At 39.2% G+C, this 286,790-nt stretch overlaps 16 protein-coding genes across 25 annotated transcripts in view; 9 read left to right on the plus strand and 7 right to left on the minus strand.

The window, feature by feature from the left end:
* The window catches only part of erc2 (ELKS/RAB6-interacting/CAST family member 2), a 34,457-nt gene extending 24,962 nt beyond the window's left edge, over window positions 1-9,495 (minus strand). Inside the window, 1 exon segment of the mRNA XM_022746785.1 lies at window positions 8,824-9,495. Coding sequence (XP_022602506.1) covers window positions 8,824-9,495 — 672 coding nt within the window.
* A 16,455-nt stretch (window positions 9,496-25,950) lies between these two features.
* LOC111222921 (protein bassoon-like) lies at window positions 25,951-87,302 on the minus strand. The gene is made up of 14 exons (XM_022746831.1): window positions 87,124-87,302; window positions 78,140-78,530; window positions 63,680-64,510; window positions 42,657-43,469; window positions 37,857-41,246; window positions 34,856-37,825; window positions 30,773-32,867; window positions 29,504-30,390; window positions 29,121-29,235; window positions 28,875-29,021; window positions 28,620-28,675; window positions 28,258-28,376; window positions 27,565-27,758; window positions 25,951-26,553 (listed from the first exon to the last, which is right to left on the minus strand). Exons 1-11 carry the CDS (start codon window positions 87,300-87,302, stop codon window positions 28,635-28,637), a joined length of 11,859 nt encoding a protein of 3,952 aa, XP_022602552.1. The 3' UTR covers window positions 25,951-26,553; window positions 27,565-27,758; window positions 28,258-28,376; window positions 28,620-28,634.
* Window positions 87,303-88,935: 1,633 nt separating this feature from the next.
* bap1 (BRCA1 associated protein 1) lies at window positions 88,936-96,328 on the minus strand. 2 transcript variants are annotated; one of them, XM_022746897.1, is made up of 17 exons: window positions 96,154-96,328; window positions 95,821-95,850; window positions 95,644-95,698; window positions 95,336-95,468; window positions 94,796-94,915; window positions 94,302-94,363; window positions 94,003-94,145; window positions 93,730-93,808; window positions 93,510-93,633; window positions 92,787-92,928; window positions 92,486-92,670; window positions 91,722-91,858; window positions 91,048-91,511; window positions 90,566-90,804; window positions 90,262-90,354; window positions 90,095-90,167; window positions 88,936-89,905 (listed from the first exon to the last, which is right to left on the minus strand). In XM_022746897.1, exons 1-17 carry the CDS (start codon window positions 96,188-96,190, stop codon window positions 89,772-89,774), a joined length of 2,250 nt encoding a protein of 749 aa, XP_022602618.1. In that variant the 5' UTR covers window positions 96,191-96,328; the 3' UTR covers window positions 88,936-89,771. The 2 variants fall into 2 exon arrangements, with proteins under 2 accessions (XP_022602618.1, XP_022602617.1); XM_022746896.1 differs by having other exon boundaries at window positions 90,566-90,807.
* A 1,186-nt stretch (window positions 96,329-97,514) lies between these two features.
* On the plus strand, window positions 97,515-110,147 carry LOC111222837 (helicase ARIP4-like). The gene is made up of 22 exons (XM_022746693.1): window positions 97,515-97,670; window positions 99,289-99,487; window positions 99,739-100,048; window positions 100,162-100,298; window positions 100,420-100,560; window positions 100,674-100,906; window positions 101,017-101,199; window positions 101,306-101,439; window positions 101,535-101,731; window positions 101,910-102,252; window positions 102,340-102,517; window positions 102,701-102,928; window positions 103,390-103,508; window positions 103,894-104,012; window positions 104,480-104,579; window positions 104,675-104,880; window positions 105,169-105,344; window positions 105,980-106,176; window positions 106,548-106,732; window positions 106,897-106,986; window positions 107,072-107,164; window positions 107,328-110,147. Exons 2-22 carry the CDS (start codon window positions 99,340-99,342, stop codon window positions 108,344-108,346), a joined length of 4,536 nt encoding a protein of 1,511 aa, XP_022602414.1. The 5' UTR covers window positions 97,515-97,670; window positions 99,289-99,339; the 3' UTR covers window positions 108,347-110,147.
* A 1,160-nt stretch (window positions 110,148-111,307) lies between these two features.
* LOC111222839 (cytochrome b561 domain-containing protein 2) lies at window positions 111,308-113,698 on the minus strand. Its single transcript, XM_022746696.1, has 3 exons — window positions 113,295-113,698; window positions 113,171-113,208; window positions 111,308-112,588 (listed from the first exon to the last, which is right to left on the minus strand). Exons 1-3 carry the CDS (start codon window positions 113,425-113,427, stop codon window positions 112,085-112,087), a joined length of 675 nt encoding a protein of 224 aa, XP_022602417.1. The 5' UTR covers window positions 113,428-113,698; the 3' UTR covers window positions 111,308-112,084.
* Window positions 113,699-115,661: 1,963 nt separating this feature from the next.
* LOC111222838 (ras association domain-containing protein 1-like) lies at window positions 115,662-122,403 on the plus strand. 2 transcript variants are annotated; one of them, XM_022746694.1, is made up of 8 exons: window positions 115,662-115,754; window positions 117,471-117,546; window positions 117,646-118,011; window positions 119,411-119,535; window positions 120,972-121,076; window positions 121,221-121,509; window positions 121,600-121,715; window positions 121,833-122,403. In XM_022746694.1, the coding sequence occupies exons 3-8, from the start codon at window positions 117,720-117,722 to the stop codon at window positions 121,980-121,982; spliced, it is 1,077 nt and encodes a 358-aa protein (XP_022602415.1). In that variant the 5' UTR covers window positions 115,662-115,754; window positions 117,471-117,546; window positions 117,646-117,719; the 3' UTR covers window positions 121,983-122,403. The 2 variants fall into 2 exon arrangements, with proteins under 2 accessions (XP_022602415.1, XP_022602416.1); XM_022746695.1 differs by having other exon boundaries at window positions 117,471-118,011; window positions 120,972-121,073.
* Window positions 122,404-123,209: 806 nt separating this feature from the next.
* Window positions 123,210-128,044, plus strand: LOC111222879 (tumor suppressor candidate 2-like). 2 transcript variants are annotated; one of them, XM_022746773.1, is made up of 4 exons: window positions 123,210-123,348; window positions 124,201-124,446; window positions 125,554-125,674; window positions 125,775-128,044. In XM_022746773.1, the coding sequence occupies exons 2-4, from the start codon at window positions 124,298-124,300 to the stop codon at window positions 125,838-125,840; spliced, it is 336 nt and encodes a 111-aa protein (XP_022602494.1). In that variant the 5' UTR covers window positions 123,210-123,348; window positions 124,201-124,297; the 3' UTR covers window positions 125,841-128,044. The 2 variants fall into 2 exon arrangements, with proteins under 2 accessions (XP_022602494.1, XP_022602495.1); XM_022746774.1 differs by having other exon boundaries at window positions 123,210-123,344.
* Window positions 128,045-130,047: 2,003 nt separating this feature from the next.
* On the plus strand, window positions 130,048-135,915 carry LOC111222919 (hyaluronidase-2-like). The gene is made up of 4 exons (XM_022746828.1): window positions 130,048-130,220; window positions 130,837-131,816; window positions 132,148-132,237; window positions 132,328-135,915. Exons 2-4 carry the CDS (start codon window positions 130,866-130,868, stop codon window positions 132,715-132,717), a joined length of 1,431 nt encoding a protein of 476 aa, XP_022602549.1. The 5' UTR covers window positions 130,048-130,220; window positions 130,837-130,865; the 3' UTR covers window positions 132,718-135,915.
* A 779-nt stretch (window positions 135,916-136,694) lies between these two features.
* Window positions 136,695-141,169, plus strand: abhd14a (abhydrolase domain containing 14A). 2 transcript variants are annotated; one of them, XM_022746814.1, is made up of 5 exons: window positions 136,695-137,039; window positions 137,874-138,154; window positions 138,391-138,506; window positions 138,981-139,216; window positions 140,205-141,169. In XM_022746814.1, exons 2-5 carry the CDS (start codon window positions 137,892-137,894, stop codon window positions 140,385-140,387), a joined length of 798 nt encoding a protein of 265 aa, XP_022602535.1. In that variant the 5' UTR covers window positions 136,695-137,039; window positions 137,874-137,891; the 3' UTR covers window positions 140,388-141,169. The 2 variants fall into 2 exon arrangements, with proteins under 2 accessions (XP_022602535.1, XP_022602536.1); XM_022746815.1 differs by having other exon boundaries at window positions 136,695-136,832.
* A 788-nt stretch (window positions 141,170-141,957) lies between these two features.
* acy1 (aminoacylase 1) lies at window positions 141,958-149,533 on the plus strand. Of its 5 annotated transcripts, none has more exons than XM_022746870.1 (15): window positions 141,958-142,024; window positions 142,415-142,561; window positions 143,384-143,448; window positions 143,557-143,661; window positions 143,755-143,849; window positions 144,037-144,113; window positions 145,337-145,426; window positions 145,994-146,050; window positions 146,173-146,246; window positions 146,360-146,409; window positions 147,249-147,393; window positions 147,549-147,617; window positions 147,709-147,788; window positions 148,465-148,525; window positions 148,670-149,533. In XM_022746870.1, the coding sequence occupies exons 2-15, from the start codon at window positions 142,435-142,437 to the stop codon at window positions 148,832-148,834; spliced, it is 1,260 nt and encodes a 419-aa protein (XP_022602591.1). In that variant the 5' UTR covers window positions 141,958-142,024; window positions 142,415-142,434; the 3' UTR covers window positions 148,835-149,533. The 5 variants fall into 5 exon arrangements, with proteins under 5 accessions (XP_022602591.1, XP_022602589.1, XP_022602590.1 ...); XM_022746868.1 differs by lacking the exon at window positions 141,958-142,024 and adding an exon at window positions 142,107-142,337; XM_022746869.1 differs by lacking the exon at window positions 141,958-142,024 and adding an exon at window positions 142,107-142,317.
* Window positions 149,534-156,922: 7,389 nt separating this feature from the next.
* On the plus strand, window positions 156,923-190,085 carry LOC111222860 (voltage-dependent calcium channel subunit alpha-2/delta-2-like). The gene is made up of 38 exons (XM_022746744.1): window positions 156,923-157,226; window positions 166,480-166,561; window positions 171,399-171,515; window positions 172,329-172,388; window positions 175,449-175,493; window positions 175,693-175,828; window positions 175,960-176,091; window positions 176,193-176,250; window positions 176,351-176,401; window positions 178,198-178,297; window positions 178,438-178,599; window positions 178,690-178,800; window positions 178,911-178,989; window positions 181,333-181,382; window positions 181,572-181,661; window positions 181,766-181,831; window positions 182,279-182,353; window positions 182,472-182,546; window positions 182,751-182,822; window positions 183,016-183,087; window positions 183,947-184,008; window positions 184,162-184,238; window positions 184,344-184,404; window positions 184,502-184,599; window positions 184,694-184,784; window positions 184,916-184,978; window positions 185,073-185,176; window positions 185,311-185,409; window positions 185,585-185,676; window positions 185,783-185,830; window positions 186,604-186,675; window positions 186,950-187,102; window positions 187,183-187,235; window positions 187,486-187,541; window positions 187,935-188,058; window positions 188,163-188,272; window positions 188,398-188,480; window positions 189,542-190,085. Exons 1-38 carry the CDS (start codon window positions 157,111-157,113, stop codon window positions 189,635-189,637), a joined length of 3,291 nt encoding a protein of 1,096 aa, XP_022602465.1. The 5' UTR covers window positions 156,923-157,110; the 3' UTR covers window positions 189,638-190,085.
* Window positions 190,086-216,168: 26,083 nt separating this feature from the next.
* On the minus strand, window positions 216,169-228,019 carry LOC111222957 (myosin heavy chain, fast skeletal muscle-like). Its single transcript, XM_022746895.1, has 39 exons — window positions 227,819-228,019; window positions 227,270-227,413; window positions 227,021-227,177; window positions 226,715-226,742; window positions 226,426-226,537; window positions 226,245-226,337; window positions 226,096-226,159; window positions 225,899-225,997; window positions 225,706-225,809; window positions 225,165-225,303; window positions 224,914-225,032; window positions 224,567-224,716; window positions 224,242-224,412; window positions 223,851-224,157; window positions 223,678-223,748; window positions 223,499-223,586; window positions 222,667-222,784; window positions 222,457-222,580; window positions 222,210-222,346; window positions 221,860-222,115; window positions 221,520-221,762; window positions 221,253-221,429; window positions 221,021-221,166; window positions 220,829-220,919; window positions 220,354-220,743; window positions 220,146-220,272; window positions 219,655-219,773; window positions 219,363-219,559; window positions 219,092-219,275; window positions 218,845-219,010; window positions 218,616-218,740; window positions 217,926-218,234; window positions 217,631-217,834; window positions 217,416-217,541; window positions 217,162-217,332; window positions 216,963-217,067; window positions 216,774-216,869; window positions 216,451-216,582; window positions 216,169-216,189 (listed from the first exon to the last, which is right to left on the minus strand). The coding sequence occupies exons 1-39, from the start codon at window positions 228,017-228,019 to the stop codon at window positions 216,169-216,171; spliced, it is 5,811 nt and encodes a 1,936-aa protein (XP_022602616.1).
* Window positions 228,020-234,595: 6,576 nt separating this feature from the next.
* Window positions 234,596-249,322, minus strand: LOC111222956 (myosin heavy chain, fast skeletal muscle-like). The gene is made up of 40 exons (XM_022746894.1): window positions 249,292-249,322; window positions 248,893-249,103; window positions 248,653-248,796; window positions 248,392-248,548; window positions 248,162-248,189; window positions 247,925-248,039; window positions 247,744-247,836; window positions 247,595-247,658; window positions 247,398-247,496; window positions 247,201-247,304; window positions 246,826-246,964; window positions 246,094-246,212; window positions 245,841-245,990; window positions 245,584-245,754; window positions 245,183-245,489; window positions 244,648-244,721; window positions 243,990-244,077; window positions 243,668-243,785; window positions 243,461-243,584; window positions 243,232-243,368; window positions 241,724-241,979; window positions 241,386-241,628; window positions 241,116-241,292; window positions 240,804-240,949; window positions 240,630-240,720; window positions 239,740-240,129; window positions 239,450-239,576; window positions 239,210-239,328; window positions 238,903-239,099; window positions 238,632-238,815; window positions 238,383-238,548; window positions 237,948-238,072; window positions 237,505-237,813; window positions 237,203-237,406; window positions 236,994-237,119; window positions 236,283-236,453; window positions 235,904-236,008; window positions 235,144-235,239; window positions 234,821-234,952; window positions 234,596-234,682 (listed from the first exon to the last, which is right to left on the minus strand). Exons 2-40 carry the CDS (start codon window positions 249,094-249,096, stop codon window positions 234,662-234,664), a joined length of 5,820 nt encoding a protein of 1,939 aa, XP_022602615.1. The 5' UTR covers window positions 249,097-249,103; window positions 249,292-249,322; the 3' UTR covers window positions 234,596-234,661.
* Window positions 249,323-259,442: 10,120 nt separating this feature from the next.
* Window positions 259,443-270,976, plus strand: LOC111222928 (myosin heavy chain, fast skeletal muscle-like). The gene is made up of 39 exons (XM_022746847.1): window positions 259,443-259,643; window positions 259,936-260,079; window positions 261,008-261,164; window positions 261,266-261,293; window positions 261,432-261,543; window positions 261,632-261,724; window positions 261,834-261,897; window positions 262,011-262,109; window positions 262,200-262,303; window positions 262,813-262,951; window positions 263,084-263,202; window positions 263,400-263,549; window positions 263,704-263,874; window positions 263,959-264,265; window positions 264,427-264,497; window positions 264,653-264,740; window positions 264,831-264,948; window positions 265,026-265,149; window positions 265,256-265,392; window positions 265,565-265,820; window positions 265,916-266,158; window positions 266,250-266,426; window positions 266,504-266,649; window positions 266,855-266,945; window positions 267,049-267,438; window positions 267,571-267,697; window positions 267,784-267,902; window positions 268,042-268,238; window positions 268,326-268,509; window positions 268,592-268,757; window positions 268,946-269,070; window positions 269,153-269,461; window positions 269,546-269,749; window positions 269,824-269,949; window positions 270,044-270,214; window positions 270,307-270,411; window positions 270,535-270,630; window positions 270,719-270,850; window positions 270,956-270,976. The coding sequence occupies exons 1-39, from the start codon at window positions 259,443-259,445 to the stop codon at window positions 270,974-270,976; spliced, it is 5,811 nt and encodes a 1,936-aa protein (XP_022602568.1).
* Window positions 270,977-273,195: 2,219 nt separating this feature from the next.
* LOC111222931 (transmembrane prolyl 4-hydroxylase-like) lies at window positions 273,196-279,146 on the plus strand. 2 transcript variants are annotated; one of them, XM_022746850.1, is made up of 10 exons: window positions 273,196-273,866; window positions 273,959-274,091; window positions 274,189-274,270; window positions 275,096-275,286; window positions 275,398-275,494; window positions 276,198-276,360; window positions 276,575-276,760; window positions 277,028-277,118; window positions 277,287-277,410; window positions 278,331-279,146. In XM_022746850.1, exons 1-10 carry the CDS (start codon window positions 273,784-273,786, stop codon window positions 278,546-278,548), a joined length of 1,368 nt encoding a protein of 455 aa, XP_022602571.1. In that variant the 5' UTR covers window positions 273,196-273,783; the 3' UTR covers window positions 278,549-279,146. The 2 variants fall into 2 exon arrangements, with proteins under 2 accessions (XP_022602571.1, XP_022602570.1); XM_022746849.1 differs by having other exon boundaries at window positions 273,196-274,091.
* A 92-nt stretch (window positions 279,147-279,238) lies between these two features.
* On the minus strand, window positions 279,239-285,581 carry LOC111222930 (solute carrier family 26 member 6-like). The gene is made up of 19 exons (XM_022746848.1): window positions 285,419-285,581; window positions 285,105-285,244; window positions 284,795-284,905; window positions 284,544-284,716; window positions 284,288-284,452; window positions 283,815-283,967; window positions 283,402-283,484; window positions 283,159-283,306; window positions 282,925-283,038; window positions 282,402-282,479; window positions 282,164-282,259; window positions 281,875-281,981; window positions 281,656-281,725; window positions 281,484-281,576; window positions 280,956-281,066; window positions 280,289-280,711; window positions 279,854-279,908; window positions 279,612-279,757; window positions 279,239-279,371 (listed from the first exon to the last, which is right to left on the minus strand). Exons 1-19 carry the CDS (start codon window positions 285,556-285,558, stop codon window positions 279,345-279,347), a joined length of 2,433 nt encoding a protein of 810 aa, XP_022602569.1. The 5' UTR covers window positions 285,559-285,581; the 3' UTR covers window positions 279,239-279,344.
* Window positions 285,582-286,790: the final 1,209 nt, after the last annotated feature.

Below are 286,790 nucleotides of genomic sequence, written 5' to 3' on the forward strand. Positions count from 1 at the left end.
AATATATATAATTGGACCTTCAGCTTTCACACACTGTAGAGAGGAAACGACCATATGCTGAGTAAAGCTGTGCAGGTCTGGGAATTTGTGTGTGTCCAGAATAAAATAAAATAAAACACACACTATTATGCATTATTTATCTTTTTTGTGTGCAGGGCTGTTGGATCTGGGTTTAGGGGAATAAAGTTTAGGGCCAAAGGTCCAAAGGGACAATTTCTTTCAAAGACTGATTCAGGCTCAGTTTGCCTGTTGAAACTTTCTTCCAGCAGATATCTCCAGAGAAAAACAGATCAATCCAAGAAAATGGCCCAGCCTGGATATAAAGGAGTGGAAACAGTTTCTTACACTGAAGTCAACTTTACAGGCAGTCTGGGGTTATATGGTTTGTGGTACTACAGGGAGATGGAACACCAGACACATTTGGAGTGACATAAATTAAACAAGTTAATCCCCTTCTATAGCTTTACAGTGTTAATGGGGAAACATATGAGGGTTCACGGGACAAGGAGGTAGACTGAACTGCTGCAAATATTTCACTTCTTTTTGGAGGTTACGGGATTCATAGGAGAGGAGGTTGTATGGTGCAAAGGGATTGCCAGGTGTCTGAAAATACACGCCACACTGAAGGTGACTCTATGTTGTGCACACAAAAATGTGGTGCAAACATAGGGACAAACCTTGGTTCTCCTGGCATCCAGCAGCTGCAGAGCATGGGCAGAATGAACAGAAAAAACAAATGTATGGTAAAAAACAGAGCGTCAGAGCATGATGCAACAGAGACGGATGATCAACACAAACCAGCCAGGGTTTCAAATGAGAGCCACTCATCAGTGTCTGTCCAGCTGCATGTTTATCAATCCTCAGCCCTCAGTCAGTACATCCCATTCACAATAGACCTTTTTCACAGCAGACACTCTGGCTTTTCATAGCAGGAAAAGCAAAAGGGATCAATCATTTTAATAATGATCGCTTTCCATTCAGGTGAGCTTGTTGCAGGGTCTTGGTGTTTTTGCATGCTGGCTCACTGGCATGCCTTACTTAGACACTTGATGGAACTGAGCCATTATTAACGACTTTTGTTTCACCGGTGCTTTTCCTCTATGACAAGTCAAAATGTCCGCTGGGAAAAAAGTCGATATAGCTACAGACAAAATATGACTTTATCAAGATGACCTTTCTGGAGAGAGATGAGGAAAAGGTTTGACATGGCTGTAAAATTGCTCCAATCGATCACCATGGTTTTGTAATAACTAACCTTGTATAAGCATTACAATTTAAAATAAAATTAGTAGTGTAATGCTGATCAGATAATGATGAGATTAGGTATTAGTTGTTGTTGTAGTGTTGCAAAATTAATTTATTGTTGAGCTGAAAAGATTAGTCGATGAACTGATTACTAGTTCACCAGAAAATTAAACGACAACTATAACTGAATACTTATTTAAGTAATTTTTCAAGCAGGAATGTCAATATTATCTAGTTCCAGCTTCTCAAATGTGATTATTAGTTGCTTTCCTTTGTCTTATGTGATAGTAAACTGAATATCTTTTGGTTTTGGACTGTTGGTCTGATGTGTGGCTTTGGAAAATTGTGATGGCCTTTTTTCACTATTTTCTGACATTTACAGACCGAACAGTTAATCAATAAAATAACTGGCAGCACAATGTAAATAGTCATCAGTTGCAGCTCTGATCTATTGACGCTATTAACACACCGAGATAAAAAAAAAAAAAAGCAGTGTATTAATCCTGAAAAATAATTAAAGGAAAAGTAAAAAAAAAAGCAAAAAGCAAAATCTGTTTTTCATCCCTCTAACACTCCGCGCCTCACTTCCACAGTGCACAAGCTGTGATACTGTCATGTGAAGCATGTGCTCTTCCAACCAAGAGAGGGCAGTGTTTGTGTTAGCAGAAGGACCTGATGAATTTTCAGCTGACTGCAGGACCGCTGCCATCTTCAACAGTTTTTGTCACACTCCCTTATGTGAGTCAGTGGCATTTGGTCCATCAACAGAAACCACTTAGTACATCTCAAATTCATACTGTATGAGTGTAATTTGCATTCATTAGCATGCACATGCTATCACTTACTCGCATTTCTATAAATACAGACAGACAGGATCTGTACACTGTCCAAACCTTAAAACTAGAATATTTTATTGACATCACAAGGGTTTTCCTCATATGTGTGGAATAATCCTTTCATAAATAATCATTTATAAGCTCCTATGTATATAAAATACTTTAAAATATGTCTTCTCAACCATTATTTAACACATGCGATATTGCTGTGGTCAGTTTAACCAATCAAAATGAGAAATGGCTGGTTTCCTTCATGAGTTATGAGCATGTCGAGAGTAACTCCCTGAAAATATCAGTGCTGCTCCCCTGCTTGTTCCTGACACTGCTCCCTCTCTCTTTCTCATCAGTGCTCTGTCTCTTTGCCCTGATCAATAACCTGCTGTCTTGGAACTAAACTGCAGGAGGCACTCCAGTGATTCCATTTGCATAATTGCACTGTGGGTTAAAGTGTCTATATGGCCAGTCTTCCTGTATCTCCCCCGTCATCCACAGCAAAATTGTACCAGTTCCTGTGAGTCAGTCATGACTCAGCAGATACTGGAGCTGTGGTCACCAAACCTCACAGGAAGGCTTCTCTTCCGCTGCATATCCTGAAAATGAGCTTCCAGGGGTTTCACGAGTCAAGCAGAGACGTTGAGCTACAGTGCTTCCCCCTCTTACTGACACCTGGGGCAGCCAGGAGTAACTGGCTGTCAAAAATCCTTTTGTGCAGAAACACAAAATCCTTCTGAGAGCTACAATAGACAAGGAGCTGGATTCTGCCATCCTCCTCATCTCCTCAAAACCTCACAATGCCAAAAGCTCAGTCTACTTACATGCAAGTTAATTACAAATCCAGCAGCACGCTGCAGGTTTGATTTTTCACAAGATTAAGAGTCTGCAGGCATGGTAGCAGCTGTGTGAGGCTTTACTTTATGTTACGAAGTCGTACTATTATGTTCACCCTCTTAGTTTAGAGTGTTGACATGTTGACATTTGCTCATTAGCAGTAAACACATAGTACAGCTGATACTGATGGGAATTAGTTTTGCAGGTATTTGGTCATAAACCAAAACTGAAATTAAACTTTTGACCTAAAGGTGGCACTAGAGGAAAATTAAAGAATGATCAAAGTTATAACAATTCATCCTGACAGGGACATGAATGCACCAAATTTAAAAAAAAAAGTCAGGGGACCACTTAAGTAATTAAGATTCATCACCTTGGGACCATGAATGCCTGTAAAAATGTTGTGGCCATCCATCAAGTAGATATGGGAATGATGTACTGTGTTTCACTGGTAAATAAAAACTTTGACCCTGTACTGGTGGTAGAGGAAAAGCCAATATGATTCATCCGCTGGTGACCATGAATGTCCCAGAGGATGACAACCATGGCAACCATCCAATATCCAAATAAGATACTTGACTAAAAATCAAAAATGTCCACCTCATTGTGGCGGGAGAGTCAGGAGATTGACTTTTCCCCTGAAGGGACGGTGAATGAATGTCTAAATTTCATAGCAATTCATCCAATAGCTGTTAAGATATTTCAGTCTGGACCAATGTGCTGGAAAAGCCAACTGACCGACATACCTACTGCCACTCCACTAGCACTGCTAAAAATGCGCTTTGCAATGAAACATGAAAACTGTTGAAGCTGCTCTGCCCACAGATTGATACTGAAAGCTGGTGACATTCAGTTCTTTTATCAGGTGGCACAGGCACAAGCAGCTACATGTGTGGTATATTGTATATGTGTATGTGTGTTAGAAAGAGTGGGTGTTTGTATCTGACAGATGGACAGCTCCAAAGCACTGAGTCAGAGAGGCCTATTGCTCACTATATTCTTAATCTCTGTGTTGTATGTCGTGATGGCAGACAATATACAATTACACCCACAGCCATGCCAGCAAACGTGGCATTTATCCATCTCCACTAAGATAAAAGAGAAAGGTGGAAAGTGATGTGAATGCAGAAAACTGAGAGTCAGGACAGCAAGCAGGGAAAAAGTAAGTAATATTATACTGAATACTGAATTATATTTTCCTTACAGTACTTTTCACCATTCACCAAGTGTGTAGTAGGTCATTGCTAATATCTTTTATTTATTTTTCTGTTTATTATCTGAAAACTTGGGCAGATATTAAGAGCTAGGCTCCCTTTCATTTGCTCAGTGTCAAAGTGAATTGTGATATTACACACACACACACACACACACACACAAACTTTTCATTTCAGCATTTATAGCACTAAGTCTCAAAAAGATGGCATTCTCTGAGCATCAGCCTCCTAACATGTTCACAAAAATGACTGTATATAAAGATGTATATCTTTATACACCATCTATGATTCAGTGACAAAGCTAACACGATGATGGTATGTTTACCATGTTGACCATCTTAGTTTAGTGAGTAAAATACTCAGCGATCCACAGCCAGTGTGTAATGATGAGGTGAAGCTGTTTCATTTCACAGTTATTTTGCACAAAACCAAACAGTCTATCTACCAGTTCCAATCAATAACCCATTCAAATAAATTGAAAACGCAAAACCATTGCCATGCAGGTGTTGATTCAAGACAGTGTTCGGGGTAAACACCCCTTGATCCAAGTAATATTTGATCCTATCTGAGTATGTGTCAGCATGTCGCTGCTTCCTACAGCTGAGACAGTGGAGAGTCACTCAGCGCTCCATACCAAGAGGAGAAGAGGAACAACATGGACAATGATCCTTAACAAGCTGTTACATAAACTGCTGTATTTTTGTGGAGTTCAATACAAAACATGACACATAGCTCAAATAAGTTTGCAGTAATAAACCCACTCTTCTTCTCAGAGCGCTTTTCCTTTTTCTTTCACTCTATGTATGACTCCCTCATCCCTGCATATTATCCTAATCCTAATATGCAGTGAAAGAAAATCTCACTCTTACACCTTAAAATATCATGATTTTAGATTAGACTATGTCAAATGAAGTAATCTCTATTTTTATGTCATGTTTCAGTGTATTGTGTTTACATATGTTTCCAGACAGTTCCTAAAGTAAAAGCAGTGGAAATGACAGGAATTCACCTTCTTGTCCAACGATGAAGAATACATCTTCACCGTTGGATTCTTACTTTACTTGTTAAGATGGACATGTCTGCTCTGTTGGCACTGCTCTGATCTAATCTAAAACTATGCAGCTCTGGAGGAAAAAGACACCAGTGGACTGTAACATGTCTTATCCCTTTTGCTTTGTTCTTCCACCCTCCACTCCCACCTTAATCTTACCAGCCTTGCTCTTTGTAAATCTCTCCCTGCTTCTCTGCATTTCATCTCGTTTTGCTGAGATGAGATGAGGACAGAGGGACTCCTCATTTCATCACCTTCCTGTCTTCTGGATGGAGCAGCAGCCATCTTACGTGCTCAGATAAGGTGGGCGGTTGCCACGGAAAGGATCCATGTGCTCTTTGACTAGCTCACATGATACTTCCTGTGTCCACATGAGCTCACCGTGTCATCATGACATCGCTCTAAACATCAATACCTTTTCTCATCTTGTTTGCCTCTGACTGAACACAGCAAAACGCCTGTATATGAAGCACACGTGCAAACAAATGATTGTGACAATACCTCTCCAACAGACAATACAGCCAGGTGGTGATGACTAAACCTCTATACACACATTAGCAGCTGGCATAACTACTACTACTACTGAGGGGGAGAAACCTCTAATCCAAAATGCAAACATGTCCATCCACACACAGTACACACCACAGACTGTACGGTACACTAGTGCTCACAGGCACGCATGCTTATTCACATGGGTGATCCAAATACTGTATGCCCAACCCCCCTGCGCTTTGGTGAGACACAACAGTCCCACCATGTTCACATGTTCACACTTTGACTGCGCAGTGACATGTAACAATCAGCAGCTTACAGTAAATGAAAAAAAAACATGTCATGTCTGAGGCACAGACAAGGCAGTGTGAGATCAGAAGCTCAGCCTCCATTTTGGGGATTGCGTTGATGAAGGCTGACTGGGTGGCTGAACAGCAGTGGTCATGACTCAGTCAGATATGGTACGCTCTAGCTCACACACTTGCCTCCAGCAGCTCATGTCCAGCTTCAGCACGACAAAAAATTCTGCTGAATTCAAGTCAAACGGTTCTGCTTTAAAACAGCCTGAGCCAGTTGCAGAGTACATTAAAAATGCACCACACAAAACAGTCCTGGGCTAATCATTACCTTTAGTCATGACCATCGACTATCTTGATTGAAGCTCTGCAGGCAATGGTTGGTATTTCACTCACAGTGGAGTGTGTGCTTTACAAAACAGACTCTAATGCCTGAATCGCTTTATTATTTTCCTAAGATGTGGTCAAAATATATATATACATATATTCCCGGATTTTATTTTTCACTAGATAAATAATGCATGGCATTTGCTCAAGCTAATAGAGGCCTGAGGTACCTGATGCAATTGTAAAGGGTGCTACAAGACAGAGTTAATGACTGGCCTGAAATTACTCCATTATTAATGAGGCAATTTGCTCCTCAGTCAGCCCGATGGGTGTGACCAAACCATCCCACCGTAAGTGTACACTTACGTAAGAACGCCTCACAGCCCCAGAAATCAAGACAGAAAAGACCAATTATAGTAACAAGGCACATCTGCCTTTTATTAGCTGACATACTTCATTAATGAACCCTACCAAGAGGGATATAAATATCATTCAGTGCAGAGTCAGAGCGAACACTGATGGACAAGGCTGAGGATAAAAAAAAAAAAGAGTCTTTTCTTTGTATCGAGCACAAAGGCATAAAAGCCCACAGCTTTCATATTCTGCCGGACACATTCAGCTCCTACAGTGTATGAAGCCAAGCTAAAAATATATTGTACAAGAGGATTCATGCTGAGTATTTAATCGCACTGAACATAAGAAATAAGTGAAATGATGAATGGCTTGGGTTCTGTCAGTGGCAGTGCTGGTTTAGCTTGAACAGGCACATTCTTTTCCACAACATTGTCCTTGCACATTTTCATGAATCATAAAGATATAAAGGAATCAAAGTACCTCTGGCTCCCCTCTAGGGATCGCCAGCAGGTAAAACCATCCGATTGTGAGGCAGAGAGCTCGACATCCTTCCCGGCGTGGCACTGCTTCAGGGACGAGCTGGAAAACTGCAGCCTCTTTGAGCTCAAGTGAAAACCTATTCGTTTTGGAAGGGAATGTCCACATCCAAGCAGACGCGCACAGACAGACCGGTCTCATTTAAGGGTCACACTAATGGTGTCCTGCTATGACCTTGAAGAGGTGGAGTTAACAGCGTGCGCCGCTTTGAGTAATGAGTGGCCTACTGGCTACTCCGCGTCTGACAGCATCACTCACTTCCTCAGACAGAAACGTAGACAGACTGGCGCAAAAGACCACAACCAGCTGGTAAAATTCAGCCTTTACGTTGCTTGAGGCGTTGTGTAATTTGCTGCATCATGCCACAGCCTGTCTCAAAAAGAAAAAAAAAAAAAAAAACACTGTATAGCTTCATCTATCCAGTTAAGCAATACGTTGACCTATTCCACGATCTATCTCAGTGTGTCGTGCACTTTTGCTTGCAGTGGAAATGTCAAACTAAAGGAAGGGTTTAATATGCAAACGTTTTGTCTGCACTATGAGTCAGCTAACTATTTGCTGTTATATATTGGATATCCCAAAGAAGATGAAATTTGTTTCTCAATTTGAAGAGGAAAATGTAATCCAGCAACTGAGGTTAAACATGAATATCATCAAAATTAGGCGAACACGGACAGCATCGTTCCATGTTGAACCCAAGTGCAATGAGTGATGTTTGTGTTTTTACGTCTACATTATTGCAATTAATGGTATCACATTTTTAGCTTACTGTTAGAAGAATACGTGTGGGGCATATAGTATATAGTGGGGAGTATATCTGCAAATTGTGTTTTTTTCTGCGTTCTGTCAGGACAAACAAAACAAAAAAGAAGCACTGAACTGTATTTGAAAATAGTGAAGGCCAGATGAACAGAGGTGGACAGATAGAAATGGTCAAAGTCCGACTAAGTAAAGGAGAGACTGTGGAAAGGGAGAGAGACAGAGAGAGAGAGTAAGACAAACATTAAGTGTTTAAGTGTCCTTGACATTTGTCTCTGGGCCTTGTGCCTACTGTTGTCAGTTACTGATTTAACTGGGCCATGACTACACCCCCATAATGAGGCAAGCAATCTCACTCTCTGTGGACAATCTGATAACGACAATCTGATAAAATAAACTAAAATAAAGTGTCACTGTGGCAAAACTCTACACAGAAGCTACAATTCACCTGTTGGCAGTGTCATCATCAAGAGTAGACAATGTCTTCACACAGGGCTCAAGGCTCTGTATATTAGCACAGATTTCAAAAACTAGATTATAGAAAACAAGATTAAAGGGTTTTGTATTTCCTGTGGCTCAAGTGGTCTCTCTGACATTGATTCTGTACTGGAGTACTAGGCGAGGAGAGTGTGTGTTAAATATTTATGTACACAAAGAACTCTTTCCAGAAAGGTTTCCACAAGTACTGAAAAACATGACTGACTGCAGTAATTCTCTGATTTCTTGGACTGGGGGTGACATTGGTCTATTGCAGAGAAAAGAATGGTGAAAGCAGAGGCACAGATCAAAAGAGACAGTACTTGAAAAAATAGAGAGACAACATACTAGCAGCAACTGATATTTACTGCAGTATTGAGTGAATTACCTCAAAGTGCTGGTCTCACCTGGTTCTCCTCATGAGTGACTCTCATTTGCTCTTTAAGGATTGATGTGCGTGCAGCCTCCTCTTTCCTCATTATTCTCTCCTTCTTCAGCTCAGGACTCCAGAAGCTCTTGATGCTGTTGGTGGAAGAGCCCAACTTACTGTCCTTCAGGTCAAGCTCCCTGCGCAGCATCTCATTCTCCCTCTGCATCTCCCTGAGCTGGGCCTGCATCTCCAGCAGCTCCCCCCCACTGCCCCGCACCGCCTGCCTCAGCAGGGCAGAGGGCACCCCCTGGTGGTGGTGGGGGTGCAGCATGGAGAGGGAGCCCAGGTCACTGTAAGACAGAAGGTCAGCATGGGGCAGCCCCACTGAAGCAATGTTGGGGCTGCTGCCCATGGCTGTGACGCGGCCCCCGTACATGGCCCGGCTGGTGGCGCGACCCAGAGTCATAGTACCTTTGGGGTAGGTGGCAGTGGAGCCCACGCCCTCGTGGTCACTCAGGTACATGGGCCCTGAAGTAGCATAGGCAGCGTTGAGGGACTGGATGTTCTCCATGGAGAGCGTCTTGCCCCCCGCACCACCCCCGCCCCCGCTGTTGGCCCTCCGATGGCCCAGTCTGGGGGACCTTGGCAGGCGCGGGGACCGTGCGGGGCTGCTCTCTATATGGCCTACAGCTCTGGCACTGCCGTACATGTCCTGTGAATCGGCGGTGTAGCCACCAGAGGGTCCTTAACAGGGGCACGCTGAAATGAGACTGCTCTGACTCTCTGAACCACACATGGGTGACTTATTTCATGCCTTAGTAGGTGCAGCACATCAAAGTCCGATCTGAGGAAACAGGAGAAGAGCACCTGTTAGGTGAATAACAACCTTTTGTATGTATCAGATGAAAGGCTCAGTAAAAAAATGTACAAAACTTTTTTGAAAAGTACATTCCCCTCAGAAACTGAACTTGGGAAAACAAATAGATTTGGACTGTAAGATGCTCGACAGTAGATGAAAAATAAACAGTTCTGTTAGCTTTAAGACTGTATTAGTCAACATCAGCAGTAAACTGCCACATTTTATGTGGCTATACTATTTCAAATGGCCTACAGGAATTTCCCATCATCCTGGATTTCCCACTGGCCAACATTTATCTAAATCCCATTACTTCTGCTGATACAGTCAGGAGAGACAGAGCAGCGCTACATCCACACGGTATATCAGCTAAATAACAGACTAATTAAAACACAGGATACAGTGCAGAGTATGTCTTATGACACATTTGTCTGTTCTGAACAGTGATGGCCAACTGCCTCATATAAGAGTGAATAGCAAAATCCACGGTCTACTGACAAAACATATTAGATGTTAAATAAATTGTTATTTTTCTAATTAATTATCTGCAAAAACATACAGGCTATGATTTAATCATTCAAATGCCAATGCCATTTTTTTTAAAACAAGCAAAGATTCTGTGCATCAAGTAATGATGTATAGACCCATTTAGCAGTTTATGTGCGTGTGGTATTAACTCTTGGTTGCCTAGTTGATCGGCTCTTCTTATATTTCCTGTGGAGAGAACTTTGGAAAGTGGGTTTGTTAAATAGTTAGCTCATCGCATATCCCATATGTACAGAAGGCCAACAGTGTATGCTGTTACGGTATAAAAGCAGCAGAGTACATCAACAAAGGGCACTATGTTGAACCAAGCAATACAATCAACACAATAACTGTAACTCAAAGCAATAAAAATCAGCTATGACAGACAGCTAACATTATCAGGCCCATGGCATTTGACATAAAGTCATCCTCTGTAGCATTGTATTGTCTCATAAACATATACAACTTACAAATTAAAATAGACAAGAGACTTGCAGTGATTTAATAACCACTGATGTTTTTCAATTCACAGTATGACTGTGCAGAGAATTGGGTTGAGCACCTTTTTGCTGGTCTGATAGTACTAATGTTATTGTTGGGACACATGGGGGAAAATACCTTACAAATTATATTTTGCACAGTTCTAAAAAAGGCAATTAGCTAAATAAGATAATTATAACAAGCATACCAGACTGTGAGACTAAAACCTAATCAGCCTTTCTGGCCACAATTTTAATTAAAATTGTAAAAAAAAAAATGGTAAAATAGTGCAGATCCTTCTGGCTAACAAGGAGAAAATGATATTGGAGGCTTAATTTTTAATAGTGTAATAATGGGTCTGCCATTTCATGCCATCTCTGGCCTCAATATATCTCAAGATACATCACAGGCTATGATTTATTAAAGCTTAAGATGGCAGGTAATGACAGTGCCATTATTACACTATGGAAGATATTTTTATGTAAAACAGAGAAAGCTGAGAACAGCAACACACGTTGAAGACAAAGACAGTGACTCAGGCTGTTTAAGTCACAGGCTGCATGGAGATGAATAATATTGGAGAAAAAAAAAACTCTTCAATCAAAGTGAACTATGGTACTTTCTCTCCTCTGGTGACTCTTGCTCAGACCCAGTTGCCATGGTGACTATGCCTGGACTAACACTGATAAAGCACCTCAGTCGTCTGACATAACAGTAGCAGAAGTTTCCAAAAGGTGTGGAAAAAAACTGACCAAAATGTAGGTGGGCTGTGTTGCAGGAGAGCCAAGGAGACATGTCGGTCTGTAGGATGCATGGGTGCTTTCTTTCTTACAATCCCACGTTTTTAACTTCATGTAAATTATTTTATTTTAATTTGAGTGACAGATGAAATGCTCATTCATGGCATAGAGAACCATGTGTCTCCTCAGTAAAATTTTGGGCTACAGGGTCCCTCAGCTGCGCTCACCGAGGCATCATCTCTAAGGGAAACTCAAATCACTGCAGGAGATCTCACACTGTCATATCTGCTATATTAAGTAACAGGTGCCTAGAAATGGTATGGGACTGTACAGATATAAAATGGCAGAACAAATCAAACAGAATCTGTTTAAAGACTTGCACAGAGCATGTCTTAAGATTTTGAATTCATATTGTAACCTATAAACAGTGTAAAACCTTTTTTTAGTTCCTCTGAGAGACACAACCAAATTAAATTCAAATTTTAAATATGCAGACATATGCAACACCAAATACTGCTGCGCTTATCTTCAGCGGTCAGCTTGCTACAGCAGGTCTGTGAAGTCTGGCTGCTAAATGGTTTAGGAGTAGAAAACAGTAATAGCAGTGCAGTGGAAACAGGACAAACAAAGCAACTGTTAGCGCTGTTGATTCAACTCAGTGGTCATTTTTGAGTCCGTACTGCAAAAGCAAAGTGTCCTCTGAAGCTTCTTTCAGTCAGTGTTTGTTAAGATCTACTTGTAATGACTTTTTTTCTTTCATTATGTTTGTCTGTTTGGCATATGTTGTCCTCATTTTTTAGACTTTGTCCATGTCACCACTGATTCACCAGTGATCCAGGCAGTGACTCTCTGGCTCCTTTGTACATCTTCCTCGCGTTATCTTTTGCTGTCCAGCCCCCTATTGAAGCTGACACATTCTATCAAGTGGTATTCAACTATGATTCACTTATGTAGCTGCCTTTGTTATTGTAAACTACAAAAAAAAAAAAAAAACAATGTAATGTGACGTGGGGGACAGTTTCAAAAATGATGCCAACTGTGCCATGCTAGTGAACCAGTGATCTGGGATGTGTGCCATGTGACCACAACATCCCAGCTGGGGATGTTTGTTGCATGTCGTCCCCCTCACTGCCCATGTTTCCTGCCAGTCTTCACTGTCAGTTAGTGTATCTAACAAAGGCACATATGCCAGGAATATAATAGACTACGACATTAATATAAAATAAAAAACCTGCAGCTCTGTCAACCTCAACAAAAATCAAATGTCTTTACTTAACTGCTACATGCTGCAGGGCATTTGTATTGTATGATGCTTCTGTTTTTCTGTCCATCCAGTGGCTACACTCTCTAATCAGATGGGTCTGATCAGATTTTACAGATTGATTGCCTGGTGTCTTGGAGCACTGGGATGGAAATACTGAATCCATGTGGTTTGATCAAATAACTTAAAGAGCTCATTATCTATATGTATTTTTTATGAATAATCTATTAAGCCTTTAGTCCATGAACATGCCAGAAAATGTGATGTTCAGTTTTCAATGATATAAAACAGAAAAAAGCAGCACATTCCCAAATGTTTGGTGTTTCTGTTTCTAAAATTGTTGTCAATTAATTTTCTGTAAGTAAATCAATTATTTGACTAATCATTTCAGCACTAGCACAGTCGACATCTAAGTCAAATATCAATTAAGTTGTCTACAAACCCCTGATAGAGACAATGATGTTCTACCTCAATGTTCTACGCCTATTTAATAACATTACTCTAATCATTTTATTCTTCTTCTAACCCTGTTCTAAAGTAAAATTTCATATCTGCACTGGAGGATTTCACCACTGCATCAACCAGATCCACACAGTGCCAAGGCACATTGCTGAGGATGCCAGACGGAGGGAAGTGACCAAAGTGCAATAAGACAGTAGACTAGTCATATTATTATAGGGACAGTGATAATATTGGAGTACCACAAGGGAGGCCAGCTGACAAGGCCAGTTGTAACCGTTCATTCCACTCTACAGTTAACTTTACAAAGGATACTAAAAGTAAAATCTGAGAGAAGGTGCATAAAATGTTACTATTGCAGCTGTAGGCTGTTATGTGTAATTTTACAGATATAGTTTTTTTTTCATGCAGCTTCTCGTGAATACTGCCCATGCTGTTGCTGTCACTCATTTCTGACCTGTCAGTTGCGTAGGTACTAGTAAGTAATTACAGTTACCAGCACCCAAAAACCTGTCAGCAAATGCCCATAGAGACCACTGAAGAAATTATCACTGGCAATTCAGAGAGCAGTGACGCGGAAACAGCAGAGAGGATACAGATGTTCTGAAAAAAAAGACTTCACCACAGGCCATGCTGAGTTTATCAGAGGGGTCAGTGATACTGATTTCTACAAGGCAATCATGACATTTTGAAAGCCAGCATGCAGGCATTTTGTTTTCACTCTGATAAAACTGCACTGGATGTGGATACTAGTTTAAAGCAGGGATCTTTGGTTGTGAGGGTGCGCTTTTGAGGTCAGAGCGCATGTCTGGAGCGGACAAAGAAGGACATTCTTCTATAAATAGCCTTTACAATAGGTTGATAATAGAGAAATTTCATGTGAGAAGAAGCACCAACCGGTTCAGTGCGGTGCAGTGCCACTTTGGCAAGTGCATGCAACACATGCAGCCTCCTCATCACGTATTCTACTACAGAGCCACAACGCCCCCGTGCCTCACATTGACTTCACTGGTTGGTTGATTGGATGAGAAAATGTAAATGTGCTACTCTAAATGGCCCGGTTAACCCGACCAGCACATCCCAATGTTGAACGAAAACTGCTCGTTAGCAATGGCTTCTAATAGACTCGCTAAACACGTGAAACGTCCTCGACAGATGTTTATCCTAATTACACGTAGGCATCTGTTTTCAATTACATTTTTTTTCTTAAGGTCTTCTAACTGAGGTGCAGGCAGAATTACATTTGATGCAGCACAGGAAGGCACGACCGAGCAATTGACAGCTCATTGGGCCTACATTTCCGATGGCTCCAGCGTGGCGTGCGTCGAGCACCTGAACACACCAATGAAATATTAGTGTAACCCGCCGTGCTGAAACCTTTATTTTGAAATACGCCGCTGCTCTATCGTCTCAACACGGCTTTAAAATGCAAATTGTCTGCTATCAAGTGATCACTGACTGGCTGTGTCTATGCAATCAACAGAAGGGTTTTTTTAAACGCACATAGCCTGTGCTTTTTCGGGCAAGTCGCTCACAAAACGAGAGGACACTTCACGGATTTTAAGTGTCATTATCTCTATAATGAAAAGCGGATGGACTGGGTGCAAAATAAAAGAGACAAATATACCTTTATCGATGTTAATTCCTCTCCTTCGCCGCTCTAGACGGCATCTTGTCGCCTCCATTCACCCTAGCAGCCTCTCTCAGCATCCTGCGCTGTCATTGGGCAGCGGACACGCTCTCTCTCCTCCTCTACACACCAGGGAGCAGCATCACCACTACTGCAAGTGGCAGCTGGCAGGAGGGGATGGGCGGATGAGATGCAGTGAGCGGCCTGCACTGAATTTCACATCATCTTGGTGCCGAATGGGAATCATTGACCCTGTCCACTCACATTAACTGGTTATGTTTGGATTTTTTTTTTTTTTTTTACATATATATATGTAGGCTTTCGCTTATTGGCACTAAATGTCCCTGATCACTTATTCACCGGTGTTTACATGTTACTGTGATGTAGATACAGTGGCCTATATGTCAGGATGGGTGGGTCTAATTTAAAATTATATGGGTGAGTCTGATTAGTAGCCAAACTTGTACGGGTAGAGCTAGCAATAGTGTCTAAATTTCTGGATTGAGGTAACATATGCCCTAAAATTAGACTCGCAGGCAGCACTTCCTCCCACACTATGCATCACTCACAGCAGGCTATGCCTATGTAATGCTGTAGGTTAGAGACGTAGGTGGAAGAAGTGCTCATATCTTACTTGGTATTGCTGCTTTTACTGAGTAAAACAAACAAAAAAAGTAAAAGTCATGCATTCAAAATTGTATATATATATAAAAGTACAAAAGTATTAGCATCAAATTACACTTAAAATACCAATAGTAAGTACTCATGCAAAATGGACTTCTTCAGAATAAAGTATTCCAGCGACTGGAGGGTGGTCGCTGTAAGACCAATAAGACAGCAGACTATCGTATTATTAAAGAAAATGATAATGTTGGAGTACCAAAGGGGATGCCAGCTGACAAGGCCAGGTGTAAGCCTTCATTCCACTCTGCAGGTAACTATTGCCAGCGACAACCTGCTGACTGCTCCTGACGCCAAACTGCTGCTGCCCATCACTGCCACTACTGCTAATGCACCGGCACCACCGGCTTCTACACCCATCCTACTGCACCCCACTGCTGCACCCAGAACGCCAGCCAAGCTGCCCAAGTATAATGGGATGACAGAGGTAGAGCTCTTTAACAAGTCCAGCTAGTAGCATGGCTCAGCAGCTGGAGCGACAAAGAAGCTGCCACCCACCTGGCCCTGGCGTTGGAGAGAAAAGAATTGCAGGTGCTCCTTGACCTAGCCCCAACAACGCAGCAGGAGCTCCACGCCCTGACCATGGCGCTGCAGAGGCAATGAATGCTAACTGTGTTATTGGCGACTTAGTACCTCGTATCCAGGAGCCTGTTGCCGTCATGTAGCCAGTGTAGGTGGGCGTGCATAGTGTCCTCGGTTCTCAGGTCAGCTCCACCCCTCACTCTTCCTCAGCTCCACCCTCTCAAGCAAATATGGCTTCTTCTGGTTTCAAAAAACCAAGATGGCGATGGCCAAAATGCAGACTCCTGGATTCAAAATGCTTGTTTACAAACCAATGGGTGACGTCACGGTGGGTTACCACTTGGGGGCCATACACAAGTGGCCAACCCACTCCACGGCTGACTGACAGAGGTTGACCATTCAACTGGAATGATGCCTGGGCTGTAGCCTTCACTCTTGGCCTACCACGATGCCCGCCAATCCCTCTGCCGCACCCTGAGTCAGGCGGAAAGGAACTACTAGACGCGAGCCACTGGCAGGGACCAGGCGAGGTTGTGAACTGGGTGTCTGGGGTGATGTTCTGGGTGCAACCTGTGGTGGTGCTGCACCAAAACAGACTCTCACCCTACAGATGGCTAATGTTAGGGGTTCACCAAGAGATGGAGCTGTGCTAATAATAGCAAAGGAGGGGGATTTGCACGCCTGACAGGCGCTACTCTGGGTTACAATACCTTTTTGTCCTTATCTGCCTCTTTTCTTTTTTTTTTTTCTTGCTCCATCACTACTCTTGCACAGCTGATCCAGTTGATTCTTATTGGCTAAGGAAAGGAAGCAAAATTACCCCAACACTGTTTGCATGAAAGAGGATGAAGTGTGCAGGAGTAGATGAAATAAAAGCTTGTAGCACATGGAGCTCTCAGTCAGGAAACACTTTTGACTTGCATGTCATACAGTAGAAAGTTGTCTGTCATGCTAATATTATATTTTAGGTTCAGATGAGATTTGGATTATTAGAAAAAGCAAAATCAAAAATTCAAATTGAAGACATTTTGGTAAAAGCACATTTTCTCTTTCTTGCCAAGTGTTACATGATCAATACCACTCTCCTGCCTGAGTGGTAAACATGAGGCTACAGTCAACAGTCTTAGCACAAAGACAGACAACACACAGCCTCACTCTTTCCCAAGTTAATAAAATCTACCCATCCGCACCTCCAAACCTGACTAATTAACATATTAGACTGTATCTCCTCTATTTAATCTGTACAAAAAACAAAGTATAAAAACCACACATTGTGCTTTTTGATGGGATTTTGTGCTGGATTATTTCTTGGCTGGAGTTTCCGCTGGTTGCTTGGTAACCTCATAGTGACGACAAGACTCAAGGCAGTAGCTTCATATTTACCATACAGGCTTGACAGTGGTATTAATCTTCTCATTTAAGTCAGCAACAAAGCGTACAAATGTATTTCCCAAAATGTCGAATGTAGTCCCTCATGTTTGAAGTTGAAAGAATTCAGAAGAGCACAGATAGTCTCTTGTTTTAAACCAAACAGCTGAACAGCATTACAAATATGATTTGCCTGAAGGTAACCACATATACAGTGAGCAGGTCTGACAGAGGAACTTCTGTTGCAGCATGAATCAAACTATACTGACGACAACACACACTGTGACTTCACCACGAGGTGAGTACATCCTTCATAAGTGTTCAAACAGACAGCCCTGCAGACTTTTCCAAAACATAACAATGTCCCCCTGGCTCCTGTCTTCCTGCTGTCCTCACCTGCCTTCAGGCCTCCTGGAATTTACAGGGACTTTCTCCCATTTTGCATTGTAAACACTGACGCTAAGTGTGGTTGACAGGGCCCAAAGGAGAGGAATCAGCATTTCTATGTCCTGAACACAAACACAGAGACACAGACACACACATAGACTCTCTCTGTCTCCCTCTCTCTTTCTGTCTCATGCATACATACAAGGTTATATGAACAGGAAGTGGGGATTGGGTACAGTTAGAGGCTCTTTGAGCTCCATTTGATTGAATACCTTTTTCCTCTATATTTCCATTATGAGATCCCACCAACAGGCAGCATGTGAGTGGTGGCTGGTTACTGTAGATGTGCTTGTCTCTTTCAGGGCATTAGAGCCAGTGCAGAGGCTTCTTTTTTTTTCCTTCTCACAATTTGACTTGCAATATGCTCCTGTGTGCCCAAGCGTTCATTTTGTCAATGTGTGAAATGCTACCAGAAATTTCCATTTTCTTCAGATTTGTCAGTATCAATGTCTGAATGAATACAAATTATACTTCTGTGGAGTAAGAAAGAATTAATTGTCCATTAATCAATTAGACAGAGAATCAGACCCTTGCCTTCTCACAAGATATCAGAGATGTAAAAGTCTCAGTGTCAATATTAGACACATTTCTGAGAGGTGCTCTTTTGCATGCAAACGTACACACACACACACACACACACACACACACACACATACACATCCACAAGTATATTTTCATGTCCTGCACAACATGACATCCAGCCTGCACTGGCTTACAGGGCATGAGACAACAACAGTCAATATAAATTTTGATGTACAGCCACAAATGAAAGGAACATCTGGAAGATAAAACTTTTACATAATAGATATGTTCTATTGTGCAGGATACAAGATACTCTTGTCATATTAGTTATGCTTTTTATGGTTTTATGGTTTTATGGATCCTCAGTGTTCGTTTTTGAATAGAAGAATAAGTAATTTTGACAAAAATAACTTTATGATTGTGACATATATAAATTAACCATTTGAGAAATTATTAAAACTCAACTTATTGCTATGAAATGTATTTCATGATCATCATTTATATCAATGGAGTTGATGTTTTATTTCAAAATACCCTTTTTCAAAAGTCTGTTTTTTCATTGTGGCATTTTTTTTCCCAGTGACATTTTTTTTTCATGTCTCATTTTATTTCATGATGTCACTTTTCATGAGAGTGGGTTTGTCACCACCTTGTTGCCTTTCAGCCAATCATGTACTCCCTGCCTCTCTTACACAGCAGGCTCAACAACTGCTGTCAGATTTAACCGGTTAGCTCCTGTTAGCTAGAACAACAATAGTGCCTAAGTCATTCTGAACCAGCCAACTAGAGGCTGCTGGGGTAAATAAACACAGTCACTCACTTTTTTTATTTGGCTATTAAAACACTAGTTCTGCTGAAGCACTTTCACAAATTCAGCAATTGTTTAGATGCTATTAAGATCTGCTAGTTAGTTTAGAAGTTGATGAGTTGAGTGATGAGTGATGAGTTCTCTCTCCCTGTCTCTCTCTTACTGGATGTGTCTTGGATCAACAAATGGACTTGTTCATCAGAGTGTGGTGTGGCCTTCAGTGCAGGCTATTACTCATGATGTAACCAATCAGATGGTGCTGTGGGCAGGACACTGCTCCAGACCACAGAGTGGTAACTATAGACACAGAGAGGCAGTTGCACCAGAGCCAAAGTAGCACATTTCTAAATTAATTTATTAATTGGTTATGGCATGCTGACCAGCTAGTTTCTGCCTGCTCCCCAAGTAGATATGAGGGCTTATTCTAAGCTAACAAAACATGAGTCTTAGATACAGGTGATTATACACGAATGAAAATATAGTTATAAATATTATATTCCATTTCTGCCAATAGACCCCCCCTAAATCCTACACACTGGTCCTTTAATGTGAAAGGCCCTTCAAATATATTATCTGTAGGTTTAACACTATGAACACCCATTTTAACATACACACGGCTGATCTGCTATTAAAAAGATGTTTATTGTAGCCATTTTAAATTCCAATAGAATATAAAAAATTTATATGCATTCATATATTTATTTGCTTTAATAACTGTATTGCTCCTCCGAACTCCTGTACATGTATTTTCACTGTTATCTGATTGTAACTGTTGTGCAATATGGTGGATCCTGCTGCAGCAAGCTAGTTTAGCTTGCCACAGCAGAGTTTTGATTATGAAGATTCCTTCAATAAAGACTCTGTGGTAGCTCCAGCAAAGAGGAGCTAAGTAACACTGCAAAAACTGGCTACCGAGCAATAATCCAAGCTTTCTACCCAGCCTATAGCTAGTTAGTTATTTTCAGTTTTCTCCATAGTATCTGCTTACAACCAACCAGTTCTTAATTGAACACAAAAGGATGATGATAAGTAATAATTTAAGTTAAAAACCCTTTTCCCAGTGAATCAAAATAGCACAAATTATTAAAGGGTTGTGCATTGATTATGCAGTCTCTGGGACTTGCAAGCAAGCAGATTAAGACTATGAGTGACAGGAGAGGGAGGAAAACCTGAGCAGCCAGTTCTCCCTCAGCCCCATTCATTTGTCATTTTGCTCAACAGCCTGATGGGTCTGGACATATTTAGGGCTGATAGGGTTGTGGGTCTGCTCTCTGCTGGCCTCTCGTGGTGTGGTTAAACACATCAAAGACTTGTTAAGAGACTCTTTAATCACCTTTTGCTTGTAGGCTACTTTTCTACATCAGAAAGGTTTCTCATTTGTTAAGAGAGGTAAGTGTCTCTTTGAAATGTCGAAGTTGGTTCAAGAAAAAAATTAACCACATCATCTGCTTGTAGTACAGTGAGTCAGCTCAATTCTGGTCATGCGTGAGTGCACTCTGGCTGTAACAATGACACATTATTAATTTGTGGGATGAGTGGTCATTGCTTCTGGTCACTCCCTGCCTTCTCGCTTCTTCTACTTCTATATGTCACACTTCCCATCACTTGAGGATGACTCACAAAGCGCTTTTTCTGCGGTCATTGCTGGGGAAAATAATCCTCGCTCAGAGGCTAAGGCTCCCGTGATGGCTTTCAGGAAATGGATGAAAGCAAGAATCCCAATTATACCATAATGACTTACCTTTATCTCCTTAAGAGGACATCTATGTCAAGTGACTAATAACTGAGGACAATAATAACAATTAATCAACCTGCTGTATACAAGCATTCACCTGCTCTGCAGTGGGAGACGGGAAGAGAAGCCTCTAAGACCAACAATATCTGTAAAGTACTATAGAGTAACTGACCTCCAACAAATTATGAGAGAAGTGGGGGTTGGGGGGGGGTCAGAAGTTTTATATGTATTATTATGATGTTAAATATGATTCATTAGATGGACCTGGAGGAAAAAAGGTTGGACCCCCTTTGCTGTAGATTTGGCTGCTGGGCCCAGCAATAAATCTGTGTTAGCGTATAGATGGAGCACTTAAGACTTTACAACACTGCCAATGATGGGTCATGATGGTCTAGTTAATAGAGAAATTTTAGTGGTGTTTTAACCTTTGAGAAGCTATGTCTCAATCATCTTTAAAAATAATAAATATACATATCATGTATGAACATCTTGCCATATATATTGCTCCTTTTGAAATAGTTTGTTGAAGTCTTGCTGGTTATGATACGGTACAGCAGGATCAATTGTTCTCTAAAAATGAACTATTTTGTTTCTCACAGTTCAACCTCACATTTAAAAAAACAGAAGATTCTAGACCTGTAAGTCCCAGGGAAAACTTCCTCCTCATTAGGTTTTTTTGCTCATATCTAGTTTGGTTTGCTGTTCAGTGCAAAGTACAGAGACTGACATCATTAAAGAAACCAGTGACCTTCTTTTAGCAGTAGAGTTGGGTAAAAGTTCAATTTAATCCTTTCACATCCTAGTGTTGTCTTTGACTGTGTAGTCCATGCAATTATAATTGAACACTTTATATTCTGGATTAGCATCAAGGACATAGCACTTAAGTTCAGTTTAAGGCCTCGTCCTGTTTTGCATTTACAGGATCCCAGCTGGTTGTATTATAAAGAGCTATTTTCTTTCTTTACCATCACCCCCTACTCAACACTTTCAATTGTTCCATATTGAATTTGACTGTCCATCAGCCAACATGACTCCGGCTTTCAAAGATTTAGTTCAGATTTTTAATTTAGTATTTACTTTTAATTAACAGGAAGGGGGAGGCCTCCCAACCATTTTGTTCATTTAACAATGACACACACACACACACACACACACACACACACACACACACACACACACACACACACACACACACACACACACACACACTTATAGCTCCTTATTCCTTTGACTAATGAAACTTTGACAGCAATAGTGTTATATGTGGCAGATCATATTCAATAGACAATTAGGTAAATTTAAAACTTAGTTACTTGGTCTACTGTGCTTTTAATTATGTACCTAACCTGATGAGGGCAGCCAAGAGCTGCAGATGTGATTATTGATGCCCTACTATGTGGGAAAGGGGAGCTGGAGAATGGGTTTGTGATTTTATAGTAACCTAATGGCCCATTCAACTTTCTTACGCTGGAGTAGTCCTCCACTGTGCTGTGGTGCCACACATACAAGCACAATAAAGAAACATGGCATCCTGTGTGCTCAGGCTGCTGGTAAATTAATACCAGAGCTGCACTGCAGTGCCAGCATGAATATACTGCAAGATCTCCTCATAAACGAGTGGTAAGTCAGTGGGTTCTGGAGATATTTGCCATAAGCGAAGAAACATAATATATGCACCACACTGACATGAAGAATACCAAGATCTGGCAAGCACTTCATCTGTAGCATACTGAGTGCTTTAAAACCTCTGTGGACCATTGACATCTGGGCCTCCCCACCAGTCAAAGCCTCTTGGATAAACATCTTGAGGATTTACCAGCACGTCCAGATGCTATCGATTCACCACTTCATAATATCTTAAAGAATCACTTGAATGACTAAAAACTTTTATGACAGCACTCTTCAGCAATTCCAGTTGCAGCTGTATTTGTAACAGTGTGGCAGCAGATAAATACTAAATGGCATATTTACACCTTGACACATCAGGTTAAGAATTTTCAATTCATTTTTTTGGAGAATAGAGGACAAAGTGAGGATGACTAGAAACTACAGTATTTTATTTTTTTTATTTTTATTTAATATTCTCTCTTTCCCTGACACAAACACATGCAGGCTGACATACCACACATCCTCACAGTCATACTTCCATCTCTCCCCATGCATTGGCAATCACTGCTCCTGCCTCCCTACCTCCCACACTGGGATAAGTCATCACTGCTTCAGCACGTAAAGCCTGGTCTTATCTGAACAGTCTTCGTTGCCTTCGAGGTTTTATTCTTGAGCTCCCCTCTGTCTGCAGCAAAGCTACTACACAACTTCTACCAAGTGTCTCTATCTGTACTGCAAGGAAATCGGTGACACACACACAGACTTAAGACAATAACCACAATATATTCCTTTTCTTTTTATTCTTTTCTCTGTTTGGAAATTGCAGGGTCAATATTTTCATTAATCACATTACTTGACATGATGCACCAAAATTTACTCTATCTGTTTACAGGAATACACTGAATAGAACACAAGGTTTCACAATGGATACACGACTGACGTTTTGCCCATTGCACTTACAACAGTGAATGACATTTTCCAGATTTTTTGTTTCATTTTTTTTCAGCTTCTTCCCATAACCTTCATCACTTTGCAGATCGTATCCATCAAATCAAGACCTCCTGACAGTCTGACAAAGGCATTCTACTCTGCAATTGCCGTGGAGGTTTTTCACTCTTGTTTTACAATACACAATATGTATAGAAACTCTACACAGACCAGATATGTTTCTGAATATGAGTTTTGTTCCACTGTTGTAAACAGTCAATACGAGTCAGCCACATACACTATGCTTATGCAATAATAATAATAATAATCATCATCATTAATTTCATCATTATCCTCATTATTGTGGTAATAAATATTCTTTTTATACACAAAAGTTGGCAGCAAATACGGCATGGGGATGCACATGACAGCCGTACTCAAAACTCAAGAGCTGTACAGAAGAATTAATTTGTATTTACAGTAAGAATGTGTGTCTGTCTGCCTCTCTGTAAATCCGTACGTTTGCACTGAAGGCTGTTTTGTCTCATGCACCTCATATCGACCAGATAGCATCTCCACCTCTTGTTTTGATACAGATCTCACACTATTTAGTTGGAGGCACCGTTACGCAACCCCCATATTTCTGTGTTTCATCGAGAAGCAAGTGCTACCAGTCAGGCTTGTGCTTTCAAAATGACATGCCCTGATTTGTGAATGACTGGCTGAACATTTTACTCATCAATATTTTCTACGTTGGCCTGTGAAAGTCAAGGTTTGAAACCTTAGTGAAATCATGCCTTTCCTTTTTTTTATTTTTTATTTTTAATTCAGGTACAACTTCCAAGAATATAAGATCTAATCATGCACCTTTCCAATGGCTTGGCTGCTGAGTGGTTTAGTCAACAATGAAATATCTGATAGAAGCATTCCATTCACCCCACAGGTTATACTGACACTCAATATGTACACTGACACGTATTAATGAGAAGTGCTGACCATCTGTATCACAGGTTTATAGCCGCACGGACAGTCACTGCAAGCCAAACACTGAGGTGCCCAGGTCAGCCAAAACGCACAAAAACTGAATGAGGGCTTACAAACAGCCAGACAAAGCCAAGCAAACCCATGCTTCGAAGCGACATGATGGTGGACATTCAGAACCGACAGTCTACACAGTTTACCCTTTGGCAACAAGTCCCCCGTGTGGGGTGTGAGGGGTGAAAACATGCCACGAAAATAAAAACAATTCTAGTTCAATATTCAATATTCAAATTCATACAGACAAGTTGCTAAGTAAAAACATTTTCATGACTTTTTTTTTTTTTTTTTTTTTTTTTTTTTTTTTTTTACTATTTTAGTTCATAATTTTGTTGTTTTTCTTGTGAATACAGTCATGATAATAAACTGTTTTAGGCTGAATCACTTCCAGGTTCAAAATGAGTCATTGCATAGAACATTAAAATTGATAATTGCTTTCATCCTCTCCTATATCTGTATGCACAGGTGTGTGTGTGTGTATGTGTGTGTGTTTGTGTATGATCGTGTACACTTGTGTGTTTGTATGTGTGTGTGTCTTTGTCACAAATAGAGGCAGTGGGCCCAGCTTGTTAGTGAGATTATCTTGTTGGTGAATAAGTAACCACATTAATCAGCAGGAGGTTAATGGGTCTGTTCAGTGGAGAACTAAATTAACCTTGGCTCTGAATGTAACTTGGACGCAAAATGTGTAACGTGTACAGTGTGTGTGTATATGTGTTTGCAGAAGACAGAGAGAGAGAGTGTCTGTGTGAGTGTGTTCGTACCTGTCTACATGCTCGTATGCATCTGCACATAACATGCACGTCTGGACACGGTACTGTGTTTGTAAACCCTCTGACAAATTGTATTACGGCTATTTATCGACAGATGTGTTTGATATTTCCCATCACTAATTTAAACAATATTTATACCATTGTGCTATATACCATTTTCTGCATGCTATTGCTTTTAAAAATCAACAAGCAAATTATTTGATGCAAGAAAACAGATTCAAACAAATCAAAAGTGAAAAATATAAAGTTTTACCAAAGAAAAACACAGAACAACAAAAAAAAAGAAAGAAAAGAAAGTCACCAGAAAGTGATTCCATAAATACACAAAAGACAAATTTACATCATTATATCTCTGATTTGGATTTGTTTTATGTACATACAATAGTATACAGTTGTGTAAAAAGAAATGCATGATGATATGGACGATTTAAAACATATGAGGTATACAAGTAAAAACATGTACTGAATAAGGCTCTTCCATTCAGTGAATATCAGGCAAAAATGAAAAGAAACTAGAAGATGAGACAAATCAATAAAAAGGACAAAGTCCCAGAAGGCTCTGGGACTGACTATAACGATGGCTTTGCGATGGCTAATAAAGAGCCGTGGCCACTCTTTCATTTGGTCCTCTCATCTGTGTGATTCTCACACTTGTGGGCACACTGGTAGTAATTCCCTTCCCTAAACACCTACAGCTAATGACTGGTGGCATCTCATAGGTGGTGAAAAATGGGCTTCTTTTTTTTTTTTTTTTTTTCAGTTTTTCAAATATTTGTGCGTGCATTCTCATGTCCACATTTACACAATGCATTCTGTAGACATCAAAAGAAAAAGAGGAGAAATAAAAACACATTCAACGAAAGGGTCAAATTCCCTATACTGGAATGTACTGTAGAGACCAGAGAAACCAAGCATTCAAGGATTGTAGTGGAATCATCAGGTTGGTTGTCATTGCCGTGATACACCTCGTCTTCTATGTGGCATCGTTGTGGGCTAAGATTGGTATCTTTGGTACGAGGAAAACCTATGAAAATCTATCTTCTTTATTTTTTCACTGTGTTTTGGCTCTGGGCTCTGAGGACATCAATACAGAATCAAAAATCCTTGCCAGAAATGCACTCTTGAGACATGAGTTGTGTTCCTTCAAAATCCCTGTAGAGGGCGCTGTGAGGCTTCCTTTATTGAGATGTTTGAAACCATGGACATGCACGGCCAAACACGCTGAAATTCTCCCATGATATCCAGGTGCCTCAGTTAGCAGGCCTTTCACTGTCACACAGGTCCCAGGAGACTTTCTCTAAAAGAGGAGTGGAAGCAGGATTCCAGTCCCCCTTCCCCCACTCTCCTCCGCCTCACTGCATCCACATTATTGACGGTTGTTGTCCTCCTGTAATAAAGACAGTGAAGATGTGAATGCTGGCAGAAACAAATTAATTGTTAATGCACAACATCAAATCTACCAGACCTGATGCCAACACAAAATATAATGCTGCAACATACAGTATACCAATATGGAAAAGTGAAAAACTAAATTTGTATTTTAAATTAATATCAGCCTCTAAAAAATCTGTGTTCTGCAATGGCCATTACACAGCTCACTGACACAGGCTGAAACCTTCTGCTATGTTTATGTTACAGCTCTGCCAGCCTACTCCCCCTTACTTCCTATGATACTCCAACCAATCACAGCCCTGCTGGTATCGGCAGTAATCCACTGGGCTGAGCAGGCTGGCCTGCTGCTCCAAGAAGCACTGAGTCGGGTTTATCTCCACATTCCCCCTCTGAGTACTCAGACAGGCCAGAGACACGGAGAAGACTGACACGGCCACTGATATTAATGCAAGTGTCAACATAGACAACACAACAGCTGAATGAGAGAACTTCATTCAAATGAGGCACAACTTCATCCTGTGCAAGTCACAGTATGTGTTTTGACAGAAGCTAAATAAAGTGCATTGAAATCTGCTTTATTTGCGCCTCTGTAGTTCCACACCATTGAGCGGGATTAGTTCATTTGTTCATTCTTCCATGTAATGAGTGATGCTTTCCATGAGTCATGATTCTGTGCGCCTGCATGTGCTCTTGTCCCTGTGTGTCTTTGCGTGTGTGACATTAAAGCCAAGCCACAGTTAGCCTTCTCAGGCTAATTATAGCCCAGTGTGCTTGGCCCAGATTATTGCAAGTGTGTGGAGTCAGAAGGTAAAGCGTACTAGTGCTGACCTCCCTTGTTCTTGGCTTTGGCCTCTCACCTCTCCAGCACAAAGTTCAGGCAAACTGTGACTTTAATTACCTGACCTGACACAGCAGTGAACCATTGAAATAAAATGCTGATGCAAGCAAAAACACAACCAACAAATAACCAACAACAAAACAAAAGTTATGCATTTTAGTTACTTACCAGTGAGTCGTCAGATGTCTCCACTATCATCATTCTGGGACTGTAGTTTTGTCAAGGCACCCACTTACTTTCAGGCCTCTGCTCATGTCTTGTAACACCATGCTGACGAAGCGATCACCCTTATTTAATTCACTTCAATCGTGTGCCCGCGTCTGGGGAATACAGTGCTGACAAGGCATCCTTTGATTCCAGCTCTGTTCAGTAATTTGGGGTAAGGGGAAGGTACAGCAGATCAGTCCGAATTTACAATCACAGCATTTAATGAGTCATCACTTCACTTGAGTCTTCTCATTATGCAGACATGGACTATGCTAATCTATGTAAATATCCATCTGATAAAACACGTAATCCATTAATCAAAGTGTGACAGCATTCTATGTTTTCACAGCTTGGAGTCTTGGAGTGCGTTAAATAAAACTACGATTCACCAGGTAAAATGGAAAGTATCACCCAGCCATCAACAGTTTAACAAGTTACTGCATCTATTTTATAGGATGCAAATGTCACAAAAGTGAAGAAACGCATTATACATTTTTTAAATAGTTTCCTACGATGACATGGTTTTTACTTGCTTAGTGGAGCAGGTGACACAATATTTATTATAAAGACGTAGCCCACCCCAAAATAATTTAAACATGTCCAAAAAAAGTAACAATTTCTCAAGGGATAAGGAAGAGTTAATGAGATACTCACTGATGCACCCAAGATCTCTCTTCCTCTATTTCCTCTGTAATGTGAAATGTATTTAATGCAGTTTCATAGGTTTTTCAAGTACAAAGCTACCAATCCATCTCATTTCAACTCTGGATACCCTGAAAAAAAAAGCACAATTGATTCAAAGTAAGATTAAAGTGAAGCAATAAACACATAAACACTATCATTTCCCATATATCCATGGTTTAATTCACAATTTAATTCCTCATTTCTGTTGATAAGCAGACCGCTATCTGTTGCTTCCCATCCGAAAATCAATCCATCCTTCTAAATTAGAAGTTTGAAAAACGAAAACAGTTTGAGTTCCCTGTAACTTTCACTGAAAACTTGAGTTCACCTACCCTCCTCTGATTAGTTCACCAAAATGAAGTGAACTTCTTCCCGAGGCCAGACAAAGCTGTGAGTGACAAAGAGAAGGAGGTAAATATAGAAATGAGAAAACAACCTACCCCAAACAGTGAAATGCCCAATCAAGGAATTCCACTGTCTTCATTTTTACTTTGTTACTACTACTACTACTTTTAAAATAAAAGGTAAAGATTTAACAAAGATAAGCAGTAATACAATTTTAAACATTTATTTATTCATGACTGTACCATCTCCCAGTTTTCCCGCCTGCTCTGCTGCCCCTCCTTGCAGAATTTTGGTGAGTACATTTTCCCCCTCAGCAGGTGCAGGTCCTGCTGCAGCGCCGCCTATACCTCCGGGTTTGCTACCAATCCCAACAGGGGCGGCCTTGGAGCCTGCAAACAACAAACAACATAACCATCACACATCCCCACATGTCATCATTAGCTTGTGGTCATTGTGTGGTTTATGGTAGCGGTGGAACTGAGACTTACCGATGCCTGTTAGAGGAGGTGTAGCTATTTTGGTAGGCTGAGGTGCGGTTGGGACTGCTGCTGTAGGTTTCATTCCCACAGCTGCTGCTGCTGCAGGCGTAGCGTCCATTTTTGCCTGCAGAAGATTTAGTAGAGACAAGGATGAAGTTAAGTTTTATTTGCTACTATATATATTATTCTAGACTTGACATCATATTCTATGATTTGAAGTGTAACTCTTGATTTCCCTTCTCCAGTTTTCTATATAATGCCAACCAACCTTTTTTAAGATAGTCAGATTGTTGTAGAAAATACCACACTCCACAGGATTGTATCACATCCTTAAAAACATAATGTTATATACTCTGTATAGGTAAAATCAAACCATGCTTAGGTCTACTAACCGCTGTAGTAGCCGGCTGCCCAGCTGCAGACCCTACTCCTGGCTGGCGTCCCTGTGGTGGGGTTTGGCCGGTTTTGGGCTGCTGTTGTGCTGGTCCTGCTCCTGCAGTGGTTGTTGTGGGCTGGCTGCTCTGAGAGGTCTGGCTGTGTTGCAGTGGTTGTTGCTGCTGCTGTTGTTGTTGTTGTGCACTCGGCTGCTGGGCCTGCTGGGTGATATCAAGTGGTTCAGAGCCTGGATGTCTCCCAGACTGACCCTGACCACCTGACCGTTGCTGCCCAGCATGGCCCTGAGGGGGCTGCTGCTGCTGCTGCTGCTGCTGCTGCTGCTGCTGCTGCTGCTGCTGCTGCTGCTGCTGTTGCGTTGGTTTAGGCCCTGCTGCAGAGGGATCCTGCCTCCTGGAGCTTACGCGATCTCCTTGGGGTCTCTGGCTCCTTCCCCCAGTGCCATGGTGATGACCAGAGGCGGTGTCACGAGAGAAGTCTCCTGAGTTCCGGGGGCTTCCCTGGGCAGAACGGGAGTCTGGACCACTCCTTCTTTGTGTAGATGAAGCATTTCTGCCATCAGAGCGACCAGATGGGTCTTTGGGGTGTGTCCTGGAAGATCGCGAGGACCTGGGATCCTCTGAGGAGTGGCGAGAAGAGCTGTGTCTGCCTGTGCTGCCGCTGTGGTGACGGTGGTCCCGTGACGGTGTGGAGGACGAGTGGCGTTGTTGGTTGTATTCATCCTGGGGACCATAATCCTCTGGAGGTTCATCATAATCATGGTAGGTGTGTTTACTACGCCTACCTGTTGATGAGTGACCTCCACTTCCATGATGTCTTGAGCGATCAGAACGGGCCTCTCGTGGCTTCTCAAACCAGTCAGTTTCCTCTTGGCCCAGGTGATAGGCTTTTCAAAACCAAAACAAACATTATCAGTCAACTGTTTTACATGTCGAGAGGAGCAGCATGCAGATCGAAGTCATGCAAAATAACAGGGAAAACATGCTCCAAATCCCAGAGCCATGCACATTTTTGGAGGAATCCAACAACAACAAAAAAAGCTTAAAAAAACAGAAGACATCACCTCACACTGAAAAATTATGTATCCAAAACATAAATATAAAATAGGCATATTTGGCTTCATTTTCGACAGGAACCAGTCCATAAAAAAAAAGACAAGACAAACAAAGTAATGCGCTCTTCTCACTTGGCATGCAGTTTCTTTCCAGCACACTTTAAAGATGGGAGGAACGAATTTCATGCAGTACAAATGATTCAGCACCAGTTACCTTCACTGTCAGAAACAGCACAGTGCATGTCATCTACAAGGTAAGGGTCATCTGGTTTATAAACATGACTCCTGGGCAGGTCCTTCTTGTGGTGGTCCTGCACATCTGGCAATGAATGGCTGGAGCCATACTGATTTCTCACATCATGGGCTTCTGATATGCCAGATGTTCTTCCTATGCCTACAGGCTTCCCAACAGGACTGAGTGGGCTCTCCTCTTCTGAATTCTGGCTGCGCATGGGAGGCCTTCCACTGCGGCCGCTTCTCTGAGACCGCTCCATTGCATCTCTTTCATAGGATTTACTCCTGTGGCCTGTGGCATCTCTGGAGGAAATCTTGTCCATACCATATCCAGTAGACCTGGACCTTCCAGAGCTATACATGCGGTCCTCCTCCTCAAGACCCTCACGACTGGTGCCGTAATATTTCTGCTGGTCGTATGCGCTCTTCTTCATCCCATAGGTGACATCATCTTGAAGCTTCTTGGATCTGGACACGACTGTACAGCTGCCTCCTGTTGATGTTGTCATCGTGTAAGAGGCAAGGTCAGACTCCACATCCCGTGCTTCCTCAATAGGGGAGAATTTAGAAATCTTCTGCTCCATTCCCTGCTTCCTGTGCTTACTGCGTTTAGAGGAGACTACTGCAGGGGCGAGGTTCTTGGGTGTGAGTTTGTGGCTACTGGAGCTGCTCCGTGATGAGTGTTTATAATCATCATAGTAATAGGAAGAGCCTCCACTCACTGTGGTGCTGGTGCGACTGTCTACTGTTCCTTGGTAACCTGTTGAGCTTGTAGGTCTACCATAAGCATCCACAGGCTCATCCTCAGGCCTACCATAGGCAGTCCCACGGGCAGGGCCGTTCTCAGTGCGATAACGCCCTCCCACAGGATGACCTAAAGCATCGGTGGGTTGGCTAGTGTTGTCTTTTGTCAACTCACTGATGTCATCAATCATGACGTAGTTCCTAGGAATATTCTGCTCCAGGTTAGCGGTGTAGAGACCATCTGAAGCATAAGCAGAGGTGGGGCTGTCCACAGAATGAGTCAGACCAGGCTCAGGGGGGCGGTATTGTCCATATGCATTGCTGTAGACTGAGCCAAAGTTGGTATCTGGAGCTGATGTTGCCACCGACACTGCTGGGTTGCTGATGACCTCATAGTTGGTGGGGAGTTTTTGCTCAAGGTCAGCCAAAGACGTTTGCCTTGGTCTCTGATGGACTGTAAGGATTTCTGCCTGGGGTTGGTAGGTGAGGCCAGGTTGGTAAGAGCTGTGGCTGGGGTAGGGGAGGCTCTGACCTGGCATGGGCTGACCAGGCTGATGGAAGCCCTGGTGACCATGCTGCTGCATGCCAAGGTCTGGCTGATAGGAGGACTGGGCATACATGCGGGAGGAATAGGTTCCCTGGTTCTGGTAGCCAGGGCCTGGTGGGGGATGGGGTTGGAAAGTTCCTGGCTGGGGTGCAGAGGATGAAGGGTACTGAGGAGGTTGGAAGCCTATCTGTTGGTAAGCAGAGCCTGGCTGCTGTGTTGATGGTTGACTTTGAGGGTATGAATAAGACATATAAGATGAGGTTGAGGGATACTGAGAAGCTGCATTGAGGTCATTGGTAAACTGACTCAGTGGTGCAGTGCTGGGCCTTGTCAGCAGACCATTAGCATCAAAGGTTCCTGTTGCAGCTGCTATCCTGAGGTTATTGAGCTCACTGTCTGACATGTAGTCACGAGCGTCACCCATACATCTCAGGTAAGCCAGCTCTCTCCTCTCCCTCTCCTTCACCATGGTCTCCTTACGTTGGGTGATGCCTAGCTCCAAGTAACGAAGCTTGGCATCAATCTCTTTTTCTTCTTCCTCCAGTTCGGCTTGCTGTTTACGGAGCTTTGACGACTCTTGTTCAACGGCTTTCAGTTCACTAAGCAGGCCGGCCTTGGTGACTCCCTGGGTGGGTCTGGGTAGGACCCTCTGGGGCATGCCAGGAGAGCTGTACATTTGTGCTGGAGTAACAATGGGGAGCGGAGTTTCCTCTGGAGGGGGGCTGGGGAGAGTCCTCTTTACTTTCCTCATCAGAGAGTTCTGCTGCTGCTGCAGGGAGGCCATCTGCTAGGAGAGGCAGAGACACATCAGCAAACACTGAGCTATAAACAGAATGTGTTTATGTAAATTAGACTCATTACTGTACACTGGGTACTCACAGAGGGTCTGCAAATTTCCTCATCCCCAGACCTAAGTGAAGGGCTATGCAGCCTGATATGTTGTCCACTTGATGTTAATTGACCTATGTGCATTAGCTCCATCCGCAGTTCAATTAACATAGTTTAATTTCATTACATTGATTAAAATGTTGTTTCACTGAAGCCAAAGATGCTAAGTGTCGATTTTCATTTTATGCCTGATTAACAATGTTAAGTAAAATGTTTAGAAGTGGCAGTCAGTGAAGTCAACTCAAAGCACCTCTATTATATAATAATACTCCTACTTGTACACATAAGTGGAACCACCTTAGGGACAATTTAGCCATATTACTTGTTATCCTAAACAAGTAACATTCATAACATTGTGACTGCAATGAGTTAAATATTAGTCAAATATGTCTTTACCAGTGTCAATAAGTATGTTTGCATTTAGCAAATGCAGGATCCATAATGTCATAACAATTTTTTAATTAAAATAAAATGCTAAACAAAGACGTGTGCTTTTTTAGCACCTTAGTAAATGTAAACATGCATAAGCATGAAATAGTAAAACTTTTTTTTTTTTCAAATTGCCAGGAGATATCAAAGTACAATGAAACAGTTGTGCTGTGAGTCTTTTGGTTTCATTCAAATATATTTTCCATTAACTCCTCTGATCAAACACCACAGTATCTGTCTTCTTTTCTCATTGCTCAAAATATTCATGTACAGCATGCAGATAAGAATAGTCAACATTACAATTAAAAACACTACTTAAAAAGACATCTATGCTAGTCTACTACTTACAAAATAGTTGTGTTGGGTAGATCCATGGTGATTTTGTTAAGTATCCAAAGGAGAACCAGGTATGAAACACTAACACTAGAGATTAGAGGTACAAATGTGTAAAATGCCTGACATCTGATTTCTACCTTTGCTTCTCAGACTAATTTTGGTCTAAGCGCAGAACAATATTAATTTACTTTGACCAGCTGCTAACAATCAGGAAGACAGCAAAGCACCACCAGGATTGCTCCACATTGTGTGTCCCCCTGGCAACTCTTAAAGGTTTGCCAGATATAGAAGACATGACAGAAAGCGAGAGATAGAGAGAGAGAGAGAGAGAGAGAGAGAGAGAGAGAGAGAGAGAGAGAGAGAGAGAGGGACGAAAACAGACTAAAATAATAGAAAGGGGAAAGATAAGGGAGGAGATACAGCAGAAAAGGATGATGGGAAAATCTTTTCTGGCATGACCAGCTGCTCTCATGAGAACATTCTGTCACTTTGTCGATGCCAGATCCTGTGTGATCCTCTATGTCCACACAAATATCCTGCATATACATATATTTATTTTTGTTTTATAATTTTCATTTCCAGACATTAAACTATAGTTTAAGTCTATAGTTTAGAAAAGCAATTATTATATATGTGTATATATATATATATATATATATATATATATAACTATTATAAGCATTATTTTGAGCAAAATAAATATTCATGATAAAGGCCTTTAGTTTGAGTCCAAAAAAATGGACAAAAAAAGACACATTTTATGACATCATATATAATGTAATGTAAACTTGACATAAGTACATATTGTATATCAACAGCAAAAACATCTATGTTGCATCAGTTACTATGTTGTATCAAAAGACTCAGATCTCCATGGGGGGCCAAAGGCATTATCCCTAATTTGAGGATTTTTATAGTATCTTATTTAAGCTTTTATTTATGCACTGTGTATTGTAGCTTTATTTGAAGAAACTGTAGATGTTGTGGGGGTTGTGTATTTCTAAAAACAGATATTTCTTCTGAGTACATTCCCCTAAAATATACATTTTTATTTTTAGATTCTATTCACTATAATTTCGGTGGTAAATTCTGCTTCATGAAAAGGTGATGGTTTCGTACCTGACTGTTGGACACAGCTTGCTGATGATATGGGGAGAACCTGTTCTTGGCCGGGTCCTCTGACGTGGGGCTGAGAGGCTTGGGATCTGACATGGAGCGCTGCACACTTTTTATGGGTCTTGGTAGGGTCTGGTGGCGTTGGGGTGATTCAGCGGTGAAGGCCTTCTGCTGGGGTGTAACATGGGCCTTGTTGAGTTTCTCCTGGGAGGCAAATGTGGTCTCCAGCATACGATGAGGAGACAATGGAGATACAGGGGAGTATAGCACCTGGGGAGATTTGGGGGGTTGGCGAGATGGAGATTCATTTTGTTGCTGCTGATAGCCAATTTCCAGGGGGTCTGGTTTCCGCCTCTCAAACTTAGCAACTCCTTGGAGTCTAGGAGAGGTTGGATCCGATGTGTTGGCACCTACTATATGCAGACTTGTGGAGTACGGACTGATAGTTGTAGGGACACTAAGTTGAGGGGCGACCACACCCTGAGAATGAGACTCTGGTTCTGTCTGGCAGGCCAGACTCTCTCCTTTGTGGGTCCTTTCAGGGGCAGCTATATAATGTAATAGGTCAACCTTGGAGGTCTCTGCCATGGTAATGTGGATTGCAGGTGAAACCCTGCCTAGCTGGTCGGGCTCCGTCTGGCATGACGAATCATTTGTGGTCTGAATAGCTATACTTGCAGAAGCCACTTTAGATGACCCATCTGATTTAGTCTCACCACTGGATTCAGAGTGCTTGGATACACGTGATCGCCTGCGCCTTACTGGCTGCTGGTCCCATTCTCCCTGGTCCTCCTCATCAGTCTGCACACTACAGTCTGCGATACGCCTTGTTCTCCTACGCCTGTTCATGAATCTGTCCTCTCCATCTTCATCGTCTGTTTGCACACAGCTGTCTGTAATCCTCTTCACAGAGTCGTCCTCTGAGCCATCCCTCAGCCGAGGCATGGAATTCTGCTTTTTCATGGTCTTGGAATCAGCCTGTTTGTCACTGCTCCTCAAAGACATTTCAGAGGCAGAACTATGAATAGGTCGAGCCGCCACCATGGCTTGGACCACTTGTCCATCCTGCCAAAATTGAACACTCTGTCCATCTTGTTGAATAACTCTACCACTCTGGTCACAGATAATGAATCCTTGAGGGGCCCCTCCTCCAACAACTACCCCTTGTATAGCACCCTGGGCAGATGTTGCTGCTGCCGCTGCTGCTGCGGATGCAGCGGCTGCCTCCGCTGCTGCAGCAGCAGCTGCTGCCTCCACTGCTGCTGTTTTTTGCCTTTTCTGCTCCTCCAGCTGCTGCTGAAGCTGCTGCTGCAGAGACTGAATTTGTTCAAGCTGCATTCTCTGCTGGGCCAGTTGTTCTCTTTGCATGATGAGCTGAGTCTCCCGCTCAGCTTGCTGCTGCTGTAGGACTTGCTGTTTGATTGTCTGTAGTTCTTGAATCTCACGCTGAACAAGCAATTGTTCTTTTTCTCGGTGTCGCTGGAGCTCCATACGATCTCTTTCAAGCTCCTCGTGTAGGCGCATCTGCCGTAATTTCTCCAGTTCAACCCTCTCTCGCTCTAACTGCAGCATATGTTCTTGTTGCTGACTCAGTCTCTCATCTTCCTTTCCTTTCTGTGCATCCATGGGAGGAGAAAGTTTGGAACTCTGTGCTAGGGCAGTACCATGGGGAGTCGCTTGTGGCTGGCCCTGTGGCAGAACTAATGGTTGAAGTTGACTGATGGGCTGAACTTGAGGTTGGGTTTGAGTCAAAGATAAAGGTTCAGTTTGAGCAGGTACCTGTTGTGGCTGCATTTGAGCCTGGACTGGCTGGGCAGTTGGATTTTGCCCTTGAGCTTGAGAAAGGGATGTAACACTCTGTGAGGTAAATTGAGTGCGGTCTGTCTGCTGATCTTCTGTGGTTTGCATACCAGGTGCTGGTACATTTTGTGCTCCTAAGTGTGCTGTAGGTGGGGTTGGTGGAATGGTTGCAGCTGTTTGCGGAGCAACTGTTGTTAAAGGCTTTCCAAGGTACACTGGAATTTCTTGGTGTGAGCTGCTTGCAGCAGGCACACTTCCTGATGGTGTAGCTGATGTAGGATACTGATTTGGAGGAGGGTAAGCGTATGGTCCCTGTGTGGACAGAGGCATTCTAGGAGTCACTTGAGGCAACCTGGTAAGACTAGCCAGTGGTACAGCTGTTACACCTGTAGGGTATGGTCTGTAAATTCCCCTGGGCATGGGACGGAGGACAGAGGCAGGCTGGGTGGTAATTGGCAAGGTAGAGGCTATGGGAGTATTTATTGTGGAATATATCATGCCATCACCTCCTCTCATAGCAGCAGGGTACAAGGCGCGTATACTTGCTTGTCTGGCATTTATTAGGTTTGTTAGGGTTTGGCCATTTGCCGTTGGTCTTCCATCTGGGCCATACAATAGGTTTGCTCTTATTGATGCTAAGCTTTGCTGGAGATTAAGCCTACCTAGGGATCCACCCCTTCCAGCCCCATATGGGACCAGTTCAGGGTTGTTTCCATACCGACTCCCAAACTGGTCCACCGTGTTCAAAGCTGCACACATGCGACTGATCTCCCTGGCAGTGGTTGCACTGTACTGAGCCAGATTGGAGTCCTGTGATCCTGTTAGGTCACGTGAACCGTATGCATAGTCGGAATTGATATTTGACATGGAGCCATATCGGCGAAGGGGTAATGAAGGGCCTGCAAAATCTCCTTGGTGACGCAAGTCCGTGTAAGATCCATACTGTGCTCCCATGCCAAGATATCCACCATCATAAGCCTGATTCATGCTGCTGAGATCTACTGCCAGACCCCCCTGGACATTGCTTGGATAGTGACCAGCATCAGTCATTGAAGGCAGATTAGTATCAGACATTGAGGGCTGTATTCTTCCTGAGGGGACTATGGGTGGTTGATATGGTTTATGTTCCTCTGTCACTCCTTGTGTAGCTTGAGGCTGTTGTTGTTGTTGTTGTTTGTTGTTGTTGTTGTTGTTGTTGTTGTTGGCTGACATTGTAGTGTGGTGGATGGGGAGGGTGGGCTGCTTGAGAGGTTTCAGAGGTGGGAGTTTTATCTGAGGATACTGTTGTAGGCTTCTGAGTGAATGACCCTGAACAGGAACCAGCAAAGGGCAATTTGTAAACAACATCACAACAAGCCACCTGGTTTTCTGACTTGATCTGTCCCGTGAGATCCAAGACCTGAGGAGGGGGAGGAGGTTCCTCTCGCTTTACCAGTTGAGTCACTGTTCCCACCTGTGATGTGTTACTCTCATCAAGTTGCACCATCATAACATGAGGTTTACCTGTGGACAAGTTCATTACTGTCGGCTTGTTTTTTAGCTCTAAGGCAACTCCACCATAGATTTCATGGGGAACGTTAGAAGCAGGAGCCCCAGACACCGATGGTGGAGCCAGAGGGGATACTCTAGGTATGGCACTAGCAGTAACTACAGGCTGGGCACTGCTTGTCTGGCTCACTACAAGGTCTTTTTTCGTCAGCAGTGGCTGGACCTGATTAGCTAAATTGTATCGAGCATAAGATGATTGCTGTTGGTGCTGCTGGAGCTGCTGCTCAAGAAGTTGTTGCTGCTGCAGGAGCTTCTGCTGCTGTAACTGCAATTGTTGCTGTTGTATACCCAGGTTCTCCAGGCAGGCATCAATTTTGGGAATAGACGGGTCACTAATCGGTGGCTTACTCTGGGTTAAACATACAGCTGATCCAACCCCTTGCCCCAAATCCACACGGTTTTGCAAAGGATCTCCATACACCACTGGCTGCTTGGGTTGGGACATGAATGTTGAACCTACAACCGTGACACTAACTGTGGTCGGTGTAGACACAGATATATGTGGTTGCTCTTGTGCGTTCAGGTTCATAATAAGGGGTTGCACTGCCGTGTGTCGACCAGATGGCTGCTCTGATCCTACAGAGTATCTTCTCGTGTCAGAGGCAAGGGATGTTAGGTCCATCCCCTGGTCTGTCATTATAATTGGGGCAGGCCTCATTGGGGCTCTCAGATCTACCACATTAGTGCTTGGATGTGTTTGGCCCTGACCCACAACCATTGAAGTCCCTGGAATATTTGAGATTTTACAAAGAGATATATTTTCCATAGATCCACGACCATGGGCAGTTGTGTTGACTGTGCTAATACCAACATTTACTTTTTCAACATTTTGAACCATCTGCGAAGAATGCTTAGGAGACTGTTGCAATGGATGCATTTGTGGTGATGTTGGGGAACTTGTAGACGGGGGCTGGGAGCTATACAATGTTTTACAACTGACCTGTGTTGGAGATGACAGAGGGGAAGTTGAAGAATTTACAGTCAGTGGCTTAGCAGGACTAGTTGCTTCAGAGGCTATTGTTATCACCATCACTGGTGAATCTTGAGAGGACTGCTGTCGTGCAAGACGTGGTGAAATTGCCCTTTGAGGTGCCTGAGCTCCATGGGGGGCTGTAGCTGATGTAGGACCACCAGGCAAGGATGGCAGCTGCCTGCCACTACCACCAGTGGGTCGAACAGATGGCATATGTGTTGGACTTTGTGCTGGGGAAGCACTGGGGGACCCTGGGGGGCTTGGACCTTTGAAAAGGGAAAAGACTTTGGAGGATAGGGAGGATGCTCCAGAGTCAGGTGGTGCCTGCGTTGGCCTCTGAGAGCCTGGTTTGCTGCCGGCAGGCACTGTGCTGCCTGCCTGTCGAGTTGTGGCGGTCTGACTGACTTGGGGTTTGGTTGTGGCAACTCCAACAACACCTTCAATTTTGGCACTCTGTGTCATCATCCTATTTTGTGTTTCTTTTGATAGATGCTGTGCTGCATGAATTCCTGGGATTCTTGGATCACTCCCTGTTGTGGAGAAGGACATAGGAGCGGAAACCTGTGTTGGGCTTGAGCCAGGGGTTAAGACAGTTCCTGCTTCAAGGTTATGTTTACCGTCAGGCTGAGAGGCAACTTTCTGCTGATTAACTGTTTGTCCTTGCCTCTGCATGAGCTGTGCTTTCTTCATCATCTCCTCATAAACCTCCTCTGCACTTTTTAGTGTCTTATCAGATGGTGACACTGCTGATGTCTTTTCTGTAGGGGAGTAGAGTGATGTGAAAGTTGGAAGGTTATATTCATTTCCTGATTTGTAAAGCTTTCCACCAATCATTTCAAACCCCTCTGCCTCCGAGTCCATAGAAGGTGAGTATTCAGAACATGATGATCTGTGAAGCTCCTCCATCTCTGCAGCCTGTCTCAGTTCCTCTGTTGGCGATGCATCCTCAATAGGAGAGAGATTACTCGGGGGAGTCTTGGATCTTTCCCTGCGTCTCTGTGCCCGTAGCTCCTCTTTATCCCTTTTTGTTTTCCGAGCAGTACTTCGGATCCTCTGTTGTTCTAGATCTCTCATCTGCTCCTGTTCTCTAAGTAGTTCTTCCTCCTCTCTGAGCTCATCCTCCTCAGATGAGTCCTCTATAGTGGGCAGTAGTGGCCCATGGGAACGATGTCGAGCCTTTCTCTGCTGCTTTGCCTCTTCCAATCTTGCCCTACGACTAGGGCTGCTGTCACTGTCATCCTCCATAGACGATACAGATGTGGGGGATGTTCCAGAGGTGTAGCTGGGAGTGGTGGCAGGCAGAGTGGATGAATATTCCCCCTTGGACCGCTCTTCTGGAGAACCAGTCAGACTCTCCATCTCTAGCTCTGGCTCTCGTAGATCATGCTCAGTACTGAGCTCCATGTCTCGGTTATAGCTATTGGTGTTATTAAGCTCAATAGTCTTAAAGCGTCGAAGGCCTCCGGCCATTACAACATCTTCCTCTTCATTTTCTTTATATGCACCCTCCGTTACTTTGGTGTCTTCCTCAAAACTATTAGAATGGTGAGAGAGTCGTCGTCTCTCTTTGCTCACATCCCCACTGGTTTTATGCCCTCTTTTAGTCTTCTGGTTTCCAAATTCCTCTGCCTCTTCTTCATCAGCACTCATCTCCATAATTTGCCTCCTCATGAACTCCTCGTCTGTTAAATCTTTATGTGACTTCTTCTGCCTTACTGGCAATGGTGAGAGACCACTTTCACTGCTGTCCTCCACATAATCATGGCGAAGCTTACAACTGAGGTCATCCTCTGATTCATCCCTTGCTGCATCGTCATCAGGACTGTAGTCCCGGTCCTGTCCAACTGACAGTGAACGTGGCCTATGCTTCTGGTCTGAGACGGTGTTTGACTCTAGCAGAGGCTTCATCGAGCTCTCTAGCTTGGTGATTTCTGAGGGGATGGAAGCACCTCTTTCGCTGAGCTTGATTCCTTCCTCTCGGATCTGGCCTGTAATTTCCCCTTGAGAGCTCGAGATCCCATCTGAAGAGTATCCGGTGTCACTTAAACTGTGGGTACTTGATTTGTTGTAATCCTGCAGAAAGAGAGAAAGAGGAAAAAAAGAGGTCAGAAGCGAAAAAAGGCATAATTTTTTCCTAAATTAACTCATGGCAAGGTCTATTACAAGCCTCAGTGCACACCTTGTATCCCACTATTTCATCAAACTCATCAGCAGTGACATTTTTATGAGCATTTTGAGATAATAGGGAACAGTATTAATGTACTAGGCCTAATACAGATGAAATAGTCATGAACACTAAAATATTAGAGAATAATTACATAGTAAAGAACAAACGCTTCATCCAAAAATTGGATAGAGTAATACTTCAGGCTAAAATCAACCCAAATATTTACATTGAATTGCTTTTTGGTTTCAGAAATCAGGTGAATTTTAGCAACATGTATGCACTTGTTATTCCGAAAAAAAAACTTTATCTCAACATTTTCTATTCTTTAAATATATAATATTCACAACAGGATAATTAGTCAGTAAGTTAGTTAATGAATTTTATTTTAACCTGTTTGTGAATGCAATCTTATTTTGTAGTTTATTCAAGCTTTTTTCTATTGATTTGGGTTGAGTTTGCCTTGAAATGTTATGTACACACAGATGGATAAATACACTGACACACAGAGTGACTATAACAGACAGCTGAAGATACAAACAACTACAGACAAATGTCATTTGGTTACATGCTTGATTGCCATCTTTGACGCATTCTCCATTGCATTCTTCGAACCGTTGAAGAATAACGAACATGCTTAGAATGCTTAAAATATCATCACAAAGTGTCACATTAAACAAAAGCTTGCATTTGATACAAACAAAATAAAAGTGTACAGAACAAGGTGGAGAAATGGGGGAACGAGCGGAGACAATGATGATGATGGTGGTTATGATGATGATGATGATGATGATGATGATGATGATGATGATGATGATGACAAGGATATTATGATGAGATATGAGATGGAAAATTACACTGATAGGGAATAATTTTAATAAAGGAATGATTATGTTATAACTATTATTACATTAGTGATAACAGCACAAGCTGGTGAGAACTAGTACTAACTAACTTTGGATGCTGGTGCTGAGGATGAACAATAGATAGTAAGATAAATATGACGATGATCGAATGAGGGACCTGATGTTCATGAAAAAGACGGAGAAGAAAAAGAACAAGATCATTAATGAAAAATAAAACAAACATGTTAATTACAAAAATTATAATCACAACAAGAACAAAAAACCAAGAAAGATATGATTGCATAATATGATTAAAATAATTATGATTTTATGATGATGATGACATTGATGGCGAAGATGTTGTCAATGGCGATGACGATGAGAAATGGTTACAATTATTCAAATGGGCAAAAAAAAATTTAAAAGGTGAATCAAGAGTAACAGGTGAAGGCGAGGAAGTTGCAGGTAGCTCACTTCATGGTGTCTTGACTTCTGTACATCTTCAGCTATCTTCATGTCTTTTGGTGAAGTGACAGTCTCTGACAATGCCTTCTTCGGTGAGGCCTTGACATCTTCTTTTAGAGATTTAGATGCGACTTTAGTCTTCTCCTGGCTCTGCGGCTGTTTGCGGGCCTGGTTGTTACCTGTGGGTTTAGACTGTGTAGGTGCTGTTTTTGAAGGGGTGGGAGAGGTCTTGGCATGGGTGGGTGTTGCTTTACCAGGGGTGGATGAAGCCTTGGCACCAGAGGGATGAGAAGTGCCCTTAGCCTGAGCAGAGGTCTGAGCAGAACCCTTTGTCTGCGTCGGCCCTTTGGCCTGGCTCGGGCCTTTTACTTGGTTAGCAGACTGAATAGGGCCCTTACTTTGAGCATGTGATTGATTAGGACCTTTCATTTGTGGACCCTTACTCTGAGCTGTGGGTTGTGTTGGGCCCTTGGTTTGGGAAGGAGGCTGAGTTGAACCTTTGGGTTGAGGAACAGGTTGGGCAGAACCCTTGGTTTGAGGGGACGCTTGGCTAAGCCCCTTGGTTTGAGGGGCAGGCCCTGCCTGTTTCACAGGAGAGACGGGGCCACTTACTTGGGGACCCGATGGTTTCTGCTGTTGTTGAGGACCTGCGGGCCTAGGCCCTGAAAGTTGATTGGGCCCTTTCTGCTGAGGCGGTTGTTGATTGGCTGTTGCAGGTGGCCGGGGGGATCCCACAGGCTGTGCAACAGGAGCAGGAATATCTCCCAAGCTTCCTGACAGAGCCCTCTGCGTCTGACAGTTCAAGCATAGCCATTCTTTCTTCTGAAAAACAAGCACAAAGAAAACAACAATTAACAATGCTGAAAGGAAATAATCAGACAGAAGCACATGGTTTCTCCTAACACACTCTTATACATGTCTGCAAAATTAAATACTAAAGCTCAGAGGTTTCTTTTTCCACCTGGTGCCAACAATAAGCAAACAAAAAGAGAAACTGTGTTAATGGACAGTAATCTGATTAAGTATGCTCAACATTGGTATTTACTTTGATATTGACACTGTCTCAACACATTATTTGATTATTATTCATGATGATTGATGGGTACAGAAATATAAATCTGTCTCAAAGTTAAATAAATTAAATCAGAAAGTTGTTGCTCTATAAACATTCATGGAGTACCAAGGACTCAGTATAACGAGTCTGAACAACTGAATATTTGAAAGCCTGTCCAAGCAAGGCCTTTCATCTCTTCCAGAAGACTTAATCATTTGACAACATTAAGCACTCTCAAACAGGGTACACAGAGGAAGAGTGCTGTGTGAATACAAATTAACACGTCTGTTCTGAGATTGGAGGGGTGCAACTGTCATTAGACCTCTGATGGAGCCCACAGCAAACCTTCTATCTGCAAAAGCAGGATTCGTCCTTCACAATCATCCTCACTGAGCCGTATGTTTGGAGGTAGTTATAGATTCTGACACGGCCAAGAATCTAAAACAAAACCCATCAAAGACAGGACATTAACATAAGCAGATTCAATTTCAGGTCAATGCAGCAGATTGATGAAGCTGCTCGATGAAAAGAAATGGTTATATTGCAGGTCAAGGAAGCTGAAAAGAGAGGTGGCGGCACCATGTTTGTAACATAACCCTCCATTTCTATGATAATCATCGGTGCTTCGGGCCTGAAGAGCGATCGTTCTTGTGTCACAGATTTGTACAACAAAACAAATAACCTCATAAATGCCTCTACTGCTGATTACCATCTGTCTAATAAATCATTTCTCTTATTGGTTTCACACTTCAAAGGTATAAATACAGAAGATGGAATTCAACATCATGCCCAGGAATGGCTAAGAAATAAAAACAATGCAGATGCTCAATGACTGTATCAGAGGGCATCTCTACTGCACTCCCAACAGTCAAGATGCCAGAGAAGGTTGCAAGTACATTATTAATTTCTTCAAAAGCCCTTACATTTTCCTCATGTTGCAACTGTCAAATACAATCAGCACTTAGTGAAGTTATTGGGGTTCTGTCGCTTCTGTCACATTTCCTAAAAGAAGAGTTATCTGCCTGGATGATATAAATAATTGAGAAAAGACAACAGTGCAAGTAAGACAAAGAGAGATAGACAGAGGGTGACAATCATTTAGTTGGCAAAGGAACACCCTAACAGCATGATAGGGATCTTAATCTAGACCTCAGAGACCAGCGATTGACAGATAAGTCTCCAGATAAGGTCTGAGAGTAGAGGGCACAGTCTGTCTTCTTTTTCACTTCATGCTAACCCTGTTTAGAGAAATTGATCAGGCCCCATGTGAGTCAGACATTGATTATTTGCTCTCCTCAGGACTCCTTGTGTGTCCTCTGGATTCTTGTAGAAAATACTGTGTGGCTCACTGACCACGGCGGTGAAGGGTGGATACAGAGCAACACAGGACATGTCTAGTACTTGTCCAGTAAAGCTGACAAATAATGATTAGTCACACGCTGACGTGGGTGGTGGGAGACAAACGTATGGCTAAAATTTACCAGCTAATGGATGAGGCAGAGGATGGGCAAGGAAGAAGCAGGGGGTGGTGAAGATGATGGCCACAAAATACATCATATTTACTGTATGTGATCCTATTACTGTGTATTGATTAAATAAATGAACTCCTGTTTCTGCCTAAACCTCAAACATTTAAGTCACATATTTACTGGACTTTTACAGTGGTTTGGTCATCGCCATTTGGATGTTTTGCTTGTGAGATGTTTGAGTTACCAAAAACAGCTGCCTACTGCTGATTGAAATAATGTTGATGAAAGTGGTGAGACTCAAGTTTTGTGGATATGTTACTATAGAGCGACTGTTATTTGTTCATGGGTATATTGTCAGTAAAAGCTGCAATTAATACAGGCTTGCCAAAATAAAAGTTCACCTCATGGAGCTTGTGATCAATAGAATATCATACAACACAAAGCAGTGCCACTTATGGCTGGAACATGACTTACATGGAACCTCATAATAACTCAATTAGAGCCATTACGCAACATGAGTGATAAATTATGCAACTCCCTCCTTTAGAAGTGATGCCATCTGAATGATGAATACTGTGAAAATATGCAGTTCACCGTGTATAATGCTGCAGCAACCTTAGAAAGAGTGTGGGCAGCTACAACATTTTTCAGCATAAAAGGAGATAAAATAAGAGCCTGGCAAACACTTTGTCCATTTAAAAACCTTTCAAGGACGGTAAAACCCACAGTGGCTCCGAGAACTCTGCTTTAACTTTACCCACTTAGTTTGACAAAGTGACATTTCTAAATACAATAAGCCAAAAGCAAATATAATATAACACAGTAAAGACAGATTCGTTAGCTTCATTTGAAATGTATGTGTAAAATGTTATTTTTACTGACGCTGTTTTTCTATTTGAGATAAAACCTTTCTTGACATGCCCAAATCCTGCAGGAATCTGTTGTCTCAACTGAGACCACAATGCGTGGATGGAGCCATTGGCATGCCAAACAGACAGACTTGCTTTGTTTTCATCTCTCTCATCTGCTCTACTGAGAAGCTATATATAAACAGGTGCAGTACTCTCAGAACTAGCCATCTGTGTCGGTTCTTTCACATATTAAAAAAAAAGAAAAAAAAGTTGTGTTGAAATGTCAGAGACTAGCGTCTGTGTGTTTGTGGACAGCTAGAGCACAATGGAAGGGACAGAAACATACTGATGTTATGCAACAATATAGACAGTGAAGACATGCTACGTGTGTGTACTGTGTGAAAACATACGTGAACATGATCTTCCAAGCTAAAAAAAAACTCAGCATCTGATGTCTAAACTCACTTCCACCCTCCTCAAAGCCACTTGCAATCTGCTTTTACTATTCTCCAGTACAGTATAATCTAATTAAATATCTAAATGAAATACTTTTGAACATTTTTCTTCCATGAAGCAGCTTTCTTCCTGCCATGTTGACACTGCCATACTCTCCTCTTTGCCCCTGAATCAGCATAACATCACTGCGTGGGTGAAAGGGAGAGAGGAGCAAGGCCAAACCGGAGCTGGGAGTAGCAAATTATTCATGTAGAGTGCTTTAGCGTGTACAGCAGTGAGCAATGTGGGCTGCGCTTCCCACCTCTACCCACACTGTGTGGAGAAAATCAAGTCTGTGTAAAGGACCGAGCCTCTGCGCTTCTGAGACAGGCCTTTAATGCACTCTGAAAACAGAGCAACCAATTCACAGTGGCAGTCTCTCTCTACTTTTTTAACTGCCTCCATAGACCAACACTCCAACAGCTCAACACACAGAAATTAAACTGCAGCTAAAACCACAAAAGAGACAAGAAACAGACCTGGACCTCTCACTTTTCATGTTTTGGGGGATTCAGTGTGTGTGTGGTTCAACTGTACGTGTGTGTGTGTGTGTGTGTGTGTGTGTGTGTGTGTGTGTGTGGCAACAGCTCATATGCCAGCAGCACGCTCAGTTTGTTAGTGAGATCATGTTGTTAGTGAATAGGTAACCTCATTAAATGGCAGGAGGTTAACTTGTCTATTCGGTGGAGAATGTACTTAACCTTGGCTCTGAACTGTAACTCAGCTGCAGCTGACGGGACTACACACTGACTGTAATCCATCAATTACATTTGAAGCATTTAGTGTCTGCTCTTATTCACTGCAACATGTAATGAGTCAGACCAAATGGTTGTCAGCATATTGCTTGACAGACATTTTGACAGAACTCTGGCATTGAACCTGCATCCTTCTAACAATCTTTTCCTGTCGCCAGTGCAGCTATAGCATCAATGGCTTTACAGCATCTCTAATCAAAATCTCAATATGATGAATTTAACATTTCACATTTTACTTGAACCATTTGGGACCTGGTATAAGAGACCCAGAGAGAGAACTTAGTGGTATTAACACAAGCTAAAGTCTACTGAATTCCCCAACATCGACAACAAACTGTTTTTGTCCTTATTTCAACCATCTATCTATTCTCTGCGTGAGAAAATTCGGAATTCTATGGTGGCCTTCAGAGCTCAATGCACTGCAACTTAACAAACAAGAATAAATACAACACAAGAAAATGAAGAAAACGTATTATACACACTGTATGTATTTTCATTAGTGAAGATGTTTACCAGGGGGTAAATAACTGTACATAAATCTGTAAATGTGTACTCAGATTTGTAAATACAATTCAACAACTCTTCACACATATTTGCAAATAAAACCCTGTAGATGTTTTCTTGGATTGTGCTTTCTTCAGCAGCAGAATACAAAGCTCTCAGGGCAACCATATAACTCCATAGACATAAATTTGAAATCTAGAAATATACTATATTTTAAGCTTATGACGTGGTGCATTGTGGAGCTCCTCCAACTGAAAGCTATTTTTTCACAGTTGTAGTGTAGTGTAGCGTAAAGTAGTGCAGCTGAAGCAAAAAGTGTTTGGTGTGTTTGGTGCAATAGCAAATGTGACTTCTGTTTGGTGGATTTTTGCAGTTCAGTTGACACAGTAAAAAGAGTGAAGCTGAGGGAGCAGTTAGTGAGTAAGCCCGACTCTGCCATGAGAGACAAAAGTGGATACTGTGAACACCAGCAGTGTAGTGATGCTCTATCCCGTCAGCTCACAGCCGGAAAAGCTGCCCTTTCACTGTCAAAATAATGAGAGATTGAACACTGCAGTTTACCACAAGGAAAAGGTCAGACAGATTGATCCCATTCTTATAGATTGATCCCACTTTCAGAGGAGCTTGCTGAGACATTACAGCACTGATCACTCACACAAAGTGGGTGTGGGCACACACTGTATGTGTGTGTGTGCAAATATGTGCATGAGAGTCTGTCCAAAGTCTATGCAGGTGTGGTCGGGTATAAATTCACCAAATTATGTAATGAAGGAAACTAGCAGAGTCAGGAAGGAAATCACATGTATATCAATTACCCAGACTGCAAAAAGCTAATGACAACCTAAATGCAGGTATGTGAACGACAAATTAAAAGTGAACAGATGGGGCTTCAAAGTGGCTCATTTGATTAAGAAATGTACCACCATGAATTAAAATCCCACCATGTTTACTGAATCTCTCAATTTGGAATGATCCACAGTAAAGGCTAAAAAAAAAAAAAAAAAAGCTCAAATGTAATGAAGCGAGAAGACCAAGTACTCAAAAGCAGCAGATGAACTCCAGGCTATAAAAGGTGTTGTAGAAGTTGTAAAAAAAAAACACGACAAGTATGAAGTACAAAAAGTAGCTGACTTACTTTAGGCAAACTTTCACAGAAAAATAAAAAATAAATTGCAAACCCCTGCAGAATGTCTTTCAGAGTGTGTCTCAAAGGAGGATTTCAAACTGCCTTGATTTATTTTCTGTAGTTTGCATACTAATCAACCATTTACACACTTCCACAAGTACAAGACTCCAAAAAAGATATCACATTTATAAAAACATTTCGACTGCAACTAACTATTATTTTCATTATTGGTTAATGTGGTAATTATCAAATATCAAACAGCGAAGAATGCCCGTCTGAGTCTCCTGCAACATCTGATTTTTGGCCACTTGGAGGCAGCAAAAATAAGCTCTAAACACAACATTGTCATGTTACTACCATTTATGTTTAAATGGAAAACCAATTGTATTACTGGCCGTGTTAATTATTCACTCTCTTCTTAGTGCTGGTTTGCTGTCCACCAACTCCTGAGAAAAATATCTGGCTATTTAGCTGCTAAATGCTCCACCACCTAGTTGCTAACTTTCTCTGTGTGCCGTCTGCATTGGGCAGGTAGCATACAGTTTGTTTGTTTTTTTTTGTTGTTGCAGAAAACAGCCTTAAAATGATGCTGAATCAAAACCCAAACAATGAGCTGAAAGAAGCTATGAAGTTGAAGTGAACTGCAGAACTGGGTGATAATTGTCTGTGGGATTTGTCACTACAAGCAACACATTTCACATACGAAGTGGTCATGGGAACTGTTGTTTATATCAAAATGCTGATTGTAGCTGCTTTAAAGATTGTTTCTCTATGCAGCAGTTTACCTGTACACATCCAATGCCTTTCCTCAGAGTGACGTCACTCATACTGTAGGGTACCGCCACTTGTTCCAACATGTTGGAAGTGCCTCTTGGTACATTCAATGTGAAAAACAATAACAGGGACATTTGAGGCAGTACATTGTACATGTATTGTTAAATGTTTGTTCTTTGTACATGTAGGTTATTTGTCTTCGTTTCTTTCTTCTGAATAATAGTGAAGCAGTGATTGATTTATTTTTGCATACATTTTAAACTCTTGGTGTGCCGGTGACTCCACCTTCTTAACCACTTTGATAGTGGAAGTTTATCTATCTGAGAAGAGGGCGCTGTTGGAAAACGTTATCTTCAGGGAGAGATCCCTACTAAGAATGGACTCTGTGATTTGTCTGATACTGTACTGCATGTCACACCTTTTTTTTCTCCCCTTGACTGGTCACTTTGTTCAACAGCTCAACTCAAACAGTCCTGATCATAAATCTCACGGTTTCTCTTTTTTTTTTAGTTGCGATCATGAAATAACAAAAATGTACTGAAGTGCTACAGAGCCAAACTGCTGGTGAGGGAAGAGGTCTGTGGAAAGCTTGAACACTTCCTACCCATGGAGGGAGCCAGAGAGCGCGGCATTTTAGAGAGAGATATGGAGTCCTGTGGGAACATACACACCCACACAACAACATGAACGCGCACAACAGAAAAACAAACAGTGCACTCACGAAGTCGGATTCAAGCATCCTGCTAAAAATTGCACTTGGTGTAGGCTGCATATTTAACACCAACCTTTTAAATGCCATCTTAGCACTTATTCCCTGTTCAATTGGTGGTGGCAGTCACACCCCTCTGTCCTACTTCTGACACACACACACACCATATATATTTTTGATATGCTGATCAGCAAGGTGTAGCAACACATGTGCAAGCAGACTTACTGTGTGTAACCATACACAACCTCAGTATTCCCCTCTCACTGTCAGTCATCTCACAGCGAGAGTCTGTCCCCCGCATGGTTTCTCTGCCAGGAACCAGACCACAAGCTGTGAGTAAGAAATGTCAGCTGTCATTAAGCGCAGTCACATACCTCACTGAGATATAATATTTTAGGTGCTCATTAACAGGAAAGACAGGAAGATAATTTCCCACATGTGAGGTGTAGTCTTTCAAAAAGCACAAGTTCAAGATTGTAATGGTAGGGGGGCTTATAGCATGCTGTTGCTGAAGTTATCAGTGGAGGATAAAGCATGACATGATGTGACACTTGTAGTTTTCATGTCACAGTGGAAATCATGAATATAAAAGAAAATTGAGGCTCTGTTAGAAAAAGGTGGATACAAACTTTCTGCTGGGAAAGAGAACCGCCAGAAACATGAAAGAAATGCACGGCAATATTAAATATTAGCAGCAACACAATCACCCATCATGTGTAATCCTCTATCCTCAAAGTTTTACTTCTAAATGTCATACTTTGTCTGTTCCCCCTCTTACATTCGTTATCCCAAAATAATTCAATAAGATCTTTATCTTTCCCATCAAACCAGCCTCGGTCATTACCTGAATATTAATTATTTTTTGACAATGCACGACAAAAGTGACAGGCCACGTCTAGCTTCAAAGTAGCAACAAAGGACTGAAATAAAGAGGATAACTATGAAACAACAAAGGCAGAAATCACCATAATAATCCTTCAAGTTCTGCGTCTTACAGAGATTAATGAGGCATACAACAGAGGTGGTCATAATTAATTTGTAACAAGTGAAGGTCAGGGGAGCAGAGGGTCAGTGTAAATTATTAACTACCACGTGCACAGGGGCGCGCTGCCAAGCAGGTGTGAATAGGGTGAGCTTAAGGTGACTGGGGAAATATGTCACGCACAGTTTGGTGCCCAGACACGTAGTCACGCGCACACACACACACACACACACACAAACACACACAAACACACACAAACACAGACACACATACACTTTCAATGTCAGAAAAGGTGCACAGGAACATCTAAACACACTGCATGTTAGGTATGCGCATAAAGAAATGTAAACAAAAAAACGCAACAGCAGCAGTCATGGTTTAAATTCACCTAAGATAAAATCGACTACAAATAACCATACTCACTGTATTCAATCCGGATTTCAGTGCAGCAAAATGCAGAATAAGAATCAAAAAGCAGCAGGGCAGATTACTCTATAAAAGGCCTATTAGGGCCCTTTAAACCACAGTGTCCATTTCCATTGTGCACAATCTGAATGAACAGTGGTTTAAGGCTACCAAGTGCGCAGTGCGAAGCGTGAGCGAGCACATGTCACAGCAGTGTGTCAGGCTGTGCCACGCCATGCCACGGCTGTGACAGGTCAGTAAGAGTCAGCAGGTATATAGGTCAATCCCCTGGGACTCCTTCAATGGGGACACGTGGTCAGGCCTGTGGATTAGACAGGAAATGAAGGATCATCCACTGAGCAAGCAGGCCTCAACTACAGTCACAGTCTCTCACATACAGTCGAACACAGGGCACTGAAGATTAATATACAAAGTATAGTTAGGTGATCTTTAGAGGGAGTATTGCCGATATCTCCAGGTGTTGCAGGTATTGACAGTATATCAACACTACGTAGCTCTGAATGAATACTTCTCCCTCCTCTACTTCAGAGTCACTGGTTTTCAAGAACAGTCGCATGGACATTAGGCCAATTTCCTAAGTAGACACTGAGATTATTTTTATAAGAACAACATCAAATCAGTCTGAACAAGGTCATATTCAAAGAATCGTGTCCCGGTGAATAGCTTTTCAGATTGGAAAATAATACAAATCTATTAATTTCCAATTCTAGTCTCAAGTGCAAAACACGGCAGATAACAAGCACCTCACCAAGGTGTTTACTGTAGAAGCATGTTATGAAACAGTAGCAGACTACATGTGAAATAACTTTTTTTTGTGGGAAGGACTCACAATCTCTCCAGCAGAATGTGTTGCTGCAGGACAACAGTGAGTCATTTGCCATTAAGTGTGTGTGTGTCTGATGTCTCTCCAGGGACAGAGTAGCACAGGGTCAGGTCATGTTTTCTGCTCTTTATTTACTTATTCTGTCTGTTTCTATTTGATTCAACAGGGGGCAACAGGTGCTCTCTTTTTGCCCAGCACACACAGGGGCCAACCTGACTGGTGAGACTGTCCCGCCTCAGCAGGGGGCTCATGATGCATAAACATGACGGTGTATGAAGCACCAACACGTCCAAGTGACACCAACACGTCCAAGTGACCCTGGATCTTTTCTGAGAGCATGTTTCTAAATTTAGTCCTTCTTATAGTGAGTCAGACACAGATATAGGCTGGTGAATGATATTTTTTACCATTTCTACATCTGGGCAGGTTTACATTTGGGGGAAGACATAGTATGCCTTTAAAGCACAAAGGCCTATTACTGTCCAACAGTTTTCAATCTATAAACGTATCAGGAGCCATCTACATATGAAAAAATCTGCAAAAATCAAGCATAATATGTGGTATGATGTGAAATTGTTTTTATTTAACCTTTATTTAACCAGGACAGCCTCATTGATATTCCAGAGTATCATGGCCAAGGTACTAAACTACTAAACAAAGCATGTAATAATTCTAATCCATCGCCTCCGCCACAGCTAAATATAACTGGAACTTTCAGAGAGAATCAGTGGAGCCACCTCCTCCATCCTTCAAAGAAGTGAAATCTTTCCTAGAGGACAAGAACAATCCAATATCCCACTTCACACACTTCAGGACTTGTAAGACAGCATTCAAAGAAGGACTGAAGCTGTTCTGAAGGCAAAGGGTGGTATTTGACTGTTTCCGTATTTTTTTTAAAATGCCTTTTAGACCAGCTCTGCTAATTTGCCCTAAGAAAATTCAAGATGAATTGCAGTGTTTATCCCTCTGCAATCTCGCTTAAAAAGCACCCAGAGCAGCAGCACACAGGTCCACTTAGTTTAGTGAATGCACTTTTCTCTGTGGTCAAACTCTTTAACGCAGTCAGTATAATCAGAGGTCTTTGATGTGCATTATTTTCACCTTCCTACCTCATATCTACCTACTTCCTTGATTATACAGTCACATTTCCTGACGCATTTACCATTCTCCATCTTTGCGGACTTTAATCAGCATACAGGCTGAATGTCACCAAGATAATAAAACACCAGTGTGACTGAGTGAGAATAAGTCAGATGTATGCATTAGTCAATAAGAGTATAGTCTGTCTGCAGCACTGTACAGAGAACGGGTGATGCCATGGGTAACTCGCTCACTCCCATGGACACACAGGAGGATTAAACAGTCGAATGTGCATTTTGAAAACTCCTCCAAAGCACAAACAGAATAAAGGCAGTGGCAAAAACAAAAGTCAGGCCTCTAAACATGCATCTGTTTTCCAAAATGTTAATCAAGCTGCAGCCAAACAAGCCTATTTTACACTGCGGTTGGCAGCCGAGCCCAAACAAGTCATGTGTCTCGTCACATATGTCTGTCCCCAGGACAAGTTAATCAGGCTGTCTCCTCAGCTCTGCTTTATTTTAGATGAGTTTCTAATACTCCTCCCGGCCAAATCCACAGCTAGCAGCCAAGAAAATACAGTTCATGTATCACACATTAGTCTTTCAGACAAGTTACTCGAGCTGTAACCTATCATCCAGCGAGATGACAACTTTACAGGAGCAAGCCCAGCAAAAATATATGTCTACTTGGTCATTGCAGACGTATGTACATTTTTTAAGTAGATTAGCAGCTCTGTATGTCAGTATGAGTATCAACATCCTCTGAGTGAGTGTAGGCCTTGTACATATGGGGGGAAGTAGTGACTTCCTAAAATGGAGTGACATAACCCACTATTCAATTGTCAATTACAGCAGCAGTCACAGGACGGTCACAAAGAAAAGTTATTAAAAAACCCCTTTAAAAGCAACACATCAATCTATCTGATATACTTTGTCAAAACTGAGAAATGTGTAATTTACATTTAAAGAAATTGACTTAAATAGTAATTAGATATTACATATTAATCACTAAATGCACAGCAATCAAAGCCAAACGTCTTTAAATGTTATCTAAGAGTTTAATTTGCTTCTTCGCGACTGTGTCAGTGTGGTTTGATCAGATTTGATTGACAGTGACCTGACAACTGAAGCAAAACAACTGCACAACTGTCATCACATTTGATTCAGATGTTGCTAAATCCTCATTGGTGGACAGAAATGTGTGACATTACCGGTCCCAAACCGGTGAGAAGAACAAAGACAGAAACACAAAAACAGGAAACTCTCACGTCAAATAACCAAATGATTGTAATTTTGATCATGTAGGATCTCATTGCTCGCATTAAGACCCTGAGAAAATAGATTAGCAGGGCCTTTAAAGAACAGACACAGTAAAAGCTTTACACACGTGACAACAATCATTTAATGATATCTGGCTGCCACTTTGAACTTGTCTCATGTCGGAAAATCACTTGTTGATGTCTCAACTTTGGCAAAAAAAAAGGCTTTTAACTGATCATAGGAGAAAACATTAACTCCTGTGGGGGCTATCTAAGCCATTTAAGAGGCTGACATGTCCATATGAAATATATTTCACTTTGTACTGTGGCCATTTTACCCATTACAGCTGTTAGTGGAAGGATGAAAAGGGTGGCATGCCATGCAGTGGGTTGTGAGTGGTTTTCAGGAGATGTAGAGGAAGTTAAAATTGCAGGTAGTAGATTGATCAGACATCTCTGCTGCCTCTTGCACAGCACACTAAGCCAGCACTCTGGAAAAAAAAAAAAAAAATCAACCAAACGTATGTTGGAGACAAAGAAGCTGTATGTGTTCAGGTGGGAGGTGAAATGTTTAAAAGAATGCAGATAAACAACAGCGACCAAGTGAACCCATTAGGAACTATCACCTTTCCTATAACTGTTGTCTCACGCCCCCAGCAGCAAACTGCACTGGCAGTGGAGTCCCGGTGTCTTCACGGATGGAGGCAGTGGGCGGACCATCTCTCTGACTGAGTGTCATGGTCTTCATGCTGCTTTTCTAGTTGTTGTTATTGTTGTGAGGCGTCTGCTCAGAGCAGCATCCCAGACCCTCACTAACTGATCTGGTCATCTCCACTACACTGCTGCCTGACAGCTGCAGCACTGAGAAGATTAGCAAGGGGTTAAATGTAATATCTGAGTGATCAGTGAGCTTTATCTCTTTCATTTTGTCTCTCAATCTCCTGCTCCCTTTCATTATAGCTGTCTGGCTGTGTTTTTTTGTTCCCCTGACATACAACCACACGTCTCTGTTCTATAATCTCACGTTTGTGTCGCTGGCCTTTTAGTATTTGCAGCCTCTGAGCATAGCGCACACTTAACTAACCCCCTCCTTCTTTTTCTAATGCCAGCATTAGGGAGTAGTCGCATGCCTGAGGTGCTGCGGGGAAGAGAGAGCGGCAGAAACGATGAGGTGGGTGAAGTGATATGTTGAGACAGGAGGGTTGGAGGACTGCTCTGGCCCACCTCTGTTGCTCTGACAGCGTGGATAGACACGGCGCTGCCAGGGGCCCCTGGAGCATCGCTAAAGCTTGTTAGCATAGCCACCAGGCCTTGAAGATGATGAGTTCTGAAGAGGTGATTAAGCCAATGCTGAGGTCCCTTGTAGGCCTCATAGCACATTCGCTCACAAGGTAGGAGAGGAAGGGCATTTGAAGATAGAACCGCAGAAAAGGACTGGATGGGTAATTCAAGTTCAATACGGTCACTGTGCTCCTCAGATAGTCATTCATCAAAAGGGCTGATATTACTGCTGGTGCAGGAATGGCTTGGAACAGGTCGAGGTTGACCTCAAAGACATCTCATGAAAAATGAACTCTTGGCTTAGCAGAATAAGGCACATACAATGCAATCGCTGTGTCAAAAGGTGCTAGTCACTGTAGATCTTCCTCTCACCCTCTTCTATTTCCTCTCTCCCAGGCAAATCAGGCAAAACAGTGCCGGTGAAAAAATGTCAGAAATCTTAAAAGGCACAAAAAAATAGGACTGGAGTGAAAACGCAGTTCTGGGAGCATCGCCTCTGGTACTCTCAGAAGATCTGTTATAAACAGGAGTTTAGACAAAGTGTATGCAACTCCAGCTCAGTCTGAGTCCAGAGCCTGCTGCCAAACACAAAGGTCCCAGAGATGAGAGTGAGTGGCATTTAAGCCTCCAAACCAGCGAGCCATCTGTGCTGGGTGCCACATAATCTCAACAGGAAGCAGTCATTGCTGTACATCACATCATCTTCCTGTCATGAAGCAGCACAGTCACACACTGAATTATATCAGTGAGTCAACTGTGGAGCAAGGATTTGGGGTAAACATGCCTCATGTAATTTAAACTCAACATGCGCTGCTTCATTGGAAATACCGAATTTAGGTGGAAAACCTTTGTTTCCCCAATACAGTCTAATATCAGACAAAGTCAAAATGGCATTGTCTCAGTTTAATCATCCAACAAGGCTTACTATCCTCAGATGGCACTTATTTGTGTGGGTGGATCTTTACAATGGTGTGTTGGGGTTAAGCACCATACTCAAGGGGATCACTACACTCCCTCAACAAGGATTAGAAACACTCTCAACTATTAGCTCCTTCCACAAGACTCCCCCCACCATGGAGAACACACACACACACACACACACTCACACACACACACACACACACACACACACACACACACACACACACACACACACACAAAGAAACATAGCCCCCTCTCTGTCTCTTTTTCTTTGTTTGTGTCTGTATCACCTCTTATAAATGTATAAATTCTCTGTCTTATTATGGGCAGGGGGTTTTAAAATGCTCGCCCTGATGTTGCTGCTAAATCAACAGATCGCAGACTAAATCAAGAGGGCTGAGTACCCGTGTTGCAATGTCAACCGTGAGTGATTCAACCAGAAGTAATTGCCAATTCAATCAATGTGTCAAAAGCAAGCAGTCTCCAACTAAAGCATGCAGACAGGAAGAAGAGGAATGTAAACGGAGTGAGAAGAGCAGTGAAACGTGCAAAGAGGAGGAGGAGGGTGCATGCGTAGATCCATCCTAAGCACAACTGAAAAAAGAGAGACGAAAGGACAAAACAACCACAGTGTCACATTAAAGAATGACAAGTCAAAGGGAACACTTCATGCATCTGGCATGGAGAACTAAAAACATTTGGGGGAAAAAAAGGGCAGAAATAAACTAAGGTACAAGCCAACAATGAAATATTTAGAAGAAGAATCTATCCCTGCTTTTGGTAAAATGTCGGTTTTACAGTGAGGCAAGTCAGGATCACACAGTTCACCCATTTAATACATTTGAAATAAGAGAATACTGTACAGTAAGTACAATACTATGAGTGGGCGTCTGTGGTGTATGTGAGTGTGTATGTGGGTGTTTGCAGCGCTGGAAAATTTCTTACTTCTTGCTAGTCAGATCAGCTACCATTTTAAAATTGTAGTCAGTAGCACGATCCAATGCATCAACTGCAAAAATAACTAAAATCATAAGAAGTAACAGGTAGTAAAATCATCTGTCATCTACTCTATTAATATAATGGCGTTATTATTGATAGTCTTTGTTAACTACAAATAAAACAATTTCTGCCCGAATTCACAAAAGAACCAAATACAATCATTTTAATAGTGAACTTACAAAGACTGTATACTTTGTTATAATATTATTCAAGTCCCAGTGAATGTTAGTCTGCAGCACTGTGTTTCCGTGGGTGTGAATAAATGCATGCTGACGTGTACAGCATGTGTAAGATGCATGTGGGCGTGTGACTCTGGATTCTTGTGCCTCAGACCAGTACTGTATGTGCGCTGACATGGATGAGCACACGCAGTGCACAGGGACATGGAGGTATTAAAAGGCGGAAAGCAGCTGATTGAGGCTGGGTGGTTCTTTGAGTCTGTGATGGCGTAGCATCATCAGTTTGGGAGCAGCCAGGCTGAGCACGGCAGGCTTGGATGCATGATGCCGGCAGCCATCTGGCTTTGGATGGGACTCCTGAGGGAGACGCAGGCTGGTGCCAACCTTCAGAAAACACTTCCAGCATGTTTGAGAATGAGAATGACATGTTCATCTATACAGTGGCTCTGTGTGAGAGCGGAAACCTGTGTTCCTGCAGAGTTGTGACACATTCACAAATAGTACATGTTCTACATATGTTCCCTGTATGCCGGGTGTGTTCAAGATCGCTCCAGCAATTTGGAGTGCTAAATGGAAAATAGACATTAATACAATTTCCGTCAAGAATTTCTATAATTCAAGAGATGGATTTAGTCTGTGCATAGCTTTCAGTAGCTGCTGGTTATAAGCGATTCTTTTAGTGAGTCAACATCATGGCCCATTTGCACGAAGAAATGTTTTAAAATTAAACATCATTTGTAAAGGTTACCACTTGTGCTACAAATTGCCTTATCTGCAATTTCTCATTATCAAAATTTCATCATGTGCTAACCGCATCATTTATTGCATCATGTGTTCCAGGCACATAAAACTGAGCCAATATACAGTTCCTGCTGACTGTGATACAGACTGTTAAAACATCTCTCTTTGCACAGTCTCTGACTGCAATTGCCCTGCCACAGCTGAGATTATTACAGAATGAGATCATGAGAGTGCTCTTTTGTATGAGTGTATATAATGTATGTGTGTCCTGTGGGCATGTATGGCTTTATTGTACACAGTACAATGACTGCATACCGGTAAAGGTGACGTAATCAGTAGATAAGCAGCAGACAGAATGTAAAATAATGACTCATTTGTAGGTAAATATGTCAATGTCAAAAAGTTATTTAAACACTGGCCTTACTGCAGCTCTGTATTGTTTCTGGCAGAACAAACCTTTGTGACCAGGGACCAGAGCCAAGGTAGACCACAGCTGAACTTTACTTTGCTGACACATCACCGGGATAATGCTAATATTAAACTGAAGTTTGTCTGATCCAGCTTAATATTCTGGGAGATGAGACAGAGTCTCATTGAGCAGCAGCATGTTTAGGCTGAACAGACACCTGTAAATGAGGGAATCAATCTGGTATGAGCTCCCAGAGGAGTTCAAGTTTGCATTAAGGCAGTCATAAGAAAATGTCTAATATGAAAGACCAAATGTTGGTGGGTCTCTGTAAATAATTTTATAAATAGAAGGTATAGACCTGCTCTATGTGGAAAGTGCCTTGAGATAACTTATGCTGTGAATTGGCGCTATACACATAAAAATTGACTTGACTTGACTTGACTTGACATATATTTCCTGAAAGAGTAACTACAGGTTTTGCAAGTTGAAGTCCAGTGTTTAAATCATATGTGACTGTAACATGTCAAATAAAGCCTGCTCCCAATACTCAACCTAACAGCCTCATACAAACGGACACTTGCAATAAAACTAACGTTTTTTCTCCTGTCACACACATGCAACACACGGGCATCAACACACACTGACCTTATGTGACATGAGGAATCAAACACAGCTCTCTCACTGCTCCACACTGCATGAACTATTCATAATGTTCTCCCTCACTGAATTATTAATGAGCTATGTTTTCTGTTTCTCCACACTTTTTCTACACTTCTGTGAGAAATTCAGTCGTTTTACTAATGATCCACTCAGGACCTCCGTCTGGTTATGAACAGTGGGCACACTTCTATATCACAATAATAGACACACAGAGTCAGATCAGAGCACCTGCCCAACCACAGGAACAAAACGTACGGCATATGGGAAAACTGGAAAAATAATGTTGTAGCCTTTGAAACTGCTGGAGACTGAAACGTAATGCATTTTGTCAAACACCTCTACCTTTATTTAGAGTCAAGAAAGAGCTAAGGCATGGCTGCATCTGCTTCGGTAGGCTGGAGTAGCCTGTGCTAGTGGACGCAAAGACAGAGCGATTTAGGAATGAGGATCAACATGCGGTGTACTGTAAGTCAGATTGAGCAGCAGACACTTCAGTGAAATCATTTTATGTTCTATTTACAGCCAAACTCTTGGGAGTCGACGATGACACAAGGTTGGTTTTAATCTCCTTGAGCAGCACAATGTGGGAGGAAACAGTCCCAAAACAAGGACATCTTATTTACTCAGAGCCACACATGACTTTCAGCACTAATTGATGTGAAATATTTTGCAACGTAACAAACAGTTGGCTTCCTCTCACTCATTATCTCTGATTCTCACTCTCTTCCTCCTCCTCCTTCTCAATCTATCACCTCTTCCCTTTCTCTCCTCCCCCGTTCTTCCACTCGTTTTTCGCACAGACGCTGGCGCTCATCGTCTCATCACAGATTAAAAAGGGGATGACTTTTTTTTTTATATGATACAGCTTTGCCTAATTGGCTCTGAATGAATTATGCATTGTGTCACTCATAGGGTGACAGAAAATGTATTTTCATGAATATTTCCAACATTTTTCTGATTATCACAAGCTATAGATCATCTTTAAAAGTCATCGCTACTGTTGCAGAAAATTCCATTACAAGATTTCTATTACAAGCGATGCTTACATGTGGCATGGTAAACATTAGTGATTAATTTTGTTTTCATTTTGAGAGAGTGAACCATTTTCATCTGTTGGTCAGTAACCTAATTACATTCATTTTCATTTAATGTAGTAAATAAACAGAACCCCAAAAAGTCCAAGGTTGGCCACATACTTTTTATAGAGACTGCAATTTAACCATTTATTGTTTTTTTTTAATTGACTCAATTACTTTGGCACATAATCAGCAGCTCATTTGTGTTTTCTCCACAGTTGCATCATCACTTTCTATTAGTGGAATTTCCGGAGCTGTGAGTATCGCAGGAGGACTTTGTTTACTGAAAACTGTTTTCTTCTTGCAGATGAAAAAACAGCAGCATTTGGATGTGAGGTGACACATGATCCAAGTAAAAGGAGTTTAAACTTCTTTGCTCGTTTTAAAAAGAACAGGTATTGTCTGTGTAGCCAAAGCCTGGCATAGCTTATTCCTCTGTGGCACAGACCTTCATTGTTGTCCAGAAGCTATTAAAAACACATAAATAAGCCACACCATTGAACTGGGTGACATCTTTTTTCATTACGCTGAGCATGGGCTCAGTAGTTTATTAGTTGAGCCCATATACACTGTTCTGCTGCTGTATTCACTGGAGCGCCAGGTCTGCAAGTGAAACTGGCCACAACAAATACAATTCCATCTGCTTAAAAACTACAGGGCTACTACAGGGTTTTAGGAAATAGTTTAACCTCTAAATGAATGTATATATTCTTGAACACTTTTTTCAATTTACATCTTCAGTAAGAACCAATGGGCTGACAACCACAGATAGGATAGTAGATTCAGAAAGTACTGTGATACAGATTAATTGTTATAATTATTGTTATTGTTGTCCTTTCAATACCTTTCATTTGATAAACAGTTTCTTCAGTTCAGTCTCAACCCAGTTGCTCAGCCTGTGAGTGCAGATTAAACTCAAAGGGCTTTCCAGTCTTGCATCCAAATCAAGATGCTCTATAAAACACATGGAGAGACCAGCGGCACACACAAAGAAGTGTGGCACCTACAGTCTCTGCCACCACGCCCTCGTGAATAGGGACAGATGATCATAATTCTGCCTGCAACAGGCAGGAAAAGACAAAGAAAAAGCAGACGCAGAGAAACAGAAAAGTTTGGGGAGATTAGGAGAGGATGAGGAGGATGAATGTGCCAAACAGGCTGTGGGAATCAAACTGAGAAACCTAGATTCAAAGTACAAAGCCTCACACCATGTCCAAATGGTTCTCACCCAATCTGAAGCAACCCACCTGCCAGCTCACATGGAATGACAACAAAAACTGTTCACGGGTTTGGAAAGAATGCACCTTATGCTGGATTGGGTTGCAGATGGGGCCAGCAGAGCAGAAACACAACGCACCTAATAACGGAGTCTCTCATGAAAACAGAGCAACGGCAGTCTCAAAGTTTTTGTAGATTCTCAGCATCTCATCAGCCAAGCATGAAAGGGACGCCTGACAAACAAATTATCTCTCTGTTTCCATAGCAATCTATGAATGGCCTGTGCTAGTGCCTGTGACAAGCAGATGCCTGGGAAGACAACGCTCGCCCATAAAAAGCCAGCGCTCTGCAGAAAGCCTGTTATTACTGCTATCATTCAATTGGACTTGATTTGCATAATTAAACTCTGTTATTGCCTGGCTCTGGAAGCCACTGCAAGTCCCCGTTCTTACCAACTGGATTCCCACCATGACAGAGGACAAGGGAGCACTTAAGGGAGGAATACACTCTCAGCTGACCCCTGGATGTGACTAATCAATACTAAAATTATCCATTAAATTGAACTTGATCAGGCTCCATTTCCTGTAGATTGGTCATATATTTCAGTGCAGCTTCAGGGTAGAGCGCGCACTGATGAGGTGAGTCAGAGCCCGGACTTCACTCTGCTAACTACATGAAAGGCCCTGACAGAGCAGAACAGAGCAGGTCCTGACTGAGAAACACAGAGAAGGAAAGAGAGGAAATAGAAGAAGCTCACAGGCTTACATAAAGCTGTGTGTGTACAAGCTGCATACAGAAACCTGCTGCCAAAAAAATTCAAATATCAACCTGTTCTTTTCAACGGTTCTTCACATTACATATTTTGATAGAAATGTGTTCATCCCTCTGTGTTAAAGAAAAACACTAGGAAACTATATAACCAACACAGACATACAATAAGAGGATCATGAAGAACCTCAGAGACAGAAAGAGCAGAGGCAATTGTTGACAGCACCTAAAGCCAAGTACTTGATTGATGCACACAGGACTTCTCTGTAAAATGCACCTATTCACTCCAAGAGCAGACAGCCACAAATGGATAATAACAAAACCAACTGAACTGCACGGTGACACAGCATTTTTCACAAAAACACATCAATAAATCATTTCATTTAGCAAATCCATGGTCGGCAAGCTGTTAGAGACCAAATGACACTTTGTTACACACAAGTGAAAGCCAGACAGATCAAATCAAAGTCTTACCTCAACTAGATGTGGAGTGGGATTGAATCCACACATGTTGCACACTTGGGAGTGGCACTGTGTGCAGGTGTTGTAGTTGGGTTGTTCTTCTGTGTTGCCTACGTTGAGATTTGTCTTACAGAGAGGGCAACAAGCTTTGGGCTTAGAGGAGTCTGGGGGAGCGTGCTGTTGCTGCTGTTGCTGCTGCTGCTGCTGCTGTTGCTGCTGCTGCTGCTGCTGCTGCACAGGGGCCCGAGGCCCTTGTTGTGTAGGCTGAGGTCCTGAGGGTTTACCTGCCCCAGGTCCAGGACCAGGAGGTCCTCCTGGTTTGGGGGTTGGTTTTGGGGGCTGTTGTTGGGGTTGAGTAGTCTCAGATATGAGAGTGCTGGCTTGGTTAAGGAGAGAAGCACCAAAGCCAAACAACTTCCCAAACGTCTGCTCTGGAGGTGGGGGCTGTCGCGAAGGGGAGCTCCCCGCACTGCGAGTCTGATCCTGACGGGGGTGCTGGGGTTGGTGGGCGGGAGAGCTGCGAGATAGATCAGGCTGGGATGGGGCCTTGGCTATGCCGGGGAGAGGGACTGCGCCTGGAGGGAGCTTAGCTTGTGGCTGACCTGGGCCAACTGGACCAGTCTGTTTGGGAGGGCCAGGCGCTGGATGAGCTTGTGCTGGCGGCTGCGTCTGAGGAGGGGTCTGTGTCTGGGGTGCAGGCTGACTCGAAGCATCAGGTGTGAGTTCTGGTTTGGCTGTGTTAGAAGGAGAGTGTATCTGTTGCTGACTCTTGGAGCGTGGTGTGGTCATGTCCATCCCCAATGCCCTCTGCATCTGACAGTTCAGACATAGCCACTCCTGCACCTGTGAAGAAAAAGAAAAATAAACGAAACAATGACCATATGCTACAGTATCTAATCTTCACCATTCAATCTATAAAAGAGAATTAAAGAACGGGATTTAAACGAATAATTCAACATACTGGGAGATAAGCTTATTTGCTTTGCTTTCATGCTAAGGTTTGGGGAGCTTTGTTACCTTTGGACAGAATCAGGCAAGCTGTTTCCTCCTGTTTTTTAGTCTATATGCTTTTAAGCTAAGCTAACCGGCTGTTGATGGTAGCTTCATATTCACTGTACAGACACCAGAGTGGTATCGGTCTTCTTATATAACTCAGCAACAAAGCAAAAAAATGTAACTATTCCTTCAACAAAAATGCTTAACTGAAGAACTGCTTAACTTGAAAAAAACTCAAATAATCAAACAAAGATAAAGTACATCACAGATTTTTCCCTTCATCCACCTGGTTTTCTACTGGCTGCTCCACTTTCTTTCCACTGTCCAAAGAGATCCAAATAAGATAAAAAACTAAAACTCTATAATGTTGAATGTTAATGTGAAATTAAATGTGTTGGTCCGTTTGTGTGACAGCCTGGCTGTCTTCCCTTCCCCTCATCCAATGCATGCTGGGATAGCCTCCAGCCAGATTTGAATAGGAAAAATTGGGTTTGGAAAATGATTGAATGAAAGAATAATTGTGAATGATGTAAAATATCTCATTCAGGAAGGATTTAAGCGTCCCCGTGCCTCTGCATGGGCTTTTATTGGTAAACATCATTTACCCAGAAACAAATGTGTGGGAAATAAATGTGACAGATGGGGTGAACTCTGGACTCCTTCAATAAATCATGGCTGCCCATGGTTTTGTAATCTTCCCTCACGTCTTCTGTGTGTATCTTCCCTCTTTGCTTTCTCTTGCTTTCCCTCTCATTACACATGTTCCCTTCCTCATTAAAATCCTCCCACCATTCTCCTCTTGTTTCTCCCGTTTTTTTTCTTTTCCTTTATGTCTTGGCTTCTCCTATCTTCTTTCTTGTTCATTTTCTGAGCCATATAGGCACATAAGAAGTGAAAGGCAGAAAGAGGCCCTAGTGATGGCACATGGCCATATGTGGTAATTGGCATCCTGGTGCTCTGACAGCTGCCGCTCTATTGTAGCTGTCTTGGACTCGTGGTCATTACATAATGCCTTAATGCATTATAAATACCAGCAGAAAAAGGTTGTGTGAGGGTTGTGGCTGGGTTGGAGGTCTGGGGCACAAAGAGCGAGGTGGGAAGCCTGGCCACCAGCCTTTTCCTTTATGCCTTTGGGTCAAAATCCCCTTTCATCCTGTAAAGATGGATTCATAAAGATTTCAATCAGCTGAGAGTGTTTAGCAAAGGAAATTGTTTCACTTCCGCACTGGAATCAGGAAATCAGGAAATCAGGAGGGCCTGTGGCCATGGGAGAGTGATTCACACACAAGTTCACAAACACACAAACAAGACACACACTCATAAACACACATGGTGGTAGTCTCTATATAAGCCCTATATTTTGACATTTATTAGAATTGCTTAAACCATTGACTATGAAGTACAATTCAATACAATATTACTGTTTTAAAATCAGGCAACACACTTTTACTATACACATATAATCAAAACTTTACAATGGCTGTTTACTACTGTGTCATATAGTATTGATGATGAATTTTACATGGGCAGTAATGCTAAATATGATTGGCTGTAAATGTGACGCTAATTGTATGCTGAACTGTGCACATGTTATAACCTGCACTGCTTTATTCGATTTTAATTGCATAATGTTATTGACTGCCTCGAGCATTGTTCCATATGTTATCTGTTAAATACATTTCAGACAAGGTAGCGGGCAGCCTGTCCCTTCACAGTTTAGCTACAGTCTTATGAGTCACTGAACCTAAAGTGTAGTATGTGGCAAAGCACTGACTCACTACTGTGCTGTGACTTTTAGTTAAACAAGAAACCCTTGCTGTTAACATCTAATTTCGCTGTCGCTTGATAATAAGACTGTATAGTCATTTCGTTGCACTTCATTATTCATGAATAATTATTCGCTATTTGAACTGCTCAGGAAAATTAAGATATGGGCAATGATTCAGAGGTCTGGCACCAGGCTAATTTTGCTGGCCTCCGGTGGTAAAGGTCTTTGATGAAGTGATGTAGAAATGTACTTGGTGTGTTCAGTATGCCTTGATAGCATCGGTGTGTTGTGGCCACAGGTGCAACAGAGCACATATCAGGCCCCTCTGATGTAGTGAGAAGTACAGGAACCTGGTTCCAGACCTCAGAATCACTGCCTACAGCGTCGATCTGTTCAGTATTTCCTTTAGATCTGGTGTCGCGCTAACTCACGACTGCTTCCTCTGGTCAACCAATCAGGAAGATCATGCACATTAGCTTACTTCCTGTGTTGTGTTGCTGGATGGCAAGTCGTTAAAGAGTAACTTAATACTCTCTGAAAATCTAATTCTGCTTACAGGCGTGACAGACCACACCCAGCACCACTGACAGGTGGTCAGAGGTGTGAAGGTTGAAATTCTAAACAGCAGGACAGTGAAACACTGTTTTTCAGCCTGGTGTTAAGTTACTCTTTAATGCCATCATAATACAATGTGATAAAGATACAACTGCGATAAATACATGATTTCCTTTTAAACACATTTTTGCACTGACAATGATCTCGTGTGTATGTATACTAATGTTTTCATTCAAAGTTGCACTGCTCACTGCTTTAAAATGTTTAGTAACAACTCCGTGTACTTTACAGTGTATCTCAGTGTGTCTCTAAGTCAGTCATTCAGTAAGTCATTGTAAACAGTGTAAGTCACAGGCTCAGCAGCATCTTAGCCCAGTGCCTGGTCCCCTGCCAATCCTCAGTAGGAGGAGTGATGAGTTCATGGTTTTCACTGTCAATCAGGGGAAACTGAGAAGCCGGGAGTAGAGGTGAACCATGGGGACAGTCCGAGTTACGAGGACAGTGAAATAAGCCAACGCTGACGCAACACAACACCATCCTGCATGGGACTCTTCATCCAATCAGAGATTCATAAGTGGGAACTCCTCTTTCTGTCATTGGTATTGTCCTTGATTTTTTTTTTCTTTCCAAATTACAGTTAGGATAATCATATTAAGCTCTTTGTGGGAAAAAAACTAACCGGAAAAACAAAGAAAGCAGCTACAGGGAGGGCAAGCAACTATTTATCAATTTCATTGTGTCTCTGCCTGCCTCCGCCTCATCTCTCCATCTCATTCCTCCCTGCACCCCCCCCCCCCCCCCCCTTGTTATGAGGCAATCATGTGGATCTTTATGAAATCTGATCTGTATCAGCAAAAAACAAAAGTACTGCACACTCGCTGTCTCATGCTCTCCTTCTCTATCAGTTCTCTGTTGCAACCCTCCATCTTGTTCTCCTTCACTCGTCTTTATTTCTCCTTCTTATCTGCATCTCTCACATCCCATCACTCCCGCTAACTCTGCTCCTCCATCTGTATCTCTATCTCATCTATACATTTTTGATGGCTCTCATCCAGCCTTACCTTCATACATGGATCTAATTACTGCTTTAGCTTGCTAGATATGTGCATGTGTGTGTGTGTGTGTGTGTGTGTGTGTGTGTGTGTGTGTACAATGGTATGACGCACATCAAAGGTCATGAGCTGGGAGTTGATCCCACAGTTCCACGAGAACTCAGCGTTTGCCAGCAGGATGTTCGAGTGTTGTGGATTCATGAAGAACGACTTGGTGCCAGAAATAGAACCTTTTAGAAGCAAAGACCCACAGAGACTTGGATATGGATCAAATAATGAGAGCAAAGCATCTTCTGTAACACTCACACACATATTTACATTTTGAATTTATGCAGATTTGGATCAGAACTAGATCGGATTATTTCTTGTCCACGTTGACTTGAAAGCTAAAGCTAAAGGGGTGAGAAAAAAAAGAAACCTGAAAGTCTACAACTGCATGACCACTGAGCAAATTCCATCTGCTAGTGAAGATCATGCTGTATGATTGAAAGATTTGGAACAGCTATTAAATGGACCTTGTGGTTAGACTGTTTTCTCAGCTGCTGAATTAAGTTAATTAAATCTGATGCCTTGCTAGACTCTGTACAACTGAAATGTATAGAGCTGCTAAAACATTAAAATGCATATAGACCTTTTTTTTAAGACATTCTGATATATTTGAGTGTGTAAATAATCAAATTAATGATGGCTGAACTTCACTTAGGATGGCATGGTGGTGCAGTGGTGCTGAGGTTTTTCCTCGTGGAGTTTGCATGTTCTCTGGCTTCCTCCCACAGTCCAAAAATATACAGGTTATGTAAATTGGCAGCTGTAAAATTGCCTGAAGGTGTGAATGTGAGCATGAATGGTTCTTTGTCTCTATATGTCAGTCCTGTGATAGACTGGCAACCTGTGGTACTCTGCCCTTGCCCAGTGTCAGCTGGGATTGGCCTCCAGCCCGCCCCGACCCTGAAAGGATATGCGGTATCGCAAATGAATGAATGAAATTCATTTAACTGCTTTAAGTTTCAGGCTCCTGGTATTGTGCTGGCTCACTGTCACACTGGCTTACTGGTACTGGAATAGTGCCAGTAAGACAGTTTTTTTTTTTTTTACTGTGAGATTGCTAATTTTACAAGCTCAATCTGTAATTTTTTTAACTTTTTAACTGACCATAACTGAAAATATCAGTTCATTCACTGCTGTGCTTACAAACATAATTCAATTAACAGCATCAGAAAACAATAATAACTCAGATGAAGCTGTTACCACGAGGCATTCAATGTATTAGCCTACAATAAAACACCCAATGACTGGAGAAGTGCTCAGATCTTAAGTAAAAGTAGCAGTACCACAGTGTATAAATACTGATCTACAAGTAAAAGTCCTGCATTCAAAATTTTACTGACATAAAAGTACACATTAGCATCACAATATACTAGTAAAAGTGCTCATTATGCAGCATGTGCCATTTGAGAATCATATGTATTAAAGTACTGGATTTTAACTATAGATGCATTACTGTCTAAGTATTACTTTAATGTAGGGGTTAATTGTTACCACTATATGTACGGTCCAAGTTATCAGTTGATTATATTCTATATTGATCATTTGAATCTGCAAAGTAACTAGTCACTAAAATTGTAAAAAAAAAATAGAATAGAAAGTAAAATATTTCCCTCCAGAATGTAGTGGAGTAGAAGTATGAAGTACAGATACCTCAAAAAGTACAGTACTTGAGTAAATGTACTTAAATAAATAAAATGATTGCAGATTACAATCTTGTGCTTTTATTTTTGATAGTGGGGCAAAAACTGTTTACATTTGATGACAAATTATGTCTTTAAGTGAAGTAATGTTGCAGCACTGCCCTGACCAACATCCCTGTGACCACAGAATGATCCTGTAAATTACAAATTTAACGAGTAAAGGAAAATGATAGCTAAGGAGGGAGGTAGAAACACACATACACACACACACACACACACACACACACACACACACACACACACACACACTCGCACATGTTAGATGATGTAACACTGCATACATCACACAGGTGCGCAGTGTCCCACTTTTTCTTCTCCAGTTTGCCTTTGTTGACGGGTGCGAGACATCATGCTGTCCATCTTTCCCCAGGAAAGCTGGGTAAGGAACACGCTCAGAGACCGAATCAAACTTCAGCTGAACAAGAATGCAGACAAAGAAAGAAGCTCTGCCTCAGAGATCACAATGCGGTATCACCATGCAGTACGTACAGCAGCTGAGCACTGCAGTTTGGGGATCAGGATGTTTAGAATGCAACGGTTTATCAATTCCTTGCAAACTGGGCCAAAAAACACCAAAATTCCTTTCAATGCCTCTCCCTCTCCCTGTCAACTACTCTCTCTCTCTCTCTCTCTCTCTGCCTCTGTTCAACTCAAACTCAGCTTTACAAACAACTACACAAGTACAATCTCCATATATAACACATCTGTTTTACTCCTAAATGTTGCCAAGCATTTGTCAAGGGAATGAGGTTCATCAAAACAAAGAAGACTAGTAGAAATTATTTGGGGAAAATCACTTTTAAATTTTTGAGTGTCTGTCACCAGGTGTGCTGGTGCAGTGTCAGACACAGCAGGGAGCCATGGTGTTACTAAGGATGCTGGAAAGTAGTACAGAGTTGTAGTGCATTCAATTAAATGTTGATATACAGTACAGGAGATTAGGACGTAATATAACGTAATATAATGAGCACCAGAAGAGTGTAATGTGCTGTAATCCCTTAAGAGAGGGAAAGATGTGAAGCTTTTGATATTCATTTTTGTTGAGACTGAGCTCCAGAGATGTTGACTCTATTCAGCTGTAATGTCTGAGACTGCATTTTGTGCTGTTGTCGTACTAGAGTGTATTACTGTAAAGGTAGCTATTATTGGATAATAGACAACAGCATAATAATAATAATATACACCACCACAAATTGCAAACATTACCATAAACATGTACATATATATATATATATATATATATATATAACTGTTTTTGATTAAATTAGATTGTGCAGCTGTTTCTATCCACCCATTTTAGTCAGTACCAGAATATCTGCTGCAAAGGAAAAGTGCTTGTGGACTGATCAGCCATATGGAAAATATACAATGACTTGACAAAAAAGTCTCAAACTAAAGAAAACTGTGGAAAAATACAGTCCTAATTGTTGGTAGATAATAAAAAAAAGCACAAAGCCTAAAAAGGGAGTGTGAAGAAATAAGCATAATGTATCTTAAAAGTATAAAGAATGCTATAGACTTTGAAATTTGCAATAGATCATTCTCGACATGAAGCACTGACATAAAAATGACAAACAAATCATTTCAGTATGTCACAGGGATCTAGAGTGTAATAGTGATGCTACTGCGCTGACACACAGATACAGTTTGGTTAATAATTAAAGTGATTAAAGTTTGCATATAAAACAAATGTCAAATTTTTTCAAAGTGTGAGCTTTTAATGTGTCTGTTCTGTCTTACTGTATTACAGGAGCTGGGTTAGAGAAATGGACTAAAGACGCTCATGTGGGCCCGCATTTTGACACAGACTGACAAAATGTGATGAGTCCTAGTATTCCGTGTTGGAGATCCAATACAAAATGACTATAGTGAGCTGGGACTTTAAATGCAATGAGTTATGGAGTAATAATTAAACCGGTGTCCCAGATTTAGTTGCTGGCAGTTCTCATTGCAAAATATTTTGGTATATGCAAAATTCAGCTTGTAGTGTCTCAGCTGGATTCCTGACCCAGTTCATATCGTTTGTCCACTTTAAGTTTGTGAATACAGCCTCATGCACTGTGATCCAATCGCTGGCACATTTCATAGAGATTCAGAAATATTTCATTTCCAAATCATTTGGTGTCACCTGAGAAGTCAGACTGTTCAGGCATTGATAATGGTGTATGTGCATGCTTTCTAAGTTTAGATGATCAAGACTTTTTAATCTAAACTCTTATATATATATATATCTATATATATATAGATATATATAGATGTTATATGTTATAACTACAGTATATCATAATGATATAATAATTATTTGAACATATACAGTACATACTGTATCATATGTGCCATGGGGCTTTCATTTTTTTCTGAAATGGTACAGCCTCAGTCGCTAACTCACCAAATGTTGCTGTTGATGGGAAGCCAAGAGTGAAACTATGGTTCATTTTGTCCTTACAAATAATTAAACAGCTAATTTCTCTCTGCAAAACCTTTGATGACTAGCAGTTCAGTCTCATAAACAAAATGAGTACATTTCTGTGCAGGATGTATCTTTTAATTCATTAATTTGCTTAATCAACTACTAGCACACACTGGACAGACCTGACAGACCTGACAGACAGACAGACGGACGGACAGACGGACGGACGGACACATTCAGCCTCAGAAAGATAGCCTATCCATTTCAGGGCAACAAAAGTTTAAAAACAAAAATGCAAAAGAAAAGAAAGCATGACAGATGAACAGACCTTGAGGGCCTGAACTAGAATGGTATCTCCAAATATGAAACATTAAAACTCTTTGTGTGTGAGAAATCACATCTGATTCTCTACTTTAAGTCTTACACAGATCACCCATGTTGGATGGTCATCTGTGCCATCTTTTGCAACTTCAACACATATGAATATCATTAAGTCAGTATTAGTGACAGATCTATAAAATAACCTCATTGTCTTCCAGATCTGAATGCCATTGAATCTCTTGTGCCACATAATGCAAAGTTAGAGGGGGATTAGAGATGTCTGATGCTAAATATTTGAATTAATTTGAGAGGATTAGGGAGTAGGCTCTGGCTCCCTTGAGGTATAATGGACTTATCCTTCACTAATATGACCGCATCGTTTTAGTTTAAGTTTTATTCATTTTTCACCAAGCTATTATTTGTCCTTCAGACAAAAAAAATCACACCATGGATAATTTTGGAACCTAACTGTGGTCAGGAGCTCTCAGTTTGAGGCAAGCAGTAAAGTTTTGAAGAGTTCAGATGTGATCACAAGTTGAAGTTCAAACTAAGATCAATACTCTGTACCTGAGACACTCACAACCTACAAAGCTGCCTTCAAGTGCACTTTGAAAAAGTAACAGAATGTTTACTTATGACACTATGGAAAGCTATTTCTGCCAGATTGTGTTATTGTAGCAGCTTGAGAAAATCAATTTTGAGCCTTGGGATTACAACTTGGTCAACCCCCCCCACAACTCTACCTGAGAAACCTGGAGGTATCTTACTATAACTCTGTATAGTAACACAGCTGTACATGTGCAGGAGGGAGCTGAAACATTATTCGACTGACTGGCCACCGGTGTGACTCATACCAGCTACTAGTCACAGCTAAAAACCCTTTTATACAAAAAAAATAAATAAAAACGGTTGGTGGGAAACTATTTCTGGACTACACTCAAGGTTCTAAATTTACCCACAAAGGACGACCCGAAAGCTACAATAACTGATTTTTTTTTAACACTTGGGGGCAGTGGAACATGCTGCAAACACAACATTAACATATTATCACCTTATAAAGTTGTTTGTGGTGAATGTGTTAGCAAATTGTTGCCTATTAGCAAATCCAGCCAATGTAGAGCAACATAAATATTAATTTAGAGTTGTGTACCTGACAAATGTGAGTCCAGTATTCATTCTCCTTGTAGCTCTGCTTTGGTTCTCCAACTCTCTCTCTCTTTAATTACTAAATGCTCCACCATGTTCATCAGCTAGTTGCTAACTTTGTCTGTCTGCTGTTTGGGGCTGGGTAGATATTGTTACTATGTGTTAGCTTTTTGCTGAAAACAGCTGTCTGCTGCTTCTGGAAACAAGGTTTGAAAAAGGGAGGACAACCAAAACATTAAAGTTGCAAGCAATAAAACCAAAACAATTACATGAAAGATGCTCAAATTATCTGTAAAGATGAGAGGAACTTCAGAGACGAGTGATAATTTCTGTGGGAGTGGCTACTTTCACTTTACATGTAGTCATGTGATCCATTTCTAATATAAAACTATTGATTGGTGCAGCTTTAAATGACAAAACGTTATTGTTTTTAGATAAAAGTATCCATATTAATGAAATACTAATTTGTCTAATCTTTGTTGGAAAGGTAAAGGTAAAATATTGTTGGCAAAACAGATATCACAGTTTTTAGTTTGGTTGCTAAATCTGTCTAGTGCAACTGTCAACTGTTGCCACCTACTAGATATATTTTGGACGGGGAGGAGGAGATATATAGAGTGCTTCTTCAGAGTCTTTTGTGTGGGAGCTTTCGCTAAAACTGTTCCTCAGCATGTGGGATTGTTGGTTAAAAGGAAAAAGAAGCGACTCCAAGGAACTCTTCTTCCAAAAGCATTAAAAAGTTATCTCATCATCATTTCATGAATACCTCAAAGAATGAGTGTTTTGGCAACGTTGATGCCTTCATCATGGAGAAGCACACCACACTGCATAAAGAAAACATTTTGTTTTTAAAAGTGCATCAAAATTATTTTTTGATTTGTTTCTATATTGTCTATTTTTGTACTGCGGTGCAGAATCAGTGCAATTTTGCATAGTGTTAGTATGAACACTGACTATTATGGTTAATTTATGATGATGCTTTTCTCTCCCGTCCTGTCTCCCCCTCCCACCACACAGCTCTCTCTCTCACACTGCTCTCTCTCCCTCTTTCTCTCAGCTGTGGCTTCTCAGGACCAGGCCATCACTGCAGACAGAAGGAGGGTAGGATCTATAAATAGAAAATGAACCAATTATAAAGCAGATGTTCCCCTGTCTGATGGTGGGAGAACACTGTCACGGGGGGGGAGGGAGGTGGGGGGGGGGGGGGGGGGGGGGGGGGTGTCTGTGGTATTTTCACTATCTCTCTGAGCTCTTGTTCTTTGTTGTTTTATTCTCCGTCTCCGAATCGGTCTTTGACTGTCTCATTTCTGACTCTGTCTGGCTTTCTCCTCCCCTCTTTGATCACAATGTTCTTAATCGAACACCTCCTTCATTATTTTTTCAGCCTACATCATAACATGACCATATGCGCAAACCCAGGTATATGATTGCTTGCACATCTCAATTCTCATCTTACATCTTTAAATAAATCTTGTGTTCTCAGCCTGACTGACAGCTCTGTAACAGAGTGTGGCGTATAACACCCATTTGTTGCTCGCTGTTTACATCTCTCAAAATTGCACTCCCGTCACCAGGTTGTTTAACACAGTTCTGGCTTGTATTATTATATAATACAATAATATGAATTATCATCATCCCTCAAACAATGCTACATGAACAGGGATTATCATTATCAGAAATTACGACTGACAAGAGTAAGTTTCTTGTTAAATGTTAAGAGGGAAAAGAAAGATCTAATTTATACTTTTAATTCAAGGCTGGAGATACCATTTGGGACTTTGTGGTGAATAAGCATAATCTAAAATATCCAGATATGGAATCGCCCCCGGTCATCAACACTTTAATCAGCACTGCCATCTTTCTGTAATTTGAGGGGAAATCCTCTTCAATAACAGATTTTCCTCATATTATCCCTGTAATCTGGGACAGATCAATCAGTGTCTGTGAACTATTGTAAACAGAGACACATCTCTCACAAAGCAGGACATGAACCCGGCTTGTGTTGTCATCAAGAGACTAATCCCGGAGCTGCAATAAATGAGAAACTGTTTTTATGAGAAAATGCCACAGGTGATTTTTCTGTCAAAACACCAGATGTACAAATGAAAACAACTTTTATAATCCTACAAAATCCATGAAGTCTGTCTCCGCTTTATTATAAAAGGTCAAAATATCTCTAGGATTTATGTCTCCATGAAATACCAGATCTTATTTTTAACTTACATGGCTGTTTATCTATAAACATAACAATGTCTCTTCCTGCTTGGGAGGAACTTTTCGCTTCCTTTCCATGGCTATCTGTTTCACCTGCTCTGTCCTTGCCTTCACTGTAATCGTAATTCCGGTCATCATCCATTGTAATTCCTGTTGTCTTCAGCATTATCATTACCTTGATCGGCAACAACGTGGCCATCATCAATTTCGGTGATGAGTGATAAGGCTGAGTTAGATATGCTGCAGTGAGGCAGAGGCCCAATCCATGCTAAGTAGGTTAGGGGGGTAAATCTTCAGGTCTCCAGAGGCTGAGCGTTTTCCCTCCATGTCTCTCTCCCTGTCAGCATCTGACAAGCTCACCAAGGCTGAGCTGAAAAATACCCATAGCATCCACCTCCGCTGTTCTCTTTACTGCCATGCTCTCCGTCACTCCCTGCCATGATCTATTCTTTACTGTCTGTCTCCACTTTGGTCCACGCATTTCTTTCTAGTCCTTCCATCTCCCACAGCTTCCTCTTTCCAACAGAGTTTCCTGTCTTGTACACACAAATATGCACTCATGCATGCATGCACTCAAGCTTACACACACCCATTGTTCCATACATTTGTATTCACGCTTCAATAGTTCAAAAACTAAACATCCTCGTATTTATTAAGCCTGCAGTTACTTGGATAGCCTGTAGGCCAGCTTAACTGACATTGCATCTTGGCTGCAATTTGCAACATGACTCACTAGAGTTGATGTGAAACTTTGTGACAGATGACACAGCCACACTTGACTCACAGTAACAGTGAAGCGTAGCTTAATTCAAATTAGGCAAGTCATTTATTTTAGGAAGAAGGCAATAGGCTTTCTCAGCTACCTGTTAACAGTGATGAGTGTTTAGATGCATATGAATAATTGTGAATGAAGGGGAAATGTGTTGTACCGCATTCAGTGGTGTTATAAAAAGCTTTGTTTGGGAGAGGCTCTGGGCATGATTTGGAGCCTCCTCACTAGTTTCTGTCAGAAAGGATGGATATAGCTTTGTCCAATTGCTATGTACATTTACTGTGTAACATCAGCTGTAAAAGAACGTAGCACTTGCTCAAGATAAGAGCCTATGATTCATTACAGCTAATAGGAAGTGACCAATATATTAGCGGGCACTTCGGCAAAGGACTAAGTGATAACCAGGTCTCTGTGGATGAAAGATCATGAGTCCACCAGATCATTAAACACTTCATCAATCAAGGTGAACAATGGCTAGAACTATAAGTTCACAGCTCTCAACAAGCATGCAACTAATTCACATCCTGACTCCCATTCAGTTGGTGCAGTTCAGCCCATGAGCCAGTCTCATTCAACTTGAAAACAATAGTCATCACCAACATTACTCACAAAACGTCAATGAGAAATAATTACCACTGGACAAATTAAAGCATAATGTAACACCTGAACCACCCACTTTCATCCAAATTTAAACATGCACACTCTGTATTGCTGTCAATATACTTTATAAAGACACTGCAGATGAAAGGTATGTACTGACGTCAGTTTTTCACAATGCCACCTCTGTCACCAACACCTGCTATGGATGCTATGAATAGGTTGAGCTGTCATACAGCTGGGAGGAAAGAAAATGGATGTCTTGAAAATTGAAAGACTGTCAATCTGTATGATGTACCAGCCATTCGATATACATGCATGACTCATATGTTTATGTATATAGCTCCACACAGGGGAAATAAGGTTACGCTAAACAAAGCCTGACAGTATAAAGATCCATGGTCCTATTTTAAAGCACCGTTTGTCAGCCTGATCAAAATCATGAGAACTCTGAAGGATATCCTGGTTCTCTGCAGACAGGTCTGTAAATTATTCATATTTTATATTACACGTTTCATTCAGAAAGTCATGTGCCTGATCATAGCCACCCCATTGCTTCTTTCCCTTTCGCCTTTGGGCAGTATGTAAAAACGTATGCCTGAATTCATTCAGAATCTGTTTGTGGTGCAGTCGATTGCACAGAAGCTTTTTTTTTTTTTAGCAGTGTTTTAGATGTTTTTGTTTTTCACGTGAATGCGTCCTTGGCAGATGCTGACTGTGTTTGTAACAGTGCTGACTTCAGATGCATGACAATATTTACTGGGTTTATGTAGCAGGTTGGTTGTTGAGTAAACTTTTATAGAACTAGAGGAGTGGGGAAAAAAAATCAGATAATGAAAAATGTACAACACTGGTTTCATCCTGGTGAATCTCAGTCGAGTGGCACTGCCTACCTCTGTGAGGTGAGGGTTGGGGTTGAAGCCACACTGGTTGCACACCATGGAGCGGCACTGTGTGCAGGTGTTGAAGTTCGGCTTGTCATCCCCAGTGCCCATCAGATCGGTGGTTTTGCAGACGGGGCACAGTTTGCTGCTGGGCATGGGTGCAATCTGAGGCACAGAGTAAGGGGAGGTGGGGACGCTGCCTCGGTCCGGGGACACAGAAGGGGACCTCCCAGTCCTGCTGCTACCCACATCCACCTGCAGACTCTTCCTGGCCACATGACCCTGGCCCTGCTCTCCTTGAGGTGTGGCATGCTGAGGGGTATCATGGGAGGCTAATCTGTCCCCTGTCCCATGACCACTCTGGACTCCAGCTTTAGGTCCTGGGTCTGACGGCGGTGGTCTAACACAGATGATAAAGAGAACACAGGAAAAAGTGGAAGTTAGACCTGGATCCTGAGTTAGACATTTAGGTTTAATAGATTTTTAAGAAATACCACCTAACACAGTTAATTCAACTATGATATACTGTACGTTGAAAAAGTTATATAAAAATAGTTTGCCAAAGTAATCTCATCTCAAGGTCCACTTTTTAACCACATCTCATTGTCTTTGTTCAGCGGAATTTGTTTTGACAATTTGTTTGTCAAGCAAATGGATTTTGAAATGGATCATCAATTAAGATTATTTTATCAAAATACTATTTCCAAGTTCAATATTGAATTTTCATGCTCAGTACAAAAATGATGAAAAAAAACTAGCAACCATCTTGTGATGGGATCACACCAGCCGCAACAACCATTAATATATTGACATTACCTTCCATGAGTATTCATTAATCATTACTGCATTATTACTACATTATTACATAGTAGCACTCAGCACTCATGGGTCAAACGGTTGTGACACTAACATGCTGACAAAGTCGGTCCACAGACAGACACACACAAAACACCTGCCAAAGTACTCAAAACCACCTCCTGCTACAGAGGGTGTCTCCAGGTGTCTCCTTGCCATGATGCCACACACACACACACATACATACACACACACACACGCACACACTCACACATGCACGCACGCACACACATGCACACACGCATGCACACACACACCACACACACACACACACACACACGCACACACACACACACACACACACACACACACACAAGGTGAAAACAATACCAGACGCTGTCACAGCTAGTAAATGTTAAAAGTAGAATCTCCTGAAGCAGCTGCAGTTGCATATTTTAAAATACAAAATATGTTGAATTTGGAAATTGTATGTAGGTTATATTTATTGTATAGTTCGGCTACAATTGTGCCATGTGTACATCTCAAGGTTTTACATATATTTATAATTTCTTACCTTTATCTCTATTATTTTTTTTTCTACTTCTTATTTTCCACAGTAGTCTTTTAGCACAATATGCCTCACAGCATTTCACTGCACATTTTGCTTGTGTACGTGACAAAGAAAACCCTTGAATCCTTGAACTATATTCTCTCTTTCTTATTCTTATGCAAGCACAAATTTACAAACACAAAATCTGGAAAAATCTTCTGCCCACAGGAGTCCCTTAATCACAGACACACATTTCATTCATCACATCCTTTGGACATTGCTGCAATCCCATCTATAAGTGACACGGAAATAACATATTTCATTTATGAATACTACTGAAAATTGTTAGCTTTGATGTCCACATTTACACAATATTTTCAAGGGTTAGTTTTTCTTTTGCTAACCTGCATTTACATCAGCAGTGACACTGCAAGCAAAATGTAATCACAGCAACCTTTTGGGGCGATTGAGGGAAACACTGAGGGGGCTGATGAGAGAAGAATGGCAAGTAAGTGAGTAACAATGAGTAAGGGAAAGATGGATTCAGTGATTGAGTGAAATGATGAATATGGCACAGGTACATTGGTGAATTTAGGGGCTTTGCTTGTTGTTAAAGCAACCTAGTTTGTAGACCTCGTAACATTTAAGCACTGCACAGGAAATATAAAATGTAGCTTATACCTTTTGAAGTACAGCCTATATTTTTAATGAGCTGCATTTCATGTTTTCTTAAATAGCTTTTTATCCCAGCAACTTAATTTCAACAGCACTACTTCTTCTTGAGTGGTATATTTGGAGCCCTTCAGCTCTGAGATGCTCTAGGTCCAAATTCCATTAAAAGATTTTATTGTTGTTCATGATGCGATATCAGACTACTCAAAACACTGGCAAACAGAGAGGCAGATGCTGAATATTTTATATTGCCTCTATCACTTTCTGTGAAGTGCTCTTTGTGGCTTGTTTTCACTCTTTGAAGCTGTTCTGTTCAGGCCTCAGTTATGTGTTTAGAGGGGACCAAAGGTAGTGTATCAAACAACAGAATTGTAAACTTTTGGTTCTAGCTCATTCTGACCCTCAGGCATAAGTGCCAATAGTTAAATGGGAATGGAGGATTTCCACTGTCATAACAACTTAGACCTTGTATTGTCATGCCCGTCATCTTCAAAGACAGGCTCAGCAGCAGCTCCGTGTCCACAGTGAGAGAAGGGTGGAAATAAAGGTTGGAATAAAGGAGTTAAAACAGAGCATGTTAGCAATTGTGAGTCACTGCCGATGACTTGAGCTGCTGCACAACTCTAACCTTGTTCCACTTTCCACAGTCCTGTGTTCACCGCACCCATCAGGAAAATCTAGCACTTTTCAAACCATCACTGGAACATTATATTTGAAATTCAACACAGTCCTGACAGTATGTTGGCAACCGCTCCCACTCTGTCTGAGGCTAAACTGGACTTTTGAGGATAACGCTAAAGACAACTAAAGTCTAAATCTACCCAGTGTCTTCACAAGATAGAAGGTAGTTTCACATAATAATTATCACTTTAAAAGCAAAGGCACCAAGTGGAGTCTCATGTGATTTATGCAGTGCCTCAGGCATGGCATAATGAGACTCTGAAGAAGACTTTAAACAGGAAGACACCTTTTCAAAAGATTTCTTTAGATATTCTCGTCCATCAGCAAACGGGAGTCCACTGAGAACAACTTGTGGTCTTGTGTCTTTTAAGCACTACAAGTTGCTTGCTTTATCACAAAGTGGACATTGAAGGGTCTGTAAGCTGCCAATCTCATGTAATTGGAGCTTCATGTGAAACTTCCTGTCGTAAGGAAACAGAAAGAAAGTCAAATTCTCAACGCAGCCTCAAAAATACAAGTGATAGTATCTCAGTGTTACTGTTGAAAACGTCAACACGTAGAACAAACTGATTAATGCAGCAACTGCATTACACCAATCTTAAAGGAATAGTTCAACATTTTGGGAAATGTGCCAATTTATTGTCTTGCTGAGCGTTCAATAAGAAGATTGATAACAACCTTGTACCTATTTAGTAAAAATACAGCTAAAGGCAGCAGCTGGTTAGCTTAGCTTAGCACAAAGAATAGAAACAGCTAGTCTGGCTCTGTACAAAGGTAACAAAATCTACCTACCAACACATCATAACCTTAGTTACTGCTCCCAGGCCACAAAACTGCCAGCACAAAAAGCTGCAATGTATTGTTTTTACCCTTCAGTTGTTGATTGGTGATCTTAAAAGGTGCTGGTAGGCAGATTTTGTGACCTTTGGACATAGCCAGGCTAGTTGTTTCCCCCTGTTTCCAATGTTTATGTTAATCTAAGCTGCTAGCTGTAGCTTCATATTTAGACAGACATGAGAGTGGTATTAATCTTTTCATCTGACTCTCAGATAGAAAGCAAATAAGTGTATGTCCTTTAACATGTAGTGTAGGCCTATATACATAATGTTTTGAACAGACTTTGTCGGCACTGTCAGCCAGGACAAGTGGGACCTGACAAGACAATCAACATTTCTCAGTGGCAGAGTATAGAAGGTGTATCCAAACAATTGAACGTGCTGGCTTGTGTGTTTTGATATAGTAAAACATTACTACTACTAAAACATATAGTAAAACTTAATATTCGATCAATTAACAGCCAAAACAAATTCTTTCCCCCTTTGCAAAATATCCAGTATTATAAAGGCCACTGACGTGTGCAAGGCTCAGCACTTTTTGATCAAAATCTAATGTTCAAATGCATTTTCATTTTTAACACAGAGAGCATTCTTTCAAAATCAAATCAAAGCTAAGCTCAGTAAAATATCAGCAGTCAAGTGTGCCAATTTTTCTAGTATCCTTCAGCAGTACTGCACCCAGACAACGCTTCAACTGACAATACCAACTCTGAGAGGATTAATCAAAGGACTTGCTGGTACAAAGTACCAACCCATTACTTTTAAAGGGTTCACTGAACAATAAAGAGCATTGCAAGTAAATAATTAACAAACAGTTAACAGTCACATTACAAATAAAATGTGTACATTATATGATTAGAGAAATAAAAAAATAATTAATAAAACATGGCTTTGCACTGAAATCTGACTAGTTAAATATGTCTCTTGGTATAGGGGGAATTATCTGAAGGAGCCGGATACGGTATATCTGTATCAGTTTCCCTACACTTGAAATGGTATATGTTTCTCATTGATTTATACCTCTGTCCACTGGAAATGAAACTGGGTAACTGAGGCTACTGAGTGAAATCTATCTGGTGCCATCCATTTAGTTAAATTTATAGGTCAAAGCACAAAGGTACCAGAGGCCTCAGATTTGGGGTTAGATTTGCTGGACACCTTGGTTGTTTGTGCTTTTTGTAAGTTCTCATTACCATGGTTAAAGTGGAACAAAGGGGATTTGACACACGTTCAAGTAATGTCTGTCAAAAATGATGACAAATGCATCTTTGCTAGCTTTTAGGCAGCAAAGAGCAAATAGCTGCTCTGTGCTGCATTCACACAAAATAAAAAGGAATCATAGACAAAATAAAAGTATTTAATTTTTCAATTAGCCAGGCGTGTGACAGAGGCTCTGACAAACTCCCATATCAAGACTATTATAAAATGCATAAAAACGAATTATTCCAGTGTCTCTGACAGAGGTGGGTGGCACTGTTATAGGCCACAGCACTTCTTGTTCCATCATTTAGCATTGGACAGGCTTGGCAAATCCTCAAAAAATAACTGATGAGCAGCCGAGACATGGTTAAGAGAGCGCTTACTGTAGAGACAATATTTTCCCCATCATGCTGGTCAAATGAAAATGCAGGAGCTTCTGAAACTTTAAATCTCCCACTTGCAGTGCATCACATAAGAACAGGCTCGTCACATGAAATCATCTACATAAAAGTCACAGCTGGCCCTTAAACGATGATCCCACTGACAGCACACAAACTGTGTGTTACAGTTTTATTTTATGGTCATTCAAATGAGTGGCAGGGGGCACCAAAAGTTTATATTTATATATTATCAATACATTAAAGTCACAGAGCTACAGATATTTGGTTTTCATAAAAATATATACCCGAAGATCTTTGAAAAACCCAGAAGGTTATTTAACAGCTCTTGATCTGAATCCTCATAGACTCTTCAAAGCATCTGAATGAAAAAGTATTCCATCAAGATTTTTTAACCTGTTTCCCAAGTTACAACTCTTTTTCCAAATCAAAATAAAGATGATAGCTGGAAATGACATGCCTTTGCTCAATTTGTACATCATCAATCAAAATTCAAAATGTTGTGATCAGTTATATTGGTACATACTGATGTTTCTTCCCAATAGGCTGTATTTTCATACAAAAGAACATGTTGATATTTTGTTTGTGTTTTGCAGAGAGAGCAAGGACACAGGATTAATAAACAGAGTCACAACCTGAGAAACAGGTTATAAATCTTTTTAAGATGACAGACTATTTTTTTTCATCCAGATGGTTAAAACAGTATTTGAAGATTCGGCAAAAACCTTCAGAGCAGCAGGAAGTGTTGTTACATGACCTTTGGGGGTTTTCAAAGATTTGCCAGGTATATATTTCTTGGAAAATCAGAAGCTTAGCTGTGGCTCGAATGCAATGATAATACATGAGAGGCACAAACAGTGTCCGCTTCCAGCTAAACCTACCACTGTGTCTGTTCTGCCAGAATACACAGAGTAGAACAGGGAAACTGGGCAGCGTTCAGCTTGGTCACAGCTTCGTCCCAGTCTATTTGAGATGGACTGTCTACGGTCTGAAAGTGTGAAAGGTACTAAGGAAGTATGTTGCACTCTTTTAGTGAGCTTCACATACAGGGCCCAAACATTCAACACAAGCATTTCTTGCATGATTTAGAGCGTTTCAAGTCAGTGTAACCCAAAGTTCCAGCCGTTTGCCACTGACATATGTTACAAGCTTAGAACAAAAGTGCTCTAAATACACTCTCACAAGCTTTGGTACCTGATGTCTTTTTAATTGAAGTGTCTATGTTTGGACAGCAATGCTACACTGCCAATGTCTCAAAAAACGACATTAATTCTCTGAGTCCTACAGATGTCATAGTGTCATAAATAATGAGAGCAGCTTTTGCATTATTTGTTTGAGTTGTGATGACCGTTTGTTATGTGTAGCCTAGTGTTCAGTGCTTTCATTGCTCAAGTTAAATTAATTATGAAGAAATATAGTTTGTACACTGTGTCTAAAAACATGACTGCATCGATTATTTTCATGGGTTTTAATGGACTGTAATTTTATTTGGGTTTGTATTGGAATTAAGATCCATATTGATTTACATTACTTCATGATTAACATTATTTGAAAAAAAAAAGTGAATATCAGTGCTATATGTTGGACGGACTGAATAAAGTAGTTCTCTCATAGCGTTCGGTAACATATGTTATTACATGATGGAGCAAGTCCAGGTCATCACAAACTCATTTGCCGAAGAGAAAACAATAAGACAATATGGCAGCAGCACACTGAGCACATTGTTGTTAACATGGGAAATATCTGGAGACGGTCTTTAACACAAGGTAGTATTTCTTACAATTCTGAATGCTTGTCAGTTATGGTCATCAGGTCAAGATGACTGTGCACTTAGTCAAAGCTGTTATGATTAGAGAAGAAAACAACTATTGTGTTGCTTTGTGAAGCAGGAGGGAAGGACGACACCCTTAGCTTCATGGACTCCTATATGGATTTAGCTCTTTGAATGTAATGAATAAAACATAATATGGTCCAAAATAGAGCAAAAAATGCCTATATGGAATTCACTTGTGAATAAGGTTATATATAGCATATTATGCCCCCATTCATATTAATAGGCCAACTCATAAAATGCTGCAGCTCATTTTAATTAAGATTAAAGTCTCCTATCTACAGTCTCAAACCAGCCACCATTTCATTGTTTCTCACACTCTCATGAGTTCTTTGTGGGAGAGTTTTTTAAGGAAATGTCCAGACTGAATGTATCATGATCTTAAGAAAAAACATTTTACTCAGCCATATGATATACTCTCTCACTCTCTGCCCAGCTCTTACCATCTCTCTCTGTGTCTCTTAGCACACTCAGCCTCTCAGCTCTCACCATCACTTTATGAGACACCTTGGGGTGGATACCAGAGAGAAATCGAGATATAAAAGAATCACGAGCTTACATGGGAGCTATGAGCCTTTAAACCTGCCCCACAGTGAAAATACAAGATGAACAGTGAGTGCTTCTCCAAACATTAACGGTATATATGGCAGACTATTTGCAGAACAGCTCAACATTATACCTTTCAATCACTTTGTCTAATAAAACAAATCAAGCAATATGTCTGTGATGAAAGACTGATTATCCAAAGATGCAACACTTCTTGAATTTAGCTCTGAAAAGAATCTATATCTTTATATATCTATAGAAACTGTAAGCAGGTGTGGCAAATCCAAGATGCAGCTGTGCCTCTGCATGTGCTTATTCAGGTCTACAACTGTTGAACTGTGTAATTAAGGCAATATCAGATCTTGTTGGGAGGGTAATCCCTTCCACACACCCACACAGAAAATACAGACCCACAGGCTACAACATGTGATTACACACCAATGATATGGGCTAGTTTTTGGAATAGGCAAATATTTTATCAGCATACATTGCCTTATAGTACAAGCCATCAACGGGGTTTTCATAAATAGCCTAATGGAAATGTTCCATTTCAGAAGTCTTCTATAACATTGTTAACGTGTCTGGGCTCAGTCTGGATGGATTTCTTATGGAGAGATGCAACGCTACTCTTCCAGAAGAAATGACCCTATTCTGTGCAGTTGACGGTGGTGAAAAACAATTTCCACTGGCTCCATATAGATATGAATTGAGATCAGATAAGTGAGACAGCTGTGGCATATGCGTTACGGTCCTGTGCTCACAATGACGCCGGTGATATCTGATGGTAGCATTGTCATCCTACACAAGGCTGTCATCAGGATACAGACGTCTCCGCATCAGGAGGAAGGTGATTTCTCAGAATGAGTCGGTATTTACTGATATTCACGTCAAGGCATGTTCAGGAAATCAACCTGTAATGGAACCGACTCGGCTCTTCAACGTGAGACCCTGTACACTTTGCATCGTTTACATTTCTAATTTATTTATCACCTGAAGCTATGGGGACATTAATATTTCTGAGATCTATTCCTAAGTCTTCATATTCACTTGGCACTGCCTCACTACGAGGGAAAAAATGTCGCTCTTTCATTCATGATACTTAGCTACTGATGCCTCAGGACAGACACCGTGAAAACGGGCGTAGAAATTTCTATTGAACCGTCTGAAAGCTATATTTACGTATTATTGATTTTACATCGAAAGCGTTGCATATTAAATTTGACTTCGACCCAAACTCACGTTGACTAATAGGGTGGTGCTGCCAAAAAGCAAAAAATGGGTCTCAAAAAGGGGTGGTGAATTGTGTTGACAAGGATATTGAAATAAATAATTAAGCACCCATTCAAGTCTATCTTCACGCAGTCGGTTGATCCTATATCTACGCTCCACATCGTACAGATGTACGGTACACGCCACGCTGCCGTGTAGCCTCCCTGATTTCTCTCCACAGTTTGGCGGAGAAGCGTCCTAGCTATCGCGGCTACCTGTTAATCCCCGGCCCGGGTCCAGCCCCACTTCCTCCGGCTGGCGCTCCATTGCTGGGCTTGATGAGCTGTCCAGAGTCCGGTGGTGCTGAAATGGAAGCCGGAGCCCCTGCTGCAGGGACAGCGGGGCCGGGCTGTCCCGGCTGTCCCTCCCCTTCCATACTAGCCTCGTTCCCCATCGCCTCGGGATAGGTGTCGACGGAGAGAAACGATGTTGTAGGTGGTTCTACAGCTGTGGTAAAAACTCAGATGAAACTCAGCGCTGCTCCCCTTCCGCCATCATCACCTACAATTCAGCATCCCGCACGGAGCACGCGCGCTGACGGAGAGGGTGAGGGAGCGCGCTGACGTAATGGGTGGGAACTTGAGTGGCTCGTACGTGCGCGTTCACGGTGCTCGGTTATCTCAAGTCACCATGCAGATACCTCTGGGTCATCAATGGCAATGACTGGGGACCACTGGGGCCTCCCCGATTGAACTCAAGTCTTTCCTCTTTGCAGACCATTGGTTTTATAAGATGAATGATGGGTCCGTGCCAGAGACACCAAACATTGTGGGCTACATGTTTGAAAATGGTACCATAATCAGTTAGTTGATCTACAGAAAAATTTTCTGCACAGGCCTATTTTGATAATCAATTAATCGATTCAGTCATTTTTCATGAAAGAAATTGTGAAAAAGGCAAGGCAAATTTTTTTGTTTGATATTTCATAGAATAAATGATTAATTGAAAAATAATTAATTGAAAATAATATATCATATTTGACTATATTGTATTTTCATTCTTATGAGCCCACTGTCAGTCTTAGAGGAAAAATAAACTAAAATTCAAACTCATCCAAATAGAATCCCCGATATTCTCTACATCCGCTATATATGAAACATTTCAAACAAGCAACATGTCAACATTGGAAAATGAACAATGCAATGTCTGTGAGATATTTTACAAATATGCTGCTGGGCTATATGATGCCAGCCAACCAAATTACAGGCAAACAGTGGTGACATAACAGTACAGCATGGATTTATTTAACTCAAACATCTGCTCCACCGAAGATGTGTGGCTGAGGGGTATTTTTTTAGCTCCCACTCCCACATAGGCCACTGTGTGTACTTTGCAGCTCTGCCAGAGAGAAAGTGTCATTTTTATAAGATCATCATACCAGTACTCAAACATATCCTTAGGTAAAGACAAATAGTGTCTGGTTAAACATAAAATAAAACACATACTGCAAGTCATGTTAAGACCTATCATAAGATCAGCGTATCTAGTGGTAAATTATGTTACATTTTTTACTTTTACTAATTTGGGATTATGTAAATATAATTTTCAAATCAATGTGGATTATTTTATTCAGCAAAATAACAAACTGCAGCAGTGCAGTTTTTGTTTTGCTACAAATGGAACTGTCAGGGATGAAAGCTGAGATTCTTCTGGCAAATCCAGGTTACCAGTACAAAAACACCGAGAATACTATATATTCATCTGAATAGAAATGAGCACCAAAGCCATGCTGCCGCAACACAATCATACTGTAGTAAACCCCAAGTTCATTTTATTGTGAATGGCATCTACTTATGGCATAGCGTTGAGAAAAATCTGAGATGGTCCCACTCCTCTCTGAATCACTGCTCTCCCTAGTGTACAATAACTGTCACTACAATAAAACGCTTAGTTCTATCTAATGAATCTATACAGAAAGCTAATCTAATACGTGTGTAATCTCAGATCTATCACTGTAGTCAGGTCACTTGAAAAACCCCAAAATACATATTTTCACTGACTTTATTTTAGTATGAATTGGCAAGCAAAAAAAAAAACAACTGAACAAGAACAAAAAAAAAAACTGAACTCAATGTACAGGTGAGTCAATTAACAGATACATATGTACAAAACACACAACTGCACACATTCCAATTTAATATTCACTCACGCTGAGATCCAATTTCAGGTACAAAAATAACACAAGAGCTTGTTTTTCATTTGCAGGACCTCAAGAAAAATACATACACAGCTAGAGACTCTCCACTGAAAACACATTCCAATGAAAAGAAAAAACCCTGATGCATCATGACTTCTTCTTGAGATTAAAATTGTCCTTGAAGAATGTGATTAAAAGGTGCTTTTTATATTATACAGTGAAATACCTACACTGAATATACTGAAGCTGAAATGCTGTGGATGAATAAAACATGGCCTTTTTTGTCAAAACATTCAATACTTCACTGGCACCTTGAAAACATGAAAGAGGGACACAGCTGAAGAAATTCTGACTTAAAGCGAAGTGTATATTTAGTGACATACTGAGGCATTTTAGAGAAATTCAACAAATTACTCAAACTGTACTGACCACAAGACCGTAGAGAAGATCTTTCAATAAAAAGCATTCAGGTGCATCATTGGGGACATATTTCATATTTACAAATTGTAGACAGCATTGGCACAAGAAGAAAATTTACATTGAGACTAAAATGGAGGTACATATGTATATACATTAGGGATAAAAGGACTGACCTAAATACATGTTGATTTCATGGAGAAGAGGAGGCTCTGACTAAAATACAACACTAAACTGTCTTTATGAGAGAGCTTCAGGAGTGCAGCAACTTATCTTTCTGTTACTTACAGAAGTTATGATTGTTTGTAATTACTGGCGTTTGGCTTTATAAGGTCGGGAGCGTTTCCTGCGATCGGGCTTCCTCTGTTTGTGCAAGCGGCCAATACTTACTCCCTGCCGACGACGCACCGAGATGTTTTGCTCCACAAGGCTAGCCAGCATTCCTGCAGAGGATACCGCGTCAGAAATGAAGGTGAGAGGAAATTATGAAAATACGAACAAAATAATAGATTTTTGGCATGTCAGTAAGATTTTGTTTAACATCTTTTCTCCCTTCTTCTCTTTTTCAATTATGTACTTTTTGTGGCAAGACAAATTAAGAAGGAAAGTAGCAAAGTGGTGATCAGATTTACCTTCTTGGGCAAGCATTGATATAAAGGTGCAGATGAACTCGTCATAATTATGGGTCCTCCTCTGATCATCAATCTGAAAAAATGAAAACACAAGATTCTGATTAAAAGCAAATAAAATCACCATCACACCAAGGGTATTGTATTGGTTACAGGTAAACACCACCTACTTTGTATTTCTTTCTCTTTTCCACTTCTTCCTTCAGATACACCTCATAACTGGCAATATCAGCCTCTACACATTTAAGCAGCGCAAGCAGTTCCTGCAAGAGACGGAATAAGATGAACCGCTCTGTGTGGTTCTTCATTTATTTTAATATTTTCAGCATACAGCCTGAGAAACTGCTCCCTAATTGGCAGTACAAGCAAAAAAGATGAAGGTACAGTGATACAAAAAGAAATCGCAGCAGGCTTATGGCCATACCAAGGTTCATATTACAGTACATTATAACACAGAGGATTTTCTAGACTTACTTTCGGTGAGTACTTATCCCCAGGAGGCTTGCTGTCTGCAGCAGTTTCCGTAGCATTCAGCTTTTCCTTGCTGGGTTTCACCTCTGCTCCATCTTTGCTCTCTTCTTCTTTCACCTCCACAGATGGTCCCTCGTCTCCCTCGTTCCCTCCTTCCTTCTCTCCTGCTACGAGTCCTGCTTGCTCTTTCTCTTTTGTCTTCTCAGGAGTACAAGGCCGCTTTGTGCCATCAGCAGCCAAATCTACTGTACAGGCAATAATCAAAGTAACAATCAATCAAAACTAGCTAGACACAGACAATCTATTATTAAAAGAAGTCTATGTTATACACATTACATTACTCAAACTGTTTACTTCTACTGTCTAAAATATTAATATGCTCTGACTCTAATATCAAGCGATAGGCTCAAAAGCTTACATCAGCAGAGGCCTTTAAACCACCTTTGTAAATAACATGGACGACAGTCATGATCATGTGTACTCACTAGAAGAGGGGAGAGCATAGATCACCCCATCCTCCTGCAGGTGTAACAAGGCTACGCTGACAGAGGGACCCAGTTCTCTTACAGCACGATTATGTCTGGAGTCTAGCCTCAGCATCTCATCCTCTCCAAACAGCACACGAGACAGATGGGATGCAACTGGACTGGACGGGCGCGTGGCGGCCTGGGAGCGAGCAGGTGAGCGCAGCGGGGAGTTGAAGGCGCTGCCAATCTCAGACGCTGTGTCGGTGCTTTCGTTGCTGGGTGTGGGGGAGGGCTGTGAAGCAGATGTGATACAAATGCCCCCGGTGCGGCCTTCTGTGCGTACGGAGAGAGGCGTATTTAGTGCATCTTTCCTCTGGACTTCTTTCTTCAGTTTCTCAGCCAAGACACTCAGGGCAATCTGGCTTTCCATTCCAGTCCCAACCCGCCCTGGTCTCGAACGCAGACTTGATTTCCGCCTAAACCTGACAAAAGCAAATATAAAACAAATATTAAAAAACTGAACTAAATTTATACTAGAATTACCATCTTATGTGTTTTTGCAGAACATTATGTCTTTATGTCAACATTATGATGTCTATTAGACATTTGTGTTAAATTGGGTGATGATTAGCGTATAAATTCTTGAGTAATGGCCAAGGGCTGGTATTTATACCTATACACACATCACTAACCTGTTTGAAGTGCCTGCAGATCCAGTTACTTCCTCCTCATCATCCTCATAGTCATCTTCATCATCAGAGTATGGTGGTTGGGGAGGAGGGACTGGCACACGAGAGCGACCAACTCCAGCAGCAAGATCCTCCTCCTCCTGTCAATTAAAGAATCTTCAATAAGACTCTACAAAATGATTTTATGGGTCACCAAAAACCCCCAAAAAACTCAGGCTGTCTAAAGTACGGGAACTGAAAAAAAAAAAAATTTAAATTAAATTTAAAATCCCTGTTGAATCAGTCTTACAGTAGAGAGGTTTTAATTTTCTCAATAGTAACACTCTGCTAAAGAGGCATTCTGCATCTTTCTGCCTGAGAGTGATCGATTCAAGAAGAATAAAACAAGAGAGAGAAAGAAAGTTTTTCAATGAGAAATCAGAGAGGAAGAGAGAGAGAGAGAACAAAGTGTCTTAAAACTCATATCTGAGACAGCCGGAGAGCAACGTGTTATCTGTGTTTGTTGCTATAGATTACTTAGTAATATTTCTATCTCACTGCCAGTCTCACCGATCAAATATATTTCCATGGAAACAAAGTGAAGGTCATCTAAAATTTGGCATATATACTGTAGATGACATTGTCAAATAAATATTTCTAAACCCTACTGTAAGTCTTGAACACACGTCAAGCAGAAACAATTTGTCAATTAGCTGATCAACAGAAAACTAGTCGTAAACATTTTTGATAATTGATTAAACTAATCATGTTTAAGCAAAATCGCTCACCTGCATCGGAGACTTAGCGTAGTTGTGGTTGTCCAGGAAGGCAGGCAGGCGTTGAACGATGGGGTTGGGACTGGTGACTTGCTGGGGACCTCCTCCAGTGGGGACTGGCGGTTTGCCCATGACCTTAGCATTTCCTGAAGGGCTAGGAGCATCCTTGGATCGACCTCCTGACTCATCCACTGAATCTAAAAGAATAGTCAGTGTATTTATATTCATCAGTTTAATGTTTGTGATAAGCCCCTAGACAATTTACAGGATACAATTCAAAGAAAGACAGTGGGAATAAATCCAACCACAGTACCTGAAGAAGCCTGATCAGCCCCCTGGGCTGTAACTGGCTCCACATCTGTCTCTTTCTTGATCGCCGTGGCGCTATCATCAGGAGAGGAGGAGTCCTGCTGCTTCTTGTCATGGACAAGCTCTGGCTGGGTGAGCCGGATCATCTGAAGTCATGACAGAATATCTTAATTGTCCCCTCAAAAAAACAAAAAATATTCCACACTATATTCACCTATATCAGTAGACAGCAGGAGATCCTGCTTGGCCAAGGTTTGGTCCTTTCTATTTTCCCTTACAAATTTCCACTTGGACACACATAAAAGTTTAGTTTAATAGTTTAATAGTTTATTAGGAGACATCACATCAAATATCAGCTATAACATGCAGCAAAAGCAAGTTTTTCATTTAAAATTAATAAGATGCTACATTGTGCTGCCATTTTATAACCTCCTTTGTGCAATAACATGTTATGTAAAGGAGATGATAGCTGTGAGGCTTGCACAATATGTCACCATTATTAGTAGGTGTGTATGTGTAAATGTGCAAAGCAAACTGTATGACATGATATTTGTCATTTTATCTTCTGTGGAACTGCAGGACAGGGTCCAGAACAAATTTCCCTATGGGGACATTAAAGTATATCTTATCTCACATAATTTTACTGTCTAATCACACTATGTATGTGTGCCACCAAGAACTGCAGTGTTTTGATTTGCCTGTAATGAAACTTCTGGCAGTTCCTGACCTTCTGTAGACCCTCCAGAACAGTCTGTCGATTCCTCTTTAGAATTTCCAGTTTGGACTCGTACTTCATTCTGCGATCAGGCACCACCGCCATCAGGTTGAAGCGGATGTCATGGTATGGCTCACTGTAAAAGAGCAGAGCAGCAGCATGAGAATGAAGCCTTGAGGGTGTGTGTAGAAGGTAAACCACCACTAGCTGAGCTAAATGGTTCAGGACTCACCCAGCAGTGGCCAATCCAATCCTCTCCATGATAACTCGCCGAGCTTTATCAGTCCATTCCTCCTCCTCTCCCCAAGGCCCTAAAAGAGTATTATACTTAAAGTAGCAGTTTTGTACATTACAAAACAACACTTAATACATTCATAGAACTCACAGCGAAGAAATGTCATACAAGGCTTTATTGTAAATAAAGTCTTCAGAATAACGATTATAAAAACTTTATATTAATACCTTAAAAATACTTCAAAAATACTTCTGTCAGTATGAGTCTCACCATGGTCAATGGGGTAAGCTTTGAGTCCATCGAGCTCAAAGAGGCGGTCTTTGATGGGCACATAGCTAACGAAGTGGAAAGCTTCCATAGTCCGCACTGCACTGATCCCATTCTGTTTCTCCGGCAGGTGCCTTGGCTCCGGTCTCCATAGAAACACGGAAAGAGAGCTTGAGAAACTGATGAATGCACAAAGCCTGCCATCTCCCACAGTATGGCAGATCAATCCCAGAAGATTTTTTTTTTCTTTTTCACAGAATTAGCCTGAACATTTTAAAAACGAACCAGTGACTGTAACCTACCTGGCATGGCTGTTATGTGCTCTGGCAAGCTCTGGGGCATTTCCTATTGCGTAACCTTTACTCTGAAAAATGTTAAATTAAACATGAGAGTGAGAGAGGATGAAGAAAGTTAGAGAGTAAGACAGAGAAAACCTTTCAAGTTAGCAACTGAGACCAATAGGGTGACTGTTGATACTACTGGAGAAATATCCTGATTTTAAATTATGTTTGAGCTCCTATAAGTACTTGAATAAGCTTGGCAAACTCTGGGAAATATTTTTTATAGTTTACAATTATCAGTTATCTATTTAATATGTTTGAAAAAATCGGATTTCATTACATATTTCCACCTTGTCTTAAAGTGCCGGTATTCATTTTTCTCAACTTACTATGATTTCTCTTTATGTTATCATCAAAGAAAAAAACTAATCTCAGAGCTGATTCATAAATGAAAGCTGTGAATAAGAAGCACACAATTAAATGACACTGAAAATAACAGACATTTGTGAACTTACCTCCGGACTAAAGCCTTTTGTGAAAGCCTTCATGCGACTAAGAGTGGTGCCGAGCTCAACGCCACTGCAGTTCAGAAGCACACTCAACAAGGCGTGGGTGGCACATGAATTTGGTATCAGCTAGATAGAAAATGACAGGACAAATACCAAACAAGTCCCTGTTAGAGTTAGAATTTTATTTATTATGTTTCCTTTTGCATTATTGAAAGATAGGAACACATAAGTAAGGACTTTGAAGGGCTGAAAGCAGCACAATTTCTTATCACCTCTATGATATGACTTGGAAATTAAAACAATCATCTAATGTGCTGTTTAATGGTTATCTAATTCATAGTTGTAGTTTTTTATATGAATGAAACTGAGCATCAAACTTCCATTATATAGGTCACTAAAATGTATCTTATGACAGCTCATAAAAAATCTGCTATACGTTTTATGACTCCAAAAATGGATCAGTTCTTAAATCACGACCTGTAAAGAAAAAATATCACAGCAGTAACCACAGTGATTGCCAACATCTATCATCACACTGACACCTACCTGATGAGCAAAGAACATATCATTTACAATTTCCTCATCAATGACAGAGGTCTCATCCACCAACGTGTTAACTTTCCTCCTGGATCGACGTTCCTCGATCCACTTGAACAGGAAGATGAAGCCATAGACAGGACTGAAAAATAAAATGATACCAAACATTTTTTACATGTTGTTGCTATAAGTCCAACAAACTGCAAGAAATAGAAAGTTGTTTATAAACAGAGATGAGCTTGAACGTTAAGTGGCATTCCTGATTTAGCCTACATGTTATTATTATTCAACAAAAAGATTGGCTTCAGTTTACATACCTTTGACACTTGCTTTGAAGATCATAGATTTCCTCGACCTGGACCCCTTTGACACCTGCAGAAATTACACGCAAAGAAACATTTTAATTTAAACTTTATTCGCCCCAAGACTCCAAATTGGTGTGTTGGTTATTGCAGCACTAGGAGAGGTTTAGCGACTGTATATGAGCTACTCACCAAAATCTTCCACCAGTAGAGTGAACAGTCCTGAAATGATCAAGGATTGTATTAAGAATCTAACAATTCAAAGCACCAGAAAAGAAATGAAAGAGCAGTGTGTTATTTTTGCAGCTGACGTTACTCCTCGTATTTTGCCCTTTGGTTACTTGTTCCATTAACTTGCAAAACATAATACACATTAACATTCTGTTAAATATGTTTTAATCCTGCACTGTACTAAATTTGCTTTCTGGGTTTAATAAGTCGAGCTGCTTATGGAACTAAACTGTTCCTCTGGCTTTATGTGGATGCTAACATTAGTTAGCTGTGTTGTCTGTCGACATTTCTCACCCGGATCACTCTCGAGCTCCAGCCAGCCTTTGTTCATTTTTGCATGTGTGCACAGCTGACTAATACTTAAGATGTTTTCCAGTCCATGTCGTAAAGAGAGGTAAGAAACTTTGACGGTAACGTTGCGTCCATTCACGAGACAACTGTAGAGAGCTCAACGTAAACACAATAGACAGAGCTGGTCGCTTACAAACTGCGTCATCAGGAAACGACGTCTGTTCTACCTACAACTTCCTGTAGCCAAAACAGCAAAACATGAATGAATGAATCAACCAATTAATCAATACACATTTTTGTTTATTAGGTGTAACAGCATCTATATAAAACAATAGACGGCAATTTCTAAATAATAGGACATAAGATATAACCAAGGTGAAAATGTTAATATAATACTTTTCGTATTTGTGGCCATAAAATTTCCACTTTTCTACAAAATAAGCTCCATGCTTTTTTCTGTTCTGCAAACTGCGACATTTGTGCATATTTAATGCCAGCCAAACAAACATTTCAAACTACAATATTAGTTTTTTAAACTGTACAAGACGTGCAACCTGAAGTTTATTAATCACTCCTGTTTTTGTAGGAATGTACAGGACTAAAGGGAATCCTGTTTTGGGAAACAGCAAATGGTGGCCTATTCCTGTCTATTCTTTGGATATAGCTTGCTTACTAAAACAAGGTTTGGTTTTATTATGCTTCTAACACACATATCCAAATATTCAAAAAAAAAAAAGAGAAAAGAGAGAGAAGAAAGGCATGATTTCAATAAAACATGAAACATTAGAAGTACAATAGAGACAATACAAAACAAACTACACGAAGCATACAAAGCAAACAGAGTGATACGCATAAAATTAAAGACTGACACAGGATAAATACAGTTCAAATAATTTATTTCCATACTCTGATAACAACAAAGACTACTGTGCTTCAGCTACACGACTGCCCAATAGGTAACATTCAGATAAACTTGTTCATAGTTTTCATCGCATAACATAGCTATGGGTCTCTCTTAAGTCTATAATCTTTTTTAATTAGCAATATTTATATCTGTTTTAAATTTTTATACTTTATTCAGTCTATTTATTTATTCTATATAAGTTTTTATTTTTTTTTATTTAATTGAATCTATGTATGTATGTATGTATGTATGTATGTATGTATGTATGTATGTATGTATGTATCTATCTATCTATCTATCTATCTATCTATCTATCTATCTATCTATCTATCTATCTATCTATCTATCTATCTATCTATCAAACTGAGAGCATTAAGAGTTATCTCATTTTTTGCTTTCTTGAAGTTTTCTTGGTTGACGGGCTTTTTCACTCCCGGAACCCTAGTTGGAGTAACCTCTCCGGGGAAGACATTTATGGTCACGCTGGAAAAAAATTATTGGAAATTAGCAACGTTTATCAGTTGATTTACATGAACTTACTGTAGATATTAATTGACTGACCGTTATACGCACTAACAGCCAGGTTAATTGAAGAGTACAGCACACATCATACAAGGTGAGCTCCAACTACAGACCAGTGTTAAACTGACGCGTCTTAGCTAGCCGTAATTCAGGCTAGCATTAGCAATGTGAACGTTACACCTCCACAGTATTAGATTGTATCTCGCAACGACAACCGACAAAACGGTCGCTTCATCAGGGGAAGCTTCTTTTTCTTCCAGCTTCAGTTACAGCCAGCCACCCTGTTTTGCTGCCACAGATGGACAGAGGAGGTTACGTGGTTTCGGCGTTTGAAATTGCGTTTATTGTGTAAGTAGCTAGCATATTGATGTGCTGACTCAGCCTGAGAAACAATAGTATTCATATGCATTCAGTTAGGAAGCCCAATAAGTCAATAACTAACGACGGTTGTTTGTTGTTCATGTTCACTAACAATAACAACAACATAACCTATTTGCTGCAGAGGTAGCTTTGTGCTACTTGCTAGCTGCCTCCATCCTCGGCCATTGGAGGGAATCCCTCTCATGGGTCAGGACATGTGCAACGTAAAGTCGCAATTTTTAAACATTAGATTCAGTACTGAGCAATGTTTACATCCTTTATCAATGGGCCCAGACGTCTGGCATTCAATGTGTGATACATACTGATGCAAACGTATTATATGAGTCTAATAATAATAGCTTAATTTGGATAGGCTACAAAGGATCTAATGAACAAAAGGGACATAAACATATGTCACTAAGATAAAGTGCAGTATGTATGTACTCCAAATATTTTTCTTTGTGCTTCGTTATCAGGTCAACCTCATCTTATTGTTTAAATGTCTGGTGTAATTTTCTGTCCATATATAATATATTTTTTATAGTATTCTCAATCAGCTATCTATCAGTGCTTCCCAGTCTGTATAATCTGGAATCAGACTCCCATACCACCACTGAAAAAGTAAAAAAAAAAAAAACACACAAATTATTATTAATGCTGACCTTAATTTGTGTTCACACTTAAACAGCATTACTAGGGTAGCCTTGTATAATATCAGAAATACTTCTAAGTCTCTGTCGGGTTCTGACATACTTGTCCACACCTAGATACCAGTTCTTGTTTCTCCATGAATAGTGTTTCTGTTTCCGCTGTTCTTCCTGCTTGGTGTTGGGGCTTAATTTAGTAAAGTTAATAAAGTTAAATTTTACTTAACCATTGCAAAGATGATGAGTTGGGGTTAGGAACACAGTTCTGAACACAGAACTGAACACACAGGCCTTCCTTACGCTTTTAGCTCATTTTATCAAGCGTCATAAACATGACAAAACTGACTTTAATGATTTTGCTCCCTGTCTACAAAGTGCTTAATGGTGTTGCCCCATGCTTCAAGTGTAACGGTCCAAGGGTTTTTTTCTTTTCTTTTCTTTTATCACTTTGTAAAGCAATTTGCGCTGCTGCTGTGTGACACTACTCTCTGAATAAACTGAACTTGAACTAAGTCTAAAACGGTAGACGAGTCTGTTCGATTAGTCTGTTAATCAGTTTATAGATGGACAGTTTTTATAATCAATTAATAGTGCAGCTATTTTATCCAGGAAAAATACCAAATGTTTGTTGGTTTTAAATTCTCATTTTCAGATAACGAGGTGTACCATTGTAAATTACAGGTGTGATGTGTTTTATCATTTTAGGGCTCCTGATGAAGGTGTGTAGGTAATCCTTTGAGAGCCCTGTAAGACGCCATGTCTGAAGAGGCAATTTCAGAAAGTGACCTGGAGCCCAGCCTTAACAGTGAAGAGGAGTATTTGGACAATGAGGAAGAGGAAGACATCGAGGACATGGAGGAAGATGAGGATGAAAATGATGGAGATGATGAAGATGACAGTGTTGGTGAGTGATAAATTAAATTCTTTTGAGTGTCCCTTATTAATTCAGTGCCCTCACAAACATGGGTAAACTTGGTGAGAACAGCTGGAAACAGTCAATTATCTGTAGTTGAGAATAAATATTTGTACCAGTGTTTAATTTTGATTTCATAATGACTAGGAAATGAAACATGTATTAGTACATATATCAGAAATTCGTGCTTGTTAAGTAATCTTTGCAGACGTGAACTGAAATGCTGTTTTATCTCTCTAAAGATCGGCCTGCCAGTGCCCAGAGCAGGACCGAGACGGCTCAAGATGGCAGGGACTCCACCTCAGCTACCTCCGGAGAGCCTTCCTCTGAGCCTCCATCTCGGCCTGCATCCCACCCGTCCTCTGGTGCTCCCTCCAGACCTGCCTCTCGCTCTGAGCCTCCAAACAGCCCGGAGAACTCAAGCCAGAGCAAGCCACCTTCCTGCAAGACCAAGAAACAAAAAGCCTCCAAATTAGCCAAATCATCCAAGTCTTCAAAAGGCTCCAAACCTTCCAAGCCATCTAAGCCTGCACACATGAGGAAAAATATCAGGTACATCCGTTTTCTGTTTGATATTTTTCATCAGCTAAATTAAATAATATACTTATATGTATATCAAATAATGTACTATACTGTAGCCTGACCTTTTTCTCATATGCTTACAGAAAATTGCTGAAGGAGGATCAGCTGGAGGCTGGAACCAAGGCTGCTCAACAGGAAGAGATGGAGAGGCGGAAACGTCTTGAGCAGCAGAGGAAAGACTTTCCTACACCAGCCCCAGCTGTCCCAGACTCTCAACTAGGTGACCGTCACTCGATCAGTGAACTTACACCTTTGAATGTTTCTGCATCCAGTCGCATTTCTGTTTGACATCTTTTGTAATACTTTGCCTTCTATCCCTTTCCCCAACATCTTTCCAACAGTTGACACGGCTTCAATCTTAGGAGAAGTATCTCACTTGGTCCCCGCTCTCCTGAGCAAACAGGATGTGATCTGTCTGGACAGCAGTGGGGATGAAGACGAAAAAGTGGAGCCCAAGTTGCCTGCACTTGCCATTAGAGATGGTAAGATAGATGAGAGTTCTCTGCAACTATAATACTATAATTTCCAAGTGATTCAACAATATGAGAATCAAGCAAGCTCTCACACAGTGTCTACTTCACCACTGATGACCCAGATATCATTGAGCTCAGTTCTGGGGATGAGGACGCCCTGCAGATAAGCAGCGAATCGGCCGATGAGGATGCTGATGGCACCACCGGCTCAGAGGAGAGCAGCGGGGCACACATCAACGATGCTCTGAATCTGCCTGACGCCCAGGGTCAAGTGCTGGTTAATATCAATCACCCTGCAGAGGAAAAAGACATTTATCTTGCTCCACAACTGGCCCGGGCTGTCAAACCTCACCAGGTATGCCCACCATCTCATTCTCTCTTGAACTCTCAAAACATAAACACACAGTAACAGACACCCACAGTCCAGCTTGTTTTCTCACAAATGTTGTTCCCTTCATATCGCAGATCGGGGGAATCCGGTTTCTCTATGATAACCTCATTGAGTCTCTGGAGCGGTATAAGACCAGTAGTGGCTTTGGCTGCATCCTTGCTCACAGCATGGGGTTGGGCAAGACTCTGCAGGTCATTTCCTTCATTGACATCCTGCTGAGGAATACTGAGGCCCACACTGTGCTGGCCATTGTCCCTGTGAGTAATCAAACTGGAGCGATGCAGTGCACATTCATGCTCTCTGAAATAGTCATTTTATTTCATTTAAATTAACCTCCAAAATCTTTGTTTCCTTTTGTACAAGGTGAACACACTTCAGAACTGGCTGACAGAGTTTAACATCTGGCTTCCACCTCAAGAAGCCCTCTCTCCTGACACTGACCCTACACTCGTCGCTGGCCGCACATTCAAAGTTCACATTCTCAACGATGAGCACAAGTATGTAACATGCAATGTCATGTGTTTTTGTTCAAGGGTAGGTATTCATTGTTAAATATCTGAGCTGTTAATCATACTGACTGTGTGACCTGCAGAACGACACTCGCCAGGGCCAAGGTTGTGGAGGACTGGTCCAGAGATGGAGGCGTGTTGCTCATGGGTTATGAGATGTACCGCCTGCTGTCCATGAAGAAGAGCTTCGTTATGGGCAAGAAGAGGAAATCAAAGAAGCCTGCAGGACCAATAATCATTGACCTGGATGAAGAAGATAGGCAGCAAGAACTCATGAGAGGTCAGAAAAAGTCAATAGGTTAAGGGAAGCAGTGGCCAAAGCAGTCTTGTGAAGTTGTTTATGCACCATGAAAAACTTAAATGAGGATAAGAGATACAAATGCAAACCTAAACATATTGTTTAATTTATATTTACACACTCATTCACTCAGTCTTCCCTTGTTACTTTGTCTTTTCAGGTATTGAAAAGGCCATAGCGCGGCCTGGCCCAGATGTGGTGATCTGTGATGAGGGTCATCGCATTAAGAACTACCACGCCAGCACATCACAAGCTCTGAAGAACATCCGCTCCCGGCGCAGAGTAGTTCTGACAGGTTACCCGTTGCAGAACAACCTCATTGAATACTGGTGCATGGTGGACTTTGTTAGGCCCGACTTTTTAGGCACACGTCAGGAGTTCAGCAACATGTTCGAGAGGCCCATTCTGAATGGACAGTGCGTGGACAGCACACCTCAAGATGTCCGCCTCATGCGCTACCGCAGCCATGTGCTGCACAGCCTGCTGGAGGGTTTTGTCCAGAGGTGAGCTGTCTGTCAGACATTAGAACATCATTTTAAAAAGAGTAGCATACAAGTGTGGATTCTTCATGGTGCTTTTCTGGTTTGCAGACGGGGTCACGATGTGCTGCGGGACCAGCTTCCCTCCAAGGAGGAGCATGTCATCTTAGTGCGGCTCTCTCCCATTCAGAGGGCGTTGTACACCGAGTTTATGAAACGCTTCAGAGAAGCAGGAAACAGTGGCTGGCTCGGTCTCAACCCACTCAAAGCCTTCTGTGTGTGTTGCAAGGTGAGACTGCTTTCCTGTCTGTCATGTAGAAACCTCTGTTACTGGATTCACACATTCAAAATGTCCAGCCTAACCAAATTCTTATAATATATATAATTGAGATTCATTTTTTCTGTGTATATTAAAATGTCGTCATTTTTGAGTGAGTAAATCTTCTTGATTCTTGACACCCCCTCCCCCCAGATCTGGAATCACCCAGACGTCCTATATGAAGCCCTGCAGAAGGAGAATCAGGCCAACGAGCAGGACCTGGACCTCGATGACATCACTTCAGCTAGTAACCCTCGCTGCCCTGCACCTGGTGCTGGCCTCAAAGCCAAAGTAGCCGACTCAAGCAACAGCAAAGTTAACAACCTGCCACCACTGAATCCTTCGCAAGATAGAGCCAATCAAGTCATCACATATGAATGGGTAAGTCAACAGTAAACTAAAATCTCTACTAATGGATTTGTTTCTTAGCGCTAACTTCTTCAAAAATTCAGCAGATGCTTTACTTCATATTGAGGAGATTCTACACAGTGAAGGCAGATAATGCGCTGCCATTATTCATCCCCAAGTCCATAGTGAGGACGTATAACGCAAGTCTTTGGTCCTTTGGTCAGTGTGTATCATCTCATAATTATGTCCTAATGAATAAAGGTGTGCCATTCCAGTACTGAAGTTCAGAGTACTTGACAAATACACTTCCAAGTCCTGAAATATTTTTTGTTTCCATTCAGCTCATTCATTGCTGATATGTTCAATCTGCCAACATGTAATCTTTGATGTCATGTCAGTATGGGGGTTTGCTGTTTCTTTTCTTTGGACACAAAGTGTCTTTGAGTTACAGTGCTTTGATATTCAACTGCTGTTTTTCTATTTATTTGTTTCAGGCAAAGGACATAATGTCAAACTACCAAACAGGAGTTCTCCAAAACTCTGCCAAGATGGTTCTTCTTTTTTATTTAATTGATGAGAGTGTGAGAAGAGGAGACAAGATTTTGGTTTTTAGGTAAGTCCACTGTCCAACATATGTCGCATTAAACAGCTTTTTACATACAATTTGAAAATTAATATTTAATCCTCCTACATCTTATTAAGTTTTCTGCTTCTTTTCAATTTTAATTTTGCAAGCAGGAATGTAACAATAAACGAAAATTAAGGCTTTTAGCAAAACAAAAATGATGATTGTTTATAGCCATACATGTAGTGAACATACAGCAATACTGTGACTATTAAAAAAACATCTGACTGATTGGTTGTAACTCTTGACTTTGAGTCTACCAGCCACCAGTCTATTGTACTTCATAATAACTGTTATTTATTTCATACCAAAGCAAACTTCCTTACTTGTTTTTCTTACCCCTTATTGTCTGTTTCTGTTGTGTACTCTCTAGTCAAAGCTTGTCCACGCTGACCGTCATTGAGGACTTCTTATCAAAGAGACCCATGCCAATAGACATAGCCTCCTCTGACTCCCAGAGCCAAAACTGGGTTCGCAACCTCAATTACTACAGTGAGTCATTCAATCTGTGCTCTCGTCCCAAACCAGCAACTGTGCAGAGAGTGTGGGTTTCAGCACTGAAACCTCAGTTGTGATTGTCTCTATTGATTTTGTATCCTTGGCTGCAATTTTTGAAGTTCGCCCATTTAATCTTTTGTCTCAGCAAATTTGCACTGTGTTCTGGAAACAAGAATGTGTGGGAGCAATGTATTTGCAATTCAACAAAGATGTTTGAAATTGTTGCTTTTATATATACAGCAAATACTGCATATACCCTCTGGAGCAGTTAAGTATAAATATGAATAAAATTACTACTCCTACAAGAATTCAATAGAAATGTTCATTATTAAAAACCTCCCAGCTCTACCGTCTCTTTGGTATTCAATGGAAAATATTACCAGGATACACTCTACTTCATTTTGCTGTAAATTAGTGTGAAGATTCTTTGGTGTGAAGAGATGGTGTATGTGTGTCTGCAGGACTGGATGGGAGTACATCTGCCTCAGAAAGAGAGCGACTTATCAATCAGTTTAATGATACAGGGAACAACACAGCCTGGGTCTTCCTACTTTCTACCAGGTCCGTGTCTCTTCTCTCTGTTCTTTTGTCATTTTCTCACACATCCTCCACACACTTGTGGGAAGTTTGTCATTTGTTCTCTGCATTTCTTTCAGAGCGGGCTGCTTAGGCGTAAATCTGATCGGTGCCAACCGAGTTGTTGTGTTTGATGCCTCCTGGAACCCCTGTCATGATGCCCAGGCAGTGTGTAGGGTGTACCGGTATGGTCAAAGGAAACCGTGCTACATTTACCGCCTTGTTTGTGATTACACCTTGGAGAAGAAAATCTATGACAGACAGGTCTCCAAACAGGGCATGTCTGGTAAGAGATTTCTATACATAAACAAGAGCCATTAATATTTAGTGATCAGATGGACACAAAATTTTACTCTTTAAGTTACTTCTTAATTTTGATAAATCTTTAATAATATTGAATAGTTAACTTAAAACACCGTGAAGAGCGGTAAGGCTAGAATCACTATTGATATTATTGTGTCATGTTATTAAACCCTCATCCAGGCCTGTAAACACATTCAGATCTTATTTTTCTAATTACTAATACCTAACTGAATTTATCCAGTCTTAAAATCTTGTTTGTGTGTGTTTTAAGACCGTGTGGTTGATGACCTGAACCCAGTGCTGAACTTTACTCGTAAGGAAGTGGAATCACTGCTGCACTTTGTAGAAGAGGAGCATAACATGGACAAAATCTTTCTGGGATCCCGGGACGATTTTGAGGCAGTGATATATCAAGCCTGTCAGTTTTACCCACACCTCATCACCAAGGTACAGCTGATTATAGGTGTTACTCATGGGCCTAGACTCTGCAAGAGAGGCAGTTTTGGTTTGATGTTTAAATATACATACTTGAGGACTGATATGTGATTTGCTCACTTTATGTCCAGGCAGGATGGTAGTAGCCTTGGTTTTCAGACAAAAGCACAAACTTCTGAATGTCTCGACACTAATTAAAAAAACACAAGAAAAGACCAGGAAGGCTCATCTTCTCCATGAAATGGCTCATTTTTTATTAAGGATTTCAACAGGCTGTTGTAAAATAAGGTTCTTTTTACTGGGGATTTCACATACACTGAATAACAGTAGAATCTTAACTTGTATGAGAGCGCGTTACCTGAAAAAAATACTGACATGGCCAATTTGGATGTGATGAAAACTGCACAATAAATCTAGTAATAGTTAAATTTCCCAGCTGATACTGTAAAACTAGAATCCTATCTATCTGTGATGAAGTAAGTAAGCAAGAGAGGAAAAGGAAAGCAGTATCCTTATTTTATTAATATTGTAAATCCCTTATAGCCAGTGAGTTTCCTCTGGTATGTCAGGGATCAAACTGCTTCTTGCATGGTATATCCTTCAGTCGATCTGTAATTCATTTTCCCTTTTTCCATATGTGTCAATAGCAACCTTTCCATCATGAGTCCTTGCTGGTGGATCGGAAGGAGTCGAAACTGACCAAAGCAGAGAAAAGAGCAGCGAAGAAGAGCTATGAGGATGAGAAACGAGCCTCTGTGCCCTACTCTCGCCCATCGTATGCTCCCTATTATCCAACCAGTGATCAGACGCTCACAAACATACCAGCATTCAACCAACGTGGCTGGTGGGTCTAAGACTGCATGCTTTATCTCACATTCCTTTCTTTTAATTGCTTGGGTAGTGGCTAACAGCTTAGCTCTGTTCCTTTCTAGTTCATATCCTCAGCTATAATTAGCTACAATCTAACCAACAGAGGTTTTCCTGATATTCTGTGGTGGAATGCATTAAAATACGAACTTCCCCTTGAAACTCAGGAAATGACTCTTGCTCAGTGACAAAAACTGAAAAAGTAAAATTAACATCTGGTTTGTTTGAGGTTATAGCTGTACACATTTGTGTCTTTTCTTTTTTTTTTTAATGTATTTCCCGCACACTAGACACTGCTGCTAGAGTATGTGTGTGATCATCTTATGAGTTCACGCCTCATATTTCCAGGCGTCCCATGGCAAGGCCGGATGAGAAGCCTGTGGCAAGTGTTAGGCCCATCCAGTCAACCCCAATCCCCATGATGCCTCGCCAGGTTGGCATGGGCATGGCTGGCTCCAGCTCTGCTGGCAGCCTGCCTGTCAACTTCTTGCAGAAAGCTGGAGTCTATGTGCAGAGGATTGTCACCACAACTGGTAATTTATTGTATCTTTGAATGCTTAAATCACTGAAAATAACCAAAACCATAATATTACATTTTAAATTAATTAAACCATTTAATCTTTCAACAAAAATGAATTATGTCTTGTGAAATGTAATGACCAGACATTAACATCAGCCAGTTTTTCTGAATCTACAGATATTGTAATCCCAGGAGCCAACAGCACAACGGATGTTCAAGCTCGAATCAGTGCAGGAGAGAGTATCCATGTTATCAGAGGATCTAAAGGTAGTTGCAGCAACACAATAATTACTCTCTGCATACAGAACATTTCGGTAAACTCATCTGACACTTGATGTTTTCTCCGACACAGGTACCTACATCAGGACAAATGATGGAAGAATATTTGCTATTCGATCTGGAAAGATCAGTAGACCAGCAGTCGGGGGCTCAGCTGCTTCAAGAGGTATACATTTTGATTTATTATTCATGTTTCCTCTTGCATAGTTTTGCATTACAACCATCCAAACAACTCATACGACTTTGAGGGTGGGGTATAAGAATACATAATTCAGAGGCAGAGATGATGTACATGTTTCATGACTGTATTTTTTCTCTCCCCTCCACAGACACCCAAGGTTCCCTGATCCATCCAGTCAGTAATGGCTGTTCATCCCCTGTGGATCAACAACAGTGCTCCCCCAACAGGGAACAGCGTCCCTCCTCTCCTTTAAGCTCTGAGATTCTCAGAGAACTCAGCCGCTACACTTCATCCTCAGGTGATGCAGCTGCTGGCATGGGGAATGAATTGCCGTCACCCCCAGATGTGTCTGCTGTACCAGCAGGGGATGGGAGCAGTTCACAAATCAATCAGCCTGGTGATCTCAGTAGGCAGCTCAGTGAGGACCTCCTGAGCTCAGCATTAGAGATGGCTGGCACAAAACGCAAGAGTACTGAAAGTCAGGGCAACACACAAATAGGAGGAAAACGCACCTCTGCTGCAACACGTTTCCCTGGACTGTCCATGGGCTCCAGTGGGCTCAGTTTTCCTCCTGTGGGTTTGAACTCCTCCTCCCTACTGGGAAACCTAGGGCACATGAGTCACCCACTTCTCATGGGTGGCAGTGGTGGATCATCATTCCTTCAGACACCAGGACAAACACTGGCTGACCTACAGAACATGTTCCCGTCTGCAGGCTCAGACCTACTGAGACAGTCTGCCACAGGGAACGGACACCTTCCCACCCCCTCCCCATCCTCTCTGCCCACTGTTTTCTCCTCTGCTTCCACCACAATTCCCATGTCATCGACGCCTTCAGCAGCAGCTTCTTCCTCCCTGGCTCCGGGTTCTCTGCCTCCATACTTGATGAACCCCAACATGGCTGGCTTACTTTCATCAGGTTTCCCTCTCAACTACAGTCAGTCGCTGCTCTCTGAGCAGAGGATGTTCCCCACCCCTCTCCTCTCTGGATCAGGGGGGTTCTCTGCGCCTAACTCCAGTTCTACCACATCCAGCTTTGTCTCTCATTACAACAATCCCACCTCCAGCCTTTTGGGGGCAGCTCTGACCCAACCGGACAGATATCAGAGTACAGAGAATGGCGCCAGTAGTTCTGATGACGATGTTATAGAGGTGACGGGACAGTAGAGACTCATTAAGTCACGGAGAGGCAGTTTCACACACATTCTTGTTAATCATGGTTAATGAAAAAAGACATAAGGGATGGGAATGATACACGTTTACATGACTAAGTGAACTCTGAATTTTGTTACAGTATCTACTCTAACCCATAAATGATGGCCAGATACATAGTTACTTTCTGAATGTGTGAGCACATCAGAATACAAGTGAGAAAGAGAGAGAAAAAAGTGAAACTCTTGAATGATGAAGTGACATAAAAACAAAAATAACTTTTCAGGAGCTACAAATTTATGTTAATCCTGAACACATACAGTTTGTTGGCAAAGGCTGTGGTGAAGTTATATGTGGTTCAGCCTTGTTAGAGTAGCCATTTGAACAGTGTACATCAGTCACCTAATCATCAGTGAACTAAATTTCCTAATTCTCTCTTTAAACTTCTCTCATACACGCACACACACAAACACACAAATGGACTGTCACTCGCAAATGAGAGAATCAACTTGTACCTTAAAGACTTTACAAAGTCATAGTAACAAATCCTAATGCTGAATATCCCAGACTTGTTCAGCTGGAGCATCAGAGCAGTGGGAACAGACGTTTGTCTTACGGGGACCAGCTGAAACTATCGGGGGCTTTGTAAACACAGCCTCCCCTGCTACATTTGGAAGCAAGGCCTCACCTTGCAGTTAGTTTCATTTCCTCTGAATTCAGATGGAATGATGTGACTAAAACGTTGTTGGATTTTCTCATGATATATTGCTGTGAAACAGTCAAGTGCATTATAATTTGACTTGCTGATAAACATGGCAGCCGTACTGACCTGCTGAACACTTATTTACTCATTTCAGTTTCCTTTTCTAGTCAACAAAACAGAAAAGCTACATACAACAGTAAATAAGTCACAGTAGCTACAGAACAGGGTGTTAATATTTGTTAAAAGACTTACCAATATATTTTGAGAAAATCCTTCAAGGCTTACCTTTTGACAACAGGAACTTTAGGCTTTCAGAGCATATTTTAGTCTTTAGCAATTTGATAGACATCGTAGCATCCCCTGTTGAAAGGATATTACATGTGATACTATAACTGAACATGTTGATACTTTGTAAATAGCAGTCATTATCATTGTTTATATTGCAAGTTAATACTGTGCAGTGTGTAGATTCTGGTCATAGGGAGATGGTTTATTATTCCAGTGACTATCATGATGATAAACACACCCCTGCATTAATGCTGGGGAAACAAATTTATGTTCTTTGTTATCAGTTTTTTTTCTTAAAACTAAAATGAATGTACTTTCATGTCAGCCTTTGATAACATGGGCTGGGACATGGATTCAGACTGTGTTCTTTCATTTTTAGCCTTAAATAACACAAAGGGGTCTTGAGTCTTTGCATTTACCTTAGTACATCCTTTCTACAAGTCTGTTGGAAGAACTACTGAGCATTTAGACAGTCTGTGTCAAACTCAAAACACAAGTGTAGGGCAGATTCAGCATCATGATTAAAAGCACGAAATGTGAAAGCCAAAAGGAGTGAAATCGAAGATACAATGTTGCTAGCTCATTCGCAAAAGCTTGTCACAGCTCTTTTGTTGCAGTTTTTACTTTAGTGTCCCGATCATCTGTTGATATATCATCGCTGAGTCAGCCTACACGCTTCGTGTAGATTTGACTGAATCATTTCCTTATGAATCGTTTTCAGAAACTCTTGAGAATAAATATTTCCTAAACTGTAGAAACCATTGCATTCATGCACCCTGAGTCAATGTAGCCACCAACCATCAAATCATGTGTATATATATATATATATATATATATATGTGTGTGTATATATATATACACACATACATCCAGTTGTATATATATATATATATATATATATGTGTGTGTGTGTGTGTAAATATACATATATATCTATAATATGTATGTATATACATACATACATATATATATATATATGAACGTTACATTACAACCACCAATGACTTTGTCAGGTGGTGTGGTGGCCTTACCAAACTGACAGTGCCATTATATGGTAGCTTTTCACCTAAATGCAGTGCAGTGTAAGTAGCTTCAGTAGTGTCAGTCAGTGTATATCTGCAGTGCTTTAGGGAGTTTAGGTCTTTGCTGTTCTCTGTAGCCTTGTGTTCCTGTGTTGTGAAGACACCTCAAGGTATTTAGATTTAGGAAAGTCCCTTCCCTCCGTTGGTAAAATAGGCTAAATGCAGTGGTTAGCCTTTAGAAAACACTGGATAACCTGAGACAACAAAGCATTCCCTATGAAGTCACATTTTTTGTAGAAATGTTTTCTTGTGGGGCCCTTTTGCCCTCAAAGTCTGAGTACTGTTCACTTTTTGTTTTATTTGCTACTGGCTCCATCCCTGCCATTCTGGATGCTTCATTTCTATCATCAAGGACATCTCCAGTTTTCTTCAGCATGTCTTTGGAACTTGTGATTTGGTTTGTTTCAGATTTGAAGTTGGAGCTGGCACTTTGGATCATATCTGCTTGTGAACTGTACAAGGTACAGTATACTGACCCCATGTCTTTATTCCCAGTCTTCTCAATCTGTTGAAAACATGTTACATTTGAATCTTGGGAATCATTAGTATATTAAAACAATGGTTTGCCATTCTTGTTAATTATGTGTATTTTTATGTTTCATGGGAATACTTCATTTTCTAATGTTTTTTATAACTTCTTATTGGTGTTCACTCACCTGGCAGTTGTTTCCCTTATTTCCATGTAAGTGTCTGAAATTTATTTATTTATGATGGAAAATATATTGGTTTTTTTTTGTATTATGTTTTTTAACCTTTTGTTCACTTTGACCCATTGGCGGCTGATCCAGTAAGAATTTCGTACATGCAGCCTAGATCGAAGCAGAATATGACTGTGTTATCAATGTTATTTTAACAATAAAACACTCTTCTATTGCAGTGTGAATTATTTACAAATGCTTTTAATTTAGGACATAACCTTTACTATGACATTATCATCTCATTCATGTGGCTAAATCAGTAATCACAGGCATGATAATAAGCAACCTGAGGTACAAAAATTCAACAACTTCAACAAACAGTATATTCAGGGCTGTAGGCAAGATTTTAGAGATATAGAGGTCATGAATTTGAAAATCCAATAGTGGATTTGGGACTACACGTGAAAAACTCTAGGTCAGTTTTACTATCTATTTTTGTTCATATTTGCTGTAAATTTCTATATATCCATATATATTTTTTAATTAACTGAATAATTTTTTTGCCTAAAATCAGTCACATTTTAGAATCTACAGCCATGCCAGCAGCTCTCCAAGGCTGCACACACAGCGATGCTTTGCTAAATGCCAACATGCTGATTTTTAGTAGGTAATATGTTTTCCATGTTCAAAATTTTAGTTTAGCTTGTTAGCATGGTAACATTTGCTAATTAGCAGTGGAGCTGAGGCTGATGTGATGGTCAATACTTCTGCAGGTATTTGGTCTTAGACTAAAGTTACCATGGCTAAAAACATCAGAGTCCTGTGTATATTATGTAAAAAAGAAAATAAAAAAAACAGCAATCAAGGAAAGGGATTTCATTATCCACATTTGGTGCTGGTGCCTCTTGGACAAACTGTTGGCATGAGGCATCCTTTTTTACTTTTATGTAAATCAAAGTGATTGCACGTGACCGAAAAAATGAAATTTCTTGCACAAGTAGTCAGTGACAGTTTAGTTTAAGTGTCCATACTGTGTCCTCTGTCAAGACTGCAACCGTTTCTTAGCCATGTAAGCACTGGTGACTTGGTTCATGATGATGAGGGCACTGAGAGCAGGGCAGAGTGCTGACAGGTACCAGGTGTGTTCTCTGACAGAAGCGGTGAACCAGGCAGAGCAGAGGCCGAGCAGCAGGCTGATACTGCCGAGCAGGTAGGTGACGAGTCCAGACGCTGCGTGGTAGCGTTTGAGTTTGGCGAGCGACCAGCCTTTGGCCAGAGAATGGTAAATGAGAGGCACGGCTGCCAAGGACTGCAACCCAACCACACACACTGTGAGTAGGCCAAGCAGACCATGCCATGAGGTGAAGTGGGGTTTACCATTCAGGTGTTTGTTGTAAGCGATGGCTGCCAGACCCAGGACTGCACAGGAAAGACAGAGACACTGCAGAATCCAGTGAACACGACCTTTGGTCTTGTGTGGAAACCTTTTGATGGGGGAGCCATGGGGGGAGAAGAGTAGTATGGCCTCGGTCATGAAAAAGGAGAACTGAAAGAAAAGAAGAAAATGAAATCGGTCAACTAATAATTATATTTGTTCATCTGTCCATTATTTTCTTGATTATTTGATGAATTGTTTTGTCTATAAAATATCAGAAAATAGTATAAAAATTCTAAGAATTCAGAAGAAGAATTCTAAGAAAAGCCCAAAGCCTAAACTGATTTTCAAATTGCATATTGGAGAAGTTGGAATTGGTGAATTTTTTTGGCATTTTTGTCTAAAAATGACTTTATGTGAGATCAATAATCGAAATAGCTTTTTTGTTGATCAACCAATCTAGAGCTGTCAGTTGATTAATCAATTGGTCGAGAAAACTTATTCGGCAACTATTTTAATAATCAATTAATTGTTTCAGTCATTTCAAACAAAGATGCCAAATATTATCTGACTCCAGCTCCTAATATGTGAAGATTTTCTGCTTTTCTTTTTTATATAAGCCAGTAAATTGCATATCCTAAGGTTTTGGACAAAACAACCATAATGGAGACATTGCCTTGGTGGGCTCTCAGAAACTGTGAATGCAATGTGTTTACAGCTGAAAATATTTTTCTTTTGAAAGTTCCAACTTACAGCCAGTGTCATGAAGAAAGGATGCCAGGAAAACAAACCTGAAATAACACAAACATGAACATGAACAAATGATGAAGACAGAGGGACAGCGACATGAAAATATGTAAACAGTAGAAGCACTCACTTGTACCGGGCCGAGACAGAAGTGCAATGAATACACTGAAGACAATGCAGATTAAGTGGGTCAGCACTGCGGAAGCTGTTCTGGTAAAACCGTAGATCCGAGGCTCAGATTCAGACGTGTTGTGATGAACCATGTTTAGGTAAACTTGTTACGTGGACCTTTGCGGCTCACCAACAGCCGACACAAGCCCTGGGCTGTTTCCTGAAGCGAACTCGCAGTTTGAGCTGAACCGAAGCGGAACTGATGGTGGATGAAAAGTCTGACCTCCTCCTGCCGGGGCCTTGCTTCATTTAAAGACAGAAGACTGAGCTGTTCAAGGAGTTGTCACATAACTGTATCTTCACGAATCAGGAATGAATCTGTTCCCAAGTTATCAGGCCGGCATGCTCTACGTTATGTGGCGCCCCCGGGTCAAAAAATATACTTCCGGTCAGATTTTTCAATATAAAGCGTCGTTTTACCAATCCACCACAAATCCAGAATATACTCAATGTGTTTCTCTGATCATAATAATCCCGTTTATTGTACTGAAAAGACAATTTTCCGCTCATTTTTGCCTCCTCATGGAAGGTTGATCCTGCCAAACTTGTGCAGAAGTCTAATTAGTGAAAATACTGTAAGTGTAGGATTTCAGGCTCCTCACGCAGACCTTTCATTGCCACTTAACAAGAAATAACCAAACCCTCCAGTAGACATGTCACCAGGAGCTTGGCATCTCTGTGTTCTGTCTTCTCTGGATAATGAACCAGAGAGGACACTTCTTCATTATCCTCATTGTCTAACAGTCCCTTACTCAGCCAAACCAATTCTTCTGCATTGTCTTGTAAAATAGAGAGGGGCTATAACAATCTGTGCAATTTCTGTGTAAACACAAACCAAATTTAAATGTAAACCAAAATGTTAATCTTATTGCAACTTCTTTTTTACGCTTTTATTCTGAATACCCGGAAGTCTTGTCTGTTTTATTTTCTGGCCAACTTAACACCCTTAGTTCAGGCTGACGTGGAGCGTTCCTAGAAACATTCCCCAAATACATCTAGGGTAAAAAAAATAAAAAATAAAAAAGTTTTTATGGTTCAGCCATAACCGGCACTCTAGGCACAACTAATTAAGGTATAAATTATTTCAAATGTTGTAGTTTTTGATAATAATAATAATAACAATAATAATAGCTGCAATCATAGTTCGAAATCACATGCCCATGCAGGCAAACTAGTCTGGGTGCTTGTTGTGGGTTAGGTATAAATGTGATGTCTCAGACTAATACCACCCATTCCACATCCACCAACTCAATGGACACTCACTGTCCGCTGTTCATTGGCTATTGTGCTCCAATTACTCTCTAATAAGCTTGTGACTCTGCAAGGCCACCACACACTGGACACACAAGAACACAACATGTTCATTCAGGAGATCCCTCTCTCTATCTTTCCCTCCCTCCTCTCTTACATCCTCTGCCACTGTTTATTTAGATTGTGTGTTTCTTTGTTTATTTTTCACCAGAGATTTAGACTTGGGGAAATGGGATTTTATTGTGACCTGTAATTAGAGTCCAGTGTTGGAATGTAAATAAGTATAAGTACTGCGCTGTACAATAGTCAAGTTCTTGAGTATTTAAATTTTCTGTATGGATAATTTATTTTTTACACTGTATATTACACTTTTCGTCCATTACTGGAGTCCAACTGAAGTTGTACTCTATATGAAATCATACATTTAAACATATTTGTTTTCAATACAGCTTTGGCTGTTTTGGAGCCAAAACCCAAAATAGTAAAAATTAGTAGCCTACTAGCTATTGTTACCTGCAATAAATGTGGAAAAATTGTCCCATGACCTCTCTCTCATTTTACTTGCAGCTTTATCTATCTATCTATCTATCTATCTATCTATCTATCTATCTATCTATCTATCTATCTATCTATCCATACATACAGTACATACATAGATACATACATACCTACAGTAATAAAAACTCAGACTCGAATATAACATAATAGGTCATTGATTAATGACCTATTGCCATTTAGATTTTTTTTTCAATAATCAAAGAAAAGGGATGTTTCATAACCTGGCAAGAAGTTGTTTTTGTTAATGGCTTTTTAATGCTCTACAAATTATGATTTATTAGCCACTAACAAAGCTAATAGGCTTACAATAAAGGGTGTCTTATTAGAAAGAGGTGGGCCACTACTCAAATGTTTAATATAGTGTATCTTCCATGACAGTACACATGCAGTATATTTGTAATGTGTGAGAGCAGTGATTCCTGTCATGGTGCCTCTCTCAGGATGGTTTAATACCCATACGGGATTAGACGGTAATCCCGCACTCCCAATGTGCATGCGCAAACAGAAGTGCGTGCGTCTGGCGAGGGACGGTTCGATGTTAATTCAACGTCAAACTGCGACCACTCTCCAAATATCCTCTTCTATAAGTGACTTTGATGAACTGGACGAGGTAAGGTCATTTCTTTAACGGCTTGTCTGACAGCAAATCACTAGATTTGTTCGAGTGTCACTGTCAAATGAGTTTGTCGCCCCGTTTCAGACTGCAGGATTAAACCGGGCTGTCCCGTTACAGAAGGGAGCTGCTTCTTGCAACAAATAAAGAATAATTTTAACTTTTGTCGTACAGCCTCAAGCATACATGCCTAGTTTAGCATGAAAATGACAAAACCAGCAGAATATGCATGGATGATCCCTGTTACAATGTGCTCTTGTTGCCCTGTGGGAATAACTGCGCCGTGCGGTGACCCACTTGGCAGAAAGAGCCCCGGGTTGTTCATATTCAAGTCACAATGCAGCTCTATAGAAAACTAACGCAACTAAGTTTCAGATGCACCTGTGGATATTTTACTCGTATCTTGAAGCTCCAGACAAACAGATTCAGTGAACTTTTTCTTTGCAGAGACAGTCAACGTGTATCAATCCCTGCCTGTGCTTTCTGTCACTAAGGATTTGGGTTATTTACAAAGAAGAAAACATCAGTTTGGGATGTCACATATCAGATTTTCATTACACGATTTTCGTGGCCAAAAGAATTCAGGATAATGATATTATTGTAATATCTATAGAAAATGTGAAAAATAATAATAATAGCCTACTTATATTGCTATCAGTCAAATAATCTCTTGTTTATTGTGTGTTTTGTCTCTTTTTTTTAGCAAATGAATTAGACTCAAATACAAGTGTAGGGAGGCGGAGAGAGAGAGTCTGTGACCATACCTGTACAAAAACAAGAATTACACTTAATAGTTAGAGAATGGGCAAACAGGTGAGCTGATAAACAGAAGATCCACATGTCCTAACATCTGCCATCACTTCATATCACATATCATAGGTGTATTAGTAACACGATATCAGTGTTTCATTTTTAAATATCACAGTTATTGTCAATACTGGTTTTTTGTAACACCCTTAACCACGATGAGGTCAGGGTTAGGGTTACTTTTTTAAGTGGAAATATCAGCCAAATGTAAAGTATCAGAAGTAAAAATAGCCCACTCATCATGTATTAGAACAAATGACAGCCATTGTCATTGCTTCTATTAAATATTTTATGGATGTCTTATTAGTTGTTAAGTCAACATGTGAGCAGCATTGCAGGTTATGGGTTACTTATTTTGTACACTGTGTAGTTCAATCTACAACAATTCTTCATATTTTATGAGAGTCCACCACGGCCTGTCACACTCACCACCTGTAGAATGCAGGCTTTTTACTTTTATTGTATTGCCACTTATTTGCCACTTATTTGCCACTTACAAATGACTGATTGAAGTTGGTTCAATGCTTTCTGAATTTAATGAATGAAATGATAGTGACCCATGTTTTGGTGATAGAGTTTTATCTAAAATAGGCAGTTTTGTTTCTCTGTCAGGCTCAGAAAAACAGTAGGCTATGAGTTGTCCAAGGTTTGCACAGGATTATATTTGTCATCTTGTTCCATATTTTAACATAATCATATGAATCCTGGCATCAGATAACAAAGGTTAATCTTTTGTTTTTCCATTTGTAAAGCCCGTAGCATAATACAGCACAGACGTTGATTTTTGAATGAATTTGTAGTGCATGAAATAATACTGAAATAGTTCCGATTCTTCAATGTTAAACTGACCATGCATGTACTAAGACCGTAATGTACACAAATGTGTATGATTTCACTGTCTTGCAGCTCCTAAGGATTTGGTGGCCGCTTGTTCCTCTGCACAGCGCACAAAGCTGGAAGTGGACCGAATTAAACTGACCTGGTGCTTTTTTGTCCAAATACATCTCATCAGAGCCTGACATTCACAACATCCTCAATAAGGATACAAAGGTGTGAATATTAATGCTGTCTCCTCTCACAGCTGGATGTACACCCATACTAGCTCATGGACAGCAAGTTCTGACCTGACATGTCAGTGTCTGTATCAAGGACAGGATGTCTAAATGTGAGCTGATCGAACTGCAGGACCTCAGTGTAAATGATCCCATTGAACTGGCTGCTCCTGCAGCCCGCACTGTCCAGCCACCTGTGAACCCAGGTCTGCCCTGCACCTTCCATGTCGTTCGTCTGGTTGGAGACAGTGTCAGCATCGAGGCCCCTGGGTGTCAGACAGGAGAGGCTGCAGGTGGTCATGACTTCCAGCCCTATGGTTACACTCATCTTACCTGGTGTGACCTGTGTGGAGAATTCATCTGGGGTCTTTATAAGCAGAGTTTACGCTGCACCAGTGAGTACCTTCTGTATATGAATCTATTTTTAATTTGTCTGAAGGATAAGTCTGGTGATAGTCTATATTTTCCTACCAACAATAAATTCCAAAAAGTATTGTCTGTGTAACCAAAGCTTGATATAGCTCATTACTCTGTGCCATACAGCCACATTCTCATCCAAAAACTAATGAAAACACATCAGTGGGCAACACTGTGGCCTGCACTGAGACATATTCCTTCATTACCATGACCACACACTATAGTTTATTTGGAATCAATCACACACACTCTCTGGCTTTAATTACTCACATAGTCCCCACATGTACACCATTTGTTTTTTAAAAATGAAAGTGTATATTAGATACTCATTTTTAAAGATTTACATCTTAAGAAGGAATGAATGGGTTTAGTGTTGCGAGCCACAGACAGGGTGGAGAAGCTGGAAAATACCAATAGATGGACTAACACATTGTTGGTTTTGGTCTTTTCATGTAGTGATTTTTTTATTTCAATAAAAAAATGTAGAATACCACCAGCCTTATTATGTTCGGTGTGTACATGCTAAACATGTTTTTGACTGCAGGCATTGACCTAAAAAGCAAAAGCAGGCAACCAGCCACTAAATCTGCATTGCATGAGGCAGGATGACATACAGAGTGTCAGGCCATTCCTGCTATTATTAGTCCCATTCCAATGGGACTAATAATAGACATTGTGAATCATTGCTTATTTTGTAAAAAAAAAAAAAAAGAAAAGAAAAGGGAATAATGATAAATTTATGAACCTTTGAAGAAATGGCTGATATTGAGACAAGACAATGGCTTAATAATAAGAAATATTTAGCCATTTCTTTAAAAAAAAATCTAAATCAGCTTTGTAACCCCATGTTCTTCCAAAGCTCTAGTCTTCACTTTCCAATTTCCAGTATCACCATAATGCAGGATGCTTATGTTATGTTTTCCAGTCATGAGAAGCTTTATCTAACAAAAGGAAGGTCTGGCAGACTCCATGTTTTAACTGTATGCTGGTACAGATAGCACCTGGGGATGTCTTTGTTTTTCTGTATCTTTTGACTTCAGGCATTTCTGTGGCATATTTAGGGGCCAGTTCAACAAAAGAATTAGCTGTTGTAGCAATCAGAAAAAAACAGATGACAGAAGTGATAGTGACCTGTATTTTGATTAAATGTATTAATATCCATCATGAACAATTTTTACTTTGTAAAAAATATTGCTATGTTGCCTGTATAACATAATGTATCTAGGTTAGTGTGATTTGGCTGATACTTTCAGCACAGAGATTACTGAACAAAATCCAGAGCAGAGGGCTCTACACCACAAGAGTTGACCACTAGCCAAAGCATAACTGAGAATGCAAAATTTGCACCCTCTAATGGTCCCTCTCTCTCTCTCCCAGACTGCAGTTACACTTGTCACTACCGCTGCCGACCATTCATCCAGCTGGACTGCAGCACAGATGGAAGTTTGTTAACAGACCGGGCAGATTTCTCTGACGACTCCATCGAGACAGACACAAATGTGGTGAGGAACAAAGCTACAATCACAGATTTTTATCAATGGTACTTTTGTACAGAAAGCGGTGCTGTCTTCCTGGGATTGTTTTGTGTTGAAAGAAATTCATATTTTAACTGTCTCTGTTCATATTGTGCAGCTGGGCAGGTCAAAGCAGATGGAGACAAACAGATTGTCCACTGCTGTCCACTGTGTTTCAGTGTACCATATGTCCTCAAAGTTGCTGGTTTTATTACCTCTTCATTGTCAAGGCATCTATACAGAAAGTCATTTAGGAGAGAGCTGAGGGGAGGGGACAACTTAACAACTTCACAATAAAACAGATGTCCTTATTACAGAACAACTAAAAAAGGACTGCCCATGGTCAACTTATCAAATAATTAAAAGTCTGCTTTACTGTGTGTGTTGTTATATCATTTTGATAAACTAACTTTTCTTCTGTAGCCTCTCACTGATTGTAAATGCCTTTGTATAGGCCTGCAAAATCGGGATAAATCTGAGTTTGAAGAGTGGAAAGGCAGTTAGATTGTAAGATATGTATACCATAAATCCAGGTTACAAGTCATGCTTTTCGTCAGTTTTTTGCAGATTTTATTTTCAATTTAAAAAAAAAGTTTCCATCACATCTTTACCCACAAAAAAACACTAAAATCAGAGAGAAAGAATGGTCTGAATTCTTGCATTTCTGGACGTGTTTAAGCGCTCAGTGAAAGCTGCAGCAGAATGGTTTTGGTGTAGTCATGATGTGGACAATAATAAATGATAGGACGAGAGCGAACCTGTTCTGTCCAATATAAAATACAGTATATGTACATTATCAGTGAGGAGCATTTTTACACTCACACACATCAGCAATAACATCAAACATTTTTCTCCCAAGATAATTTGAGCAGATGTCCCTGGGAGTGGGCCGGTCCTTTAGATGTTTTTGTGACGTTTTATTGACAGGGAGGAGCAAACGGGAATGCTGAGGTCAAAGAGCTGTTAGTAGGATCAGTCTTCTCCAGACAGACAGACAAGCTGAGACATTTCGGACATTCAAATCTAAATCTGGAGATCATTCTATGATAGTGGGGGTTAGAGAAATCCTTAAACGTTCAAATCCTTGCTTACCTGAACCCTGGAGATGACCTGGGGAAGCACAGGAAGTGACTCACTCCGCAGTCAGGAGGACAGTGGCTCAGAGCTGGAACTGTACTTTACTGCATCTACATCTTTCTTTCACAAGGTCAGAAGATCAACAGTGAGGCTATGGAATAATTCATCCGTCCTGTAGGCACAGAGCAGTTTTCACTCTCTGTTTGGTGACATTGAATCCTGCATAGCTTCATTTTAAATTCATAGATTAAGATCTTGATTTTATTTCACTTTTATTTCTGCTCTGTCACTTACTCTTTAATGAAGACAAGCTTTCTGCTGGACTGTACCTGTTCTTTACTTTTCAGGATGAACAGATCGATTTGGGTAAACAGCAGTTAAGTGTCGCTGAGATTCAACAGAAGGTTAAGGAGTATAATGCTCAGATCAACAGCAATCTCTACATGATGGTTGTGAGTGACTAATCAATCATTTTTTTGTATGAGCATTTAGGCATGCACTTTGTAATTAAAATTGTAATAGTTTACAAACTATGTTGATATTGCATGAAACCATTTCACTCCCCGTCTAATGCTGTACATCTATTTACATTGCAGAATAAAGACGGGTTCTACACTGGTTTTATCAAGGTCCACTTCCGGTTAGTTCGACCGATTTCCCTCCCTCCTCCTCAGAGCTTGTGCTCGACACAAGAGGAAGATCAGCAGGGCAGACGGATGAAACGGCGGACTTCTTTCTACCTCCCTAAAGATACTGCAAAACACCTGCATATAAGCTCTCAAACACGGGTACGGGAAGTCATCGAGGCGTTGCTCAACAAGTTCACTGTGGTGGACAACCCAGCCAAGTTTGCCCTGTTCGAACGCACTGAGAGACAAAGTCAAGGTAGCATTCCTAATATTGTGTGTGTGTACAAAGTAAAACAAAACAGTGCCATCAAATATTAAATTCTGATTTTCTTTCCCTTTTACTTAGTGTACATGCGTAAACTGTCTGATGATCAATGTCCACTCTACTTACGCTTGTGTGCTGGCCCCAGTGAAAAAGTCCTGAGTCTGGTTTTGAAAGAAAATGAAACAGGGGATGTCAATGTAAGTTTCCTGGCTCTGAGAATGATCATATGATAAGCCTTAAATTGCCATTATATGACATTGACATGTGCTATATATACACAACTGCTTTTAATGTGAAATTACCCTCCTCCACAGTGGGATGCATTTAGCTTTCCTGAGTTGTGCAACTTTCTGCGAATCCTGCAGCGTGAGGAGGAAGAGCATGTCCGGCAGATTGTGAAGCGCTATGCTCTTGCTAAGGAAAAGATGAAGCATGCCATGGCAAGGATTACTACACCTGGTTGACCCTGAGTGATGCAACTGATTTTGTGATTAAACATGATGAAGAATCATGGATCAATAAGACAATTTCCAGCAGTGTAAAAGGGAAGGAAAGGGCTCAGACAATGACAGTGTTTTTAATAAAGATTGTTTAAGAAGCAGGAAAACTGCTGTTACATTTAATGTAGCCACTTAAAAGCGCTGCCACTTCTTCTGTTAGTTTAGCCAGTTATGAACTGAATTGGCAAAAAAACAAAAACAAAAAAGAAACATTAAAGATTACTATGAATTTAATTCATTGCAGTTGTTTTTTGAAAGATTATGCTGCTTGCTTAGATTATCTATAAATGTATAAAAAAGACACATTTGTGTTTTTCTAGTAATATATCTGGTGTATGTTCGGGTCATTTTATGTGACATTTAGTTTTGTTTATATTTTTTGAGACTGTTTTTAAATTTTGGCACTTTAATGAATCTGTGAAATGGTTTGGATAAGTTAAAATGTGAAACAGTGTGTTTATATTCTAATTATGTAATGAACTGTTGATAATAAATCATGGTTCTTTTGTTGTGATTTTAAGTTTCAGTTCAAGGTTTGATCAACTTTTGTGTGGTAGTTTTTAATGGCCAAAAGTATATGGACTTAGTAACCTTACACCCACATACATGTTTTTTTTTATTTTTTATATGCTGTGATAACAGCATTCACTCCTCAGGGAAGATTTTCCAAAAGATTTTAGAACATGGCTGCAGCAATTTACTTTCAGTCGCCACAAGATCAGGCTCTGGTATTGGCTGTGAAGGCCTGGCTAGCAGTCTGTGTTCAAATTCATCCTAAAGGTGTTGGTACAAAAGCAGGGCTCTGTGCAGGCCACACCAAACTCAGAAAATTTGGACTTTATGGACCTTGCTTTGTGCAAGCTGTTGCTATGCAGTTGGAACCACATTATTGTCTAGTATACCATTGTATGTTGCAGCATTAAGCTTTCCTTTATTTGCAACTGTTGCGTCTAACCTAAACCATGAAGAACAACCTAAGAGCATTTGGTGTCCACTTACTTTTGGCTATAGAGCACAGCATACTGAGATACTGTACTGTTTATGTCTAGTTAATGGGGTAAGTTTATACAACGTTTTTGCTAGATCCAGCTGCTACCTTTTCTTGTACAGCTTTCTTGTTTCACACTCCTGTCCGTGTGGTGGCGACAGCTCACCACAATGTTTCTTTACCAACCCACAGAGTCAAACAGAGATAACGTGCAGCGTTACTTAGCATAAACAGCTAGCGTAGCCGCGAGTGTGTTATGAGGTCTGAGCCTGTGCAGATTTAGCAAACCACCAAGACAAATTCATCAAAGAAAAATTCTCACCTGCGAACAGATCACTGTAGGTATGTTTTTAATCAAGCTGAAACGATAAACACTGGTTATTAAACCAGCTACCGTTAGCCGTTGGCAACGTCAGTATACGTTATTTTGTAAACCAGATAGAGACATGTTGACCTGGCTAATGCTAGTAACAGAGTGCTAATTGTCTTTATCTAGTGGTAATGTTAGCAGCCAGGACATAAAGTGACATAACAACGACTAACACACATGTAGGGACATGTCTTGTCGTTCAAGGTTAGCTAGCCAAATTAGCTGTCCCTCTCCAGATAACCTAATGTACCTAGCCCTCTAGACACTACGAAGAGCTCACTGATGTTTTTCAATGTTTTATAAATTTCTCGGATATCAATTAATCTTGATTAAACAGCATGACACAAGAGGATGGTCAGGTATGCGACATTGGCACGGCTGTGTTCAAATAAAGTTGTACTGGTTTGTCACTGGCCTGCTACACACTGACATGGATATAGGGCATATTAAATACATATATTATGTCATGTGTATCATAATGTATGAGTCTGGGATTTGACCTCTATTTGTCTTCTACTATATTAACCATAAGCAAGGTATAATTAGAAAAAAAATGGCTATAGAAGCACTACGTACACAGTAACTTTTTGCATTAACTATAGGTGCTATAGTAAAGCCCATTTGTTTTCTTGTGGTAGCACTTTTGATGTCAACAAAAAAATAACAACTAGGATTTCACACTCACAAATAAATATGTTCCCAACTCACACTTTTTCTCTGTGTTTCTTAATCCAAAATAGGAAACTACTTGTAGAAAATAATTTTGCATTTGCTATAATGTGTATTGCTGATCCTACTTCCTATTTGTCTTTTTTTTTTTATAGGTTTAAAATTCTGAAGGTCACATTTCATCTGGTACAGTAACACTGTAGCATCACTGGCAGTCCTGTGACCTAAGAAAATAATGTGCTGCAGCTGAAGATGGGTGGTAGCGGCTCCAAATCCAAAGGATTTTGGCCTTTTTCTGGCTCAGGTAGTGTGGATGATCCAACCAAAGATGGAAATGAGCAGTCACTGGCAAGAGTTCGAAGTTTCCCAGGTGCAACACCTTTTGTGTTTACTAGACGAAGGTAAATAAAGCCTCAGCATCATTTAACCTGCATCATACATTTTTTTAAGTGTTATAGCAGACATGTTATAGATATAGATATAAAATGACATTCTTTTAATAATTTTGTCTTGAACATGAATATATTGTCAATATTACAGGAATAATAATATTGATATTCCTCTCATGTAACTGAAAGCAAACATTTTTTATTTAATTTATTCTGTTACTAGTTTGGAGTTTTGATATTTGTTTAAGCTCCCTGTCCCCATTGTGTCTAAAATGTTCCTCAGAATAGCTCCATTTTGATGTGATAGCATTGCTCAGTTCCTGCGAGTGTGGCATTGCATACTTACATACAGTGCAGGCTTAAAACAACATTATCTAATAAGGTGCACAATTGGTCTGAAATATGGGTATTAAGAAGGCAAGAGATGTGTTGTTGACACTGGGCAACATGGAACCACATATTTTTACTGTTGGCACAACAATTCTGACCCATCCATTGGCACATTATAGCAGAAACCAGAATTTCTCACATCTAGTGATATCTGTTCATTCATTAGATTTCCATGATAATGTTTCCACACACTATCTCCATTCTCCTCATTTATATTTGAGTGCACAGAAGCATACTGTGGTCTTCTACTGCTTTAGCTGATTTAGCTGTCCTCTAATGTAGCTCTGTTGTACTGAGTTGTTATATTGATACTCATGGCTGACCTCTTAGCTTACTGTACACCCTAAGCTTTCAAAAACAAGGCGTTTTAACCACAGGACCACAGCTGACTGACTGAAAGGGCCATGGCATAAGAAAACTAAGCAGCTGGTTGTGTTTTTTTTTTAATGCTCACAGGCTTGTGGGCTTGATACCCTGAAACCACATTTTGTTTTTGTTATGGTTGTGTATATTCAGTGGCTCTCACATTGACCACTTCTGTTTACTGCAAATACATTATGTGCAACAAAAAGTAATTTGTATTATATGAAATGGCTCAGTCTTGTAATTTTGCCAAGCCACAACTCAAGTTTTATTTAATAACCTGTAATTGATGCATTTACTGAAGGTTTGGATACACTCAGGCATATTATGTATGCATGGACAATTAAGTTTTTCCCTGTGCTGCAGCTCTATGTTCTTTGATGAAGATGGTGACTTGGCCCACGAGTTCTATGAAGAAACAATTGTGACAAAAAATGGACGTAAAAAGGCCAAACTGAAGAGGATTCACAAAAACCTAACACCTCAGGTGAGGAAATCATAAATCTAAACTAGGACTTTACTCACCATCACCATTTCTCTGTATTATTACTTCAGACAATTTTAATCTGTCTTTTGTGTCCTTCCAGGGAATTATAAAGCTCGACCACCCGTGCATCCATGTAGATTTCCCAGTTGTCCTCTGCGAAGCCTGACGATGTCTGAGGAGCCTCTCAGACTAGCCACTGTGTCAACTCCGTCCTGTGGTTTCCTGTACAGCTGGAAGCCTGAACCACGTTTTAAAATAACATGATCTCTAGACATATTTGATGCCCTTATGTGGACAGCCCAATGCAATGTGTGCTGAGCCTCTGCATGTGATCTGTTTTTGGCTTGTGTGCAGACACAGAATAGGTCACCAGTGGGGATCTAGAAGGGTGCCAAGTTGGCAAAAGTAATCCGTTTACAGATCATGGTTTGTGTGCATGTATGTGTGAATGTGTGTGCAGACACAGATTGATGTGTGACAGTCCTGAATTTGTTGCTGCAGATTGTTTTCTGGTATAATCCACTGAACTCTAGGAGTTCAGGGGGGATGTAACCAGTTCTCTCTCCTGTCACAGTCATATACTATGTAGAGCAGCAAAGTTTAAGTGCACACTTTAGTTTTTTGACAACACCATGACTTGCTTTATTATGCATGGAACAGGATCTGCTTATTGGTAACAGCCGAGGGAGTTGACAATCAGTGGCCCACAAAATCTAAAGTGGATTAATGTCATATTATAACTTTGGATGGACTTGCTTCAGTGACCTCAGAGCCACACATGTACACAGCAGCAGTGAGTCTAATAAGAGATCCTGTTGTTTTCTTTGCTGCTTTGGCATACTGTTTCACTTTTAATTTATTATAACTGTTTTTTAATTACAATTTGAAATGCTGAACTGTGTCATGGTCCTTTTTTATATTCATACATTATCCTTGCACAGCATATTAAAGTGCATTTACTATGGATATACTTAAGAATTTCCTATAATAATTCCAGTGAGACTATCTGGATTCTTTTAAAGGACTTAAACGTTTCTGAAGATGAATATGTCCAAAGTTTTAAGGGTATGAACTAAACCTGAAAAAAAAAAAAATCCTGTATTCCTATATTAATGCACCTCCACCTGGACTTTTATCATTGTGACTAATGTAATTTTTAATCCTAACTAAAATGCAGGGTGAATGAAAGAAGTTTCTGGAGGAAATCTCTTTTCATCAGGTCAAATGTGGTTTTCCAGGCTGAGCCTTTATATAAGAATTATTTGGCAAGCTTATATGAGCTGTTTGTCAAATAGTCTTTTCTAACAAAAGATAATTCAACTTTTCATCAAAGGTTGTGAACACTAAAATGAACCGACAGGACCTGTTCACCCATGTAGTGGAAATAATGCCCCTGACCTCCAGCTGTGATGATATTAGCCACCTGCAGAGGAAATTGTGAAGGCAAACCATTGTTTGGAGATGAAGTGTGTGTATGTGTGTGTGTCTGCTAATGAGGTATGGATGAAGTTAAGAGAGAAGTGAAGGTCTCAATCCATGCCGTCTCCATGGGAAAAGGGTTTCTATAAAGCTGTCTGTGATATTGTTCTCTTTCGAGGATAAAGAGGGCTATGCCAAAATCCACTCCACTTTATTGCTTCCATGAAATGATTTTACTCTACATAAGTCCTCTGGGCAAGTACCTCTTTTCAGCTGAGTCTGGAGGGAGGCATTGCTGTACCTTTTGTTTACTTTCACAAAGCTGTAATAATATGCAAGGCCATGAGGTGAATTGCAGTATTTGGGTTACAAGAAAAGACTTGACTCAGCAAACCACCCATGCTCCGACTTTGCTGACAAAACTCTGGGCACATTTTAAAATGACATTTCAAAGTAAGGCATTATTCACAAGGACCATCACAATCTTTTACCTTATTAACGAGGATGTGTGAATTATTTTGATTTTTTTTTTTTTTTTTTTTTTTACAAACCTGCCGTGTCTAAACTGAAAAATCATAAATGACTTAGCTGGTTTACCAACATTCTCTGGAGTAACTCCTCAGAAGAGAAATGCATGGGTCAGGGGGTTTGAGTGTGTGTTTGAAGTTAAAAGGTGTGAAAATACATACTTTGTCAATGTAAGCAACTTGATGTGTTTCTTTGTCATTAGTTCAAACAGAGATCTTACAAAAAATCTTTTTGAAGTCCTTCATTAACTCTCAGAGGATTGATAACCCATTTGGTTCCACAAAAGGTTATCAATAAGCTATGTTTACCTTCTCAGCACTCAAAAATTTGTATTTTTGCGATTGTATGAGTCCTTACCATCTAGATAGTATGAACGAGTCAACTTAACAATGCACACTCCAACACTGCAGGAAGCTTTTATATGTTCTTTACTCACAAACAGCGCAAGTTGTATAATCTATAGTAAAGCCCTTTATACTTAAGTCACCAAAAGGCTCAGGATGTTTTTAGTTGTTGACCTGCACGTCTTACTGTATATCCCTGGGGTAATAATTTCTACAGACAATTTAATGGCACTTAAATACAATCTGCCTTTACATACATCATATAACAGACAAGGAACGTAGTGTTTCAAAACAAAAAACACACCGTTAATTGGTCGTGACTTTTTAGCAACGTTCAGTTGCTATACCTGTGTTTAGAACCAGTGTAGAGTTGATGTGTATGTGTCTATTGCCATTACAGTAAAACTGTTGTGACATTACTCACCATGATCACTTTTTTAGAAAACATCAATTAGTTGATACTACTACTGATAAAATCTTCATAATGGATTCAAAAGATTTTATAGTGTATCCAAAGTGTGTGTTGTTTACCATAGCAAACTTTACACCTGCCAGCACCTGAAGATCAAGAGTTAAGGCATCAGGCAGAAAGCCTGTATCCTGTATGAATTTGTTTCAAATGCTTTTGAGTCACTTTATATTCACATAGACTACTATAATAATAATTGTAAAATTTTGTTCTGTGTGCCCTTTCAATGACATTAGAGCAATGTACTATAAAATGTATATGTTTTAAATATTTCTGACTATGTCAGACAAGCAGGAAAAAGAGCTACTCTTTGAAACTCCCTCTATTCAAAAGGCAGCATGATGAGGTGTTTTACATACATGTTGGTAAAATAGAAGTCAAACAGAGGTGGAGTCTTCTGACTATTTAAATACAAGTCAGTGGTGGATTTCAACAGGGAATGAACAACTGCTTTTGTTTCCTCTGTGAAAGGTAACTCAGACTAGAGTAACAAACTTGACCTGTATGCATCCTGATCTTGAACAACTGGAACAGCTTGATTTATCTACTTTCATCTGGAGAGTAGTGAGGAAGAGGTTGCTGGTAAGAGACACTGTTTTGACACATCTTGAAAAGGTAAATTTAAAAACTAATTATCATGTTATCAAAAATGATGCTGTTTGCTTTGTTAACATAAAAACTATCACCACCGCCAAACATTTGCCAACATACAAAGTAATAGCTCATATTCAAGCTCAACTGTATGGAAGAATAGCCGGCCTCTCCTAATACAATTCTGTAAATACGAAAATCATGCTTATCTTGAGAAAGATGCAAGTGGCCTGGAGAGTTTGTATTTCTGTAAGAAATGTTTTCTTGATATAGGAGATTGTGCAGATTTAACTGCCCATCAGTGTACAGAATACTTAAAATTTACACTGCCTTGACCAGTAAACTACTACTTACACATTAATGAATCAGTAATACTAATCCTATACTATAAAAAACATGTAAGTATTATACAACACTTAAATTATCTTTCCTCTGCATAATGAGAACTTTTACTTTGGTGCCTAAAGTGCCTTTTGCAAACAAAATTTTTGTAATTTTACCATAAGCTTTTGAATACAGGACTTTTACTTGTATTGGAATATTTCAATATTTTTACTTTTACTTAATGGATCTGAGTGCACCCTCCTCCTCTGGGTGTCTAGTGCTCCAATCATACATTCAGTTTAGATGAAACTTTGACTAAGTCATTATTTAGTGTGTAACTTCAAACACTGCAGCAATTTAAACTTTGCTTAAATAAGTGACGTACTAGGAGTGTGATGGGACTCTGTATTGTATTTTGTTTTATCAAATTTATTCTGCAGAGTCTGGAGAACAGTCTACTTTGATCTTTATTTAGGGGGATGGGGGGCACCGGAATGTAATTTACCGTCAAATTTCTGACAGATGGGGTTATGACCTTGATAATTTGTTAATCAATTTTCATCGTATAGAACAACCTCAAGTTATATTCATTAAATAAACAAACAAAACAGACAAATTATGTGTTTCATAACTTCATAATTTACCCCCATGTCAGTAACTCAATGGATTGAGCTGTTGTTGCTGAACGTTGCCGTCATCAGGCTGCAGCCATAGCATCTCTGTTAGCCTATGGTTGGTGGAGTTGCCAGTTATTGACATGGATTAAAGGGACTATGAGTGTTATTTTTCACATGGCAGTGCTGTGGAAAAGTAATTTATCCGTCGGTTACATGAATGGAATAAACCCTTGTCGTCGGCTTCATCGGAACAGGTCAGACTGGACAGGAAGTAGAAACAACCCGTTAGCTAACTTAGCACGTTTACCAGTTTCATTGAAACTTTAAGCTAATTTGGCAAAGTTACGTTGATTTAGTCCGTGGACAGAAGAAGTTTAAAGTAGTCTACGAGAAAAGCAATTAACTGTCAAAAGTTTTTTCTTTGCCTTTTCACTCTAACCAACATTGACTTCCTAGAACGGAGTTAAATAGAAAAATGACACATGTAACATCAGTCAAAGAAGGAGTCAAGGAAGCTGACTCCTAAACTATATGTAGTAATACTGGTAATAAATTAGCAGTTCTTATCGTTTAGTTAATCTGGGTAGGTTATCCTAACAGTGTTTACTTTCTGCCTATTTTTTATTTATTCCCCTATTTTCGCCACTAAAACACTACCCACGAGTTCATGTTGCATGTACTACATCTGAAAGTCAGTAAAATTTTTATTTTAAATTCGACGTAAAGGTTTTCTTTATTTCACAGATTTAATATTTGTGAAATTATTAGAAAAGTACTGAATTCCTTGGATTATTTGTGGGGATATGTGGAACAATTTTGGTTTTCTTTTTTTGCTGAATTTAAGAAAATATCTTTGTTTTTCTTTTCTAGAGAAAGAAGAGAGAAGGTGAGCAGTGACCATGGAGACTATATTTCACTCTCTCTTCACCACAGCTGGCCAGCTGCCTTGGTTGGTTCTGACTCTGTTTACATTGTGGACAGTCTTGTGTTCAGCAGATGTAAAGCAGACAAGACGGCCATTATATTCCCAGAAGCCAGTTCTTCTTACATGGAATGCCCCAACACAGGAGTGTGCCCCGCGACATCGTGTAACTTTATCTCTGGATCAGTTTGACATTGTGGCATCGCCCAATGAGGGCTTTGTCCGGCAGAATCTCACTATTTTCTATAAGGAGCGTCTCGGGTTGTATCCTTATTATGAGCGTGGTGGCATCGCAGTGAATGGAGGTCTTCCACAGGTTGCCAGCCTTACTCAGCACTATGAAAAAATGCCTGAAGCTGTGCAGAAATACATACGTGAGCCAGAGGCAAAAGGTTTGGCTGTGATTGACTGGGAGGAGTGGCGCCCACTGTGGATCCGAAATTGGAACATTAAAGATATCTATCGAAGTAAATCCCGTGAAATGGTGGCCAAAAAGAATCCTAAGTGGACCCCAGAACAAGTAGGAAGAGTTGCACAGCAGGAATTTGAGCTATCAGCTCGCAAATTTATGCTGGAGACTCTAAAACTTGCCAAGAATCTGAGGCCCAATCAACTGTGGGGCTTCTACCTGTTTCCAGATTGTTACAACCATGACTACAGGGGTAGCCTGAAGAACTACACAGGCCGCTGCCCTGTTGTGGAGATGGCCCGCAACGATCAACTAAATTGGTTGTGGATGGAATGTACAGCATTCTTCCCGTCTATATACATGGATATTGTACTGGAGTCTACAAATTATGGGCATCTCTTTGTCCGAAACAGGGTGAAGGAAGCGATGCGTCTGGCATCTGTTGGGGACGGATTAGCACGTCCTGTTTTTGTTTATACCAGACCTACTTACATTAATAAGATGACCCTCCTAACTGAGGTTAGTTGGCTAAAGCAACAGTCCATTAAGCACAGGATGCTTATACATTCATTATCTGTTATGTAGAGGTTTAGATACTAGCTTTAACCATTGATTAATAAATCAATACATTTTTGCTTGATCGGTGAATCATTTCATATTTTAAAATGTCAAAAAATAGTACCCCAATGATTATAGCCAAGAAGCTCAAATAGCAATCAATTCACAGTGATTTGAAATTGAATCAAGTTTATTAATTCAGTTATTTAATTATTTAACTTATTTAGTTTTCATTCTTTTGTGCTCATTGTATGGTACACCAATGAACTGTGTGTGTGCGAATGTTTTGTAGACAGATCTGGTCTCCACCATTGGTGAGAGTGTTGCACTTGGAGCTGCAGGTGTAATCTTCTGGGGGGACACCTCCTATGCAAGCAGCAATGTAAGTACTATACCTTCTCTGCTCTTATGACGCTGAATAGCCTGATGTTCAGTAGTTTGGGGTTAACATCTTTTTTTTTTAATTCTCCAGACCAGCTGCTCCATCCTAAATGAGTATCTTCGGGGACCGCTGGGCAGGTACCTGCTCAATGTGTCCACGGCAGCAGAGCAGTGCAGTCAGGTGGTATGTAAATCCCACGGCCGCTGTCTTCGCAGAGTACCAGACAGCGATATGTACCTGCATCTCAGCCCCTTAACACACAGCATCACCAGTCAGGGTGGCCAGCTGAAGGTTACAGGAGTGCCTGGCCAAGCTGAGCTGGCTCTTTTCCGCACACATTTCCAATGCCAGTGCTACCAAGGGTACAGGGGTGAGGCTTGTGCTCAGAAAGAAAAAGGGCAGAATAGAGCCTCCTCTGTCTTAGGGACCTGGCCTCTTTGCCTTTTACTCCCACTAGTACTCCTCACTCTGCTACACTGAGGAAACAGAGAAGCCCAAACTATTCACTGCTTCTGCCAGCCCTGAAAAGGACAGTTCAAACTTTTTGACGTAAAGGTAGTAGGTTACCGTGCACTAGTAATAGTGATGCACTGACAGCAAAAGTCGTCAGTCCTGTCATCAGACATCCCCTAGTATGACAGGACATTTTTATCCCAGCACACAGGCCCATCTAAAAGGAATATTTTTGTCTGAAAAGTTGCACTGGTAGATCTCCAACCTCAGGACTGCCTCCTGGAACTAATATCCATCCATTAATATTGCAGCTGATTGTTAACTTACATCAAATGATGTCAAAAATCAGAACTGTCTTTTAAAGGCCTTTGCCATGCTCCATGCTGGCCCTGACCTCCAGGTTGGATTGTCCACACAGAGAAATGCCTTATGAAATTTAGAATGTTTTTTAAATTTTTTTTTATTATTATTACCAGCCGCGACAGCATGGCTGGTATTGTTTCCACCTTGTGAATCTGTGTGTCTGTGTGCGTCATAATGGCAAAATGTGGTCCCGGAGACACCTGCTGTAGCAGGAACTACCACAGATGCATTTCTGAGTACTTTGGCTGGTGTTAATATGTCTGTGGACAGATTTTGTCAGAGATGGAAACAAACATGCACAATACAGTCAAGAAACTTTACGGATGTGTAGTAGTGATCTAAATGAAGGCCGAGTTCAAACACGGGTGTGGTCTGACCCTTGAGTGGTGAGTAGTCATGTAATGTAGTAATAATTACTGACTAGTCATTTAATAGTGGAGTAACGACTACTGATGGGTCGGAACATCAACATGGTGACGGGTATTGTGGCTGGAGTGATCTCATTGTAAGATGGTCTCTAGTCTATCTGTTTTGTTTTATGATGAACACAACAGTGGAACAACATGACATTTAAGCAAAGGTTTGGGAGTAAGGTACATTGATGCCGATCGATCAACAGTATTAAGTTGTTGGTGCGTTACAACAAAATGGTACTTTTAGGTATTGTGCATTGCCATATTGCTACCTAATAGTTTGTATCTCTTGATGAATCAAGCTCTTAAGTGTTATGATCTATAACCTTATAACTAACATATAAATAGTGCTATATGCCAGAAGTGATAAATTATGGTAAATACAGTCTTAAATCTCTTTGGTTATCTTTGGCTTATAGACACTACATGGCTGATCCTCCTGTTTCAGTTCAGAAATGTGCCTTAACTGGGCTGCAAAGTGCTCTTTTGTTCTTCTACAGTTGGTTTTGTGTACAGGTTGTGATTATTGTGGATTTTTCATCTCAGCCCTCTTCTGGGCACAGTGCTTTATGATGCTATTAACTCCACAATGTCTACCAGGCTGGAAGAGATCGGTAAAGACAAGCAGAGAAGACAAATGTTACTATTTGTTTGATACAAATGGTATTCTCTAATTTATGTGGATTTCGCCATGAAAATATGTCATGTTAAAAAAGTTAAAGTTTTGAGAATCCAGGTAATGTAACTTTTGCCAAATTTTTGTTAATGCTCTAGAAGACAGACTGGCTTGTTCCAAATATACTGGTATTGATGTTTATTTTGGCTGATAAGAAACAAGAAATGTTAAAAATATGTTTATTTTCCATGAACAAATGTCTTGGCCGCAATTCTTAAGTAACCAAAGTAAGGAATTCTTTTGAAAATGTTTGTATTTATGTTTTTTAAACAGTAAGATATCTATATCAACCTCAGTTATCCAGTATTGGCTGAGTTCTATACATTATAACCAGTTTTATTTTTTTTAGCGTGTAGTTTGACTTGCTTGCATTGCAGCCTGTGTTGGACTCCTGCCAATGACACTGTTGATAGCAACTACTGTAGGTACATCTTCAAACTAGTAGAGTAAATATATTTGCTAGACCAAAGGTAGCTGAGTCGTTTCATATTTATAAAGTAGTCTCTGAATTTATTCTGTATGGAAGTGCTCAAAAAGGTGTTTAGGTACCTAAAATTATTGAGGAGTGAGCAGGAGTAGGTTTTGTTATTTTTCACAAACTGGAAAATGAAGAGTCACAGAACCTGTATTGCAATAGAACATTTTATGTAGCTGAACTTATGAAATTCTGCACTTTAACCAATTTTCTGTTCAGATGGCTCTGGCTTTAACTCATGTATATGAGATGAAATTGTTATTTTGCTGGATTCAGACGCCTCTAATCATACAGTCACTACGTTACTGTGTATTATGATGTTTTTCCATTTAATGTGTCATCTTAGAGATGCGTTTACTGTGAATCTTATCTGAACAGAAATGTGTGCTTCTATGATTGTTAATCTTCCTTGGCTAAAATGATCTAATGGTTTATTTGACATTATCTGTAAACACGATTTGTTAGAGCAAAGAGTGCTTAACTGATTAATCAGATTAAACACAGTAACACTGGTTTCTGTGGTATTAAGACAGAAGAATGACATTACCCTTGTATAATGCTGATGATTTTTCCCCACAGTACTTAAGTGACAAGTTAATACCAAGGATTTCTCTTTACATTTTAATAGGAGGCTAAAAATCTATACATAAAGGTAAAGGAAGAAGTGCTTTAAAGAGCCATACTGATGTTTTTTTGCATGTTTTAGCCTTTTTACTACAAGTATGTTAGGCACATATTGCCAACTATTTTTACTGGGATAGTGTTTTCAACTTTGAATTTGCACTAACAATCTTCTCTTATATGTACTACATAATAATGCATAGATAACCTTAAAATAAACTTAAATGCACACCAGTCAGAAATAATATAACATCTGTAACTGAAGTAAAACATGCAAAAACCAGTCTGGCCCTTTTAAGACTTGTTTAATATATTAGGAATTCTTCTTGATATTATTTTGAAAGGATGGAGCCTTACAGAATAACATTCATTCTGAAATATTTAAGTATCAGACCAAATTGTCTAAAAAGGTTGGTGGATAATACTATGTTAAAGCACCAGTTTCATTGTGCATATGTTTATGTTTAACATGATGTCGTCTTGTTCATTCCACAACCTCAGATTGAACTGTTGTACCATTCCACCTCTCCATTGTAGAAGTAGCCTGTTTTAGTTTTAATAAGAAAAATACCTTAATTTAAAAGCCTTATTTTGCCAAAGTGTATTGATGTTATTGTTTTAAACCAAACTGGAGAAAAATCAATGGATTTTGTATTTAAAAATATTTCATATTTGCCTTTTACATCCAAGAATTTCAATATTAAAAAAGAATTTTGCAGTTTTTTTTGTCCTGTTTTTCTTTTTTCATGCATACTGTAGTCTACTGGGAGCTTTTTTTTAATTATTACTGTAAGCAGAAAATATATTCTTCAGTTTAGAATTTTGGTGCTCCATCCATTTGATTGCAAAGGTTTACAAAAATATTTTAGAATTGGGGAAAAAAATATGCTGAATATGTATCAAAAATAGTATAAAATGTATAAAATTCTCAAAGACTAATGTACACAATAGTTTACAAAAAAGATAGGAAAAAAGATGAAAGTAAAAAGAAGTAATGTCACGATGCTTGTCAGTGTTTTTATGGCATTGCAATTGTGAAGTCTGAAGTTTCAGGTTATTCAGATAGATACTAAAAGTTGAATTAAGTACACTGAAATTCGGTAAAAATGGAAAATTGGCTTAAGATTTTTTTCAAAAATACAGTTTATAAAATTGCACATCCTTTCCAGCGCAAAAGTATCTTAAATCAAGGTATAAATTTATTTTTTGAGGGAAAATTAATCAAGCTGCAAGTTTCATCACGTTTTTTTAGTAAACAAGTCTAGTTCATTCTGAGACAAAGAAAAACAAACATTTTCACTGGATAACTTAAAGTTTTATCTTATTTGTTGACAGATGTGTGTATTTATTTTCTAACAGCTTCAGAAGGAAATAGTTGTGATTATGTGCAGCACGTAATGTGGTCCGACGGGGAACAGACGGTTTAGACCTATATACAGTCGATGGTTTGGTCCGTGGTAGATTTAATATAGAGCACACACATATTCAACAGATTTTCTCTGAATTTTTCGACTTTCTCGTGTGACAGTTTATATCTAGTCTTTACCGTCGGTTTATCGGGGGTTCTTCCATTCAAGGAACACGGAATGAACAGGTAGTTTTTTTTTTATCAGAAAAAAATGTATAGTTAGCGTTAGGCACCAATTTGTCTCTCTCAGTTTGGAAAGCTAGCTACCACCAGCATCGACCCTTTCAGCAACATTTCCCATCACTGGAAACCAGCAATGCAGAAGACATGACGACAAAGCAAACAGCCTCGTCCTTCTGTCAGTGATCGTGTTTAGTTATCTCCTGTGTGTCGGTATGTTTCCCCGTGGTGCTGTATAGCTTCATGCATCTTGTCTGCATCCCATTGTACAGAGATGTAGCCAGAGCGACACATCGAGCTAATGTTAGCTTTCTTGCATGTTTTGACTAAATTACATTCACCGATTTACTGTTTTTCTGCACTGCTATGCTACAGATCCTTGAGCCCATATCCTGCAGGGTTAACTTTCCATTAACTCATAATATTTCTTGTGTTTTCTTTGTTTTTTGGATTCATTCTGTTTCCGTACACAGCCAGTCCTTAACTGTTAAAACATGGGTATCATTATCTACCATCTAGCGTTATAGTGCACTGTTGTTCGTTGCAGCTGCTGGGATTTAGATGGGCAATTCGTGGCAATTTTAGCAAGGGCTAAATTGTCTAGTGAAGCCTTCACCCGCAACTATGTCTTTCTAAGCTGCACACACAGAAAGATGCTGTCCACCTAACTAACTGCCTAACTGCCCAGCAGTACAAGCCAGGTCTTCTTTTTGTTTTTTTGGCCATCATTCTTATGTGTTACGATACAAGTTTATCCATCAAGTTCATTGCTGACGTCTGAAGATTTGGCAACATTTGTTTACACAAAGCTTGTGTTCCCTTTCTTTGTATCTCAACAGTGTTTTCAATATGAATGATGGCTAACACTATGAAAATAAGAAACAGGATTTAAAAACTTAAACATTTCTTCTTGAATCAAAATATAAGAAAGTTACACAAGCTGAACCACAGTGGTCTTGACTCACTGTCAAACAAACAGACATACTGTATGAATAGAATCTATATGATTGGATCTCACCAAATGCACTATCTACCATTTTTGCCTAGGTCGTCCTCGTCGACGAAATGAATTTCTTGCGCAATCGTCTTGTTGTTTTGGGCCTGGTGTTGCTGGCCACGTTACTGCTGTACCTGCTGCTGCCATCCATTCGCCAGGGCAGCATGGAACCATCTCTTGAGGCTCAAAGACTGGGGCTGATGGCCACTCCTCCTCCTCCACTTCCAACCATCAACGTGTCTGTACGCACCGGACAGCTGCCCGGGGACCCGCCACTGTTCTTCCGAGAGGCTTTACCCATTGATGGGGCTGGACGACAGATACTGCCGAGGTGAGCTGACAAAAGCAGAGACCTGCTTAGAACATTTTGGGTGATAATGTTCTTTGTCCTTTCAACTATTAAATCCAAACCAATTATCTAAGAAAGTGAACACAACAAACAGGTGGATCACTTAATGCATGTAAACGCAGGCAGTGCTGCTAGCCGACAGCTTTATTTACCTGATCTGTGCTTGTTATAAAATATTCATGAGAGTCATGGGAAAACAAAATAATTTCTTTGTGCAGGCTGCAAGTGGTCCTTCTCCACGGCCAGGCCTTCACATCCAAAACCTGGGAAGAACTCGGCACCATGGCCCTGCTGGCAACTAATGGATATCAGGCCTTAGCGATGGACCTGCCAGGTAGAACTGCAGTCTTGCTCCACATTATCAACACTAATCTTGGTGACTGCAGTCATATCACTATAAAACTGGATTGTCAATTTCTTATTAATTTGTAGTGTACTCAGCTTGGCTTGCAGGTATTTTGCAGAGAATAATATTTTTGTTTTAATTTTTAGACAGGTGTGTTGGCAGGCTGTTTCATGAGCTGATTGTGCACTCTTGTGGTTGAAAACAAAACATGTTATTACCTGCAAAATGCAGCGTTTTTTAAGAGACGAGGAGTGGTACACATCACATTTTATTTACTTGTTGCACAACTCTGAAATTAACTTTTACGTAATCAGCACAGTTAATGAAATGAAATCTCACTGCATCCACACACTGGTGGGAATAGCTCCTGTGCGTGATGTCTAGGAATCTCAACATGCACATTTTGTAATCACATTTTTTTTTTAATTATCATCTTTTTTCTTGGAAAAATTCTTCTTGGAGGGTATGGAAAATCCCCGGACTCAGAAGCTCTGAAGACTGACCAGAATCGAGTGGACCTCCTTTCAAGATTCATGGAGTCTTTGGGTGTCAGGGCAGCTGTGCTTTTGAGCCCCTCCATGAGTGGACATTACTCCATCCCCTTCTTCATGAAGAACAGCGCTCAGCTACATGGCTTCATTCCCATAGCCCCAGTTGGTACCCGAAACTACACTCCACAGCAGTACCAAAATATTCAGGTGAGGGAAGAACAGATTCTGTTGATGTGACAGTGGTGAGTGATATATTACAACAGAAACAACAGATAGAAGGAAATGGCCCCAGTAGCATGTGTTATGTGAGTAAACATCATGGTTAACCTTTCATTTTAAGGGAAACTGTGCCTTTAATGGGAAATCCATGCCACTGAGGCATGACCAAATTAACCCACTAGGGGGCCCTCGGACATAAATAAACTGCAAGGGCTTATTCAATGGCTGATCTTCCCAATCTTTATGCCTTGTGTACATAACATGTCACATTGAAATACCCATTAAGTTCAATCAAATCCAAATCAAATATTGTTTGTGATAAATCAAATTACCACAAAGTGGTTATGATTATTTTCATGATCAACATTTATTTTCTTGATTCATTGTTAGGAAAGGAGTGAAAGGTCTTCAGAAAAATGCTTGTAGTCCAAGTCGACATGGTGACATTGCTTGTTAGTTTGGTTCACATATTTGCTACAAAAAAATTACTTTTATAATTGATTGATCATCAAAGTAATTGACGATTAATTTTCTCTCTGTTGACTAATTGATTAAGCATTTAATAATTTCACTTCTAAATCAATTATGTTAATAACTGATAAATCTTATCTGGTCTGTTGCGACTGATGATGGTACTGTGCCGTTTTGGTATTTCTTGTCATTTTATAGAATAAATGATTGATAAACCAAAACAGAAAACATTAATAGATTAACTGAAAGTTACATCAGTTGCAGCGCAGCAAATGTTTGCCCAACAGTGTATTTTTGTTGTGTCATCATGATGTCCATTGGACATTTTGCTATATTTATGTATCCGATGTCTCTAGGCTTTTATGCAATAAGTCAACAACTTCGCCAGTTTCAGAAGAAGTGAGAAGGCGGTGTATCCTTACAAAGCTGATATAGTTGAAAATATGTGTGACAACTTTTTTTATGCTGGATAGTCTCCCTTACTCCTGTGTTCTTCTCACTCCAGACTCCCACTCTTATTGTGTTTGGAGCCCTGGACACAAATCTGGGTGCCCAGTCCCACAAGAACCTCTTACAACTTCCACATCACTTCGTGCTCAAGTTGGAAGGAGCTCGCCATGCCTGCTACATGGACAAACCCAGAGAATTTCACCAGGGATTGATCGACTTCCTCAGCAAATTGAAATGAAATGCATTGCAGGGGAAGACGGTAGAAAGACAGAAACAGAATAAAGACAAGGGAATACAGAAAGAGGAACACTAGTCCTGTGATCAGTGGTTTAGTGTGGTGACAGTTCTGCTAAAATGTACTAAGATCAGCATCATTCACATATTATCATCACATGTAGATCATTGGCATGGGAATAGGTTTTCTTACATGGAAAATGGCATGTAAAATTGTGTAGTGACCGTTAACAATACAATATTTCAGTTGTTGCCTTTATAAAATTTTTTCAATTTTCCATAATGTCACCCAAAAACACAAAACTAGTTCAGCTCAGCTTATTTTAAAAAATAGCATCAGACGTGTATAGTGGTGAGTTTTGTTTCATGTGTTTCATGTCTCTATTTGCATGTAAAAACATGGAATGTTTTTGCTTAACAGTTGCCATTTTTGTAGGTGACATGTAGGTTATTGTAAATATGCAAATGTAGCAGGTTCCTGTGTTGACATAGCTTTTGTTCGCTTTACATTTGACAAACAGATTTGTATATTAAGATCTGGTAACCATTCCAACTTACAGGCAAACACAACAAAAGCTGTTCACAACAAAAGCAAACAGAACTGATACACACTGTAATAAAAAAATGTATGAAAGAATATGGACCATTTAAAATGAAAAAAAAATGTTACATTTATTTGTATAACGATGATAAAGTTATATGTAATATATTTGCAATAAGTTTGGACAATCATGCAAAAAACAAACCTAAAATAAGATATGTGCATAGCTTAAAATAAAAACAAAAATGGTGTGTTTTGTATGTTTCAGTTGATAAACTGCCATGTTGTGATGTATTTTGTATTTTTTGTTTGGAAGGATTAATCTACTGGCTCATACCTTTTTCTGAAAAGTGTTCAGTATGAGTGTTACAACCACTGACATTAACCCACCATTTGCTTTGCAAATGTAAATTTGCTAGGAAATTTTACATACAAAAATAAGATCGGCTCATAAAATATGATGCCCTGATAGGACCTTTACTTTTATCAGGTTTTTTTACATGCCATTGCTATGTTCACTTGAGTAAAGGATCTCAATACTCCCACCACTACTGGTGCAGTGGGTGTTGAATAACTGCAAGAATAAAAAGGAGATCAAGTGCAAGAGTACACTTCTTGCACTACTGATCCTGGCTGTTGTGAAGAATAAGCTGCATTCCACTTTTTTCTCCCAGTGGTTTTGACTTTTGTACTAAGTGATGAGAAACTACTGTGTCCATATCAGCAGTAGTGAACACTTAATAATAAGTCCAATGCACATAATCACTTATGAATGACTGACTATTGAAAATAAGCAATCAACAGTTTACTAGCACCATAATATAGCATATATGATGAAATTAAAACTTAATTTTCAGTGCTGGCCATTCTCATAGTTTGCTTGGTCAGGCTACAAACATTTAATGATCCCAAGCTCATGCATATTTTTGTTTAAATTACATATATTTACATTAATGCCTCAACATTCTTTGAAACATTTTTCATGCAGTAAAAGTAAATTGAATTCTAGCGACGGGACTTTTATTTTGAAGGGCAGGAAAGGGCTCAATCAGCAGCAGTCAGCTGACACCATTACCTGACCAGCAAGTGAACTGCACAGGGTAAGTGCTGTCAGAAACTCCAGCTAAAAATAACTAAATTAATCTGTGTTGCTCGCCGCCCTCTTTGTGCCTGTTTACTAACTACAGTGTTAGCTAGTTAACCAGCGGTTTAGACGCAGCCGTAGCTTGTACAGCAGCTAGACACAGAATGGCTAGCTCGCTATTTTAGCTTGATTTTCCAGCGGAACAGAGATGCGTTAGCAGGTACCGACAGCTGACGTTAGTGTTACCTAACGTTCTTTGAGAAAAAGCTGTAACAAGAACTATAGTGTTAAAGAAAACGTCTCTGCCAAGTAAAAGACACATTGATAAGGTATCGTCCATATTATTATTCTTGACTGTAACAGTTTGAATGGTTGTGTTTTAATGACATTGTCCTTGTGTCATCAGAGGAATAAAAACATCACACCATGCTGCCTGACAAAGATGGTCCAGGTGTTGGAGGCGGACAGAGCTCTCCTGGGGGAGAAGACCCCTCTGTGAGTCTGTTCAGAGACTACCTCCGTCTCAAAACTGTCCACCCAGAGCCTGACTATGGTGAGATACATCTCTTACAGTAAACTGGATTCAAGCAGCATCCTTTGGAAATGTCACAGATGAATTTCTGGCAGTTATCTTTATGCGTAACTCAGTTTTTCTTTGTTGGAATATTCATCTTGATTACTTTAAATTGCACAATTCACAGTATTTTTGTTTCTGTTATTTTACTTGAAATATTATAATTGTGAGATGATATTATTTTACAAACCAATAGTAAAAATGTTCTTTAGATAAGTTTAAAACTAATCCTGAAAATGTTGAAGGAAAAAAAAGCCCAGTGTTACATTTATTTGCATGTATCAATTGTATCAATTTATTTACCAAAGTCCAATTCTTATCTGCATCAGTTAGGCATTAGGTGCGTCCAGTTATGTGCACAGTTTTTGGTCTTAGAAGAGAAAGTTAAGCTGTCCAGCAATACTGTCACGCCAATCTTTGTTTTGAGGTGAGGTTTTATCAGCAGACAGGTATACCTCACTCTTATGATATGGCAACTCGGAGGATCCCCCTCGCCATGTGAATTTGTTAAAGTTTTTGTTTAGGATGCCCCTTTTTATTTGGAGTTGTGCCAGGCATGACCAACTTGGAAGAGACCTTGTTATAGACCCATGGAAATGCTAGAGGGACTACATCAATTAAAGCTACTCTGCTCACCTGGTCGCCTCAACACACTGACTTGAATAAGTAAAATTGATAGAAACAGATTGATTCCTTGGATTTCTGTCCTGGTTTGGTGATCTTACCAAAGTCCAACAGTACCATCACAACTAACAACAGCAGGAAGTTTGACTATGTAATATTCTGTTTAATCATTTGTAGATGCTGCTCTTCGGTTCCTGGACAGAATAGCGGAGGAGCTCGGGCTACCCATGAAAAAGATTGAGGTGTGTGTGACTGATGGTAATTTAATCCATGTAACCCACACTTGTCCACATGTTTCAAGCATAGTACAGACATTTAGTTTTCCCACCTGCCGTTCTTTCTCCGTTTAGGTTTGTCCAGGCAGAGTTGTGTCGATCATGACATGGGAAGGGACGAACCCGAGCTTGAAATCCATCTTACTGAATTCCCACACAGATGTTGTACCTGTTTTCCAGGTATGGCGCCCGTCTCTGTTAATGGTGTTAAAATCCTGTTATTACCTGTAATAGACATGAAAAAAATAGATTTGATATCAATCTCTTCTCCAGGAACATTGGAAATACGATGCTTTCAGTGCTTTCAAAGATGCAGAGGGCAACATTTATGCCCGGGGAACACAGGACATGAAATGTGTAACTATACAGTGGGTAAACTGCCTTGATAACTTTTATTAATCAGGATTTGTGCTCTAGTGTTGTTGTGATCTTCACTTTTAATCATGTTCAATGGGAAACACCTGTTTCCACTCATCCAACCTGTATACTGTCAGTTCAGGTGCCATATTTTTATTTCTGTCACAACTCTGTTGTTTCTACTTCTGTTCTCTGTAGGTACATCCAGGCAATCAGAAGACTGAAGGCAGAGGGACGGAAACTGTTGCGCACCGTACACTTAATGTTTGTTCCTGGTAAGATATTTGATTGCTTAACTCCTCCATTCCTGATTTGTTGTTACAGACTCTACACTACGCTGTTGCACCCACAGAGGCGTTTTCACTTATTCCGTCTTATCAGACCTCTTCTCAAGACTGTTAACAGTTCACAGACTGTGCTTGATTGAGACCTTCCTCACTCTCCTGTTTGCTTTGCTACACTTGTTAAGATACAGTCACATTACCCTTCCATTCGATGAATTCGCTCCACAGCCAGCCTAGAACATTGATGGGCCGTTACAGGTAATAAATAAATATTGACCAGAGGGCTCCTAAACTGAACAGTATATGAGGGTTATGCTACAGTTCTGTCTGGTAATGTGATAATGTATTAAACATGATAATGAAACACGCTAGAATAATAACTTGCGCATTTCCTAACCCAGTGTATCAGTGTTTCTCAGTGCTTAATCAAATTTGAACAAAGGTTAATTCTGATCCCCAAGTCTGCCGAAGCCAGCTGGAGATCACATTGAATTCATTCGCCTGTCGTTCAGGCTTCAATAGAAGGTAATGAGAGAAAAAGATAAAGATGAAGCAAAAAATTAGTTAGGGTTAGACGGTTAAGATATAAGTGGGTGCGCTGCTGGGGTGCCCCATGTTACATCATGGCAAGGGTGGCAAAATCTGCCACCCAACATGGGAGGCAGCAGGTGTGACACCAAATCACAATCAGATGATAATCAAAAAGCAGCGGGTGGTGTAGATGAAAAATGAACTTTAATTCAATCTTTTTGTAAGGTGTAAGCATTAGTAAAGAACCTTTTTCATTTAGATGCAGCCACTATAAGCCATGTTAAATGTCTTTATTGGTCTGGACTGTATACGTTGTTGTTAATACATGTGGTATTTTGTGTATTTGCCTCGCAAAGCCTTTGATTCAAGTTTTCATAAGCAGCATGTGCTGTTTTTCCTGCCAAACTGAAATGGATTGGAAACAACACCCTGACACAAACCAGCACTGTGCCAGTCGGGTTTGAAGTGTAACTAATGATACATGAAGTTTGATGACTTGATATCATTGCCAGTATAGCTCCATTACACAGCTCCGCAGCTTTTAATCAGAATGTAATCTCTTCCTCAAAACTATGCACTTACTACGTTTAGAAAAAGTTCACTTGCTTGCCAAATGAGAAAAATATGACAAACAAAAATATAACTAAACAAATAAAATATGCATCTTTTGTTTTTCTTTTTAGATGAAGAAGTTGGAGGTCACAAGGGAATGGAAACATTTGTGAAGCATCCAGAGTTCCAGAAATTAAACATTGGCTTTGCTCTCGATGAAGGTAAATAAATAACTGGTCACATTTTTCAAAAGTTACTAAATAAAAACATGAACACTGAATGTCACTCAGTCACTTAATAAGTTGAAACTGGGGTCACTGTGTGTGTTAACCAAGGCCACAGAAAATGATCTTGTTATTGGTTATTGGTTTTATTGAAATTTGCAATAGGGGTAAATTTAGGTCTGTAAGAATGCCACAATGTCAGTAATTTGATTTTTTTTTTGCCCATCTCTAGGCTCATGTTTCCAAAGTGAACCTGCCTGCATAGCGGTTTTTGGTACAGAGCCTGTACTTGATTTAATCTGATGTGCACAGATCAGAGAGAGTATGTGGTCACTAGGGTTAAAGTCTGATGACCAAATATTCAAATGTTATATTACTTACCGTGTCAAATTACCCACATTGACTTAAGGCCAAAGTCAAATGTGTGCTGATTTCAGTCTCTGGTTCTGTAGGTTCACTTTGGTTTACTTGCAAATCATACATCATGAACCGCTCTCCTTTGGCCCACAGTTAGTCCTTTTTATAGTTGTCTTTAAGTAAGTTTTCTCTGCGTGTGTTCTGTAGGTCTGGCTAACCCTGGTGAAGCGTTCACTGTGTTTTATGGAGAAAGGAACCCCTGGTGTGAGTATAAAATACACACAATGCAAGACAACCACACATGTGATCAGATTCCAAGACTTTCAGATTTCATCTTAGTTCTGCTTTAAACCGTGTTGGATGATAGAGTGAGTCATCCTTTACAGGGATCACAGTCCACTGCCCGGGAAGTCCAGGCCATGGGTCTAGGTTTGTGGAGAACACAGCTGCTGAGAAGCTGGTAAGTGTCAGTGTCATGCAACCAATTAATAAAACTGTTTCAATCAGTGAAACCTGTTGTTACAAGGTGTGAGGAGTATTGTGTCAATGACCACGCTGTCTTTCCCTTCATAGCGCCAAGTCATAAACTCATTCCTGGACTTCAGAGAGAAGGAGAAACACAGGTAAATGCACATATATGCCATGTACAATATTATACTGTATACTTGTAATATGAAGAATATTACATTTTCTTCATATTATAGATTTTCTCACCAATATGCTGCTTGGAGTTAGTTTGGGATGATAAGTTTTAAAGGCAGCATATCTATGACACTACAATTAATGATCTGCTTTTTGCATTTATTTCTTTTTCAAATATACAATCTTTAACAATCTTTGATTCCCTGCATGAACTCCCAGTATGAAAGTTCCCCTCTATGCTTTTATTCATACGGTGGATATAAATAATATGCTGAAAGCAGCTTACAACGGCTGTACATTTAGAATTTTGACTTTTCCAGCAGAGTAAGTGATGATTTCAGGGGTTTGTGGGTCTGCTTATGGCTGGTTCCTCCAAGAGTAATGCTACTAACATGCTTTCATGAGCTAGTAATAATTTGCAGTAATAATGCCACATTCGTGTTCAAAGCTGAAGAATGTACGCGGCCCTGATTTATGGACTACACTGTTGTGGCAATAATGTGCCACCTGTGCTTATTGGGATAATAAAAAAGTGATGTTATGCAGGTTGTGTGTTCCATGAATACCTGAAAATCTAAGTCTGTTGTTATGAAAAATCTTGTAATATCTTGGACTAACTTTAACTAGTTACTCTCTTAGAGTACATGGACATGTGGTTTATCTAGTAATTATACATGGTAACGGTTTATTATACAGGTGCTTAATTCCTTTATCGTTTACAAAAGTTTTTGCAAAAATACAGTTCTGCTTTAGATTTCACTGCAGTGTAACTGTATTGGAATTGCAGTAGTTTCATTACTACCTTGTGTGTGAATTTCAGGCTAAATACGAGTGAGTGTTTCACGCTCGGTGATGTCACCACAGTGAATATGACCATGGTCAAGGGAGGCGTGGCCTACAACGTCATCCCAGCTGAAATGGACGTCAGCTTTGACCTAAGAATACCACCTACAGTAAATCTACAGGTGTGTAAGTGGGGATGTCTGTATCTGTGGATTGACTTGTCATGGCTCATATAGTCATGCAGCCATCTGATCTACAGGTGGATGTGTCAGTGTTCAATGGCCTCCAGCTCAATGTAAACTCTACACTAACGTCTAAATTATTGTTATCCTGTCAGGAGTTTGAAAGACAGATCAAACAGTGGTGTAGGGAAGCAGGAGAAGACGTCACATACAAATTTGCTCAGGTAGGTATACATAAACTCAGTACTCTGTTGTACAACTGCTGTTGGTTTGTTCCCGTGGTAAATAGACTAAATTTGCTGCCATTCTTTGCAGAAACACATGAACCAGAATGTGACGTCAACAGAGGAGAATGATCCTTGGTGGAGTGCCTTCAGTGTAGCCTGTAAGGCAATGTGAGTACACTGTGCACACTAATGCATACGCTGCTTGTGTTTTCACATTTTCTTTTTCATGTTAGAGTGCAGATCCACAGGTGCAGGTACAGATGCTCTATAAAGTATAAAATATAATTTCTATTGACACATCCACTAAAAGTACTAAAGTATATTGTGATAACTTTAACCTCAATCTTGGTCCCATTTCCATCTACTGTTGTATCTAATTTAACACAGGTGAAATTTATTTGATCAGTTAAACCTTTCTAATTTTACTCTCTGGCTGACAGAAATTTAACATCTGTAGATGAGCAATAGAGCGTTCAGATTTCCCAATAAAACAGTGTCCACTGTATCAGTGTATCATCAAAGATTTTGTCCATTTTTTTTCTTACACATCCATTTTAATATATTCACTCCATGAATCTTCACACCTTAGCTGCAAACGTTCACACAGCTCCCACAAAAGAAGCGTTCTGTCTACCCTGGCTACAGTTACCGATCTGAGGAAAAGCTGATTTTTCATCTGTTGTTTGTTGCTGTAAATATACAAGGCTCTGGTCATATCTGACACAGCTTGTTGCAGTCTAAGGATGTTTTTTGGAAATGTTAATCCAGATAGCTGTAGCTGACAAAACCATAAAGTTACTATAGGTCTGTATTGAGTCTGTCCTTGTCAATATCTCCTTTGTAGGAATATGACTCTGGAAAAAGAGATATTTCCAGCTGCCACAGATAGCCGTTTTATCCGAGCGGTAAGTATAAGTAGCAGTAGCAGATCAGTAGTTCACAGCAAGAACAATAAGAAAGCACTCTCTATGAGTGTTTATTTATTTGCCTTTTCATTCATCTATTTATGATGACATTTGACGTTGGATATTTATGTTTGATGAATCTAGGTGGGTATCCCTGCTATCGGCTTTTCCCCAATGAACAGGACACCAATCCTGCTGCACGATCACAACGAGTATCTGAATGAGCAAGTCTTCCTGAAAGGCATCAGCATGTACGAGAGGCTCATCCCGGCTCTTGCCAGCGTTCCTGTCTTTCCTGATGAGGCTTAGATAAGCCCTCAATTTTAATCCTCTCTAAAACGTATATCACTGATGATCTGAATATTTAACTTGAAAAAATTGCAGAGATTACCAAAGATTAATAATATCATTAAGCCAAACTGGTACTATTGATTTTTTTTTTCTTTTTTTTCTTTTTTTTTCTTTTTTTTATGATTCTCAGGATATAGGCACAGTAAGCTTTGCATTACTCAGTATTGCAGCAGTTTTTTTTTAACAACATAATATGTCAACATTGTTGATTGAGTGTGCCTGTGTGTTTGCAGTCTTGAAGAAATATCACCAGTTGTGTAAGCCATGTTTTTCCATTAGAACGTATCAGCTGACTAAAATGTGAAGATAACTTTGATTGATAAATTCTTAGATCAAACGTCAGTTAATAGCAACTTTTTAAATTTAGCTTGATTTAAAAATGATAATTCCAGAGATAGAATTTTATTTAATAAACTAGACTTGAATAAATATATTTGTTCATTTCTTCAGTAGTCATATTCTCTTTTACACAAGTTAGTGATTTGTATGATGCCTCACTGACATGCAATTGAAAAGACCTATGAATGAGCTGTGGAGGAACATTTCTTAGTGCCTAAGGCAAAGGCATTTAACCTCTAACCCAGTGGTTCCCAACCTGTGGGCAGCATAGGTATTGCAAGTGGGCCGATAAATCATTTGCAAAACAGTATAATTTTGGTGACATAATGTAATTATAAAAATATCTAAATATAAATAATGTTTTTAAATGTTTTAAAACGAAATGATCTTTAAAAACATTAAAAATGTTTAAAAACTCCTTTCATTGTTTTTTCTTTTTCTCTTTGTATTAAGCCATTTCACTGTGATAAGCCAATAGTAGGAATTTTTACGATGTCACCACCGGACCACATTGTATCCTTTGCCATGGCAAAAACTTGAGTTTCAAAATGGATAGCTGGTTAGCAACAGGAGGAGTCAGGAGACAGATGGTGAAGAGTCAAGTGATTTTTCACCCCACCTAACAAAAAAAAAATTGAGCTTCTACATGTTTCCCCTGCTTAAAGCTCAGTCCTGAATCTATGATGGTTATGGTCACTTCAAGCCACACCTGGTTTACAGGATGGCAATGTCAGTTAATCGGTCCACCTCTGTGATCCAGGCTAAAATATCTCAACAGCAAAGGGATGGAAAGCCATGAAACTTGTTTGTGAAAAGTTTGGACACTCTCCCATGTGTGTCCAAACTTTTGACTTACTATATGGTCCCCAGAGGATAAACCCTACAGGTTTTGACTCTGCCTCTGAACCCACCATGAGGCTCATAATTGTGGTTTTTAGTAAAGCATCACACATCTACTGAATGCCACCATATTAGTGCAGACTTCTATCTTGAATTGTAATAACTTTGGTGATGCCCTGACCTTTCATCTAGGCCATCATCAGGCCTAAATTTTAATTTGCCTAATGCTGATTTATGACATAATACCTTCAAAGCTAATGAAAATCTTATTAGCCTCAGTTTTACTTTGTGATAGTGCTAATAGGCAAACGTTTGCATGCTTAGATGCTATGGTAAGGTGGTGATAATGACAAACCTGTTAAACATCAATATGTTAGCATTGTCAATGTGAGGTGTTCATATTAGCATTTATTTATATGGCTGATTTCTCCCATCTGTAACTAGCATTTTAGCATATAACATTTAAAATCCAGTGTAAATGTAAAACTGGCCTACAGTCATTGTCAATGTGTAGGGGCCAGCTATTATGTCTTTGTATTTATGGTTGTTTATATGAGCAGCCTACATCAAGCTCACCTCGGGCGGTAGTGTAGAGTAAGGCGGAGTCTATATTTGTGGCACAGGTGCGGCAGACCGGCCAATGATGCGTGTGTAACGCAGAGATCTTACGGCTTTTACCGCTCTCACACCGGACACACGTAAAAGCCAAGCCAGCAATCATATCATCACACTTTTGTTTGCAACATAGAAGTAATTTACTGTAAACTGAATTCTTGATTAAACTTGAACTTCACCCAACAGTGACTATTACCTGGACACTCAGGCCACACCGCTGCAAAAGCTGCCTGTTGTCTTCTGGATAGTGGCGAATTCATCCCAACAGGAGAGAAAAGGTTGAGGTTGCTGACACCGACTGACACAAATCAAAGGAGGTTCCCGGTGAGTGTATACACCTGTATGGATGTTTTAATCGCTTTTTTGAAGCGGCAGTGGGCTGCATTGAGGAGGATTGTTTTGTATTGCTGAAGTCAGAAAAACTGACAGGAAGAGTTTATCGCTCAACCATGTGATTATGAATGTGTTGTATGGACAAGCTGAAAGTGCACAGGTTGTGTCATCAACTTGGCACAGCATTTGTGTTGAGACCCTACGCATTTGTTGAAATTTAATGATATGCACCATAGTTACTGTTGTCATGTCCATATGAATCTCAATATCCTTTGCTTGTGAGGTCACAAGATTTTGTATTTGTGTATTTATGTTTGGTCAGACATCATGTATAGATGAAACACATGGCACTTTTGAGCCTTGAACCAAAGTTGGGGTGTTCCCTTTTTGGCACAAACTCATTTGTCTTTGGGTTAAATTCAAGCCTTTGCTGTTTACGTCCTTTGCTCACATAGGAACTCATTCAGCTTGAATGGGCCTGTCCCCCAGCATCACTGCCTTCCAGCACAGAAAGTCTTGCAGCAGCAGCTATTTGTGTATCAAGCTCAAGTTGCTTCTTTTTTCTTTCCTGTCTGCATTTCTCCTCTTGTGCCCTAGTTCATGTCTCTTTTGCAGAGCAACAGCTTGCTCCATCAAAGCTTTGCTTTTACACGTGCAGATGAAATTAGAAACAGATGATATTAGACACATTATCTTCAGAATTAATGTCATCTTGGCACATATATTTTGCATTTTCATCTTCATCATCATCATCATTTGCATTTTCACCATCATTATCAAATGAAATCAAATCTCCCTTCACCCATATGTAGCCTTTTTTGAGTGAAATCATACTTCCTGCTTTCTTTGTTCCTCCTCGGGAAACTCTGAGCAATGTGTTATGGAGCTCAGAGACATTTTGACCTAGGCTTTTGAATTTTTTTTACATTTTGTTGCACAACATTTTCCTTAGAAGCCAAGAGAATGGTGATATTTATTTTTAACTGCTATGTCTGAAATTGCCATTCCTTTCCTCTTGAAGCTTATTGGTTACTTTCAGACTACCATTGCAACCAAACACTGGACTGTCTCACTCAGCCCGAATCACAGAATGTTTTCACAGGCTCAACAGCTGCGTCTTTCATGTCTGTTGCTACACAGGGCCAGCAAATACTGTGCACTGGCTTCAATCATCGAACACAGGATCCTATTACAGAGACTACAACGTGTCATTGGCATTAAATAAACTGCACTAGGCTGGTGTAATTCATACTTAGATAGATTCGATTCGAGTTTGTTGGAGGTTTCTTCCTGTTAAAAGGAGTTTTTCCTCCTCGTCACCAAGTGCTTGCTCTTTGTGGGAACTGTTGGGTTTCTCTCTATAATAAAGTAAGGTCTTGACCTTACCCTGTAAAGTGCTTTGAGATAATGTATATTATGATTTGGCACTATATAAATAAAATTGAATTGAAATTGAACCTGCACAGAACACTTACCTTGCAGCAACCATTGCAGCTACCACCATACTGTAACTCCTAAGCCAACAGTGCAACTGCTGTTACAAGAAATGTGTCAAAAAAACATGTCCTGCGATCACAACAGGACGGTTGCTGGACCTGTAGAAAGTAGTGGCCGCTGCTTCAAACCAAGGGACCTCAGAGGACCCATACATGCACAGCTGCATCACTTTACAGATGCCAGCAACCATATTTATGGCACAGTATCTTATGTGAGGTTGGATAACCTGGAGAAGAAGGTACTTAAATTTATGTTGGGAAGCAACAAATGCCAGAGGTGGAATGGCCAAGACTATTTGATCTACAGCCTATTTCCTCTAAAGATCCAGAGGTCAAAGGGGATAAATATATTGGCAAATGTCATCATCACAGATTCAGAAAGTGCAACCACCAAATTCATGAACTATTTTCCTAAGTGGGCTAAACTCAAGATCTCTGTCGCTTGGTTCCGTAGGCTCAAAACTATTCTTCTGGAGCCAAGGAGAAAGAGGAAGGAAATTGTGGCTCTAACTGTTGCTGGCTCATCCAAACAACTAGAATAATTAAAAGAGGAGATGGCAATGGAGATGCCATTGGTAGTCAACCACTATCTGTAAGTGACCACTCCAGAGGAGAATCTGCCATCATCCGCTTCAGTCAGCAAGCCACGTTCAGCGAAGAAAACTCTTGGTTGACTGTCCTTGAAGTAACTTTGTTTGTTTGTTTTTTGGAAAGTGTAGCAAGTGTAGTGTAAGGAAAACCAGTGATATCTACAGATTATATCCTATGTTGAACTATGATTTGTTTAGAATTTGCGGAAGACTCAGTCGGACAGCCTAACCTGAAGAGCGGAAACATCCTGTAATAATCTCCAAGCATCAACATGTATCCAATCTCATTCTGTGATACATTCACCAACATGCTGGGAGAAATCATATGCTCTCCACTTTGGACGAAATTACTGGATTACAAATGCCAAGTCTGCCTGCCGAAAGATAATATCAGACTGTGTGGTTTATCGACAGGACAGCCAAGTTAAAAGAAAATGGCTGACATGCCAAAGGAGAGAATTAGTCCAGACTTGTCTTCTTTTACTAACGTAGGAGTGGACTACTGCGGGCCCATTGAGGTTAAGAGAGGATGTGCTATGGTCAAAAGGTATGCGGCCATTTTTACCTGCATGTCTAGCAGAGTTGTACATTTGGAGATTGCTTACTCTCTGAATACTGACTTCTGGATTAATGCCATAAGAAAGTTCTGGTGTGACAGAGGCCACGTTTGTCATTTGTGTCAGACAACACCACAAATTTTGTTGGAACAGAGCGAGAGTTAAGAGAAGCTTTGGCTCTGTTGTATTCTCATAGCAAATCCCCTAAACAAGATGTTATTTTTATTCAGGAGAACCTGCTCTAAATTACAAAAAATAAAATAGAGAATAAACAAGGGTGTCATGAAATGGAGGCGAGAAATAAAAAATGTCTTTTGATTTGTAATGCTGTTTACATGAGGTAAAGGTCGGTCTCATCTACAGCTCAGCTCCCTTTGGATTTGTCGTCCAATTAACAGTGTATGGCTCTCCAAGGGGGACTGGCAGGAAGACTGAGCAGTCAGTAATTAGTCTTCTCTCTCCCCAGGACATGACAGCAGTATTAACACATGGGGCCGTCAGGGAGACGACTAAAAGCTGAGCCCACATCCTTCCTCCCAGAGGGGGCAGGAATAGGTGCAGTCATCCTGTCAGGTCAGCTGTCGAGCATCTGAATATATGGCTGCAGAAACACTATAGCTGCTGTTAAACAGTTTATCAGAGAAAAGTTCCCTGTTCCACTATTTCAGGAAAGCTTTTCATGAATTTGACACATTACAACCATTTCAACCATTACATTACAGCCTGGTCTTTCTGTATTGTGACCAAAGTCAGTCAATTGCTGTATAAGCATGATATTTCTCAGGAAATAAAAATCCATCCCTCTTACTCTCTCTCCCTTGGTCAGAAGTCAGGATCAGATTCAATGGCAACGACTGTTAGGCAAGGTGAGGTGGGGGTTCAAGTCTCAGTCAAGGACACCTGAACAGGGGGTTTTGCCCACATGGAGACATTTAACTTGACTCCTGCAGTCTCCCCACACACCCTGCTGTGGTGTTAACAGGTTTATTATTATAATACACAAACAGTTCTCAAAGATTTATTGCAACTAGGGGACTGACTTATGCTTCCCGTGCTTGTGAGCTATGAAATGAAACATCACTTTATACACTATATGTCTCAGAGTAGAGTCTCAGTTCTCTGGTTTTCCTGCTTCTGGGGAGAGCTGTTATTATTCACAGATGCTGCAGTGTATGAAGGAACATGCTGTACATACTGTAAATCGTCCAGCTGAAAGGCATGTTTCTCTACTGTGATCTCCAGCACTGCAACTACAACAGTCCTCTGGTGGTAATTACAGCCAAACCCTCTTGTTAAGACCATGTGATTCTCCATTAAGTGGGAATTAATTGTAGTCTGCTCGAGATAGCAGTTCAGTGATCACAATACAGTGGTCAGTACATTTTGTTGTACTGTTACACTATTGTTCTTGAATGTATTTCATGTTCTGTAGATTAGGAACTTTATTTTGAGTATAAACTGAAAAGCTGGAGTAGTAAAAGCACAATGTGATAAACCCGCAGTCTACACAGTCACTGTTAAAGAGGGTTGTTTCTTATACCGTGTTTTTATATCTGAAACACTATTGATCAGTTGTACTTAATGGGCTGTGAAAGATTGAAAACAAATTTATAATTTTCCTTTCACTTCCATCAATTGATGATTTAAGTCCCATGTTGCTTCTCACTTGCCTTTTATTTTTCAACTCCTTGGTTTTCATATATTCTGTTACACATTTTAAATGTATCATTCTAAATCCTTTTTGCTTATACCAAGCATGTCTAAAATATAAAATATAATACAGTATATATCACTGTTCCTGCACAGCAGAAAGATCATTGGATATGCCTATCAGAGTCGCTGTGTATTACAGTAATATTATGGTATGACCCTATAGATTTCAGTGATATGATAATTTGATATAAATATTTAACTGGGTGTTGTCTGCCTCCAACATCACTCCTGCAGTTGCTCTAATCTTTATTCACGGCTGATGTTTGATCTCCTCAAACTGGACATGAAAGACATACTCAGACACTTCTTATCATAATATAACCAACAAGGAAAATAAGAAATAATGTGCAGGCAAAATGGGAAACAGATAACAGACTTATTTTACACAGGTTATTTAGATGTGAATCGGCAATGTCATACCTTAATGTAATGCAGCTGTAAATGATGTTGACTTTTACAGCTGTATTTAGTATGCATCAAATTACAAACTGACCCCTGTCTGAAGCCTCCTGCAACAAAAGATCCACACTTGACACTCCTCTGCAAAGATATTATACAAAATACTGCTGCACACTATAAAAAATTGCCAAAAGAAAGCCTGAGATGCATGTTATATTTTCTTAAAGCTTAGCTATCCTGAAGTGAAACTAGTTTAAACAGGTTTGCTAATTTATTTTATTGTAATGAGATGTTACTGTAGCCTCAGTATATGTATGAAGAAAAAAATAAACAAAAATAAATACTGGACTTCATGAAACGATTCTGGTCATGATCAGGAGCACGAAAACGTGTTTAGGAAATCCCTATTTTTAATTGACTTCTTTTACTTCCATTAATAAATGTCAATACTAACTTCAAACAAGGGCTCTGACTGAGGGGCCCCTTGATCCCTTGAGGCCCCTAGGCCTGTGCTGTGCCTGATGGGACTATTCAGTAATTTAATCATGCACATAGACATCTGAAATGTGTCAATGGGCCTGGACTAGTCAAAGATTTTAGTAAAGGTGGTGACAACCAGAACCAACGGTTTAATCTTTAACTATCTATTTCAGTTAAATGTCCAAAACCAGATGACTTACAGAAGGCTAAATGTGGAATTTATAGGGCTCCTGGGGGTTGGGGCCCGATTGGTGATGCAGCCTTTTGGGGGAGTGAAGCAGTAGTTTAACGGTTTCTTAATTTAGTTGCAGTCAGTGACCCTTAAGTGCTTTAACTGTAGCATCCTCCAGGCCTCCAGTGCCTCATACAGACGAGCTGGCGGTCAGTCTTGAATAAAAACTAAATTTATGCCGATGACAAATCCCACGTGGCTCTGCAGAGATAAATAAAGCCAAACTAGACTCTTCTACTGCTCCTCTGTTGCCTGGTGAGCGTGAACGCGCTTGGATCCACGGGCTGCTGGAGAGAGAGAGAGAGAGGGGGGGAGAGGGGGAGAGAGCTGTTGTGGACGCGCCGGCCTGTGAGCTTGTGGTGGTGGTGGTGGTGGTGCTGTTGGTGTATGTGGGAGCAGGAGGAGAGACTCTGCAGTGTCTTGGCAGCTGCATTCGTGCATCTCCCATCGTCCGCGATGCCTCCACGGCCAATGCCTGCCTCCTCCGCGTCCACTTGACAATAGAAACCGACATGAACTCGTCAGGAAACTGAGCCGGAGGTTCACACCACAGCTCCTCGTTTATATGTCCCCGGAGACAGTCCGGAGCGCTTCATTCACGCACCGAAACCCCGTGACGAGAATATTTTTTTAATGGAAAATGGCGATAGGCAAAAGGTCTTGCAGCATCGTCTGCTTGGTATCTATCCAGATTATCTTGATTTTCAGCGCATCGTGGCCTGGAGCAGCGGCTCTCACATTCCCCCAGCAATACACGTAAGTAATAGGCACCCTGATTGAAAACATAGCGGGGCTCTGATGGGAGACAACTTTGGGCTTGTCCACTCAGCTCTGTTGCCAGGAGATACTTCAGTCATCCTGTTTTATTTTTTGCCGTTATATAATTTGACAGTGTTGGCGATTACATCAATGTAAACGCTGGGTATTTAAAGCTCAGGGCTCTGTAAGGTGTAGTCCACACTATGACTGGGCATACATGAGAAAGCTATTGAGATCATTTACAGGCATATATTGTTTTAGTTAAACAGAAGAGCTCATTATCAAGTTGGTCTTAATATTAGATATAAATAGTAGGATTTGGACAATAATTTATATGCTCCGTTACCATATGATTAGTTCTAGCCTTCATTTGAAATTCCCTGAACAGTTAAAGCTATAGAGCAATTGGTATATTTCCTAAAAATGTGATGTTGATATCATTCAACATTACACTCATTACCCTAATGTTTTTCCTTTAATGTTAAATCTGGGTGTCATTAATTTAAAAAAAAAAAATAATGGCAGTGATGGGGGCAGTGATGTGAAGTGAGACTTTACTTTGAGTAAATGAATGCCAGTGAAGGAATAGGTGAGGTTGACCATGGCTTTAATTAGTTTAAGTTGTCAGAGACTCTATATTTGGCAGCTACCATCAAGTCTGTGCAATTGTTGCAAAACTGAGGAGGGTTTTTTTTTTCTTTTCTTTTTTTTCCCCCTCCTCTGTGTTCCCCCTGCTGTTCTTGTGCGCCAGTACTAGATTTTTCCATGCATGCTTTCAAGTAAAGAGCAAAACATTTATTTCATTTTGTGAAACACCCGCCTTTCGTACAACCTTTTGAGTCAACCAACAGTACCATAATAGCTACTAGTAGTACTGCATGCCTCAGTAGTACTAGTAGTAGGTCTACTACATTGGATAGAAGAATAAAGGTGTGGTTTTTTTTACTGTGAATACTGGCTGAATTCCTGCATTTGAAGCATTCCTCTTTTTTTTTTTTTCTTTTTTAATCAATCACGTGCTTAGTTCTTCATTCTTAACCTTTAACCCATTACTGTTAAGTACAGCTGGCACTTAAGTTGAGACTGCAGTTATCCGGGCCCACCTCCAGGCTCTGCAATCAGGCTGCTCTGGAGGGAGGAACAGGCCAGATGGTCCACTCATCTTCGGGGCACACAGTGAGGGATTTCTGGCCAATCACAACTGGAGAACCAAGATGTATTTACCAATTAGGAACGGGGGTCTATAAATCTGGGAGGTGTGCGTATGTGTGAATTTCATGATGAATTGGGTTATTTCAAGTAGGGTATAGCTGCTGCTTTCTCCTCCTGCTGCTCCTCCTCCTCCTCCTCCTTTGCACGGATTTTTCTGCTGAGTGCTCTGAAACAGCTACACAGCCCTCTGCCCTGGGTCTCTTCATGTAAGCTAAATGAAGCAGAATCGCTACGCTGAAGAACAGCATCTCATTCCAATTAAGAATTAATACTGCAGCAGTGAGGATTTATTCCCCTTCTCCCTCTCTCACTTCGCCCTTTCCACTCCCGCCCCTTCTGTCTTGACTCTGCCTCGTGCTTTCTGTCTCTGCATATAGATAGATAGATAGATAGATAGATATTTGGCAATATTGGAGAATATGGGGAAAATCATTGTTGATTAGAGTGGAAATCCATTTAGTAAATCACGTTAACTTGATTGACTGCTTCATTTCCACTTGGGAAATGAGGCTGTAACTTTATTAACCAATAAGTGTGGGAAATGCATGACCATCAGTAGAAAAATGTGGAATACACCTAAAGCTGGATGAATCGGACTCATATGGGAACAACAAACGAACAAGAGTGTTCTGATGCGAGCAAGGCTGTCAGTGTTAGCAAGATTTATTCTACAAAAACAATTAGTAAAGTGCAACGTGTGTGGAGGTTGAACAGAGGCAGGAAGAAAAAACGGTTGATGCTCAACTGGTGAGAAGAAACACATGAAAACACAAGCAACATGTAATCAATGTACAGTGATCTAAAACAGTGGAGCAGCGAATACTCACATTTTTGGCATTTGTGCTTCATAACTGACACTTTTTTTTTTTTTTGTTGATTAGGTTTCTGTTGATTGACAAGACAGTTAAATCTAGTACTTGTTGCAGCACTGCTTGTTTTTGGTTAAATTTGTGGTTCAAGTCAGCACTGGCTTTTTATTTTTTTTTATTTTTTATTTTTTTTAAACCAAACATCATGTTTCTACAGTGGCCCTGAGAGCTCAACACTGCAACTCAATAAAACACATGCAAATACACAAAAGACAAGTAAATTTAGAAAACATCTTCATCAATTTGACAACACAACCAAATACAGAAACATGTTGTACATGTGTGAAATTGATGGAGACATTTTCCTGAATTTGCTGTGTTTTCTTAAGTTGTAGTGCGTTGAGCTCTGAAGGCCACCATATGTTCCCCTAACCTAAGCATTGTGCTTTGAGCTGTCTGAACATAATCATAAAAATGTTCATTACAGTTTAGTTGTGGGGAAATAAAAGAAATGTCAAGGCACCTGGTTAACACACACACATGCTGAGGAAGGCAGAGTCCAAACGTCTTGTTTGTGTAGTGGACTTTTGCCAAATATTTAATAACAAGACTGAGAGTTTGTAGCCATGCTAACAGCTCTGTGAGACTACAGCAGTGCTTTCAGTTGAATTCTACTGTCGGCATGCCAACATGCTCACAATGACATGTTGGTGTTAACTATGTTTATCATGTTAGCCATGTTTATTGTGTTTGAATCCTATCATTTGCCACTTAGCACAAAATATAAAATAAAACAAGTACAAAAGGTATTGGAATAATAGAAATACCAGTTCATCTTGAGATAGACATGAATGTATGAAACAAATTCTTGACAGTCCATCCAACAGTTGAAACTTTTCATTTGAAACCATGAATGTGAACCTCAATAGAGGAAAAAAATCAAGAGATCAACAAAGTCAGTAGAATTCATCGCCTGAGGACCGCCAATGTCCGCACAAGATTTCATGTCCAATCCATCCAGTTGCTGCTGAAATATATCAGTCTGGAACCAATGTGGTGGACTGATAGACTCGACACTGCCGTCCCTAGAGCCATGCCCCTTACATTGCTAAAATTGTAACTGGGACCGCATTATGCTTCCTACAAAACATATTTACTACTGCAAGTGAATATCAATTGAATTTTTAGGAGGCTATGGTTCTAAATAGATAAATTGATAGAACCCATACACATAAACCTCTAAATGTCTCCTCTACCTGCCTCCACCTATCGCTCTGCTGCTCCACCCTCTCAACCTCTCATTCTCTCCACTGTAAGTGAATATGGGTCACGTCACGCAGAGCTCCTCTCGCTCTTGTCCCAGGGGTGTGTGAGAATAGCAGGTAACAGAGTAGAAGCACAAGCCGCCTCATCGCAGCACTGCGATACAGACTTTTCTGATATCCCTCTCTAGAGGAGAGCAAATGGAGCACACGATAAAAAAACTTGGGTTTGTGCTTTAGCTGCACTGACTCACACAGCTAAAGCTGCTCTGCAGTTCTGTGGGCTACAGTCATGTAAGAAAACTGGCACATACTAATGTAATAGTTTATGTTAAAGATCCTATTTGACCTATTTCAAGGATTAAAGATAACACTGAAATGTAAGTTTCCCTAAATGTAGAGAGGCACTGAATAATAATCCTAAATGGTAGTCCTAAGTGACACTGAGACAAGTCCACTCTCAATGTATTTTATATCAGAGACAGCAAATCTGATAATGTCAGAAATTTAATTCTCACGATGTTATTGGTGCTATAAACCACATCTACAAACGAACAAAGCACTGTTTATGTGTTAAGTAAAAAAAACTTTTTGCTGCAACCGAGGGCAAACTGCTTTGTTTAGCTGAAGCCTGAAGAGGGCAGTTTGCTGAAACATTTTTTGCAGCAGTTTCAAAACGTAGGCGGTGCAGATGGATGGTGTAAATTCATGAAGCATTTGTTGCATCTGACATGCTTCAAAATTGATATTGCACAGTGTGACACAGTTTGCGGTCGAGATTTTATAGAACCCATTTTGCGCATGTAATGATCCTGTAAGTCTGTACATGTACTCCTCTCTTACACGTTATAGATTTTCCTCTCTGTGAGGATTGCTGATGTTATCACTAAATATGCACACGTGAAAACTTATTTTGATGAGAGATCAACAGACTGTGTAAAGTCAGACTGTTCAGAGAATAATCCCGAGATCACCTGTGAAAGTTTCAAGGATATTTTTATTTTAGATATATTTCTACCAAACATATAAGAATTGTGTGAAAATGACAAGATGCTGACTCGCCATTGTTCCGTGCAATGTTTTATATTTGGAAAAGTGTCTCCGTGGCAGGAACTGTTCATTTATCATTTCATAAAAACATTAGATCAGCCAAGGTGGCCTTGGTTTCAGCGCTCACAGTAATAACATTAACGCATTGGCCTATGACAGCTTAATAGAAAATTAAGCTCAATGACAACTGGAGTATGTTTTTGAAATAGTTTATCAGGCAATGCATATGTTTCCTGATGGTTACTACATTCACAGTTGTCACCACGGAGAAGGAAAAAGCTGCTCCCTGCTGCAGCTCTTTTTCACTTACTGCCTCAAACTGAAAATAATTTCACTTTTAAATAGTGCTGTGGTCGTCAAAGACTCTTCATCAGGCATTCAATCATGTCTTTAATGGGCCCTCAGAGTGATAGTCTTGATGTTGCTGGATAGCTTACATCTTAGTTTTTCACACCGTTCCCTTAACTTGGCATTTTGTAGAAACCCAGAAGTAATGTTCTACTTCAGTGTAAAAAGTCTAGTCCTGTACTGAGGGCTCTCTATTCATCTTCAGGTCCGACAGTGTTTCACGCCCTAAGTTTCAGCTGATACTAGCATCAAAAGAGAAAGGGAAAGCTTGGCAACATCCAAAAAAAGTTGTGTCTTGCTGTGGATCTGGACAGTTGAGTTGAGATTTGTGACTCGTCTGACACTAGAAACAAGCTCGACAAGACTTTAATCTGTGTTGCTGTCTCGTAACTCTGCTGGGAGCTGTCTGACTGATAATGGATCGACTCTGTGGGCACTTACAGGATTTTCTCGGTATTAAGATTTATTTCCCTGGTTCAAACTAATTTAGGTAAAAAGCTCAAATAAATGTTTCACCACCCCAAAGAGTTCTTTTAATTCTTTTGGCCATGCAGACGGAACTGTAGGATCATCTGATCAGCCAATGAGTGAAGGTTGAAACACTGGAAGGAGCCAGGTGAACGGAGGGAGCTAGGAATCTTTAGTGAGGCTACGACCATTCAGTGATCCTCAGGGTATCTCGAGGATAGGGTGGCAAATTCTGAGCATACAGGGAGTCTGTAACATAAATAGTATAGTATTTACTCATCTTTAGAGCATGTTTAGCATCTAAGCAGTTCTGTTCCCTGTGGCGTCAATGTTGCATAAATGCACTGAATATGAAAGACACTGGTTCTTATACCGCAGTGTGCTGCTTGTGTTCTGATAGGTTGTGTAGGATTGTCTGTGCTGCTTTGAAGTTGCAGATTGGGATGTGATTATGCCACAGTATCTGTCACTGAGAGCACATTTTAGAGGAAGACAGTCAGAGCAATGAAGGTAGTGTGATACCGTTTTTTGTTTCATTGATTCAAAATCATCATGGATGGATGGCACACTGTATTTATCAAAAAATTTTCCACAGAGACATTGTGGAAAATATGTGGTTCTGTAGAGTTCCCATTATGTTTTCCCGTTATATATTTTTCTTTAAATGATATCTTCAGTATTAGTGAACCAGACTCCCCTAGATGATGTAACAACCCTGTAGGTTAATGCTGTAGCCAGCAGTTTTATTTCATCTTCGAGAAATTTTGTTTGTCATTTTGGTGTGATGGATGACTCTAACTACGACAATACCCATGAGCCCTGAGCCACTAGTCTTTGTGCTTGTTTTATGTCTGTTTATCGTATTGCGTGGAAGAAATGCGATTTTGTGCCCCTGTAAACTGAACATTGTATATGGCATATGGTATATGTAATGACTACATTGTACCATGAGAAAAATCCAGTCAGAGGCATCAGAGTGGTAGCTAATTAAAAATGCATCATTGGTGCAGTTGGGAAGAAAACATATAAAGTCGTTGAATTCAACCAATATTAACACAGAATCCAAAAGTGAATTGATTTAATCTCCATGCTGTAAAATCAATTTCCTCAACAGTGAAATCTTCAGCTGCCGCCTGCTGTTACCGGCGAATGTAATAGAATTTATTCAGACTTTATAGTGATCATGCATTATTCCAAGGTGGTTGATGCTAATGCTAACAGGCTAGACTAGCTTCCTTTGTTGTGCTACATTGTTTGTAGCAGTGCATTACCAAGTGAAATTGGACACAAACATAATCAGAGAAACATAACACTTATAAAATGATCTGAATTCATTTGTATAAGTGCTAGTATTGAATTTTATTTTGATGTCCCTGTTAGCTGCATTTGCAGCCATTCTGCCAGCAGTTTGTATATATGAGAAGTGTTTACAGGGAACTTGAAACAACAATTAGTTGTAATTAAATGTTTTCTCTCATATAATTGTTTTTTATCTTTAAACAATTCAATGCAGAGAAAGAGTGATAAACATTTTTGTATTATTTCAATGAGCTGGCTAAATTCTCTGACCCTACATGCCTCCCGTCTTTGTCCCACTTCCATCTGACCTTGTGATTGTTTGGAGTAGTCCACACCTGAGGCTGTGGTCACTGGCAGGTCAGGTAAATCTCAAAAGCTTGTTAACCAGTTGCAGTTGTTTTCTGAATGTGATCTAAATAGAAATAGATTTTACTCTGTGAGATTTTACTTACAGAAAAGATTTATATCTGTATTTTTATTGAAAGGAGAAAAAACTTAAACTGCAAATTTCTATTTTCGGGACACTGGCAAGAAAGCAGCTGGCCTCTAAAGATTCATCGTGAGTTTCCTTTTATGTCACTTCAATGCTTGACGTTTCTCCCTGTTAGTTTACATTCTAAAAATAATGAAATTGATCTAGAAGGAAAGAGAAGATGGTGTTTCTGAAGGAGATACTAAATCCAAGTGCATTAAACAAGTCCAGTATGGTTTTCTGGACATGTTTCTAATGCAAGTTGGAAAGTAAAAGTGTCCCAAAGCAATATATACTTGCAGTACATATTTTGAATTTGGAGAATCAGAAGCCCTTTATTGGTCTGTGCGTCCTCAGTTCGTTGTTAAAGCCTCTTCAACATCCAGGAGGATGTTTGTGTGGGCTGGGAGGGAATTAGCTGCTGGGGCCACGTGTGCTGATATACTGCTGGCTTGTGGTTCTGGCATTTCTGGTGTGTGTTCGCTGGTGGGTGTAATTAATGTGTTGGAGTTGACATTTAACAGAGAGATTATTAGGAGTGCTGCTGCTCTTGGAATCATATTAATTAAATATCCAGATAGCCAAACCTTTTATTGGTCAAAAATGTTCCTGTTGATACTGGCAGTGCCCCATCATCAGGTGCAGTGGTTGTTGTTGTTGTTGTTGATATCGATATCACTGGTTTTTCCGCTGCTGACTTTGATGAATTCTCAACACACTGTTTCACTACCCCAGTCTGGGGACTCACTCTTAACAAATCCAGCTCATGTTGTGAGTGTTTGTGTGTCCTGTAGTGAATGTTGCGACATTACAAAGGAATTTGCACATCATAAACAAAATCTTTAGGATGAAAAGTGGGGAAGGAACTGACAGACTTCTATTGTAAAGGATGGTCATCCAGCTGGCTGAAGAATAGGCAAGTGGTTTATTATAGTGGGTTATGTTAAGCCTTTTTATGATATACAGTAGATATCATGTCCTCTGAATAACTTAACAATTTTTTTCTGAATAGAACAGTAACTTTGTCCTTGTTTAGATCATTTAACCAGGTGATTAGAAATACAACGTTACGTTTCTACATTTCTATCATCAAACGTTAAGAATTTTGAATATATTTTTCAGACAAAACAGATTGTAAATATAAATTTGGAGTCCTCTGATATAACTGAACACAAAGTAGAATTGTATAAAATCAGGTTTTGGCCAAATATAGCACTGTAATGTACTGTAATACTGTACTGTAAAATTGCAATGAGTGACATCTTCAGAGAAAGTTGTGTGTGGATTTTGTTTGGGGCAAAAGCCTCATCTTCTGGTTCAGAACAGTGTAGGAAAAGATGGACTCAACCATAAACAGAAAATAACCTTCATTTGACTGCAGTTCATTGTCTGAACAGCAGCTTGACAACAAAAGATCATCAAAAAGCCATGACATAATTCTCATTTTCAGCTTTAAGGTGTTCTGCTCAGAGATTGTTAAATATGCGTACATGTGCAGTACAGTATACCTCTCCCTCTCGCCGCTCACATCACAGTGGATGTTTTATTTATTCTGGCTCATTAGTTGCTCTGTCTCTGACATTGTGACAAATTCCAGTTGCATCAAGTAATGCGCGGCTGCCACCGCAGATTTTAAAAAGCTATTTACGTACCGAATAATGATGTAGCAAATGGTATATATTTCTTTGCTTTGGAAATATCCTTTCACAGAATTATGATGATTAGTCAACAAAGCTGATTAGGTGGTGTTAGTAAAATCTCAGGGCTTACTCTCAACTTTAAAGATGGATGCAGCTCTTGTAAGCTTCTTTTCTGTTGCTGAACTGGTGTAATCAGTGGTAATAAGACGAATGGTTGTATTATTTTCTTGAAGCGATATTGCTGATAGGTTACCAGTCAAGTTTTCCTGCATGTGTCTGTAATGTCTGGATCACAGGAGCCTTTTTTATTGTGTAGGTTGCAACTTAGAAGCACATTTTGTATTCATTTAATACATTTTAAAACAATATTCATTTATTTATTAATTTATTTCAAGGAGAGCCAAAAGAAGTAATCCTCTAATTTACAGAGTACGGTTGTCTCTTTGAAGCCGTTTGTGTTTTAGTTTTTTCTTAAATGAAGCACATTTTCATAATTTGTGTTGTGATCCTTGCAGTGCTAAAAGCTATTTTTGTTACAACACCACTGCATACTTCTGTAAAACACACACACACACACACACACACACACACACACACACACACACACACACACACACACACACACACACACTCTTATCTTTTTCATTTGTCGAAGTTGTGTGACAATCAGCCTTTGATGTTTATCCACAGGATAATGCACTGGGCCAGACGCATCGAGCAGGAGATTGACAGAGTCTTTCAGCAAATCACTGGAGCTCAGCAGTTGAAAGGGGTGAGTGTGTAACTCTCTTTTTTCTTTCTTTTTTTTTTTTTTTACATTGTACAGGTCTTACTCCTCATAGTGCTGCATAAACTCAATTAGAAGGCACAGAGCAGAGAAGTCAATGTGCAAGACAGCTGTAAATCCATTAAGTTAGAGCTAAGGCGAAATAAGTGCATAAAACAGGAAAACAATCACAGTCTGCCTTTTAGAAACCACTTTGTTTCTTCTTTCATGATTTTCTGGGACACCGTGTAGAGTAATGAACAGCCAATAACATAATGTTTTTGTTTTCCCAGGACAGACATAAAACTCTCTCTGAAAGCTGTTATATTCAGCAGTTTTCAAAATGTATGCTCTGCTTTTTAGATGTTGTGGCCAAATTTTGCTGGCACTTCTATTGTTTGCAATGATTATCAATCTTGAACACATTGTACGATTTCTTTGAAGCTAAAGGGCTGCCTGAACACAGGCCAGCAGTGGTTAGATTTAGAATATCTAGAGTAATGCTTCATGAGGTCATGAGTTTTTCAACTTAAACATTCATGAATATTAATCCAGACCTTTCACAAGCTGACCATGTATTGCCTGTGTTAAGTGTTAATGGCAGAATGGCTCATCTGTCACTGTTTTCATGCACATGACACGTATCCGTCACCAAGCTCCCAGTTAGAAGTCATTTCATATTCACATCTGGTGCATTTTCACATTACGTTTTACATTACATACAGTAAGGTAATCTGATTCCTGCTGCCCTGCAGTAACCTGATTTTCAAACCATCATACCCTGTAAATGAGAAACCTGGTTTCTTTATTGAGGTTAAATGGGCTCAACTCCAAACAGTTATTAGATTTCTAACATGACATGGTTTTAGAAAGAGATGTTTCTGTTGAAAACTTAAAAAAGCATAAGGTTGGTGATATTCTCATTTATTTCAAACTGTTGACAAACCTCATGAAAAGGTAAAAACCAACACACACTTCCTCGCAGCTCCAAGTCCATTGGTTCCAACTGAAGAAATCTTTACAAACAGCTCACAGGTCATTTAAAAAAAATAAAAAGGATAAATAGTTGGGCATATGTGTTTTCAGCAAGCAAAATGCCTATGAAATAATGCATTTGTGGGGACAGCTCCATTTTAGTAGAGAAATTTAAGTACAACAGTACAAGTGATAAAATATATTTTTTTTTAATTTGTTATTTTATCAAACTCCTGTAAGGGGAAAAGACAAATCTAAATTAATCAGCATTAATCAATAGTTGTCAAGTATTTGATGGTTACAGTTCCTCAAATGTGAGGATTCTTTTTATTTTATAATACTACACGCAACAGAACCGATCTTTGTGGAAGAAACTGAAAACTTTAAACCACAAAATGATAAGTTTCAACCACATATACTGAAAACTGGGGGGTGTCCAATTTCCTGTTTCCTGTTTTCTCTCACAGTAATGTCAACATTGTTGTCCATTGTTGGGGAATACATGTCTCACTCATCAGGATATCATTTACCTGTCGTATCCAACAAGTATCGGGGTTATTTCACATCCTCACTGTAACAGGTGGCTTGGAGTGAGGGTTGTCCCTGAAAAGGCGAATGCCAAAAATCAGGACCAAAGATCATCTGCAGGGGGCAAGAGAACCGTGCTCTGGGAAGATGTGTGGGGGCGTTCCCTCAGCAGAGAGCGGCAGCACGTGTCCTCTCTGTTTGTGTCACAGCAGAGCAGATGGTCAGCCTGCAGCCTGCAGTAATGCCTTGATGTGAGACTCACTTGTTCATTCTGTCCTCATTAATCCGTCCATGCTCCTAAACCACTCTGGTTCTGTTAAGAAATTGTTCTGCTCTGCCTGGAACGCTCCGCGCAATCTTCTCTTGTTGAGGAAATGCCTGAAATTCAAATTAAATGTCATTTTCAATTCCTCAACCATAAAGCCATGATAATTTTGATATGTCTCTGTGATACAGCCCGCGCTCGACATTGGACATTCAACATCAGCATGCTAACGTGCACACAATGACAATGTTAACAAGCTGGTGTTCAGAAGGTATGACATTTACCATGTTCAAAATCTTAGTTACGCCTGTAAGCATGGGAGCGGATCACTATTCTGTCGACAAATACCAACCATCCTATTGTGTTTGGGTCAAATTTGAGGTTGTGTTGTGCAGCCACTGGCAACTTCAGAGTGGTGAAGAATTGTTTTCCTGTAAATAGTTTAAATGTTTGCCATTAGCAAAATGTCAGCAATTTGGCGATATGTGATTTTAAGGGCAAAAAATGACGTAATTATAAATAACTGCAGAAGTAAATAATTAAATACATAAATAAATGCATAAATAAATGGATTTTAGTAATGAAAAATGCTACTTCTACATATCCCCATTTATTCATTTATTTATTTCTGTGTCTGTACATTAATTAGGACGGCGGTCCTACCTTAGTCTAAAGCCAGATTGGTTATGGCAGTGTGATCGATTGGATGAATCTACTGCTACTGCTTTGTGAGCTGTGTTTCAGTCACTGTTTTAGACTTGTTTCTTTGTCTGACAATGGAAACAGAAAAACATGTAAATGAGAAGAGCTTTATTGGAAATTCAGCAGTATTAAAATACTGTATATGTGAGCACAGAGAGAAGGAGAGATGCAAACAGATAAAGGGCTGAAAACCGGGTGTTACAAGGCTGAGTGTGAATACGACATGATCACGCACATATAGAAATATATACATAAATAAATCTAGAAATGCATGACTAAATGAATAAATATATAAATAAATAATTAAATAATGCAGAAATAAATAAATAAATTAAAGTAGAATGTATGATTAAATAGAAAAATGTAAAAATACAGAAATAGCATTTTTCATGATCAAAATGTATTTATTTTGCATTCATTTATGTATTTAATAATTTATTTTCTTTCTTTATTTATTTATACTTCTGCCATTTTTTGTCCTTCATACACAGTTCACAGAAACACACTGTTCATTACTGCATGTTCCCATCTGTGCAGCGTGGGCCAGTAAAGCATCTGGTCAGTACACGACTTGAGGGATGTCTTCAATTTCAATTTGTGAAGTCCATTTATAGGTTGAGGGCTGTCACATGGTATGTATGCAGGTTTGCCAAATGTATTTATCCAGGTCACTGTCTCCACTCCTGTCCTGTCTTCATCTTCTGTCTGACGTCTGTCCTCATAGTGAACAGAGTGTGATGGGCTAAAACAACACTAGATACCAAGGCTTGATTTTTTTTTAATTTTTTCTTTAGATTTTGGAGCTCAAGGCATTAAAATTATTGCTTTGTGCTCCTGTTTGTGATAAAACATGTCCTGAGCAGGTGGAAACTTGCATCCACTTCACTTCCTGATCTGGCTTATTTCGAGCCATTATCAAACATTTCATATACTGTGTGAACCTTGACTGTCTTTTCACCTTGGTTGGCTTATGCAGTTACAATGTTATTCATTCTGAGTTGGAATGAGCTTGAAACAAAACTGAATAAAAAAAAATATGCCTATAACAAAAATATTACAGGAGGTTTACTCCATGCAGCATTATCTGCTTTCACTCTAGTGTCACTCCCAGATGTCTCCTGATGACCTTAAAGCTCTCAAGTGTAAGACATCATGAGGAATAGTTTGCAAGGCCATATTTCAGATCCTCTAAAGTTAACTGTGATGTGCTTCCATGTGTGGTCTAATTTAACTCCAGGCCCTCTGGAGAAGAGCATTAAGAACATCATCTGGGCAAATCTGGCTCTTTCAGTTTGCAGAAAGCTTTAGACCCAAGGACAGAGTTATTCTTCCCAGCCATGGAGTCTAGTCAGATGAGTGGTTTCAAATGGGTTTGTATATACACATAAAAAATATGTCATTTCTTTGGTAGTTTTTATTTTCATTGGAACACAAAATAAACCTCAATCTAAGGAACAATCAGCCTCTTATATGAAACGATATCACAGGCTGTTGCACTTCAAGTCTCACATTCAACCAGGCAGCTCGACAGGATTTTAAAGGTGGTCCAAACCTCATAATCATCTCACACTGACTTTATTGTACAAAGTCATGCTTTGGCTCTGTGATGTTATATTGTTATTACAGACCACAGAAAACGTCTTCCATTATTACACAAGTGTGTTTTTTTTCATGTAGCAGTCACATGAGTCAATGTGTTATCTTTGATTTCGAAATGCTCCTTTTAGAGAAATGTCATGTTTTGATCCGTCAATAACCAGATTGTTCTTTTATTTTAAAGAGCTGAAGAAGATAACCTTAACATGGATACTTTTACTTTATGGCTAAAAGAATATCTGCCACATGGTGTCAGCATCATTTAGGAATAAAACTCTGTGATTCCTCGGTGAAAACTATTCCAAAGACAACAGACATTGTGTGTGGATAGATTACATGAAAGGAGCCATATTTAGATTTGGATTGAACATACAAACACAACAACTGACTATTCCCTTGTGTCGGTATTTAAATATAAAAAGGATTTGCTTTTGCAAATTCATGAGCTTTGAATAATAAGGCTGTGTCTGCTTTCAGGAATGCTCTCTGAGATGTTGCAATTCAGATTTTCCCTTTTTGCATCTACTTTCTTAAATGTTTCCTTCTCTAGTTTTACAAAATACAGACTTATCAAATAACATCACTCACATACTGCCCATAACAATCAACTGCATTAATGGCAACAAAGCTTTGTGCCAAGTCAGCTTAGACAATAAAAGTCAAGGGTTACAAATTGTCAATAGAAAGACATTAGGTCAGCAGAAACAGGCCTTACAGACTGACTGTGCAGCTGTTATTGCTCTTACGTTTTTGACATTGTCCATTAAAAATTTACAGATATACAATGAAGAAAGAAGACGATTTAGTCTGGTGAAGAATCAGCCTCGGAAGATTGTGGAGAAGGTGGCCTCAGACATAGAAAAACTCCTGGCTAAGAAGCGTAAAGCTCTTGATGTAAGTATATGTTTTCCTGACAAATATGAAACACTGTATTAACACCACCAACTGTGCGATTCCACAGTATGTGCTGCTTATTTCGTCTTCTGTTTAAATGTAAATGTGAGGTGAACTCTCTCAGAACTAAATTGTAGCAGTGAGTGATAAAGTAAAATAAAGCATATTATCTATTGAATGTTTAAATGCAATATAATTTCATGTAATAACAATGCAGAATTACATTTATACATTTCAATTTTATCTTTTATTTTACAGTACAAAATTCTTGTAAGAGACACCAGGTGTTAGCTCTGTGTGAGATCCATCCAGTGGTAATGAGAATTCGATTTGTTTCTCCATTGGGAAACCTCTGGATGAGTTTGCTGACAAAGCAAATCAACTCTCTTGCAACACTTGCATTAAAGTTTAGTAAAGATGCAACCATAGGATTTAACAGTGATTCATGCTGCCTTTCATTGTTGTTTGTTTCCACAAAGCAGCAACATCTCAGCTGCAGATAATACAAAGTATATGCAGAAGATTGATTTTCTATTGTTTTAATGTCTGGTAGTAGCTACAGGGTTTGCAAAATACAACCAAAAAACTTGACAATGACAGAGAGGTATTTGAAAGACAGCTTTCCTGATGTTGTCAGAGCAGTTCTGGTATGGTACAAAATGCAGACTGAATACAGAAAATGCAATTTACAAATACCAGTAATCCCAAGTCTGTCTCGGAGGAACCCACACTGTGTCACAGTGTTCGTCCCTAGTGAGACAAGACACGTCATTAAACTTTCTCCTCTAACGATTCTCTCTTTTCGACATTTAGAGGTTAGCCAGTGAAGCAGAGCGGCTCCAGCGAGAGCATCTATGGCAGGATGGGATCAAGGTAAGACTTGAAAACCGTACATACAATTTGAGTGGTAACACTGCTGAGGGCCATACAGCACGATCCTTCATCTGATTACCATTATTGACCCTTCTTATTGCTGTGTTCCATGTAAACTGCATTTAAACCCAAAAACCTCCATTTGTCTATGTTAGGTCATCACTTTAAGCCCACACAGTTTGTTGCAGCGTTGGTGGTTCATTGCATCTGTCAGTGCATCCGTCTGTTAATTCGTTGATCGGTCATGTCCCGTCTTTCTTGATGAAGGTTTCTTCAACATATTTTACTGTTTCTTCATGTCTGTAATGGATCTGAACTCGAGGTGATCTACAGTAACACAGTTTGGTCATCAGTGGGAAAATGTCAAGGAAGTAGAATGATATTGTTTGCTGTGTGATCTTTTATGCACTGTTGTTTTAAATTCACTATCATGGTTTACTATAGACAATGCTTTAGTCTGATACATCTACTGTAGATATACAACAGTAACCTTGGTTCGCAACGATATTAATTATTTTTTATATTATTTTTATTAAGGATTTTGTCTGTATTTCCTTACAAAATTGTATTATAGGATAATTTTAGAATGAAGACATCACGTTAACCTTTACTCCTCTGTCAATCAAAAGATGTAAATTCAAACCAGATGGGTTTGTCTCGGAGCGCTGTGGCTCTAAGCGGCGACTTGAGAATGAAAGAACATTTACACCAGTCAGCTGAGCAGATCCCTGAGCGTTTGGCTGGGTGAAACAGATGACTGGGTGCACTCAGCCGTGCGGTTCTGTTGAGTCCTACACACAGTGGCATTCCACTTTTCCACTCGGCCTGCTTCATACGCCCAACAAAATGAGACAGGGTTAACCTCATCCTCTCACATCCTCCTCTGAGGCACTGACCCCCCCCTTCACGCCCCTCTGTCATTTTAGAGGACTACACTGGTGGTTTTTCATGTTTTATCCCATTCTTTGAAAACTGTGTGTACGTCATAACACTGTCAACCATGCTATAAGCTTTAGTTTGATTTGCTTCCTTCCAGTGATCTATTGATTTCAATTATTTCTGTATATGAAAATTGACCCGAAAGGTCTTCATTCAATATGGCCGATTTTATGAATGTCTTCACAAATAAAAGTACCTCAATTAGAGATTAAATCACAATGGCTAACTAAACGAAGATTGCGGTGAGATTGTAATATCAGCTGCCGATTCCGAGAGTAAGACTGAACATTCAATCCAAACATCTCTCGCAGAATAAAGTGATACATCTTATCACATTAAACAGGTGAAATATTTGGCAGAGTACTGAAGCAGTTCTCACAGGCTCAGATCTAAAGAAACAGAGCTCTCAGGAGAAGTTCACATGCAGGATTAGAAATGTCACTTCTTTGGACTGACTTATAAAGAGCACTGGCTGATAATGTCTGGTTGTGTCAGTGCTGTACTCCACGGAGAAAAAGGAGATCTGTATAAGTAGCAGCAAAAACACAGCAGACAGAGGGGAAAGTTGTCATGTTTAGTTGAATTGTAATATAGGCTGAGGTCTTCTTAGGAGATATGATTTGATAATCAGAACAGGCCAAAAATAGAAACATATCAGCCTTTGAATAGATGTCACGATTATTCTGAAGTATGTTGAGTCTCGGCAAAAACTAAGACTAACAGATGGCTGTGCTCTGCCCGGGCCCTACAGCCTGTCTACTGATTCATAATGTGACAGTATGGAGCAGAAAACAATGGCAAACATTTGGTAGTTACAGATTTGCAAATGGGGCGATTTACTGCTTTTCTCTATTTTGTATCATTATGTTCTTATGTCCTGCCGCCACGCTACATGGTATGCAGGATATTATGTCATCATGCCGGCGTCTGTTTCTCTTCATAGTAAAAACCTCATACTAACACCACAGGCATGGCGTAGATGATCTGATTAGATTTTGGAGCATCTTTTATCAATTAGTATGTTAAGGAGTGAACACAGATTTCTCAAGAATTGCTGTAACTAATTAACACTTAAAGCTAACAAGTTCAAACTGACGACAGATATGTAGTATGCAAAAACAAACATGTTGGTGTGAAAAATCTTTGTTAATTAATCAGCGCTTTGGCTCTAAAAGGATGAAACAGATTTTTCTTCTGAACACGATAACTCAAGAACAACACATGAGCAGAAACTTCATACTTACACCACAGCTAACCCATATGACATAGATTATATAATTACACTTGGGTGTGCCTGGTTGCATGAATTTATATATTAATGAGGTAAAATAGATGTTTTGAAACTTCTGTGAGCATTCTTGATGAGAAACTGCTTTGTCTTTTGTTAACATTTCATAAATTGAATGGTCTACAGTGGTCTACTTGCTGCCAATCAACACATCAGTAATCCTGGTTCTTGTGAGACAATGAGCTGTGATGCACAGTTGTAGCTCCTCTTTGTGTGATGCAGTCCAAGCAACATGTGTTTGCTTGTCTCCCAGTCTTTTGAAATGTTATCACTACTACCCTTGACCAATATAAAGTCAGAAAGGTTAGTGACTTTGTTTGACCTTGAGGTTTGTTGTTGCACTGCATCCATTTTCTCCTATGTAATTTCTGGGTTTTATGCTATTTTAATCCACGATTTCCTGTCGGTTACAGATTTGACTGATTGGATTACTGTTCTGTAATGAGCTGTCACATTTGGCACCTTTTTAAAATTACAGTAAAATGTATTATGTAATTGGATTTTTCCAGGCAAAACCTAACCTCTACATTCCTGTAATCCATCGTAGATTTTTTTCTGTAACGATTCACATCAAATGCATCTTTGTTTGTGAATAGATCTGGTTATTCTGAAAGAAAATGTGCATTATGTCTATGTTTGAAGCTAATAAGGTGAATTAAAGAAAAACAAAAAAGGTGTTAGTGAGGACTGTTATCATTAATCAAAATAATCTTTAGATGCAACCCTGAATTTGTACCCTCTCTATGTCTAGTAGGTGACGTGACCTACATACAAGTGATTATCTGTCCTCATATTGTTTCATGGTTGTCATATCTGCGTCTGTTTTCCTCCAGGAGCTGGACATGGCTTATTATGACTCTAAAGCTGAGCTGGATTATGTGAGTAAGGGACAAATAACCAGGTTCCTCTGCTTTTTTTATACTTATTGAGGCTTTCCAGCAGAAGGAAGATTTTTTTTTAATTTTTTTTTTATGTTATTTATCAAATGTGTCTGATTGATTGAAATATATTTTTATATTATAAGGCAATTTAAAGCAATGAAATACATGTGAAATGGTTTCTGTTGTTGTCATATAGTATTCCATGGATGGAGAAGGAGAGGTGGAAAACCCATCACATATCAAGCTGGAGTTTGTTTATGATCCAAACTTCAAAAACAATGTCAACTATTCATACACAGCTGTTCAGATTCCCACAGATATTTATAAAGGAGGCAAGTGGTTCTCTTACTATTCCTTTGTTCTTTTCCACTGCACCTTGTAATGATATCAAATACTTATGATTTAATTTAACTAATTTTACATATTTTATTGCGTCTGTCATGTCTGATTCTTCTCCCATCAGCTCCAGTCATTCTGAATGAGTTGAACTGGACACAGGCGCTGGAGAAAGTCTTCATGGAGAACAGCCGGGAGGATCCGTCACTGCTGTGGCAAGCGTTCGGGAGTGCGACGGGCGTCACCCGCTACTATCCAGGCAGGTTTCAATGTTGAATATTAAGAGGGAATTTTGTGTGTGATTTTAAAATAATTGAACAAAGCCTAATTCAAATTTACATTTTCTTTTTACTTTTACAGCGACACCTTGGAAAGCACCTGATAAAATCGACCTGTATGATGTCAGGAGGAGGCCCTGGTACAGTTTGCTGCTGCTGTATTTGCTATTGTTGGCTTTTCACATGTGCACTGAATGTTGAGGGTTGAAATTGTGTATCCTCTCTTTTCCTTTGTCACAGGTACATCCAGGGCGCCTCATCCCCTAAAGATATGGTCATTCTTGTTGATGTGTAAGTAATTAATGATGTTTCAGAAAGATAAGTTGGGAATTCTCTTGCCTTTAGTAATTTGCTTAAATGTGGGTATACTGGCAAAAATACAGTATTTGTGTGAGCTGTGAACCCAGGAACATAAAAAAACTTTCTCTTTCCTCGCAGTACTAAATAATTAACTGTTGTTGAAATCTATTTGTGATTTCTTTCTTCTTTCTCACTAACAATTAAACAGACCATTTATGTTGTTGCTTCACACACGTAGGCAGCGTCTTTGGGCTCTTGGTTCTATTTGGCCTTCAGTACTGGAGAGAGAGGCTGGACTAAAGTTGTTGTGTAGTAGGAAAACAATGCACCTGGCACACGCTCTGCAGCTCATCCTGCTTATCATGTGCAGACAGCCCAGTGATTAAGTTAGAAATGATTCAGAGACAAATATAATTTTAATTTAAATAAATTATAAATTTAAAGGGAGCTGACAAAATAATTAATGTAAAAAGGGTAGGTGAAATAAGCTAAGGCTTCAGCCTACACCTTTTCGGTCCTGTTTTGTTTCTTGTTTATCTTGTTGGAAAATAACTAAACTAAACTAAACTAAACGAGAAGACACTAGAACAAAGGAGTGTTACAACATATAGTGGATACACAATTTGATGCGACATGACCTTTATTGAAGACATTGACTATTTAAAGGAATAGTACGTCCTTCCCATCTAACTCTCTGTCAGAAAGCAAATAAGCACATTCGCTGCCAAAATGTCAAACTATTGCTTTAATCTTCAACATGATCAGACAAGTTTTCTTTCCTGTGTGAGAGCGTGCTCTGCTGAGTGTATTCAGACTCATGGCCATGGTCGAGTACAGCAATCTGTTGTTGTCACCATACTGGACTGTCCCCATGTTTGCTTTTGTTGATAAAGGGTTTTTCACTGGCCCTCTTTCCAAGGTTAATCCTATTATTCAGTGGAATGAGGAACATAGGAGAGAAACCCTTACGAATGATCAACATGAAACATGTTTGTTTGCTCACCACATACAGTATGCGTCAAGCTTGCCAATGAGACAGCCGTGTATTCAAGTAAAAATAGGAAACAATAAGTAAGGAACAATGAACATTTTCTAACCCCATATGTTCACCCGCAGTGAAGGAATACTGCTGAGTAAACCATAGGCCAAAAACACAAAATCTATTTGAATTCATTCACACCAGGGTTTGTGTGCTTGTAATTTTAGCAGCGCTGCTGAAAATTGTGTTTGGGTTTATGCAAACTGCACAGTAGTGCGTTCCTCTGTGGACTGCAAAATACAGCAGGAGGGAATGGAAATACAAACAAATGGCTACTGAAAAGGATTTATCAAAACTGGTTAATCACTGCTGCAGGGGAAACTATGTGTGTGAGTGAACATCTGTAACATCTATACTACTGAGGACTTTAGTCAGGCACTCGAGGGAGAGAGAGTGTGCATTGTAATAGAGGGAGTTACTGTACTTTTGAAATAGGTACAGCTTATATTTTAAAATCTGTTTAAGCAGTAACAGAGTTTACCAAAAAATCTTTGGTAAATTTGATTGATGATTTTTAAGATTTTTTTATATAATTTTGAAGGGATTTTAAAATTTAACCGCCGATCTTTTTGTTGACTCAATATTTCCTCATGTATCCTCCATCGTGGAGGGTTTTTGCACTGGGCTCATATACCGTACACCTTCAGTGTTAGTAAATACTCTGCTGAACTGGAACATGCACTACTATAATTTTTCAGACCTATGCATATGTAAACTCTTTGCTGTATTCCTGTGCATGTTTCCTCAGGAGTGGTAGTGTCAGCGGACTCACCCTAAAACTGATCAAAGCGTCTGTGATGGAAATGCTGGACACTTTGTCTGATGATGACTATGTCAACGTGGCCAGGGTCAGTGTCTGCAACACTTACCATTATCACTGATTCTCTGTCATTTTATATCTCTCTATCTTCTACTTGTTTCCTTAATTTTGACGTCATATATATATATATATATATGAACCCTCTCCGCGTCTCTCGTTGTGTTTCAGTTCAACGAGAAGGCCGAGGCCGTGGTTCCTTGCTTCAAACATCTAGTCCAGGCTAATGTGCGCAACAAAAAGATCTTCAAGGATGCAGTGCAGCAGATGCAGGCTAAAGGCACCACTGACTACAAGTCTGGATTTCATTTTGCCTTCAACCAGCTGTTAAATGTAACTGACATATTGGTTTAGATTATGTTAATACCAATGTCTTCACACACTGTTTAACTGTATCCTCCAAACTCATTTTCTTTTTTTCAGAAGACAAATGTCCCCCGGGCTAACTGCAATAAAATAATCATGCTGTTTACTGATGGAGGGGAGGACAGAGCTCAGGACGTCTTCATGCAATACAACTGGCCCAACAAAACGGTTGGTTTCTTCTGATTCTTTCACCTCCAGTGTTTGAACAGGATGTATTGTGGTGTCTTAATTGCCCTCTGAAAATTTGTGTTTAATTTGCTCTATTTGCCGCCCCAAAGGTTCGAGTATTCACCTTTTCTGTGGGTCAACACAACTATGATGTCACTCCCTTACAATGGATTGCATGCACCAATAAAGGTGAGCTGAATTTTCTTTGTAATTTATTTATTCATTTTATTTTATTGCTCATATCACATACTATACAGCAGTGATTCGCAGCCTTTTCTGTCTGATCTAACCCCATAGCCCTGCTAGATGAGCTCAAGTACCCTGTCATCAACACCCCCTGTCATGTTCCAAATATGTTCATATCAATGGATTATAAACTGGATGTTATTTGACAGTATTACTTATATAAAACTCTCGTACAGCTTAAATGTTGCTTTGGGCAGTTTATTACCATTTATCTATTACTTTAAGCTATTAGTTTCAACAGTTTATTCATCACTTCAAGCTGTGTTTAAACATGCCAACTAGTTTCCATGCTCTCAGGTTGACTGGCTTCTCTGCTTATTCTATTTACTTAAGATCACTCATAATCCTATTTGGCTGTTTATTTTCCTCATTATAATGTATGTTTATTTATTCAAATCACACTTTAGTTTAGTTTTTTAGTTGAGTTTTGTTAATTAGTTGAGCTTTTCACTTACCCTCTGGCAACTGCAGAAGTTCCCCTGGGCTACAACTTCCCCTGGTTGGGTATCACTGCAGTAAATTAGGAAAACTACACAATATGGATGCAATTGCCCCTTTATCACAAAAAAGGAGACTCCAAAGGGTTTTCAGAGGGTAAGTCTGCAGTCTGTAATTCATTTGCAACACTCCAAAATAATAAAGCAAATGAAAGAGTCCTTACTTTTTGTGCTGAGTCCACACTGGATCGTTGTTATAAGTTGGACTTTAAAACCGTGATACATATTGGCTGTGCTTTCCTGCCACATGTAAAGTATCAGCAGTAAATTGAGCACATGTATTTCTTTATCTCTTCATTCATTCCCATAATAGGCCCACTCTGTCCGTCCATACTATAGAAGAGTTTATCACTTTATTACTTTATATCGATTAATTGAAGCCTAGACGAAATGAAAAAGTGCACTTAATAAATAAATAAATAAATCACTGAGCCAAATGTACATGCGCTGATCCTACTAATGGGCCTGTGAGCAGTCCAGTGTCCATACTCTGTTCGCTCACGCAGAGGTCAGTTATGTTCATGCAGATCAGATGTGCTGTCAACTGAGAGATCTTTCCAGAAGAACTCGTGTTTGTGAGGATTGTTGTTGCTCGTGCAGGGGCACTGACTTACTGACACAGAGAATACTGAAAGAGTTGCCCTTTGTTTATACAGTGTTTTAGTTTTGCATGCAGGTTTTGCTATTATTCTGACATGACTGGCTGGATTTAAACTGAGGGGGAACATTTTTTATCCGAGGCTTCACTGACCCCAGATCAGCTCCTACAATAAATCAGCTTCACAACCAACGATGGCACATGCAGTTATTTGGTATTCTGTGTTGTTGACTGTTAAAGACTATGGCCCACATCATTTTATCACCTAGGAAGACAATTTGTGTTTATTAATTAATAATAATACTAATGAATAAACATTTGATTGAACTTTGTATTATATATTTAAGAGGTGCAGTGTTGTAGATTAAGTACAACAATAATAACTACCCAAAATGCCCTCTGTCCAGCCCTGAGTCGGCCAATAGCAGGCCTACAAAGGTGATGTGTGATGGCTGCATCACATCAGTCATCTCAGTTTCATGCAAACCTTGTAATGATTAACATCAAGAAGAACATTTACAGTATGTATTGTATTGTATTGTATTATATTGTATAGTAGGTATTTCCTCCTATAGTTATGATGACAATATCAGATATGCTATTTGGTGTATATATATATATATAATATATATATAATTAATAATTAATTGTTGCTGTTTTTACAAAGAACAAAGGGGTCAACCTAAAAATAAAACATTTCCTTAAAAAATGAATGGCACGTTTATCTATTAATAATCTGCTTAATTTGTCATTTCTAACAGGAGACCTTATTATTAAATTACTTGGGAGCTGAGAGCAATTCTTTATATTTGGGAACATTTGGCACTTCTTCTTTATTGTAAGAATAAGAGCAAAGTGATGTCACTATTTTGACGCCAAAAATACCAAAATTGTAATCTGAGTGGCTGTGCACTTACTTCCAGATCTTACATTTAAAAATCCTGATTTGAGATCATCTGATCTAATGGTCTTGACTGAACTGTACAAACACAGATACCTCAGTTTTAAAAGTGAGTGGTATTCCTCTTTAAGCTTCCTGTCTGTGGGATTTAAGTGGCTGAGTCACTGGGTCTAGTAGCATCTAGTAAAATCTGGAATATTTATGAGCACCACTCTGTTTTTTTCTAATAGCATCGCTCACACTTGCTCTTTTTCTCTCTCTGTTTGTCTTTTTTCTCCGTTGCTTGCCAGGTTACTATTTTGAGATCCGTTCCATCTGTGCTATAAGGATTAACACCCAGGTGGGTTTGTCTAGTGCCTCTGACACAGCTGATCCCCGTTCACTGTTTGTAGTTCTCCTTGTGGCGCTCACTCACTTTGTAGACATCTACCTCTACTTCCATTTATTTGCACGCCCCATTCTCACACCTTGCAGATGTTGGTTTGTTTTTAAAGTTCAGGCCGGTCACGTATCTCTTTTGTTTTGTCAGGAGTACCTCGATGTGCTGGGGCGCCCCATGGTTCTGGCAGGCAGCGATGCCAAACAGGTTCAGTGGACCAATGTGTATCAGGATGCATTGGTGAGACTCCATTGGGTGGATTTTTATCAAACATAGTAAACGCATTATACACACTGAAAAGCTCATGATTTATATTATTTGGGGTTTGTCATTTGAATCTGCAGGGTCTTGGCATGGTAGTAACTGGGACTTTGCCTGTATTTAATCTCACCATGGATGGAAACTCACAGGTAACTGGTAGTAACATGTCAGGTTGAGTGTTTTTATGTTTACATATTGCAGGTTACGGTCACTTTCTCTGTTTGCTAATGCAACATTTCAAAGGCAGGATTTAGCTCTGTTGTGTAATATGACAGAATACTTAATGGCTACCTTTTAGAGGAATATTTCAATATTTTCTAACAGTTAGGTAAAAAGACTGATACTACTCATTATTGTACAGTAAATTTTAAACTACCAGTTAGCTTAACCTAGCAAAGACGAAAGAAGAGGAAAAAATGACACGGGTTATTTGCTGGACTGTCAGCCAAACTAAACTAAGATAAGATAAGCTAAGCCGAAATAACCAACTTTGCTTCATACTTACCATAGAGCTCTAAGAGTGGTATCAAAGTATTTCCTAAATCTTGAACTATTTCTATTACTATTTAAATGTATTGCTGCTGTTGTCTTACCAGAATCAGCTGATATTAGGTGTCATGGGAGTTGATGTGCATCTTGATGAGATAAAGCGACTGACGCCACGCTACAATGTATGTACATCCCATTAGCACCACTATCAGTCACACATTTCTTCATTTTTATTTTTAATGGACAATACAAACAAAGTATCACACATTGTTTCTCTTTTTTTTTGTGCATCCTAAACAGCTTGGAGCCAACGGATACATATTTGCCATCGATCCAAATGGATATCTTCTCCTACATCCTAACCTCCAACCAAAGGTGATCTATATTTAACCTGGCAAAAAGCATTAAATTTACACTGTGGATAGTTGTTTTGAGAACCAGTGGGAATAGCCATTAGAGGTCCATTTAAACTGAGCACAGATGGACTACAGTTCATTGATGATCAGCATGCTATTTTACCTGTTTTACATGTGATGTCACTCTAATGTAAATGTCTTTTTCGCACTCGACTCCTCACAGCTTGTGAACCTCCCTGAACCCGTGACGCTGGACTTCCTAGACGCAGAGGTGGAGGACACCAACAAAGAGGAGGTGAGCACTTAGTGCCAAGTGGAACCGAAAAATTTTCAGGCGTTTTCTGTTCCATGCTGTTTGTTAAGCTCATGTTCAAAGTTATTCCTGGGCCGGTGAGCAACATTATCTGCCTCGGGACAATCTGCATACAAGTCTGCAGGGTCCTGTGCAGGTAACTTATAACTTATAACACCGTGTTTTCATGCTCTAGATCCGCCGCCAAATGATTGATGGAAGACCAGGGGACATGCAGGTCAAAACACTGATCAAGTCGATTGACGAGGCACGTAATTTTTCTTTTGAAAAGCTTTTCATATTTCAACTCTTTAGTCTGACTGTAGCTCTCATATAGAGTTCAGTGACATATCAAACAGCATTTATTTATCAGGTCTAATCTGGGGTAACCTCTTATTGTTGCAGTATTGGCCTAGATGTCTCAGTTACAATACAGCTGGTTACCATTAAGTAGACCTGGTGACACCACATACTTATATAGATTTACAATGCTGTTTAACAAAATGTAAAATTCCAAAAGTGTAAAGCTGAAATATTAATCACTGCAGAGCTGCTTTCTAAGTCACCTTTGTCCTACTCTACTGAGCACTGCACACAACTCTATGTTGAGTAAGTTATGATACATTTGGAGAAATCATTTTTAACTCTCACTATGCATTCATTTCCAAACAAGTGGTAAAGGTAACTGTGTGACAATGTCACCACGTGATCCATTCACTAGCTCTTGTAGTCCATGTTGGTGTAAAAGCATATTGTAACTATCACTTTTTTCTACCGTTCGAAGTTGAAAATATAAACCCATTTGTCTTCCATTTGTTGTGCTTATAAATGTTATTGGTGTAAAGAAAACACTGCATCAATGTCATCAGTGCTAGCGCCTATATTAAAAGATATCATCACAGATTATGTTAATTGAATCTATGAGGATTGTGTTCTGTGGGCTCAGCAGACAGTGAAATGTATCATTGCTTATATAAGATGGGAAAAACTGCAATATTAAAACCCAGGTTGCAAAAAAATCACAGTCACACCTCCACAAAACGACATTGCACACATGTTAAAGTAAAAGTGGGTAACCTGTAGCCTGTTTACTTTGACTGAGTATTGAAATAACTCTTTTACTATAGAATTACATTGATGAGGTGTACAGGGGTTACACCTGGACTCCTATCAACGGCACAGATTACAGGTGAGTGGTCGCGATGTTATGCATTATAAATAATTCCCGATCAGCTGTGCCCTGGTGAGTGCTGCACACAGGGATGGATTCACTCATAAGACCCTTCCTCTCCCTGTCTCTCCTCATTCATGTGCCTTCCTGTTGGGATGCTGCCCCCTGCAGTCTTGGCTTGGTACTACCCCCTTACAATGATTACTACATCCAGGCAGACCTGAGTGATGTGATGCTGCAGCTCCAGTGTGAGTACCAGCGAGGCAGCGCTCTCACATATCTGTTTTTATATAGAAAGGTAAGATGTACAATAGATGAGATGAAAGAAATAACATCACCTGTCTGTGTTACAGATATGCAGTCGCTGCTGCCCAGCTCCTTTGAATCATCAGGACATGTGTTTCTGGCTCCACGGTGACTCTGATCTCTCCCTTCCCTCTCTTCGTTTCACTCTTTCTTCTGTCTGTTAGTAAAGAAAACATCATTATTTATTTATGTTCTCCCTCTGCAGGGAGTACTGCAAGCGTCTGCACCTTTCTGACAACAACACCCAGTTTTTGCAGAACTTCCTTTCGCTCATTCTGGATATTTCTCCAGAGTCTGATGAGTGTGAGTTACATGTGCTCTAAACGCTTTCAGTAGTAGTTTATCTGCCGCGCCGCAGATACACCAATGAGATTATCTGCTTGTCTTTTTGTCTCAGGTGACCAAAGCCTCATCCACAACCTGATTTTGGATTCTAGGATTATTGGGCAGCTGGCCTCTCGTGTATGGAAGAACAAGGACCTGAATTCGTGAGTGAGCTTGTTGTTGCTCTGTACAGTGTATTTACACACCATCTACTGTGGCAAAAAAAATGTGCCTCTTAGAAAGAGACACATCATGCAAAACACTGAATTTTCTAAGTCAAAACTGATTCTTACAGGTACGGCTTCCTGGCTGTGTTTGCATCCACAGATGGTGGAATAACGCGAGTTTTCCCCAACATGTGAGTAAGATTGATATACTTATAATCTCACAAATAGTTTATCTATTTTTTTTCCATATAACATTTAATGATTTGTGTTGTGTTTGTACAACAGAGCTGCTGAGTTATGGGAGGAAGATCCTGAACCCTTTAATTCAAATTACTATAGACGGAGCCTCGACAACAGAGGTTACATGTTCAGAGCTCCACCCAGATCCTGTGAGTAACTGCAAAATGATGGTTAATTTAAGTTAAACCTGAACTCAAAATAATAAATCCAGCATTTATTCGCTTGTGACATACGACTGTAAGCTGTCATCAGCTTTTTAATTGCATGTTTTGTTCATGAACAGCCTTGGACGACCCTGTAGGTGCAGAAAACGGCACTCTTGGAATTCTGGTCAGTTCTGCTGTAGAGGTTAATTTAGGAGGCAAACTGCTCAAACCCGCAGGTAAGATAAACACTTTCACATGGAAAATCACAACTTGCTGTGGTATATTGTGCAATGTGGGGTTCCCTGCATTATCAAAAGTATATTTCAGCTACTTCTGCTTTGGCTTCCTCTGATTAAAGCGCTGCCTCCTTGTTACTGTTTTTGGTCTGCTGCTGTGCATCTCATCATTCAGTGGTTGGAGTGAAGCTGGACATGGAAGCATGGGTCGACAAGTTTAAGATCCTGGCCAGCAACGTGTCAGACAGTCGTCAGGGCTCGCACAAGGTTCACCACAATGTCACTGTTTTACTTATAATCATTAATCACCCAAAGAAAACTGAATTTACTTCAACAAAAGTGACATTGTCTCATTACACATTTTGTTAAACAGTGCGGACCATCCAGAAGTTGCGAAATGGACTGTGAAGTGAACACTGATGTAAGAACCTTTTTGTCTCATTTATTTTACTCTCATATTAACACAACCACTGGACTGTGGCAAATTAGTTTAAATTTAGAGTTTAGCTGTTTTTACTAAGGGTCCTATTCAGGCAGTCAACTCACAGACAAAAGGAGCCCTTGTAAATGCTCACATCTCCAGTGTAAATAATACAATCCACAGTGCTGCCTGTATGTATGGACGATTAAGAGGGTGAGGATGTTTCAGGTTGTGAGACTGTGGACGATACTGTGGAAACAACACCTTAACAAGTGTTTTGGTCAAATATTTAGGCCTAAAATTGTATTTTCTTTAAAAAGGCATAAAAAAGCAAGAAAAAAAAAATCTGCCTATGAGGTGAGATTATTTCAACAGCTTTTCACACATACCAATTTATCTCAAAAATCCTCTTCAGTCCTGGAACCTTGATATTAGATCAGTGATTTGCCTTATTCTGTTGTGACGTTAAATAAATAGAAAACTTTGGGCAAAATACACAGAAATAATCACTTTTTATAAAAATTCTTGAATTGTTAATTTAAGAAGAAATTACAAATAAGAAAGTTGTTTTTTGCAATATTAAATATCCATTTGCTGTTAATAAATATCCTGCAGCATATGTTAAGATATTGAATTTTCAGTTTCACAATCTGCTGTTTTCTCTCTAGTAATGTCATGCCAACCTTTATCCTGAGATTTTCTGCTGCTGTTCAATGATATACTAAACAGGTAAAGATGCTGCAATGTAAACTGTGTTGTTCTGTTGTCTGTAGGACCTCCTCTGCTATCTCATTGATGATGGTGGGTTCCTGGTTATGTCCAATCAGAGAGATCACTGGAAAAAGGTATGTCCTTGGATGTTTTTTTTTCCTTCAGATTTTTAGTGAATTGGTTTTTGGGGTTTTGATAAACCCAGACAGATTTTTGTTTTGATGATAGACATAAGTGTTGCATGTTTGTATCTTGTCTCTCCACTGGATCAATAAAATATTCAGCTCAGCTGAACTCCCAGGAGGAGAATGAAACAAATGGAAACCAGCAATAAACTTTATGTTAAACCACCATGTGATGCTGTTTCCCCAAATATACCTGTCTTTCCTTTCTTTCATTCCATCACAGATCGGTCTTTTCTTTGGTGATGTGGACCCTTATCTGATGCACGCGCTCTACAACAACTCTATTTTCTCCCGCCGTCAGTCTTTTCACTACCAGTCTGCATGTGAACCAGTCAGCAGCAGCCACACCGGTGCAGCACCGAGAGGCATCTTTGTGGTAAGAGACGAACTGCAGATTTTAGACTATGGGACGGTTTAACATCTGCTTTGATCTCTTACTGTACTCTGTGTCTGCAGCCGTCCATTGCTGACATCCTCAGCTTGGCCTGGTGGACGTCCACAGTGGCATGGTGAGACTTTGTTTACCGCAAATCAAATGGCACCAGGAGCATGTGAGCTGCCAACAATCTTAACTGTGTCCAGACTTCTGCACATGAAACCAGGAAGGAATTTTTTTTTCATGCTTGGCAGCTACTGGTCCATGCTCAGCTATTTTCAGCTCAGTGTCACTGTAGCACATCACATGTGTTATACTCTAATTTATTGATGTTTCCAGAACATACTTTTCTTTGACAAGGTGCAATGTGACAACTATTTCAGGTCTGTGGTCCAGCAGCTACTGTATGGACTGGCCTACAACAGCTTGCTCTACCAAGGTTAAGCATCAACTCAATCTGTGTGTGTGTGTGTGGAAATGTTTGATTATAAAAGGATAATAAATAGATTTATTTTAAAAAGCAAAATCCACAAAAAATTGTGTGATCAATCAAAAATCAGTGTTCAAAGTATGTACAGCAGTTTATTTGCATTTTGGCCTTATTTTTCCTTATTTCCTTATTTTTAATGTCCCCAGTAAATTAGGACTCAACAACAGAGTGTGCTTGTACCAGGAAACAACAACTTTAGGATGAATATGTACATAAAATCTGTGTGAAAATGAATGTAAACCAAAATACAACAACAACTGCTAAAACTAAAATGATGAGTTTTAGGAATGTTTCACAAATGCCACATAAAATACTGAGTTTATGTGTGTGTTTTCCTTTTAGACAATGTCCTAGTTGAAGGTTTTGAGACAAAAGAAAGCAGCTGTGTGACCATCCAGAGCCAGTTCTACTTCACAAACACCACCAACTCCTACAACGTGCTGCAGGACTGTGGAAACTGCTCACGGTGTGTTTTCTGGAGCGTCAGCAGAATATGTTTGCAGTGTTTGTGCTCTCAGACCTGCACTGTACATATGGAATCAGCTAAATATCCATCACTGTCTCCTGTAGGCTGTTCCACGCGAAGCGGATAGAAAACACCAACCTGCTCTTTGTTGTTGCTGAGACGCTTCCCTGCAGCTCCTGTGAGATCGAGAGATTGACCCAGGTGAGGACGGAGTGTATCCTTTCTGTGCTCACACCCTCTGTGGTGCTTTAATCTGTGCTGAGGGTGGAAAGTTCATCCATCTTGTGCGGCCGGTTGAGTCCACTGTTACTGTTACCTCCCTTAAGTAAAAACCAACAGTTCAGGAGGAGAATCCATGTGAAGTACTGAGCAACGCACGATATCGTAAAGGCCCGACTTCCTGCTTTGACTACAGTGCCTTAGTAAGTATGTTCACTCGATTGACAAGTTATTAGGAACACCTCGCTAAAACGAATACAACAATCCTGCAATAAATCCTTCTACATCAAGGTTATAATGTTCAGTTTTTATTGAGACTGTTTTAGAGATGTTTTGATTCATCTCCATGATAATTTTGGAGCAAGATGTAGACTGTGGTGCTGTTGAACTGTTGCATCATACAGAGATGTGTTTCTATTATTTAGCCTACCTCCTACCTTTTTGATATAATGCTTTGGACAAAACAATAGAAAACATCTGTCCATAGAAATATATATTTTCCAAGCATATAAATGATATTTTGTAGAGAAATTTTTATCACATGAAGAATAACTTCATTTTACTCACCGAAAATTTCAGTGTGTTTGCTGTTTGTTTTTTATTGTCCTGATAACCTCTGCCACTCAGTTTTCACTCAGAGATCTTTGTTCTCCCAAACTTTTATGAAACTCCATTTGTTAGTGACTCTCTACTTAGCTATCATGGTTTGTAGCTACACATTTGGAAAACCTGAAAATCATTTATGTAGTTCCTGGAAAAAAAAACAAACATTATCTCTAAATATAGATAAATCTATGAATGTGTTACATCTCATTTTTTTATAGTGATGAACATGTAGTAGTAAGTTTTTTTTAAAGGAACTACATTAATGAGCTTAGCTTAGTTAGCTAACGCTTATGTGGCAGAAGTCAGCAGTCAACCAAGATAGCTAGTCTGCAAGCTAATAAAGCACAGACTAACTTACAAACAGAATTTCATAAAGTTTCCTGAAACTTGGAGAGTAACCAAAACTGTATTTATCTACTTTAGTTTGGCTGCTCTGTGTCTTAATCCTTACTATTGTCTCTGTGCTAGATTATTCTTTGTGTGATAATAATCACTACTGTAATTTATATGCTTGAAAAATAAACTTTTCTGTCCTCGAAATGTTCCATAGCATGCTGAAGGCTGAGGCACAGATTCCATATATGAAGTGCAAACAACCACAAGTACTACTGCTCCATTTGCTCTGGAAAAGAGGATTTATTGTTGACTCTCTTTGCAGGAAAACACGTCAGAGTGTGGACGGGGTCATTCTCTGGAGTCCTCCATAGGAGTCCTTCTCTTTATTCAGCTTATTCTGCCTCTCTTTCATCTCTGACACGTGCAAACATCTTTCATCTCTTTGGGTTAAGGCTCGGATCTACTGAAGGTCAGATCAAACAGCAACTGCAAAATCCTTTTTTCTTTTTTTTTTTTAATCTACAAAAAGCACACGATGCATTGTGCTAGTGGTAAAAAAGTACCTGGATCAGCTCTTTGTTATTTTTTTGCCTTATTGCATATGCATTTGTTGGTGTTTGAGGGCTTAAATGCAAAATATAGGTAAAGAATGTGTTGAGTGTGCATGCTACTTATACTAGGACAAGCATGTTTGAAATTTTTTGCACATGGGCTCAGCCACATAATGAATCACACAAAAAGTCAGGGAGGCAGCCGAAATATACTTTTAATAGGCCAATAAATAAGCAACCTGCTGGAACAGATGTACTGAAGGGAGGTTATCATATCATACTGTAGAAATACTTTGTAATACGTAAAAGTCAAAATTTTAAAAATAAATAAAATAGTCCCTTTGATGTTGTAACTCGTCAAGATGGAGCTAATTTTCACTACTTTATACACTGCTGAGTATTATGTCTGTAACAATCTATTTAATAAAATTTTCTGTGTAAAATCGTAAAATGAGAAGTAAGAACTTCTGTCAATAATGTAGTGGAGTAAAAAGTGCAATATTTTTCTTTACAATATAGTGAAGTTGAATAATTAAAAGTGCTCTGTGCAGTTCTGTTGTAAACAAAGCTTCTGTTTACATGCGCAGTTCAAAACTAGGGCCCACTTAGAAAAGCATGGCTCTACGAGTGGTCGGAAACTCCACATGGTACCTTTAAATAGCATAAAGTGGAAATACTTCAGTAAAGTACAAGCAACCACAACACTACACCCAAAGACAGTAGCATGGTCTACATCTAAATACAAAGCTGCACACGCCTGGTTTTTATTCAGAGGATTTCACAGTTGAGTGATTCAACTGCCTTCATGAGACATTATTCAGAGTTTTTAGATCTTTGATTGCATAGTATTGTTAAACAACTCTGAATCTGCTGTAATTTATTTAAATTTTTGTTGGTATGGATTTAAAGTTTTCATACAGTACAACTCCTGAGTAAAGCAGTCCTCGGCATTTCCACAAATGACAATTTTACATGTGCACGCCACACATTGAGATAACTGCTGCAGCATGAGCATGTAAATAAATAGACAATAAATAGACAGAATTGGCTGCTGGTTGAGCTTTAGGGTTCAAACTCCCACCTGTAGTTCGCTCAGACACTGCTTATGGCAACTTTAGCTTTTGTTGGCTTAAAATGAATTATCTACTCCTATTTTCTTTTGCATGTTGGGTCCTGGTAACTGTTGCTGTACATAAAGGAGTAATGCACTTAGAGCTGTTTCTAGTCAATAGTAGATCCGGGCCTGAACCTCACATTCACTTCAGTGTCTTTCAGTCCACCTCTGACCTTTGCCAAGACAATTTCAGTATTATAAATTGTATCATATGTGACCCAGAATGATTTCTTGCTGCCATTTCAAGTACTCTCTGTCTCTTAAATCTTTAAATCCATCAGACAGAATTTCTGACAGAAGTTAGGTGATGGTTGAGAAGAGTTTTTTTTTTTTTCTCCTAAAATTATTTTCCCAGAGCACATGAGACAACAGATCAGAAAAGCCAGTATGATGACTTATACCAGTGTCAGACCTTCAGCAAGATTTTGTGACTTTTCATGACACACATCAGTGATAAAACATCCGTGTAGTTTAATTGTGATATAAAGATTGTTTAAGTCAGGGTTTGTGTTGTTGAAATGCTTCCACAGATGCGGGGTATGATCTTGAAGTGCTTCCAGTCAGTTCCAGTAAGAGGTTGTTAAAAGATGTAAAAATCAAACAGAAGACCAAAATCATCAAACATTCATTGATTTTGAGTAGAAGTGCATCCTCAATTGACTATAATATTTAAGAACAGGTGACACTGCGCAGTGTTTAATGCAATAATTCTATTATAATTGGATACTTTATTCTAGCAGTGATATTTGGTTTGTGATCAAATGAAGAGTAATTCAAATGCAGTGTTATCTGTGTAGTCTTATAGCACACAATGTGCAGACGTCTGTGTGTGGCCGACATGTTTTTAAATGTGTTTGTTTGATTGATGGGAAGCTCTTTGTCCCTGTTTTTGTATCTTGTATCATCACTATTTGTCAAATCTGAATTTATGCACTTATGTATGCTTCTGTATGGGGAATGTAGCTTCTGAACAGCTTTCGGTGTTATCAATATATTATTAGTATGTGATGCTTTTTGACCCTGAGTTGAGATTCCCCTGATGTCTCATTGAAAGTGATGATTCTCTGTGGCAGAATATTTTCATTTTATCATGCATACCTCGTCTTCACAGCAATGTCTGATTCAACTTTTTACAAAATGATGGAGCTGTAAGACTTATCAGTTTAGTCACAGTTTAGTCACAGCCCAGTGCTGAATGTATGGGCTCATTACTACATGAGCTACAAGTTTTTTTTTTGTTTTTTTTTAAAATCTTTATTTATTTATTTATTTTACCAAACTCCATTTATAGTTTAATTTGACAAACAATCTTTTTAAAGATGTTTAAAAACACGTAAGACATAAAGAAACAAATTGTTCTTCCTCATCAAAAAATCCTGATTCTTAGAAAATGCAAATCTTTTTTGGTTCAAAAGTTTAACTGCTGGACACAAGTCGTCTCCTACTTTACTATTAAGTCTGTTCTCAATATATGTGCACTGGAGGATCCAAGTTTCCACATGACACTGGAGTGAGTTGATTATTGATTATTGGCCCAAACTAATTATGATGTCACAAATCATGCTTGTGTATACATGTGTTAAAGTCCGATTTACAAAGAATGAAATTTTCCCTCTTCAAAAGATGTTTGTGAAATGTGAAAACTGCCTTCTAGTGTCAAACTCTGCACATACATCATTCTTCACAGTGGAGGTCAAACATCTAGGTAACAGTAAGAAAATCTATTTTTGAGTGGAGGAGGACTTTAAACCACTTTAAAGCAACAAAGACTGACAGTGGTAGAGACTTTGTGACCTCACAGTGTATCCATAAAGAGTTATGCATGATAAAACCCTGAAAACATTTTCCCACAGTGACTTATCAGCCCCTCACTCTGGTTACAGAGTTAGTGGGAGATATTTTTAAAAAGCTTTTCTGACAAAATATTTGTAAAATGCTATTTTTTTTTTCCCCCGTCTGCCAGGGTGCTCCACCCTGCAGTGCCTTGTTGCACTTGTTTTGGATGGCAGGAACATTTGGTTCTTAGCTGTGGAAGTTCATCCTGCAGGCCATGTGACAGACACACTTGAATTTCAAGGGTTGCTATGGTTCAACTCTAAATGGACTCCTTGGTCAGTGATCATATATATTAAAAAAAAAAAAAGATGCTCTTCATGAACTTAGATTTTTAAAGAGCACAACAGAAGTGTGTTGAGCAGCTGGCCTCCCCTCCTGCCTTCTCATGGACAGATGTTTGTCGATGCGATGAGAACAAACCCTGCTGCCCTTCTGCTACGTGTCGTTTCTCTCTACACTGTGGTTCAGCCTTGAATCAAAGCACAGACACTGTCCATTTTCATAGGTTTCTACTTCGTCCCATCTGCACACTGTATATTCTGTATTTGAAGCCTGTTGGAAACATGTACTTTTCCATTAGGAAACGAGTGAATGTTTATGTACAGTATACCTACTGTTGTGCTTCTCTACTGTACCCCAGCATGGTGGGGACCTGGAGAAACAGATTAAAGCTCAACACTGTTTGGAGACCTCAGTTAAAAAAAAAACAAAAAAACACTGCAACAAAAAAACTAACAACAACAAAAAAAAGCTTTTACTCTGAGACCTGCAGTCGGGTCATATTGCATTATTCAAACAACACTGTTGTACATTGACGGAAAGACATTTTGTGGAACTCTTTATAGCCTACAATATATTACTACTGTTGAGGTCAGTGTTGTAGTTTTGTTTTAAATTACCAGTATTTATTTGCATGATATTTTGGACGATTTACAGATTTGTGTACATAGCCTGATGGATATTTTACATTCCTGTCCGCATCCAGCTCTCCATCACTCTGGGGAGACGCGATGGCGCCCTCTGTGGATATTTTGGGTGATGTGGAGGCCTCAGAGCTCTTTGCTGTGTGTAAACAAATGAAGCTGAAAGTTTGACTTCAGTGAAGCCTACAATAACTGTCAGTGTTTGCAACTTAGGTGTTTTGCCGCAAGTAAAAAGCACAGAGATGTTAAGAGTTATGAGCAACATACTGCCTGATCAAACTTTTGTCATTTACTAAAAATGTCTCCAAGTGACATAAAAACGCTGATAATGATTTATGCATTTAAAGGCTGTACAACAACCAAACAAGGCAGTGGCATGTGTGGGGATTAATGAACTTTGTTTATGAAATAGATTTAAATGTTGCTTATTTAATTTATATATGTATTATTTTAGTTATGATTGATTTATTCGGGTATTGTGAAGAATATTTGTATTGAGCAGAAAGGAACTGAATGTGATTGAAGCTTGTGTGGGCACAATAAGCAGTTTACAAGAAAATCTGCAAAACAAACAAAAATATATATATTTACTGTATGTCTATGTCATTTTATTTGCTGAGTATCAAAAGATAAGAATGTTAATGTTTTTGCTGTAACTTTGCTTTTCATTTTGCTGACGTTGTCGTTTACTCGGGACAGTTTCCTCTCTTTGTGCCAGTCTCCAACGCCACCTCATTTTTGTACAGACGATGTGAAGCAGTCTGCAGAAGATGAAGGTTAACTTTGTAAAGATTTTGTCAGTCACATTACAAAATAGATATTTAAATGTTTATATCTTTGGTGATTAAATGCTATTGATATTTTTCACTTCAGCTCTGAATTGTTATTGTTTCATCATTGATTTATGATTTTTTTTTTTATCACCACTCATGTTAATAATTAAACAGACGTAAAGTGGCCCCTGTGCAGATGGTTTCACAAATCCTCATACAACCATAATATTCTATACAGTAGAAGGCTCTTCAGTCCAATTTACTAAAGGACAGAGCTTTAAAGCCAAGAAGACCTGCAAATTGTGAAAGGTTTTACTTATTTTTAATTAACTAGACAAATATTCTTTATTTAAATTATTTTCAGAGTTATCTTTCCTCTCATCATAAAAGACACCACGAAATCCAAGTGAAGCAGAAAGAATGAAAGTATGAAGAAGTTAAAAAGTGATTAAGCAGAAAAACAGTTTTCTTCCCGTGGCGGTTCTAGCTTGTATGGTTCCCTGGGCAAATACCCCCTTCAGTCCCCCCTCGTCCAGCTACAATACAGACACACTATTCTGCACAAACTAACTTTTTTATTAAACAGGGTATCATAACTTTTAAAAACTAAATAAATGATACCAATTATACACAATCATAAATACCAAAATAAAGTAAAAAGAATAGAAAGAGTCCCTGTCTCTTATACACTGTTGCTCAGAAAGTTGGAATAAAATATTTTTTACCTCTTTCCATGAAATGATTGTGACAGTGTGATTTATTTCATTACACCTGGGTAATTGGGACACATAATGTAATCATTGCACCTGGTCAAAAGTGATTACTGATGCATTTAAATAGGAATAAACAGAGGATTGTGTCTGAAAACAAAATTATTCCAACTTTATGGGCGACAATGTATATACAAAACAACAAGGGACACAAGGGAACCTAATTATTACACACTTGCACACTTCAAACAAGACACGCATTCTAAATTGCACAATTGTCATCTCTCTCTCTCTCTCTCTCTCTCTCTCTCTCTCTCTATATATATATATATATATATATATATATACATACATAGTATTATGAATTAATTGTGTAGCTATCCCTGGTGTGACTGATTTTAGTAATTGCATTAGTGCTGTACATAGATAAAGTGCACTATTTCATAGATTCCCTCACTCCAGTGGGGAGACGTGTGGCCAGATTACCCCCATGGCACCCCACCCCCCACCCCATCTACCACCACCTCTGAGAGTGAGAGAGGAGACCTTCTAAGCAAGAAGAAACCTGCACAAACAAGGAAGGGCACCCTTTCCGACATGGTGACAGATGTCATTGCAAGGGCGTAGGTTTGGTCTCAACATTGGAAGGGACACAGCAACCCTGCCACCCCTCCAAAACAAAGAGTTTGGCTTTTTAATGCTCTCAACCAAACGGTTTATTATGGTATAAGATCTGAATTTACATTCAGGAATGCCCATATGTAAATGTAATATATGTACATGTGTTGAATTTCCATATGTGAAATATGTGTACATATGAGGTAAAATCATAGCTTATGTATGTAAAATTTAGATATGAAACCTGATATCGTGTATTGACATATATGTCTAGCCAATGGAAACATGTATTTTTAGTATGTCTGTTTATATTATATGTTACATTAATATACATCCATCCCATAGCCTGTTAGTATACTGTATGTTCATATTATTTATGTGAATATAAAGAATAGACATGTATGTTTAAAATTAATTAAAAATTATTAAGAAAATCATATACAAACATAATTTCAATAAGGATGTTGTTTTAAAAAAGTGGATTGATTTTATACTAATATAACTGATTATATCCTCTTATAGGTGACATATATGTCAACATTATGCATAGTATACTAAGGCATAAAAACGTAATAGCATAGTAAGGCATAAAAGATCATAAAAACGTCATAATATAGTAAGATATAAAAATGACACAGTATAGTAAGGCATAAAACTGATAAAAACGTCATGGTATAGTAAGGCATAAAGAGTCATAAAAACATCACAATATAGTAAGGCATAAAAACATCATAGTATAGTAAGGCATAAAACTGATAAAAACGTCATAGTATAGTAAGGCATAAAAAAGTCAAAAAAACGTCACAGTATAGTATGGCATAAAAAGTCATAGTATAGTAAGGCAGAAAAAGTCATAAAAACGACATAGTATAGTAAGGTATAAAAACAACATAGTATAGTAAGGCATAAAAACTGATCAATACGTCATAGTATAGTAAGGCATAAAAAGTCATAAAAGAGTCATAGTATAGTTAAGAATGAAAAGTAATCAAAACATAGTATAGTCAGGTATGAAAAGTGATAAAAATGTCATAGTATAGTGAGGCATAAAAGGTCATGAAAACATCATAGCATAGTAAGGTATGAAAACGACACAGTATAGTAAGGCATAAAACATCATAAAAACAACATAGTATAGTAAGGCATAAAAACTGATCAAAACGTCATAGTATAGTATGGCATTAAAAGTGATAAAAATGTCATAGTATAGTAAGGCATAAAAGGTAATAAAAACGTCATAGCATAGTAAGGTATGAAAACGACACAGTGTAGTAAGGCATAAAAAGTCATAAAAACGTCACAGTATAGTAAGGCATAAAAAGTCATGAAAACGTCACAGTATAGTAAGGTATAAAAACGTCACAGTATAGTAAGGCATAAAAAGTCATAAAAACGTCACAGTATAGTAAGGCATAAAAACGTCATGGTATAGTAAGGTATAAAAAGTCATAAAAATGACAGTATAATAAGGTATAAAAACGTCATAATATAGTAAGGCATAAAAGGTCATAGTATAGTAAGGCATAAAAAGTCATAAATACGACATAATATAGTAATGCATAAAAAACTGATAAAAAAAAGTAATAGCATAGTATGGCATAAAAAGTAATCAAAACATCATTGTATAGTCAGGTATAAAATGTGATGAAAATGACATAGTATAGTATGGCAAAAATTTTTTAAAAATGACAAAGTATAATAAAGCATAAAACCATCAGAAAACCTCATTATTGCAAGGTACGAAGACGTCATGTTATAATGAAGCTCTAAAAGTGAAAGAAAACGACATAGTATAGTAGGGCAAAAATTTTTTAAAAATGACAAAGTATAATAAAGCATAAAACCATCAGAAAACCTCATTATTGCAAGGTACGAAGACGTCATGTTATAATGAAGCTCTAAAAGTGAAAGAAAACGACATAGTATAGTATGGCGAAAAACGTGAAAAACGACATAGTATAGTAGGGCAAAAATTTTTAAAAATGACAAAATTATATAATAAGACATAAACCATCCGAGAAAACCTGCATATTGACTCAGCAAGGTATTAAGACGTCATGGTAATAATAAGGGCACGTAAAGCAAAAAACACACATAGTATAGTATGGTGCGAAATAAAGCCGTTGAAAAACGACATCAGGTATAGGTATGGCAAAAAACTGAAAAAGATGACTAAAAATATAATTAAGCATAAAATAATCAGAAAAACCTCATTATTGCAAGGTACAGAACGACTCATGTTATAATGAAGCTTCTAAGTGAAAGAACGACATAGTATAGTAAAGCAAAAAATGTTGAGAAAAAACGCATAGTATATAATGCGCATAAAATATTTGTTAAAAAGATGACAAAATATATAAAATAAGCAGTAGAAACGCATCAGAAAATGTCACATTGATGCAGAGGTAGTGGAAAGACGTATGCGGCCTTTAAAAGCAAAAAAAACGACATAGTAATAATATGGGCAAAAAATGTGAAAAAACGACATAGTATAGTATGGCAAAAAATTTTTAAGAATGACAAAATATAATAAAGCATAAAACCATCAGAAAACCTCATATTATCGCAAGTTAAGAACACTTATGGTATGATAAAGCTCTAAAAGTGAAAAAAACGACATAGTATAGTATAGCAAAAAACGTGAAAAAACGACATAGTATAGTAGGGCAAAAATTTTTAAAAAATGACAAAATATAATAAAACATAAAACCATCAGAAAACCTCATATTATCGCAAGGTATTAAGACGTCATGGTATAATAAGGCCTTAAAAGCAAAAAACACAACATAGTATAGTATGGCGAAAAACGTGAAAAACGACATAGTATAGTATGGCAAAAAAACTGAAAAAATGACAAAATATAATAAAGCATAAAATCATCAGAAAACCTCATTATTGCAAGGTACGAAGACGTCATGTTATAATGAAGCTCTAAAAGTGAAAGAAACGACATAGTATAGTAAAGCAAAAAATGTGAGAAAAAAACGACATAGTATAGTATGGCAAAAAAATTTTAAAAATGACAAAGTATAATAAAGCATAAAACCATCAGAAAATGTCACATTATAGCAAGGTATGAAGACGTCATGGCCTTTAAAGCAAAAAAAACGACATAGTATAATATGGCAAAAAATGTGAAAAAACGACATAGTATAGTATGGCAAAAAATTTTTAAGAATGACAAAATATAATAAAGCATAAAACCATCAGAAAACCTCATATTATCGCAAGTTAAGAACACTTATGGTATGATAAAGCTCTAAAAGTGAAAAAAACGACATAGTATAGTATAGCAAAAAACGTGAAAAAACGACATAGTATAGTAGGGCAAAAATTTTTAAAAAATGACAAAATATAATAAAACATAAAACCATCAGAAAACCTCATATTATCGCAAGGTATTAAGACGTCATGGTATAATAAGGCCTTAAAAGCAAAAAACACAACATAGTATAGTATGGCGAAAAACGTGAAAAACGACATAGTATAGTATGGCAAAAAAACTGAAAAAATGACAAAATATAATAAAGCATAAAATCATCAGAAAACCTCATTATCGCAAGGTACGAAGACGTCATGTTATAATGAAGCTCTAAAAGTGAAAGAAACGACATAGTATAGTAAAGCAAAAAATGTGAGAAAAAAACGACATAGTATAGTATGGCAAAAATTTTTAAAAAATGACAAAATATAATAAAGCATAAAACCATCAGAAAACCTCATAGTATGGCAAGGTATTAAGAGGTCATGATATAATAAGGCCTTAAAAGCAAAAAACACAACATAGTATAATATGGCAAAAAACGTGAAAAACGACATAGTATAGTATGGCAAAAAACGTGAACAAAACAACATAGTATAGTATGGCAAAAAATTTTTAAAAAATGACAAAATATAATAAAGCATAAAATCATCAGAAAACCTCATATTATAGCAAGGTATGGAGACGTCATGGTATAATAAAGCTTTAAAAGTGAAAAAAATGGCATAGTATAGTATAGCAAAAAATGTGAAAAAACAACATAGTATAGTATGGCAAAATTTTTTTAAAAATAACAAAGTATAATAAAGCATAAAACCATCAGAAAACCTCATATTATCGCAAGGTATGAAGACGTCATGGTATAATAAAGCTCCAAAAGTGAAAAAAACGACATAGTATAGTATAGCAAAAAACGTGAAAAAACGACATAGTATACTATGGCAAAAAAACAGAAAAAATGAAAAAATATAATAAAGCATAAAATCATCAGAAAACCTCATATTATCGCAAGGTATGAAGACGTCATGGTATAATAAGGCTCTAAAAGCAAAAAAAACAACATAGTATAGTATGGCAAAAAACGTGAACAAAACAACATAGTATAGTATGGCAAAATTTTTTAAAAAATGACAAAATATAATAAAGCATAAAATCATCAGAAAACCTCATATTATAGCAAGGTATGTAGACGTCATGGTATAATAAAGCTTTAAAAGTGAAAAAAATGACATAGTATAGTATAGCAAAAAATGTGAAAAAACGACATAGTATAGTATGGCAAAATTTTAAAAAAATGACAAAGTATAATAAAGCATAAAACCATCAGAAAACGTCATATTATTGCATGGTATTAAGACGTCATGGTATAATAAAGCTCTAAAAGTGAAAAAAATGACATAGTATAGTATAGCAAACAATGTGAAAAAACGACATAGTATAGTATGGCAAAAAATTTTAAAAAATGACAAAGTATAATAAAGCATAAAACCATCAGAAAACGTCATAGTATGGCAAGGTATTAAGAGGTCATGGTATAATAAGGCCTTAAAAGCAAAAAACACAACATAGTATAATATGGAAAAAAACGTGAAAAACGACATAGTATAGTATGGCAAAAAAACTGAAAAAATGACAAAATATAATAAAGCATAAAACCATCAGAAAACGTAATAGTATGGCAAGGTATTAAGAGGTCATGGTATAATAAGGCTCTAAAAGCGAAAAAAACAACATAGTATAGTATGGCAAAAAACGTGAACAAAACAACATAGTATAGTATGGCAAAATTTTTAAAAAATGACAAAGAATAATATAGCATGAAACCATCAGAAAACCTCATATTATCGCAAGGTATGAAGACGTCATGGTATAATAAAGCTCCAAAAGTGAAAAAAACGACATCGTATAGTATAGCAAAAAACGTGAAAAAACGACATAGTATAGTATGGCAAAAAAACAGAAAAAATGACAAAATATAATAAAGCATAAAATCATCAGAAAACCTCATATTATCGCAAGGTATGAAGACATCATGGTATAATAAAGCTTTAAAAGTGAAAAAAACGACATAGTATAGTATAGCAAAAAATGTGAAAAAACGACATAGTATAGTATGGCAAAATTTTTAAAAAATGACAAAGTATAATAAAGCATAAAACCATCAGAAAACGTCATATTATTGCATGGTATGAAGACGTCATGGTATAATAAAGCTCTAAAAGTGAAAAAAATGACATAGTATAGTATAGCAAACAATGTGAAAAAACGACATAGTATAGTATGGCAAAAAATTTAAAAAATGACAAAGTATAATAAAGCATAAAACCATCAGAAAACGTCATAGTATGGCAAGGTATTAAGAGGTCATGGTATAATAAGGCCTTAAAAGCAAAAAACACAACATAGTATAATATGGAAAAAAACGTGAAAAACGACATAGTATAGTATGGCAAAAAAACTGAAAAAATGACAAAATATAATAAAGCATAAAACCATCAGAAAACGTAATAGTATGGCAAGGTATTAAGAGGTCATGGTATAATAAGGCTCTAAAAGCGAAAAAAACAACATAGTATAGTATGGCAAAAAACGTGAACAAAACAACATAGTATAGTATGGCAAAAATTTTTAAAAAATGACAAAATATAATAAAGCATAAAATCATCAGAAAACCTCATATTATAGCAAGGTATGGAGACGTCATGGTATAATAAAGCTTTAAAAGTGAAAAAAATGACATAGTATAGTATAGCAAAAAATGTGAAAAAACGACATAGTATAGTATGGCAAAATTTTAAAAAAATGACAAAGTATAATAAAGCATAAAACCATCAGAAAACGTCATATTATTGCATGGTATTAAGACGTCATGGTATAATAAAGCTCTAAAAGTGAAAAAAATGACATAGTATAGTATAGCAAACAATGTGAAAAAACGACATAGTATAGTATGGCAAAAAATTTAAAAAAATGACAAAGTATAATAAAGCATAAAACCATCAGAAAACGTCATAGTATGGCAAGGTATTAAGAGTTCATGGTATAATAAGGCCTTAAAAGCAAAAAACACAACATAGTATAATATGGAAAAAAACGTGAAAAACGACATAGTATAGTATGGCAAAAAAACTGAAAAAATGACAAAATATAATAAAGCATAAAACCATCAGAAAACGTAATAGTATGGCAAGGTATTAAGAGGTCATGGTATAATAAGGCTCTAAAAGCAAAAAAAACAACATAGTATAGTATGGCAAAAAACGTGAACAAAACAACATAGTATAGTATGGCAAAAATTTTTAAAAAATGACAAAATATAATAAAGCATAAAATCATCAGAAAACCTCATATTATAGCAAGGTATGGAGACGTCATGGTATAATAAAGCTTTAAAAGTGAAAAAAATGACATAGTATAGTATAGCAAAAAATGTGAAAAAACGACATAGTATAGTATGGCAAAATTTTTTAAAAATGACAAAGTATAATAAAGCATAAAACCATCAGAAAACGTCATATTATTGCAAGGTATTAAGACGTCATGGTATAATAAAGCTCTAAAAGTGAAAAAAATGACATAGTATAGTATAGCAAACAATGTGAAAAAACGACATAGTATAGTATGGCAAAAAATTTTAAAAAATGACAAAGTATAATAAAGCATAAAACCATCAGAAAACGTCATAGTATGGCAAGGTATTAAGAGGTCATGGTATAATAAGGCCTTAAAAGCAAAAAACACAACATAGTATAATATGGAAAAAAACGTGAAAAACGACATAGTATAGTATGGCAAAAAAACTGAAAAAATGACAAAATATAATAAAGCATAAAACCATCAGAAAACGTAATAGTATGGCAAGGTATTAAGAGGTCATGGTATAATAAGGCTCTAAAAGCGAAAAAAACAACATAGTATAGTATGGCAAAAAACGTGAACAAAACAACATAGTATAGTATGGCAAAAATTTTTAAAAAATGACAAAATATAATAAAGCATAAAATCATCAGAAAACCTCATATTATAGCAAGGTATGGAGACGTCATGGTATAATAAAGCTTTAAAAGTGAAAAAAATGACATAGTATAGTATAGCAAAAAATGTGAAAAAACGACATAGTATAGTATGGCAAAATTTTTAAAAAATGACAAAGTATAATAAAGCATAAAACCATCAGAAAACGTCATATTATTGCAAGGTATGAAGACGTCATGGTATAATAAAGCTCTAAAAGTGAAAAAAATGACATAGTATAGTATAGCAAACAATGTGAAAAAACGACATAGTATAGTATGGCAAAAAATTTAAAAAATGACAAAGTATAATAAAGCATAAAACCATCAGAAAACGTCATAGTATGGCAAGGTATTAAGAGGTCATGGTATAATAAGGCCTTAAAAGCAAAAAACACAACATAGTATAATATGGAAAAAAACGTGAAAAACGACATAGTATAGTATGGCAAAAAAACTGAAAAAATGACAAAATATAATAAAGCATAAAACCATCAGAAAACGTAATAGTATGGCAAGGTATTAAGAGGTCATGGTATAATAAGGCTCTAAAAGCAAAAAAAACAACATAGTATAGTATGGCAAAAAACGTGAACAAAACAACATAGTATAGTATGGCAAAAATTTTTAAAAAATGACAAAATATAATAAAGCATAAAATCATCAGAAAACCTCATATTATAGCAAGGTATGGAGACGTCATGGTATAATAAAGCTTTAAAAGTGAAAAAAATGACATAGTATAGTATAGCAAAAAATGTGAAAAAACGACATAGTATAGTATGGCAAAATTTTTTTAAAATGACAAAGTATAATAAAGCATAAAACCATCAGAAAACGTCATATTATTGCATGGTATTAAGACGTCATGGTATAATAAAGCTCTAAAAGTGAAAAAAATGACATAGTATAGTATAGCAAACAATGTGAAAAAACGACATAGTATAGTATGGCAAAAAATTTAAAAAAATGACAAAGTATAATAAAGCATAAAACCATCAGAAAACGTCATAGTATGGCAAGGTATTAAGAGTTCATGGTATAATAAGGCCTTAAAAGCAAAAAACACAACATAGTATAATATGGAAAAAAACGTGAAAAACGACATAGTATAGTATGGCAAAAAAACTGAAAAAATGACAAAATATAATAAAGCATAAAACCATCAGAAAACGTAATAGTATGGCAAGGTATTAAGAGGTCATGGTATAATAAGGCTCTAAAAGCGAAAAAAACAACATAGTATAGTATGGCAAAAAACGTGAACAAAACAACATAGTATAGTATGGCAAAAATTTTTAAAAAATGACAAAATATAATAAAGCATAAAATCATCAGAAAACCTCATATTATAGCAAGGTATGGAGACGTCATGGTATAATAAAGCTTTAAAAGTGAAAAAAATGACATAGTATAGTATAGCAAAAAATGTGAAAAAACGACATAGTATAGTATGGCAAAATTTTTTTAAAAAATAACAAAGTATAATATAGCATAAAACCATCAGAAAACCTCATATTATCGCAAGGTATGAAGACGTCATGGTATAATAAAGCTCCAAAAGTGAAAAAAACGACATCGTATAGTATAGCAAAAAACGTGAAAAAACGACATAGTATAGTATGGCAAAAAAACAGAAAAAATGACAAAATATAATAAAGCATAAAATCATCAGAAAACCTCATATTATCGCAAGGTATGAAGACATCATGGTATAATAAAGCTTTAAAAGTGAAAAAAAACGACATAGTATAGTATAGCAAAAAACGTGAAAAAACGACATAGTATAGTAGGGCAAAAATTTTTAAAAAATGACAAAATATAATAAAACATAAAACCATCAGAAAACCTCATATTATCGCAAGGTATTAAGACGTCATGGTATAATAAGGCCTTAAAAGCAAAAAACACAACATAGTATAGTATGGCGAAAAACGTGAAAAACGACATAGTATAGTATGGCAAAAAAACTGAAAAAATGACAAAATATAATAAAGCATAAAATCATCAGAAAACCTCATTATCGCAAGGTACGAAGACGTCATGTTATAATGAAGCTCTAAAAGTGAAAGAAACGACATAGTATAGTAAAGCAAAAAATGTGAGAAAAAAACGACATAGTATAGTATGGCAAAAAAACTGAAAAAATGACAAAATATAATAAAGCATAAAATCATCAGAAAACCTCATTATCGCAAGGTACGAAGACGTCATGTTATAATGAAGCTCTAAAAGTGAAAGAAACGACATAGTATAGTAAAGCAAAAAATGTGAGAAAAAAACGACATAGTATAGCATGGCAAAAATTTTAAAAAAATGACAAAATATAATAAAGCATAAAACCATCAGAAAATGTCACATTATAGCAAGGTATGAAGACGTCATGGCCTTTAAAGCAAAAAAAACGACATAGTATAATATGGCAAAAAATGTGAAAAAACGACATAGTATAGTATGGCAAAAAATTTTTAAGAATGACAAAATATAATAAAGCATAAAACCATCAGAAAACCTCATATTATCGCAAGTTAAGAACACTTATGGTATAATAAAGCTCTAAAAGTGAAAAAAAACGACATAGTATAGTATAGCAAAAAACGTGAAAAAACGACATAGTATAGTAGGGCAAAAATTTTTAAAAAATGACAAAATATAATAAAACATAAAACCATCAGAAAACCTCATATTATCGCAAGGTATTAAGACGTCATGGTATAATAAGGCCTTAAAAGCAAAAAACACAACATAGTATAGTATGGCGAAAAACGTGAAAAACGACATAGTATAGTATGGCAAAAAAACTGAAAAAATGACAAAATATAATAAAGCATAAAATCATCAGAAAACCTCATTATCGCAAGGTACGAAGACGTCATGTTATAATGAAGCTCTAAAAGTGAAAGAAACGACATAGTATAGTAAAGCAAAAAATGTGAGAAAAAAACGACATAGTATAGTATGGCAAAAAATTTTAAAAAATGACAAAATATAATAAAGCATAAAACCATCAGAAAACCTCATAGTATGGCAAGGTATTAAGAGGTCATGATATAATAAGGCCTTAAAAGCAAAAAACACAACATAGTATAATATGGCAAAAAACGTGAAAAACGACATAGTATAGTATGGCAAAATTTTTTTAAAAATAACAAAGTATAATAAAGCATAAAACCATCAGAAAACCTCATATTATAGCAAGGTATGGAGACGTCATGGTATAATAAAGCTTTAAAAGTGAAAAAAATGGCATAGTATAGTATAGCAAAAAATGTGAAAAAACAACATAGTATAGTATGGCAAAATTTTTTTAAAAATAACAAAGTATAATAAAGCATAAAACCATCAGAAAACCTCATATTATCGCAAGGTATGAAGACGTCATGGTATAATAAAGCTCCAAAAGTGAAAAAAACGACATAGTATAGTATAGCAAAAAATGTGAAAAAACGACATAGTATAGTATGGCAAAATTTTTAAAAAATGACAAAGTATAATAAAGCATAAAACCATCAGAAAACCTCATATTATTGCATGGTATTAAGACGTCATGGTATAATAAAGCTCTAAAAGTGAAAAAAATGACATAGTATAGTATAGCAAACAATGTGAAAAAACGACATAGTATAGTATGGCAAAAAATTTTAAAAAATGACAAAGTATAATAAAGCATAAAACCATCAGAAAACGTCATAGTATGGCAAGGTATTAAGAGGTCATGGTATAATAAGGCCTTAAAAGCAAAAAACACAACATAGTATAATATGGAAAAAAACGTGAAAAACGACATAGTATAGTATGGCAAAAAAACTGAAAAAATGACAAAATATAATAAAGCATAAAACCATCAGAAAACGTAATAGTATGGCAAGGTATTAAGAGGTCATGGTATAATAAGGCTCTAAAAGCAAAAAAAACAACATAGTATAGTATGGCAAAAAACGTGAACAAAACAACATAGTATAGTATGGCAAAATTTTTTAAAAAATGACAAAATATAATAAAGCATAAAATCATCAGAAAACCTCATATTATCGCAAGGTATGAAGACATCATGGTATAATAAAGCTTTAAAAGTGAAAAAACCGACATAGTATAGTATAGCAAAAAATGTGAAAAAACGACATAGTATAGTATGGCAAAATTTTTAAAAAATGACAAAGTATAATAAAGCATAAAACCATCAGAAAACCTCATATTATTGCATGGTATGAAGACGTCATGGTATAATAAAGCTCTAAAAGTGAAAAAAATGACATAGTATAGTATAGCAAACAATGTGAAAAAACGACATAGTATAGTATGGCAAAAAATTTTAAAAAATGACAAAGTATAATAAAGCATAAAACCATCAGAAAACGTCATAGTATGGCAAGGTATTAAGAGGTCATGGTATAATAAGGCCTTAAAAGCAAAAAACACAACATAGTATAATATGGAAAAAAACGTGAAAAACGACATAGTATAGTATGGCAAAAAAACTGAAAAAATGACAAAATATAATAAAGCATAAAACCATCAGAAAACGTAATAGTATGGCAAGGTATTAAGAGGTCATGGTATAATAAGGCTCTAAAAGCGAAAAAAACAACATAGTATAGTATGGCAAAAAACGTGAACAAAACAACATAGTATAGTATGGCAAAAATTTTTAAAAAATGACAAAATATAATAAAGCATAAAATCATCAGAAAACCTCATATTATAGCAAGGTATGGAGACGTCATGGTATAATAAAGCTTTAAAAGTGAAAAAAATGACATAGTATAGTATAGCAAAAAATGTGAAAAAACGACATAGTATAGTATGGCAAAATTTTTAAAAAATGACAAAGTATAATAAAGCATAAAACCATCAGAAAACGTCATATTATTGCATGGTATTAAGACGTCATGGTATAATAAAGCTCTAAAAGTGAAAAAAATGACATAGTATAGTATAGCAAACAATGTGAAAAAACGACATAGTATAGTATGGCAAAAAATTTAAAAAAATGACAAAGTATAATAAAGCATAAAACCATCAGAAAACGTCATAGTATGGCAAGGTATTAAGAGGTCATGGTATAATAAGGCCTTAAAAGCAAAAAACACAACATAGTATAATATGGAAAAAAACGTGAAAAACGACATAGTATAGTATGGCAAAAAAACTGAAAAAATGACAAAATATAATAAAGCATAAAACCATCAGAAAACGTAATAGTATGGCAAGGTATTAAGAGGTCATGGTATAATAAGGCTCTAAAAGCGAAAAAAACAACATAGTATAGTATGGCAAAAAACGTGAACAAAACAACATAGTATAGTATGGCAAAAATTTTTAAAAAATGACAAAATATAATAAAGCATAAAATCATCAGAAAACCTCATATTATAGCAAGGTATGGAGACGTCATGGTATAATAAAGCTTTAAAAGTGAAAAAAATGACATAGTATAGTATAGCAAAAAATGTGAAAAAACGACATAGTATAGTATGGCAAAATTTTTAAAAAATGACAAAGTATAATAAAGCATAAAACCATCAGAAAACGTCATATTATTGCAAGGTATTAAGACGTCATGGTATAATAAAGCTCTAAAAGTGAAAAAAATGACATAGTATAGTATAGCAAACAATGTGAAAAAACGACATAGTATAGTATGGCAAAAAATTTTAAAAATGACAAAGTATAATAAAGCATAAAACCATCAGAAAACGTCATAGTATGGCAAGGTATTAAGAGGTCATGGTATAATAAGGCCTTAAAAGCAAAAAACACAACATAGTATAATATGGAAAAAAACGTGAAAAACGACATAGTATAGTATGGCAAAAAAACTGAAAAAATGACAAAATATAATAAAGCATAAAACCATCAGAAAACGTAATAGTATGGCAAGGTATTAAGAGGTCATGGTATAATAAGGCTCTAAAAGCGAAAAAAACAACATAGTATAGTATGGCAAAAAACGTGAACAAAACAACATAGTATAGTATGGCAAAAATTTTTAAAAAATGACAAAATATAATAAAGCATAAAATCATCAGAAAACCTCATATTATAGCAAGGTATGGAGACGTCATGGTATAATAAAGCTTTAAAAGTGAAAAAAATGACATAGTATAGTATAGCAAAAAATGTGAAAAAACGACATAGTATAGTATGGCAAAATTTTTTTAAAAATAACAAAGTATAATAAAGCATAAAACCATCAGAAAACGTCATAGTATGGCAAGGTATTAAGACATCATGGTATAATAAGGCCTTAAAAGCAAAAAACACAACATAGTATAATATGGAAAAAAACGTGAAAAACGACATAGTATAGTATGGCAAAAAATTTTGAAAAATGACAAAGTATAATGAAGCATAAAACCATCAGAAAACCTCATATTATAGCAAGGTATGAAGAAATCATGGTATAATAAGGCCCTAAAAGCAAAAAAAACGATATAGAATAGAATGGCAAAAAACTTGAAAAAACGACAAAGTATAATAAGTGTAGTAAATAAGTTTCATAAAAAAGTCTTGGTGTACCCAAGCCTAGAAGCCACAGATAGCTGAATATCCTCAAAGGGAAATGGAATTCATGAAAGTACTATGCAGAAAGGTTCCAAGTGGGATTTGAACTCTTCACCTTCTCGCTGGGAGTCCACAGCTTCAACCACTGCACTAACATGCGAGTTCTGAAGAGCACATCACAGTCAGGATCTAAGACATAAAAGTCTAGGAAGGTGCTAAGGAAAATGGAATCCAGGCAAAAGAGGTCATAGTATAGAAAGGCATAAAAACATAGAAAAACCTCATCGTATGGTAAGATGTGAAGGCGTAATAGTATAATAAAGCTCTAAACGTGAAAATACGATATCGTATAGTATGGCAAAAAACTGAAAAAATGACAAAATATAATAAAGCATAAAACCATCAGAAAACCTCATAGTATGGCAAGGTATTAAGAAGTCATGGTATAATAAGGCCCTAAAAGCAAAAAACACAATATAGTATAGTATGGCAAAAAACGTGAAAAAACGACATAGTATAGTATGGCAAAAAACTGAAAAAGTGACAAAATATAATAAAGTATAAAACCATCAGAAAACGTCATAGTATGGCAAGGTTTTAAGAGGTCATGGTATAATAAAGCTCTAAACGTGAAAAAAACGACATAGTATAGTATGGGAAAAAACTGAAAAAATGACAAAATATAATAAAGCATAAAACCATCAGAAAACCTCATATTATAGCAAGGTATGAAGATGTCACGGTATAATAAGGCCTTAAAAGCAAAAAACACAATATAGTATAGAATGGCAAAAAACGTGAAAAAACGACATAGTATAATAAGTGTAGTAAGTAAGATTCATAAAAACGTCTTGGTGTACTAAAGCCTAGAAGCCACAGATAGCTCAATATCCACAAAGGGAAATGGAATTCATGAAAGTACTATGCAGAAAGGTTCCAAGTGGAGTTTGCACCTTCTCGTTGGGAGTCCACAGCTTTAACCACTGCACTACCATGCTAGTTCTTAGCAGCACATCATAGTCACGATTTAAGACATAAAAGTCTAGGAAGGTGCTAAGGAAAATGGTATCCAGGCAAAAAAAGGTCATAGAATAGAAAGGCATAAAAACATAGAAAAACCTCATAGTATAGTAAGATATGAAGACGTCATAGCAAGTATAATAAAGTATAAAACCATCAGAAAATGTCATAGTATGGCAAGGTATTAAGAGGTCACGGTATAATAAGGCCCTAAAAGCAAAAAAAACAACATAGTATAGTATGGCAACATAAAGTGAAAAACGACATAGTAATAATAACCAATAAAAACATCAATAAAATGCCATAGTATAGTAAGGTATGAAGACGTAATAGTATAATAAAGCTCTAAAAGTGAAAAAACAATATCGTATAGTATGGCAAAAAACGTGAAAAAACGACATAGTATAGTATGGCAAAAAAACTGAAAAAATGACAAAATATAATAAAGCATAAAACCATCAGAAAACCTCATATTATCGCAAGGTATAAAGACGTCATGGTATAATAAAGCTCTAAAAGTGAAAAAAACTACATAGTATAGTATGGCAAAAAACGTGAAAAAACGACATAGTATAGTATGGCAAAAAACTTTAAAAAATGACAAGGTATAATAAAGCATAAAACCATCAGAAAACGTCATATTATCGCAAGGTACGAAAACGTCATGGTATAATAAGGCCTTAAAAGCAAAAAACACAACAAAGTATAGTATGGCACTTGAGTACCTGTTGCTTCCTGTGTGGCTGCTTCCTTTGCAGGTACTAGAGGTGGGTGTGGCAAAGGGTTGTCAGTACCTGGGCTCATCAGCAGACCTAGCACACCTGGGCCCTCTGTGCTAGTGCTTTTAAAACCATGTTGGAGCTTTGGTTTGGTTGTGTTGTTTCTGTTGCTGCACCATACAACATTGCATTCACACACTTCTTCACACATGCACTCACTTACACTGCTGATTTTACAGATTACACATGCCATTGTTAGTTTAAGTTCTTCTCCTAGATTTATTGTCTGTTTTTTTTAAATAAAACATTTGTTAATTCTCTTGTCTGTGTGCATCTCCCTCCTTTGTCATGGCCGTGCGGCCTGGTTTGTGACATGAGGCATAAAAAGTCATAATATAGTAAGCCATAAAAAAGTAAAGCATAAAAAAGTCATAGTATATTAATGTATAAAAAAAATCTTAGAGTAAGTCATAAAAATGTCATTAAGAAATAAAAAAGTCATAGGATAGTAAATCATAAAAAAGTCATAGGATAGTTAATCATAAAAAAGTCGTATGATAGTAAATCATAAAAACCTCATAGTATAGTAAGGATAAAAAAGTCACATTATATTAAGGTATAAAATTCATAGTATAATAAAGCATAAACTATACACAGAAATGCCCCAGGCCAGGGAAGTCATTGTATAGTAAGGCATAAAAAAGTCAATTAGCATTGACAGTTAACCTAATGTGCATGTCTTTGGACTGCGGGAAGAAGCAGAGTGCCCAGAGAGAACCCACGCAGGCACAGGGAGAACATTCAAATCCTACTCAGAAGGCCCAGCGGTTCGAACTCAGAACCTTCTCACTATGAGGCAACAGTTCTAACCATTGTACAACTGTGCCAACCCATAAATAAATCATAGTATAGTAATTCATAAAAAGGTCATATTATTTAAGGCATTAGAGTCGCCAATAAACCTAATGTGCATGTCTTTGGACTTCATGTAGTCATAGTGTAGTAAGGCATAAAAACATCACAGTATCTTCAGGGTTTTGTACTTTTAAGACCCAAAATCCAGACCATCCAAAAGTGAAGGTGGAAAAAGATGTTTTATTGAATAACAAAAATGGAAACTTACAAACAGAACACGAATCCAAAATAAACCAGCAAGGAACAAAAAAACAGAAAATTCAAAAACTACAGAAAACACTGGAGAACAATGAATGGGAACACTGGAGTGAAATAGTACAACCGGGAAAAGCAGAATACAGGAACAAACAGGAGTACCACGGCAAACGGGACGAACTGACAAAGACATATGGGTGTACAGAAACTAAATAGACAAGGGTAATTGAACACGGGTGAATCACATTAGGGTGGGTCAGACAACCTACTAGGAGGGAAACAGTACAAATCCAGGAAGTAAATAATGTAAGACATACAAGGCAAGTGATTACAAAATAAAACAGGAAATAAATCAAATCCAAAACAATCAAACATAAAGTGTCCAAAAGAATCCAAAGTCCAAAAGTGTCAAAACAAAAAGTGTCTGTCATTCAAACCATGATCTCTGTGGATCCCTCATCCGGAACCCCTCCATGGGGGGACAGAGAGGAGAGGAACAGGGCTAGAGAAGGAGCTCGAGGGCCGGACAGACAGGCAGGGCGCCTCTAGGGATGGCTCTGAGGCCGAACAGGCAGACTGGGGAACTCAGGAGGATGGCCCAGAGGCTAGACAGACTGGGGAAGCTGCATAAGAGAAAATCGGCTGGGGTGAAGGCAGGACCTCTCTGGAGGTTGAGCTGGAGACCGACACCCAAGACCGAGTTTCTCTGGAGGACGAAGGCTGGTCCCCTCGGGAAGCTGAGTAGGAGGGCGACAATGAAGGCAGGTCCCCTTGGGAAACCGACCATGAGGGCGATGATGAAGGCAGGTCCCCTCAGGAGGCCGAGCTGGAGGGTAGAACCACTGGTAGAGCCCCTCTGGAGGGCGAGCAGGAGGCTGGTGTCGCAGGCGGAGCCCTTCTGGAGGGCAGGCAGGAGTTGGCCGGACTAGTGACAGGGGACCAGGTGCGGGAGTCAGCCATACCACCAACAGGAGATCAGGAGCAGGAGGCAGCTGAACTGCCGACCAGAAACTAGGGTTTGATGTAGGCCAGGCCACCAACTGGGGGTCAGGAGCTGTGGACATCCGGACCGCCAGCAGGAAATCAGGAACAAAGGGTGGCCGAACCGGCAACGGAAAACCAAGAGCTGAGTTTGGCCAGACCGCCAACCGGAGATCAGGAACTGAAGATGGCCGGACTGATGACTGGGGATCAGGAGCAGAGGTCGGCCAATTCGCCAACAGGACAGTGACAACTAGAAACCAAGCACACAAGGGAAGTGATTTCAAAATAAAACAGGAAATAAATCAAATCCAAAACAATCAAACATAAAATGTCCAAAACAAGTCCAAAAGTGTCAAAACAAAAAGGGTCTGTCATGCAAACCATGACAAGTATAGTAAGTCATAAAGACGTAGCACCTTAGGAGACTTTAGGTTTACAACGCAGTGCTCTTGGGTGAAGTGAAGCTCCTAAAGGCTTCATTACGCCAGTATATTCCAGCTGGCATTATCTAACGCAGAGAGACTTCTGTGTCAGCTGTTGAGGATTAAAATATGAATTTTGGGCAGCCTGGTGAGGACCAGAAAAGAAATCCAAGAGTCAAGTCTGGTGTGCATTTGCTCCCAGTGTCAGTCAGTAAGGATATCAAACAGTAGGCTGGGGTTTTCAAAGGAAACATGATATGTCATTAGCTACTGCCACAGACACTTACAGTTATGGGTGTGGGGTTTTGGGATGTTTTGGCTTCTCCGATTCAATAAACCAGCACTCCTGCTTGCCAGCTGCTCTCAATAGCCTTGCTTGGATAAGTGATACCTTCTATCCAGCAGGCATACTGGCATCATTATGTGGCTCAAAGAGAAATACACTGTCTGATTTAGCCATGATATCAGAGCATCAGTGTTTGGCAAAGCCGTTTAAATCTTATTTTCATTTTAATGCATCATGTGAGGTATAACCAACAAAGCTCAGAGGCTCCTGTCTCACAAGTTGAACATAAGAGTCAGTGAAGAGATGAAGCTTTCAGGAGAGACAAGGTTCGATGCTGCAGAGTATGAACTCCCTTTGGGTAAAACTGCTTTTAATTACATTGTTATCAAGGATGAGCAGGTATAACTACCAGATAGATGGAAAACTAGTTTCAGCATCAGCTGTTGTATCTAAAACCTTTTTTATGTCTTACAAATATGATGACATACTATATTTCTACATATGTTTGCATTTCAAATTATTTTTCTGAAAAATTATGAAAAAAATGTTCAGTGGGTTGTGTTTGAAAGCTATGATTGATTACATACTTACAATTATGTACCAATTTAGCTCTTAATCTTTTTATGAATTATTTATGGTCAAAATCTGATATACTGTGGTGTTAAATTGGTCAATGACTGACAGAACTAGTGTGTAAATCAAGCTAATGATGCATCTCCCTGAGGTGGGCATAAATGTTCATGTGTGTCTTTTTGTGAATCCAAAACTAAAGTAACATACCATCTTTTCTTGCCTGTTGATATTTATGCATAAGACAGTAAAAGGACCAAAATACACAGTTTAAAGAGACAAATACTCATAAAATGTGCAACTGTCTCCTGTGTGATAGGCACAGAGAGTCCTCTAACAATAACTGCACTAGTATAAAGTCGTGTCTGACTCACAAGGAGCCAAAGATTCAGGAGCAAACAGGTGCAATAAGATCAGTGGTGGGAGAGAGGCAGCTGTCATTTGTCACAGTGTAAATGAAATGGCTCCCCAAAGAGGAAACACATAGTACTGAGCGGCTGCTGTGCTGCAGAGGACTGTGGAATTTATGTATCTTATTTATCTTTCTCTGCTGTCAGGAAGGGCAATGATGTAACAAGCAAAACACGCTTCATCTTTACTCCCACTTGCCACTTCGCAATATTGATTAAACAATTAATGTCTTGGAAAAAACAATGCCTCTACCAAGAGTTGACATATGAGAGCTCCAGCTGTGTTGTGTAACAGCGTGTGTTGAATTTGCACTGCTGTGTAGGATGAACACTTCATTGCAGGTAGACCAAGTCAGAGAAGCCCTACAGGTTGGAGGTATGTGTCAGACAATGACGAAGATGTGTTTTTAAATTTAGTACAATTAAGTGAAAAGTTTTGTATTAAAGATAAAAGAAAATAAAAATCGAAATAATATCTAAGAGTTTGGCATTTGCCATTCCTTTTGTTGCAGCCCTAAGTTCACTCTCTGGTGGTATTTTTTAATATGCTTAATGAAATTAGAGGCTGACTTTTGTATTTGAATTAACCCTATCAAACTAGGTGTGTTTTATCAATCTGCCCACCACTTTCTTACTCACTACAGAATTGTTCACCTCTCTAAGATGTAGGTATTCATCCTAATCTAAGTAAAACTTTTCATCTCATCACTGAAATGTAATGTTCTGATTAAGAAAACCTGATGAAGGCTCATGTGTCAAAAGACTGTCACACAGACTGGAATTGTTCCTGGATGTTCATGTGGATGTTTTGCTTAGTGGCATCAGTACTGTCTCTCCCATGTTTACTACATTTCCTCTTACTCTACTCTACTCTGCTTCTCAGAGTGTTTTTCCGTCCTGACGTGAAGACGAGACATGTAAGATGCACTTCTTTTTCTTTTTCTTTAACTCAGGGGTGGTGCTTGTTTTTGTGGTGCTTGTTTTTGTGGTGCAAAGAAACATTTAAAGGCGGCACATTGGCAACATATATTTATTGAATGTACACTACAATACTGAGTGAGAGCTGTTAAATAAAAAAATCATATTTTATGATTTTCATCTATATCTCTCAAAGATGTTGCTGATTATTCTTCAGCGTCCTTTGCCTAAAATGGAGAGAAATAAAGATAATGAATGTTCCACAGAGAGGAAAACTATTCTGTCATGCAACACATGTTGTAGTTTTTCACTCTTGCCATTTAAAAAAAAAAATTAAAAGGAAAAATTAAAAATTAAAAGAAAACAGTCACCAGTTAGAAATCTGGAGCAGTCCCACAACTGTCATGTATGCTGCTTTCCTCTAACACAATCAAGGACCACTTGACATTTTACGACAGCTCGTTACTTTAGTTACATGTCTTACTTACTTTTCCAATTTCCCGACTCTTTGCTCTCAGCTTGTTGACCTGAGACTCAGCGATGTCAGCTCTCTCCTGAGCCTCCTCCAGCTCGTGCTGAACCTTCCTGTACCTGGAGAGGTGAGTGTTGGCCTGCTCCTCCTGTGGGGAAATTCAACAAAGGAGCCAACAATCATGGAGACTGAAGATGCAGAGATGAACTGATTCTGGTAATTATGTTTTTTACAGTCAGACATTTTACAGACATAATGGAAATATGATATATTTTTTTCAGTTTCAAGGCTTTTTTTCAAGCAATATAGTTAATAAGTTTAAACGAGTTTCTGACTCACAGCCTCCTCAGCCTGCCTCTTGTAGGCCTTCACTTTCAGCTGCAGCTTGTCCACCAGATCCTGAAGTCTGCTGACGTTCTTCTTGTCCTCCTCAGTCTGCAGAACCAGGAATTCATAATTAAAATGTATTCATATGCATCATGTCTGCACCAATCAATAAAAATAATAATAGTAATGATTAAGAAATACCTGATAGGTGAGCTCCTTCACTCTTCTCTCATACTTCCTTACACCTTTGACAGCCTCTGCTCCACGTCTCTGCTCACCTTCAACTTCAGCCTCAAGCTCACGCACCTGAAATATAACCAGTGTCTGCTGTTACTTGGAGGTAAAAATGTAATACTGAAACTAAAGTTGAGATTTGGTTGGCAAGCAAATTCAACTTTACCCTGCTCTCCAGTTTCTGGAGCTGCTTCTTGCCGCCCTTCATGGCCAGATTCTCAGCCTCATCCAGACGGTGCTGCAGGTCCTTCACTGTCACCTCCAGGTTCTTCTTCATCCTCTCCAAATGAGCACTGGTGTCCTGCTCTTTCTTCAACTCTTCTGCCATCATGGCAGCCTATAATACGACAACCATGACTACAGACATTCCTCCCTTAACAGAAAGAAGGAAAGAGCGATATCTGAATCATTTTGACTCACATCAGTGATGGCCTTCTTGGCTTTTTCTTCAGCATTTCTTGCTTCTTGAACAGCATCTTCCACTTCACCTTGGATCTGGACAAGGTCAGCCTCCAGCTTCTTCTTAGTGTTGATAAGGCTGGTGTTCTGTTATAAAAGAAGCAACAATGAAATTTCATGTATTTAGCTGTAGAAGAACAAAGTTTCAATTCTTGCTTGTCAGCCTTTGAGGGTACCTGAGAGTGCAGCAGTCCCACACGCTCGCTGGCATCAACCAGCTCCTGTTCAGCCATTTTGCGGCCTCTCTCCGTTTGCTCCAGTGCAACTCTCAGCTCCTCAATCTCAGCCAGCATCAGGTTGTTCCTGCGCTCCACCATGGCAACCTGCTCTTTCATGTCTTCCTGACTTCTAATGGCTTCATCAAGATGAAGCTGAGCATCCTAGATTTTAAAACATTGATAGCTATATAAGCAAAAATACTGAGTTATTTTCTGGAAAGTAGAAATGCTCTGCCACAAATCCTTAAGATACCTTGAGTTGTCCTTGCACGTTTCTCAGCTGTTTCTGGGCTTCAGCTGCCTGGCGGTTGGCATGACTCAGCTGAATCTCCATCTCATTGAGGTCTCCCTCCATCTTCTTCTTGATCCTCAGGGCATCATTTCTGCTCCTGACCTCAGCGTCCAGCGTGCTCTGCATGGACTCAATCACTCTCTGGCTGTTCCTCTTGATCTGCTCAATCTCCTCGTCCTTCTCTGCAAGTTTTCTGTCAATTTCACTCTTGACTTGAGTGAGCTCAAGCTGAACACGCAGAATCTTGGATTCCTCATGCTCCAGGGTAGCCTGTGAACAAGTATGACCTTTATCAACTGGAGCACAGAACAGTTCCTTCATTAAAAATACAGAAACTGAGGCTGAGTCACAGTGAAGAAAAATAGCCATGAGGTGTCAAGTCCAAGATCCTTCACAAGATTAGTCTCACACAGATTCTGCTAATATTTTAAAACTGTCTTGCAGCTTAAACACGCTGTGCACTTTGTTCTTTTTGCAATATTTTAGATTTTGTATCTATATTTCATATTTCTATTTAAATTTGGTCTTGAATTTTATATTTCACTTTTCTTTACATCTTTGCTTAAACAATGGCTGAATGATTTGGACAAGGTGGTTCTTCTGTCACTGTAACTATAAGCTATCATTATTGATATGATGAATCAGTTTTACCTCAGCCTCCTCCAGAGCAGTCTGGATCTCTGATTTCTCACTTTCCACCGTCTTCTTTCCCTTCTCAAGCTCATGAATCGTCTTACCGGTCTCACCCAGTTGTTCACTCAGGTCTGAGATCTCCTCTGTTGAAGCATAAATTTTAGGATAACAAGCGATGTAAAAAACATTCATATGGATACTCAACTGAGTGCATATCTATTTGAGAAAATTAAATGAACTTTCTTACGTTGCAGGTTCTTGTTCTCCCTCTTCAGGGTCTCCAAGTGGTCCAGAGTTTCTTCATAGGAGTTCTTCATCTTGAACAGCTCAGTACTCATTGAGCGAGCCTCCTTCTGAGCTCCCTCCAGCTCTGCCTGGCTCTCCTCATACTTCTGCTTCCACTCAGCCAGAACCTGAAAGTACAACAAACAAGTGAGTGTTTTTGTTGCCTCATGTAAGTAATAAAAACCAAGTTTATACAAAAAATATCTAACCTTGTCAAAGTTCCTTTGCTTCTTGTCGAGGTTAGCAGCTAGAGCATTAGCTCTCTCCACATCGATCATCAGGTCCTCCACTTCACCCTGCAGTCTCTGTTTCGTCTTTTCCAGAGAGGCACATTTTGCGTTCACAGCCTCGATGGACTCCTCAGCATCCTGAAGACGCTGGGCAAGCTTCTTCCTGTGAGAACGTACAGTAAACAGGTTTAATGATCATTTACAGAATCAATGCAGGTGGAAACAGTGTGACTTCAGGACTGTCCATTACTTAGCCTCCTCCAGCTCCTCAGTGCGCTGGATGGCATCAGTCTCGTATTTGGTTCTCCACTGAGCCACCTCGCTGTTGGCCTTGGACAATGCACGCTGCAGCTCAGCCTTGGCCTCCTGCTCCTCCTCATACTGCTCTCTGAGCAGGTCGCAGTCATGACGGGCTGACTGAACAGCATGAGCCAGGGCGTTCTTGGCCTAATAATCCAAATGAAAACCTGATCAATATTTGATACCAATCGCCTGGTGGCTTTCTCCTCTGTGGTTATCCGTCTGCTTTCATAGACTGTTACCTTAACTTCCTCCTCTATGTGCCTCTTCAGCTCCTCAATCTGCTGGGTAAAAGCCTGCTTGCCTCTTGTCAGCTGAGAAACGAGAGCTTCTTTCTCCTCCAGCTGACGCACAATTTCACCTAATCAAAGATACAGTATCAATATAATGTACATCAGAACAACACTGCAAGACAATGTCAGAAAATGACACTAAGGAAAGGAAAACTAATTATGTACACATTGGGGTTTCTAGTATTGTGCAAGAAATATTTTGATCTGTCCATCTTGCTGAATAGAGCTTTATTTTACAGGTTTACCGCTTGTAAAAATGTAGGTGGAAGAGAGTGAAGGGAATGAAATAGGGTTGTAAAAACATAGGGTTTGATTCAGGTGTGTTCAGAACACATTCATTTTACCATACATTTTGCACTGCTGCAATAACTTGCCATGCATTGAGCACCGAGCATTTATCTTCAGGACAATGCAAACATCCCAGAAAGTGAGATTCATACCATTTTCAGTTTGAAGTCTTGCTTTTTGGACACTGAAGTCGTTTAGCTGACGGACATTCTCATCATTCTTGGATTTGAGCTCGCTCAGTTGATCTTCTAATGTCCTGCACAACTTTTCAAGGTTTCCCTGATAAAAGAAAGCATGTGTTGGATTAAAGTTGTTTATCATTACATTTTTGCTCCTTGTATGAAAATGCAGCGCTCTCACCTTTGATTTGGCGATAGACTCCATATTGCTGCTGAGGTCATCGATCTCCATCTTGAATTCACTTTTCTCTTTCTCCAGCTTCTGTTTGACTCTCTGGAGGTTATCGATCTGTTCTCCCAGCTCTGCCACACTGTCAGCCTGCTTCTTGCGCAGAGCTGCAGCGGTGGCCTCGTGCTGCAGGGTGGATTCTTCAAGATCACGACGCAGCTTCTGAAACTCTGCCTCGCGCTTCTTGTTCATCTCAATCTGAGCTGCAGTTGCTCCACCAGCTTCTTCGAGCCTCTCGCTGATCTCCTCAAGTTCCCTGGAGAGATCAGACCTCTGCTTCTCCACCTTGGCCCGAGCAGCCCTCTCAGCCTCAATCTCCTCCTCCAGCTCCTCAATGCGAGCCTGAAACACACAAGGTTTAAGAGAAAATCATCTGAGATATTTGACTGTTATCTTGCTGTTGACTGACACTTGTTCAAAAACACACCTGAAGTTCTTTTATCTTTTTTTGTAGCTGGATTCCAAGAGACTGCTCATCCTCAATCTTACCCAGGAGCTGGCTTATCTCAAAGTCCTTCCTGGAGAGGGAGGAAAACAATATGGCGTATTAAGGTTGTGTTTTAGTAGAACCTCTCATAGACTCTTTACTGTTAATGGATGGATAAAATCTTATTCTTACTTCTTTATTTTCTCCTCAGACTGCTGCTTGTCGTTCTCCAGATCCATTATGGATTCCTGGGCAAGTTTCAGATCTCCTTCGAGCTTCCTCTTTGCTCGCTCAAGATCCATACGGAGCTTCTTTTCTTGCTCCAGGGAACCTTCAAGCTATCAAGGAAAGAGGTGTTTCATAAAATCAAAATAAAGATATGATTGGTATGTTCACCATTTGCTCCCATAGGTGGATTACATACATCATCCACTTGCTGCTCCAGCTTGGTCTTGGCCTTTGTCAGAGTGTTGACTTTGTCTTCCTCTGCCTGCAGATCATCAAGGACCTGCTGATGGGCCTCCTGGAGGGCTTTCTTCTCTTTGGTCAACTTGGCAATGGTCTCATCTTGAGATGCCATTTCCTCAACCAGGTTTTTGACCTATGAATATTTACATGAACTTGAATTAAGAAAAGGTTTTTATCTACACAGATGTGAAAATATCTTGTTAAAAGAAAATAGTATTGTCACCTTGTTCTCAGTGGCATGTTTCTCCTTTTCCACCTTCGCCAGGGTGAGCTCCAGGTCATCAATGTCCTTCTTCAACTCAGAGCACTCATCCTCCAGCTTCCTCTTCTTTGCAGTCAACTCAGCATTCATTTCCTCCTCATCCTCCAGCCTCTCAGTCGTCTCTTTGAGTTTGGCTTCAAGCTGGATTTTTGCTTTGATGAGCCCCTCACACCTTTCCTCAGCATCAGTGAGGTTTTCACCTTCCTAAAAGTCAAAACAAGGACATTCATGTCAACAAATCAGTAATTTGATGTAGGATATTAAGTAGAAATTACACATACAGCATGGTGATGCAACTTACAGACTGCACTTGCAACAAGAGATCATTCTTCTCCTGCAGGAGAGAAACCATCTTCTCCTCCAGTTCTTTCTTCTTGGCCAGGGCCTTTGTTAGGTCTTCCTTGGTCTTTTCAAAGTCCTCTTTCATTTGGGCCATCTCTTTCTCAGTCTCGGCACTCTTCAGCAGAGGCTTAATCTTGAAGTACAGCTTCATCCATGGCCAGGTTTTGACATTCATGAATGAGCGGATGTTGTACTGGATGGAGAAAATGGCCTCTCTGATGAAAACCAAGAAAAAAATGAGTTAGCATTGTTTATCTTTATAAATAAAGTAGATCAAATTCAGACATTGATAACAGACAGACACATTACCTCCTTTCCATCATCTTGACAAACTCGCGTCTCATGAGGTAACCTCTGCAGAGAGCCTGAGTCATTGTGACCAGTTCAGCCAGTTTCTCATCTCTCATTTCCTCCAGAGTTCCCAGCAAACCAGCTTTGAAGAACACCTGAGAGTCGACAAGAACAACTGAGAGTCAACAATTATAGTAACTTGACCATAGCTGATCTTATACCCCTTTGTAAACCGCCTTTTGCAGAGGGGTGTTTCTTACTCTACCTTGGTGTGGCCAAACTTGTACTGAGTGTGGTCCACATCGATGGATCCCAGCAGTTTCTCTGAGGCCTTCTTGTTGTCGATAAACTGTCCCTCTGGGATGACACTGGCATTCAATACTTTATATCTATAAGTAAAGTTTTTATTCAGTTAGAAAGCACCAGTTTGATGATAAACACTTTTCAATGCCTGCAAAGACGATATTTCTACTACCTCTGTTTGAAGTCACCATAGAGGATTCTGCTGGGGAAACCTTTTCTGCAGATCCTGATACCTTCCAGCACACCATTACACCTCAGCTGGTGGATGACCAGGAAGTTCTCCATAAGACCTTAAAAACATGCCAAATTCAGTTTTGTGTTGCATGAATAGAGTATTATACTGTGGCCCTGGGAGTTCAGCTGCAACTTAAGAAAACACATGCAAATAGACAAAACACAAACAAATTCAGAAAAAAACATCATCATTAATTTGACAACACGTGCCGCAAATACTCACAACACAACGGAAGTGTTTCCAGGGGACACTAAAAAGTGATGAACCTGGCTGGGATGCACTTGTTGTTCAAACCCTTGTGACTTTTGAAGTTAAAAGCATTGAACAACAAGTGTGCATGAATGTATTATAATATAATCCAGTGTCCCAGCCAGGTTCAACACAAGTAATTTTTTGCCTTAATTCTAACAGCAACAGTTAAAGAGAGACAGAGAGAGAGCGAGAGGAAGGGAGGCAATGATATGTAGCAAAGGGCCACGGGCCACTCGAACCCAGGCCACTGCAGTTAGGACTACACCTTCATGGTACATGCTCTACCAGGTGAGCCACCCACCCGGGTGCCCCTGCATCACTTTTTTGTGTCTACTGGAAACGTCTGTTGTGTTGTGGGTATTTGTGGCGCATGCTTTGTCAAATTGATGAAGATGTTTTCTGAAATTGTTTGTGTTTTGTCTATTTGCATGTGTTTTCTTAAGTTGCAGTGCGCTGAGCTCTAAAGGACATCGTAGTATTCTTTTTAAGTGCATAAATCAATAGGTACTAGGATTACCTGGAGTCTTTGATTCATTGGGAATCAAACAACGTACAAAATGAGGATGAGTGCTCCTCAAGTTGGTCATCAGCTTGCCCAAATTCTCCTGAAGAATTTAAAGGACATTTAGACATTATTGCAAACGGCACCAAATGAGTCATAATTGCAGTGAAGTATGGAAGTCGTTCCATACTTACCCTGAACAAAGCAGACACAGTCTGGAAGGAGCCACCCTTCTTCTTGCCAGCTTTCTTGCCACCGCCCTCAGCTGTCAGTGGAACAGTAATTACATTGAAATGGTTAAATTCAACAGAAGTGGGGAGTTTGAATTTTAATATCTCATAATGTTGAGACAGATAACAGCATATACCTTCTGATCCGGCATGTGATGCATAAAGGAAGGACAGCAGTTTGACTGAAGACTTCTGGTAGAGCTGAACCACAGAGTCGTTCAGGGGATCTTTGTTCTTGTCCAGCCAGCCAAGGACATTGTAATCAACAGTGCCAGCATAGTGCACCAGAGAGAAGTGGGCCTCAGCTTTGCCTTTGGCAGGTTTTGGCTTTTCAAATGACTTGTTTTTCCCAAGATGCTGGTCGTACAGTTTGTTCTTGAAGGTCATGTCTGTTGCCTTGGGGAACATGCACTCCTCTTCAAGGATGGAGAAAATGCCCATTGGCTGTCACGAGGAAATGATTATTTAAAACAAAAGATTTCCAGTCAGACAATTTTCTGTATTTGTGAATATACAACATCTTCTCACCTTCTCAATAAGCTCAATGCAGGCAGCCAAATCCATGCCAAAGTCAATGAACTCCCATTCAATTCCCTCTTTCTTGTACTCTTCTTGCTCCAGGACAAACATGTGGTGGTTGAAAAACTGTTGCAGTTTTTCATTGGTGAAGTTGATACAAAGCTGCTCCAAGCTGTTGAACTAAAGAGATAAAGATATCAAATGTCAGCAAAGGCCTTAACACTAACTAAACATGAATTTATTAATACTCTTAGCTTTGATGCTCCCTGATTTTGAATTGAAAATTGCAAAATTATTTAAATAAAGCTGTATAGTATCAGCCAAACATACTTACATCAAAGATTTCAAACCCAGCAATATCCAGGACACCGATGAAATAGCTTCTGGGCTGCTTGGTATCCAGCATCTCATTGATTCTGACGACCATCCACAAGAACATTTTCTCATAGACAGACTTGCAGAGAGCCATGACGGAATTGTTGACCTGATTTTGCAAACGAAAGGTACAACACATTATATATTGTAAAAATTAACAAAAGGTAATTCTATGTTGAGGGGTTAAAACAAGCTAAAGAGAATACAGAGCTGAGACCATTAGTAGAGAAAATATTATCAACATGTTTCTTGATATGTAAAAACAGAAAACAGACTTTGGTGTTATTTGTGTTTTGTCTCCTATACCTGAGGGACAGTTTGACCTTTGGTCACGTACTCGTTCCCGACCTTCACTCTGGGGTAGCATAATGCTTTGAGCAAATCAGCAGAGTTCAGACCCATGAGGTAGGCGATTTTATCTGCCACTAAAACAAGGAGAACACAAATAGCCATCTTTAGAACCCATAATACCAGGGTGAAGTCATCAGTGCAACTCTTAAATCACGAGTCCAAGCCAGTGCTACTACATTGAAGCTGATGGTGTGTGGGTGTCATACCCTCAGTGCCATCAGGCTCAGCCTGCTCTTCACGCTGCTTCTGCTTGAATTTCATGTTTCCATGATGTATCACAGCTCCAGTCAGCTTGTACATGCTCGCCTTCTCTTCTGCAGTGAAGCCCAGGATGTCAATAGCAGTCTGTGGTAAAAAGAGAAGGTTTTAAAACACAAGCTTATATTATTCATGGAAGTAAACAGTCATTGCTGCACCCTACCCCCACATAAGTTTAGCATATATCACATACCACAAAGATAATACAGCTTAATTAAATTTTAAAGCAATAAGCAGCATGCTATTGGTAATATCAAAATGGAGGAGGACATTAGAAACCCCTCTGCATATAATTCAATCAAGTAAACTACCACCAATAAAATAAAATACCACCAAGATGAATCCTCAAAGCTTTAATAAAAAATAGGATTTATTGCTCTAATAAATTATTAACTGAGTGTTAGTAATGCAAATATTAATTGTGACTGTGATAAAAAGCCTGATTTGTTGTAGCAGTAAATGCAAACATCGTAGCAAAGTTGTCCTTACATCAGTAGCGATGAATTCTTCAATGTCATTGATACTCTTGACAGTGATTTCACCCTGACTGATCATAGAATAGTCATATGGATTTGTGGTGATCAGCAGAGCCTCTGAAGAAAAGGAAAAAACCCAATGTAAATAAAGCAGAATACATCACTTGCTTTATAATGAATGATACCATTATTCACTAATGTCACACCTATCAGCTCAGGTTTGTGGCCTGTCATGATCTGATAGAAGATGTGGTAGCTCCTCTCAGCAGACAGCTGGAACGTCACTCGAGACTTCTCCAGCAGATCTGTCGATCACACAGTTAGACACCGGTCAGTTCTGCTCAACAAACTGAGGGTACGAGAACAAACTAAGGTTTGTGTGCTGTGCCACATCTAGCCTTACATGTTTCAATGTCTGCTGAGGCCAACTTCCCAGTTGTTCCGAAGTGGATTCTGATAAATTTACCCTATTCAAAAGAAGACTGTGAATTAGGATTATTACTTCTTAAAAACTGATATTGTGCCAAAAGAATCAGGTTAGCAAACACTTACAAAACGGGATGAGTTGTCATTCCTCACAGTTTTGGCATTTCCATAAGCCTCCAGCAGTGGGTTAGCTGCAATGATCTGATCCTCCAGCGACCCCTGAAAATGATGTTCCATGGTGTGTCTTAGTATTTTCTTATATTCATTTTCATAAATATCATCATGTACAGTATATTACATTATTTACCTGCATTTTTCCAGCTGACTCTGTTGCTTTTTTTCCTGAAGCCACTGCGATTGTCGCAAAGTACTGGATGACACGTTTGGTGTTGACAGTCTTTCCTGCACCGGATTCTCCACTTCAAGCATAAAAACAGGTCAATCAACACCACGACCAGCTTGTTAAGACTCCATTTGATCCTACTCTGTTGTTTCAATTATGTCAAAGAATATAATGTGCTTAAACCTTCCTTCAACATGTAACTGCATTGATTTCAGGCTTGCACTTATTTAGAGGAACCATTAGTAAAACTTACGTGATAAGGATCGACTGATTCTCACGGTCTGTGAAAAAAGCAACATATTGATTAGCATTTTTCTGCTTTGTGTCTATTATTTAATCTAACAGATGCCAAAACTATATACCAATCACATGGATTCCTATATCAGGTCAAATTATTTAAGAACTAAACAGTGGGTTTCTGTTAGATACCACTGAAATATGCTCCACAAGATAAGTTTTTTTTTAACTTCAAAACATTTCATACACACTGTAACTTTCTCCTTCATCTCATATGATCCTGGTTTTGCATTTAAAAGATGCAAAGTTTTATCTCACACACCAGTGAGCATGAACTGATAGGCGTTATCAGAGATGGAGAAAATGTGGGGTGGAGCCTCAACCCTCTTTTTCCCTCTGTATCCTGCTACAACCACTGAGTCGTACACCGGGAGCCACTTGTAGGGGTTCACGGTGACACAGAACAGCCCTGAGTAGGTCTGTGGGGACAAAGAGGACTGTTACTCACACACATCTCCCCGTAGTCATCTTACATTTAATGTGCTTATGTGTTGCTTTAGTTCAAACTCACGTAGATCATCCATGCTGCATAGCGCTCTTTGAGGTTATACAGCACAGACGGCTCACTGAGGTGGGTCATCATGGCCATGTCCTCAATCTTGTCGAACTTTGGAGGGTTCATGGGGAAGATTGCATCTTCTTTTACAGTGAGAGTCTGTTACAGTGACAGAGAAGACACAGGACTTAAGTTACAACAGTGGACCGACTGAGGTGGTTACAATGCATTACTATGTGTACTACAGTCCACAGGTTAAATGATCAAAAACAGATTTCTCTGGCACTCCAAAATCAGCTCCAAATCTAATCTGTCTGATTAGAGAGAAATTATAGACATGCACTGAATTCATGCACTGTCAACTCATTTTACTTTAAAGAGACAATCACTCAGTCTTGCATTCAACATTCTTTGAAACCACATTAGCATCAGTGCAGATGTATATTGTAAAATGTTTTTACGGCAGTTTTGGCTGTGAAATTAAAATTGATGTGATTTTAATGTTCCTTCTTTTATATGACAAAACTGTACAACTTTGTTTTATTCCAGTGGGATCACTCTCACCTTTCCACAGAGAGTCTCCACGGTGGCTTTGCCGCCTTCTCTCTTCACAAGTTTCCCCTTGAGGTACATTTCAGCAGGCTCAGTCACAAAGTAAGCTGTTTTAGCATCAAAGGGAGTGTTTTGAGCTTCAATTCTCTCTCTTTCTGGCTTCCGGAGGTAAATGGCCGCCGGGCCAAAACACTCCATTTCTGAGTCCCCCATTATTGATGACCCTTCACTGCAAGTAAGTAAAAACAAGGCAGCACTCAGTTATTTCAGTCCATCAATCCTCTGCACATATGAGGGTGCTCTGCTGCTGAAGAAAAAGGAAATGCTGTTAATGTTACAATGAATGCTACACTTGAGAAACAGAGAAAAATTGACAGGGCTTTGATTTTAGTTAAGTTTGTTTTATGCCAAATCAATTAGATAATTAAATACAAAAGCCGCATTTACACTTTGCAAGATCGTTAAATATTCTGTGTAATCATTCTGGATGCAATGACTTCTTACATGCCCTACAACCTCTTTGTAATAAAGTATGAGATTGACTAATACTAAGAAAAAGACAGTAACAATTTATCTCTGCTTATTTATGGATGCAAACATCATTAGTGATATGTTTATAATTGGCTATTAATTGTTACTCAGCAGGTAAAACTTTCTCTTTCACATCACATATACTTTTCACATATGTCCTCGACTATTAATTAAAAATGTTTTAGACTAAACTAAACACTGATAAAAGAAGTAACATACCTTCTTTCCTCCCACTAGAAGAACAGATTATGATGTTCTAATGAAGGATCTGAAGACAGAAACACAAATAGTTTAAATTAATAACTGCAATTAACGTATTTCATATTAAAGTGAACTTACTGTACACTGAAGTGCTGGCATAAACACAGAGCAGTTCTGTATTCACTTAGTCTGGCAGTAAGTAGTCATGCCCTGCATTGTTCATTAAGCTGTTGGCTTTCCTCCTGCTAATAAAAGACTGTAACTCACTCACCTTGACTGGTCGCCTATCAGTCCTTGGGGGCGTCCAGCCCTCCTTCTTATATAGAGAGATCAGTGTACACTCAGCAGAAATGACTGGCTTTATTTGGTCATGTAGTTTTACGCTCTTTGCTCGAGTATTTTTGCCACTAATCTGATCTCAGGCATCTTTTGTCACTGATCAACAGACAGTTTATCATAGATTAAACTCCCTGCCGCTTTTACTCTCAGAGTCACTGAGGTTACAGAGGCAAGTTTTAGACAATGACAAGAATTTAATATTACAAACACTTGTTTGAATGATGGAAATGATTATTGTTAATTAGTGTGTATAAATTGCAAAAGCCCCTTACTGGTATCATCACCAGGTTAAATCAGCTTTATAAACTAACATACAGAGAGTTGATGTGTTGTTTTTGATTTATTTGTTTTAAACAGAAACAATAATGTTCTTGGGGTTGCCATGTCTGTGGAGACAAAGCACATATGTTTGTCTCATTGTTAACTATTTTACCAGACACTGTTAAAATGGAGGCAGAATATAAAAGTGTATAAATAGATCAAGTCTTAACAATGCAGCATTTTTTTAACCTTGCGTAAATATTGTTCTGGCAGCTGTATCAGTTACTGAAGTTCAGACATTGTTTTGGTCTTTAGAGTAATCTCCTTAATGCACCTTGGCACTGCAGAGGCTCTGAGTTTAGCCGTGGAGAAGCTCTCATATGTCACTGGTATTCTGTTGCAGAAGCCTTGCAAGTCTTTCCTGTGACAAAGGAGCAGAATTGGACTGAACGAGTTGCTAATCTAAGAACCTGTGAAAATGATGATACCTCATGATAGCAGGAACGCTCGCTGAGGTCTGCGTATTATAAAATCCCAAACCTAATTAGATTTGTTCTGCAGGGAGGAAGGACAATAGAAAGTAGAACAATATTCATATTTATAGCGCTTTAATTTCCTCTGTCCTGTAAAATGTGACACACAGCATGCATCCTGTGAGAAACAACTTGTCAAACAAATGGCGGTGGCATTTGCTTTGATGTTCTCTTGATACAAAAGTCCATCACAAAGCGCTATGTCACCACACCTTATGTCAGAATGTCTGCGTATGCTGCAAATAAAAACATATTTTAAAATATTTTCATTCAAAATGCTGTATATTTAAATAAAAACTGCAGTGTGGAGTGATAATTAGGCCTGTCAAAGTGTCTCATTATCTCGTTATAACAGCCAAGGGTGATCTTGGAGCAGAGCCTACGTTTGAGTTAATGCGATGAAATTACAAATGTCTTAATATCACTGATGCACACCTCGAGTTCGAAAACATGACATGGGGCATGTGTGCTTTATATCATTACAACTCTCAGCAACGTGTAACATTAAGTGTCTAACATTCATAATCAGTAGGTATACAAACATTTAATAAACTGACAGTATAATGTTGTATTCAGATATATGTGTTTAATCAATTAAATATTAATGAATATGTCAGCTATCTTAACTCCTCCTGTGGATACCCAAGTGGCAGCTTTTTTAAACAGGCATTGAATGACAATATATTCAAACTGGTGTAACAGTATAAAATATGTCTTCATAGAAGAAGCTGTAATGTTTGACAAATACTGCACATTAATAAACCCCTTAATGTCCTTATATCTGCTCACAACTATTTCATAGTGTGAAAAACATGAATTACATTTTTACATTCTATTTGTAAATGCTAAATAGGGAGACTCAAAGTGAAGTGTTACTCAAATGTTTGTAATTTTGACAGTGTTTATAATGTTATTGTCACACAACTTAATACTTGACATAACGCTGATTAATGCAGAAGAAAGTGGTGTCAAAAGTTTTACATTTTTCTCATCTCTGCCATATTATTCAAATGTTCTATTCTGTTTGGGAACAGAACTGAATTTACCAGGTATCTAAATCGGTCTAAGACCACTGCAGTCCTGTTTTTAGACTAATGACATATTATCCCCAAGAATTTCTGCAATTACTGTGGAATAATTCAGGCTCCACAGCCATATTGGCCTGATTATACTGCATAAAGGAACAGATAGGTGACGATTGCAGGGTTCCTCCTTCTATTTTTGTACGTACTACTTCCCAACAAGTTGACAGTCTGAGTCATTAATTGCTACCTTAATCAGTACTGTACCCATTTATTCATTTACTCTGTCCCTCTGCTGTTTTTAGTCCTTTCGTTCGCCTTCTTTCTGTTGCTGTACACTTTGCTTGTTTTGTCTGTAGGGAAGCAGTGTCAGGTTTCCATTAATCCCCTACTGACAGTACTAACACATTCTGAGGATTGGTTTCACAATTTTTGACCCACATTTGGCTCTAAAAGCTCACACCACTCTTATAAACCTACAGAGTGCCAAATATTTAGTGTTTCACTAGCTCACATTTGATTTTTGTTGTGGTTTATGAAGGTGTGATAATCCTAGAGCTCAGACTGGTGACAGACGTGTCCATCTTAATAGGGTCGTCTGGCTGGGTCTAGTCGAGGTCAAAGGGCTTCAGCTTTCTAGGGACTACCTCTGAAATCTGATATGTTGAACTACCAGGACCACATCAGACAGAATTGTTAAAATATCACAAAAAGGCATTCGTGGAACTTAATTTGTTTTTGTTTTTTTTACCGTAGTTGACTTGCACAGTAAATGAAAAACCTGTTCTACACCAGTGTTTACAAACATTACTGACATAAACAAACCTAATACAGCATCTGAAATTATTGATACAGTTGTTGTAATGTTTTGATTTTAATTGGATTTTCTGTGACATCATCAGGTCAAAATTTTCCTGTACTTAAGTTCATGATTCCTGCAAAACTAATGACATTCAGCCTCAGCTGCACTTTGCATTTGGTGCTGGTGAGCATCGTTACAGCTCAAAGCACCACTTTACCAAAGAACAGCCTCATAGAGCCGCCAGTATGGAAAAATGTCCCCAAAACGTCAATCAACCATCAACGCAGGACAAAAGTAAAGAGCTTCAGTTGCTTGTTTATTAACTGACATTCAGTTATAACAGCAGAGGCAACAAAAGTGACAGCAACAAATGATAAAATGACCATATTGGTTTTCTCTGGCGCAAATGATGATGGAAAAGTTTAAATCCGCAGGGGTCACCTGGGTTTAACTCTTTCACATTTCCATTATAACATGTTTCTGTTTGGCCATGGGTTTTTTTTTCTGAAACCTCAACACAGCTTTCTTTAACAATAATATTTCAAACTCTAATAAATCCCATCTTCTTTGTTTTTTCTTTACCCCAACTTAATTTATCCTTCCTAATTTCCATTGCCATACATTTTAACAAACTGTACTTCTTTTTTTTTTAAATCACTTTCACCGCTCATACTTTCCAGCATATCAGGTTGCGTCTCTGCATTTCTGACAGTATAACCGGTCAGGAAGGGGGATTTGGCGGGTGGCTCAGACATTGCCCTGCTCATCTCCCCTCTGTGCTGCTGAAAGTCAAAGACAGCTTTATCCTTGTGTCAAACCCGTGCTGTTGACAAGTCAGCTGTTTGATGTTTCTGACCTCATTACATCACCTATTCTGGCAGTTCTTATGAATTGTTGCGTATCAAGCCCTGAACATTGAGCTTCATAGCATCTTGGTTCGACAGTAAACTCTAAAACTGTGGGTTACGGCTCTATTGTCCGATATGGAATCTGCAGTGAACAGATGATTAGATTTGTGTCTCCAGAATTTTCTAGATGAGCGCTTGTGTTGTCTCAAGGGTGCGGATGTATTTTTAAACCCTTTCTTTAAATGGTCTTGTTGTACTGTGTGTCATGACAGATGAACTGAAGACAAGGCCAGGCTTGTAGCTTGACCTTTCTCTAAGTCAAGTGTTTGTTCCCCATAAGAGGCAAGAAGGGGATCATGTTATATGATGTGTAGTAGTTTGCATTCTTTCCTTGTTGAAAGATGACACTGAACTGGCAAAGATGGGCAGAGGGCATTAAGAGCTAAATACTGAGGACTTCACACCCTACAAAATAGGCCTATATGTTCAATAAAAATGTGATACTTGATCTCTTATGCTCCTGGCTGTGCTTATTTGGAAGAACTACAAATATAGCTGTCTCCTCAGCAATGTTCTCAATGCTCAGCCATTTGTCACTACTTCAAGTCTTATTGTGGAACAACCTTTGATATAAAACACTCACTTCCTTGGCGTTCCTAAGTCTCCTGTTTGACAAAAAGGGCACCATTACTCACAACTCTAAGATGTGAGTCCAGTTTTACAGATAAAATAAATGATTAATTAATAGATCTAATGACGCTTGTATCAATTTAATGCCACTGCTTTCAGATTTCTTTAATTCTACTGTGTACATATACTCTGTCAAATCATTGTGCAAATTAAAGTAATAATAGAGTGAGAAATTACATAAAATTACAGAATGGGAACGATGCACAGCCAAAAGACACGATACAAAGCCATTAAACTTGTTAAGTTGTTAACTGAATCTCGAAACAGGGATAAAATCATGTCAATGTATTCTTTTATTGCAGTATAAATAAACTATATAGATTAAGTACATTTTATGGAAATTTCATTAAGAAATACTTTAAAGACAGACTGAACAGACTGGAAAGATTGTTTTTGTCTTAAGTGATTTAAATACCTGACAAATCAAGATACTTATCACATTGCTGCAGAAGATCAGTCGATCCAGTATTGGGAGTGATATATAATTACCAAAAATGGACTAATACAGTCAGAGATAATAAAGGCGTAGGTATTTAAAAACAACAATAGGAGGATTTGGATTCCTTATATCAGTTTATTAAGGATCGTTTTTTAAAGTTATTACAAGCAGCTACTAGACTGTAGATCTACGGTACGATTAGTTTCTTAAGTCAGAATTCTAGTGTCAAGTCTCAAGTAAGATTGTATTTTCATTATTATTTCTTTACATTCCCTTGCATCTTCTTGTGCATTCGGAAAAGATAAATCGCCTATAAACTGATTTATGGTCAATGTTAATTTATACAGTATTAAAACCCTAAGCGGAGACGTCACTGCTTATGCTGCAGCACGAGCAGAGGTATCAGTGTGTGTTGAGGTTGACTGTTAGGTTTATTTTCATCACAAGACCCCATCCCGACACGTTGCAACATTTGTGTTGAAGCGTATAGAAAAACTGTAAGGTCACTAGGTTGACGGGAACATTATCACCACTTGGCAACAATTTGCAGTTATTGTGACCCAGATGACTTTTACATGATAACAGGCGACAGTTGACAACCATGTTAACAACCATGTTACTTGAATGAATGATGAAGCTACACTGGCCACATTTAGACACAAAATACAACACTCAGGATCACAGTTGAAGTCCAGTGTTACTATAAGTTCTTGGATTTACATGATGATTCAAAATTTCCAATTATTTTCTGTCTCGGAACGTACTTTTAAATTGTCTTATGTAAATGCATGAGCTGAGCTGTAGTTTATAATGCATAATTATGTATTCATTTATAATTTTGTGTACTTAAGGAGCACTTATTGGTTTTGATAAATGTATCTCTGTATGCAGTTGTTGAAATTGTTTTCTATTGGATTATATTGTAATAAATAATTGAAATACTCCAGACAGTTTAGTCGCTATAGTTGAGAAGCTGCATGATTTGGATAAAATTGTCAATCTCTCTCTACAAGCTTTAAGTTAAAGGGTATCACCATTGTATTTGAACTATGTTTGTATTATATAATTTGAATCAAGAATTAAGAGAGACAAAGACAGTCAATTGCTTGTAGATTTATTTCTTGTTAAACACTCGACAAAAAGATCATATTGTATGATTTCTTGTGCTGTGTCTCGTCTAGACTGATGCTCATTCTTCAGCCTCCTTTCCCTTTAAATCAATACAAAGACACAGAGAGAAGTTACTGTTCAAAGGACATTGTTAAAATATTCTGTAAAGATACCGAAGTTTCTTGTATCATAATTATTATGGCAGAAAATGTAATGACGGCTAAATGAATCAATATACCCTGACGATTTCACGACTCTTGGCTCTCAGCTTGTTGACTTGAGACTCAGCGATGTCAGCACGCTCCTGAGCCTCCTCCAGCTCATGCTGAACCTTCCTGTACCTGGACAGGTGAGTGTTGGCCTGCTCCTCCTGGAAAGCATTAAGTGACAGTACAGTGTTACACTGAACCATCTTGCCAGTTGTATGAAATAAAAAGCCACACGCTCAACAAATCACGCTGCATCATGCTGTCAGTCGTCTGGTGTTAAGCACACTTGAAGTAAAGGTGTTAGTAGAGTAACACATATTTGGACTGCATGTGTCGAATATTTCACACTCACAGCTTCCTCAGACTGCCTCTTGTAGGATTTCATTTTGAGCTGCAGCTTGTCCACCAGATCCTGAAGTCGGGCGATATTCTTCTTGTCCTCCTCAGCCTAGAGGTAGTGCACAGTATAATATAACTGAGACTAAAACTACAAGGAGGTCCGTCATCCCCTCTTGTTTCATGAATATCTTTAAAACCACTTGAGAGCACATTCTTATGTACAACTTCCACAATCAACTCATTTCAGAAAGCTTGACAAGAGCACAACAGCACACGCCACACATATCGAAGATATGACTCAATGCAACACAGCAGAGAAATCTGCATACCGTCGCTTTCACCACTTGCAGAATGTGTAAAGAGAATCCTTCAGTGCTGCACAGACACTGTCATCTCTGTCAATCAGGTTGTCTGTGAGTGTGCATTCAACAGTTCCTCCTCTTTCCAGTTTTTCATAGTGAAAATCTGTCAAACACCTCTATAAATGTCACACATGTGGCATCCTAATATAAGCACATAACTGGATGTATTTATAGCAGGAATTGTAGAGTTTTTATTTTTAGCTGTGGTCTACTCTATATCACCTCAGTATGTCAAGCAGTGACATATGATGGTGATTCATGCCCTCTAGGGGTTTGAAACACAATGTACATCCAGTTTGTTTTCAGAAACACAAATTACAGAAAGAAATTAAAATAATAATATTGAGTTGATTTGTTTAATTACATTTTCAGGTGTACTATATATAAGATTTATGTTTTGGTTCTCCGTACCTGGTAAGTCATTTCCTTCACTCTGCGTTCATATTTACGGACGCCTTTCACAGCTTCAGCTCCACGCTTCTGCTCAGCCTCGACTTCAGACTCGAGCTCTCGAACCTTAACAACAAGAAGTCCAGATTTCATCAGTGTTCAAACAGCAAAGTCATATGATGTAACTGTAATGTGTATTCTTAAGTCAAAAGATTTGTTACATCTGAAAATAGTCCAATATAAATGAACATATACAGTTTTTTGGGGACATTCGCATCCATTTAATCCTCATCAGAGTTGGATATGAATACCCTAAAACTGAAAGTCCTCAATTCAATTGTACTTCAAAAAGTACAGGGATATAGAGCCACAACACAAAGGAAATATGTAGTAGATTTACCCTAGCCTCTAGTTTCTGGAGCTGCTTCTTGCCGCCCTTCATGGCCAGATTCTCAGCCTCATCCAGACGGTGCTGCAGGTCCTTCACTGTCACCTCCAGGTTCTTCTTCATCCTCTCCAAATGAGCACTGGTGTCCTGCTCTTTCTTCAACTCTTCTGCCATCATGGCAGCCTAATCATTAAAAAGGCCAATGAGCAGAATGATCAATAGTACGGCCTAATTTGTAAGTCAAATGCAAAACAAAAGGGTAAACTGCAACAGGATACAGTGTTCAGCTGTAAATATAAGGCAACAAGCATGTACTTTAAGTTATAAAGCAATTATAATGTTCACAAAGGCTTATGTCATATTTTGTTTGATCTTCTGTCCTACCTTACCTGTGATTGTCAGCTGTAAGACTGAAACATTTCAGCTGTTATGTAACCAATCGCCATTGACCACTGCTAGGATGTATGTATGGCTATTGTTTTCAGTATTGTTTAGACATCAAATAAGCTGTCAATGGCTTTCTGTAAGAGTTTTTTCATGACAAACCTTGTATATTTTACTTAATTTAAAATTAGTCATCCATTTCATTTACTCATCCTTTCAAAACCAGGGTACTACTGCTGCTCCAAAGTAACTACTGGAATGTCCCACATGTAACCATATAAGTAGCTGGGTTTTGAACGAAGCACTAAGTACATGCTAAAATACTAAAACAGAGCTCACATCAGTGATGGCCTTCTTGGCCTTTTCTTCAGCATTTCTTGCTTCTTGAACAGCATCTTCCACTTCACCTTGGATCTGGACAAGGTCAGCCTCCAGCTTCTTCTTGGTGTTGATGAGATTTGTGTTCTAAAAGAAAATATACAGTGGGGTTTTCAGTTTTCTTTACATTTACAAAAGTGTCCAATATTTTAAAAATACAGTCATAACACCTGAGAGTGCAGCAGTCCCACACGCTCGCTGGCATCAACCAGCTCCTGTTCAGCCATTTTGCGGCCTCTCTCCGTCTGCTCCAGTGCAACTCTCAGCTCCTCAATCTCAGCCAGCATCAGGTTGTTCCTGCGCTCCACCATGGCAACCTGCTCTTTCATGTCTTCCTGACTTCTAATGGCTTCATCAAGGTGCAGTTGAGTGTCCTGAATTTAAGACAATTCCTCAGTTTACATATGTTTACATCTCTCATGTAGCTGTGTTTTGAAGAATATTTATGTGGTTATGCAGATTTATGCCCAACCTTGAGTTGTCCTTGCACGTTTCTCAGCTGTTTCTGGGCTTCAGCTGCCTGGCGGTTGGCATGACTCAGCTGAATCTCCATCTCATTGAGGTCTCCCTCCATCTTCTTCTTGATCCTCAGGGCATCATTTCTGCTCCTGATCTCAGCGTCCAGCGTGCTCTGCATGGTCTCAATCACTCTCTGGCTGTTCCTCTTGATCTGATCAATCTCCTCGTCCTTCTCTGCAAGTTTCCTGTCAATTTCATTTTTCATCTGGGTGAGCTCCAGCTGGACACGCAGTATCTTTGATTCTTCATGCTCCAGTGTAGCCTAAAAAATGAAATGTAAGAATGTTTTCAGAATTTAAGTATTAAGGATTGGTTGCAATTTGCTGACCAGAAAGAGTTGTAGTTACTGAGTTCCCCGTCTGTGTTTGTACTTTGCAAATATGTCGTTTTAAATACCTCCGCTTCCTCTAGGGCAGTTTGGATTTCTGCTTTCTCATTTTCTGCTATCTTTTTCCCCTTCTCCAGTTCATGAATTGTCTTTCCTGATTCACCAATATGTTCAGTCAAATCAGTGATTTCCTCTGTTGGAAAAGAAAAATAAAACAATAATATTAATGTAACACATTAATACATTGATAATTATTTGTGTTTAGTTTAGCGTTGTAATTAGAGTATTTCTTCAATTCTTTATCTCACTTTCTCCAGTAAGATCGGGCCTGCCATTAAAGCTCAAACAATGGTTGGAGTGTCATGTTTGCAAAACAATTTAACTTACATTGATTTCCCATATGGTGTAAATTGTTTATCCTTCATCTTGAATGTGTCATATATTTAGTAAAATATCTTTTTCAAAGTAATGTCAACAATCACATGTAGGATTTATCGTCTTACGTTGCAGGTTCTTGTTCTCCCTCTTCAGGGTCTCCAAGTGGTCCAGAGTTTCTTCATAGGAGTTCTTCATCTTGAACAGCTCAGTACTCATTGAGCGAGCCTCCTTCTGAGCTCCCTCCAGCTCTGCCTGGCTCTCCTCATACTTCTGCTTCCACTCAGCCAGAACCTGAACATATAAGACAGAAATTAGAGTGTTTTCTATCAGATCGTGTTTACCAGTCGAACCTGCGTATTAAAAAAATATCTAACCTTGTCGAAGTTCCTTTGCTTCTTGTCGAGGTTAGCAGCTAGAGCATTAGCTCTCTCCACATCGATCATCAGGTCCTCCACTTCACCCTGCAGTCTCTGTTTCGTCTTTTCCAGAGAGGCACATTTTGCGTTCACAGCCTCGATGGACTCCTCAGCATCCTGAAGACGCTGGGCAAGCTTCTTCCTGTGAGAACGTACAGTAAACAGGTTTAATGATCATTTACAGAATCAATGCAGGTGGAAACAGTGTGACTTCAGGACTGTCCATTACTTAGCCTCCTCCAGCTCCTCAGTGCGCTGGATGGCATCAGTCTCGTATTTGGTTCTCCACTGAGCCACCTCGCTGTTGGCCTTGGACAATGCACGCTGCAGCTCAGCCTTGGCCTCCTGCTCCTCCTCATACTGCTCTCTGAGCAGGTCGCAGTCATGACGGGATGACTGAACAGAATGAGCCAGGGCGTTCTTGGCCTAATGATCATATGATGCAAATTTATCACACGTATTTTTACATTATCATCATTACTAAGAAATAAATATGGGCATTTGTGGCTGCATTCAGCAAGAGTGTGATGTAGTACCTTGACTTCTTCCTCGAGGTGCCTTTTGAGCTCCTCAATCTGATGAATATAAGCCTGTTTGCCCCTTGTAAGCTGTGAAACAAGAGACTCCTTTTCCTCCAACTGACGACCAACTTCCCCTGATTGGAATCAAACAAAATAATTTCCTCAGCATCTTTAGTTAGTGATTTTTGTTGCTCTATTGTTTTGTGAAACATTGCAGGTTCTGTTTTTATCTTAAATCCCAGATGCTGCACTCACCATTTTCAGTCATAAGTCTTGATCTCTGAACATTAATTTCATTTAACTGACGCATATGCTCTTCATTCTTGGTCTTCAATTCACTTAGTTGATCCTCAAGAGAACGGCACATTTTCTCCAAGTTACCCTAGAGACATAAACAACATACTTACAATATACAACAATATACAACATACATGCTAAAATGTGTAGTAAAGTCCACCATAGTCACAATACTTCTGTACAAAATATAAAGCTTGAATTGCTGTAATTATTATTCTTTTATTAAAAGAATCATTTGTAGATTTTACTTTTGATTTGGCGATAGACTCCATATTGCTGCTGAGGTCATCGATCTCCATCTTGAATTCACTTTTCTCTTTCTCCAGCTTCTGTTTGACTCTCTGGAGGTTATCGATCTGTTCTCCCAGCTCTGCCACACTGTCAGCCTGCTTCTTGCGCAGAGCTGCAGCGGTGGCCTCGTGCTGCAGGGTGGATTCTTCAAGATCACGACGCAGCTTCTGGAACTCGGCCTCACGCTTCTTGTTCATCTCAATCTGTACAGATGTTGCTCCACCAGCTTCTTCGAGCCTCTCGCTGATCTCCTCAAGTTCCCTGGAGAGATCAGACCTCTGCTTCTCCACCTTGGCCCGAGCAGCCCTCTCAGCCTCAATCTCCTCCTCCAGCTCCTCAATGCGAGCCTGTGATGTAAAAAAAAAAAGTACATAAGTCATGTTTAAGTGTGCTGCAAGTCGAACCCTTACTTCAAATGCTCATTACTTTGAGTGACAGTATGTCTGAAGTTTCTTTTTTGGGTCTCTGACCAAATTGTAAATCATATTATTGAAAAACGAGACAATCTCTCATAATACAGAGAAAATAAACAGCCTTTCTTTTCTGACAGTAAACCACAGGACACTTCAAAGTCCCAGCTGAAGTTTATACTGATAAGGTTATGATTTTTTTTTTTTAAAGAAAAATACTGTTTTCTTCTCACCAATCCTAAGTGTTTGTTCGAATTTTTCAAACAGCTTAATTATAGAGATGTAAATGCACCAAAAAGGTTGCAAGATTTGTTATAATTTTAGTGAGTGTAAAATAACTGCACCTGAATTACATTGTCCATCCATCAGTCACCATTACTAACAAACATTCAACAAAATTTGCCTCCACAAAGTCCAAACTGATATTTACACATTACCTGCAGTTCCTTGATTTTCTTATGAAGCTGAACACTAATTCCCTGTTCATCTTCTATCTTGCTGAGAAGCTGGCTGATCTCAAAGTCCCTCCTTTAATAGCAAAAACAATGTTAGCTGAACACTTGATTTTAGAAATTTTGGGGGTCATAATTTAAATTCCCATCTTTACACACTTCTTTATTTTCTCCTCAGACTGCTGCTTGTCGTTCTCCAGATCCATTATGGATTCATGGGCCAGTTTCAGATCTCCTTCAAGCTTCCTTTTCGCTCGCTCAAGATCCATACGGAGCTTCCTCTCCTGTTCCAAGGAACCTTCGAGCTAGGAAGTCACACATACAGTAGTGTAATGAATATCAATGGAAATATTTCAACCAGTTGCAGTATCTGTAAGCATGCACAAGTGATCTAATCTGTCAGTTTTAATTTGCATCCAAAATGCACATTTAATACAGAAACATTTTCTTCAAACACATATAGAAACTCACATCATCCACTTGCTGCTCCAGCTTGGTCTTGGCCTTTGTCAGAGTGTTGACTTTGTCTTCCTCTGCCTGCAGATCATCAAGGACCTGCTGATGGGCCTCCTGGAGGGCTTTCTTCTCTTTGGTCAACTTGGCAATGGTCTCATCTTGAGCAGTCATTTCCTCAACCAGGTTTTTAACCTAAAGAGTTTTAATAAATTACATTTTTTTAATATTTGATCAAAGCATATTTACAATGCACACAGTTGAATAAACTGAAATTATGACTGTCACCTTGTTCTCAGTGGCGTGTTTCTCCTTTTCCACCTTCGCCAGGGTGAGCTCCAGGTCATCAATGTCCTTCTTCAACTCAGAGCACTCATCCTCCAGCTTCCTCTTCTTTGCAGTCAACTCAGCGTTGATTTCCTCCTCATCCTCCAGCCTCTCAGCCGTCTCTTTGACTTTGGCTTCAAGCTGGATTTTTGCTTTAATGAGCCCCTCACACCTTTCCTCAGCATCAGCGAGGTTTTCACCTTCCTAGATTCACAATGACATATAATAAAATAACATTTAGTCAACTGTAAAACCCAGGATCTCAGAAGTAGCAAATTTCCTCTTTCTACTTAACTTACAGACTGAACTTGCAGATGCAAGTCATTCTTCTCTTGCAGGAGAGAAACCATCTTCTCCTCCAATTCTTTCTTCTTGGCCAGAGCCTTTGCTAGCTCCTCTTTGGTCCTTTCAAAGTCCTCTTTCATTTGGGCCATCTCTTTCTCAGTCTCGGCACTCTTCAGCAGAGGCTTAATCTTGAAGTACAGCTTCATCCATGGCCAGGTTTTGACATTCATGAATGAGCGGATGTTGTACTGGATGGAATAAATTGCCTCTCTGGTGATACAAGACAAAGAAAGAAAGGTTTCTTCTCTTGTTTGGTTTTATAGAATATACATGCACATATTAAAGACAGTTGAGTGAGACTTTTTCTTACTGCAGCAGTATCAGCCCTTACTTCCATTATTGAGGCTAGAAATACAGTTTATGGGCTTAACAATATAGCATTGTGAAAACATGTTACAGTGTTATTGACCTCAGGGACCAAGCCTTAGCTGAGGAGCTCCTGGTCAATAAAGGAAGAGACATCAAACAGTGCACCACATATGGACCTTAAGAACTGGCAACCCCAGTTTATCCACCTCCTCTCTGATCTCCACAGTAGGAAAGAGATCATGTGGTCTACTTTATACACACTTTTAACTGCATTGTGTCTGAATGGTGCTGCCTAAATAAACTTGCCCTTCCTGACAACAAATTAATAAAAGACAAAAATTCTGTTCTTCTGACTCTCTGATATTCCACAGCTTCACACACACAACTGTCTGGTGTTAACTCTGTGTTCAATATCCAGATATCTTTGGTCCAGCAAGTAACCTTTTTCCCTGGGAGTCCCTTGTCCCTACACTACAGAGCTCAAACTCGGTGACTGAAAACAAAGAGGTAATGACACTTGGCGGGCTAATCCGATGCCAAAGAGATAACCAGTAGCTTGCATTTGCTATGCTGCTAAATGAACCATGTGCATGGGTTTTTCAGTGAGCTTAAGCAACTTTAAGTAAAGAATCAAAATTATAAAAGCTTAAGTATCATCATGTGCAATACCTATGGAGATTTTAGTCAGAAATCTGTCCAAAATTATTAATGTCATCCATTCTTATGCTCTGTAATGCTAGTGGAGCGGCTCCTCTGTCTCCTTGGATCTCATTAGGATGTCAGACATATGCTTTTTCCATCACTGCCACAGTACTGACTGTACTGAATATTAGCTAGGAGCAACCACTTTGAAGCAACCCCACATATCCATAAAAACACCAGGTCAGAGTCAACAGCAAGCCAGTCCTCCAGTAACTGCACTGACAATCATATTTATAGGAAAGTCTGAACAATATGCTGCTGCAACAACTACCATAACCTGCACTACATTATGTAAACCACGTACAGCATCTTGAACACTGTATCATCCCATATATATATATATATATATATATATTTATAAGAAATATTTTTAATACCAAAAATTTCATTTCATTTTTTTTCCAAATGCTCTACATGACAGCTTATTTATAATATAAAATCATAAACCAACCTTCTTGCCATCATCTTGACAAATTCTCGTCTCATGAGGAAACCTCTGCAGAGAGCCTGAGTCATTGTGACCAGCGCGACCAGTTTTTCATCTCTCATCTCCTCAAGTGTACCCAGTAGTCCAGCCTTGAAGAATACCTATTCATCGATACAATGGCAATGACTTAACCAAAAAAAAATTACACAGTGATTTTACCGTTTCATGATTGTAATTGAGTCTCTTTATTTACCTTGGTATGGCCAAATCTGTACTGTGATTTGTCCACGCTAATGGATTCCAGTAGTTTCTCTGAGGCCTTCTTGTTGTCAATGAATTGCCCCTCAGGGATGACACTAGCATTCAATACTTTGTATCTGAAAGGATTGACTTGAATCAGATCATCTAGAAAGCAGAATCATCATATGTCGACTAACGGGTACCTAAGTAGCTACTGTACCTCTGCTTAAAGTCACCATAGAGGATTCTGCTGGGGAAACCTTTCCTACAGATCCTGATACCTTCCAGCACACCGTTACACCTCAGCTGGTGGATGACCAGGAAGTTCTCCATAAGACCTTAAATAGTAAGAGTACTGTTTAGGTGACTATGGGTCAGACAAGCTAATCATACCGTAGGTGAATGAGTTATGGGCTCATGAGGTGATTATAAAACTGCATGAAGACCTCTCTCATAGGAGCTCTGTTGAGGAAATGAGACTTGCATGCTATTCGTGTACAGTGTACACTTTTGTTAGTAGACGTGACTTTTTTGGGACCTACCTGGTGTTTTTGATTCATTGGGAATTAAACAGCGCACAAAATGTGGGTGCGTGCTCCTTAAGTTGGTCATCAGCTTCCCCAGGTTTTCCTAGTGACAGACAAAACATTTTGAATTTGAATTTCTTTCCCAAACAATTACATAAAAACATTAACATGATTACATTACCCTACATGTTTCATAACCTTTAGATAACATAACCCCACAGCACAAAAAATACAAATGTTGGTGGATAAATGAGCTTAACATTGAAGTTTTAATTTGTAAAGGTTAAAAGGTTTGGTGGTATATCTGAACTTATATATATCACAACTGAAATATGTTTTTGTTTGTATAGTTTTTTGTTTTACATCAAAGAATTTGTGTTTTTCTGTTAATAAATGTTTTAGAAATCTGAATGAATCCAGACCACCCATGTTGGACAGTCTTCCTAATTAATACAACACCTTCATCTGCAGCAATGTGCATTTAGGTAACGAAGAAGGCCTGCTACAGATCTCTGGTATTAACAAGTCACAGATGTACTATAGTCATGTTTCTTGTGTAATGCTTGGCATTAGGATCTCCGACTATGAACAACCCTGTGCACTGTTTACAAACAATCATATGTGTTACTATTGAAAAGTGAGTATAAAACATATTTGTAAAAATAAAAATTACCCTGAAGAGAGCCGACACCGTCTGGAAGGAACCACCCTTCTTCTTGCCACCACCCTTCTTTCCACCTTTAGCATCTGTAAAAAGCATTTACAGTTTTTTCTATTTTACATCCTCATTTTGCACTTTGGTAAGTATGATGGTCATTCAATCACTTTTTAGGAAACACAGAAGTTGAAAACTATTGTGGATCCCAGAAAGAGGCTGAGCGCTGTGTGAGAGAAGAAAGATATTCTTTCGCTTTTAACTTTCTCTCTGAGCAATCATTTTACAAGTGCATATAGCTGAAATCACAGCACAGTCTATGTCTTTAATTTATGTTTGTTGATGTGATGTTGCTTTATTAAAATCAATATTTTAGCCGTGTAGAGCAGCAGCTTGGAAATAATGTGGAAGTTAACATGCAGTCTTAATAGGCCTTTTCAGTCACTATTTCAAACTTGTTCTGTTGTCTGACAACAGAAACAGAAAAAACATGTGATTAAGAACAGCTTTATTGGGAATTCTGCTTGTATATGTGAGCATAAAAAAACACTACCGTCTGATCCGGCATGTGCTGCATAGAGGTGACCCAGCAGTTTGACTGAAGACTTCTGGTAGAGCTGAACCACTGAGTCGTTCAGGGGATCTTTGTTCTTGTCCAGCCAGCCAAGGACATTGTAATCAACAGTGCCAGCATAGTGCACCAGAGAGAAGTGAGCCTCAGCTTTGCCTTTGGCAGGTTTTGGTTTTTGGAAGGGGGCACTTTTCCCAAGATGCTGGTCGTACATTTTGTTCTTGAAGGTCATGTCTGTTGCCTTGGGGAACATGCACTCCTCTTCAAGGATGGAGAAGATGCCCATTGGCTGTGGATAATTACACAAAATGAAATTCTGCACTGCCATATTATGGTGGAGAAAATAAATTTTTCTTCATTATTGAAAATCTCTTCTGTAGTACCTTCTCAATAAGCTCAATGCAGGCAGCCAAATCCATGCCAAAGTCAATGAACTCCCATTCAATTCCCTGTTTCTTGTACTCGTATGGCTCCAGGACAACCATGTGCTGGTTGAAAAACTGTTGCAGTTTTTCATTGGTGAAGTTGATACAAAGCTGCTCCAAGCTGTTGAACTTGAAATAAGAAAGACGATAAATGGCCAAACTTTAACTGTGCTGCTTCACTCTGCACGAACAAGTGCTGTGTGTAGTTAACTTACATCAAAGATTTCAAACCCAGCAATGTCTAAGACACCGATGAAATAGCTTCTTGGCTGCCTGGTATCCAGCATCTCATTGATTCTGATGACCATCCACAAGAACATTTTCTCATAGACAGACTTGGAGAGAGCCATGACGGAATTATGCACCTAAAGATGGAAAGAGTTGGAGTTCTGGTTATGCATGACAAGTGGTATTTTCATATTAATTAATACATTTATGTTCCTAGACTAATATCTGTACGTAAATTACCTGTGGCACAGTTTGACCTTTAACCACCATTTCATTGCCGACCTTGACCCTTGGGTAACACAGTGCCTTGAGCATATCAGCAGAGTTCAGACCCATGAGGTAGGCGATTTTATCAGCCTCTGATAAAAAACAGAAACCACAAAGATTAACACATATTTCTAAATGATGCTTCCAAGTTACAAAGGTGATTGGTGATGGTATGAGAATCTACAGTATTTTTACAAAATCCATCCATTTAGCCTGTGCTGCTTAGGTGGATCAAGGCCACAGTGACTTCAAGCTAAGCAGGGTAGCAGTGACATCATCAACATTGCCAAATGTTCAGACTGCTCCTGGGGAATCCTGAGCCATTCCCAGGCATCCAGCATGTTCTCGGTCTGCCCGAGGGTCTACTGCCAGTTGAGTGTGCTCAGAGGACATTACTTAGAAAAGCATCTGGGAGGTATCTTTAACTGGCTTCTTTCAGTGCAAAGGACCAATAGGTTCACTCTGAGCTCCCTCCAGTTACCTGATTTCATTACCTGGCCTTCAGCCAAGACACCTTGAAACACTCTAGACACCCTAACTTTTACAATGCAACTATTCTCAATTGTAGAAACATAAATGAATATACAAACACTACTGTATGTGTGAAACTGGATCTCTGATTATAGGACACAGTGAAAAAGAATACAGGATATTGGTAAAAATAAATTGCTCCAACTATAATATTAAGAAATTTTACTCATTTACCCTCAGTGCCATCAGGCTCAGCCTGCTCTTCACGCTGCTTTTGCTTGAACTTCATGTTTCCATGATGCATCACAGCTCCAGTCAGCTTGTAAATACTCATCTTCTCCTCTGTTGTGAAGCCCAGGATGTCAATGGCAGTCTGTAGAAAGAATCATCAAAAACACAGATCTGTTGAAAACTGTTCCTCTCAGGTCATCTCCAGTAAGGAACCTTCGTTACACAGAAAGGTTTACTTGTTCATTGTGAGTTATCAGTTGCTAAAAGACACCATCTTTGACATAATCTAAGAAATCCTTACATCAGGTGTGATATTTAATCCCTTTAAAGTTACAGTGTAACTTTTAATCTTTCTGATTTTGCAGCATGTCTACTCACATCAGTGGCGATGAATTCTTCTATGTCATTGATACTCTTGACAGTGATTTCACCATGACTGACCATGGGAAAGTCGTAAGGGTTGGTGGTGATGAGGAGACCCTCTGGAAAAATATGGATTGTATTTCATTATACAGACTCAGGTAAAGCATGCATTTATTCGATAAAATTATATTTTGTATGGCTAAATTGCTCACCTATCAGCTCAGGTTTGTGGCCTGTCATGAGCTGATAGAAGATGTGGTAGCTCCTCTCAGCAGACAGCTGGAACGTCACTCGAGACTTCTCCAGCAGATCTGTCGATCACACAGTTAGACACCGGTCAGTTCTGCTCAACAAACTGAGGGTACGAGAACAAACTAAGGTTTGTGTGCTGTGCCACATCTAGCCTTACATGTTTCAATGTCTGCTGAGGCCAACTTCCCAGTTGTTCCGAAGTGGATTCTGATAAATTTACCCTATTCAAAAGAAGACTGTGAATTAGGATTATTACTTCTTAAAAACTGATATTGTGCCAAAAGAATCAGGTTAGCAAACACTTACAAAACGGGATGAGTTGTCATTCCTCACAGTTTTGGCATTTCCATAAGCCTCCAGCAGTGGGTTAGCTGCAATGATCTGATCCTCCAGCGACCCCTGAAAATGATGTTCCATGGTGTGTCTTAGTATTTTCTTATATTCATTTTCATAAATATCATCATGTACAGTATATTACATTATTTACCTGCATTTTTCCAGAAATTTGCTCAGCAGCTTTTTTTCCTGAAGCCACTGCGATTGTTGCAAAGTACTGGATGACACGTTTGGTGTTGACAGTCTTTCCTGCACCGGATTCTCCACTAGAATTAATTATATGACACATTTGTTAGTGTAAGTCAGACATAATAGTAGTAATAATAGTACAGAAATAATCAGTCTAAGTTATATTAGTCAAAATTAGCTCTCTTTAGTGTTGACTTACGTAATCAGGATGGACTGATTCTCACGATCTGTTGAGAGAATGCAGTTTGAACACTTATGCTGTATTATTGCATCCATTTATCATGAACAGTGAGACTACATGATATTTTATATTACAGCAGTCAGGGTGTGCCCATAGGTTGCAAGTTTACCGATTACAACAATCTAAAACACTGTATAATTTTCAAAGGTTGGTTTCTCTGAAAGAGCGGCTTATAAAATGATTAATACCTTGGAGCATGAACTGATAGGCGTTGTCAGAGATGGAGAAGATGTGGGGCGGAGCCTCAATCCTCTTTTTCCCTCTGTATCCTGCTACAACCACTGCATCATACACTGGGAGCCACTTGTAGGGGTTCACAGTGACGCAGAACAGCCCTGAGTAGGTCTGTTTTAAGAAGAGGATATTTGAATTAGTGTGACCTCCATGTTTACATTATCTATCTATCTATCTATCTATCTATCTATCTACAGTATTTAAACTGGTCTTACGTAGATCATCCATGCTGCATAGCGCTCTTTGAGGTTATACAGCACAGACGGCTCACTGAGGTGGGTCATCATGGCCATGTCCTCAATCTTGTCGAACTTTGGAGGGTTCATGGGGAAGATGTCATCATCCTTTACAGTGAGAGTCTGTCCCAAAACAAAGTAAGATTAGTACTGAAAGTGTCAGCATCATCATGAGAATATGTAGTCATTACTTTCACTTGTGTCATTGCATCTACATACCTTCCCACCCTTAATTTCCACGGTGGCTTTGCCACCCTCCTTCTTCACTAGTTTACCCTTCAAATACATTTCAGCGGGCTCAGTCACAAAGTAAGCTGTTTTGGCATCAAAGGGAGTGTTTTGAGCCTCTATTCTCTCCCTTTCAGGTTTCCGGAGGTATATGGCTGCCGGGCCAAAACACTCCATTTCTGGGTCCCCACTCATGGTGCGTCTGTAGAAAGAAAATAAGAATTACTACTACTACTATTAATATTTTCATTTGTATTGAGAGAAAGATAATTTAAGATTGGTTTCTTTAAAATAAAAAAGTGCTTGGCTTATTAATACATTTTGATTAATAATACATTAATACATTTGATTTTTTTTTTTTTTTAGTTAAGTCACATGAATCTCATTCACCTTTTTGATGCCAAGTGATGCAGTTGCTGTGTGGATACTACAAAAGTCAAATTCAAATTAGAAGTAGACAAAAAACTCACAAAGCAGATTAATGAATAAACCGCAGATCACAGTTAAAGCGTGATAAAGGACTTACCTCCTCTGGCAGCCTATCAGTCCAATACTTTGGTGGAGCCTGGGCGCGCCTCTTTTATACTGAAATCGCTGGCCACCATGCAGGAGCAGCCCTCCTGTTAAGGTCACTGAGCTTGTCTAAGAAGAATGGTATGAGATAGCTGCCCAATCTCATCATCGCCACTGGTGTCACCTTATCCTACATAATACAAAAACAAACATTGAACTAAACCCCAGATCAAAATGACTAATTCTTGTCCAAAAACTAACCAGTAGATTTTGACTATGCATTTTAACATGTAAACATGCCATACTTTGTGCACAGTGGTTCTACTAGAAGGAATAAATGCTATATAATGCATTTCAAGAAATATTCTATCATATATTTTATATAAATGAAAATTAGGAATTAAGCTGTTACTCAAAATCTTTGTGAATGTGCACCACATATTCATTTTTACAGGATTTTGGTCTCCATCTGCAAAGACACATTTGACATTGTTTCAAACATCTCTTGAGCAGAGGCTCAAGTGTTTAGTTGAAGCTAATTTAAGATCCATTATGGTCCATTATACTGTTGTGCTTTCTCCCCAAAGAAAGATGACACCTAGGATGCTGTGAAAAGTATTCTCTTGTGGTGTGATTCAGTTGCAATAAAAGGTGACATTCAATATGTCTGGCATTTCTTTCCAGTCTTATTAGGACTTAAAGCAAATATAGCCTCCAGCTCAAAAATATCCAAGCCTTACTTATTACAATTGTTTACAAATGCATTGAACGCTTCAGTTAATTACATGTCAGATGTATTTCAGCATCCTATTACTAAGCACCTAAGAAAAATGTGTATGCTGTGAAGCTCCGTATTCCTGGCTCAGACTAACAGTATTGTGACTAGGTCATGATCTAATCCAGTTGAATTTAGTTTTGTATCGTGGTAAGTAGAGATCTACAGAGGTTTGTTGTTGGTTCTCTTCCTCTTTAGTTTGATGAGCTCTATGGGTCACTGGTCATGGTTTAGTTCCTGCAGGAGCCTCTGATGCTGCAAATAGGTATGCTTTAATTGTCTGCGAAATGAGGTATGTGTAACTGTGTGGTTCTTTGCATTCACAGCTAATATAGTTGGAATATAAAGAAATTAGCTTTACTGCAAATTTCCCCACTGTGGGACTAATAAAGGAAAATCTTATCTCTTATCTTTCTTAACTATTGGTGGTTGCAGCGTGTTGTGTGCCAATGGAACACAAGGGTAGCAGTGATCAGATGAACCTAAGTGTTTTGCACATTTCAGTCAGACTAAATGTAGTCTTTAAAAACCAAAACTTTTTTTTAGGAAAATTCAACTGTTTTCAACATTACTATTAATATACATCATCATTTACATCCAGAGTATATGTTCCTGGGGGGACAAAGTAAATATGTAGAGATCAAAATATGTAAGCAAAACTAGATTAACACATGATCATTTTTCTTCTTAATTTTTTCCACCTTTTACCAGTTTAGTTGTGTGGAATAGGTCGTGTTGTGTTGTGCCAGTACTGTAAAAGATAATGTGCTATTAACGTATGTTATTCTGCAACAAAGAGAAGATGAGGTAGGGAAAGCTGGTAAACACAGATTGTGCTCTATTCTAGATAATTAAGACCCTGAGAAGCTCACATGCACATATGAGATCCAGAGTTATCTGACCAGTGCAGCTGCTGTAATTTCACATGACCCACACAATAACATAGCCTATACAATTCTCTATACTAGCACTTACAGAATGCTCTATTTTCTGAATTGCTTCATTTATAGGTTTTCAATTGTATCTTCTGTATTAATTAATAACAAGTAGAACAAATAATCAACTGCAAATATTTGTCTAAATGAAACAATTTAACAACTTCTTCATATAATAGACCACCTGTTGGTTTTCTGTAAACACTGTCAAGTCTTCAGGGTGGCCAAGACATTTCTGAACTCACTAAATACTCCCTTGAGTGTGATAAATAAGACATCTCTGTGCAGGTGTTACGCAGCACACTGAGGGTTTTGTTTGTGTGTGTGTGCATGTGTGTATGGTTTGTGTTACCATTTACACTTGTGTGAGAGAGAAATTCAAATTAGTTAGGAGAGAAAGGGAGCGAGGAAAAGAGAGATATACAGTGGCACTTTTCTTTGTTGTTTTCTTGAGTCGACACCAAAAAGTTATAACTGCGTTTGTTTTACTGAAGGCAGCAAGTTCAGGTAAGTCGAATACTTAAAATACATGTACCAAGTGGGCCCTCATGATTTCTCTTTACTCCTGTGAAATGTGCTGTACTTATTATGGTACTGTTTTCATTTATAAGTATGTGACATAGTATTGAAGTTGTTACCTGTAAAGGTTATAACTCTGACAACAGGCATGATTTTATTTATTGATTAATTTGCTGTTTGCCGTTTATGTGCAGACTGCATCATGATACATCCACACTTTATAAAAGTATTCAACATAATAGCTTTTTGTTGATATGTTATGCAGTGATGGAGCACGCTGAACTCCCTGATCTGGCCTGAGAGTGAATGCCTTTAGCTTGAACTGTTTTTAAGATAGGGACATCAATTGTAGCCAAGTAACTTTCCCCTTCTGCTCCTCAGTTTGTTGGTCTAATATTCTACACATTTAACTGCATAAAGAAATATTCAAATCTCAGTACTTGCATACCAGTACGCAGTAGATTAATTGGCATGGTGTACTGAAAACTACTTAACAATAATTGTATCATATTGATACAATCAGTATCAAACTAGAATTACTGCCTCAGAGTTGTATGCTTCCACCAACCAGTCAAGTTGCAGGAAATATGGTCACAATCTCCCCTTCCTGAGTTACAGCGCTGAATAATGGCCAGAAGTGTTTTTGCAGAACATTCTGATTTCACAGTGAAGTTGACCTTTGACCGTTTGGATAATATCATTGCTTCATCATTTTATCCCATTAGACATTTGTGTAAAATTGTGTCATAATTAGTGTATGACCTGTGACCTTGACCTATGACCACCAAAATTGAATCAGTTCATTCTTGACTCCAAGTGAACTTTTGTACCAAATTTGAAGAGATTCCCTCAAGGCGATACTTAGGGTTCAGGAGAATGGTATGAACGTACGGATGGATGTCTCTCTCTCAAATTAAATCGAAGGCAACTGGACTTGTATTTGTCTGTGGAAGACATTTCGCCTCTTATCCAAGCGGCTTCATCAGTTCATCATGTATTGGTCTCTCTAGTCCGCACTAGTCTGACCAAGAAAATGGAGTAGGACCCAGGTATTTAACCTCTTGTGGGTGGGTCCACCAAAGTACCTGTGAAAGTACTGGTTTCACCTGACCATTGTTGTGGTCTCATGTGGACGACCGTCGTTAGGGGTCAGGTGACCCCTGTCGCCCTTTCATCGGTACCCAGGAGAGTCAACAACATAACCTCAGACGACTCTCAACGATTGTCATCCACCAGGGGCTCACCTGACCCTAACGACTGTCGTTCACAGGGGACAACAACAGGGTCACATACTAAAACATAACTAAAACATAATGCCTCCAGCCATAACTGTCGCCAGCGCATAGTAACAAGTAGCCCTTGATAGTTAAATTACTTCATGCATTTCTGGGCGTCCTCTACTGTATATCATCTTTTTACAAAAAGAAAATTATGAAATATGATTTGCATGGATGATGCACATTTGTGGATTCCATGAAATTTCAAGAGATTATACTCAGGTAAGTGTGGAGATGAGGTGAAGGTAAAAGCCTGTTGACATAACATTTCATAAAATCAGCATGACTTGAAATGTAAATACAGTCTGTATGTGCATTTTTGCAATAAATGTTTTTTGTTTAGTTTGCTGAACTGAGAATCAGGAATGCCAGGTCATCCCTGCAAATTTCCAGCTCGTTCTAGACCTCCCTGAACAAAGATGCGTTAGTGCGTGATGCTGTCAGTGAATGACTATGAATTGATTTGGTAAGTCTGATTACTGATTTATAATCCTTCCTTTGGGAGTGGTGCATTTCAACAAAACTACTAATATTTTTTTTAGCTTAATCTCAAGAAAAAACTTGACTTTTCACAGAGCCTCTTGATGAAACAGTTTGTTGGTTTTTTCTTCAATTTGTCACCCATCTGGACATTTTCAGCAGTGACCCCATCCATCAATTCATTTTAACAAAATCTAAGATTTAATTTTAATTAAATTCAGACAAGTGTTACATATTCAATAGACTCATAATAAAAAAAGGGCATTTCAAACCAATTTGCTTAGAGGCTACTGGTTAGTTAATATACAATATCAATTTCATGCCCATGTATAATTTTTATTGTTTAAATGTTTGTAACAGTTTGTGGATTTCCCTGCATTGTGCACATTTCTATTTTATATTTAGTAATATATTCATTCCTATGTTGACATTTTTGTAATTCTGATTATTTTTGTCCCCCGAAGGTAAGTGGTTCTTTACACTGGTATACAGACCAGTATCCAGTCTTTTAGTTAACTTTGCATGCTTGTGTATTTCTTAATGAGCCTTCCCATATCACTGTATTCACAAATCTTTTTCATCTAAGAATACTTTTAATTACACAGACGAAAAGAAAAAACAATTAACTTGTTCATTCTGTGAGTCATGCACACCAAAGCAAATAAGGTTAGGTTTTTTGAGAATTGTTTGTATTATTTTCCTACCCTTTTATCATTGTTTCCAACTGTGTTCTGGGGAAAGTACATGTCCCTTAAATAAATGGGAAATAATTTTACTAACAAATAGTTAGTTTTGTACCTACAGTGCTGTTAAACTTTTCCTTGACGTTTCTCTCATTTAGCATCCATTAGCTTCTTTCTTCTTCTCCTTCTTCTTCTTCCACTTCCTGTGTAGATGAGGAATAATACAGCATCAGTTTGTTGGTTTGGTTAGTTAGTTTTCTGGTTTTCTGGTTTGGAAATGAAACAGGATGTAGTGGCTGTAAAGCAGCTAATAATATGGGGGAAAAAATGGTTTACTATGTATTTAAAGCAGTTCCATTATCTTCTACTTAGTCATTATGAAATGGTTTACCTATTAAGACAGTCTGTGAAAAAAGCTGAACAACATCTTCGGTGCCTCTGGGTGAGCTTCCAAAAGTTTGAAAAAAATATCTTAAGTTACCTCAGCTTTGGCTTGAGAGTTTTTTTTTTGTTTGGTTTTTTTTTAAAAAAGGAAGCCTACTTTGGAGTGAGGTTTCAAAGAGGAGGACATTTAGAAGGCAAGAAGGGTCTGTCTAAAGATGCTATTGAGCTGCATGATGGGAAATGTAGCTTAGAACCAAACTATGAGCTAAACGTCAGGATATCTTGGCATCTGCTGCTTTAATTTTGACCATTCTACTTTTATTTTGTCTCTTGTGAGTTTTCCAACTTTAAGGAAGTACAACACTAAATCCCAGGAGCACCCATCTAACAAAGACATAACTGCAATGCTCAGTATTGGTCCCTTGGGACAGATAAGTTACTGATGCCTGAGTGGATCTGTGAATAACATTTTAATCTCTGCACAGGGTGTAATAAATCAGCTGCATAAAGTAGGTGACACATAGCTGTCCTGTACCAGAACTCTGCAACTGGCTATGTTAGTTTCACTTGCACATTTCAACCGTACTCTTGATAGTGTAATGTAATAGCTGTTCAATATTCATTTAAATAAGCTTAAATTTCAGTTCTCTGTGAACTACAGTGCTTCACGACATATGAAATCACAAATAGGACAGTAAAGAAGGCAGATTTTATTCACTCAAACTATGTATAAGAAATCGCTTTAATTAACCAACTACGCAATCAGGTAGTAGTAATACGTATATCAGTATCTCTTGAGTGGTATTAACTATATATGAAAGAGAATAAACTGCGTAGTGTAATATAATTATTTTCACATGCAATAAGGGGGGAATGATGGAAAAGGAGGTTAAGGAACACTGGGAAGAAAACCTACTGATATAAATTTGGGTAGATAATAAAAACATTTATTTAAAAATGCCAAAACAGGAAAAGCTAGTTAAACAAGGCTTATACAGTTATATACTGTATAAAGTAAGCAGACATGAGTGTATACATTGTTGTGTCTATCCTTTGTAATTCTGAAATAAACTGGAAATTCAAAACAACAAAACAAAACATAGAAACAAAACTTTCAACACACGTGCAGTGAAAAGAGCAGGCAAAGGCACACACACTGAAGAGCTGACATGTATGTACTAAAACTTCTAAACATAAATCACAAGTGATGGATTAAAAATCTAGATGTGTAAATGTGTCATACCATATTTTAGGACCATACAGGGTGTTTTCCTGCCTTCTGTCCAATACATGGTGGGATAGACTTCAACGTACCTCTGTGACCCTGTATAGAAACAAATAGACAGGAAAACATAAAAAAAAAAAAGAAAAATGCATACATACATACCCACCCACACACATACCCACACACAGACACACCATACACATCTATATATAAATATGATAATAAACTATTTTAGACTAATAAACATACTATCTAACGCCACTTAGTGTGAGTTAATGAGGTATGTTAATGGACCAGAGGATGATGATAGAGAAGCTGGTAATATAAGTAGCATGTTTACACCATTGCAACTTGAGGCTCCCTCTGGTGTTTAAAAGATGCCACTGACCCCCACCACCACATCACTGTGACAGTCAATGGCACCACCAGGAACTGATAACATCCAAAGCAGCATTATAATGTGATCATATAATAAGCTTTGTTTATGTAGCGCCTTTCAAAACACAGTTACAAAATGCTTTATATGACAAGATAAAAACTGAGGACGAAAAATAACAATAAACAGATTTTTTTTTTTTTTTAAACAATGAGTAAAAATGAGAAAGAACATTCTAAAATTATTAAATTAATAGATAAAATAAGAATCAGGAGAATTATTTAGTATAATAATAGATTCAAGACATTAGTCAGTAAATTCAGACCACAAGCCCTGAGAAAGCACACCTACAAAAATGTGTCTTTAAGAGGGATTTAAAAGAGAATAAGGAGCTCGCTAGTCTAACCTCCTCAGGGGAGGTTGTTCCAAAGAGTGGGGGCCCTAACAGAAAAGGCCCAGTCACCCTTGGTCTTCAGCCAAGATTGCGGAATGGTAAACAAAGCTGTGCACATGCTGTCAGTAGATCAAGGTATAGATATAGAAAAGTTTGTTTCATGTTACTGCACAAAGGTTTCAAATAACTTATAATATCACAGAAAGGCCGCTCACAGCGTATTTTAAACATAAATGATTTGATCATTGGCATGATTATGACAAATTTGTTCTACATGAAGTCAGTAGCTTCCAACATATAGTGGATGTCCAATAGACTGCTGAAGAAAGATCCACAGTCACCCTTACTTCTCACACCACAATCTCAGGAACTATAAAGCAAGGACAAGCAGCCAGGGCCAAAATCTCACACTGAGAGCTAACTTTAACCAACACACTAAACCTTGTCACAAACAAAATGTTGTGACTTTCTCCAAAATGACAACAATTGCAGTCACTGGTTCATGGAGCAGTATGAGTACAGCTTATTGTGAACATGCATTGGAAGATTGCAAGACGATATTACAATGTTCAAGCTGACATATGAAGAGAGCAGTTTCCATAAAGACATAAATGAGAAACTCGTTCTGGAGATTGTTGACGACCCTGCAGCTGAGGCTGCAGAGTTAATGAGCTTCACATGCACATCGGGACAAACACACAGGGGCTGAGAAGTTTGAAAATGTTCAAATCTGTAATCATAAAATAACCATATGAACACTTACAAATAGTGTAAATGACTGTCGTACCACAACATATAGTCAATCTTGTAAATCATTTCTAAGAGTCAGCCCAAAGGCAATTAGTGTTTGCACATAACTACTAGTGTAGTACACCAAACCTTTTCTGCAGAAATTTACCTTTAAAAATGATAATACAGTAATGCAGAATGCATCATCATACACTTCACAAACATACAAAAAATTTGAAATAAACTAAAAATACATATACTTACAATGTTAAACATGCATGCTACTGTTACTGTAAATGTATATCCATGCTCTTTGTGGCCAGCCAGTAAACTGGAATGTTACTCAACACCCACCTTGGTTTGTTATCCGAAGCACAGTTGCTGCTTGACAAATGAAGAAAGTGACAGACAAAGATCAAAGGCCATAAAAACACAATAAGCCTCTTGAGCATGTGGCATTTGGCTACAGCATCAACACAAGCCTTGTGCTATATTTGAGTTTTGCCCTAATAAGACGGAAGATTTCATAGCAGGAATCGTGTAACACACGCTAACTGAAGACAGAGGCTCATTATATCTTGGTGGTAACCACTTTAGAATTTCTTCTTCTTATTCATTGCCATAAGAAGATCCTCTTTCCAATGGAAACAGTGCCTAATGGCGCTCTACCCACACTTTCAAATTCGTACTGGCTGTTTCCCACGTTCTTGGCAAGTATGTCTGGTACACAAGTACACTTGTCATGTTGACAGCATCCTCTATCTCTTCACATGCTGTAGACATTTAATGAACAAAACAGCTTAGAATTGAATGCAGAGAGACACATGCTGAATTTCGACATGTATAAAAAAACCTTCATGGTGAGATGATCAGTCAAACATAAAGGAAGTGGAGCTGGGATCCATCACTCAGTTGACCTACATTTAGGGATTGTCTCAGTCTCCCTTGTGTACCTCTTAAGAGCAAGAATAAGAACAGCTGTTGGCACTGTAGTGAGAAATCATCCCTTGGCAATCTTTCCTTTTCTTTAAAGCTCACTGGCACTCATTTCGTTTTTTAATAATTTCTGACTTGTAAAGACTCTGAAACAGTATATCAGTGACTTTTTAAAGCTTCTCCAAAGCATAGCAAGGGGTTACTGTTGTGCCAGAGAGCATAATAAAGATGTGTTAGTCACACCTTTGGACTGTAACTACTGACTTAACCTTGAGCAAGAACTAAAACAACTTCACATCTGTAGCCCATTTGCATACACAGTAGTATCCATCATAATTTCAAAATGTTGCTTTCATGCTCACATTTTCAGACAACAATGCTAAAGACTTTCTTTGAGCAAAGGAATATAAATATTTATAAAAACCTCAATTCCCAACAAATTCAGAGCCAGCCAATGATCTGACATGGAAGACATCTCATAAACTGTGTAACGTTACAGCCAGAAGTAATAACTAATGCACAAGCATAGTGCCAGGCAACATGACCAAATACAGCAAGACACTTGTGATAGGCCCTGATCACTCTATATAAAAGGAACAGCAAACCTCCACCAAGGACAGACACCCAGCAAAGGTAAGTTTCTAAGTGGACCAGATGTATTTAGTCATTCAACTGCTCCAGAACAAGATATCATACTTTTTGTGTTTCAAGTCAATATTGTGTTTAAAATATGGAAGATAAACATGTATATGAATACAGACAGATTTAATTTAGCCTATCAGTGTACATATATATGTGTATGTATATATATATATATATATATATATATACACACATATATATGTATATACACACACATTTCTTTTCCCTCAACATGTTTTAAAATAGAGTATGATAGAGTTAACTCTCGCAAGTAAGTTTTGTGAACCTTAAATCTTTGCTCCTTTTTTCAGAAGTGGGCTCTGAAGCTTGCTAGAAAGACTCCTGTTTACCTGGTGTGCTCCAAGGTAAATTGGGCAATGTATTTGTCTTGGAGTATAACTCAGTAAGAGATATGGTTTAATCACCAGTGTATATGTACTAAACATGTAACAGTTGTTCCCTATGAACATTACAACTTTTTTGGTACTTGAAGTGCTGCTTGGCCATTAGCTATGGTACAAGTATTTCACCAAATGTAATGGTAGACCATTTATGACTATTGTATTAACAGACATAGATGTAGAAGTTGCCATTTGTGCATCCATCCATCTACTTTTCTGGTATTTAAAATTAATGCTTTTGTGTCCTCACTTGCAGTGAAGGGTCATCAATAATGGGGGACGCGGAAATGGAGTGTTTTGGCCCGGCGGCCGTGTTCCTCCGGAAGCCAGAAAGAGAGAGAATTGAAGCTCAAAACACTCCCTTTGATGCTAAAACAGCTTACTTTGTGACTGAGCCTGCTGAAATGTACCTCAAGGGGAAACTTGTGAAGAGAGAAGGCGGCAAAGCCACCGTGGAGACTCTCTGTGGAAAGGTGAGAACAAGAGCACTTTAGTTTTACAAAGCTTTACATTTTTAATGTAGGATCTAGACTACTGTGACATATGTTAACTCTTTGATTATTTGTGATTTTAAAAAATGTATTGAAAAACAAAAATAAAATCAAGCTAAAAAATAATTGTTAATTCTACTGTCAAATTTGGTTTGCAGCAGTTGAAAACCCCTGTGATTAGCAACTATGAGGGATTTGTGACAGTAAATTATAAAATAAATTACTGCTAGACGGTAACTGTGTTATTTCTGTGTCTCTTCTGTCTCTGTAACAGACTCTCACTGTCAAAGAAGATGAAGTCTTCCCCATGAACCCTCCAAAGTTCGACAAGATTGAGGACATGGCCATGATGACCCACCTCAGTGAGCCGTCTGTGCTGTATAACCTCAAAGAGCGCTATGCAGCATGGATGATCTACGTGAGTTTTGTGCAAGGGAGAGATTGCTGTCATTGTATATACTGTACATACAGATGTATACAATAATTTAGTCACACCTGGGCTGATAACTTTAAAAATCAAACATTTAACAACATATGTTAAGTAAATACAACCCCGGCAGAGAATAAACAATAAAAATGAGCTTTTCTTCGAGAGTTAACACATTGTTACAGTTTTACAGTTTATCAAGTCTCAGCACTCAGTAATCCCCTCTTTGGAAGATATCACAGCTTGCTTGCAAGTACTTTGCGTAGCAGCTATGAGTCTTTCTATTCTTGATTTAAGAATTTTTCACCCACTCTTTTCTGCAGATCACATCAGCTTCTGATATCTTTTTAAGCTGGCCTGCACACACACACAGTATGTTTAAGCTCTGCTGAGATTTTCAATGATGTTAATGTTAATGAAATAGTTTGTGGTGGATTTTGAGGTTTGCTTTGGATCATTGTCCTGTTGTAGAAGCCAGCCTCTTTTTAGTCCAGAATTTGCTGATATTTAGTGGCATCCATTCTTCCACGTTTCCTGTGTCACTGGCTGCCACACAAAACCCAAAGCATAATAATTCAAGTCACATGCTTAACAGTTGGCAAAGTGTACTTTTGATCGAGTGCTGCTCCATTTTCTCTCCAAACACAATCTGTGGGCTCAATTTAAACACAGGACTTGTTTCCAAATTGACTCTGGCTTATCCAGATGTTGCTTTGTAGACATCAGTTATAGACTGTTGCACTGAGGTCCCAAGTCAGGTTTTTCCTTCTGATGACTCTTCCATGTGCATCAACAATGCACAGTGGAATGGTGCACTACCATTCCTGTATCAGCTAAACCTTCCCAGGGCTGCCTAAACATTTGCACACAACTGAACTTTGTAGAAAAATTAATCATTCCTCAATATTTTACACTGTAGACCTACTCAGGGTTGTTCTGCGTCACTGTGAACCCCTACAAGTGGCTCCCAGTGTATGATGCAGTGGTTGTACAAGGATATAGAGGAAAGAAGAGGGTTGAGGCTCCGCCCCACATCTTCTCCATCTCGGACAATGCCTATCAGTTCATGCTCCAAGGTATCAATCATTTTTTAAGCTACTGTGTGTCCATAAATACAGCTGCTGCACTTCAGGAGAAGTAACTCTTAATTGATGTATGCCATTTTGATATCTTACAGACAGGGAGAACCAGTCAATCCTGATTACGTAAGTGCCAAAATCTTTGTATTACTGAGTACAGTAGTAATCTCAGTCATTTTAAATATGTATAATAATACATATTTATATAACAGATAATATATAATATATAAGAATTACAATATTTTTACATATCCCTTAACCCAGTGGAGAATCCGGTGCAGGAAAGACTGTCAACACCAAACGTGTCATCCAGTACTTTGCAACAATCGCAGTGGCTTCAGGAAAAAAAGCTGACGCAGCTCCTGGAAAAATGCAGGTACGAGAACTTGAACGATATTAATATGAAATCTAAAATCAAAAGAATCTGAGCGCTGTCAGAATGATAAACTGAATGTTATGTTTAGGGGTCACTGGAAGATCAAATCATTGCAGCAAACCCACTGTTGGAAGCTTATGGTAATGCCAAGACTGTGAGGAATGACAATTCTTCTCGTTTTGTAAGTTCTTTTGTAATTTCTCTTTGATTTTAAATGGTTTGCTGTTTTGTGACAATGATCATTATACAAATGAGAATTTTAATTTAAATGTTAACTTGTTTCTGCGTAGGGAAAATTTATCAGAATTCACTTTGGGACAACAGGAAAGCTAGCTTCAGCTGATATTGAAACATGTAAGATTTTTTTATTATACTGATTGCACATTATATGTTTATTATACTATCAAATCCTTCAGCTGTTACTCAGGGGAGATTGTCCTTAATTTTAACAACTTCAACCCATACAGATCTGCTGGAGAAGTCTCGAGTGACGTTCCAGCTGTCTGCTGAGAGGAGCTACCACATCTTCTATCAGCTCATGACAGGCCACAAACCTGAGCTGATAGGTGTGACATTAGTGAATAATGGTATCATTCATTATAAAGCAAGTGATGTATTGTGCTTTATTTACATTGGTTTTTTTTCCTTTTCTTCAGAGGCTCTGCTGATCACCACAAATCCATATGACTATTCTATGATCAGTCAGGGTGAAATCACTGTCAAGAGTATCAATGACATTGAAGAATTCATCGCTACTGATGTAAGGACAACTTTACTTTTTACATTTATAGCTACACTACTACTACTGTTTTTGTTATTATTGGTAACACTAAGTTGCCAATTCATTAAAGCAATAAAGCTTATTTTAATGAAGATTGAGAGCTTGAGGATTTATCTTTTTTTGCCACTGATTCTGCACTAGTAATTTTTGAGACTGTTATTGATGACAGTGTTGCACACTTCAATTATATGAAGTGGAGTTGTAATGTCCTCCTCCATTTAGGTTAAATGGGGGAAATATTAAAAATCCACATTTGAAAACTAAAAGTGTCTTTACCAAGAAACCCCAGTTGTGATTCGTGTTATAGCTAACAATATTACGTCATTTTGAATTTACCAATGCTTATTGCTTTAAAATTTAATTAAGCTGTATTATCTTTGTGGTATGTGATATATGCTAAACTTATGTGGAGGTAGGGTGCAGCAACGACTGTTTACTTCCATGAATAATATAAGCTTGTGTTTTAAAACCTTCTCTTTTTACCACAGACTGCTATTGACATCCTGGGCTTCACTGCAGAAGAGAAGGCGAGCATGTACAAGCTGACTGGAGCTGTGGTACATCATGGAAACATGAAATTCAAGCAGAAGCAGCGTGAAGAGCAGGCTGAGCCTGATGGCACTGAGGGTATGACACCCACACACCATCAGCTTCAATGTAGTAGCACTGGCTTTGACTTGTGATTTAAGAGTTGCACTGATGACTTCACCCTGGTATTATGGGTTCTAAAGATGGCTATTTGTGTTCTCCTTGTTTTAGTGGCAGATAAAATCGCCTACCTCATGGGTCTGAACTCTGCTGATTTGCTCAAAGCATTATGCTACCCCAGAGTGAAGGTCGGGAACGAGTATGTGACCAAAGGTCAAACTGTCCATCAGGTATAGGAGACAAAACACAAATAACACCAAAGTCTGTTTTCTGTTTTTACATATCAAGAAACATGTTGATAATATTTTCTCTACTAATGGTCTCAGCTCCGTATGCTCTTTAGCTTGTTTTAACCCCTCAACATAGAATTACCTTTTGTTAATTTTTACAATATATAATGTGTTGTACCTTTCGTTTGCAAAATCAGGTCTACAATTCCGTCATGGCTCTCTGCAAGTCTGTCTATGAGAAAATGTTCTTGTGGATGGTCGTCAGAATCAATGAGATGCTTGATACCAGGCAGCCCAGAAGCTATTTCATCGGTGTCCTGGATATTGCTGGGTTTGAAATCTTTGATGTAAGTATGTTTGGCTGATACTATACAGCTTTATTTAAATAATTTTGCAATTTTCAATTCAAAATCAGGGAGCATCAAAGCTAAGAGTATTAATAAATTCATGTTTAGTTAGTGTTAAGGCCTTTGCTGACATTTGATATCTTTATCTCTTTAGTTCAACAGCTTGGAGCAGCTTTGTATCAACTTCACCAATGAAAAACTGCAACAGTTTTTCAACCACCACATGTTTGTCCTGGAGCAAGAAGAGTACAAGAAAGAGGGAATTGAATGGGAGTTCATTGACTTTGGCATGGATTTGGCTGCCTGCATTGAGCTTATTGAGAAGGTGAGAAGATGTTGTATATTCACAAATACAGAAAATTGTCTGACTGGAAATCTTTTGTTTTAAATAATCATTTCCTCGTGACAGCCAATGGGCATTTTCTCCATCCTTGAAGAGGAGTGCATGTTCCCCAAGGCAACAGACATGACCTTCAAGAACAAAATGTACGACCAGCATATTGGAAAAAGTGCCCCCTTCCAAAAACCAAAACCGGTCAAAGGAAAACCTGAGGCCCACTTCTCTCTGGTGCACTATGCTGGCACTGTTGATTACAATGTCCTTGGCTGGCTGGACAAGAACAAAGATCCCCTGAACAACTCAGTGGTTCAGCTCTACCAGAAGTCTTCAGCAAAACTGCTCGGTCACCTCTATGCAGCACATGCCGGATCAGAAGGTAAAGATCATATTTTATAAAACAAAATTTGGAGGTGTTTCCTGGTGTTCTCAATACATTTTGAAATGCAGTTGTTCATTTGTTGTATAATAACACCGTTTAAATAAAATGTATTCAATTTTTTCAATGTAAATAATTCAAATTTAATCCTAATGTCACAGCTGAGGGTGGTGGAAAAAAGGCAGGCAAGAAAAAGGGTGGGTCTTTTCAGACTGTATCTGCACTGTTCAGGGTAAGTATCACAAATAACTGCCTGAAGACATAACTAAAATACAATATTTACATTTACACATAACTAAATTCTCAAATGCTACTAATGGTACCAGCCTGGGGAATAGGCCTTGTCCTTTTTAATAATTAGTCATTTGATTTTTTTCAACATTTCAGGAGAATTTGGGCAAGCTGATGACCAACTTGAGGAGCACTCATCCTCATTTTGTACGTTGTTTGATTCCCAATGAATCGAAGACTCCAGGTAATCCGTACATCAGTATTAATTTAGAATACTAATAATAAAGAATACTGTATTCATGCAACACAAAACTGTACTTGGCATGTCTTTAAGGTCTTATGGAGAACTTCCTGGTCATCCACCAGCTGAGGTGTAACGGTGTGCTGGAAGGTATCAGGATCTGTAGGAAAGGTTTCCCCAGCAGAATCCTCTATGGTGACTTCAAGCAGAGGTAACTACTAAGATTACCAATTTTTTTGACCATCTCATGATCAATTATTCTTCAATGATAAATTTCCCTCCAAACAGATACAAAGTATTGAATGCCAGTGTCATCCCTGAGGGGCAGTTCATTGACAACAAGAAGGCCTCAGAGAAACTCTTGGGCTCTATTGATGTTGACCATACTCAGTACAAATTTGGACACACAAAGGTAATCAGTTTCTCTGTTATGGATGTTTGTATTTTTAACTACTAACCATGATACTGTAAGTAAGTTTACCTTCATGTAAAGTGACACAAGTAACACTTTCTTTTAGGTGTTCTTCAAAGCTGGTCTGTTGGGAACTCTGGAGGAGATGCGAGATGAGAAACTTGCTGCCCTGGTCACAATGACTCAGGCTCTCTGCAGAGGTTTCCTCATGAGGAGAGAGTTTGTTAAGATGATGGAGCGCAGGTACTGTAGATGTTTCAAACACCAAAGGGCAACTGTACATTTATGGATGACAGCTTCATTATAATTTTTAGGACACGTATTCGTTTTGAAAACCCAATCCATACTTCTCATCAATACAGCTTTCAGAATCTAAATTAATCTGTTTATTTCCTTTGATACCCATTATCCCCAGGGAGGCAATTTACTCTATTCAGTACAACATCCGCTCATTCATGAATGTCAAAACCTGGCCATGGATGAAGCTGTACTTCAAGATTAAGCCTCTGCTGAAGAGTGCCGAGACTGAGAAAGAGATGGCCCAAATGAAAGAGGACTTTGAAAGGACCAAAGAGGAGCTAGCAAAGGCTCTGGCCAAGAAGAAAGAACTGGAGGAGAAGATGGTTTCTCTCCTGCAGGAGAAGAATGACTTGAATCTGCAAGTTCAGTCTGTAAGTTAAGTAGAAAGAAAAAATGTGTTACTTCTGAGATCCTGGGTTTCACAGCTGACTAAATGTTATTTTATTGTATTTCATTGTAAATCTAGGAAGGTGAAAACCTCGCTGATGCTGAGGAAAGGTGTGAGGGGCTCATTAAAGCAAAAATCCAGCTTGAAGCCAAAGTCAAAGAGACGGCTGAGAGGCTGGAGGATGAGGAGGAAATCAACGCTGAGTTGACTGCAAAGAAGAGGAAGCTGGAGGATGAGTGCTCTGAGTTGAAGAAGGACATTGATGACCTGGAGCTCACCCTGGCGAAGGTGGAAAAGGAGAAACACGCCACTGAGAACAAGGTGACAGTCATAATTTCAGTTTATTCAACTGTGTGCATTGTAAATATACTTTGATCAAATATTAAAACATGTGTTTATTTAAACTCTTTAGGTTAAAAACCTAGTTGAGGAAATGGCATCTCAAGATGAGACCATTGCCAAGTTGACCAAAGAGAAGAAAGCCCTCCAGGAGGCCCATCAGCAGGTCCTTGATGATCTGCAGGCAGAGGAAGACAAAGTCAACACTCTGACAAAGGCCAAGACCAAGCTGGAGCAGCAAGTGGATGATGTGAGTAATAATAGACAGATTTCAGTTTCCTTGAAAACTGTAAACACAAAAATAACACCTGGTCTCGGTTAAAACAGCTTGAAGGTTCTCTGGAGCAAGAAAAGAAGCTTCGCATGGACCTTGAGCGAGCTAAACGAAAGCTTGAGGGAGATCTTAAGTTGGCCCACGAAACCATCATGGATCTGGAGAATGACAAGCAGCAGTCTGAGGAGAAAATAAAGAAGTGAGTGAAAATTAATTTATCAAGTGAAAAAGTGTAGGTATATTTGCCAAAACTGTATTTGTCAAGACATACAGTAGCCAAAGAGCATACTGTATTGAAAAAGTTTCCTGAAGTACAGTTTAAATAGAATAAACTCAACTAATTTTTTTACTTATTTCAAAATAAAAAATAAATGTTGAATGTGTTTATTAATTGTACTACACAGGAAGGACTTTGAAACAAGCCAGCTTCTCAGCAAGATTGAGGATGAGCAATCACTTTCTGTTCAGCTTCAGAAAAAGATCAAGGAACTCCAGGTTGGTAAAGTATCCACTTTGTTTGATGATGTGCTTGACTTGTAGACAAAAAGATATTAGAATGTGGCTATGTTCATCTGTTTTTTGAACATTTAAATATTAGGCTCGCATTGAGGAGCTGGAGGAGGAGATTGAGGCTGAGAGGGCTGCTCGGGCCAAGGTGGAGAAGCAGAGGTCTGATCTCTCCAGGGAACTTGAGGAAATCAGCGAGAGGCTCGAAGAAGCTGGCGGTGCAACTGCTGTTCAGATTGAGATGAACAAGAAGCGCGAGGCAGAGTTCCAGAAGCTGCGTCGTGATCTTGAAGAATCCACCCTGCAGCACGAGGCCACCGCTGCAGCTCTGCGCAAGAAGCAGGCTGACAGTGTGGCAGAGCTGGGAGAACAGATCGATAACCTCCAGAGAGTCAAACAGAAGCTGGAGAAAGAGAAAAGTGAATACAAGATGGAGATCGATGACCTCACAAGCAATATGGAGGCTGTTGCCAAAGCGAAGGTAAAGTAAAAACATTTCACATGCAACCTTGTCAACAAAAACTACACTGCTGCACCTCTGCCATTATTCAGCTCTCACAGAATTATACTATGTTGCATTACTTTATATCAACATAACGTTTGTTCATTTAAGACCAATCTGGAGAAGATGTGTCGAACTCTTGAAGATCAATTGAGTGAGATGAAGACCAAAAATGACGAAAATGTGCGACAACTGAATGATATTGGAGTTCAAAGGGCAAGACTGCAAACAGAGAATGGTGAGAATAATATATTTGATGCATTTTTTTTATTGATTCTGATTAGTGACATTTCTAATTAAATGTCCATCCCTGTCACGCCTTAGGTGAAATCAGTCGCCAGCTGGAGGAGAAAGAAGCCCTGATCTCTCAGTTGACACGGAGCAAGCAGGCTTACACCCAGCAGACTGAAGAGCTCAAGAGGCATATTGAAGAGGAAGTTAAAGTATGTGCATATTAAAAACACAGACTATCACAGAACTGGAAAGCTGCACAGCTAAAACAGTTCAAAGTTTGAAGCGAAATACAGTTTAGTGAATAAAATGAAATGCCTTACATAATAAATGCCTTTGTTTCTTTCCAAGGCCAAGAACGCCCTGGCTCATTCTGTTCAGTCATCCCGTCATGACTGCGACCTGCTCAGAGAGCAGTATGAGGAGGAGCAGGAGGCCAAGGCTGAGCTGCAGCGTGCATTGTCCAAGGCCAACAGCGAGGTGGCTCAGTGGAGAACCAAATACGAGACTGATGCCATCCAGCGCACTGAGGAGCTGGAGGAGGCTAAGTAATGGACAGTCCTGAAGTCACACTGTTTCCACCTGCATTGATTCTGTAAATGATCATTAAACCTGTTTACTGTACGTTCTCACAGGAAGAAGCTTGCCCAGCGTCTTCAGGATGCTGAGGAGTCCATCGAGGCTGTGAACGCAAAATGTGCCTCTCTGGAAAAGACGAAACAGAGACTGCAGGGTGAAGTGGAGGACCTGATGATCGATGTGGAGAGAGCTAATGCTCTAGCTGCTAACCTCGACAAGAAGCAAAGGAACTTTGACAAGGTTAAATTTTTATTTCTGCCTTGTGCATTAAAATGTAAAACACAGTATTACTGAAACATATGGGTCGTCTTTGTGGTTTCAGGTCCTTGCAGAGTGGAAGCAGAAGTATGAAGAGAGCCAGGCAGAGCTGGAAGGATCTCAAAAAGAAGCTCGTTCTCTCAGCACTGAGATGTTTAAGCTGAAAAATTCATATGAAGAATCTTTGGATCACCTGGAGACCATAAAGAGGGAGAACAAAAACCTGCAACGTATGAAAAGTTTTAAAAATGCAGAATATTCATATACGCAAAAAAACAAAAAGAACTAACAGTGGTCTGATTTGCAGAGTTTGGAATTTTACAGCTGATTTTTCTTGTACACTCAGAGAGTCACCCTTTCAGAAAGTTGTTTCATATGCTTTGTATAAATATACACATATACACTTTGTTTCTTAAAGAGGAGATCTCCGATTTAACTGAACAAATTGGCGAGAGTGGAAAAACCATTCATGAATTGGAGAAAGCGAAAAAGACTGCAGAGACAGAGAAGTCCGAACTCCAGACTTCACTTGAAGAGGCAGAGGTACCATCAGACAAAATATCACTTTTTAAAGATCATTTTTAGAAATACTGGAACTAAACAACATATATTTATTTTTGTCAAGGCTACCCTGGAGCATGAGGAATCCAAGATTCTCCGCATTCAGCTTGAGCTCACTCAAGTCAAAGGTGAAATTGACAGAAGACTTGCAGAGAAGGACGAGGAGATTGAGCAGATCAAGAGGAACAGCCAGAGAGTGATTGAGTCCATGCAGAGCACGCTGGACGCTGAGGTCAGGAGCAGAAATGATGCCCTGAGGATCAAGAAGAAGATGGAGGGAGACCTCAATGAGATGGAGATTCAGCTGAGTCATGCCAACCGCCAGGCAGCTGAAGCCCAGAAACAGCTGAGAAACGTGCAAGGACAACTCAAGGTACGGTAGCATATGAAAGAAAACTGCACTTTGAGTTTACATTATTTAGACTGCATTGCAACCGTGTTTTTATTATCAATTTAGGATGCACAACTGCACCTTGATGAAGCTATTAGAGGTCAGGAAGAAATGAAAGAACAGGTTGCCATGGTGGAGCGCAGGAACAACCTGATGGTGGCTGAGATTGAGGAGCTGAGAGTTGCACTGGAGCAGACGGAGAGAGGCCGCAAAGTGGCTGAACAGGAGCTGGTTGATGCCAGCGAGCGTGTGGGACTACTGCACTCTCAGGTTAATACAGATTCAATGTGAAACACCTGACAACTGAAAATTTCAGTACATAACCAAAACTGTTATTTGTTCAGAATACCAGCCTCATCAACACCAAGAAGAAGCTGGAGGCTGACCTTATACAGATCCAAGGTGAAGTGGAAGATTCTGTTCAGGAAGCAAGAAATGCTGAAGAAAAGGCCAAGAAGGCCATCACTGATGTGAGTCATCCAAACAAACACATGTCTATATGGTGGTCATTTATCTACCAATTCGAGTGCTCTGACAGTTGAAACAAATTCTTCCAAATTTCAGGCTGCCATGATGGCAGAAGAGTTGAAGAAAGAGCAGGACACCAGTGCTCATTTGGAGAGGATGAAGAAGAACCTGGAGGTGACAGTGAAGGACCTGCAGCACCGTCTGGATGAGGCTGAGAATCTGGCCATGAAGGGCGGCAAGAAGCAGCTCCAGAAACTGGAGAGCAGGGTAAGTGCCATGTGGACCAACCCATTTATATTTATTGTGCAGCAGGACAATCTATTTCCATTTCAAAATCACTGAATTCTCCTTCATTCAAGGTTCGTGAATTGGAGGCTGAAGTTGATGCTGAACAGAGGCGTGGTGCTGATGCTATCAAGGGAGTTCGTAAATATGAGAGAAGAGTAAAGGAACTAACCTATCAGGTCAGTCGCTATCCAAATGAGTTTAACTACTACAAATACTAATAATCATAATAATGTGCAGTAATGAAAACAGTAGATGCATATTTCTATCACAATTTTGTATTATTTTCTGATTTAAAACAGACTGAGGAGGACAGGAAGAATATTGGTAGACTTCAGGATCTGGTGGACAAGCTGCAGCTCAAAGTGAAATCTTACAAGAGACAGGCTGAGGAGGCTGTGAGTACACTTAATCCTCATAATGACACACATTATGAAAATGTCAGTCAGTCGACAGGTCTTGACTTTACTGTGGCCTACTATACAGGAGGAGCAGGCCAACAGTCACCTGTCCAGGTACAGGAGGGTTCAGCATGAGATGGAGGAAGCTCAGGAGCGTGCTGACATCGCTGAGTCCCAGGTCAACAAGTTGAGAGCAAAGAGTCGTGAAATTGTCAAGGTAAAAATAACTACCTAAGATTGATCAAGTTTGCAGAAATGTTCATCTTATTAAATTTAGATTATCTGGCCAAATGCTTTACATGTCATTGTTCTGTCATTTCAGACCAAGGAAGCAGAGGAGTGAGGAGGAAATTACGGGTTATACATTAACAGGAAATCATACAATATGACCATCTTGTTACTCGTTCACTTAAGCATGTTAAACATGCCAAAAGTCAATAAAAGGTAGAGAGTTCATTGCATCTTTTTTGTGTCTGTCTCATCATTTTTTTAACACCTGATTCAGTGGTTGAATATTACAAGTCTTCGGGGGCTTCCCCTACAATTCATGACATAATTTAGACCAGATACACACAAATAAGTTAGAAAATCAAATATAAGAATCAAATATAGTCCAATAAAGTACATGGTCTGATGTTATACAGACAATACCATACATAACCATTTAAAGCGCAGATCCACACTGTGTCCTTTTAGTTGAAGTTCAAGTTAGTTCAAATTCATTGATTTACTGCATATTAATCTCTAGTATGTAAATGTATACACAAATGTCTACAAAATTAGCATTACTATATACTTTCATATATGATTTTAAAGAAAAAAAAGTCTTTCGTTATCTTTTTGTTGGACTTTGTAACAAGGACATATACATAAACCTTTGTATACTGACACCAAGAGAAATTATCCCTGGTCCCACTACTGCCTTAGTTTCTCTGTCAGTATTAGAACAACTACTTCCAAAAACCACCAGCCTTTAAAGAAGGATCCTTTTAAAGTGTGGTCCATTTTTTCTTTGCTAAAGGTAAAATGTTTTACAATGTTATAGGGAACAATGAACTGATTGCATTACACTGACCTAATTTGGTTTTGATTCGGAATGCACCGAAGTCTCGGCTCGACACGCGCCCCACCTCTATGCCCATCTTTGGATTAGCCGTCAGTTCGGCGGAGCCAGATACCGACCATACTGCGACGACGGAACGGCCCCATCTGAGCTTCAAACCCGCTCTTCAGAAACCTTTGGATAGCGTCACGGAGGATACGTCCATCTTTATTTACAGACTATGGTTACGCCATGTGGCAGAGTCACGTGTGGACGTAGTTAATTGAGAGGAGGAGGGTGTGGTAAAGGGTTTCTGCTAAAGGTTTCCAAAATGATACAATAGCACCATCTACTGTGATGCATGGTGAATAGCTTTATTTTAAAAATGATGCTCCCTAGTAGGCTGGTGTACGGTACACAAAATAACTCCATCATTCATTTTATAAAATCAGAGATAATAAAGACTTTGAAGTTTATTATACCAAAGAAGTCTATGGAAAGAGAAATAAAAGTAATATTATGTTTAATTTAATATTACCAACAAAAGATATCTCAACACCATAAATAGGCTATTGTTTGGTTAAAAGTTTCATAAAACTTTTTGGTTGAGACATGTGGGCCAGTGTTCAATTTGCAATTTTAATTGATTTTAATTAATAAAATTTAAATTCTATATTTTGTTTTATGTTTTATGTCAGAAAATATTTTAAAATATGACAGCGGCAAAGGTGGAGGATACCATTGGAATGGCAGCTGAGGTGGTAAGTGAGTCATTGAAGCCCATGATTTGGGGGCTCTGTAGTAAAAGAATGTTTTCAATCAAGATTGATAAAGTTAAAGTTGTATCACTATGGCAATTTATAAACAGCCTGTGCTTATCTTCTGACAATCAGTCCTCCTCTTATCATCTCTAACACAGAGAAGCCAAAGAGGCAGCAGGAGCCAGCACATTGTTCAAGTGCAAGTTTTAAATAATTTATTTATTCATTCATTTGTTTGTTTGTTTGTTTGTTTGTTTGTTTGTTTGTTTGTACAATAAAATCTAATTATAGTAATGCCATGTCCTGTCAATAACCGAAGAAGGAGGAGAATGTGTCTATAAATATTTTAGGGTAGAAAAACACAGAGTTGATAATACTTTGAATAGTATAATGTTGTGGTGGCTGTAGTGGCAGCGTTGCTGTTAAAAGCAGGACAGACCATGAGCAGAAGGCATAATAGGCAAATAATAGTATGTAATATCCTGCTCTCACAGAAAGCAGACTATAAACCACCAACATGCTGAAGCAGAGCTGGTCAAATACATGTAACACTTGAAGAAATCGAGTTATTTATTTGTTTTTGCATGTATGGGTTTTTTTTTTATTATTATTTGCATTTATTCAATAGACTGTATAGCACAACCTGGAGTAGAAAGAGAGAGGATGCACTGTTTAGTGTTAAGCCAGGGATGTGTTATTGGTTTAGGTCACCAGAGGTCAGCATTGCACAGCTGTCAGATTGTTGCTGTCAACAGGGAAGCTCCTGCAATGGCGTTTTAAATAGACGGATTTACCGCAAGGATTAGCGATGTTTTGTCATGTTCAAAGATGCATCGCTTATTTTAAAGGATGATTATTTTACTTAGTCCACACTTGGTCAGGTTTTTGGGCCAGTTTTCTCTCTGAGAGGAGTTCCGCTGTGATTTCTGGATGCGCAGTGCGCTTTACTGCCGCTGCTGACTGGTGCTGCTGCTGCAGTGTAAACAAGACTGTCAGAGGCTGCAGCGCTGTTGTCTGTGGGTGAAAGGAGAATCACACAGTTGCGATCATAGCGGACTTCTTAGCTTAAACGAGGACAGTTTCACTATGAACCATCAGTGGTCTTTTTTCAATGCGCTACGACTACAGTGCCATTTCTGCAGGAGAGAAACTGGCCTGATCGCTCTTTAAGGATTTTCTCTTTTTTGAATCAAACTGGACATCTGTCAGTCAACACATCTGCCCCCTCTGAGCATCCAGCAAACGTTCATCTTATTGCTTGATTAATCAGATGGACTTTGCTGCTGAGGGAGTATCAGCTCCTTCTTGAGTCTCTCAGGAAAATGACTGACAACCAGGAAACCCCAGATGCTGAGGACACTACTCCGTCCGGGAGCGCGACCTTGCCGCTCCAGCCGCCGTGCGAGCGCCTCTCTTGCCACAAGAGCAGCGTGTGTTCCCGCTCCTACTTCGTGGTAGTAATGGTGTTTTTTCACGTTTACATCATTAATGTTATAGCACTGCTGTTTTACGTGCACTACAGCAGCGGGCAGGAGGATGCGAGCCAGAGTCGTGATGCTCCCAGCAGTAACCACCAGCGCCCCGAGTCGCGACGTCCGCCATCGAAAACCGAGTTCATGCGTGATGTTTCCCTCACAAGAATCGAGGGAATAAGGGTGAGTAATATGACGATGCATCACCCCTATTCTTTCATTTACTACTTCTATCTGTCTCTCACGCGCCACACCATCACCTCTCTGATTACTCTACCAGGTGGGACATGTCCAGAGGGTGTCACTGGTACCAGGCAAAGTGCATGAAATGCGGACTCTGAGTCTGAAACCTCTGCTGTTTGGTAAGAGCCAAAACACCCGTGTGCCAAAACAAATGTGCAGCACACCCGTATGAGCCTCTAGTGGCCAAACAGGTTTCTTCATTTGGGGAAAGCAAACATATGTCACATTCACCAAATACTTTCTCTCTTCAGCACGACCATCCCCCAAACAAAGCCTGACACATGTATGCTAAAATTAATGTAAGTTAGAGGAAATAGAACAAGAAGTCCTGAGGCAACTACTCCCTCAGCTCTGTACTTCTGATCCAATTAAGGGCTTAAAGAGCAGAAATACATCTGTACCTAAAAAAAAACAACCAGCCATGCATCAACATACAGTTTGCAGTCATCACTTAGATTAGTTGTACTGGAGTAATGATGCTGTGCAAACATTTTCGAAGTGGAAAAATCGATAGTGTATTCAAAGGGCTTCAGTGGGTCTACAGAAGTTGCCACTGATGAAATGATTAATTAGGGCTACAGTCAAGAGCTATTGTTGATTAATCTGTTGATTATTTTTTCTCTACTAAACCCCAGGAACAGGAAATAGTTAAAAATTTATATGTAATACACTGTGAGACACAGTAAAGCAGAAAATCCTCCAAGTGGAAATAGCTGCTGTTAGTTCATTTCAGCTTTAGTCTGCATAAATCTAGAGCCAATGCGTAGCATTGTGATCCAATGTGAGCCAAAATGTAACATTGGTACAATATAATACAACAGGATCACAAATCAGAGAACGTGAAGCATGCAACACAGAAAATGCTGCAATCAAGTGAAGCTGTTGACCCACGAGAGTTTCCTCTGTAGCTTTATCTCCGATTGTCTCTGTGTTTATTTCCGCAGAGATCCCTGGGTTTCTGTCGGCGGATGAGTGCCGTGTTGTGATGCAGCTGGCACAGCTAAAGGGTCTAATGGAAAGTCAGTTAATGGTGCAAGATGGTCAGGAAGAGCTGGCCAAGGAGCTCAACCTCAGCCCAGAGGAGATCTTCAACCTTCTTGATATCAACCAGGATGGACAATTGCAGCTGCACGAGGTGTATGTCAGTTTGTGGATTGTGAGAACATACTGAAGTGTGTGACATGCAAAGGTTTCTTGGTTCAGAGTTTGTTAACTTATCCTGTCTTTGCTACCGTACCTCCAACAGATACTGACTCATTCTCGAGTGAGGGACGGCATCTGGCTCACACCGGAGAACCTGCGAGAAATCTACGCTGGGCTCAAAGCTGACAAGGATGGTAATGGTAAGACATCAACTTAATTCGTCACTTTAGGTTTTAACCAAGACTGTTCACTTTGCACTTTTAACCAGTTTTCATTAGTGTCACAGAAATGTATCTATTTGCATATACCTACTGTCTTGAGATCATATTATTAAAGTTGCAGTAGTCAAATATGCAATATTTAGGCTACTTTATTCACAGTTATACTATTATTATCCTATCCAATTATCCTATCATTTATACACTGCATTTAAAATGTTACCCTTTTCTAAAAAATCTCTATTTTCAGTCTGTTATTATATATTTTTTGTTTTAAAGTACAGCAAAAACTAAATACGTTAATTCATCTACTAGGGCTACAAAACATAGGCGTTATTATTAATATTATTATTATTATTATTATTGTTATTATTATTATTATTATAGGGATCATTAAGTTTTAATATGATTGAAATTTTAACTGATATAGAGAATAATTGCATTTCATTTCTATGATAATACTGCAGGTGCATTTTCAGTGATGTGTGTACAATATATGGACACAAAATATAAACAAAGTTCATGGATATGAATGTGATGTTCAAGGGAAGGATTCAAGTGTGGCATTTGATAATTAAAGTGTATTTTATATTATAGTTTTAATTGAGCCATTAATGTAGGTTTTGATGATTATCCAAAGCTTTTGCAAGGCGTCAAAATTTATGTACAGTCTCATTCTGGACAGGTTTGTTGAGTCTGGAAGAGTTCAGGCTTCTGAGCAATGATGCCTTTCAGCGCTTCCTGCTTCAGCGAGGGGTGAAAAGGAGTCAGCTGGTGAGGAACAGCAGACACACCTGGCTCTACCAGGGCAAAGGAGCACACCGGGTCCTCCAAGACATCAAGGCGAGGTTAGGAAGTCACAGCGTTACTAAGGATTCCTTGTGTTGTTTTATTTCTGTGGTTCTGCCGTCTCTTGCCTCGCTATGAATTATAAGTATAAGGTATGTTTATCTCACAAATCAAATCTGGTAATTTCAGAATGACAACTGACAGTGGTTCAGAAATATTTGTCCCAGACTGTCCAATCTTTTTGATCTTCTCCTTTACCTTCCTCTAACAAAGAGTGACTCGCCTCACCCGGCTCCCACCCACATTAGTGGACCTCAGTGAGCCGCTGCAGGTGGTTCGCTATGAGGAAGGAGGGCACTACCATGCCCACCATGACAGCGGCCCTGTCTATCCTGAAACTGCCTGCACACACACACGCCTTGCGGCTAACACCTCCACCCCTTTTGAGACGTCTTGCAGGTGAGGTCACTGAGGTGCACAGTGTTGACTTTTTCCAATAAGAAATAAATCTGTGAATTCATCTGTCCAGTGTGATTACTAAACTGTGCATTGACACTCCATTGTGACTGATGGCATGTTAGTTTGTGTGACTCTACATTGTCAATATGGAAAAAAAAATGAGTGTGCTTGCCACTTGTTTGCAAAGTGTTTGTATGTGTGTGTTTGTGTAGGGTTTGTTTGCACCATACATGTGTGTGTCAATTTAAATCTGTGTTGCACACTTAGGTACATCACAGTTCTCTTCTACCTGAACTCTGTTGAGGGGGGCGGGGAGACCGCATTCCCTGTGGCAGACAACAGGACCTATGATGAAGTGGTGCGTAATTGTGTATGGGTCTGGAAATGTGTTCGGGGAGCCCTGCAAAAGTATTTGTGTACATACTGTGCATGTCTTTCACATCTGTGTTAGCTCACTTGTTTGTCAGTGCGTGCATGGGCCTGACGTTAAGCAAACTGTGTCGCTGAGTTTGAGTGTGTGTTTTAGTCTCTCATACAGAACGACGTGGATCTCTTGGACACCAGAAGGAACTGTGACAAGAGTAACCTGAGGGTGAAGCCTACCAAAGGGACGGCTGTTTTCTGGTACAACTACCTCTCTGATGGACAAGGTAGGATTCCTATGAAAAATTCTGGCACAATTTCTAATAATAATCCTGCAATAACACTGCAAATAGGCAACTTGATAAATTTGATAATTTGATTAAAAAGTACATTTTTAATTTTTATTGATACCACTCTCATGTCATTATGATAAATATGAAGATATAGCCAGCAGCTGGTTAGCTTAGTTTAGTATTAAAACTACAACTAACAAAATCCTCCTATCAGCACATGTAAAGATCACTAATTAACATGTCAAACCTGTTTGTTGCAATCATGTCATTGTCATTTTGTGTCTACACTGCACAGTCATGTTGATGACACTTCATATTTTCTGACACAGACAACTAACTCATCTAACTCTGTCTGGAAGCGAATAGAGTTATTTAACATGTCAAACTATTCATTTAAATTGTAACTGCAATTTCCACTTTACATATAATTTTTTTATCAATATTCAAAATGCAAATCTATCACAGTAATGAACTGTAAAGAAAAATAAAAGAAACTACATCTAGCAGTATTTTAGCATTTTATAGCATTTTCTTTTAATTTTTTTTTATTTCAGTTCAATTAATCTTGTCATCTAAAATCCAGTTTTCATGTTTTGGAGGCATAATTCAGGCACAGAGCAAAAGTCGACATACAAAATGTTGTCAAAAAGTTGTGGTTCAAGCTAATATTGGTGTTGTTAAAGATTAGTAGATAAAGAATTTGTATTTAAGGTTGATTTGTGGCTAATGTAAACTAATAGTTACTTGTAATCTATACTTGTAAATTGGGAAAGCAGAACTATTCAAGTAAATCATCTTGACCACCTAGTTGAAGCAGTGTGTTTGATAGCCTGTGCGAGTCCTTCTAAAAACAGAAATCATGTAAAGGATGTTAGTAACTGAAGTTAAATGAGTCGTCCCCCCCTCCTCAATAGGTTGGGTGGGGGAGCAGGACGAATACGCTCTGCATGGAGGCTGTGTGGTCACCCATGGCACTAAGTGGGTCGCCAATAAATGGATAAACATTGATCCGGATTACCAGAGGCAAGCTCGCTACCAGCAGCTGGTGTCACAGCAGCCGGAGGAGGAGGACGATGAAGGTCTGACTCTGAACCCTGACATACAGAGTCCGGACATACATCAAGACTTGTAGCTCATAAACCAAATAAAAAAAAAAATCTACCTAGCCTTCCTCAGTCCTGTGCACAATGTTTTTGGTAACATCCTCTGTGACCAGTATGTAGAGACAAGATTTATTCAGGGAACGAGGTCACAGTGGGATTATGCAACTGTAAAGAGACGCTTTTGGTAAAAGGTTGCTCGGATATTGTTATCCTGTTATTTTTTAATCAATTATAATTTCCCATTTTAGGAATGTTGCACTAGAAACTCATACAAGGAGTTGAGACAAAAAAAAAACATTCCTTTGCATGTGTTAGCTTCACAGGTTTTGCTGTTGCTATGAGCAAAAATTGCACTTGAAAATTGAAATGGCTACTGTAAACATTTCAATGTCCTACCTTGTTATTGCTGCCATTACCAAAAAAGACACACACTCTCAGTGTGATGCATGTTGCCTTGTCTTTGTTCCTTGAATTCATCATTATTTTCTGCCAGATTGTCCTAGATTAAAATGCACAGTTGTTTGGATGTTTCACTGTATTCATTTATTATTTATTTTATTAATTCTTTTTTTCTTTAAAAATGCACTGTAACACTCTCCCACATGGAATAAAGTTAAATTAAGCTCATGTATCTGAATTCAGCATTAGTCTTCTTTTACATACCTTAAAGATAACATGCATAAATATCAATGTAAATGATTTGTTTTACACTTTACTCAGTGCTAGCATCTATTGATTTACAAATACAAGTTCTCAGCTTGTGATATTTCCTCCAGTAGATGTTTTTCCATCCTCTGTGCTGGATGTCCTGTTTGGCTTAAGTCTTTAAAGTTTTGTGCTGCCGTGCATGACCTGAAATCAGACCAGATTTTAGAAAGGCATTTAATTAAATTGACATGATCAAATGCTCTTAACGGGTCCTTTAATATGTTTGGATTGTTGAACGCTGACAATCAGCTATTAACTAACTTACGTGTTATGAAGTGTGCATACAGGGATCAGGCAATTTACACTTTGTCTGACTTTAGTGAATTGACAGTTGAGTATCAGCTTATGGACAGTTCAAACAAAGTGTCACCTGATCATACTCACCACTGATGACTCGCATCTTGGGAATGATGTTGCTCCACGGTGGTTCAGACAGTAGAGCACAGCATCGTGAACGGAGGCAAAAAGCTGTCTCTTTGTTATCGACTCGTTGAAGAAGTCACCAAGCTCCAACTGCTCCACCACAGAGGCTGAAGAGCAAACAGTTCACTCGTGGAGACATTACAAAGATAATAAAACCTTGACGTAAATTACAGCCTTAAGGAAGTGGGAAGGTTTTCACTTACCCTGACAACCAGCCATGTAGATATCCACATCAATCTCACTGAAGTCCTGGAAAATCTGTCAATGTAATAAATAATGAGTATTTCTCCTCATCATCATCTGAAGTCACTAGTGCACCAATCTTTAAAAAATCGGTTTTCACATATCTTCCCCATCAAGTGATGTTAAGTCTAATCAACCCAGTAACCTATCTCACTCTAAATCATCAGGGTTATCTCTTAAGCTCCCCCTATAAAACTACCAAGACAACCTGTATACATTGCTAATGCTTCTCAAATTACATTTACATTATTTGTTAAAGGGATTTGACACCTGGATGTATAGTATATAAGGATCCTCCTCTAAGCTTTCAAAACAAGGGGAAATCTAGTGACACTTAAGATTTTCAGTCATGTCTTACCCTTTGTTTAAAGGACATCTGTCCCTTTAGTACTTACATTTTTCATAGCCTTGATAGCCACTGTGTCAATGAAGTTAGCTGTGGAGAGGTCAAGAATGATGGAGTGAATATCCCAGGTCCACTTGCCCAGAGAACCCAGAGAGACCCGCTCCAGGTCACGACTCAGTGTGTCCTCACTGCTGGAGCCCAGAGTGGTGGTGTCTCCGTCCTGCAGCAGCTCAGACATCCACCCTACACTTGTGCAGTCTGGATCTCCTCCTTTCAGGTATTCCCATCTACAGTGGCCGTCTGGCGCTCGGGGAGAGGTTGGAATGACAAACACTGTCCCGTTCTCTCTCTCTGTCCAGACTTGTTCTTCATTGTCCGTAACATTCCCGTCCATGCATGTGTCCCTCCAGCCGGCCTCTTCCTCCACAGAGAACACCTGCTGCTGCTGTTTAGCTGCCCTCTGTGCTCGTCTCTGAGGAGTAATCAGCAAAAGAAGATATCTACTGTAAAGTGGTTTGTAGACTTTGTAGAGATTAGCCAATCAGACCCACAAGGAAGATTTTTGTTCTAATTTTCTCATCACGTTTTGAAGAGGTGAATAAAGGGTCAAACAGCCAAAAAAAAAAAAAAAAAAGCCACTACAGACCTTCAAATGTGTTAGTTTCTTCAAGTAATTTATGTTACGGCAGTGATGTTAAACATTTGCTGCATATTACCTCTCTCTTGGCCTGCCTCTTGGCTCGTCTCTCAGCTGTCCTTTCTCTACGTTTCTGTTTGGCCTCCTGCCTCCTCTTGTAGATAATCATTTTACTGATGTCGAGCCCACTCTGAAGAAAAGCAAAACATCACCATTATATAAAAATGTAACAAAAGAGACAAGAACAAGAAATAGTCCCTTTTTTTCCGAAGAATCACTTTTATGCTTTAAACTGAGAACAGATAAGAGCTGAAACAAATAGTCAGTCAATTTATTCATCAACTGACGAATACAGCTATTTTGATAATTGATTAAACCATTGCAGTCATTCATCCTGCAAAAATGTGAAGCATTTTGTTTGAATTCACCACTTTTGACTTTCAGGAAATTATAATTGGTATTTTTTTTACTATGTTCTCATATTTTATACACTAAATTATTCATTCATAAATCAAAAAAATAATTGTCAGACTACCCGACAATGAAAACAATCACTAGCTGCAGCCTTAGAATAGATTTATTAGTATTATTAAGAAAGAGGACAAACCTTTTCTTTCAGGGCCTCAAGGTAAAGCTCAGCATTGGCAAAATATACTGTAGCAGAGGAACGGAATATAGTAACACCTGCGATCTCTTTCGCCTGCCAAATAGAGAAACATCCTTAACTTTTGTTGCAGTCAGTGTGAAAAATGTTTCATTTATGATTTTTCTGGTTTTACCTCTCTGTGTGTCTCTATATCCAAGTACAGTTCTGTGCCTGGAACATTTCCCAGCACAGAGTATGTTGGCCTAAGAATTGAATTAAAAAACACACAAAGTCTCATGATGTGTTTGTGTACAGTATTTTGTCTTATCTGGCAGATCTGGCAGCATAACATCAGTTACTGATGTTACTTATACTGCAATGAAAAATATTCTTAGATGCATATGAGTCTTACATCTGAGTCCTGAAAATAACAGTCAGCAGAGCAAATGTGATCGATGCTGCCAGACCCAGATCCAGATTGAGGAGCAGTGTTGACACCCAAGTGACCAACCACACCACCTGGGGGACTCAGCGTGACATCACTCATTGTTTAGCAGAACAATGATAAGGAAAGAAGAATAATGACCCTGAACACATCAGTAGATTCTCTTGTAGTCGTTGCTTTTAAGGGTATTTTTTAAATTACATAATTACCACAAGTCATAATTTATAATAATAATAAACATAATTCATCCTCTCACCAGATCAATCTTGTTGCGCCTCCACAGCGTTACAACGTCAGCATACTGCTTGAACATGCCCTTCAGATTTACAAAGACAATCACTGCGAGGACAGCCTAAAACAAGAGCACCCACATTTTAACATGATGCACTGTGCACCCAGAAAACAAACAAATCATCACATTACAGATTACACAAAATCTATCATGTGTCACAAACATGTTCAAACTTTGTACATCAGTGTACAGTTATCAGAACCTTTGGCAGCTCCTGGAACAGTGGTCCAAGTTTCAGTATGGTCACCAACACAATTAGAGCTGAGGCCACTCCAGCCATCTGCAAGAGTAGCGTAAAAGTTGTTTTATTTGTGTTTAGCAGAGATGGATTATATGACAGCGCATATTTCCAACATTTAGTGGTAGCCTAACAACTATTAGGTCTGCTTTTTAGTAATTGATGTGGTATGTTGTTTAGACAGATAATAAACACATTTGGTAAATTGCTAAAAAGACAAAAACTGCAGTTCATGTGTTGGTACCATCAGGTTTTGAATTTCCACATAGGCCAGCTTGTTGTGTCATTTCATTTGTAGTTAAACATCATTTCCTTTTTACCCCACCTCAGTTGTCATTAACTATGTCTTATTCATATTATGCATATTTACAGTACAACTATTGCATATTGCATATTTACATTGTAAAAAATGACTTTGGATTGAGAGGTCATGCCGACTCCTTAACTGTCTCTATTTGTAATGTTGTCACTTCTGTTGTTCACTCACTTGTGTTTTCCCTCCAGTGGTCTCTTGGACGAGACTTCGAGACATGGAGGGGCAGACAGAGTAGCACTGAAAGAAGCCTCCCACTACATTACTGAGACCCAATGCCACCAGCTCCTGCAGCAGTGTGAGGACAGAGACACCAGAATTAGCAGGAGTACAAAGAAAAAATACAAACTATGAAAATGATTATATGTTAATGGTATTAGCAGAATTCATGAGATATTTGATGCTCACCTGGTTACTGTCCACCTTGTATCCATGTTTCAGTGCAAATGTTTTTCCAAGTGAAATAGATATAGCATATCCAACAATAGCCAGTGCAAAAGCATCACCGATAACTTCCCCAAAAATGCTCATGTCTGGAACACTGGGGGGACTTAAACTGGTGCACAGGCAGAGGATAGGATCAGTTAGTACCAAACAACAATATGACTAATATATAATGAACACTAGTATAACTTCAATCCAAATGCTTACCCACAAGGAATTTCTCCAACAACTGAAATAGTGTAGTTTCTGTTCAGGTGGGCATAGTTTGATATCAGTGTTACTGCCACAATCTACAGCAATCACAGACAACATACAGGCCATAAACACAAACATACAGAAAAAAATTCACAAACACGTTTCAAACCTTCAATCATTAATTATCTGGTAAATCATATTGTAGATGTGGACTTAAGTATTAACCACAAATAGCTCAGTTTTTGCTGTGAACTGCACAAATGCAGACACCCTGGCACTACTGCTGATTCAGCTGCTTGGTTCTACTGTGTCTGTGTCTGTGTCTTTTTGTTTTTTTTTTCAGTGCTGCAACATCAGCATCAGCACAGAGCACAGAGGTGATAACATGAAGCGAGCCCAGAGAGTTTGTCCTCGTTTCAACTGACTGTGATGAGCTCCACTGGGACAGGAACTGGCAGCTTTGGACTGAGGAAGGAGTTGAGTTCCTTGGCTGCAATTAGAAACACCATAGACACAGCACTGACCACCACAGTGGGAAGATGAGTCTGTGGCAGCAAGGAGCAAACATCCTTCAGAGTCTGAAAGTAAAGATAAAACAGTGAGTGAATTAAGGCTTGCTAAACAGACTTTGATGTGTGGAACTTGGTGGAGTTCCCCTTTAAAAAAGACAGCATGATTGGATATATACAAAAAGGGTGCACAAAGGGCTTAAAAAAGTCATTGAGAGAGCACTAAAGCACTTGCAGCCCTGAAAACCCTTTTGACATTATGAGGAAAGTGTTTTTCACAATTTACTTCTTTAAGAATTTTATCATAACCAGCCAAACTGTGGAAAAAGATAATGAGATCTGATCAGTATTGTTGTATCAACAAAAACAAAATACTTGACAGTACTCACATACACCAGTGACAACGGACCACTAAACCGTGTGGGTGAAACGCCAAAGACGTACTTCAGTTGTGCCACCACAGCATGGGCTGCAGCAGCTGTTGTGTAAGCCCGCACCAGAGGCTCAGACAAGTACGTTCCCACAAATCCAAACTTTACCAAACCCAGTACCACCTATGCAAACAACCATGAAGGCATACATGAGTTTGGCAGCTGTAACAACAAAACAGGACATTATTATTCTGATGGGATGTTGCACTCAGACCTGAATAAGTCCTCCTAAGACAGTAGTAGCAGCTGCCACCTGCACCCTGTATGAGTCCCGCGCAGTTATGTCAATCTCTGTTGTGATGTTTGTCCCATTCATTTTGAAATTCGCATCTGGAGCAAGTCTTTCTGTCACACTGCCTACCATGATGCTGAGCACAGTGAATGTACCTGAACATAATAAAAGATACCAGTTATTACAGAGGGTATAATGGCCATTTTACAATGACAAGCTCTCTCTCTACTTACCAATGGAGATATGACGTGATGTTCCAAAAAAGAAGTAGATTAATGCTGGATAGAGGGACGTGTACAGCCCAAATACAGGAGGTAAAGAAGCCAACAATGCATATGCCATACCTGTGGAAACAGGAGTGTTGTTACACCTTTCACAGTTTACAAATATTTTTTTGAAGCTTAACTATTTTTAATGGCAAATGAAATATTCTCCAGAAGGACAGTGGATATTTCTTCAAAAATATTTCTTGTGCATGACAAAAAAGTTTTCTGTCATATATCTTAAACTCATGGAACTTGACTGTGATTAACTATGTCATACCTTGAGGCAGGTGAATTATGCCCACACTGATGCCAGAGATGAGGTCTGGCATGCCATAATCCCAGACTGAGTACTTGGGCAGCCAGTATAATACAGGAAAGCTGCTCAACACACTTCGTTTCAGCTTGGGTACTGTACATCTTGAAGGGATTGAAAGAAAACACAGTGGCACAAATGTAAGTATTCATATTGGTGGATATCCTAAAGCATACATTTACTGTGAAGATGAGTCTCTGGTCATCTTTGACAAGACGATCAGAGCAGACATCTACATCTACAGTACAGTGAGAAATTCACAAAGTCATAAAGTTTACCTTGAGGAGTCTTTAAGCCATTCAGTTACAGATGGGTGAGTGTCAGAGTGTGTTTTTCTCTGCGTTACCTCTTCCAGTCTCTGCTCATCCAGCACTTCCCTCTCCACTCTGTATTTCCCAAACCTGCGTGTAGAGTCCATTGGGCTGAATCTGTCAAACTCTCTGCAACTTTTTTTTTTTTTACTCTTTTAATATGCAATATGGGAGTATATGATTTATTCTAGAGACTCTTGTTTACTGCAAAGTGTCCTTCAAACTGTCTACCAAAAGCTGATGCTTCAGTGCTACTGTTGCAAGAAGAACTGAATCTGCATATGTACATCGTATCGTCTAATGATTACCTACAGTCAGGATGTTGTGGGCAGAGCATCTTCATGATGACAACAGCTGACCGGAAGAAACAAGGGATACAATTATGCTCTTTGTTGTAATATTGCAGGCTATTAAAGCTAAAACTGTTTAATGATTTATGCTAGTGGATAATTAGGTGCTAAGGGTGAGTTGTTGTTTAAACATCTGCCTCAGGGAAACTATTTACAACCACTGATAAAGATCACTCTATGGGCATGTGTAGGGGGCAGCCGGAGGTAACAGAGGTAAATAAGTGGTAATTTATGTGTATACATTAACTGTCTTCCTTTTGGCGCGCTGAGCTTTAGGTTACACCCAAGGTTGGAGTCAGATGAGAAGGAGGAAGCCAGCAGAGTCAATCAGAAGACGACAAAACGCCCGTGCACATTTCTTTGTTTGTGCTTGTATAAATACACTGGATCAGGGAAAGTTAGTTTGTCAGACTGTGGACTGACCAACACTTGTTATTGGTTAGGGAAAGCCACATCTGATCCAGAATTCTGTAACTGTTCATTGCTTGCTGAAAAGATTTACTAAACAATTTGAACTAAATTCTTTGGTGTGGACATTCACTGGTCTTTTGAGTATTTTGAACACTGCACTCACCCCGTGGGGGGTGAGAGTTTTTTTTCTGCAAACAGCAAAAGCTCCTTCATCTTGAAGAGAAAAAAGGGTCCTGAATTTGAAATGATGTTTGACAGGTGTTTTCCATCCTCTCTGTTTTTCCATTTACTTGCAAAAGTAAAGCTAATGAACCATGAAATGTCACCTGAAGGTCAACTTCCATTGGTCAAGTGAGCCTTTATATGGGCTACCTTTGAACAAATTTTTTAAGGTATGTCAAATTCAAGGGTTTTTTTCTTGAGAATTCATCAAGACAAGTCAAAAAAAGATAGATGTATAAATACATATTCTAACTTTATTGTGGTGGCTACAACAGTTTCAAGAATATGTATGATAAGGATCAAACGTAATAGATATGGTCTGATTTTTAGGACATGTGAGCGTACAGTATAAACTG

This window comes from Seriola dumerili, unplaced genomic scaffold (genome assembly GCF_002260705.1).
Source record: "Seriola dumerili isolate Sdu_G_001 unplaced genomic scaffold, Sdu_1.0 BDQW01000109.1, whole genome shotgun sequence".
Lineage (NCBI taxonomy): Eukaryota > Metazoa > Chordata > Actinopteri > Carangiformes > Carangidae > Seriola > Seriola dumerili.

Excerpts from the sequence above, each read along its gene's own strand:
- LOC111222921 (XM_022746831.1), bottom strand. The coding sequence starts at position 87,302 with ATGGGGAACGAGGCTAGTATGGAAGGGGAGGGACAGCCGGGACAGCCC. Across the intron at positions 78,531-87,123 it reads CCCGGGCCGGGGATTAACAG|ACCACCGCCGTCAGACCCAG; the intron begins GTAGCCGCGATA and ends CATCTGTGTTAG. Across the intron at positions 28,676-28,874 it reads GGCGGGAAAACTGGGAGATG|CTTTGTCTGGCCTCGGGAAG; the intron begins GTACAGTCATGA and ends TGTCACTCACAG.
- bap1 (XM_022746896.1), bottom strand. The coding sequence starts at position 96,190 with ATGAACAAAGGCTGGCTGGAGCTCGAGAGTGATCCGG. Across the intron at positions 94,364-94,795 it reads CAAAAGGCTTTAGTCCGGAG|AGTAAAGGTTACGCAATAGG; the intron begins GTAAGTTCACAA and ends AACATTTTTCAG. Across the intron at positions 89,906-90,094 it reads ATCAATGCTTGCCCAAGAAG|GAATGCTGGCTAGCCTTGTG; the intron begins GTAAATCTGATC and ends TATCCTCTGCAG.
- LOC111222837 (XM_022746693.1), top strand. The coding sequence starts at position 99,340 with ATGTCTGAAGAGGCAATTTCAGAAAGTGACCTGGAGCCCAGCCTTAAC. Across the intron at positions 102,929-103,389 it reads AAGTCATCACATATGAATGG|GCAAAGGACATAATGTCAAA; the intron begins GTAAGTCAACAG and ends TATTTGTTTCAG. Across the intron at positions 104,580-104,674 it reads GTCTTCCTACTTTCTACCAG|AGCGGGCTGCTTAGGCGTAA; the intron begins GTCCGTGTCTCT and ends CATTTCTTTCAG.
- LOC111222839 (XM_022746696.1), bottom strand. The coding sequence starts at position 113,427 with ATGGTTCATCACAACACGTCTGAATCTGAGCCTCGGATCTACGGTTTT. Across the intron at positions 113,209-113,294 it reads TCTGTCTCGGCCCGGTACAA|GTTTGTTTTCCTGGCATCCT; the intron begins GTGAGTGCTTCT and ends GTGTTATTTCAG. Across the intron at positions 112,589-113,170 it reads CTTTCTTCATGACACTGGCT|TTCTCCTTTTTCATGACCGA; the intron begins GTAAGTTGGAAC and ends CTTTTCTTTCAG.
- LOC111222838 (XM_022746694.1), top strand. The coding sequence starts at position 117,720 with ATGTCTAAATGTGAGCTGATCGAACTGCAGGACCTCAGTGTAAATGAT. Across the intron at positions 118,012-119,410 it reads GCAGAGTTTACGCTGCACCA|ACTGCAGTTACACTTGTCAC; the intron begins GTGAGTACCTTC and ends TCTCTCTCCCAG. Across the intron at positions 121,510-121,599 it reads CACTGAGAGACAAAGTCAAG|TGTACATGCGTAAACTGTCT; the intron begins GTAGCATTCCTA and ends CCTTTTACTTAG.
- LOC111222879 (XM_022746773.1), top strand. The coding sequence starts at position 124,298 with ATGGGTGGTAGCGGCTCCAAATCCAAAGGATTTTGGCCTTTTTCTGGC. Across the intron at positions 124,447-125,553 it reads TTTGTGTTTACTAGACGAAG|CTCTATGTTCTTTGATGAAG; the intron begins GTAAATAAAGCC and ends CCTGTGCTGCAG. Across the intron at positions 125,675-125,774 it reads ACAAAAACCTAACACCTCAG|GGAATTATAAAGCTCGACCA; the intron begins GTGAGGAAATCA and ends GTGTCCTTCCAG.
- LOC111222919 (XM_022746828.1), top strand. The coding sequence starts at position 130,866 with ATGGAGACTATATTTCACTCTCTCTTCACCACAGCTGGCCAGCTGCCT. Across the intron at positions 131,817-132,147 it reads AGATGACCCTCCTAACTGAG|ACAGATCTGGTCTCCACCAT; the intron begins GTTAGTTGGCTA and ends AATGTTTTGTAG. Across the intron at positions 132,238-132,327 it reads CCTCCTATGCAAGCAGCAAT|ACCAGCTGCTCCATCCTAAA; the intron begins GTAAGTACTATA and ends TTAATTCTCCAG.
- abhd14a (XM_022746814.1), top strand. The coding sequence starts at position 137,892 with ATGAATTTCTTGCGCAATCGTCTTGTTGTTTTGGGCCTGGTGTTGCTG. Across the intron at positions 138,155-138,390 it reads GGACGACAGATACTGCCGAG|GCTGCAAGTGGTCCTTCTCC; the intron begins GTGAGCTGACAA and ends TTCTTTGTGCAG. Across the intron at positions 138,507-138,980 it reads CTTAGCGATGGACCTGCCAG|GGTATGGAAAATCCCCGGAC; the intron begins GTAGAACTGCAG and ends TTCTTCTTGGAG.
- acy1 (XM_022746870.1), top strand. The coding sequence starts at position 142,435 with ATGCTGCCTGACAAAGATGGTCCAGGTGTTGGAGGCGGACAGAGCTCT. Across the intron at positions 142,562-143,383 it reads CCACCCAGAGCCTGACTATG|ATGCTGCTCTTCGGTTCCTG; the intron begins GTGAGATACATC and ends AATCATTTGTAG. Across the intron at positions 147,789-148,464 it reads AGTGTAGCCTGTAAGGCAAT|GAATATGACTCTGGAAAAAG; the intron begins GTGAGTACACTG and ends TCTCCTTTGTAG.
- LOC111222860 (XM_022746744.1), top strand. The coding sequence starts at position 157,111 with ATGGCGATAGGCAAAAGGTCTTGCAGCATCGTCTGCTTGGTATCTATC. Across the intron at positions 182,823-183,015 it reads AGGACACCAACAAAGAGGAG|ATCCGCCGCCAAATGATTGA; the intron begins GTGAGCACTTAG and ends TTCATGCTCTAG. Across the intron at positions 184,239-184,343 it reads TGTGATGCTGCAGCTCCAGT|ATATGCAGTCGCTGCTGCCC; the intron begins GTGAGTACCAGC and ends TCTGTGTTACAG.
- LOC111222957 (XM_022746895.1), bottom strand. The coding sequence starts at position 228,019 with ATGGGGGACTCAGAAATGGAGTGTTTTGGCCCGGCGGCCATTTACCTC. Across the intron at positions 217,542-217,630 it reads TGGGACTGCTGCACTCTCAG|AACACCAGCCTTATCAACAC; the intron begins GTACCCTCAAAG and ends CTTTTATAACAG. Across the intron at positions 216,190-216,450 it reads AGAGTCGGGAAATTGGAAAA|GCAAAGGACGCTGAAGAATA; the intron begins GTAAGTAAGACA and ends TCTCCATTTTAG.
- LOC111222956 (XM_022746894.1), bottom strand. The coding sequence starts at position 249,096 with ATGAGTGGGGACCCAGAAATGGAGTGTTTTGGCCCGGCAGCCATATAC. Across the intron at positions 245,991-246,093 it reads AAGGTCAAACTGTGCCACAG|GTGCATAATTCCGTCATGGC; the intron begins GTAATTTACGTA and ends TTCCATCTTTAG. Across the intron at positions 234,953-235,143 it reads AGAGGCAGTCTGAGGAAGCT|GAGGAGCAGGCCAACACTCA; the intron begins GTGAGTGTGAAA and ends AATGCTTTCCAG.
- LOC111222928 (XM_022746847.1), top strand. The coding sequence starts at position 259,443 with ATGGGGGACGCGGAAATGGAGTGTTTTGGCCCGGCGGCCGTGTTCCTC. Across the intron at positions 263,550-263,703 it reads CTGGGTTTGAAATCTTTGAT|TTCAACAGCTTGGAGCAGCT; the intron begins GTAAGTATGTTT and ends TTATCTCTTTAG. Across the intron at positions 268,510-268,591 it reads AGCAAAGGAACTTTGACAAG|GTCCTTGCAGAGTGGAAGCA; the intron begins GTTAAATTTTTA and ends TTGTGGTTTCAG.
- LOC111222931 (XM_022746849.1), top strand. The coding sequence starts at position 273,759 with ATGACTGACAACCAGGAAACCCCAGATGCTGAGGACACTACTCCGTCC. Across the intron at positions 274,271-275,095 it reads TCTGAAACCTCTGCTGTTTG|AGATCCCTGGGTTTCTGTCG; the intron begins GTAAGAGCCAAA and ends TTATTTCCGCAG. Across the intron at positions 275,287-275,397 it reads GACAATTGCAGCTGCACGAG|ATACTGACTCATTCTCGAGT; the intron begins GTGTATGTCAGT and ends TACCTCCAACAG.
- LOC111222930 (XM_022746848.1), bottom strand. The coding sequence starts at position 285,558 with ATGGACTCTACACGCAGGTTTGGGAAATACAGAGTGGAGAGGGAAGTG. Across the intron at positions 283,968-284,287 it reads GTCCGTTGTCACTGGTGTAT|ACTCTGAAGGATGTTTGCTC; the intron begins GTGAGTACTGTC and ends CTTTACTTTCAG. Across the intron at positions 279,909-280,288 it reads CTATCAAGGCTATGAAAAAT|ATTTTCCAGGACTTCAGTGA; the intron begins GTAAGTACTAAA and ends TTACATTGACAG.